Below are 284,136 nucleotides of genomic sequence, written 5' to 3'. Positions count from 1 at the left end.
GATGAGAAGACAGGAAAAGAAAGAGAGACACCAGGCTGGATTCAAACTCACAGAGATCCACCTGCCCCTGCCTCCTGAGTGCTGGGATTAAAGGCAAGTGCCACCACTGTCCAGCTAACAAAAACTTTCTTAATGGGCTGGAGAGATGGCTCAGAGGTTAAGAGCATTGCCTGCTCTTCCAAAGGTCCTGAGTTCAATTCCCAGCAACCACATGGTGGCTTACAACCATCTGTAATGAGGTCTGGTGCCCTCTTCTGGCCTGCAGGCATACACACAGACAGAATATTGTATACATAATAAATAAATAAATATTAAAAAAAACAAAAAAAACTTTCTTAATAACAAATATCAAAGAACAACGAGATGATTCAGAGGATAAAAGCACCTGCTGCCAAGCCTGATGACTTGAGTTCAAATCCCAGGATCTACATTGCGGAAGGAGAAAGCCAACTCCATCAGCTTCTCCTCTGACCCACAGAAACACTTTGGCGAATGAACACACATACATGTAGATGGAAGTTTCTGTCTCAACTGGTCCTGCAGCTGTTCAGTGCCAAAGAAACCACAGAGGCTTATATTAATTACAAACGGTTAGGTCTATTAACGCAGGCTGATTATTAACTAGTTCTTACTAGTTAAATTAACACGTAATTCTGGTCTATTTTTAGACAAGACACATGGCTTGGTACCTTTTCTCAGTGTAGCCTTGTCATCTTGCTTCCTCTGCATCTAGGTGGTGACTGCAGACTGAGCCTTTCCTCTTCCCAGAATTCTTAGGCTGGTTGTCCCACCTATACTTCCTGCCTGGCTACTGGCCAATCAGCATTTTATTAAACCAATATGAGTGACAAATCTTTACAGCATAAAAAAGCATTATCCCACAGTATTCCCCCTTTTTTTCTTTTCCAAACAAGACCCAGAATCTAATCTCCTTTCTTTAGCTTTTTTTCCTAAATATTGTCCATAACAACTTGTAAACAACACTCTAAATAAAGACAGACATCCATAATCCATTTTTTTGGGGGGGGGGAATGTGGGAGTAGTTTTCTAGAATACTTCCTGCTGATTAGGAGCATTGGTAATCTTATGGGAACCCAAAGAAAGTTTAGGATTATGGTCAAGCTCTGACTGGAGTATTCTGTGAGGCTGGATCATCTCAGCCAGCAGCCTTGAAACTGTTCTGGATGTAGAGCTCAGAAGAAACTGCAGGAAAGGTGCTCTGAAATGCTGGATCATCTGGGCCGTCTGCTCCCATTGGAGATTTTTTCGGGGGGTCTTCCTTGATGAAACCTTCTTTTTTTTTTTTTTTTTGAATTTATTTATTTATTTATTATGTATTCAGTGTTCTGCCTGCATGTATCCCTGCAGGCCAGAAGGGAGCACCAAATCTCATTACAGATGGTTGTGAGCCACCATGTGGTTGCTGGGAAGTGAACTCAGGACCTTTGGAAGAGCAGGCAAAGCTCTTAACCACGGAGCCATCTCTCCAGCCCCAAACCTTCTTTTTCTTAATTTCTTAAAAATGAATCCATAGCCTCTGCCCCATGTTGGGTGACATTTGTAAATGGACATTTCTGTCCCACCTGGTCCACAGCCATTCAGTCAAAGAAACACACAGAGGCTTATATTTATTACAAACTGTTTGGCCTGTTAGCTCAGGCTTATTGTTAACTAGTTCTTAAATCTTAAATTAACCTGTTTCTCTTATTTTATATTTTACCACAAAGCTCATGGTTTGTTACCTAACATCTTGCTTCTTGGGAGGCTACATAGCATCTGCCTGACTCCGCCTCTTTCTCCCAGCATTCAGTTTAGTTTTCTCACCTAGCTCTATTCTGCACTGCCATAGGCCAAAGCAGTTTCTTTATTAACAAATGATAATAAAATATGTTCGTAAATATATTCATAGCATACAGAAGGGAATCCCCCCCACACACGCACACAAGCAAATATAAAGGGGTTGCAGGGGTGACTCAGTGGTTAAGAGCACCATCTGCTCATCCAGAGGACCCAGTTCAATTTCTAGCACTCACATAGCAGCCACAACTCCAGTCTCAGGGGATTTGACACCCTTTTCTGGCCTCCATGGGTACCAGGTACATACATGGTATGTAGAAATACATGTTGGCAAAACACTCATATGCATAAAGTAAATACATTTAAAATAAAAAACAAAAACCAGGTGTCCCCTTATTATCACTTCTTTTTTTTTTATTATTGATCAATTCCTGATCCAGACAAGGTCTATGTATTTTGACAGGCTGGGTTTCCTTTAAATCTTTCATATATGTATGAAAGATATATATAAACTTGTATTTCCTTATTATTCTTTTTGTGGCTGAAGAAACTGCCAAGTGGTATTGGAGAGCGTCTCATAAATTGAGATTTTGATGACTGCATCTCCATGATTCTCTAGGTTGGCAGTTAGATCTACAGACTTGATTAGGGGGTGGAGCAAGCTCACTTCCATGGTGTGTGCCTTCCTCAGTAGGAACATAACACCAAGCTGGTTCTTTGGTGTCACAAGATAGCTCCATTAACATCTTACAGAGGGCCTGTGAGGTGGCTTAGGGGGTAAAGGCATTTGTCACCCAGCCTGAGGACCTGAGTTCCATTCCTGCAGGTTGTCCTCTGACCAGGCACACACTGTGGCTTTTTGCTAGAGGGCAGGAAGTAGTTCCATCCATCTCAGTATCTGTGGCTTCTTCCTCTTTGGATTCAATCAACTGTGGATCAAAATACCCAGAAAAGCAAAACTTGCATCTGTATTGAACACATGTACTTTTTTTTGGCCACTATTGCTAAAAATATATAGTCTAACAACTTCTTATAGCATTTACCTTGGGTTAGAGATTAGTCACTTTTCTGTTGCTGTGGTAAACACCATGACCAAGGCAGCTTACGGAAGGAAGGGTTTATCTGGGCTTATGGTTCCAGAGGGAGAAGAGCCCATCACCAGAGTTCGAGTAATGGCTCAGCAGTTAATAGCACTCAGAGGACCTGAATTTAGTTCCCAGCACTTATGTTGGCTCACAACTCTCTGTAAGTCCACTTTCAGGGAGTCCAGGGCCCTCTTCTTACTTCCTCAGGTATTACATGGTGTAGTTACATACAAGCAGGCAAAACAAAATAAAAATAAGCAGATCTTAACTGGACAGTACTGGCGCATGTCTTTAATCCCAGCACTTGGGAGGCAGAGGTAGGTGGATCTGTGAACGTGAGGCCAGCCTGGTCTATAGAGCAAGTTCTGGGACAGCTAAGGCTGTTACACAGAGAAACCTTGTTTCAAAAAACAAAACAAACAAAAAAAAATTAAAAAAAGCCGGACAGTGGTGGCGCACGCCTTTAATCCCAGCACTTGGGAAGCAGAGGCAGGCGGATCTCTGAGTTCGAGACCAGCCTGGTCTATAAGAGCTAGTTCCAGGACAGGCTCCAAAACCACAGAGAAACCCTGTCTCAAAAATAAAGAAAGAAAGAAAGAAAGAAAAAAAAGGAGATTGCATCACCATCATGAAGGAAACATGGCAGCAGGCACAGTGGCTGGATCTGGGAGCTGAGAACTGAGGGTTCACATCTTAAACCACAAACTGGAAGCGGAGAGCAAAGTGGGAAAAGCCAGAGTCTTTGAATGCCCAGAGCCCACTTCCTCCAGCAAGGCCACACCTCCTAATCCTTCCAAACAGTCACTAACTGGGGCCCAAGTACTCATGTGCAGGGATTAGGGGCCTCTCCTTCAAGCCAACACAATACATGTCTCAACGTGTATAGGAGGACATGAGAGTTCTTTTTTTTTTTTAAATATTTATTTATTTATTTATTATGTATACAGCATTCCTTCCATGTATGCCTGCAGGCCAGAAGAGGGCACCAGACCTCATTACAGATGGTTGTAAGCCACCATATGGTTGCTTGGAATTGAACTCAGGACCTTTGGAAGAGCAGGCAATGCTCTTAACCACTGAGCCATCTCTCCAGCACCCCCATGAGAGTTCTTATAACCAATCCAAACCATTTCGAATAAGGGACCTGAGAGCGTCTGTAGAATTTGGAATTCATGGGAGATCCTGAAACAGGAACCCTGTGGATGTGAAGGATAGCTGTGCCTGTTGTTTTCATGTTATTATTATCTGGGAAACAATAGCACCTACTGTGGGCTCAACCACTGAGAAGCATCTCCTAGCTCAGACTCTGGCTTTCACCTTCGGCAGTAGACATTAAAGGACACCCAAGAAAGGAATGGTCCCACAAGGAAGGCACTAAATATCACCAGTTTACCTGTGGAGATAAAATGTAGAGCTAAAGACAAACATAGGACAGTTGTGTGATTCTTTCTGGGGAGACAAGAACACTTGCCTGATCATTCCAGTTAGGGCCCCAATAACAGACCAAAGAGACAGTTCCACTGTAGTCTAGCTTAGTGAACCGTTGAGTTTATGGGGTTACTTGCAACAGCACAGATGATTCAAAAACAGCTGCATCTTCAAAACCGCACCCCAGTAGGGGGGACGGCTCACAGTACCCCGCACCCCAGTAGGGGGGAAGGCTCACAGTACCCCGCACCCCAGTAGGGGGGACGGCTCACAGTACCCCGCACCCCAGTAGGGGGGAAGGCTCACAGTACCCCGCACCCCAGTAGGGGGACGGCTCACAGTACCCCGCACTCCAGTAGGGGGGACGGCTCACAGTACCCCCGCACCCCAGTAGGGGGGACGGCTCACAGTACCCCGCACCCCAGTAGGGGGGACGGCTCACAGTACCCCGCACCCCAGTAGGGGGGACGGCTCACAGTTTTTAGGCAGCTCCACAGTAGGCTCTTCTCTCCAACAGTTGTAACTTTGGGTACTGGGCCTGTGAATCTTGTTTCAGGAGCCTCCTAAAACTTGTAAGTTGTGTTTGCTTCCTAAGTCCTAAAACTTTACCCACAGTGATAATAAAGATGCTACATCTCTACTGAAAAATTGTTTAGATTTTGATGCTAATTCTCAGCTGTTTTCTCCAATTGGGTGAATAAAACAGAGGATGCAGTAGGAATCCAAGAGAACGGTCAATGACAGCTGTATTGGGAATTTCCCTGGCACAGCCACCATTGCCACCTGGGCTTTCCTGGGCTGGTTCCCATTTCAAATTCGGTTTAGTCCAACATATCTTGATCTTTCTCTCACTTTTTGATCGCATCATCCCCATCCTTAGTTTCTTTCTTGACAGAGTCTCAGGTATCCAGGATGCAAGCTCACTGTGCAGGTGAGGATAACCTTGCCCTCTGTCTCCACCTCCTGGGTGATGGCATTACAAGAATGTGCTGTTACGCCTGGTTAGTTATCTTGAATTTTAACTTTAAAAAACACAGTCATAACCTGTGGTGCACGTGGTGCACGTCCAAAATCCCAGCACTAGGGAAACTGAGGCAAAATTATTGGATGGAGGTCAAGGTCAGCCTGGGCTACAGCACAAAGCCACGTGTTCCAACCTTACGACAGTGTAAACCAGGTGTGGTGGTATGTGCCTGAAATCCCAGCATTCCATTCTAGCCGCGGAGGCAAAGGGATCAGGAGTTCAAAGTCATTCCCAGTCAAACAAACAGTGAGTGTGAGACTGGGCCGAGGATGTGAAAATCTTGGCGAGAGGGCTTAGAGGAGGGAGGAAGAAAAGAGTCCTCCATCTCACTCAGTTTCAAGCTCTACTGAGACAAACTGGACCACTTCCTCTCCAGTTCAAGGCCCCCACCCTCTGGCCTCAAGCTTCCTTCCTTTCAGTCACCCATTCCCTGGTTTTAGTTTTTGTTTTTTTCCTTTTTTTTTTGGTTTTCCGAGACAGGGTTTCTCTGTGGTTTTGGAGCCTGTCCTGGAACTAGCTCTGTAGACCAGGCTGGTCTCGAACTCACAGAGATCCGCCTGCCTCTGCCTCCCAAGTGCTGGGATTAAAGGCGTGCGTTATTATATATATATATATATATATATATATATATATATATATATATATATACATATATAATATTCTGTCTGTGTGTATATCTGCAGGCCAGAAGAGGGCACCAGACCTCATTACAGACGGTTGTGAGCCACCATGTGGTTGCTGGGAATTGAACTCAGGACTTTTGGAAGAGCAGGCAATGCTCTTAATCACTGAGCCATCTCTCCAGCCCTGTTTTTTTTCCTTTTTCAAAAATGTATCTGATATTTACAACAATGTTGTTTCATCTGTTTATTGCCAGGAGAATTCTGGGGGCTCCTTAGGCTTCTTTCCATTTATCCTGTGTCTTTCATTTCATTTCAAGCTCTTAGTGTTTCTGTTGTGATAAAATCCTCTGGTTGAAGCTGGGTATGGTGATGCACAGCTCTATACCCAGTGCTCAGCTCTCTGTGAGTTCAAGACCACACTGGTCTACACAGTGAGTTCCAGGATAAACAGGGAGAGTTTGTAGAGAGACCCTGTCACAACAGACAAAATCACCAACAACCACAGCTGATGTGGAACTCTCCTCTGTATGCCACGAATATGTTTTATTACCATTTGGTTAATAAAGAAGCTTCTTTGGCCTATGGCAGGGCAGAATATAGCTGGGCGGGAAAACTAAACTGAATGCAGGGAAATAAAGGGCAGAGTCAGGCAGATGCCATGTAGCCGCCAAAGGAGAAAGATGCCAGGACATTACTGGCAAGCCACAGCCTTGTGGTGCTACATAGATTAATAGAAATTGGTTAATTTAAGATGTAAGAGCTAGCTAGAAATATGCCTGAGCCATTGGCTAAACAGTGTTGTAATTAACATAGTTTCTGTGTGATTTTTCAGGTCTGGGTGGCTGGGAAATGAAAGCACAGTCTCTGGTTACATAACGAAAGAACCACCACCACCACCACAATAACAAAAACTCAGGTTGGATAAATGGCTCAGCAGCTAAGAGCATTTGCAGCTCCACATAGTGGTTCACAACCATGTGCAAATCTAGTGGGAATATGACTCTCCTGGCCTCTGAAGGTAGCAGACAAGCATGTGTTACACATAATGACAGGCAGACAGACAGACACTCATGTACATAAAAAAAAAAGAAAAAGAAAAGAAAAGAAAGGATCCGGAGAGATGGATCAGGAGTTCAGAGCACTTGCTACTCTTGCAGAAAAACTGATTCCAGTTCCTAGCAGCCACGTTTGGTGACACTGCCTGTAACTTCAGCTCCAAGGAGTTCCAACACCCACGTCTAGCCTCTGAGGGCACCATGGCATGCACACACAGACACAGGAAACAGGCACATGAAAATAAATAAGGAAATGAAATTCTTGAACGCCTAGTGGGTCTCCTGTGTATGAGAGTTCACTCTGTCGGTCAAGAAGCTGCTCACAGGTCCTTCCAAGACCCGCTTTACTTTGTACTCACTAGTCACTGAGATAGCTGAAGAGATTTATGAATCACACACTCTTTAAAATATTTTCTCTATAACGAGGCATTCAGGCCTTTTGATCTTTCTGAGGTTGGCCAAGTATTCCTTTTGTGTTTTGCTCTTGAACAAACTTTTCTTATAGGCTTATTTCTTTCTCTTTAAAAAATATAATATTTTATGTGAATGAGTGTTTTGCTTGCATCTTTGTCTGTGCACTCAGTGCATGGCCAGGTGCCGCGGAGGCCAGAAGAGTGTGCTGGATTCCCTGGAAGTGGAGTTATGATGGTTGCCCTGTGTGTGGGAATGGAGCTGGGAATGAAGCACAGGTCCTCTGCAAGAAGGTGCTCTTAGCCACTGGGCCAATGCTCCAGCTCCCCAAGAGGTCTCCAGATCTTAGCATCTTTGGTCATCTAGATAGGCCGAGAACTTCCCACATGACCCAGGTCTTCAGTCCTCTTCACTTGACAGTTCTTTTTTTTTAAATTTATTTATTATGTATAATTTATTTATTTATTATGTATACAATATTCTGTCTGTATGCCTGAAGGCCAGAAGAGGGCGCCAGACCTCTTTACAGATGGTTGTGAGCCACCATGTGGTTGCTGGGAATTGAACTCAGGACCTTTGGAAGAGCAGGAAATGCTCTTAACCACTGAGCCATCTCTCCAGCCCCCCACTTGACAGTTGTTTCTGTCGCTGTTTTTCTCTCGATTGCATTCAGCTATAAACACTGAAAAGAGCCTGTGCTGGGCTGTCAATGCTTGACCGGGAATCTCCTCAGCTAAATATCCGGCCTTATGTTCCCATGTGACCACAGAATGTGATTCTACACAGCTCCTTGCCACTGCATGGCTTCCCTTCCAGTTCCCAACAATGTGCCCGTCCTTTCCCTCTGAGTCCTCGTCAGCAGTGTCTGTAGCGTCCGTACTTCTCCCCACAACTTGCTATGCCTAGCGTGTGTTCTCTGCAGTGTACAGCCTTTCTCTACCATGCTCCTTGTTTCCTCACTGGCTGACTCATGAACATCAGTCTTTCTCCCAATACTGCACTCAAGGGAATCTGGATTCCTTCTGGTATACTTTTCATTGACCAGTTCCACATTTTGGGGCATTTTCCACAGCAGGTATCAAAACCATTGTGAATTTGCCCCAAACCGCCCCAAGGCTAGGACTGTAGGCATTCACTCAGGCAGCAGGAGAACTCTTTGGGTATCTCCCTGATCAGTTCCTTTTCTGTTGCTGTGATAGAGCGCCAAGACCAAGGCAACTTATAAAAGAAAGCTTAAGGTGAGAGTTAGAGCTCATGACCACCGCGATGGAGAGCTTGGCAGTAGGCAGGCATGGCGGCAAGAACAGCTGAGAGCTTACATCTTGATCCAAAAGTTGGAGGCAGGGAGAGAGACTGAAAATGGTGGGAGTCTTTTGAAACCTCGCAATCACTCTTAGTGATACACCTCTTCCGGCAAGAGCATACCTCCTGATCCTTCCCAAAGAGTTCCACCAACTAGAGTCTATGGAGACCGTTCTTGTCAAACCACATGCTCCCCCTTCATGAGGATTTACAGGGAGTCAATGGCTGCTGGGGGAAGGGACAGTCTTTTCCAGTAGTGTAGTCAACACTATGTTACTACACTGCTGTAAATAAATTCACGCACATGACCACATGTAACACTGATAAAACACATTGGCTCACAAAAATGTACTATTCTGATACGATTTTTTTAAAAGTGTGTGTGTGTGTGTGTGTGTGTGTGTGTATACACTTGTACCACAGTGCAGATGTTCAGATCAGAACTAACTTGCAGGAGTTAGTTCTTTCCTTTTGACCATATTGGTTCCAGCAATTGAACTCAGGGCTGTCCTAGAGCTCACTATGTAGACTAACCTGGCCTCAAACTCATGGATATTCACCTGCCTCGCCACTGCTTGCAAGCCTGAAATAACGTCAACATCAAAGCTGAAGACAGGGAATTATGGAAAGCTGGCCTCAGATACCCATGGACCGTGCTGCAATAGAGTGAGACCAGAAGCCAGCTGGTGACAAGCTGAGATATGGACTGGGACTGGACGATGGGGAAGGAGACCCCTGTCCTCAGAAGTGTGACCTCAGAAGAGGTAGCAATGGGCAGCTGCAGAGAGGCAAGGTCACCAGGTCACCAGAGGTGGCGCAGGCCTCTAATCCCAGCACTCAGGAGGCAGAGGCAGGAGGATCTCCATGAGTTGGAAGTGAGCCTGATCTACAGAGTGAGTTCCAGGACAGCCAGGGCTACACAGAGAAATCCTGTCTCAAAAAACCAAAAAATAAAGAATTACTAGGAGAGGCAAGGTCAGGGGTCATTTTCTTTCTTTTTCTTCTTTACTTCCCTTCCTCTCCTCCTTTCTTCCTTTCCCCTTATGATGGGCACTGGGGTCAGGACATATGTGTGCTAACACCTGCTCTACCTTATCTAGGATTTTTTCATTTTCTTCCCTTCCTCCTCCCTCTCCTCCTCTTCCTCTGGCTTCTCCTCTTCATCCTCCCCTCCATGCCCTTCCTTCTTTGTTTTGATTTCTGAGACAGGGTCTCACTCTGTTGCTTAGGTTGGAACTTACTATGTTGCCAGGGCTGCCCTGAAACTTGCAAGTAATCCTCCTGCCTCAGTCTTCAAATGCTGGGATTTCTGTTGAATGTCACTGGAATTTCTCTTTGTCCCTCTGTCTCCCTGTCTCTTTGTCTCCCCCAACCCCCACTGGTTTTCTTGAGACAGGAGACAGGGTCACACGTCTCTGAGAATGGCCTCAAATTTTTATGGCTGAGTTTGACCTTGAAGTCCTGCTCTCTCTACTTCCATCCCCCACATGCTGGCATTAAAGGCATACACCACCATGCCCAGCATTTCTTCTAGATTTTTTTTAATTACTCTTGCTGTTGTTTTGAAATATAGCCCCGAACAGGCTAGGACTCACTACACAGCCCAAGCTGGCTCTCTGAGCAGCTCTCCTGACTCAGCCTCTGAGGGATGGGACTGCAGTGTAAACCACCACACTTATTTTCTTTCTTTTTTCCTTCCTTCCTTCCTTCCTTCCTTCCTTCCTTCCTTCCTTCCTTTGGTTTTTCAAGACAGCCTCTGTTTAACAGCCCTATCTGTCCTGGAACTAGCTCTTGTAGACCAGGCTGGCCTCGAACTCACAGAGATCCTCCTGCCTCTGCCTCCTGAGTGCTGGGATTAAAGGCATGTGCCACCACCGCCAGGTGGCGCTTGTTTCCTTAAGGTGTGACTGAGCATCTCATCTTGGATATCATATCTGTTCTAAAGTCTCCCAAAATTGACTTTCCCCCCCTTCCCCCACCCACTCAACCTTTTAGAATTTATTCTGAAAAAAATAAACTCTTGATAGGTTTAAGGAGGCAACAACAGGACCAGAGCGTCACATTTCTGCACCAGTCCCCTGGCAACGGCAGATCGGAGAACAGTGCTAGGGGAATTCTCAGAGTCGTTCAAGAAAGAGAGATGGCAGTTTACATCACGGTGGTGGCGGTAGAAGTAGAAGCGACAGGATTTACATACGGGAGCACAACCTTATTGCTCAAGCTAAGCATGGCAGATTAAACAGTTAAACCGGTTTCTGCGACGACCAGGTGTGCTCAGGGTGGAACGCCTAAAAAAACACACTGTTTCTCTTCACTTCTCAAACCCCACTACGTTCACAGCTAAGTGGCAAACTCATGGAAACACAGAGAGCAGAAGGCGCTGCTGCAGCGACTGAACAAACTGCAGTTGCTGTAGCCATGCTGGGAGATTTCCTTCTCCCGCTAGTCTCATGAGAGTGTTTGGTCACGACTGGGCGTCTAATTTCCGCAATTCTCTTTCCATATATGATGCGATGCTCACAATTTGTCTTCTGTTACTATGCTACACTTAGCTTTTAATTTTTTTATTTTTATTTTTTGGTGTGGGTGGGGTGGGGCATGCACACGGTCCACGTGGGGATGTCAGAGAACAGTTTACAGGAATTGGTCCTCTCCTTCCACCGTGGCTCAGGCTTGACAGCAGGAGTTTTATCCACCAAAGTCATCTCACCAATGAATGTTTTGAGAGTATTTTTTTTTCTTGGTTTTTCGAGACAGGGTTTCTCTGTGGTTTTGGAGCCTGTCCTGGAACTAGCTCTTGTAGACCAGGCTGGTCTCGAACTCACAAAGATCCGCCTGCCTCTGCCTCCCAAGTGCTGGGATTAAGGGTGTGCGCCACCACCGCCCGGCTGAGAGTATTTTATTTTTAAGATAAGGTCTCGCCAGGCGGTGGTGGTGGCACGTGCCTTTAATCCCAGCACTGGGAGTGGGGGCAGAGGCGGGTGGATTTCTATGAGTTCGAGACTAGCCTGGTCTACAAGAGCTAGTTCCAGGACAGGCTCCAAAGCAACAGAGTCTCGAAAAACAAACAAACAAAACAAAACAAACAAAACAAAAGATAAGGCCTCACTTACGTTTTAACTCACTCTGGTGTGAGACAACCCAGGCTATCCTTGAACCCGTGGCCTTCTGCCTTACCGGAATGGTTTTTGAATGTTAAACTGGCCTTACACTCTTAGGAGAAAGTTCAGTAGATACTGACATATTCTTGTCATATACTACTTAAGGACTTCGGTTTGTTGGTTTTTGAATTTTTTTTTGTTTGTTTTTTCCAGACAGGGATTCTCTGTAGCTTTGGCGCCTGTCCTGGAACTTGCTATGTAGACTCTACACAGGGTGTTTTTGGTGTTACTTGCATACACCAGACTACTTGCCTCCCCAGTTCTCAAGGGAGGCTCTCCTGTCTCTGACTCCCATCTGGGATTAGAGGCGCAGGCTGAGTGGGTTCTGTAATCTGTCCTCAGTTTCCCATGCTTGCATCTCTCCCCACCTCCTAGTAGGTATTTCCTAAGTCTTTGCTAGAACCCAGCAATCAAATCAACTGATTGAGCATTTTCTTTAAGAAGAGACTTGTAACTAAGATTTCAATTTCTTTCACAGATAATACAGACTTTCCCTTTATCCATCTGTTAAGTCTTAACATTCATAGAAACTGTCCATTTCATCTCTATTGTGAGACAAGTAAATATAAAATCATTCATAATATTTTCAATATCTGTTGTATCTATAGGGAGCCTGTCTTTCATAACCGATAGTCACTTTATTTCTTGACATTATTGCTTTTGAACTCGGGGGGACCCCTAAACATTGCAGATTTTCTGATTTGCTTGTGTGAGAATATTAGATTGCAATCTTGGAGGTGCTACATAAAAGCACATGAAAGTAAATGAAAAACCTAAATAAATGTTAACTCGGGCAGGTTTATTATATAAACAATAACGCTAAAGTATGAGTGCTGGGGGTGTGTGGTGTTTGGAATGAGAATGGCCCATAGGCTCATGTATGTGGACGCTTGGTCCCCAGATGGCAGAACTGTCTGGGAAGGGTCAGGTGTGATTTTGTTGAAAGAGGTATGGGGGAAGGGGGGACGGGGGCGGGGCGGCTTTGAGGTTTCAAAAGTCCACACCATTTCCAGTGATCTCCCTCTCTCTGTCTCCTGCTTGTAAGTCAGATTAAGCTCACAGCTATTGCTCCGATGCTATTCCTGCCTGCCTATGGCCGAGCCTCCCTCCCCAAGCTCATGGACTCGCCCTCTGAGACTGTAAGCCCCAATAAAGTCTTTTCTCTGTAAGTTCCCTGGTCACTGTGTCTCCTCACAGCAACAGACAAGTAACCAAGAGAGAGGTGATCTCAGTGATGGATTTGCCTGGGTTAGGGGAGGGCCTGGGTTTGACTTCTATAGCAACAAACAAATACGTGTTAAAGCAAACAACAAATCCACAGATCTAGCGTGCACTCACCGTGTATTGCAGCCTTATGTGTGCCTTCGCAGAGGAGCCTGGCTGGGTGGGGGAAGAATGAAGAAAGCACCTGTCCACAAACCTTTTAGTATAACTTTGTGTTTATTTTTATACATCATACAGCTTTGTTTTAATGAAAGCTAAGACAGGAAACAAAACAAAACAGAACAAAACCCAGTCAGTGACATTCTGTTCACATTCTGGTACATTCTGGTTCACAGGCAATGACAGAAACGACCTCCTCCTGATAATTTGAAATCTGACCCTGTGTAGTTTTCACCTCCCGGAAGGGCTGGCTGGCTAGAAAGCCTTGACGGGAGCAGATCCGGCCTCTCCAGGAGGACACCAGGCATTTGAAGGCAGATCTCTGAGGAATCAGGTCTCCTAAGCCTGCAGCCACCTCCTCCTCTCAAGTCAACGTTTCTGCACAGGGCTAACTCAGTGGGAAATGGCAGCTATGACAGGCCAGGCTGGAGCTACGGTGAGAGGGTTGAGTAAGAGCTTGACCTTACACCCTGTGATGGGGATTCTTGGCTGTCAACTTGACTATATCTGGGATGAACTACAGTCCGGAAACGGAGAGCATATCTGTGATCTTGAGACTGGCAGACACGCCCTTGATTTTAGCCACACCTTCTGCTGAAAGCCTGTACAGGGACGATGGAGTAAGGAAGGCTTCCTTTCTCTTCGGGCCTGCTTGCCCCAGCCTTGCCAGCATGTCCATCCCTTCACTGGCACTGGACCCCACTTCTTTGGGATTCCAGCACATACAAGTCCAGCTGAGACATCCAGCCTTCTGGGACTGAGCAGCTACTGGATTCTTGTACTTTCCATTCTCAGCCAGCCTTTGTTGGATTAGCTGGGCTGCAGCCTGTAAGTCATTCTAATAAATCACACACACACACACACACACACACACACACACTAGAAAGAGAGACAACCCAGAGAGATTCATTCCATCTGTGACTCTAGAGAACCCTGACTCTAGAATCCCTGACCCCAAGGGACCAACCGTTCTTGTTGCTCACCCCCAGCACACCAGTGGGAACCATCATGACAGGAGAGTCTATGTTCCTGAGCATTCTCCATGCTCTTGTTCTGCCTTTAATCCCGGCACTCAAGAGGCAGAGGCGATGGATCTCTGTGAGTGAAAGGCCAGCCTGATCTACAGAGTGAGTGGAGGGCTAGCTAGGGTTGTATAGTGAGATCCTGTCCTTTTTTTTTTCTTTATGTGTCTGGGTGTTTTAATGTCATGATGTCTCTGCACCACATGCACGATGTCTCTGTCCCACATGTATGCCTGGTGCCTATGGAGGCCAGAAGACAGCACTGAATCCCACGGGACTGGAGTTGCAGGTGGTTGTGAGCAAACCCCTGCAAGAGTCCTGCACAGATCTAAGTCAGATGGAGAGGGAAATGGATACACCCCAACCCATCCCTAATCTAGAGGCTATCTGGTTTTGTTTTTATGAACAGTACGCACTCTTAACTGCTGAGCAATCTCTCTAGCCCCAGACTTTGAACTTTCCACTTCACCTTGAGTCCCCAGCCTTCTAGGCCCCCTCATCTGTCTCTAGGACCTTTTAGACCTCAGTCACAGGTTTCTGCCTCTGCCTCTTGGCCCTTATCTGAACTACCAGCCGTACAAGGTGGCTCTAAGGTGACCCTTGGCTTTCTCCTGACTGACTCACCTCCCGAGCTACTGTTGGCACAGCTTGAGCTAACAGGAGGTTGAAGAGGGAAGAAAGGCAAGATCTCCGTGAAGGGCACACAATATCAACTTGAGGACTGGTAGGAATACAAGTTAGTCTAGCCACTATTGAAAACAGTATGGGGATTCTTCAAAAACTACAGGTAGGGTCTGGAGAGATGGCTCAGCAGTTAAGAGCCAAGTTCAGTTCCCAGCACCCATACTGGGCAACTCCCAACTGCCTGTAACTCCAGCTCTAGGGGATCTGCTGCCCTCTTTTTGGCCTCTGTAGGCATCCATACACATGGAACATATGCTGCTTACATAAAGCCACACATAGACACATGCAAAATTTTAAGGAGAAAGCTTTCTTAAAACAACAGCCACATACAAACGGATCTACCATGTGATCTAGCTGTATAGCTATAGCACTTTTGGGCATTTATCAGAAATAAAGCGAGTGTGCAAAAATGCCTGCACACCCATGTTCGGTGCAGCGCTATACACAGCAGCCAAGCTGTGGAATCAGTCTACATCAGCTGACAAGTGGATAAAGAGAATACAGTACATAACTGCGTGGCTTGAGCAGGAAGGGCTCCCATAGGCACATAGGTTTCAATGTTAGCTTATTAGGGAATGGGATGATGCATCTTGACAGGGATTGGGAGGTATGGCCTTGTTGAAGTAGAAGCAACAGGATCAAGTCATCTTTGGTTATTTCAGCCACTTGGAGGCCTACCTGAAACACTATCTCAAAACAAAAAAAAAACAACAAACGAAACAGAAAACCAAAAACTAAAAAATTGAATCGTCTGAGCCACTAGCGTGCCAGCATCACGGGACGCGTCACAGGAGAGTGGCGGGACTATCTCACTCGGCAGTACTTACATGTTTGTCTAGCTTTGGTTTTATTTCTGTATTTTGAGACAGGGTCTCGCCAGATTGGCCTGGAATTTATTAAGCAGACCAAATTTCCTTCAGTCTCGAGTGTCTTCCTGCCTCAGTCTCCCAAGGGCTGGGACTACAGGTGTGGGCCACCATACTTTTTACTGTTCTTGATCGACACTGTTGTGGCTTGTGTGGTTTGGGCACATGAATGCAGGTGCTCCAAGAAGAGGGCGGGCAGTGGATCCCCTGAAGCTGAAGTTACAGGCAATGGTGAGCTGCCCGATGTGAGTGCTTGGGACTGAACTTGAGTCTCCTGCAAGAGTCATTCATGTATGTAACTGCTAGAGCCTCTCCAGCCCGTCATAAAGGTTTTATGTGTATGTGTGTGTGTGTGCTCTTGTGTGTGCACACATGCATGCTCTTGTGCTTGCTCTCAACTGTGTACCTGTGTGGCCGTCAGAGGACAACTTTTGGGAGTTGGACCTCTCCTTCTAGTGTGGGTTCTGGGGATTGAATTTGGGTAGTCAGACTATCATAGCAAATGCTTCTACCTGCTGAGCCATCCTGCTGGCCCAGCCTTTATAATATTAAACATCTCCATCACCTCAGACAGTTAGGATATCTGTGGCACGAACATTCAAATCCTTAGTCATCATGGCGGCACATGCCATTAATCCCAGCACTCAGGAGGCAGAAGTAGCAACTCGTAGCTCTCTGAGTTTGAGGCCAGTCTTATCTTCAAGGTGAGTTTGAGATCAGTCAAGACCACATTTTAAAAAAACCCTGCTCAAAAAAAAAAAAAGCATTCAAATTGTATTCTTTCTAAACCAGCTGTGGTGGCGCACGCCTTTAATCACAGCACTCGGGAGGCAGAGGCAGGTGGATCTCGAATTTCTGAGTTTGTAGCCTGGTCTACAGAGTGAGTTCCAGGACAGCCAGGACTACACAGAGAACCCCTGTCTTCAAAAACAAAAACAAAATATTTTTTTTTCTTTATAAAGCTTTACTACTCAGAGGTAGTATACTGAGTCAGAAACAACAAATACTATTTTTCGTTTTAAAAATCTTGAGAGTAAATCTTTTGAAGCCAGATCAAATTTAAGCGAAGGAAATGACTTCTCTTGCTGCTGACTTGAATTTCTCTTCCCGCCAGTTTTCAGGAAGAAATTGCATTTCTCTGCACCTTGGCAGCCTTGCACCTGTCGAGCTGCTGCCAGGCCTCCATGTGGCGCAGAGGGGCCTGTGGCACCTGACGGGCACCCTGAGCTCGCCCTGTGGCATGCCAGGTCCATAGGACATGCAGCAGAGTCCCAGGCAGGTGCCCCTACTCAGCGACCCTCAAACAAGAACATCTGTTTCTCTGCATCTGCCTGCCATCCCTGCCACCCTCATTTACGGAACGGTAATTTATTGAGAGTCTGCCATGCACTGGGAAAGAGGCCAAACACGTTACATGTTATCTCACTTCCCTCTCACGGCAATGGCACGAGGTTATATGCCATTATCTGCGTGTGATAAATGAGAAGCCGAAGTCTCTGGACAACTTGGTGAATATACCCCAAACCACAACGATATCCTTACTTTGGTGATTTGTATGGTATGCGACTATTATCTCAATAACGCTTTATATGGGGTAGTGTGTGTGTGTGTGTGTGTGTGTGTGTGTGTGTGTGTGTACTTGGAGGCAAAAGGAGGCAAACCTATGTGAGTTCAGGGCCAGCCTGATCTACACAGAGAGGTCTATATCAGCCAGGGCTACATGGGACTACAAGGACTGGGGAGGTAACTCCGCGGTGGCACGTTCGCCTAGAAGAAATGCAGTAGGGAACGGGGGCTGCGAGGCCTCTTGTCACATCTGCATAGTGCTGGGTCACTTGACGGCCTGAGCCCTGGCAGCCTCTGAGGTGGGCAAGTCACTTCAAGCATTGTTATCAGCATTTGGGCTCCTCAGAGAGTGATCCCATCGGCATGGGGACAGAGAAGAGTTCTTGTGAGGACAGAAATGGCACCCGGCCTTGGAAGCATCTGCCATAAGCCATTCCACACCAGACTGTCTGCCCCAGAAGCTGTTGCAAACTGGGTGAGGTGAAGAGGCTCAGGGAGTTACTGGGGTGCATGCCCCAAGTGCCCAGTCCCCCCCCCCCCCGTCCCCCCCCCCCCCCCCCCCCCGCACCCAGGTAAGGCAGTGGGGAGTGCTGGCAGCATCAGGATGCACTCTCAGGTGCTACCTCTGCCCCTTAGGAATCCTACTGACCCACCTCCTGCCCTTTGCAGGGTACACAGGCCAGTTGCCTGGTGATTGTAAACAGAAGGTCTGCATTATCCCATAATCCCCGAGGAGCAGGGAATGTCGAGTGGATTTAATTCACTCTGTAGAACAGGCTGGCCTCAAACTTACAGACATCTACCTGCCTTTGCCTTCTAAGTGCTGGAGCTAAAGGTGTGCGCCACCATGACAGGCTCCAGAAATCTTACAGAGCCTTTAATATGATTCTTTCAACTTCAGTATAATTTTATATATTCCTTTATTTATTTGGCTTTTGAGACAGTTTCTCTGTGTAGCCCTGGCTGTCCTAGAATTAGCTCTGCAGACCAGGCTGGCCTCACACTCAGAGGTTTGTCTGCCTCTGCCTCCCAAGTGCTGGGATTAAAGGCGTGCACCACCATCATCTGGATAATGGCAGTATAATTTTAAAAGATGGTAAAAGTGCCTTATTTTTTTCTGAATTTAAAATGTGTTCTTCATATAGTCTCTATTATTTTAGTTTCTGAATTTTACAAAAATCTGTTTAGATTGGGATTAGCCAAGCATAATTTAACCTTAGCTACACACAGGCTTTTAAATTCTTCCTTCTTTATTCCATTTTGGACAGTTTTCAAATTTTTTTTTAACTTTTGAGGTTATAATTATATCATTTCCCTTTTCCTTTCCTCCTCCTAAATCTTCCCTTGCTCCAGTGTAGTCCTCCCATGCTCCAGTGCAGTCCTCCCATGCTCAGTGCAGTCCTCCCATGCTCAGTGCAGTCCTCCCATGCTCCATTGCAGTCCTCCCTTGCTCCAGTGCAGTCCTCCCTTGCTCCAGTGTAGTCCTCCCTTGCTCCAGTGTAGTCCTCCCATGCTCCAGTGCAGTCCTCCCATGCTCCAGTGCAGTCCTCCCATGCTCCAGTGCAGTCCTCCCTTGCTCCAGTGCAGTCCTCCCTTGCTCCAGTGTAGTCCTCCCTTGCTCCAGTGTAGTCCTCCCATGCTCCAGTGCAGTCCTCCCATGCTCCATTGCAGTCCTCCCTTGCTCCAGTGCAGTCCTCCCTTGCTCCAGTGTAGTCCTCCCATGCTCCAGTGCAGTCCTCCCATGCTCCATTGCAGTCCTCCCATGCTCCAGTGCAGTCCTCCCTTGCTCCAGTGCAGTCCTCCCTTGCTCCAGTGTACTCCTCCCTTGCTCTCTTTAAACCTCAGGGCTTCTTTTGAATTATTGTAGTGTGTGTGTGTGTTCCTCAGATATAAAAACAACCTGCCTAATCTGTATAATGTTACTCGTCTGTATGTTTCAGGCTGACCATTTGGTGTTGGATACCCAGTGGGTGTGCTCTTCCCTGGGAGACTGTTACTCCCGCTCTCAGCCTTCCTTAGTTGCCTAAAATTCTTTGTCTAGAGCCGAGACCGCAGGAGCTTTCCCTCTCCCTTGTTACCACATCTGTTGGTACTGCCTTGTTCGCAGTCAGGTCAGTGAGACTTCACGGGTGTAACTTTTGACAGTGTCTTTGTTGTTGTTGTTGTCTTTAAGATTTATTTTTTTTATTTTATGTGTATTAGTGTTTTGCCTGCAGGTATGCCTGTGTGAGGGAATCAGATCCTCTGGAACTGGAGTTACAGACAGTTGTGAGCCGCCATGTGAGTACTGGGAATTGAACCTGGGTCCTCGGGAAGAACAGCCAGTGCTCTTAACCACTGAGCCATCAGCTCCAGCCCGACAGTGTTTTAATATTTAAAAAATCTATTAGGGTAATATTCACATTGATAGGCAACAACCACGAACTTGAATAGATAGATGATTACTCAAAAATCTTCACTGGTAATATTCATCTCCAGCATATAAAAGGAACGTCTTAAAAAATGGTTAGCGTTTGAGAGAAGGCTCAGCAATTAAGTCCAAGTTTAATTCCCAGTACACACATCAGGTGGCTCCCAACGGCCTCTTAACTTCAGCTCCAGGGATCCCTCTGCAGACACCACACACAAGTGCACACACTGACATTCACATACATAACTGAAAAAAAAAAGATTTAAAAATTATTGTTCATGCTCTATTTACCACCGTGGCTGTACAGCGGTGCTGATCAGGCAGTTACTGGTCACACGGGGCCAAGCAGACACTTAAACTGTGGCTGGACTGCTCCAACTTGAGGTGTGCCTGTCTCTAAAACACACACTGGACGTCCGACTTAATATATATAGTTGTTGGTTTTTATGCCCACTTGCCACAGATCAGAATCACCTGTGGGGGGCACCTCACCCGAAGGACTGTCCTGTCTGCGCTGATTGGAGTGGGAAACCCCAGCCCCATTGGGTGGCTCCTTCTGGTAGCAGACTAGGTTTAAAAAAAAAAAATGGTGTCTCACCCCTGCTCATTTGCTCTTCTCGCTTGTCACTGCTCTGCTCTGCTCTGTTGCTGCGGCCGCCATTGCCCCTTTCGCTCATAGCAGAAGCAGCTTTTCCAAGCTTTCACCGTGGACTCTCCAGCAACCTGGGCTCCCAACACCAGACTGGGACCAAGCCCTCCACTTTATGGACCGAGTAACTACAGGTTGTCGCCCCCTACTGTTGAATTACTCAGCTACAAGCACTGAGTAAAACTAGTCAGTTCTCGGCTCTCAGATTGGATTCAAATGTTGCTGTTTTTTGTTTGTTTGTTTGTTTTGTTTTGTTGTTTTTCGTGACAGGGTCTCTCTGTGTAACAGCTCTGACTGTCCTGGAACTCGCTCTATAGACCAAGCTGACCTCGAACTCAGAGATCCGCCTGCCTCTGCCTCTCTGAGTGCTGGATTAAAGGTGTGCACCATCATCTCCCGGCTGTTGCTACTATTTTAAGCTAATTTATTAAATTCATATATATATATACATATATATATCAGAAAAATACTATCAGAATAGGTATATCATATACATCAGAATAAATACATATCATAATAGATATAGCAATATACATACATACATACATACATATGCACACGTACTCCCTTGGTTCTGTTCCTCTAGTTAGCCTTGGCTAAAACTAGTTAGAAAACAAGAATGCAAATTATCCCATGAGTGAATTTTATACAGATGACATGTTGAAATCATAATAGTGGGGATATATTGGGTTAAATAAAATACATTATAAATGTTTTAAAAGTCGGCCTCATAGGGGTAAGCTCGGGTTTCTCATTAAAATTTTGAAAATGTTTTATTTGGAAAATTTCGTACAGCTTTGGTATTTAATGTGTTCTCGGTTTTCGGTTTTATAATTCTTTTTTTTTTTTTTTTTTTTTTTTTTTTTTTTTTTGGTTTTTTCGAGACAGGGTTTCTCTGTGGCTTTGGAGCCTGTCCTGGAACTAGCTCTGTAGACCAGGCTGGTCTCGAACTCACAGAGGGTTTTATAATTCTTTAATAGAAAGAGAGCATAGTTACTCTTTCCATTAAACTGTACACAGATGTCCCACGTCCCCTCCAGTTGACTTGAATGTGCCATAAAATCCTAAACCTTTCCTACGAGTGTGAGGACATGAAATCGTTAGTGTTTAGAAGAAGCATCCTTTTGTCTGCCCGTACCTCTGGATTCTGCGGGTGCAGATCTGTTCACACCCTGATGCATGCGTATTAATCATGTCTCAACCGCACACTAACGACCTCTCAGTCAGCTGTCCCACTGGCTGCAGAGGCCTTGTCATCTTAGGGAGGCCACGGCTAGCCACATCATAAGGCCAGGGTCAGTCTAAGGGGTGACAGGGAAAGACAGGGCCCTGGAACCTGTTGCGCTTTAAGATTTAAGTAGAGCCCTGGCCTGACTTCTTATTGACTGTTTCCTGTCCCGGTAACTCCTGAAGCCCTTGCTTAGCCACCCAGCGTCTGAGTGCAGGCTCCTGGTAGCCGGTACGCCCACCAGAAAGCAGGGGCCGGGCGGGCTACCTGGGCGCTTAGAAACTCCAGTGTGTTTTATGTATTACTTTGGCATCCCGTTTAGTCCTCATTAAGCGTCAGACCAATGCCAAAGCTGACTGTTTCCAGGCTCACACCTCAGGCTGTGCGGGGCACACTCCATAAATGGCCTCTGCCAGGCAGGAAGCCACCTGTGTGCCATTCTCTCAGGTAACCCAAGGGCTACTGGCACTTTCTCAGCTCTCCCGGGTCAGAAATGTGAACCGGGGGTGACCAGAAGACTGTGCATTTGGATCTCGCCAGGGAGAGAGATCTGAGGGAGGGGAAGTGCTCCGGGGACTGCAGCTCTTTCAGTTCTGTGTGGCCTTGAGCCCGCTCTGTGACGTCACCACGTCATAACGTTCTCCATCTTCGCCCCCCCTGAACACCCACGCAGTTGTGCCTGAAGTAATGGGTATACAAATGTGGGTGGCACATATGAAAACTATATGTGTGGATGTGTTTGTTGTAATAGGGGCGTCCTTCCCGTGAAGGAACTGCGCATTGAGATGACTGTGGTCAGGGGTAGTCTTCACTATGAAGCTGTTTAAATGTTAAATAGTCATTCTGTAACAATTCAGTTGCAGAGCGGAGGGAAGTTGAGGAAGGCTGAGTGTGTGAAGTCTTGAGTGATTGTGCATTTTGACACGGATGTGACATGAGGCCCAGAATCAAGAGAAATCAGCAAAATTTTTCTTTGAACTCTGAGTGTTTAGGACTGATTGATCTGTGGGTCAATGACTAACAGCCAGTAGCTTCCTGCTTCCGGATGTTTAGAACTTGAGACTGTTCACTAAGAGACCTTGCCCTGAGGCTCAGGGTTGTGGAGACAGCTGTAGCCGAGCACAACCTATCAAGGCTGGATGTGGGTCCTTGTCTGTCCTTTCTTCATTCTCTCGCCAAGAAGCACGCGGCACAGGGCATGGTGCCAGCTCTTTTCCCACCTCCTATCAGAAAGGTGAGGGGGGGGGGATCAGAAGTTCAAGGTCATCTTTGGTCAGTCTGTACTCGTAAAAGCAACAATGACAACAACGAAAACTATTCATTTGCTGGGATTGATGGCACACTCTTTGAACTCAGCACTTGGGTAGACAGAGGCGAGCATAGCTCTGAGTTCAAGGACAGCCTGGTTTACATAGTGAATTCCAGGCTAGTCAAGACTACACAGTGAGACCCTGTCTAAACAAACAAAACAAACAGTTCTCTCTCTCTCTCTCTCTCTCTCTCTCTCTCTCTCTCTCTCTCTCGCTCGACAGGGCCTCTCTGCATAGCCCTTACTGGCCTGGAACTCACTATGCAGACCAACTGGTTGAACTCTCAGAGATCTACCCACCTCTGCCTCCCTGAGTGCTGGGATTAAAGGTGTGCTCCGCCGCACACAGTAACTAGTTATTTCTAACGTACATTAAAAACATTTTAAAGGTGCTGGAGAGATAGTGTACACATTGCTCCCCCATAGGACCCAAGATTGGCTCCCAGCACCCATGCTAAATGGCTCGCGGTCTACCCTAAGTCCATCTCCTTGGTAGTGATGCCCTCTTCTGGCCTCTTTGGCTACTGCATTTAACGTACATACACCCCCTTGACCATCCCCAACAAACAGGCACATACACACACACATACATAACTAAATAAAAATAAAATATCCTTAAAATAAATAAAAATACAGAAGAATGAACAGGCCCTTTGAAGAAATGGTAATTTTTGGAAGCAGAGTCTCAGGAAGTTCAGGCTGGCCTTCAACTCACTACATAACTGAGGATGGTCTTGAACTTCTGATCCTCCTGTCTCTATCTTCCAAGTACTGAAATTACAGGTCTGTAACAGGCTCCGCTCTTAGAGAAAATTTGATGTTTATTATTTTAGTTTTTATTTTTTGAGATAAGGTCTCATCATGTGGTGAAGGCTAGCCTTTTAACCTAAGATCTCCCTGCCCCGGGCTCTAGAGAGCTAGGGTTACAGGCATAAGCAACCATACCTACCTCAGTCTTTCCATTTAAATGTCTAATATCAGAGGAATAAGTCAAATTACAAAGAGCTACCACTGATTATCTACACACTGTCTGCCAGGTATGAGAGTGTTTCATACATATTACTTCATTTTTATTTCTTTTTAAAATGAGTTTATTGTATAGATGCTTTGCCTGCATCTCTGTCTGGGTACCATATGTGTGCCTGGTGCCCATGGAGACAAGAAGAGGGTGCTGGATCACCTGGGACTGGAGTTACAGATGGTTGTGACCCACCCTGTGGATGCTGGGAATTGAGCCCACAGGGCCTTTTGGAAGAAGGAACAAATGCTCTTAATTGCTGAGTCATCTCTACTGATCCCTTAGCTGGGCTTCTTATTGCTATGGTGAAACACCGTGACCAATTGCGACATGGGGAGGAAAACTTTCATTCTGACTTCAAGTTGTAGTCTGTCATTCAGTGTGGGGCTTGGCATTCGGACTGAATCACATGCTAATGTGTTCCCGCATCCCAGGCCCCCGCTAGTCACACAACTGTTGTTTATTTGTGTATCTATTCATGTTTTGTGTATGTGTAGGAGTGGTGTGTGTGCGTGTGTGTGTTAGTGTGCCTGTGTGTTCGGGCACACAAGAGCCATGTTGTCTGTGTAGGGTCAGATGATAACTTCGGGGAGTCAGTTGTCTGCTTCCACCTGGTACCTCTTAAGTGGTTCCAGGGATGGAACCCAGAGGCTTGTGCAGCAGGGCCTTTTCCCTCAGTGCCATGAACCAACCCATTTCTTTCTTTTTCCTTTCCCTTTCTTTCTTCCTTCCTCCTTCCCTCTTTCTTTCTTTCTTTCTTTCTTTCTTTCTTTCTTTCTTTCTTTCTTTCTGTTGTTTTAAGACAGTCTCTCTACTATGTAGCCCTGGCTGTCCTGGAATTCTCTATGTCCAGGCTGATTTAGAACTCCCAGAGATCCACCTGCCTCTACCTCCCAAGTGCTGGGAGTGAAGGTGTGTGTGACACACTGGGTTCCATCCTATTTCTTTATCATTCTGAGAGTGGGGCTCATGCTTCCCATGATGGTTTCTAAGTGTGTACCACTATGAACCACCATGCCTGTATAACTCTCAACACTTTTTCTTTTTTTTTTTTAAATTTTCGAGACAGGGTTTCTCTGTAGCTTTTTGGTTCCTGTCCTGGAACTAGCTCTTCTAGACCAGGCTGGCCTCGAACTCACAGAGATCTGCCTGCCTCTGCCTCCCGAGTGCTGGGATTAAAGGCATGCGCCACCACTGCCCGGCAACACTTTTTGAAAATATTTTCTATTTTATGGGTATGTGTGAGTGTGTATTTCATGCATGTATGTCACCATTGTTTGTGCCTGGTGCTTTCAGAAGTGAGAAGAGGGTTTTGCAGTCCTTGGAGCTGGAGTTACAGATGTTTGTGAGTTGTTGTGTGGTGGTGGTGCACACCTTTGATCCGAGAACCAGGGATGCAGAGGCAGGTGGATCTCTTTGAGTTCGAGGCCAGCCTGGTCTACCGAGTGAGTTCCAGGCCAGCCAGGGCTACACAGAGAAACCCTGTCTCTAAAAACAAAACAAACAAATAATAATAATAAAAACACTAAAACGGAACTGGGGTGGTGGTGCACCAGGGAGTGGAGGCGGGGACTCAAGACCAGTCTCACCTGCACAGCAAGTTCAAGACTAGTCAGAGATAGGTGAGGCTCTCAACAAGAAAACAACCAAACACAAGACACACTCTAAAAGGCCTCATATGGTAAGAAAAAATAACCTTCAACAAAGTATAATATGGGAAAATACTATTACAAGTGAAAAAAACTAGAGATGAAATTATGTATAATATGATCTCAACTATAGAAAAATGTGTTTAAAGCCAGGAAGAAACACATCAAAATGCTAACGAGGACTGCCTCTGGGTGGCAAGATTATAGGGGGTTTTAAAATATTTTTTTTTTTACTTTTATTTTTCTGCACTTTCTGAATGTGCCTTATTATTTTTTATAATTAGGTCAGTTTGCCAAAAGTGTGTGGCAGGCTGTAAAACACACGCAGCTGTGGCTGGCACACTGTTGCCACCACCCAGGTTGGGCGGTGTGCTGGGCACTGTTCATGGACACCAAAGGGAACGTTCTAATTCCGAGAGGACAGACTAGCAGTGAAGAAGGCTTTTCCTGGGGAAACGGCGGCGGCAGAAGAATTAAAGAGCCGCAGCACAGGAAGGGCAGGAGAGGCAGGAGAGCGTGTGGGCGCTCCGAGGAGGTCTGAGTCAGCCTGTGAAGGTGCGGGCGGCAGTTACCCTGAGAAGGGGCTCAACCCTGAAGAGCCAGCAGGAGTTTCCAAGGGATCTTGGGGAAATCACTGCGGGTTTGAGAAGAGCCTCTTCATCCCAGCCTGGTCTACAGAGCGAGTTTCAGGACAGCCAGGGCTGCTACACACAGAGAAACCCTGTCTTGAACCCCTCCCCGCAGCTATAGCAATCAGTACCGACATACAGACAGGCATGCAGACCAGTGGGATGGAACCGAGAATCCAGAAACAAACCCTCATGTTTACACTGGCTGATTTCTTACGAAGTGGTCAAGACCAAGAGGAATCCATGGAGAAAGAAGAGTCTTCAGCAAATGATACTGGAGAAAACAGATATCAGAACCAAAAGAATGAAGTTGAGGGGCTGGAATAATATAGCTCAGTGGTTAAGAGCACTGGCTACTCTTCCAGAGGACCCAAGCCTCACAATCCACTTCCAGGGGATCCGATTCCCTCTTCTGGCTTCACCAGGCACACGTGTGGTACATTGAGATGTGCGGGTAAAACACCCACACTGTAAAGGAAAAAATTGAAACAGAAGAAAATCGGCGGCAGCAGCAGCAAAACAGCAACAACAAAGAATGAAGCTGAACCATCACTGCATGGGAAAAATAACTCAAATTTGTGTCAAATTTGTGTAAAAGCACATGCCTCTCTTCTAGAGGACCATAGTTCAGTTTTGAGCACCCATGTTGGAAGGGTCATGACAGACTGGAAACCCAGCTCCAGGGACTCCAACGCCCTCTTCTGGCCTCCTCCAGCACCTGCATGCCTGTGTATGGTGTGTATACATGCACACACACACACACACACACACACACACACACACACACACACAGAGTTCCAAAAGCAGAATAAATGAGAACAAAAATAATCTCAGAATTGAGCAAATACCATAATTTAAGATGCAAACGCGGGCTGGGACTGACTGGCTCAGTTGGTAGACTGTGCCTAGCGTTATGGTAGCACAGCACACAACTGGGCATGGTACCACACACCTGTAACCTAATCACACCTACACGGAGGGGGATGGGACAGTTCAAAGGCATTCTCAGCTGTCAAATGTGGCCCATAAGGGCTCCCGCGACAGCCGGTCTCTGCACTGACTCCCAACATTTCTCCCACGTGAGTAATCAAGTCAGGCATCGGATCCTCTTCATCCAGTGTGCTTTAAGGGGTTCCTGCTCTCCCGCGGAGATCCTGAACTGACAGCCCTGGTGCAGGGAAGCCTAGGATGGGGATAAGGAAGAGGTGTCCAGCTTACGCCTCCGGGAGTGCTCAACCAGCTTCTAATCTACATTCAGATAACCAGGGCATCCTGCAAAAATGGAGATTCTCATCTAGTAGTTCTGCACAGCGTCTGAGAGCTCCCCTCAGCCTTTAGGGGGCTGGAGAGATGGCTCAGTGGTTGGGAGCACTGGTTGCTCTTCCAGAGAACCCAGGTTCAATTCCCAACACCTACATGGCAGCTCATAACTGTCTGTAAGTCCAGTTCCAGGGATCTGACACCCTCAGACAGACAGACACACATGCTGGGAAAATGTCATTGCATGTGAAATAAAAAAAATAATTAATTACAAAGTATTTTTAGGGCTGGCAAGATGGTTCAGCAGTTGAAGGTGCTTGCTGCCAAAGCCTGGCAACCTGAGTTCGATCCCTTGAGTCGACGTGGTGGAAGAAAGGAAGCAACGCTTGCAGGTTGTCCTCTGCCCTTCGTGGGTGCACCACCACCCAAACAAATAAGTGTAATCAATCTTAACAAAACAAATAACAAACAGAAACCAACTTAGGACCAGTGAGGTGGCTCAGCAGGTAAAGGCACTTGCACCTAAACCTGATGACCTGAGTTCCATTCCTGGGACTGCCAGGTGGCAGGAAAGAACTCCTCCTGCTGTTGGCCTCTGACCTTTACATGTTTGCGCACGCACACACACATGCACGCACACACACACAAACCATGTAACAAAAATTTAAATATTTAAAATTGGCTACCATATGATTTGCTACGTGTATAAAATGGAAATTATTAGATTAACATAATTAACATATTATCATCTTCTAATTTTGTGAGCCTTTTGAAGTTTGCTCCATTATATGAAATATGATTAATGACGATAGTCAAGGTGAAATAAATCTCAAAAACTCCTCTTGTCTAACTGAAACTCTGTACCCTTTAACATACCTTCTTTACCCTAGCTCTGGTGCCCACTCTCTATTCTCTACTAGGAGTTTGATTTTTTAACGATTTTATATGTGAGATCACATGGTATTTGTCCTTTTGTGGCTGGCTTGTTTCGTTTAGTATGGTATCTTCCGGAACCACCCTGCAGTTTCGGGGTGCGGGGATGGAGACAGGAAGGCTATAGCACCGCATTCCTTGCTCCCAACTCCATCCCAGAGACTGTAGGGGGCATCCCTCACTGCTCTGTCCTTGGACGAGGGTCGGGTCAGCTCTGGGAGAGACAAGGCAGCTAGAAGGGCTGAACGCTAACTAGACGACTCCCTTTGAATGATAGTTTGATATTTTCACTTCCCCGGATGATGGGCCCATCCCACCATGCAGGCCTCGGGCTGGGCCAGGAGGCAGAAGAAGCCAGGGAGAAATAGAGACCAGAGTACTTAGTGTAGATTTCATGTGTTTTATTTGTCTGTTCATTTTAACTTGAGATAGGGTTTACCATGCAGCTCCAACTGACTTGGAATTTGCTATGCAGACTGGGCTCGCCTCAAATTCACGAGACCTACCTGTCTTTGCTTCTCAAGTGCAGCACCATGGCTGACAATGGGTTTATTTTTAAAGACGTGGTCTTCCTAGGTAGCCTAGGTTGTTCTCAAACTTGAGATCCTCCTGCCTCCCTCTCCCGAGTGGCTTATACTACTATGTCCAGTTTATTGATGTTTTGTGGGAAGGAATTAGAACGGTGGGTTAGCTGAGTACAGTGGCTTGCAGCGGCTTGGGTAGCACTATTTAAATCCTTTCCATGGGGCGTGGCCTCTGGGTTGGTCCCTGGATCTCTGGCACCTGCCCTTGGACTCATAGTTTGGAGAAAGTGACCTAGGATGCCTCTTCTGATAGAAGGTACCGGGTTGGGGTGGACTTCACTGAATTTTGGATCAGATGGTTTGCATATGAGAGATAAGCTCAAAGGCCAGGCACCTGCTGTCCCTAGGGGTCATTCAGCTCTGGCTTGGGGAGCAGTCAAGACATAAACATGCACAATACACCTGGAGAATGTACTAGAGCATCAGGAGATGTCCACAGGGACCATGACCTCTCCATAACCTTTCCTGTTGAGGTAGAGCCCCAGAAACAAACAGCATGAGAGCCGGGGACTCCAAGTCCTTCACTGGACTCGTTCTGATGGGGACATCAATGACAGTTTCCACAGCATCTCTCTCCCAGGCTTGGGTCATTCCAGGACTGAGGGCATCCCTGGCTACTCTGTGGCCTTGGACAAGGGACTTCTCACTGAGCATGGAGGCCATAGGGAGAAGAAACAAAGTATAGGAAGCTTTTCTGTGGAGGCCTCTGACTCCGGCTGTCCCTTCCTCCGAGAGCATCCTGGAGGGGACTGGAAAGGTCCTCATTCCAGCCCTTCATACATGTAAACTGGAGTTAGCCAGACAATGACCAATGAAGACATTTCAGGTGACAGTCAAGAGTCTCTCCAGGCAGGTAAAACAAGCAAAAATGAGAAAGGCCTGCCTGCTATCTGGGCTATGAGGACCCTGGACGATCACCCTACAGTATGAGACCGTGGGCCCTGGATGGTCAGTCACCCTACAGTGTGAGTCTGAGAACCCTGCATGGTCACCCTACAGTGTGAAACTGAGTACCTGGACGATCACCGTACAGTGTGAGACCTAGGGCCCCTGGACGGTCAGTCACCCTACAGTGTGAGACTGCAGACCTGGACCTGGACAGTCACCTATAAAGGCAGGCTCACCAGTCATGCTAAAGAGATAGGCAGAATAATTATCCCTTTAATGAGTCACTATACTTTTCCTTCCCAGAATTCCTGACCCCTATGAGCTGCTCCCTCCCAACCTTTGAGCTTTAGTCTTTCTCTAAAGTTGCCTCAGGCTGTGGGTGACCCCCATGCCAGCTTAACTCAAATAGCATGGCTTTTCCTTTTCTTTTCCACCTTCCTTTGTTTCTTTTCTTCTTTCTTTTTTTGAGAGACAGGGTCTCACTATGTCACTCTGACTGGCCTGGAACTCATTAGACTCACAGAGATCCACCTGCCTCTGCCTTCCAAATGATGGGATCAAAGATATACTCCACCATGCCTGGCTCCAGTCTTTCTTTCTTTTTTTTTTTTTAAAGATCTTTTTACTTCTGCCTCCCGAGTGCTGGGATTTTTTGAAAAATATTTATTTATTTATTATGTGTACGACATTCCTTCCATGTGTGCCCGCAAGCCAGAAGGGGGCGCCAGGTCTCATTACAGATGGTTGTGAGCCACCATGTGGTTGCTGGGAATTGAACTCAGGACCTCTGGAAGAGCAGTCAGTGCTCTTAACCACTGAGCCATCTCTCCAGGCCCGGTCTTTTTTTTTTTTTTTTTAAGTTAATAAAATTATCCTCTCAGAGAAACTTTTGCTTTGCTTGACTCTCAAACTTTTTCTGACTTTTAATTCTTCGGCAAAATCTGTTCCCACACCCCTAGGCCTTATAGTCCCACGCCTGAAAGGCTCAACTGTCCATAGGGTTGCTGTAGTGCTATTGTAGAAATGGGGGTGGGTTCACATAAACACACAGCAAAGCCAGTCTTAACTCTGTTGGGCTCATGGGAATGGAATGTACAACCTCCAGGAAAAATGAAATATCCCATTATTTTCAAATTCCTTGAGGTGCCAGGGTTGGTTAGGCATGCCTTTAAGGCAGAGGCAGGCAGATCTCCAGGCTAGCCAAGGCTATACATAGTGAGACCCTGTCTCAAAAAAAAAAAAAAAAAAAAAAGAAAGAAAGAAAGAAAGAAAGAAAGAAAAAAGAAAAGGAAAGAAAAAGTTCCTTGAGGTCTCTATGTCCCCTGTAGCCCAGCCTGTTCTTAAAACTTGCCAAGCAGCCAAGAATGACCTTGAACTCTTGATTCTCCTGTCTTTATCTCCCAAGTGCTGGGATTATAGGCTTGTGCCACCATATGCAGCCATGGGGCTTATTATTATTAATTATTATTATCACTATTATTTATTTTATGTATGTGTACCATGCACGTACCTAGTGATTGCAGAAGTCACAAAAAGGCACTGGATGCCCTGGAACCGCAGTTACAGAGTTGTAAGGTGCCATGTGTGTGCTGGGAGCCAAACCCAGGTCTGCAACAAGCACTCTTAACTGCTGAGCCGTCTCTCCAGCCCCCCGTAGGGGAGCTTCTGATAAAGCAAGCTGTCTATTTTATTTAGTTTTTTGTGCATTGGTGTTTTTTGTCTGCATTCACATCTCTGTGAGGAACTGTAGTTACTGTGAGCTGCCATGTGGGTGTTGGGAAGTGAACCGGGGTCCTCTGGAAGAGCAGCCAGTGCTCGTAGCCGCTGAGTCATCTCTCCAGCTGCAAGTAAGCCGTCTTTAAAAGAGTGACTTTTAGTGTGTGTGTGTGGTTGTTGTTGCTGCTGCTGCTGCTGTGGGTGTGCAGTGTGGAAGACAAACACAGTATTCTGATCTATCTCCATCACACTGAACCAGAGCTGGGCAAGCAGCCAGCAGTCCCTGGAATTCTAACCTGTACAGCATTGGAGTTACTGGTGCACACACTGGGGTTACTGGTGCACACTGGGGTTACTGGTGCACACACTGGGGTTACTGGTGCACACTGAGGTTACTGTTGCACACACTGGGGTTACTGTTGCACACACTGGGGTTACTGGTGCACACGGGGGTTACTGGTGCACACACTGGGGTTACTGGTGCACACTGGGGTTACTGGTACACACACTGGGGTTACTGGTGCACACACTGGGGTTACTGGTGCACACTGTGGTTACTGGTGCACACTGGGGTTACTGGTACACACACTGGGGTTACTGGTGTATACACTGGGATTACTGTTGCACACACTGAGGTTACTGGAATATACTTCAAATTCCATGAAGGCTAAATAAGCACGTATAATTCTCACCGAATACCCACTCTCCCTTGACTTTCTGGAAGAAAGTGAAGTTAAGCCTTCCCACGAGCCTTTAAAAATGTAAACTGGAAACTCCAGTTGTCGGGGTAACACTGCCAGAGTGCCATTTATATATTTTGGTGCTGATGGACATACGTTACCATGAGAACGAGATGGTATTACACAAAGTGAATTTTGGTGCTTATCTTCCCGTCTCTTGAGAAACAGAATCCAGGCCCATAGAGACAGCATCAGCTCCGCTCAGGGAACCTAAGAACCAAATGATGCCAGTTGCCGGGTTAGTGGGATCTAGATGCCAGTAGGCCATTTGTCTGAATTTTGTTTTGGATAAAATATATTCTGTGAAACTGGGGTAGCACAGGTGATGGAATGTTAGCCTGGTGCACACAAGGTCTTGGCCTTGTTTCCCTGCCGCAAACAGCGTGGGCAGGCAGATGAGAGAAGCTCCAGGTTATCCTCAGCTAAATTAGTGATTTTGAGGCCTGTATGGGCCTCATGAGAGATTCTGGGTTATATGAGATTCTGTATGAAAACAAAACAAAGCAAAAATCCCAAAAGAAGTTTTATTTATTTGTTAACTTTTAAAAAAAGAGTCAGTTGGGGGCTGGAGAGATGGCTCAGTGGTTAAGAGCATTGCCTGCTCTTCCAAAGGTCCTGAGTTCAATTCCCAGCAACCACATGGTGGCTCACAACCATCTGTAAAGAGGTCTGGTGCCCTCTTCTGGCCTTCAGACATACACACAGACAGAACATTGTATACATAATAAATAAATAAATATTTAAAAAAAATGTGTTGTGTTTGATTGGGTGGATTTTGGTTGCTTTGTTTTAAGCCTGGTCTCACTCTATTGCTCTAGAACTCAGAGCAGTCTTCTGCTGCCCCAGGCTGGGATTACAGGCCAGCGCCACTCTTGGCTCTTCTGTGTGCTTGGGTCTGAGTTCAACAACAAGCTGAGTCTAACCTTGGCTTTCCACAGTCTACCTCCTAAGCAATTGGATTCCAGACATGCACACCACCGCATCCTGCTGCAGCTACATCAATGTTAGAGGTTTATTCTCACTGTCCCCTTTTGAAGACAAACTTCTCACTCTGGGAAGAAACCAGAATCATTTCCCTAGGGGGTCTTCACTATACCCTCCCATCCCCCTCAGAGGACTGCCTGAGGGTTCTTCACTCTACCCCCCCCCCCAGGACCGTGGGGGGGGGGTCGTCTTCACTATACCCCCAGAGGACTGCCTGGGGGCCAGGTCTTCACTATACCCCCCACCCTGACCCCACCCCAGAGGACCTGATGGTGCAGCTGTTTCAGATCCATATTCTGTTCACCCGTTCTCTCTCTCACAGCCAAATGTTTGAAAACCCGCGAGCCTTTGGATTCAAGGGCACAGCTTGGGCTTTTTCAGAGCTCCCTGCCATTCTAGTTGATAGCCGTTTTAAGCGTTCCATTTCCATGTACGGAATTAAGCTTCAGCTGACGATTTTAAGTCAGTTAACCTCACAAGATTTGTGTGTGGGAACAAAGCTGAAGATGGGGGAGCTAACCCCATAGTGTGACTAGCAGCTTGTCACCCACACATTTTTAGTGAACCCCACTGACAGAATGTGCACACCCGGTGTGCTGATGACAGGTGGGCACTGAGCTGAACACATTGCCTGTCTTATTTAATTCTCACCTCTCAGGAGGGTCTGTTTTCACTAGTCCGTTCTGCTGCAGGTTTCCCAAGGACAGACATCTACTTGAAGGCGTAAGTCACAAACAATCCCACAGCAGTTTGGAATTATGATTAATAAGGTGATATTTATTTAAAGGGGAAAAAACTTACAGATCACCGTCCCAGACAACAGCCCTCTGCGCAATAAGGAAGGAGTCTAGTCGCAGGAAGTAGAGAGAGCGAGGAGGGAAGACTCCGCTCTTTTAAAGCCAGAGACCACGCCCCCAATGGGCTGGTATCTCAGCGGCTATTGGCTGGAGGAGGGGAAGGACCTCCCGCAACATCTACTGTTCCTGAGGAATGCGGAGGTGATAGGGGCCTTGTGTGTTTCTACCTGTGGCTTCACCTTCAAGCCACGGAATGCACTCTTTACAAAGATATCCTGAATCCAGGGCCAACATTTAGGGAAACTCAACAACAGAAGCTGCCAAGAGCCCCTGCCTCAGTTGCTCATTCTGACTGCTCTCCTGCCTGACCTGGTCATGCACCTGCCAGGCAGAAGCAAAATGGCTAAAAGGATGACATTTGAGACACCGCCAGCAGCCCTAGAAATCTCTTCCTGGCCCTCCAGAAGGATTTTATCCTTACCCAATAGTCCTAAGTATGAGGATTTATTCTAACAAAAACTAAAATACCAATAAACCCAGCATAATGACACATACCTACAATTCCAGCCCTTAGGAGCCCGGGGCAAGAGCATGGAGAGATTGAGGCCAGATGGGATAGATGATGCGATCCTATCTATAATAATCATAAGAATAGCAATAAATACAATAAAACTAAAACAGCGAAAAGAATCCATTAAAATTGGAAGCAACATAAATGTCCCACAAAATAGCTGGGCAAATCACAAGATCAACTGTGTGGAATATGGAGCCACTAAGACCACTGGGAAGGAGACAAGAGTAAAAGTGAAAATGTTTATGTTAGCATGACCATATTCAGTTCAGCATCTGAAAGTCACCCCTCAGTCCATGCTGTGTGTTCTCTGTGTGTGTATGTGTGTGTCTACACACATGTGTTCATATATACTCATAATGTTAAGTGAAAATATAGTATATCTAGGTAAAAATGGAGCTGGAGAGATGGTTCAACAGTTAGAGCATACTCTTCTAGAGGACCTGAGTTCAATAACCAGCGTGCAGGTCAGGTGGCTCTCAGCCACTTGTAACTCCCCACCCATGGCCTCTGTGGGCACACTCAGGTGAACAACCTTCCCCCACATGTACATATACACAATTAAAAATAATAAAGGTAAAAGCAAAAACTCAAACTATAATATATCTGGCATTTGTGAAAGCCTGGAAGTGGTGAATGGCTACAAAGGTCAGAATCAAGGCCGGGAATATTGTTAGATGCTTGCCAAGGCCTTAGGTTGTTTCTAGCACTGGAAAAAAAAAAAGACAATAGGATATGGGTTCGATTAGGTTGGTTTTCCTAACACTGAGCCAGTACCTAATGCATATGAGAGCCAATTGATAGTTTTGGATCTTTTTTCCAGGTGTGATGGTTTATGCCTTCAATCCCAGCACTCGGGAGGCAGAGACAAGTAGATCCCTCTGATTCTGAAGCCAGCCTGGTCTACAGAGTGAGCCCCTGGACAGGTGGGACTATGTAGTGAGTGAGACCCTGTCTCTGAGCAGATTGCTGGATGAGCATGAGATGATACAAGTTACTAACTTTCCTCTTTTAGTAATTTATTTTATATTTTTTAGGATAATGTTAGTACAACTTTATGTTGTCTTGAGAGAAGGTCTCTTGTAGCCCGAGCTGGCCCTCCAAGCTGAAGATGACCTTTGCCCTATTTGCTTAGGGTTTATGTGGCTTACAACATACCATCCATCCTTGTGGATGGTGGAGGCGGAGGGGCCTGGAGGCAGAGATGGAAGCAGAGGTCACAGAGAAACCCTGCTTCCTGGCTCGTTCCTCCTGGCTTCTCAACTTGATTTCTTATGTACTCCAGGCCCACCTGCCCATCGGGGGCACAGTCCACAGTGGGCTGCGGCCTCCCACGTCAATCATTGATCAAGAAAATGTTCCACAGATGTGCCCACAGGCCAACGGGGTGGACACAGATCCTCAACCCAGGCTCCCTCTTCCCAGACGACACTAGTTTCCGTCACGTGACTCTGTGGTGTACCGTTACTGTCTGAGGGAAAGACAGTGTGCAGCCTGCTTCATTTTCACCTGAGGCAGAAAGCAAAAGGAGGATGCAGCTAATCTGTTGGGCCAAGGGAGCCTTCTGCACAGGGCTGTTTCCAGTAACTCCTCCCACAGCCTTCCTCCTCTCTCTCTCTCTCTCTCTCTCTCTCTCTCTCTCTCACACACACACAGAGTCAACATTACCATCTTCCAAGCGTCTGCTCTGTCCTAAGTGACATTTGGTGGCATTCGCGCACACAGAGAGTCTGGCCACACAGCAGCACAGGCTGCCTGCCATTCCTGCTCTGGAAGGCTGATGTGGACAGTGTACATGGAGCTCAGCCATCTGACTGGAAAGCAACAAAAGATAGCTGCACATCCCTGCCTCTCTCAAGGGTTAGAGATGAAGGAGACAGAGAGCAGGGATCAGGGTGATGATGATCCCACTTCCAAGGCCGCAGGATGGACTGTCTTTGATTTGGGAGGAGGTGTTGACACGGCATTATAGCCCTCTGGGGATGTAAACACAACTGTGCCCAGTGTTACAATGACTGTGTTCTTGAAGCCAAAGCCTAGGGGGCCAGGAAGACATGGGAGAGGGACATGGGAATGGGCACGGGCAGGGCTGGTCTCCATCTTTGTGCTGAGGCTTTGGCATGAGCCTGATCTCTCATTTCTCATTAGTGCATTGTCTATGTCAGCAGGGACGGAAACAGGAAGTTAGACAATGGGGAGAGGCTGTCCACAGAGTGGCAGATCCAAGGTGCCAGTTAGCGGGCACCAAACACAGATATGGAGCCAAGCCTTTCAGCGGTAAAGAGCAAGTGAGCCTGGATAGGAGCTGCCCAGTGTGGGAAGGGGAAATGGGGGTGAAGTAGCAGAGGCCCAGGAGGGCAGTGGAAGGTGCGAAGCCTTGGAGGCCAGGGCAAGCTGTGCACACATGTACCGGAACATGTGATGGAGGACAGAGCACACGCTAAGGCTTGGAGGCTGGGGTGGGCTGTGCACACGTGTACCAGAACATGTAATGGAGGACAGAGTACACGCTAAGGTTTGGAGACTGGGGTGGGCTGTGCACACGTGTACCGGAACATGTGATGGAGGACAGAGCACACGCTAAGGCTTGGAGGCTGGAGTGGGCTGTGCACATGCGTACCGGACAGAGCACGCCTTCCGGAAGTTAGGTCTTGTGTACGATGGGACACAGTCGCCACACTTACACAGCAAGCCCATCTCCAGAATTCCTCTTTCTAAGGTGTCCCCATCATCCATACGTGCCCAACTACTTACCAATGACAAAGGAGGCCTGTGGACACTTCCTTTGCATCTGTCATTCCCTCTGTCATGTTAGAGATCGTTTTAGGACAGAAGAGAAGAGGAGGAGGAGGAGGAGGGGCAGGAGGAGGAGGAGGAGGAAGAGGAGGAGGAGGAGGAGGAAGAGGAGGAGGAGGAAGAGGAGGAGGAGGAGGAGGAAGAGGAGGAGGAGGAGGAGGAGGAGGAGGAGGAAGAGGAGGAGGAGGAAGAGGAGGAGGAGGAAGAGGAGGAGGAGGAAGAGGAGGAAGAGGAGGAGGAGGAAGAGGAGGAGGAGGAGGAGGAGGAGGAAGAGGAGGAGGAGGAAGAGGAGGAGGAGGAGGAGAAAGGAAGAAAAACCCTTTGATTTCCTCTTTCATTCTGGTAGATGTATATAACATAAAGATAACTGCTTTAACTGTAGCATCTAGTGTATTGGGGCCACACACATTGAGACAACAGCAGCACTCATCTTCTGAACTTTTCACCATCCCCCAAAATAGAATGGCTCCCATCCTATTGTCACCTCAACCCCTCATTCTGTGAATTACGTTAGTGGGTCTGCAGTCTTAGACCTTTTGTATCTTTGTCATACATGTTTTTAAGTCTCGTCCACACTATGCTCTCAGAATATCATTCATTTTTAAGAACAAATACTCTACCACCTTTTGTTTGTTCCTTCATAATAGACAGGGGTGACCTCTTCCCTTGGGGCTGTTGTGGACAGTGGTTCCACGAGCATGGTCAAGTTTCTGACTCCCTGCTTTCAATCCCCTTAGTCATATATCTGAAAATGGTCTTGGGTTCTATGGTAGCTCGGTAGCTGTGTGGCTACCACATAACACCAAAGCCGGGGAAGTTACAAACAAAACCACAGAAGTTTATTTCTTACAGGTCTGGAGGCTTAGAAGTGAAGATCCAAGCCCCGGGATGGGTTCTTGGTGACTCCTCAAGAGGCAGAGGGTTGAAGGCAAAACCTTACCACCACTTTTCTTTAGTCAAGAAATGAGAAACACACTTTCTCCTTACAAACCATAGCGAACGTGTTGACTAGGGTGCTTTGATGTCTGTACCCGGATCAGGACAGCCGTTGCGAGCGGATTCTCCGGTGCTATAGGTGAAAAAATGCAACAGAGGTGAGGAGAGCCCTGTGCTGCCTGTGGTGTCCTAATGGCTTTGGACACCTTGCTTGCTCAGGAAGGAAAGCTAGAGAATGGAGCTTTTGCAGGACACTGAGCGCATGTGGACCACCTGGTTCCCTCACCTACTTGGGGACTGCTCGTCCACGGCTCATTGCTTTAATTAACAATTAATGTTTTCTGGGACTTTTTATTTATTTTTATTTATTTATTTTTAAAAAGATTTATTTATTACATATACAGTGTCTGCTTGCATGTATACTTGGAGGCCAGAAGAGGGCAGCAGATCTCATTACAGATGGTTGTGAGCCATCAAGTGGTTGCTTGGGAATTGAACTCAGGACCTCTGGAAGAGCAGCCAATGCTCTTAACCTCTGAGCCATCTCTCCAGCCCTCTGGGTCTTTTTATTATGAAAGGAATGCACGCCTGGAGCAGCTGCTTGTGGTGCACACAGAGGCAGTGGCTGACCTGACGATATCCTGAGACTGTCAAGCTGTCTTCTTTTGAAACGTTTGTTTATGGTATATGCGTGGGTATGCACACACCAACATGGGAGGGGATGAAATTGAGGGTGTCTATTTTCTCCCACCCTTTGGGTCCCTGGGATCAAAGTCAGGTTTTCAGAGTTGGTAGCAGGTGCCCACTGATCCGCCTTCCCGCCCAGGTCAAACTGGCTTGCAGGGGCTATACCACTTGTGCTCTTTCTGGTGACAGCGGGAAATGGCAGTTTCTCCATATTTTGGCATTGATCATTGCTGCTCTTGTTCATTTCAGGCCATCAGTTTTGTGGGGGGCACTTCTATTGTCAAATGTCCCCCCAACACTATTGCCACATTTTTTCTCCTTCTCACCAGTCCACTGCAGTCATTGTCCCTACCCCTTCTCACCTCCAGGTCCTCTTCTCAGTCTCTAAAGCCCAGGAAAAGGACAGGCTTCCTTCTGCTCCTCGGCCTCGGCCTTATGCTGCATCTGCTCAGGCAGACAGATTGCATTCATGACCGACTCACAAGGGTTAGGCATGCTCAACTTTTCCAGCAAAGGGACTCATATCATTTCCTCTGACATCTGTCCTGGGATGCAGCCTCCTTTCGCTAACTTCATAAAGCCCTGTCACCCTACCAGGCAACATGCTGCCCAACTGTAAGTGACTCAAAGTGGAATATGTCTGTCCTACCATAGTGCTTGCCTGAGCAGAGAATGGAGTGAAGCCCTGCAGGCGTCAGAGCGGTGGGCTGAGGGAAGCAGTGAGGGCCAGGAAGATGGAGGAGGAGGCAGGTGTGACCCTTTGAGTGCAATGGGCTCCATAATCTCACAGGGAGCAACACTATTAGGAGGTGTGGCTTTGTTGGAGTGGGGATGGCCTTGTTGGAGGAAATGTCACCACAGGGGTGGGTTTTGAGGTTTCCTATGCTCAGGATACCACCTAGGGTCTCAGTTCACTTCCTGTTACCTTCAAGATGTTGATGTGAGAGTCTCCTCTGTATGTTGTGGTTACCTTTAATGAATAAAGAAACTGCCTTGGCCTGTCAATAGGGCAGAACTTAGCAAGGCAGGAAAAACTAAACTGAATGCTGGGAGAAAGAAGGGTGGAGTCAGGGAGAAGCCATGTAGACCTGCCTGAAACAGATGCTGGGAACTTTACCCGGGAAGCCACGGCCACGTGGCAATACACAGATGACTAGAAATGGGTTAAATTAAGATAGAAGTGTTAGCCAATAAGCAGCTAGAGCTAATGGGCCAAGCAGTGTTTTAAGTAGTATGGTTTCTGTGTGATTATTTCGGGAGTCTGAGCAGCCAGGAATCAACAAGCAGCCCTCCTCCTAATAAGATGTGGGACTCTTGACTACTACTCCAGCATAACCTCTGTCTGCATGCCACCATGCTTCCCATCATGACGATATTGAACTGAACCTCTGATACTGTGAGCCACTCCAATTAAATTTCATTTGATTGCTGTGGCCATGGTGTCTCTTCGCAGCAATAAGAACCCTAAGACAGCAGGTATGGAGAGATGCATCAGGAATGCCACATATACCTGCAACTGCCTCTTTTCCAAGGGTCAGGGCTGGGCGTCAAGGGCTTTGGAAGTCTGTAACTTGTTTTTTTGTATCTTACAGGGACACATAGCTAAGGACACGAGTCTAAGAGACTTGGACTTAGATTTTTGTGCAGCCCCAGAACCTTTAAAAATTTGGGGATTCTGGAGCATCTTTTAACATCTTCTGTGTAATGAGCCTGAGTCTTTGGGGCCTAAGGGCAGAAAGTTATAGTTAAATCTGGAATGTTTCACAATGGTTCATGTATTTATTGGAGGTTTAGCCATGGTGCAGCACTATCAGAGGTGACTGGATCATCAGGGCTATGATGGAGGAAGGTCATTGGCTAATAAAAGGAACTGCCTTGGCCCATTTTATTGGTTAGAGGATAGGTGGGAGGAGTAAACAGAACAGAATGCTGGGAGGAAGAGGAAGTGAGGTCAGAGACTCCACAGCTCTCTAGGGAGCAGATGCCTCAGAGAGAGACGCCATGCCCCGCTCGCGGGATGAAGCTCCGACCCAGGATGGACTAGGCTAGAATCTCCCCGGTAAGCGCACCTTGGGGTGCTACACACAGATGATTAGAAATGGGCTAAATTAATATGTGAGAATTAGCCTAGAAGAGAATGGGCCAAGCAGTGTTTAAATGAATACAGTTTGTGTGTTGTTATTTCGGGGCATAAGCTAGCCGAGCAGGCAGCCGGGGTGCTGGGGACGCAGCCCCGCTGCCCTTATTACTTCAGGGCTATAATCTTATCAGCTGATTAATCTACACTAATGGAGTTGTAGCTGAACTGGGAGGAAGGTGGAAACTGTAGGAGGCAGGGCCTGCTTGGAGTAAGCAGGTCACTGGAGGCATGGTTTTGAAAAGTGTGTCTTAGTCTGGCTGTGATTTATGCACTTAGGAGGCAGATCTGTGAGTTCGAGGCTAGTCTGGGCTACACTGTGAGTTCCAGGCTAACAAAGCTACATAGAAAGAGCCCTTCTCTTAGGGAAGGAACGTGTTTTGTTCCTGGCCCCTCGCTGCCTTCCTTTTCCCTCCCTGGCCACTCTGCCACATGCTCTGACCGCCATGGTATTCTTGTTGTGTCTCATTCCCCAAATAAAGGAGCCAGCCTCCGAAACCGGGAGTGTAAAGAAATCTTTCTCCTTTAAACCCCTTTCCTCAGGCCCTAGGTCACAAGGGAAGCTAACTTATCTGATTTGTTCCCCTTCTTCCTGCACCCACCACCAGGAGGATCTTTGTGAGCCTGTGTCTGAGTGTGCAGAGAGGCCACCGGCCGACACTGGTGTCTTCCTCAACCGCTTCCTCCAGAGTCACTCACTGAGCCTGGAGCTCATCGATTCAGCTGATTGGCCAGAAAACCCCAGGGTTCCTTCTGTCACTAGCATTGGATCTCCCCAGTGCTAGGATCACAAACAGGTACCACCGTGCTGAATTTTTTTTTAAATATTTATTTATTTATTTATTGTGTATATAATATTCTGTCTGTGTGCATGTCTGCAGGCCAGAAGAGGGCACCAGACCTCTTTAAAGATGGTTGTAAGCCACCCTGTGGTTGCTGGGAATTGAACTCAGGACCTTTGGAAGAGCAGGCAATGCTCTTAACCACTGAGCCATCTCTCCAGCCCCACCGTGCTGAATTTTACGGGGCTGTGGGGAGCAAACTCAGGTCCTCACGTTTTCACAGCCAGCACCATATCCGGAGTGGTTTTCCTCGCCCACATCTCAGTCAGGTGCCTGCAGACCTGGAAGGATTGGAGCACCTATAGCGAGTTTAGTCTCCCTGGAGTCTGTAGTCAATTCAAATTTGAGAAAGATTTCTAAGCAGAAAATTATAAAAACAAATTATTTATTTTCCATTTTGTTTAAAAAAGGGAAGGACTGGGGTAACTTAACGGCAGAGCTCTTCCTGAGTAGAGACCCCAGGTTCATCCCCAGCATTGAAAGAAAAAAAAAAAAACCCAAAATCAAACCACAGCAGAAAAAAATGCCCAAGAGGAAGGTGCACACAAAGTCAGCCTTTGCTTTTTGCCCTGTCCTCGCTAAACAACCCCTCTCACAAAAGAAAACGACTCAAGAAACTGGAGCTGCCTCCTGAGAACAAGGTTTAATTCAGGTCCAGAACTATGATTATAATACTATAAAAATCACTGCCATTGCCAGTGCCTCCTTTAAGACTTTAAACAAACTCCACTTGGGTTTGGTTTTCCTGATTACTTCTGAAAAAAAACAAAAACAAAGTGAAGCCACCTAGTGCCTGGCTTAGCAGTGGCAATAAACGTGCGTTTCTCTGCCATTCTTCCCACGGAGAAGTACACCGGCTACGAGTTACTAGTCTTCAGTAAGCCTATTTTGCCTGCGCCATTGAGTTGTCCTGAATGCTTTCTCCCACTTTCTGTTCTTGGAAACGAAAATGTGTGTTGGATTCTATCACTTAAATCTTGCTCTTCCCCTTCCTCCCTTTGGCAGCGCCTGGCCAAGGGTAGCCCCGAAGGTACAGGCAGTCGGCGACATTGTGGGCGATATAGTAGAGGTTCAGCATGGCGGCAGGGCTGAGGATGTCCGCTTCCGGCTTCTTCGGCTTCTGCTTCTGCTTCTTCCCGAAACTCTTAGCCTGGCCTTTCCCTTTCTTCCCTTTACCTGACTTTCAAAGACAAATACAACACAGGGAGAGGATTAGTTTCCATCACCTTGATGGGATCAAACTCACAGAGATCTGCCTGACTCTGCCTCCCAAGCACCGCCGGGATCTAAGGCACGTGTCATCAGGCCCCGCCTTAAGAATTTCCACATTTCATTACTGACTTTAAGGGGAGATGAAAGCCAAAAAAAAAAAAAAATCCAGACTGCCACCACATATGTTCAAGTTATATATTCAAGATAACTAGAAGGGTCTGAAGGTTCCCAACACAGGGTTGATTAATGTTGGAAAATCAGTCTGATTCAATGTCTCTGTATATCACATTATTGTATTGCATGCCACAAATATGTACAAATATCCCTATCTTTTAAAAAGATGCTTGCCTGGAGCAGGAGAATCAAATGTGACAGCTGCTACCTAAACAGTTCACATTTAAAGAAACCCAACCCAACGGGTGTGCGGCGCTCTCTAGCGAGGCGCTCTCTAGCGTGGTGCTTCCTTCCATTCTTATTTGCATAAGCTTTGAAAAGACATTTTCGAGGGAAGAAGGGAACTCTATGTGTTAGGTCTGATCATGGCATTTGATGTGCTCGTGTCTCAGAGATGTACACTGAAACTGCAGAGACCAAATAAAAGACTAGGATTTGCTTTCTAGGACTGCTGTTCTCTCTACACCCTACTGAAGGAAGAAACCATGGATCTGGTCAACTCATGATACTTTCTGACCCAAGGAGTGGATCTATGGAAATTTATCTTATCAAACTATTCTTACGACGTATTTCTGGAGGGTCGCATACAAAAAAATTAAATTTAAAACGAATTATACAGACAGGAGACAAATGCTCATTTTGGTACTTGTTATGCAAGTACTTTTTACCTAAGCAGTCATGAGGTTTAAGTGTGATGTCATCCAAGACAGCAGACTCAGAGTCTGAAGCATGCACTTACTTAGCAAATGCTTCTTGCCATCACCTTTATCACCACAGAACTGTGCTTCAAGGTAGAGAGGCACCATGCCTGTCTCCACAATGACATAGCAGGGACTTAGCAAGGCACTTAGTGGGTACCAAGTGACAGTCACCAAGCTCAGAGCCCATGCTCTGTATGATTAACTGAAGAGGTCAGAAACTTCTAGGGAAAGGGAACGGGGACCTTTCTGTTTCAGCAGGAAACCACCTCACACACAGAGAAAATGATGGACGGGTGAGCATTACTCCAGTGCCCTGGGACCACCTCACACACTGAGAGAAGATGGACAGGCAAGGATTACTAACGTGTCTCTTCTAGCTAGGGGAGGAGGGAGAATGTGTAAACGATCAGGGCTTAGCAATGGCTAAATATTAGCATAGAACTGATAAACAAACAAAACAGTGTGTTTAAAAGACTGAAATATACTTATGTCAGTGAAATGCAGTGTATTTCTAGACATATCCAGGAGTAAACAGGAGATGTAAGTGAGAAAATACTAATGGGAGTGCTGGAGAGATGGCTCAGTGGTTAAGAGAACTTTCTGCTCATCCTGAGGACCGAGTTCAGTTCCCAGCACCCACATGAGGTTCACAATCGCTTACCACTCCATGGAATCTGATGCTGTCTTCTGGAATCTGAGGGTACCTGCAAGCATGTGCACATACAACCACACAGACACATAAATAATAAATCTTTTTAAAAAGAAAGCACAAATGAAAACAAATAATATGAAGCCCAGAAGACTGCATTCTGACGGTAAAAACCTCTTCACAAGGTATAGGATGTACACTTTCAAATAAGTGCTTTAAGATTTTGTAATGGTGGCACATGCCTTTAATCTCAGCACTTGAGAGGCAAAGGTAGGTGAATCTCTTGAGTTTGAAGCCAGCCTGGTCTACAGAGTGATCTCCAGGATAGCCAGGGCTTCACAGAGAAACCCTGTCTCGGAAAAAAACAAACAAACAAACAAACAAACAAACGTTTTGAATGTTGGTTCTCTTCAATAATTTCATTGTTTATTTATTTAGCTTTTTTTTTTTGAGACAGTGATGTAGGTGTTTCTATCTATCTGTTGCCCAACTACAAGACAGAGTTTCTTTGTATAGTTAGCCCTGGCTGTCCTGGAACTCACTCTGTAGACCTGGCTAGCCTTGAACTCAGAGATCCACCTGTCTCTGCTTCCCAAGTGCTGGGATTAAAGGCGTGTGCCACCACTGCCCAGCTCTTTATAATTTCATACATTCTTAAATGTCAATGGTGTGTGGCTCACCTGAAAAAACTGCAACATAATGTGTGTGTAATGTATGCACGCACACATGTCTTAATCTTTAAATGGGCTGTGTGTTGGTTTCAAGGAAAATAGCCCACAAAGGGAGTATCACTATTAGGAGGTATAGCTTTGTTAGAGTAATGTGGATTTGTAGGAGGAAGTGTGTCACTGTGGGGGTGGGCTTTGAGGTCTCTTTTGCTCAAGCTATACTCAATGTGGTTAACAGCTCACTTCCTGTTGTCTGTGGATCAAGATGTAGACTCAGCTCCTTCTCCAGTGCCATGTCTGCCTGTGTGCTGCCATGTCCTGCTAGGATGGTAATGGACTGAACGTCAGAAACTATAAACCACCTAATTAAATGTTTTCCTTTACTGGGTTGCTTTGGTTATGGTGTCTCTTCACAACAACAGAAAACCTAACTAAGACAGGTTGAGAATTAAAATTCATATCAAAGTTTAACATTTTTAGCCTTTTGTTTGCTTGTTTTTTGTTTTGTTCTTTTTTAAGACAGGGTCTCACCACGTAAACTGGGTTGGCTTCAAACCCCATCTACCTCTGCCTCCCAAGCGCTGGGATTAAAGGTGTGTCCCACAACATTCAGTTAAACTTGACGTTTTTAGAAACTGGCAAACCAGAGTGGGCAAGATGGCTCAGGAGCGAAGGGCAGTTGTTACCAAGCCAGACAAGCTGAGTTAAGTCTCCAGGATTTACCTGGAAGGAGGAAAGAACTGACTCTTGTAAGGTATCTTCTGACCTCCCCGTGTGTGCTGTGTCCTGCCTTGTGTGCGTATCCACACACAAATAATAAATGCAATTAAAAAATTGGAAGATTTATTCCAAAATTCAGACGAAATTGCACAGGTTGTAAGATGAAGGCTATAAGTATTAATTCAAAATTCTCATCTTCTTGTAGACATTTCCAAAATTGATATAGAAATGCAAAAGACTTTGAAGAAGGGCACAGTTGGAGGGTTGATATTACCTTATTTCAAAGGCCATTATAAAGCTACAGGATCAGACCACCTGGTGCTCACGGGGTCAAGATAGAGCAACAGATCAATGGATCAGAATAAAGAGTTGAACAATTGATACACACATATATGAGGGACTGGTTCTCATGGACAGCATCACCATAACGATTATCTCTCTACAGTACATGGTGCTGGAATAAGGAAGGTCCATTAGGAAAACACAAAAGCAAAGAACACCAATCAATACTTGAACCATACCAAACAAACAAAAAACCCTCAAAATTGATCACAGACCCCAGTACAGAATGAATCTCAAATCATAAAACTTTTAGAGACCTTTATGAACTTCAGTCTGGCAAAGATGTCTTGGCTATGACATCAGAACCCACGTGCTATAGCGTGGCTATGAAATGCCCCCATAGGTCTGTGTATCTGGACACTTGGTTCCCAGCTGGTGGAGCTGTTTGGGACGGGGAGGAACAGATTTTGAGGTTTTACAGTTGGGCCTCACTTGCTAGACTCTGTTTCCTGATGCCCAGCTGACCTCACACTCCCGTAGCCAGGCCGTCCCCAGTGTGAAGACTGTGTCCTTTGGAACTGTAAGCCAAAAGTAAACCCTTTCTCTTCATTATGGCATTCAATCTCAGCAACAGAAGAAGAAATGATGTCATGAAGAACAAGTCGCTAAGCTTACGATCAACATGTAAGACGTCTGCTTTCCAAAAGAATGAAAGCCAAGCCAGAGACTGGGAGAAAATCATTCGGAATCAAGCATATGATAAGGGCCCACCTCTACAATAGAGAATGCTCAAAGTACAATAGTAAGTAATGATAAAAATGGGCAAAATGCTCAAATTAACACTTTTCTGGAAAAGAGACACGGGAAATAAGCCATGAACAGACACTTAACATTGTTAGACAGACATACACAGTGAAAACTACAAGCTGCCCAGCACACACCGACTGGAACGGCTCCTTAGGTGACTGGCCATCTCAAGCGAGGAAACAGAGGAACTGAATCTCTCATTCACCAGGCTGGAGACTGAAGCTGTCAGAACTGTTCTAGAAGATACTTCGGCAGCTTCTCTTTAAGTTAAACCACCCCAACATTTGACCTAGCCATTCTCCTCCTAAAGAAGTGAAAGCATAGTCCACTTAGAGACTTGCACATAACTTCTCAAAGTGGCCTAATTTGTTAGAGCTGCAAGCGAAACACTCTCAACGGTTCCTCGGCAGACACCACACATTGTGGTAGAACCATGAAGTGGAACCCTACTGAGCAACGAGAAAAGTTGTAACTACATGGACGAACCTCAAAGGAATTAAGTAAACCAATCCACCGCAGCTGGGCCTGGAGGGCATGCCCTTAATCCCAGCGCTCAGGAGGCAGAGGCGGGTGAATTTCTATGAGTTTGGGGCCAACCTGGTCTACGTAGAGAGTTCCAAGGCAGCTAGGGCTGCACAGTGAGAGTCTATCTCAGAAGTAAATAAATATATACATAAATAAAAAGGCAGCCCCAAAGCTAATTTTGATATGTTCTATATGGAGAGCATACCGCAAGCACCTTTACCTGTTAAGCCATCTCACTAGCAACCATCCATGGCTTCAGTTGGCTCAAGGAAACCCTGTGGCTCCATTCTTGGTCTCAGAACACACTTTAAAACCTCACAAACGCCATAAGGAAGGCTACTTGGCTGCATCTATGCTGGCTTTCTTTCTAGCTCCCAAGCTTGCCAAGTTCCTCCTGTTTCCAGAGGCCCTGACTTTTCTGTAGGTTTTCCCCTATACTACAGGGCCTAGAGGTTTCACATTACTGAAGAGGAATCATTTGTTTTATCTCTTCCTTCAGACGCTACTCAAATATCACTTCTTCACGAAAACCTCGACAGACTCCGAGGGGCACTATATATGTGGATGGGCAGTACAGCCCCAGCCTAGCATCTACAGTGGCCTGGGTTCAGTTCCCACTACAGCAAAGGAGAGAAACCTCCCTAACACAGTCTCCATTCTGTCCTATACCTAGGACAATCACACAACCTTACTGTATCATATATGCCAACACATACACCAACAAACAAGAGAACAGAACCCAAGTCTGAACCAGGCAAGGTGTCTGTTCCGAGTACTCACACAGTCTATCTGCCTGTTAACTGCTCCACGAGGCCTTTGCCTCTGAAGTACCATTTTCAAGCTCCTTTCCTTGGGCAGTTTTACCTCTGTGTTCATTACTTTTCTGTTGCTGTGATACAACATCATGACCAAAAGCAATTACGGAGGAGCGAGATTACTTTCAGCGGACAGAGGGACGATTCATAACAGTGATGGAGGCAATGATAGCAGCCGCCAGGGCAGAGAGCTGAGAGGGAAGTGGGACTGAGGTGAGGCTTTGAAATCTCAAAGCCCTCCCGCAATGACATACTTCCTCCAGAGAGGCCGCACCCCTCCCTAAACAGCGCTGCCAAACGGGGACCATGGATTCCAATATCTGAGTTTCTGGGGGACGTTTCTCATTAAAAGCATTGCAACCACTTAACAGTAATTTTAGTAGTAATTGATGGTAAGCCAGAGGGTTTGCTTGTGAGTTTACCACTGAATTCCTTAGCCTAAACCATTGTCTGGTACACCAAACGGATGAACAGGATTCCCCTAGCGGATAAATAAATCACAACCACATGCTGTGTTGGTTCAAATCTGAAATGTCCCTAACAGGTTCATGTTCTGACTGTTCCTTTAGAGAAGGTGGCAGAAGTAGGCCATAGTCTCTCTGCTTTTGGACCTGCCACCTTGAGAACAGTTATGGTCCGACCACGGCCACGAGCTCTGCCTTCTCCACTATGAGGAACCTGGGAGTGTAAACCTGAATATGATTAATTACTAAACCTTCTTCCGGTATTTGCACAGCACCCGAAAAGGTGCTGAGAGGTTGGAGAATCTGGAAGCAGAACAAACAGCCCACTGGGACTTAGAGGTTAAAGAGACTATCCAAAGAGGAAGGGGCTAAGCAAGGTCAGAGTGTCTGTCCGCAGGCAAATGGGGTGAGGGCGGTGTGGGGAACACAGTGAGAGGAATCAGGTCTGGGAAGCAGGTGAAGAGCAGCTCAGGCCTCGGGCTGTAACCTAACAAGTGGGACACCTAAAAGCAGGGAGAAGCAAGTGGTTCCAGGGGTTTGAAAGTCATACTGCTCCACCTTCCGGGGCCCGGGAAAAAAACAGTAGACTATATAAATCTAGAAATTTAAGTCAAGAGACACTTAGCACGTTTACTTAAAACTGTACCCAGTTTCCGACCTACGAGGAAGGGCTCCGTACTTACCACATTCCCACACTGCAGGCTAAAAGGAAAGCGAGAGAGGCAGGACGCCTCAAGTGAGGTGCAAAGGGCTATAGGTGCTTACCGAACAAGAGGAAGCAGAAGACAGTTCTAGTCTAGGAGATAAAAAGATCAGTAACTGAGGTAGGGCAGTTGCAAGGAAATTTCCGGAAGAACCTGGCTGGGTCTGGTAAGGGGCATGCTTTTTCTTCAGCAGAAATGATAATATGATAAACGCGCCAGAAATTGAGGCCCCTTTGGTGCTGAGCGGCAAGTTCAACAGTGCAGTACTCAGTGAACCCCTGAGGGCTGTGCAAAGAGACAACAAAACCATAGCCGTTCTAGAAAGGAAAAGGAGACTGGGAAGGAGGCCACCAATTGCAGGTTGCGAGCTGAAGAACAGGAATACTGGCAAAAGGAGGGGTGAGGAAAGGTGGGGTTAGGTGTGGTATGGACACCTCCCACCTCTCTTCCCCGCCCTCCCTGCCGGGGTCAACCTTACTTTCCACAGCAAGGGGGAGAATCCCACCCTGCAACTAGGAGCAGCCTGGTGGTCCCTGTTGGCGTGTACTTAGTTTTGGGGTTCCAAACCTCGTTGCTGATCTCTCTCTATTTTCCACACCCCAAAGCATCTTCTAAGAGCGAAAGTAACTGCACAGAACCAAGGGACGAAAACCGTCTTTTTAAAAGGGTACAGCCTAAACCTGCTGCTGCTGTCCAGCCGATGCAGACTACCCAGACTAACGCAAGACCCTCTCGTGCCGCTCCCTCCCACACACGCTCGGTTGAACTATACCCAGCGGTGATGACAGTAGACCTAGGTGCCCTCCCCTCAAAGGCTACCCGGGTTAAGGCGAGCACTTGCGAACCTTTCCCACTCCAGGATGGGTATTCCCACGGCTATTTCTTTCTCATCTCAGCAGGTGATAGTAACACCAGTCCCCAGTCTTGAGATCAGACCCCCACATTCTATCCCCTCCCATCCCCCCCTCGCCCCCGGTGCCCGCTCCTGCCGCTCCCCTGGCCTCCGCTCGTTCTCACCGGCGTGTGGCCGCCTGCCCCGGCCGTGGCCGCAGCTGGGCGCCCTCGCGGTGTGCGGAGGCGCAGATGCTTTCAGGGGAGCTGGGCGAGCTTAGCAAGCAGCCAGTCACCGAGCTGCTGGTACGCAAGGCCCCGCTCACCCCACTCCAGGCGCAGGGCGGCGCCGCACCCAGAGAGCCGGCTGCCAGCGCCTGGGCTCGCTCACTGAAGTCGGCGAACCACGCACTGTTTACCTGTTGCTAGGGCACCGGGGCGGGGCGGCGGCAACTGGGCGGAGCCTGGCTGGCCTTCGGGCGCCTGTGGGCTCTGAGTGTGTGTCCCGATTTACCCTGCTGCCTGCAGGGGGTTTCGCTTTTCGCTTTACTTTTGCTAGCTGTTGGCAATGGCTACGGAACTCCAGCTATCCGCTGAATGGGATAGTTTTGTCCCTGGTGGTGCGATTGGGCGGGACACGAGGAGAAGAGGCGGGCTACCAAGATAAGCAGTTTAGTCTTTGGGAAGGAAAGGCTAGGACAGGCTAAACCACTCTCGTGAAATTACCTGAACTTGACCTCTCCTGGAAAACAAGAATAACGTCTTTGAGGGTTGAAGTGAAGAAATGTCGGTTTTTTTTTGTTTTTGTTTTTTGTTTTTCGAGACAGGGTTTCTCTGTGGCTTTGGAGCCTGTCCTGGAACTAGCTCTCTAGACCAGGTTGGTCTCGAACTCACAGAGATCCACCTACCTCTGCCTCCCGAGTACTGGGATTAAAGGCGTGCGCCACCATCGCCCGGCTTTTTTTTTTTTTTTTTTTTTTTTTTTTTTAAGTCTGGTACAGGTTGGAGGAGAGAAAGATGGGCAGGGTTCTTATATTCTGGGTGGGATTAACCTTGTGAGTTCATCCTCTTCTCTCAGAATGCGTTTGGGGCACAATTCTTGCTTTTTATAACTCTCGCCATTCCATTCAATTCATCAAGTGGTTATTGCATATTTGCCAAGTGCCTGGCTTCCCGCGTGCTGTGGGAATTCAGCACCCAACAGGAGGCAAGGTTCTTGAATGTTGGGGCAGGGAGAGGGGAACAGAGCAAAGCGGAAGGGTGTGAAATGAAATTGGCCACAAGTAAGGAGATTGGTGTAGAGAGTTGGCATTAAGAGCTCTTGCTGGTACAGAGGACCCCGGTTTGGCTCCCAGCACCCACATGGCAGTTTCCACAGCCAGTTCTTCCAGTCCCAGAGAATCCGGTGCCTTTCTCTGACCCCCCACAGGCAGCAGGCAGGCATTTAGTGCACAGATCTATATGCAGGCCAAACAAAAAACCCCTTAATACACTGTGGTAGTTTGAATGTATTGGCCCCATAAACTCAAAGGGAGTGACATTTATGGGAGGCGTGGTCTTTTTGGAGTAGGTGTAGTCTTGGAGGAAGTTAGTCACTGTGGAGGCAGGCTTTGAGCTCATATATGCTCAAGCCACTCCCAGCGAGACAGACCACTTCCTGTTGCCTACAAGTCAAGATGAAGGACACTTCTCCAGCACCGTGTCTGTCTGCATGAGAATGTAAAGCCAGTTAAATGCTTTTCCTTTATAAGAGTTACTGTGGTCATGGTGTCTCTTCACAGCAATAGAAACCCTAACTAAGACATACACATAAAATAATAAAGATAAATCTTTAAGAAAAATCCACCTTTGGGGCTTGGAGAGCTGGCTCAGAAGTTAAGGGCACTTGTTGCCCTTGCAGAGGACTGGAGTTTGATTCCTATCAACCCCATGGTGGTTCACAACCGTCTGTGACTCTAATTACAGGGAATCACCATGGTTACTGAGTAGACACATGGTGTACAGACATACAAGCAGGCAAAACATACATATGGTTAAAAACTCGATTAAGCTAAGCGAATGTCTCACCAAGGGGCCACCCCTTCAGCCTCTGCACATTCCTTTTAGATTAGCGATTTGGGAGGGCTTTCTGGGGAGACAAAGTCAAAACTGGGATCTAGGTGGCAAGCAGCAGTCACCTCCTGTAGACACCATGGGCAGAACATTGCAAATCCAGTTGAGGAGGAGGAGGATGAACCGCAAAGCGGGTACAACCCTGAAAGGTTCAAGCAAGGCTAGTTTTGCTAGCTTTTCTCTGGACTGATTAGTGAAGTGGTTTTCAGAAGCAAATATATATGGGAGTGCTGGTGGTGTGGTGTGGATGAGAACGACCTCCATGGGCTCGTACATTTGAATGATTGGTCCCTAGTTGGTGGAACTGTTTGGGAAGGATTGGGAGGCGTGGCCTCGCTGGAGGAGGTGTGTCACTGGGGGTGGGCTGTGAGGTTTCAAAAGTCCATGCCAGACCCAGCCCTCCCCACTCTGTCTCCAACTTGTGGATAGGATGTGAGCTCTCAGCTACTGCTCCAGCACCATGCTTAGCTGCTTGCTGCCCACCATGATGGTCTTGCCCTCTGGAACTATAAGCAAGTCCCCAGTCATTGTGTCTCTTCACAGCAATAGAACAGCACACAGGAGACAGATGGTGGTCATCTTTATTCTGAGGGAGGCAATAATTACACAAATACAGGGCTCTGCATTATCTGAATAGCTCAGTGCAAAATGGAAATATAAAAGGCAAGGAGAGAAACCACTAAAGAATACTCAACGAGGGGCTGGAGAGATGGCTCAGTGGTTAAGAGCATTGCCTGCTCTTCCAAAGGTTCTGAGTTCAATTCCCACCAACTACATATGTCACGACCGCCTCGACCAGCAAGGATGACGCGACACCGGAGCTCTTCTTATAAGCAGTTTTATTCAGGACTTTTGACAATCGAAGAAATAATCTCCCCCCCCCCCCCCCGGGCCTCAGCCAAATAAGGAGTTATTTATCAGAGAGCGCTCACTTTCAGGATCGTGGAAGGCGGAAGCCAGCACCATCTTTAAGGTGCGGCTCCACGCAGCTCTACACACGTGGTGGCTCACAACCATCTGTAATGAGGTCTGGTGCTCTCTTCTGGCCTTCAGACATACACACAGAATATTGTACCCATAATAAATAAATAAATATTTTTTTAAAAAAAGAATACTCAACTCTCCAGCCTGTTCCCGCCCTGACTTTCTCAGGTCTCTATATAGCACTGCACACTCCTAGTAAGCCCCAAATGCACCTTGCATCACACCCTGAAAAACCTGTCTTTGGCCCAATACCCCTCCTCTCAGATCACTACCCTGTTTCAGCTTGGGCTGTCTTTGCCTGGGCTGTTGTAGTCCTGGCACCCCGCTGCCCTTTGACTTTGACACTCCTTCACATTTTCAAGCAGAGATTTAACTGTGAGTCACTCATTTTCAAAAGCTGCCAGTGGCTGTTTCCTACAAAGAGCTAAGAGGGCTTCGGTTTGGCGTCTGTGGCTTTTCCTAACCCCTTAGTCTGCTCTTCTAGCATCCTCTGGCCAGCACAGCGGACTTTATTTTAGTCACACTCATTCCTCTCTGGGGATTGTTGTACCATCGCACCTCCTGACGTCTACCTTGAATGCCCTATTGATCAGAAGCCTTGTTGAAGGTTAAGGCCTGGCAAACTGTACCTCCTCTGTCTGGAGCGATACTCTGCCTGTTAGACTTGCCCTACATTTCTGCAGCAACCATCTGTACACAGGTGCCGTATTAGCTCACTTCTTCACAGTGGGCAACATCTTTTAGGCCCATGACTCTATGCTGCGGCGGCAATGATGGACAGACAAGGAGCACGGTTCACGAGTCAGTGGGAAGGACTGTCCCTTGCTCGTTCCACTGGCCTCTGAGCCTGAGTTACGGGAAGGCACAGCCGTCGTCTTCTGCTGCTATAATAAGGTACCCAAGGTTAGGAGTAACAGAAGATTTATTTAGCACACAGTTTTGGAGACTGGATCAGAAGTCCCTTCAGTTTGCCACTTGTGAGGTCACAATGGCAGATGGCATCAGGGCAGGAATGCATCAGAGAATGTAAGAAAAGAGGGAGACAGAAATAATGGCTAGACTCACTCTTTATGACAAACCAGTTTTTTCTTTGCTCCCGAGTGCAGAGATTACAAGTGTGTGCCACCACGCCCACCTACAGAAGAGTTGGCGAGCTTTCTACTTTACTTTTCTTTTTTATGGAGCTGTGGCCCTAGCTCTGAAGGACATCTCTAGCCAAAGGCCCACTCTCGGAAGAACTACCTTAATACTAGTGATCTAATTGATTTCTAGGAGGCCCCACCTCCTTTTCATTTCTTTTTTTTTTGCTTTTTATTTATTTATTTATTATTTATTTATTTATTAAAGGTTTCTGCCTCCCCGCCACCGCCTCCCATTTCTCTCCCCCTTCCCCAATCAAGTCCCCCTCCCTCGTCAGCCCGAAGAGCAATCAGGGTTCCCTGCCCTGTGGGAAGTCCAAGGACCACCCACCTCCATCCAGGTCTAGTAAGGTGAGCATCCAAACTGCCTAGGCTTCCTTTTCATTTCTTAAACATTTATTTGTGTTTGCGTGTGAGCGTTTGCAAATGCAGAGGTCAGGACAGTGTACGGGAGTTGGTCCTTTTTTTCTCCCACAGGGATTGAACTCAGACTGCAACTTTGTGGTAGGTAAGTGCCATTACCTTAGTGCCCCCTTGCCAGCCTCTGTATTGGAAACAGGATTTCCTAGCCCTGGGCGGGCTGAGACTCACTGTGGAAACCTGGTTGCTCTTGAACCTGTGGATGTTTCTCCTGCTTCTGCCTCCTGAGCACCGGGGCCTTGGGGCCTTGCTCTTTTTTTTTGAGAGGTTTCATTCTGAGTGCTCACTCCAAAGGAAAATGTTGGAAGAAGAGAGGAAGGGGTGGAAATGATGTAAATACAGTGTGCTCATGTGTGGAAATTCTCAAAAAAGTTAAAATTAAAAAAAAAACAAAAACACAAAAAACGTCATTTGTCTTACAATCTTCCTTTCTCGGCCCCTTGAGTGCTGGGAGTCTGGGATCGCGCTACCGTGCCTAGCCCACCACCTCGGTGTTGACACACTTGACATCAAGCTCCTAACTTAGGACCCCTTTGGGGACCCATGCTGTAGTCAAACTACAGCACTTCCCCTGGTCTCCCACTTGTTTCTGGCGTGCGTCACGCTCTTAGCTCCTCCCACCCTCACGGAGACAGCCCACGTCTATCTGCCTCTTGTTGCACTCCACGTGGGGACTGATGCCACAGCCCTGTGCTCAGTCCCGTGTGGAGTGGTGGAATACTTGCCGAGTGTCCATAAAACCCACTGCCACAAAGAGTTAAAGGCATCATTTGGAGTCAGATGTGCTGACTCCCGGCGTGTGGGAGGCCGAGTGAGGCTGAAGAGTTTAAATCTAGCCCAGGCTACGTAGTGAAACCCTATCTAAAACCAACCCAAAACCTTAATGTCGAAGAGTTTAAATAGAACTTTCCCCCCCACAAGAACTGAACAAATCCTACGGTGTAGATGAGGGGGATGCTAAATTTGGATTGCTATTGAATCTCACTTCAGAAAAGCCGTGGTCCATTTTATCTATTTATGAATACACATCCTTATGTCTTCTTTATAAATAGTAAAACTAACTGTACTGTTGTTAAAAAAAATGACCAAAATTGAAGCACACATTCTTAGAACAGCTAAACTTAGGAGTGTTCCAGCACCGTCTTTCCTAGAAGAGATGCTTGAAAATCCCTCTCTTGTCCTCTCCACCCTGCTCCCCTCTGCCTTTTCTTCCTTCCTATTTTTATTTCTCTAAGTGTTCATGTCACATAGAACCCCCCATCCATTACAGTCCTCATACTGAAGAGAAAAATGTCCCCCCCAAATAGCATTTTTCTGGAGGGGTTTCCTGTGGTCAGCCAGTAGGGTTCCAGCAGCAGGCACCTCAGGGTACAGTGAGACCAGTTAGGGTGGACCTCGGAGAGGAACGTCAAGAGCTGGGAACAACAAATCGTGGAAGGGGACAGAGTCAATATTTTGAATTTCAACTCGAATCCCTTGTGAATACAAGGCTTTGTTGGTACAGAGCACAGAAGCCTTCCATACCACATGGACATGAATGGGCGTGGCTGTACTCCAGGAAAACTGTTCTGGAAAGGCTCAGTAGGTAGAAAACTTGTCCAGTATGCATGAGGCTGTGGGTTCAATCCTTGGATCACATCAATTGGTTATAGTAGCCCATGTCTCCAATCTCAGTACCGGACAGAGGAGGCTGTAGGATCAGACGTTCCAGGTCAGGGCTAGGAACTGGCTCCGTCTGTAAAGTGCTTGCTGTTCAAGCGTGAATTTAGATCTGCAGCAGGCATGTAAAAAGTCTGACGATCTTTGGCCTCATAGGCATGCGTGTATACCATCATGTGTGTACAATCATGTGCCATTACCCGAAACGTTCACAGTCATCCGGGACTACATTGTGTAAGACCAGAAATACCTGTACGAGAGCCTGTCTGAAAAACCAAAAGAAAAAAGGATGTAAAAGCCTTTCTTGGTTCACGGGTCATATAAGACTGGTGGCAGGCCAGAGCTGGCCATGAGCTGTAATCTGCTGATCCCTAATGCAGAGACCTGAAGTGCTCTTGATTCTTCCTGGTGGGGGGGGGGGGCTCTTTGAGAGGGGGCGATGTGAAAAACAAGCCACTATTTATCAGTGATGCTTAGCAAGCATTATCCTGACACCTACTACTCCCCAACTATCTGTCCCCACTCTGCCATGCTGCTCTTCTGGGTAACATATCTTGGGGCTCAGAACTATTTCATATACGAATCTCTGTCCTGCCAGTTCTATTAAGCATTTGAACAAGAAGTTACCAAATGTGCAAAGTCGTGTTTCCATGGGTAGGCGAGGGGACAGATGGCACTGTCTTAGACAGGAAGTCACTGCCATCAGAGGTGTTTGGGCGACTTTTGTATTCTGCAGTTCCTTAGAAAAACTTTGGCATTTTCTACAAGGTAAACATTTAAAAGTCTTGTTTTTAAACTTTAAGTCTGGCCAATCTAAAGCCCAAAGCCTACACACCTCCCCACAGCACAGTTAGACACAATCTCATTATGTTTATAAGACTTGAAAGCCTGAACAGCCAGACCTGCTGGGAGGAAATTATATTTCAGAGTGTGTTGTCCTATTGCTGCTTTGGAACTGAGTGAATCCCCCATCCCAATACACACACACACACACATATACACACACATAAACACAGACACACACACACCATACCACACAATACACAGACATACAGACACACACACATACACATACACCACACATACACATACACCACACACACACATACACACATACACATACACCACACACACACATACACACAGACACACACACCACACACACATACACACACCATACACACACACACATATACACGCATACACACACAGACACACACACCACACACATACACACACAGACACACAGACACACATACCACACACATACACACACACACACACACACACACCATTTTTCCACTTATGCCATTTTTTTTAACCAAAAAATACTTCAAGTTGGTGTCATGGAAGAACTATCTAATTATTAAATAATCACAACTGTCCATCGCTGTGATAAACACCATGACTGAAAGCAACCTGAGGAAGAAAGGGTTTACTTCACCTTACAGTGTATAAGTCCATCACTGAAGGGAAGCCTGGGCAGGAACTGAAACAGACATCACGCAGGGACACTGCTTACTGGCCCGTGGTTTGCTCAGCCTGCTTTCTCACCATCCAGCAGAGGCGTTGCCCTCAGTGGGACAGGCCCACCCGCAGCAATCTTGATGGAGAAAATTGGGATGTTTTCTCAATCAAAAGTTCCCTCTCCCAAACTGGGCAGTGGTGGTGCATGTCTTTAATCCCAGCACTTGGGAGACAGAGGTAGAAAGATCTCAGAGTTTGAGGCCAGCCTGTTCACAGAGCTAGTTCTAGGACAGCCAGAGCTGCTACACAGAGAAACCCTGTCTCAACACGCCCCCAGCAAAGTTCCCTCTTCCAGAATGACTCTAGCCCATGTCAAGTTGATATTAAAAACTAGCCAGTCCAACAATGTTATTACAGAACTGTCTGTAAAATGGCCAGCCATGATGACTCATGCCGGTAATTCCAGCACTGGGTAACTTGAGGCAGGATTAGGAGTTCCAGGTCAGCCAGGGTTACAGAGCGAGACCCCCAACTAAATATAAATAAATAACTCCAGATAAAGAAATGGATAGCCGGGCGGTGGTGGCGCACGCCTTTAATCCCAGCACTCAGGAGGCAGAGGCAGGCGGATCTCTGTGAGTTCGAGGCCAGCCTGGTCTACAAGAGCTAGTTCCAGGACAGGAACCAAAAGCTACGGAGAAACCCTGTCTTGAAAAATCCAAAAGAAAAAAAAAAGAAATGGATAATAAGAACAAGAATAGAACAGACTGCATGCCATTCCCAACTACTTACAGAAAAGTGGTAGGAGAGCCTGTGGTGATGGCTCTCACCTTTAATCCCAGCGCTGGGGGAGTTGAGTGGCAGAGGCAGGTGGGTCTCTGAGTTTGAGGCCAGCCTGGTCTACAGGCTGAGTTCCAGGACAACCGGGGCTGGCTACACAGGGAAACCTGCTTTAAAAAACAAAACCAAGTGGTAGGAGAATATAGGAATTTGGGGAGTTCTGAAAAGATAGAATCATATTGGTGGTGATACCTTGTAGGGAATAAGACAGGAAAGCAGGCCACGGGCCTGCACTCTTCATGGTGTGTGCCATGTTTCTGAGTCCTTCACACACATCTTCTTAATAAAACACTGGCAAACTACTCCAGCTTGACACTCGCTCCTTCATAGATCCTTTCCCCAAGTCTGAAAATTTTTACTTGATTCTATACTTTTGTTTTTAAACAAAATAAACATCCTTATTTCTAATAACTATAAAAGAAAACCAATTAATTTTGCTGTGTTTTATGGTTTTTTGGAGTGTGTTGTGTGTGCACATATGTTGAGGCACAATATGTGTGCATGAATGTGGAGGTCAGAGGTCAATGCTGGACGTCTTCCTCAACCGTGCTCCACCTTATCTTTTTTTTTTTTTTTTTTTAGTTTTTCGAGACAGGGTTTCTCTGTGGTTTTGGAGCCTGTCCTGGAACTAGCTCTTGTAGACCAGGCTGGCCTCGAACTCACAGAGATCCACCTGCCTCTGCCTCCCAAGTGCTGGGATTAAAGGCGTGCGCCACCACCGCCCGGCTCCACCTTATCTTTTGAGATGGGGTCTGTTCCTGAGCCTGGGGCTCACTGATTTGTTTAGGCTGGCTAGCCATGGAGTCCCTATTTTCCACACACGTATCTGGGCACATCTTAACACAGGGGTACAAGTTCATTATGTATTGTTTTGTGTGGGTCCCAGGTCCTCTTAACACAGGGGTACAGGCTCACTACATTTGGCTTTGTGTGGGTACCCAGGTCCTCTTAACACAGGGGTACAGGTTCATTACGTTTGGCTTTGCGTGGGTACCCAGGTCCTCATTCTTGCACAGTAAACACTTTACCGGCTGAGCTACCTCTCCAGTCTCCTATGATTTAGATTTTTTTTTTCTGGTTTTTCAAGACAGGGTTTCTCTGTAGCTTTGGTGCCCGTCCCGGAACTAGCTCTTGTAGACCAGGCTGGCCTCGAACTCCCAGAGATCCGCCTGCCTCTGCCTCCTGAGTGCTGGGATTAAAGGCATGCGCCACTACCGCCTGGCTATGATTTAGATTTTTGATGAGCATTAGTTGGGCATAATGAATTTAATAGATCATCCATATTCTAGCCCTCAGAAACTACGAATATTATATAGCAAAATGCTGAGTGTTTTTATGTATGGCAGACAGTGTGAGTAGGGTGAGGACTCTGGGAGAGAAGCCTATCCAGGTGGGCCTTAGATGCAGCCACATGGATCCTTACAGAAGCAAAGCTGAAGAGGTTTCGAGAAGAAGCATTGTGACCACAGAGGCAAAGACTGGAGTGATGTGCTACAAAGAAATTCCCTGGACTCCCAGAAGGGGCAAGGAGTAGTGCTTCCCTGAGAGCCTCTGGAAGGAGGGCAATGCTAGTGAGACCTCTTCTCGGGTCTCTGGCCGCCAGGATTCTAGATGAGTTTGTCGGTCTCTCAGTGTGTGATGCTGGGGTTCAGTGTAGGACCTTGTACCTGCAAAACCTGTTCTCAGTTCCAGTTATGTTGTCATTGTTTTACATTTTATTATTTATTTTGCATCCCTACCCAAGTTTCCCTTCCCTTCCTTTCCCTTCCCTCTCCTCCCCTCCACTCTTCCCTCATTTCTGTTGTTTTAATATTATCCAGTTCCCAGTAACTTGTAACACCCCTAGGACATTAATACAGTAAGGAAATATACAACTGATGGCTACTTTGGTTTTGTATTCCACAAAGATATTTATGGTTCTTCTGCTCCACATACCAAAAGGAGTCAGTACCGTATTGCAACTTAGTTCTGACACAGACAGTTGCCACTAATGACACTAAAGTGGTGCCTGTGGAGGCCTTAGGAGGGCACGGGATCCCCTGAAACTGGAGTTACAATTGTGAGTTCCGGGCACTGGGCCCAGGACGCTTGCAGCAACTGCTCTAATGCACTGAGCCACCTGTCCAGCCCCCAATGGCGAGGTTCTTGTTGGTGAAAATACAAGAGGTTAGATGATCGCTTAGATGCTATAAAAGGAAGTCCTCCTGTGGTTGGAGATTGGCCTATACAGCCTCAGAACCTTTTCATTTCAAGAATACATATCTTAGTCTGTCCTGGCTGCTATAACGAAATGCCATAACCTGGAAGCTGGGGAGTCCAGGACCAAAGCAGACTCAGGCGCCACGCTCATAGAAGACGCCTTCTTACCCTGCGCATGTGCAGACGCTCCCAGGTATGTTTAACACAAGCACTAACCACACGTAGGAGGCTTTGCCCTTGTCACCTTTGTCCCAAAGGCTCCACCTCCTAGTACTCTTATTTTGGGGACTAGGATGGCAATACAAGAATTGGAAACAGGCTGGGTGGTGGTGGCGCACGCCTTTAATCCCAGCACATGGGAGGCAGAGGCAGGCGGATCTCTGTGAGTTCAAGACCAGCCTGGTCTACAAGAGCGAGTTCCAGGACAGGCTCCAAAGCTACAGAGAAACCCTGTCTCGAACCCCCCTGCCCCTGCACACACCCCCAAAAATTTGAGAACAGAAATACACATTCAGTGCAATGACAGGTTTGGTTTTTTAAGGAGCATAGTAGACAACATTTGGGATGTTAATTCATTTGGACGATGTCTTGAAGGTATAAAGTGCTCAGGCCTTAACATGGAAACTTCCAGCTAAGGATTTCTCACAGAATACCAGGAGCTACTGAAAGTTCACCGGTGGAGGATAACTAAAAACACAAACCATGCTAATCCTCTGTCACTGCAACAAAACACCGGAGGTAGCCTGCCATGGTAGCACTCGCTTTTAACTCCGACACTTGAGAGACAGAGGCAGGCAGACCTCTGAGTTCAAGGCTAGACTGGCCTACATAGAGAGTACCCGTCTAGGCAGGGCTATATAGTGAGACCTGGCAAACAAAGATCCCATGAGACAACAGAAACATAAGGGAAACATGCTATCTTGGCTCACAGGACTGGAGGTTCTGCACCCTCCTAAGGGCAGTTCACCACGGCAGGAGCATATGGCGGAGCAATTACTTATCACATGTGCCTGGAGACAAAGGAAGAGGTTAGAGTCCCAAGATCCCCGACTGCCAGTGCTGAAAGGCTTGGTCCTTCTGCCACCTCGCCTGATTTGTTACCCAAATCACTGAAAATTTGGGTTTCTGTTGTTGGGTATCAAGTACACTGATACTGGTACCAATAGTGAGATTACGGTATCAAAGTACCCCCATCATTGGTCTACTAGGGCTAGTGCCCTAGTGAGAAGACTGACAACCTATGTTTCAGCAGTAATAAACAAATAAATAAAGTAAATGGCAAATTAGTGCCTGTGATAACTTGAAGATGGAAAATGTGCCTTTTTTGGGGGGGAGGGGAGCAGATAGTAGTGGAGATTGAACCTACAGCCATAAGTATGCTAGGTAAACACCCACCCTCCCGCTAAGCTATATCCCCAAAGCCCCAACCCCCTTTTGATATACATTTAATTTGGAGTCCCACCAAATTGCCTGGGTTGACCTTGCTGAGGTAACAAACCAGTGCTACCAGGTTCTGCTAGAGAATGTTGTTGTTCTCTTTCGAGACAGGGTTTCTCTGTGTATCTCTGGCTGTCCTGGAACTCTCTCTGTAGACCAGGCTGGCTTTGAACTCAGAGATTCACCTGCCTTTGCCTCCAAGTGCTGGGATTCAAGTGTGTGCACCACCACGATGATTAAGTGAGGTGGATGGAGGGTTTTTTTGTTTGTTTATTTGTCTTTATTTCTTTTGGTTTTTTAGAGGAGGGTCTTGAAATGTAGCCCCAGCTGGCCTGGAAATCACTGTGTAGCTCAGGCTGGCTTTGAACTCCCAGTGATCTTCCAGAGTCCTCGGATTACAGGTTTATGTTGTCAAGCCTGACCTGGGTGAAAGGTTTGAAAACAGAAATGTTGGGAGCAGGAGTTGGCTAGTATTAGCTGTGTTTGTTAAAATTCTATGAAAAAGAAATGACTGGAAAAGTAGAGAAGACAACAATACTGCTCTATTGTCAAGCAGGGATAGGGAAAAGGTAATTTGGAAATTTCAAGATTTAACAAAAGCTGAATATTGCAACTGTTTATTCAGCTTATGAGAAAAACTATGAAAACGCTTTGAATCAAAAGGCTGTTTTAACACATTGCCCTAAAGACCAAACAGCACGTGGTATTCAAAAAGCCCCAGTAAATGCTTGCACTGTACAAAAAGGCTCAAAGAGACGGATAGAGACCCTACAGAGGCCTGCTACCTTTAAAAGATCTGTAACCAAATCCAGAGAGGCAGGGAGAAGAGCTGTGGTTCTAACTACTGGCAAACAAGCTCACTGGGATTAGACTTTTAAAATGCTTTTGATAATGATTGTTCAAAATAGGAAATGACTCTCGTGCCTCAACAGTCCTTAACCAAGACATCCACTAAGGAAGTTGTTCAGTCACCAAGAATACAGAAGAAACATTTTCTAGTCCCTTTTCAGATGTAGCAAAGCGTATTAGAAAAGGACTCACCCCTGTGTTCCCTTGCCCCCGGAGGACATCTTTATTGTTTAACAGATCATCAATTTCTCTGACCCTCCAACTGGAATTTCATCCTATTTCCATGCAGAGTCATAAACAGTAATCTACATGGGAAAGAGAACTAAGCTATTACAACTTACTTTCTTTTGCAAGCAGAATATAAATAGATGTACTGTAGAATGTGCAATGGTTTAGTCACTAAGGGATTTAAATGGAATCTTGAAGAATGTAGATCAGTCAGTCCCGGTGTAGTAAAATCGAGCTGAGATGGGCAACTGTCTAAGGTCCTTGGGGCTGCAACTCTTGGTCCCTAGCTGAACCCTGTGCTAATGCCAAATGGAGTTACAGAGAACACCAAATTGACTTAGCACCTGTGCACAGGAACCCAAAGGCAGGAGACTACTAAGCGTTGCTGAGAGCATGCGTCCCAGGAAGGACAGGACGGCACTACTCCCAGCGCTGACATGGCGGATCTCATCCTCTGTTCCACTTGGCATAGTGTGTCTCAGTGGCAGTGCCTCCACTATCTATGGCAGAGATGCAACCCCTCAGAGTGACTTTCACCACCGCATCAATGAGGGAGTTGGTTCCCCTGGAAAAAGCTTCCTATTTAAATTCCCCCATAGATCCATTCCAAACAATCTGCTCAGCTCGAGCCAGCCTCAGGCTGCTGTCAGTACCTGAGTCCAAGCCCATCCAAGTAAACAGTTATGCCAGAGGCCACGGTAGCTTGACGAGCCATGGCATTTTTATCCAACTTGTCATCATTGAGGAAGCCAACAGGCAAGGTAATCTTCATGCCATTTTTTTCTCAGTTTTGGACATGAGCTCTTTGTTTTTTTTTAAATATTTATTTATTTTGTATACAATATTCTGTCTGTGAGTATGTCTGCAGGCCAGAAGAGGGCACCAGACATCATTACAGATGGTTGTGAGCCACCATATGGTTGTCGGGAACTGAACTCAGGACCTTTGGAAGAGCAGGCAATGCTCTTAACCACTGAGCCATCTCTCCAGCCCGAGCTCTTTGATAATATCATCATCATACATAGAAGTGCGACTCTCCATGTTGTTTACTTAAAGAAGGTACAAGCCATTCCACTGACGATGACTATCTTCATTGACTTTGTCCAGCGTTTATTAATCAGCTTCATCTTGTTTGCTACTTTACTCTCTGCCCAAGATGGTTAGGATCACTTTGGATTCTCTTAAGGCTTGCCAAAGTAGTACATCTCCTTCATAAAAATAAAACAAACCCCCCCCCCAGTCTTCTGTGGAATCCACACCCACCATGTATCTGTAGGCCCAGTGCACAGTCCCCAGGCGCTGTTGATGGAGATACCCTTCCTTTGGACAGCGAACCTTGGGGAGCATCCATTTCGTCTGTCTCAGCTATAACCTTGCTCCCAGAAGCGTCTTTTCCTCCTCTTCCTCCACATGGAAGTGGAGGCTCTCCAGCTGGATGACAGACTCAGCCCCTGGGTTGGCATGGCTTTCTCTGTTTCTGGGCCCACACACTCCAAGAACAGAACATTCTTGTCTAGCAGAGATTTGAGTTCTGTAGCAACTGCTTCTAAGGAGTACTTATCACCCATGGGAACACCATCAGGTGGCTCATAAGGACAACCGACTTGGCTCAAAGTCCAAGCAGAGTTTGATACTTGGAACAGCAACCTTGATCCTTTGGTGTTTGCTATCTGGTTGTTCTTCATAGGAACACTGAAGTCCACTCTCATAATGATCTACTTCCCTTCATGTCCAGCTTTTCCAGAGTCGGCTTGCTAGAAATTTTGGAAACACTTCCTGTGGAGAAGCCAGATGAAGGAGAGACTGCGACAGCTGGCTTGGGCTCCTGAAGGGTGCACCTGTTTGCTTTTGTGAGACAAGGGTCTCATTATGTAGCCCAGGTTGACCCCCAAACCACAATCTTCCTGCCTTAGTTTCTAAGTATAAAAAAAAAAACCTGTTTCTAACTCCATGGAACATTGAAAGACAGGGAACTACTTCTACAGAGAAGCCTAAAGATTTTTCTATCCAAAGGAAGAGGACATTACATTTGTTCAGTGGGATTACTATGGACTGATATACACCAAAGTTTAAGCTCATAACAAGCATGAGATCAGCATGAGCTACATGAGACTCTGCCTCAAAGACAGAACAAAACAAAAACAGTCTTGTTGAGATATCCCTGACAAAAACTGTATGTTTAAGATGTACAAGGATGTCCTGGTGCCGGGCGGTGGTGGCACACTCTTCACTCAGAAGGCAGAGGCAGGTGGATCTCTGAGTTTGAGGACAGCCTGGTCTACAGAGTGAGAAACCCTCCTGGAAACCAAAAAACAAAAGATGTTCTGGTATCTGCATCCATTTGAAATGATCACTGTGATTCAGTTAAACGTATTATTGCTATTCAGCCTTCAAGTCTAACAAGATCAACACGTATCAAGGATCAGCAGACAGCAGTCTAGGCCAAGGTCAGCCAGAGACCCTGTTTCTATAAAAAGGAAAAGATGTGGTACCTAGACTTAAGGAAACCCTGGACTTTAAGATCTCATGAGATAAGATTTTCTTTTTGAAGATTTATTTATTATGTACACAGTGTTCAGCCTCCATGTATGCCTGCAGGCTAGAAGAGGGCACCAGATCTCATTATAGATGGTTGTGAGCCACCATGTGGTTGCTGGGAATTGAACTCAGGACCTCCGGAAGAGCAGTCAGTGCTCTTAACCTCTGAGCCATCTCTCCAGCCCTAATAAGATTTTGAAGCCTGCCTTGGGGTGGAGCTGTGTGCATTCTGTGTAGGATAGAAACAGATATTCATCACCATGACCACCAAAGCATCACACCATCCTATATCTGCCACCCTCAGGTGGAATGTGCTTCTCTGGCCCACTGTTTGGTTTGTCCATGTGAGCTGATTTTGGCCAATGGCATGAATAACTTGCCTTCTGCCATATCTAAGCAGGATCTCTGAAATGTACTTGCATGGTATGGTTTGTTTCTTGCTCTTGCCTTATGCCCAAATAATTCTAGAGAAAAGCCAATCCAGTAATCTAAGGTGATTCAAATGGCTAATCTCAGACCCATGATGATGAAATAGTTCTGTATTTATCTTGGATCCTTTTCTATCTAACATGACTTTCAGATTATCTTGTGTTAAAGAATTAAAGACCAAATTTCTAATTCCAGGTTTTCTTTTTATTAAAGTATTTGGTGAGATGAACAATATTATCAACACAAATTTCACTAAAATATTCACAGATAAAGTCCCTATTTTATAAATCGTACAAATAGCATGCTTCTATTTAGAAATTATAATCACCATTAAATTTGGTTACTCTGACGCCATTCCTCATCACATACATGAGCTCTCAAATTGGGAGATCCAACCCCGTCAGCTTAGCACACGGGGCTAGCTGCTGATACCAGAAGCTAGTCACAGCGAGTTGCAGGGGGAGAAATGGATGTGACTTGAAACTCATCGTTTCTCCTTGCAAGGTAGAGTAGTTTTTCCATTTGCATTGAAAATTAATCTTCTCGAGTAATAAATAATAAAATGTGATATATTAAAGTGTGGCATACGTCTGTGCTTCTGAAAGCATTCGGGTGTGATTTTTAAAAGGCAACTTATTTTTTATTTACACAACTGATAGGATACAACTTCAAAATAGGTTGGTGATTATTCTCTTTTCTAGAAAAGTATCTTTTTGCACAAATGTCATTAAGATCACAGTAGCCTGATCCTAGATTAATAAAATTGCCTGATGTTATGTTCAGTAAACTGTTTAAAAAGGATTGCTGTCATGGTTTGATAAAATTTGCAAATTATTTTAAGACATTTCAACTATTACATAGTATATTTTTGTCACTTTTCCATAGTAAGAAATCCTGCTACCCACAACACAGAGGTACTGACTGTTCCTTGGGATAGTGCAGGGTCTCTGTCATGACCTATGAAAGAGTAAATGAGCTAGTTTGGACCAGCTCTCTAGGAATAAAGTGCCCTGTGCCATCATAAAAAGACTTGGTAGTGTATGGGCAGTGGGGAGACGAAAATGAAAAAAGTGCAAAGATTTAAAAACCCCTTAGTTTTGGAAGCATGTGATTTTGCTGTAAAGGAGGAGTAGAGACATCTGCCATGAAATGTGTGATACTTCCGGTACAAACCATACTGAAACTTCTAGCAGAAAAATAAAAAGGTAAAAAATAACGAACGAACGTGGAAGAAAAAAATATAAATTGTGATGCTGTAGCTTTTAATTTTAAAAAGTCAGCACAAATGGACAAATACCAGCAAATAGAACCTTCTCTAACCAGCTTGTCATTTAAGAATGCGTTGGCTAGAGGGATGGCCCATGCCTATAATCCCAGGAGAATCATTACAAGTTCAAGGCCAGCTGGCAACACAGTAAGTTCCAGCCTAGTCAGGGCTACATAGCCAGGTCCTGGCTCACACAACACTACCCTCTCCTCACTCAAGTGAAGATCTGGGGTTATATCAGGGAGTAACCTTCTGCGGTGTAGTCAGCCATTTTAAAATAAGTATTTTCTGAAAAACGAGAGATACTTTTTGAGAAGGCCATATATTACACACTAGTTGTGGTTCTTTCCAGATGGCAAAGGAGTCAATGCACTATACAGATACAGAGGCGATGTTTGTACATTGAACATAGATCTCTTAAGGAAAAATACAATAATAGACTTTTCTATATCATGCAGTGTTGGAAACAACCATTCTTTAGAAAGTGCAGTGCTCTCAAGACATCTCAGAGCTAATGAGTATTTTATAAAGCGGAGTGTCACAATCTTAATGTGAAATAGTCTGAAGTTGGTTTTGCTAAATGATAAGTCTCAGGCATTTAGAGTGAGCAAGAAGAAAATTTGCTCGTTTTATGGCCTGTACCTATCCCATGCTTGAGGGAATGCCATGGGTCAAATGCCATAACAAATTTCTTTTCCCTATTGTGGCCAACAGAGGCTAGCCTGGTTCTAGGCAAGATTAAAGCAGGTTCTGTCAAAGAGCCTGCCCAGGACTGATCCATCAAGAGATTCCAAGCTAACTGGGTACCGAGCTGAGCCTAGGGCAAGCTGATGCATGTGCTTTGACTCAGGATCCCAGCCTTGCATCACCTTCAGGCCTAACGGCATCCAGAATAGGCCTGCGCCGTGCCGATTGTCTGCTGGATGTTGGGCTGTGATGCCCATGGGTATATGCTAGAGTTCAATATGAAGTCTGAAGGGGCAGGACAGGCAAAGCATACTTATTGGAGCCAACCTCCATCTTTGAGATGCTTTGTGACAAGAGCTCAGTGATTCTGGAGCAGCTCCTCCCAACAGATGGGCTGTGAAAACACCTCTCTCTCCAGCCAGAGCTCATAGGAATAGTGGAAATCTTCAGGCAGATCCAGCCTCTGCCCCAGCACACTCTGTAAGCAGTTATCCACAGGTGAAAATTCTGAGTCCTGTGGTTTATCATAGCGGCGGCTGTTAAAAGCCTCAATGTTGGCCCTCAGGGTACACTCTTCTGCTTGGAAGTCCCATGGCCTGGCATCGATGTCTGACATAGGAAGAGAGGAAGAAGACATACACAGTTCAGGACATTATTCTCTTCCACAGAGCATGGTCTATGGCAGTCTATGAATTCAATGAAACAGTTCAGAATGGTTTTTGAGAACAATGTATAAAGCAGACATGTAGCATGCTTACAGTTTTTAAAAGTATACATATGATCACATATGAACTAATATATACAGAAATCATCTTTGGAAGCAGTAGAAACTGGAAACTAGTTACTCCTGAGAAAGGAGATGGGAGGGCTTTGTATTGTAATTCCTTGTTTCTATTAATTATGCCATTCAAAAGAGCAATGGAGTCTTTAATTGAGTTTTCCCTAGGGGATGAAAAGTTCCCATTTGAATAGAACCACCTCTCAAGGAAGGGGAGATTGGAGAAGAACACGAAGAGGCAAGTCTGGACCAACTCAGTTGGGCACGGTGGACATGCCTTTAATCCCAGCCCTCGGGAGCCAGAAGCAGGCAGATCTCTTGAGTTTGAGGCCAGCCTAGCTTATATAGTGAGTTTCAGGCTAGCCAAGGCTACATAGTGAGACCTTGCCTCAAACGAAACAAAACAAAACAACCCCCCCCCAAAAAAAACTATAAGTAGGCAAACATTTTACCATATCATAAAATTGTGTCATATTTAGGGGCTGGGGAATGGGCATGAAGACCAGAGTTTGAATGCCTAGCACCTACATAAAAGCCATTTATACCCCAGTGCTGCGGAAGCAGAGACAGGCTCATCCCTGGAGCTCAGTGTCCAGCCAGCCTAACCAAACTAACGAGTTCCAGGTTCACCAAGCATACTCACCATTCCCATAAGCCCAGTCATCATTCATGCGGTGGCGCACTTTCTGGTAAATGGCCGACATAGTCTTCATATTGCTTTTCCTCCACTGGCGCCCAAGGTACTTGGTTTGTATCTTTAGTAGCTTTAAGACATAAAGTTGTAGCATGGCCTGTTTGACTTTGAGGGCTCTCTTTAAGATTGGAGCGGATTTAAACACCACCAGCATCTGCCCAATGAAACACAGACATCATCATGTGAAATTTTGAGAATTTCTAACTCAGACAATATAGACAAACCTGGCTGTTCTCTGAGCCCCCGAGTATCTAAGGTCCAAACTCCTTAAGAATGTCTTCAAGAACACATAAGAACTATATAAGGAGTTTGAGGCTAGCCTGGGGTAGTGAAACACTGTCTATGGTGAGAATTAGGAAGTGCGAAAACTTATGTATCATTCACTAGCTATCTCCAGATCTTTCCAAGTAAGCAATCTACAAATACTAATGATTAAAAAACCCAGTTGAATGGATATGTCTGAGCTCTAAAGTCCACTTACCATGGTCCTGGAGTGCTTCCATTTGGTCAGTTTGTTGAGCAGTCTCAGGAGGTTGATGCAGGAGAAGAGGTTCCTCCAGCAGAACTGGCTATTGTCTCCAGCTTCCTGAAATAAGGGACATTCATCATGATATCTCAGTGCCCACAAGGCTTTCATTCTCCTAGAAGATTGCATGTCCTTGTTGGTTGGTTTAGGTGACTATTCCAGCATGAAATGCTGCTTGATTACTTCCTGCCCTTTGCACACCTAATCTCATTTCTGAGGGCATAATGTCCTTCCTATAGCTGGACTGAGCATGTAGATCAGTAATAGAGTACTTGCATAGCACGTGTTTCTGCATTATTATTATTATTTATTATGTGTGTGTGTGTGAAGGTCAGAACACACTACGGAGTTGGCTCTCTTCTTCCACTTTTATGTGGGTTCCAGGTATCAAACGGAGGTCACCAAGCTTGTGGCATGTTTTTACCCACCAAGTCATCTCTCCAGCCCCTCTTTTATGTTTCTTTTTTTAAAAAAAGATTTTATTTTTTACTTAGGTGTCTGTGTATATATGTGCGAGTGACTGCAGAGACCAGAAGGAAGCATTAGAATCCCCAAAGGTAGAGTTCTGGGCAGTTGTAAGTTTCCTAATGTGGGTACTGGGAGCTGAACTCAGGATCCAGGACAGCCCAGTACTCTTACCACTGAGCACCACTGTCTTGTGAGTACCCAACCAGAGACCACAGGGCATACCAGACAGAAACCAGTGTGCTCATAGAAACGTTTTGTTTTGTTTTCTGTTTTTTGAGACAGGGTTTCTCTGTGTAGCCCTGGCTGTCCTGGAACTCACTCTGTAGACCAGCCTGACCTCAAACTCAGAAACCCACCTGCCTCTGCCTTTCAAGTGGTGTGATTAAAGGCATGTGGCCACCACTGCCCACCTAGAAGCATCTTTCTCAGGAGCAAAAATAAGATCTCTTATTTGACTTTAGGGGAAATATATATATATATATATATATATTATAACACACATATTACATAGAATATATAACATGCCTATAATCCTAAGAGGCAGAAACAAGAGAATTTCAAGTTTCAGGCCAGCCTGAGCTACATAGTGAATTCAAGGACAGTCTGGACCACACAGTAACAAGGCCATGTCTCAAAAACAGCACTGGGACGTCAGGATGGCTCAGCTGATAAGGATGCTTGTTGCCAAGCTGCTAAGCACGATGACCAAGTTTGATCCCTGGAACCTGCTTAATGGAAGGAGAGAACCAACTCCTGCAAATTGTCCTCTAACCTCCAGACATGTACAGTCACACACACACACACACACACACACACACACACACACACACGGAGAGAAAGAGAATAAATGTAAAAAAATTAAAACCTGGAACAAGGCTGAGGATGCATTTAGGTAGTACAGTGCTTGCTTAGAATGCAAAAAGCCTTATGTTAGTTTATCACTAAAAAAAAAACAATAATTTTGACTATGTTCTACCCTCACAGTTAAATTACTATTGTAGAATGCCTAGAGTCTAAATTTTCAGTTTGTCCTGCCATTAAGGGCATCTTCAAGGAAATACTAGGGTCCTAGTCTCAAAAGGGTGAGGGGCTGAAGAGATGGCTTAGTGATTAAGAGCACTGGCTACTCTTCCAGAGGTCCTGAGTTCAATTCCCAGCACCCACATGGTGGCTCACAACCACAGGATCTGATGTCCTATTCTGGCATGCAGAGCACTCATAAGTAGAATATAAATAAAAAAATTAAAAAATCTTCTCATAGCCCACTTAAGTGAGCCAAACCAAATAAAAACCTAGGCTATGCCAATTGTCTAGATAATCCAGATGACTAAAGGAAGAACAGAATTTGTTTTTGATTTTTGACTGAGAAAGAGTTTGGTTTGAGTCTGAACACTAAATAGGATTCAGGTGTTCTAGCGAAATTCAGTCATCCACAGAAGCAAAAACTAAGGCCCAGAGAGGGAAAGAGTCTACAGAACAAGACCACATAACTGTGAACCCAAACATGGCCCAACCATGATAAATGCCTGGTTTCTACTGAATTTGGAGTCTTCTCCCTGCTGAAAGCATAACTGTAAGACATTATCTTTGATTTTCCTCTTTGTGAAAGTCTTTAAGGCTGTAGGGTAGAGAAGCCTACTATAATTTTTAATTCAAATCAGCAGAAGGTAAATGTCTATAGAAAAACAAGAATAAGAAAAATAGTGAGGTTCTCTTTTTAAAAAATCATTTAGAGCTGGAGAGATGGCTCAGGGGTTAAGAGCATTAGCTATTCTCTCAGAGGACCTGGGTTCAAATCCCAGCACCCACATGGCAGCTTTCAACTGTAACTCCACTTCCAGGGTATCTGGAGTCCTTGCACAGACACACATGCAAGCAAAACATTAATATATGTAAAAATAAATATTTTAAAAATTAATGTATATGTGTGAACTTCCCAAGTGCTGGGATTACAGGTGCTTCCACTTCCTGTGCTGGGATTACAGATGCCTCCACTTCCCGAGTGCTGGGATTACAGGTGTGTCCCACCAGTATTGGGGATCAGGACTTCCTGCATGCCAGGCAAGCACCCTACTGACTCAGTTTTATCCCTAACCCTTAATTCAGTTTTTTGATACATAATCTCATGATATAGCTCAGGTTAGCAATCTTTTAGCCTCAACCTCAAGAGTATTAGGATTACAGATGTATACAATGATACCTGGCAGACGAGACTCTTAATATACCAATTGAGCTCAGGGTGGTTCAGCAGGTAAATATGCCTGCCACTAAGTTTAACCTGAATTCAATCCCCATGACCCACATAGGGGAAGGAGAGAACTGACTTCCACAAGTTGTCCTCTGAATGCCACATGTATATAAGTAAAATAAAAATATAATTAAAAAAATTAAAAATAAGTTTAAAGAGTCAGGCATGGTGGCACATGCCTATAACCCCATTGTTTAGGAGGCTAATTCAAGAAGATAACCCCAAATTCAAGGCAATCCTGGCTAAATAGTAAATCTGAGACCTGCCTGTACTATAACAAAACTCTGTATTAAAGAACAAAGCGGAACCAAACAAAGCTAACTGAATAAACAAACTAAGTAGCAGAGAACTACACATGGTAGCACATTCTTGTAATCTCAGTATTTAGGATATTGGGACAAGAGGATTTCAAGTTCAAGACCAGCCCAAGCTATCTAGTGAGTCTGGGTCAGGCTGGTGTAGTGGTACCTTATTTGTATTTTAATAAATAAAGTTTATCTGAAGATCAGAAGACAAAGCAGCCATATAGGCCAGGGAGTGGTGTGGCACACACCTTTAATCCCAGGACTCAGGAGACAGAGGCAGATGGATCTCTGTGAGTTCAAGGCCACCCTGGGCTATACAAGATTAAATCTGTCTAAAAGAAAAACAAAGCTCACACAAAGGTGAACCCAGCACTTGGTTGGGATCACACTCCTTTAATCCTAGTACTAGGGAACTGGAGACAGGAGTGATGTGGCTGGCAGAGAGAGGAATATAAGGCAGGAGGAGACAGAAGCTCAGTGGAGTGTGGAGTCTGAGGGTGATGGAGAGCATTGCAGGAGCTCTCGCCTCTTTGAGTCTTGGCAGAGGTAAGAACTCTCTAGTGGCTTGGCTGCTTTGCTTTTCTAATCTTCAGTTTGAACCCCAATATTTGTCTTTGGGTTTTTATTATTTGTGCTATAGGCTGGGCTATACAAAGATACTCTATCAGGGCTGGAGAGACGGCTCAGAGGTTAAGAACGCTGGCTGCTCTTCCAGGAGTCATGTGTTCAATTCCCAGCAACCACATGGTGGCTCACAACCATCTGTAATGAGGTCTAGTGCCCTCTTCTGGCCTGCAGGCAAACATGCAGACAGAACACTATACATAATAAATAAAATAAATCCTTTTAAAAAAGATACTCTATCTCAAATACAAGAAAAAATTAAGTAATAGAATATAGTGGATAGCTGTTACTAATTATCTCCTCAAGAATGTTTAGTGGGGCCGAGCTAAATGGTAGTATATTGTATCTGCTTAGCATGTACTTGGGTTTATACTCAATACCACCGAAAAAGAAGTTGTCTAATAAAATCCTACCATGAACATGTAACTACATTAAGCAAAACACATACACATATATGTAACAGGTTTATATACAAATATGTTTGTTACTAATGTTTCTATATAAATGATTGTATATATTGTAATTGTAGTAAAATCTAAGCAATGTTTATATGTAAGGTGATAGAAGATATTTTTATTTTATTCCCCATATTTTTTGTTTTTTTATTTTTCTATCATATTACTAATTTTGTAATCAGGATAAAAGCTTGAAGTTATTGAGAGCAAATAACATATACCAAGGTAGTATATTTCTTGTTCTTGCAATTTGGTGAGTCCAAAATGAGACAAAACTTACTAGCCTTTTTCTGGTTACAGAATTTATTCATTTAGGTAAACAATTCACTATACTGAGAACCTATTGGAATAAATCGGCTAGGTACCAAAATAACACTGGGCTGGAGAAGCACTTATATTTTAAGAAAAAAGTGGTTACTAAACAAAACCACCAGATGCCACTATTGTTTCACCAAAAAGACTAAAATAGCCACTATGACTTTTAATTAACTCGATAAATGCTTTTGCCTTTTCTGGATAATAATTAAGTCTTAACAGAAGGCATAACCATATAAATAATTATATGTTCATGTCGCAAAAGGTCAACTGGAAGTGATGTGAAGGTTTAATTCCCACCAGTTCCTATCCAGGAACTAATGGAGTTGGAATGGAGACAAGATACACATTGTTATCAAGGAAAAAATTAGGGGGCTGGCAAGATGGCTCAATGGTTTAAGACACTTGTCAAACCTGATGACCTGAGCTTGATTTCGGAGGCCTCGTGGTGGAAGAAGAGAATCAGCTCCTAGAAGTTGTCCTTTGACCTCTGCACCTGTGCTGCAGCATGCATGTACTCAACATACTAAATAAATAAACAAATTGAAAATGTAATAAAACTTTTTTCTTTTAAAGATTTTATTTATTTTATGTATACGAGCGCTCTATCTGAATGCATGCCTTTATTCCAGAAGAGGGCATCAGATCACACCATAGATGGTAGTGAGTCACCATGGGTTGCTGGGAATCAAACTCAGGACCTCTGGAAGAGCAGCCAGTGCTCTTAACCACTGAGCCATCTCTCCAGCCCCAATAAAACTTTTTTAATTCAAAAAGTAATGTACTCAGCCGGGCAGTGGTGGCGCACGCCTTTAATCCCAGCACTCGGGAGGCAGAGGCAGGTGGATCTCTGTGAGTTCGAGGCCAGCCTGGTCTACAAGAGCTAGTTCCAGGACAAGAACCAAAAGCTACGGAGAAACCCTGTCTCGAAAAATCAAAAAAAAAAAAAAGTAATGTACTCATGCCGCAAAAGCTGAATTTATATTTTGAAATAGCAATAGTACATTTTTATTTTTGGTTTTTCGAGACAGGTTTCTCAGTAATACTAGAATTTTTGTTTGTTTTGTTTTGTTTGTTTTGTCTAGCTCTGACTGTCCTGGAACTTGCTCTGTAGACCAGTTTGGCCTCCAATTCACAGAGATCCACCTGCCTTTACCTTGTGAGTGCTGGGATTAAAGATGTGTGCCACTATGCCCAGCCAATAGCAGAATTTTAATGCTATTATATACCACTGTTTATGGGTTAAAATATATTCTTCTTTCCAAATTTAAATCTCAGCGACATATTTTCCTACACTCTCTCTTTTAAAAAAATTACTTTATGTGTATGGGTGTTTGTCTGCAAATGTATGTCTGAGCACCATATGCATACAATGACCTTAGAGGCTAAAAGAAGGTACCAGATCATCTAAAATTACATATGGCTGTGAACTGTCATGTGGGTGCTGGAATTTGAAGCCAGGTTCTCTGAATGAGTAGCCAGTGCACTTAACCACTGAGTTATTTTGCTATTTCCAACTGCAAAGTCTTTTTTTTTTAATATTTATTTATTTATTATGTATACAATATTCTTTCTGGCCTGAAGGCCAGAAGAGGGCACCAGACCTCATTACAGATGGTTGTGAGCCACCATGTGGTTGCTGGGAATTGAACTCAGGACCTTTGGAAGAGTGGGCAATGCTCTTAACCGCTGAGCCATCTCTCCAGCCCCAGTCAACTGCAAAGTCTTAACAGCTAATTTCTCCAGATATATGATAGTAATATTGGGCAGAGTGTGGTGGCATTGCCTTTAATCCCAGCACTTAAGGAGGCAGAAACAGGCAGTTCTCTCTGAGTTCAAGGCCAAGCTGGCCTATATTAGCAAGTTACAGAATAACCAGGGCTATATAAAGAGACTGTCTCAAACAAAACTGATGAACTTCATAGAGTTGTTTTACAGATTTTATATTACCACATTAATAACAAAGATTAGATAAATTATAACATCTCTGCATTAATAAAAACCTTGCAGCTTCCTTGGCTGCTGAGACCATATTTAAATAAGACAGGGATTCTGTTTCAGTAGCAAAGACTATGCTAGGTATAATACGTCAGGACATGGATCTTTTGACTCATGTCTAATTGGGGTCTGTCACCTACGAGAAGTAGACTGAGACATGTCACTTCATCCACTGAGCACTCATGTTTCTTATCTTTGAAATATTAGGGAGTTGGATCAAATGGTTCTTGACATGCCCTCCCCCCAAAACGAAACCTACTATGGGTTTATAAAACCTGTGCCACAGGAGAAATTTTTCTATTTTTACAGTGTGCTTTCCTGATTCAGCACTTTGCAGATATTAAAGTTGGGGGACAAAGGGCTGTAGCACCCATAGGTAACATCATTTAGCATGATTGAAGTCGTCAATATATGAGACATAGTGTTAGGCTATATGGATATAAAAATATGAGATGGTACCTTCTCTCCCTTCTAAGAGTCTGCAGTCAAACCGAGAAAGTTAGAGGTTGTTACAGTGCAACAGGATGAAAGCAGTTTATCTGAGGAGCTGTGGCAACACAGGATAAAGCAGACCTTAAACACGCTTTTGGCCAAGCAGTTTCAGGGATTTCAGAATAATTCAGAGGAACTTTTCTGATTTGTCTAGACCTGCTTCAGAATGTAGCTCTTCCTGAGCTATCCTTCAATAGTTAGACTGAATTTTGCCTCAAAGAAGAAATTTTCTAAAATACATAACTCCTGGGCTTGATAACTAACATGAAAATGAGAAGCAAACTGCCTATAGCACAACATAAAGATGGATTTTTTATGTGTGTGTGATACATCAGAAGAGATTCTCCTACTATTTAGCACAGATACTGTGTTTCAGTCTTATTATCTTTCCAAATTCCCTCTCCTTCTCAGTGATTTTCACGGACTCTTTCCTCTTCTGTGTAAGATGCTAGGCTCAGCTTTTCCAAATCCCTCAGCAGCTTTAAACCCCTGCCGCCTTTCTGCCCTTGCCAATATGCCTCATTGATCTGATACTCCCAAACCATGGCGTCATGGGGCTGGAGAAGACATGAAAAAGCAAATGCCAGCCTCTGTCATCAGTCAGTTCAAAGACCACAAATCCTCATCTGCTTACCAGACTCTCAGTAGTCAGCTCTGGCAAATCCTGGATGGTACAGCATGGGTAATCCAGTACCGAGATGCTGCAAGATGCAGAGACAAGAGACAAGCTTTAGGGAAAGGGCAGCAGCAGAAAATGGTGCCTCTGAAAAGGGCAGGAATTATTCCTCCCCAACACACTCCATGTGTCTCTCAAATTGCTTAGTGACCTCAGCTGAAATTGGGGGCAACTCCAACTCCAATCTCATCTCAGTCACAGAGGAACCATGGAGTTCTTTTAAGCTGCTCCTACATCATAGATGCAAAAAGAGTTAAAGCCAAAAGACAGCCCCTTTCCTTCTTAGGTCTCTTAGGTTCTTCAAGAAATACATAAACTTAAGTGCATCTGCCTCTGCATTTAACTGTGTATGTGAATATATTAATATTTCCAGAGATGCTGCCCACAGTCTACTAAATAATAACCTGTGAATATGAAGATGAAAAGATCGCTTGTGTTTCTCACCTGATCCTTCTGAAAGTCAGGAACTCTAGGGGTAACTGCCAATGCCACCCTAGAGAAAGCTTGAAGCACAGGGTAACTGATAGCATGGTTAATCAAACTAGCCCAAGTATGGTATAGAATAATGTCTGTCCCCAAACAGAGGGAATTACAGGGAAGCCACAAGCTCTGCAGTGAGCCCAGAGAATGGGGCTTGGGTCACGAAAGGAAATAAGATACCATATAATAATAGGGCGTGGTCAATAAGTGGATGTTTTTTTTTTCCCTCTCCGCTTTACTAGTACAATATAGAATTTGGGCTAGCTAATTCCTAATGTTCCTTCTGTTTTTAAAAGTCAATGAAATTTCAGCACTAATCTATCTCAACTAGTGCAGTTGGAGATAGGTGAAGGATGTTGACAAAGCCAGGGCTATCAATTGAGTATGAGCATTCTTGGGCCTGTCTCTAAATTTTGAAAGTCAAAATTTCTAAAAGCAAATCACTCATTTAGCTAGAAATTTACCATTGTTCAAGAAACCCAGGTCAAGATAACTTAGACAAACCAGGGTAGGAGAGAAAGATCAACTCAGGGAGGGAAGGGAATTTACCCATTCACTCCATCACCCTAACTAACTTGTCTGGATTCTCTGGATTGACTCATTCATCCACTTATCTACCTATCTCCCATTTATAAAGAACCATATAAAAACAGGTGCTGCAACTAGGAAATGGGGGCAGAAAATCAAGGATGGAATTTGCTATAATTGCTCTGCGAACTGAATTTTAGCTCTGTGATATAGTTAGAAGACGTAGTCTCATTTATATTAAAAGTGCAATTTCTGTGGCCCAGAGAAACTATCACCCTTAAAATCCAGGTTTTTTGGTTTCGGGCTTTTCAAAGGCAATGCACATGCAAGGCTGCCACTCCATGGCAGAATTTCAGCAGAGTCAATAAGCACTTACCTCCCCTCTCCTTCCCCCCTCCTTCCCCTCTCCTTCCCCTCTCCTTCCCCTCTCCCTCTCCAGGCAGAATTTCAGCAGAGTCAATAAGCACTTACCTTCCCCCTCCTTCCCCTCTCCCTCTCCAGGCACCCTAAGGAAGACATCAGTCTTTATCTACTTTAGGAACTCTGGTAAGGAATTCTGAGAAATTCTACTGACTAACATGCTATACTAGTTTTGTGGAAGCAAATTAAAGAATAAGGATCTACCCTACAATCCCCCAGTCCCAGATTAGCTGAAGAATAGAAAGCAATTTGTACTCACAGAAAAGCCTGTGTCTTTATTTAAAAGGTTAACATGTTAATCTTCCATGTGTGGTATACAGGATGTAGGTGTGCATATGTGTGTGTGTAGATGAATAGGCACATGTGAATACATGCACGTGGAGACCAGAGGTTGATGTCAGGTATCTTCCTCAATTACGATCTACTTGCCTTTTTGAGACAGGGTTTCATTAGACATGGAGCTCAATGACTTGTCTATGCTGGCTGGTCAGTGAGCTCCTCGGATCTGTATGTCTCCACCCTCTGAGTGCTAGAATTATACATGTATATTGACACACCCTACTTTGTATATGGGTTATAGGGATCAGAACTCAAGTCCTTATGCTTCTGTGGCCCATTACTCACTGATCTTTCTTTGAAGGTTCATATCTTGTTATTCTTGAGAAAACCAGTTCACCTCTCTGTGTTTGTCTCCTAACTGGCAAAATGAGAACAAAACTTATACTATCTCCTAGCATTGCTAAGATTAAGTGAAATTATGAATGTAAAATTATATTTTTTGGCCAGCACGATAGCTCAGCTTCTAATGGCAATACTAACAACCTGAGTTTGATCACCAGGACACTTACAGGGAAGAAGAGATGTAGGGATAAGTCCAGCCCCTTAGGGGGCGTGTTCGCCTCGGGCTAATGTTTACCTATAAATCTGGCGAGTGTGCTCCCAGCCTCTGTGGGAATGGTGTTTCTGTAAGTCTATTTCCCCATTAAAGCTGTATATATTTTTACAATCTGTCTGCATTCATTTACGCCGTTACATTAAAAACTGCACCCATGTTCCCAAATATGGTTTATAAACGTTCTTTTACATTTAAAGGGGGATATGATACAGGTATAAATAATTTGCATTGGTGTGCATTTTAAGGGCAATTTTGTTATATGTATATGTATTTCTGATATTGATTAAGGTATTGTGATTGTGTAGTTCATTTTTATTTTATTTTTTTTTAAAAATATTTATTTATTTATTATGTATACAATATTCTGTCTGTGTGTATGCCTGCCGGCCAGAAGAGGGCACCAGACCCCATACAGATGGTTGTGAGCCACCATGTGGTTGCTGGGAATTGAACTCAGGACCTTTGGAAGAGCAGGCAGTGCTCTTAACCTCTGAGCCATCTCTCCAGCCCCCTGTAGTTCATTTTTAAAATGTAATGTATAATTAGGAAATATAGGTTGTTAATGGATAATCATCAATAATAGTCAAGTTTGTAGTCATGTTAGTTAGATTTTCTAGATATATAAAGATATATTTCAGTTAGATAGGCATTCTTCATATCTTTCAAAGACTACAGAATATGGCATTTAAGTGTTTTAATAACTTAGGGCTTTTCATGATAATGAGACACGTCTGCTCCTGGCAGCACCAATCTACTTCAAGAGGAAGATGGGCATCGAAGAGGCTCCTTATGGAGTTTGATAGCCATTTGGGCAAGAAACTGCTCTTGCCTGGACTGATGCATAAACTGGACACAAAGAACCTGCAGAGAGAGGACTGCTGAACTTTCCTAAAGGTGAGATGGTCTTTCGGGGTTCCTGATTCATGAAAGAGTCTGTGAGACATTGCAGGATACAGCAGAAAGTGACTGAACTGTCTTTAAAATTTCCTGCTTCATGGAAAAGTCTGCTGGATACTATGGTCCTAAAGGCTGAAGATAGATGCCCCAACGGTACAGAGGAGCTTTGGGTGACTGTACAGGCAGCGAGATGTCTCTGTCATTTCTAGAGCTTTGGATTTCTTGTTTGCTTAGGTAATATTATATCCTTCTGGAGTCTTTGATGGAGTTGAAAAATGGTTAGTTATAGTTTTCCTTAGTTATGATAAAAGATAAAATAGATATAATTATTGTAAGTAATTCTTACTTGATAACTGTTTTGTTATATGTAATCTTACTATGTTAAAGTGAAAGCCTTTCTTTTTTGTTTAAACAGAAAAAGGGGAAATGATGGGGGAGAGTCTTCTGTTTTGTGTTAGTTTCATTGGTTAAATAAAGAGACTGCCCTGGCCCTTTAATAGGACAGAAAATTAGGTAGGTGGAGAAAACAGAACAGAATGCTGGGAGAAAGAAGCTGAGTCAAGGAGTCGCCATGATTCTCCCACTCCAGGCAGACACAGGTTAAGATCTTCCCTGGTAAGCCAGCTCGTGGAGCTACACAGATTATTAGAAATGGGTTAGATCAATATATAAGAGCTAGCCAGTAAGAGGCTGGAACTAATGGGCCAAGCAATGTTTAAAAGAATACAGTTTCCGTGTAATTATTTCGGGAAGCGGCCCACTGCTCCTATCACAGCAAAGAGAACCCAGTCTTGCAGGCTGTCTTCTGACCTCCACACCCATGCCTTGGCATGTGTGCACCCATACATATGCATGAACACAAAAATTTAAAAAGTAACAAGTTTAAAAAATGTATTTTAAACTACAAATTGATCTATCCAAGTAGAGGTCGTTGTTCACCGCTGACTACGGGTTTTGAACCCCTGGTGTCTGGTGGTTAGGATTCATGCTCTCATCATCATGAATTTTGTATAGCACTTTTTGTTTACAAAGCTGCGCAACTCTTCCAGTTACTGCAGCCTATGATTTCCATTAAGAGCAGAGCTGTTCAGACGAAAGGGCTGTTGTACAACACAAAATCTCTAGGTTCTTTCATCTCTGAAATTTCATCTGGTAACTAGATTTCAAAATATTTTTTCAGGTTTGGAATTATTAATATGTAAAGTCTACACAGAGAAGAAAATCACATCTTCCTATCAGTTAATACTGCAAGAGAACTGAATCTCACAGGGAAAGGTCTAAGAAAGGAAGGACTAGGGACGCCAGAAGAAATGAAAGGTGTAGAGATGGAGGGATTTTCTTACTCATTCCACAGTACCCCTTGAAGTCTGTCCAGAGTCCATACCTGTTTTTGGCAGTGATATAGGACAGGATATTTTGATTGAAGAACTTCAGGATCAAGGGGATGCAGTTGGCAAACACTAAATGTTGTGACACATATTCAAACTGAATGGAAAGATCAAAGCAGAAAAGTTTGCTTATTTGGGGGAAGATATAAAACATGTATGAGAAAAAAGAGATAGGGAAATACAAATATAGCGTCCATTCCCAAGGATAGCTACTGTCTACCGTGTTATCAGTCTGTAAGTCTCTGAAATGGGGACACTCATCTTCAGCCAGCCTATCTTACACGCAGGACAATCTGCAGTGGATGCTACAGCTCTTGATCAAAGCCACATAGCAAACACACTAGAAAGAAAAATATACCCCAGATAAATAGCAAGAATCGCTGTGAGTTTTGTTCCTAAGCTCAGTGGGAAAGAAAATCTCCCCGAGGAAGCTGGTTTCCACACCAAATCTCTGGCTCATGTTTCAGCTGTGATTGATATAGCAGGGACAGGTGCAACTAACTCTTAGCAATTGCTGGCAGCAGGCTGGAGACAGCACACAGTAACCACTGGAATGTAGGCTTTGGTAGTCTGTCCAGAATATGATGTTATCTCTAATACTTAGAATATCAAGGTATAAGTGAATGAGTGAACAAGAGTCTCTTCAGCCAGCTGACACTGCACTGAGATCTTCAGGATGTCTTTGATGAGATAAAACCACTACTTGGGCTTCCATTTGGCTCTCTTAAATCCATATGGGGTGGGCTGGAGAGATGGCTCAGTGGTTAAGAGCACTGTCTGCTCTTCCAGAGGTCCTGAGTTCAATTCCCAGCAACCACATGGTGGTTCACAACCATCTGTAATGAGATCTGGTGCCCTCTGGTGTGTGGGCATACATGGAGGCAGAATGTTGTATACATAATAAATAAATAAATCTTTAAAAAAAAATCCATATGGGGTTTGTGTCCCAGAAGACCTACTGGGGTAAGTAACCACAAAAGCAATGTTATAGAGTTAGTCACCCTGGGTTTTGTTTGTTATGCACTGAGAAGCACCAAGAAAAAAATTGCCTCCAAATTAGGAACTTAGAATGCTGGCAGAATACAGAAACAAGGCTGAAAAGGCAGAGAACTGTGGTGTTTTAAGCCCTTATCTCTGTGTCATCAGTGAGAAGTATCCATGTCCGCAAAGTGAGCTGCTTTCTGAGCCTGAATATGTGGCCAGAGGTGGGGAGTCAGCTTGGGCCACAATCACTCTCACTTCTGCTCAAAATTTTCTGAAGTCCCAGACAAAGGAGCCATACATATTTACTATCTAAAGATGGGAAGTTTTTAAAATTTGAGCCATGCCCAGCTTCTTTTAGGACTTACCCACACTGACATACACTGTGGCAAGGCCCATCAGGACATTCGTTGGTTTGGCTATAGATATATCTACTGCCCACTAAGAGCAACATTGAGAAACACACATTCTAGTGGAAGAGGGTCAGTGTCTCCTAACCACTCTGCTCCACCCAGTCCTGATGCTGCTCAGCAAACACAGGGCCACAGGCCCTGCAGCGACCTTCCCTGCACTCTCATATCAGGCTTTATTTTGAGTGCTTAGGTGGAAGATGGGACAAGAAATGAGAAGGGCAGAGATGAGAAGACTTCCACATTCTCAAGCTCTCCTTAAAGAAGCATCCATTTACTGGTCCTTGTCTTGTCCTTGTGTCTTGGTGACGCCCACAGGCTCTAGACAAACAATGTCTTTGTGGGGAAGCAAAGCAAAAAAGGTCTTGACTTTTAACTCAAGTCTCCTCACCTGTAAAACAGGGATAAGCTGGAGCACTCAGGAGGCAGAGGCAGGCAGATCTCTGGGTTCAAGAGCAGCCTGGTCTACAGAGTGAGTTCCAGGACAGTCAGGGCTACACAGTGAGACCCTGCCTCAAAACAACAAAACAAAAGCAAGCAAGCAAGCAAACAAAACCAGCCCCCACCCCCAAAGAAAAACAGGGATAAAGTAAAGTATCCTAGGGGTGAGAAGCTCACAAACGCTTTGTAGGATGTCAAGCACGTCATAGGTATTCCATAATTGTGTGCTATCAGATATATGCTACCTGCCAACCCCTGAGGCTCCATGCATTACCAGAACATCTCTATCATCTCCACTCTACAGCAGAACTCTAGCAACATTTAATTAGTTTCCAAAAATATTCTGTTCTTTCTCCTCTGGGATTTCACATATTAGCCTTTCTGCTTGAATTGGTTCTTATTCTTCCTTGATAACGCCCAGTTTCTGGATAATCTTCTTCTCTGGGACTCAGGTTAAAAGGCACCTCTTGTCTGGAATTGGTATTTCTACAGCATCTAGTACCCACCTGTATCACACCACTCTATAACTAGACATTTATGTATCTGTTACAAGACTGTAAGACCTGTAAAAGCCTGAATTGTCCTCATTTGGAACCATATCTCAAATATCAGAAAAGTGCTTCACAGACAGAAAAGCATCGTCAATATACCCAGTGACCTTTCTGGAATGGTTGAGTTGATTCTGACTGACTAGGAGTATTCTTAAGAATCCCTAGCTAACTTACAAAGAATATAGATTTTTGTGTCTTATCCTAGGATGGCTCCCACATCCCACTCCATATCCTCACCGTATACTCATGCAACAAATAGCTGGACTTTCTAATAGAGGTTAAAGGAAAGGCCAAAGAATGGTCAGCAGTGCAAGGATTCTTGTGTTGCCTCTCTAGGGCATGAGGAATACTTGAAGCTTGTGACACAGTACTCCTACCTGCTCACCTGGTAGATATGGTTGAGTTTGAAGTGTTTGAGCAGTAGAAGGAGCAGGGCAGAGATACTCTTTACGATGATCTCCTTGTGCCTGTTCACATCAATGCCCAGCTTCATGCTCTGGAGAACAGTTATGCTACAAGGGAGAGATGAAACATCAGTATAAAGGTGCTGATGGAGGAAGGCCTAGAAAGAAAAACCCAAGTATTTGGGCTAGATATGATATAGATATATATGAGGATCAGGACTCAGGAAACTTGAACTTTTGTGCTAGGGAAACCTACGGAGCTCCCATTTAGAAATCTGTCCAGGAAAAAGCTTCCATGATCTCTTTTTTGATGTGTCCTCTCTCTGATAAACTTACCCATTGGCACTGTCAACCCATATATCTGGCAATTAGTCACTGGGACTGAGGTTATCTGTTGGACCCTAGTTCTGAATTACACAGTAAGAGGCCCTGCAGGGGACAGGAGGTACACGCAGAGAAGGAGAGATTTCTTTGAAGACAATTCTGTGTTAACAGAGAGGCCCTGAAGACAAGACGCTGGTGTCTAGCAGCTGCCCCAGTGGAAGCACTCACGGCATCTCTTCAGGCAGGACATCTGCTAGAATATTGATAGAGTCTGTCTTAGCCTTGGAGGTGGGGGCTGCAGCCAGCAGAATCTTAAGCAGAGCAATCTGGGAGATAGAAAAACAAGAAACGCACCCATGTCTATCCCACTCAGTAAAACAGTGGCTTCTTCTTAACCTCTCTAGACCAATGAAAGGTATTTCAAAGCTTATCTAAGATTTTCCTTCAGTGACTAAGCCTTGCCAGTGTATAGGATGCAAACAAGTGTTTATCCTGATGCTTGTCTGTGAAGCCAAGGAGGGAGGCCAAAGCAAGCTTCTAGGCTGTTTTACTTTTGGATTGAAGCTTCTAAAGGGAGCACGGAAAGAGCAAAGTGGGAGGGGCAATGCAGAGAGATAACATTCTCCCCTAGTTTTCTTCTTTGTCAGCATCTTCACCATTCCTAACCAGAGACTACCAAAGACACGGCAGACAACGGCAGAACTCACGATAGTGGTAATTAGCTAGCAGAAAGGACCTGATGCATCATATGTAGACTTTACTATTCTGCACCCCTGACCCCAGTAGAAAGGCTAGGGAGAATGGCACCCAAAGAGAAGCCACAAGGAAAGTTCAGAATTCTACATTCCTCTTAGCAGAGAGGGAAGCTATGGCCCAGCCTGCTCTTACCATGTACTGAGGGAGGCTGTACAGCATGCCCTGGTAGAGAATTTCACATGGTGTTTCTGGTACCACCTCTTCTCCCTACAGCAAAAACAACAACAAAACCCTCACAGATTACCCAGGCTACGTTGCGGATACTCCAGGACACATGTTGGTTGGTGAGAACTGCACTGGGTGACACCCCTGGGAGGCTGTCCTAACTGTGTTAATGATTCATTATTTGGTTTAGGATGAGTGACCATTCCTCTTTAGGCTCTAGTTCTTTTTCTTTGAACTGGCTTAAGTGATCTTTGATATCTTTTTCCAGTCCCCAAAACCGCTGAGTCTAGTTTTCCTGCTATCTTCAATTAATCACACTTTCCATGTCACATGCTCAATCAGGAGTCAGAACTCTAGCCTAGAAGTGAGGTTAGACCACTGCTTTGGTACACGTACACACACACACACACACACACACACCATCCTAATTCATTCACATGGGGTTAACCTAGGCTATAATACACCTGACACGTTGAGATACCCTACACAGAGGCACTTCCATGGTGTTAATCAAAGATCAACCAAGAACTTGAGTTTTTCTATGATCTGGAAAGGGGGGAAAGAAAAGGTAGGCGATTCAATAGGGATAGAATTAAGTAACTCACAGTCAGAGAAATGAGATGAGTATTAACAAGGAAGCTTTTAAAGGGTTGGAAACTAATCCCCTCTCTAGTATCCTCATCAACATCACTTTCCTAAGAGGACCATGTATATCACCGTCTTCTTCATGATCCCTGTGAATCCCTTTATCAGAATAGGGGAAGCAGGGGTCCCAGATGCTCAAGAGGCAGCCCAAGCCTCACTGAAATCTTTGGGCAATGTGGTCCTTTTTTCCCTTGAGACCCCCTATTACAGGGCAAGAGTCACTGTCATAAGACTTGGAGGCAAAGGGGAATAATTGGGCCAATGGATACAAGTCTTCAGTGCCAGGCATTCAAGAGAGCCTGGTAACTTTGCATGTGCACTTACCTGCTCCCCACAAAGCCTACTACTTGCTCTTTTCAACAAACCCCCTCAAGTTGTTGGCTCTGCCTCACAAAAATAGAGTTATCAGACAGATAAACTACATCTCTGGAATATCAGATCTGCCAGTCTCTACTTGCTTTCTGACACATCAGATGACATTCTGTGTGTAGAACATAAATCAAGCCTCTACTTGGGCTTGGGATCCCGTATATAGTTTCAGAGGTTTCGTCCATTATCATCATGGAGGGGAATATGGAGGTGTGCATGCACACATGATGCTGGCTACATCTTATTCAGAAGGCAATTGAAAGTGGACTGACTGTCACACTGAACAAAACTTGAGCAAAAGAGACCTCAAAGCCTGACCCCACAGTGACACACACACTTCCTCCAACAAGGCCACACCTCCTAATAGGGCCACTCTCTTTGGGGGGGCGGGCATTGTCTTTCAAACCACCACAGATTTCCCTGGACCTAAAGTTACAGACGGTTATAAGCTGCCATGTGCATGCTGGAGATTGATCTCAGGTCGACTGGAATAACAGAAAGTACTCATAGCCACTGCGTCACCTCTCCAGCCCATATACTCTTTCCTTTCTCTTGACAGAATCCATCAGATCTTTAGTAACTCTGATCATTTCATTTCATTTTTCTTTTCCAAACAGGGTCTCAAGTGGGCCCAGGCTGGCCTCTAACTGGATAAATAGCTGAGGAAAACCTTGAGCTCATGATCCTTCTGCCTCTATCTCTCAGGTCCTGAGATTACATAGACACCATAGATTTTCACGTGTTAGCATGAGACTCTCCCTTTATCCCACATCTTCCTCCTGCTACCATCCCATTTTTCTCTCCTTCTTAACAACACTTGTTGGTTGTATACTTCTTTTCTTCACATTCCTTTTCAGTGTGCATGGCTTTCTGCCATTTCTCTGTGATCATTCTTAACCCAGTTACCAATCATCTTAATCCTGCCCAATCCAATAGGCCCTTCTGTTCTTATCACGTGCATCTCTCAGCAGCATTTGACCCAGGCAGCCACGTATCAGATTTCTAGATTTTCTTCCACTTCATTGGGTATTTTTCTTACTTTTTGTGGCTTCTTTCCTAACTCATTAATTCCCCCCTTTAATCCATTGGCGTGTCTCAGGGACTTTCCTTGGGTTCTCTTTGTCTTTTCTACAGTACTTAATGCTATAACATCAATGACTCTCCCTAGAACTCTAGACCTCTACATCTAACTTCCCAACAGCTCTTCCCAAGTATATAACGGACACCTAAAGCTTAGTAGACCAAACAGGATTTTTCATACTCCTCCTATTTTCCAGGTGACACTTATTCTTGATTCTTCTCTTTGCCTCTTGATAAATGTCTAATTGAACTGCAGTCCTGTCAACCATACTTTCAAAATATCACCCAAATTCACCTACTTTATGACCCTAGTTTAGGTCACATCAACTTCACTTTAACTATTTTGAGTGAGTTAATGCCTCCTCTCTTTGTTTGGTCTGATCTTTGCTTAATTGATGGTGTTTTTTTAAAACCAAAGAACAATGCCTTTCTTCTGCTTAAAATCTCCAAAGGTTGCCCTTTGCACCATGAATCAACTTCAAGCTTCCTACCTCTGCTAACAGGTCCTACCTAACGTGTCCCCAGGCCACCTGTCTGAAGTCATCTCCACAACCCCACCCTTACCCATGGGTTGTTACAACAGCCTTCTTTTGCTGCCTCTTGTTCTCTGTGCCTGCTTCTTCTACCCAGATTCTACTTGGAATGTTTTCTTCTCAGATGTTCCTATGGCTGGCTCCTTCCTGTACTTCAGATCTAAGTTAAATGTCACCTTCTTAGATATCTCATCTATCGCAACTGCCCAATCCAAAATAGCCAACAGATAGTTTGATGTTATCCTATTTAAATTATCTCCATGGGATCTACCACTCTGTTTAACTAACTCCCTTCCCAGCTTTACTATAGTGTGCCTTTGTCTTCTATAACACACAGTGAGAGCCTAACAAGATGAATGGGTGCACACACAGTGCATGTTCTGTATCAGCACAGCAGACAGAGCTCATTCGTCCTTCCTCCTATATGCCAGAGCCCTTAACTTACCAAAGACATGGGGCATTTCTCCAGTTCCTCTTCATTCTTGATCTGTATATCTGCAATGGAGATATACTTGTGCTGGCAAAGATAAGAAAACATCAACAAGGGTTGAGAACCTAATTCACACGTGTCCCGGCTCTTCTGTAACTTTCCTTGTTCATAGGAAAATCTCCCAAGGGTTTATCATCCCAAACAGACATGAAACCTTTGGAAGCAAGACTCTATTCTCTTCTGCATAATTACCACTGGGCAGCACTTCATAAACAATGTTTCTGGGCATCACATTCCCATACTTGTCGGATACTAGCAAATACCTAGTCATTTAGCCTTAAAGAGCAGGGGGAAGTCAAGAGTAGACCTTTGCCCAGACAGGTTTGATGTGCATGCATGTGTGTAAGGAGTGATGACTCCACATTCTTTGTGTTTAACATAACTGGATATAAAGATGATTCCTACCTAGTCTTTGGGCTTTAGAAGCTAGTGAACCTATGGGGAGATAAATACAAGAAAAGGAAACAGAACGGGAAAGGAGAGAGAAGGATAGAAGGAGGGGAAAGGAACAAGAGAAAGGAATTGTTTTCTCATTGATCTGAATGTAGGAAATTGGGTAAGTAGAGAGACACCTGACTTCCTATCTGGCCTAAAGGCCTGCAGAGGGGATGTAGGAGGTCCTGGATATATCTGGAAGAGTATGCAAGGTAGTGGTAACCTGACTTAACTGATGACTCCCTATCCCTGAGGAATGAAAGTCCACCCTGGTCACCTGCTTTAGAGTCTTCACACTCTCGTGGATGGGTCGAGGTAGTCCAACCAAGGTATCTGTGTCCCTGTAAGATCCCAAAACACCAGACCATAAGCTTAACAGAAGAGAAAACTCCATGCACTCTGAAATCACAGGGACCACACATTTTAGCATCTATCCCTGGTACCCTATGCCTTCTTATATAAAGTTCCTGGTCCATCATCTTGCTTAAGGTCACAAAAGTAACAATGACACACAGAAGCCTTTCTGAAAATTAGGAGATTTATATCATATAGTCTCTTATAGTCACTTGACCCGCAGATAACAGATTGCCACTTAAAGGAATATGTGACCTAATGACACCTCTGACAATAAAATCTCTTCTAGCTTTACAAAGGCTAGTGGGGAAGATTCATGGCCTTCTATGACATACATTATTCAGTTTTGAATATCTAGTACTTACTGCCCCAGGGTGAATCCAATGAACTTATTTCTGCTTATCTCCAAGAAGTGTTCAATGTCCTTCTGTCTGAGATGATGGCAAAGAGACCGATACCAGAGAGAGGAAGAAAGCAAAACAGAACAACCTTGAGAAAGAAAACCTTTCAGGGCTCCCGATCCTTCATTTGAAGGACTAGAGCAGTGGAAGAAGACAGAAATCAACAGAAGGCACTTTAAATCCATGAGTTCTGATCAGCACACCAGGTTAAGGAACACTGAATATGTGTGCTATCCCATCCACCACTGAAGAAATTGAAATCCCAAAGCTCAGGGTCACTGGTGCCATTAAACCTACCTGACCTTTGGGGCCCAGGGAAGGCCTTTGGGAAAGGCTACCCGGTCAGTAGACAGAGGTGTCTGTGAGGGTGGAGGTGGCACCAGAGGGTCCTGTTCCAGTAGGTCTAACTCTCCATCCAAGGCTCGTTCTCCATCACCTGCAGGCTCCTCTTCTTCCTCTGTGGCTGGTTCCTCAGTCTTGAAGAGATCCCTTTCATTGTAGATGTCCAGGCTGTCTTGCTTGGTGAGGAGTTGCTGGTGGTGGTGGGAGAGAGGAATTAGATAGGGCGTATGGCAACCTTGTCTGAAGTCACTCTCTCTAGACTTCAGGAAACCCACCTACTATGAGAGCATGCCATTATCCATCACAATCTTACAATTCACTGAACTCAAACGTAGGAAAAACAGCTCCCGGGAAAAATGGCCGTGGCCAGTAAACAGAGCATAGGTAGTGCCAGTGTGGTAGCTAGCCAGCTTCCAGAAAGCACTGGTACTCCCTCCCCACACCCATACTTCCCTCCCTAATTATGCTCTGCTTAGGTGAACATTCAATGAGTTTGCTTTCTGTCAGCACACACCAGCTGGCTGACTGATGAAGAAGAGGACACAAGCTTGCTGTCACTGAGTTTAGAATGCTAAATCTTATTGCATAAAGAAAAAAAGATCGGACAGAAATAGGCCAAAAAGTTAACAGTCACTGCCTCTGGTTGTTAAGCTTGTGGGTGATTTTTCTCTCTTCATCACATTTTTATATTTGTTCCAAATTTTCTACAATGAGTAAGCATTACTTTATGAAACATGAAAGGTTTAAAAAAAATCATACTGCCTACAGTTTAGACCAGCTTGTGTGGCTCCATCACCTTTAATTGGTAAACTCTGGGAAGTCAGGCAGGTGAGTTCATGCAAATATGACCGTGGCCCAATGTAACTTACTTAGATTTTCTCAGTAATATACACTAACCCGCCATCTCACAAGTGTAAGCTTGTGTCCAAGGCTAGAAGGAATATTGTGGCTCAAAATAAAACTTCTTGCTGCCAAGAAAATGGTAAGTGATTCATGATAGACATGTGGGTTTGCTAGGTGCTCTTTTCAGGGTCCCTACTCTTAGAATTCTAACATAACCTATATTTAGGAGGCTAAGCAACTCTAGTCACTGAGGTTCAGATGAATAATACATGGCCAGGGGCCACCTCGGCTACAGAGCCAACCTGGGATGGTCATTTACTGCCCTTTCCTACCACATCGAAAGCATCTTAGAATCTTGATTTTTGACCAGTCAGTACCCCAATACTACCATATGCTTGGTCCATACCCTTCGAGAACCACGGCGGCCCCGCAGCTTGGACGGTGGAGGGGCCAGCTGAGACTCCCCCAGATCAAGAGTGTAAGAAGGCGGGGAGGCAGCACGCATGCTCTTTACGACCTGGATACTGTCCTCAGCAAGTGGAGGCAGGCCCAACTCTGCACGCTTCTGTATTTTGAGAGCCTGCAGATGCTCAAATCCACCAAGTGTAAACTAAAGAGTAAAAAGGAAAAGGGAGGTTATCCAATGCCAGCTGGTCAGCCCTGAGCATGTTGTGTGTGTGTGTGCGTGTGTGTGTGTGTGTGTGTGTGCGTGTGTGTGTGTGTGTGTGTGTGCGTGTGTGTGTGTGTGTGTAACTATAATTAAAGAAAAAGGGGCCATGGATTTCAGAGAGAAAGAGGAGTAACAGTGAGTTCATGGAAGGCAAGGGAAAAATGATGTAATTTTATTGTAATTTCAAAAAAATTGTTATGATAAAAGGAGGAAGAGAAGAGAGGGGAAAGGGAGGGCAGTCATAGAGAACAAAGCCAAAGAAACATGGACAGAAGGAAGGAACCACAACTTCCAATTTCCTCACGCTGCCCCTTGAACAAGGAAGCAGAAAAGCTGAAGAAATAAACATTGTCACTACTTCAGTCTGAGGATCTCTAGGGTCAGAATAAAACACAGCATTATTTACTGACTCGGGGCTGGAAACAAATCTAAACATTAGAGGAGAGGGGGCTCCACTGGAAAAAGTTAAAAATAGGAGGCAATCCTTCCTTTGTTTTGTTTCTTGAGCAGGGTCTCAATGTGTGGTCAAGCTGGTTTAATTGAAGATTAAACTTCAATAGCCTCAGTCTGTCAAGTGCTGGTTTTATAACCATGTGCCACCCTCCTCGGCACATTCAAATGTTATTATGTCCTAGGGTCACAGAGTTTCCTCTGTAATCAAGAGGTGGCTCACTAAGAGGGTATGCTGTTCCTCCAGCCCTATGGGATGGGAGCCAGAGAGAGACTATGGGGTGAAGGATCAGATTAAATAATAAATAACACATTATTAACTATACACTTGTAAGGACACCCTTCCTCTATTGGAAGAAAAGGCATGCATTAATCTTAATATTTCATAGCTACAGAAACAGGCGCAGGGCTGTCCAAGGTTCACTGGTATGAACAGTCAGATTCCCAGCGGTCAGCGAGGGTTCTTTCTATGGGAAAGGTGCCGTTGACATCTTCAGCTCATGGAGTCGTATCCAAGAGATCCATCCAATAGAAAGAGAAATCTGATATACAGAGCAAACAGACTCTAGCGGGCCTTTTGTTTCTCTCAGTTAACTGGGCTAACAGTTGGCCTATTCTGCTGCCTAGCTCTGATCAGGTGAGATAGGAACAGAGATCAGTCACTCACCATAACCACCTTCCAGAGCAGAAGCAGAACCTTCTTTATTGGAAAGTGAGGGGCCATGCCACTGCAGAATTTGGTAACCATGGAAAAGAGCAGGAGGGCAAAAGGCTCTTCGTTATGTGTGGAAAAGCCTGAGATACAAAGAGAATCAAGAGAAAGAGATGAAGTAGCTGACATCCTGTCCTAGATTCATGAATTGGAGCACACACTGAGGAAGGCACTCACCTCTCCTGTAAGCTTCTAGAGCACTCTGTCTTGAGAAGGAGGCATGGTGAGCCTCCTTCCTGAGGGAATGCCCTCAGAGGACCGGACTGAGGCTATTGTGGTAAAATAGTGTGCCCCCACCCCAGAAGTTACTAAGGCAATGCTTTCAGGGTCATACCAAACAGGGAGTAACAGTAATGATGTGGCTTTCTGGTTAAAGGAATCAAGGTTATTTCGTGGACCACACTTCATTCTTTTCTTATTTACATTAATAAATATATTTTTTAAATGCTTTCACATCCTATCCCTCTCAGATGACCACTTCAACTTACATTAGAACAAAGTTCAACTCTTTTTTCCCCCAATATGGGCTTCATGATAAAATGGGAGAGAAACGATTATCCTCATTCTAACCAGGGGAACTAAGACACACAGGGGTGCAATCACACCCAGCCCTCATGTCCCATAAAATATATGTGTCTTAAAAAAAGAAAATATGCTAATTTTAAAAAGAAAAAGAACAAAATAGAACTGCTTTTCTCTGCTGGGCTTCCCGCCACCCTCAGTACTCTACACCCACCCTCCTCAGGTGCCACTTCTTACTTAGTTCAGTTCGGAAAGTCTCTCGGGCTGTCCTCCACCCACGGGGGTCTATTTCTCGCTCCAGGCGGATATTTTCCACCATTAGGTACATGACACTCAGCAGCACCCTGGAGTCACAAAGGATCATAGGAGATTCCCAAGGCAGTTACAGTTACAGACATCAAGGATGACATCAGTGCGCGTCTGATCAGAGCAGGTTAGTTAAAAGGTAACTTCTCACTCATCCGGGATTTGGAAAAAGGGTAACCGTGCTAATCACCCCTCTGTCCAAAGCCCACGGTTGCCCTCACTCACCTGAGCTCAGTGCTGTCAGCAATGGAGACAGCTGGTTTCCGAAGGGCACTACTAGAGGCCTGGCTGTTGCTGCCATGGAGAGGAAAGAAAGAACAGGAACCCATAAGGCTTCTTTCCTCCTTGTGTTCTCACTCTTCACACAAACCCCCGCCATTCCCAGGCTATGCATCCACAATAAAATAGGAACACCTGCTACCTCAGTAAATCCTCAGCTATGGTGAAGACAGGAAAAGATAGGGTCTGTGATATCAATTTCTCTTGTGATTCCCCACAATGCTTACCCCTGGGCTGAACACAAAACAGATACCAAGCAGTCTCTGATAAATAATAAACAGACTTCAATGCATCTAAGACTCCGGGATGGCAGGCACAAGAGAAAGAACGTCCAGTGCAGTGGCAGCAGATAAAGCCACATCGACAGTTACAGCTCACGAGGGAAAGACTTAGGCACACTGATAGAAACTGGTCTGTTCCTGTGTGTTGTGCTTATGATGGGAAAAGTTTCCTTTATTAATTCCAGAGTTAGGCTCAGCTGAAAAGTTGCTTAGATTAAAAAAGTAATCAAACCAGGCTAGGCCTGTGAAGCCCAGGATTGTAGCTCAGGGAGAAGAACAATCCGGAAAGGAAGTTGGCAGGGGAAACCGCCAGTGAGTGTAGAGGGGAGATGTGAGTGGAGTCAGCTTCCGCAGGGGGACCCACTGATATGTGAATCCTTCCCCTAAAGCTTCTCACTCGATTTCTATGTGGAGGAGCTCCAGGAAGGTCGAGAAGGTCCCCATCTGATAGAGCAGGAAGCAGTTGTATCTGGACCAGTGTAGCACATCCACCTCCGAGTCACATTCCCCGAAAGTACCTAGAGGATCAGACAGTTCCTGTAATTGGGAGGGAGCAGCTACCCCAGTTCTTTCTACCCTGTCACATGATTTAAATTTTTATTAATACTTTACAGACTAATGAGGCTTATAGAGATTGGGCAGGGCCCATGAGAACTTCCTTAGATGAGTGAGCCAGTGGAGAAAGGGGTCGTCTCCCAGGTGAGTCGTAAATCACCCCGAGAAGTAGGTTTCATGATAAGGATTCAAGCGTATATGTATAGTCGGTTTGGGAATGGATCTTCAGAAGAGAAACAGGGGGAATAGGGAGGGAAGGAAGGCAACTGAAAGAGTTCAGTAGCAGGGGACTTTCTGGAAACAATACAAAATACACAACTCAGAGCTATCTCTCCCAAGAGTGAGATAATCAAGATTATCTTCTCAATCTTGTTAGTCATTTTTATGAGGACTGAGTATATTAATTCTTCCCGCTTCCTGACTGCCCATTGTGGGTTGCAGACAAAGCCCTTACGCAAAAGGATCTTTGTATTGGCAGCTGGAAGTTGCTCAGAGCCTCAGACCTGAGCAATTCAAGAAGTACCACCTTATTTACTGTAGTCTTCCCTTCCCTAGTCTTTTCTTCCCATTTATTGTTCTTTTCTGTTTGTTTTCTTATAGTTTAATTCCCAATCTGTTGGTTTGCCAGAAATCCTCACATGTGTGATCTTAGAACTTATTTTCATTACTCTAGCAAGACTTATATTCAGTGTTCCTTCCAACACCTGGCTAACAGGTTTCTTCTGGGAAGCTTTACCCAATTCATCTCATTTAGTTCTGGTTATCTCCAAATTACTCCCAGCATCCCCTCCTGCTGCTGCGTTGGCCTGAATCTTCAAAACGCCAATGAGAAATCTCAGTGCTGGTGCCAGGGCACAGCTGGTGAAAGCAGTATCTGTGTTAACTCTGTTGGTGGTACATCATCAGCTCTCCCTATGTGGACTCTTGCCAATCTTCACACACACTTAAAGCCCAGATTAGAGGGGGGAAATTAACACAAGAAGTCCTGACATGCACCGGGTATGATGACTTAAATCTGTAATCCTAACTTAGGAGGTAGAGGCAGGAGGATCAAGAGTTCACAATTGTTCTCAGAGGAAAAGAAAGAAAAGAAAAGAGGGCCAGGCATGGTAGTACACATCTTTAATCCTAGCATTTGTGAGGGAGAGGCAGATGAATCTCTGTGAGTTCAAGACTAGCCAGAGCTACAAAATGAAACCCTGTTTTTAAAGAGAAAAAAGGAAGGAAGAACCTGATGTGAGTGGTAAGATAGAGGCAGATCCCAAGAGATCCAGAACAGTATCCAATGCTATCTCTTGATCTACTCCTAACATGGCAAGACCTATGACTGTGTTGTAAGGGCACCTTGCTTTCCTGGTAAGGTCTGCTTTATCCACTGCCCTCCCTAGTTTCCACCCCTATCAAATCAGCAAAAATAAACACTTACCTTGGGCTAGATAGAGAACAGCCCGGGCCACCTTAAGCCGTTGTTCCCTACTGACCACCTCCAGTCGGTCCAGAAGACCCATCACATAGGTCTTTTGGGCATCTTCTTCCAACTCCAGCCATTCCTTAGCGTCTTGCACTACGGATAGAAAGCCATACACAGCCGATGTTGGTTACTGCCACTTCTTCCTGGAGAGGGCCCTGATAATACACCCACCTCTGTTCTCGGTTCCCAAAAGATTCTTTTCTTCAAAACCTTTTCTTATTTAAAAGTTTTGGATTCTTTTTTTGTTTTGTTTTGTTTTGTTTTTGGTGACATTGAGGATTGAACCCAGGGCCTTTCACACACTAGGCAAGCTCTACCTGTAAACTACGTTCCTACCCCAAGCTTTCCTTATTTAACTAGGAAGACATAAGGGATATATAGGAAAAGGACCCAAAATGTCCTAATCTGAGCCTACTCTGTCCCCACATTGTCACCATTCCCACTTTTGTCCACACAGTAAATTCTGCTCTCAGCCTATCCTCAAGGAGTCCCTCTGTCTCCATCCATATCCAGCGCCTAGTCACCCTCCAGGCCCGGTAAAAGAGGCCCCTTCCACACCCATGCCCCAAACACTCTTTTGCTTTACCGTGACATTTCAAATTCTCCTCCGGGCCTTGGCTACTTGTGTGCTACGCACTCTCTGCCTGCTATCAGACTATGCACCTTATTTGTAGACGCTGCAAATTACTCCCAGCTCAGCCTCCTGCAACTCTGACACAACACATACTCACACACTGCACATTTGTTGAATTAAAAATTAAATTACCACCGAGAAAGTAAGGAAACAGATCTGAAGGGATCACGATGAGGGCATATAAAACTACTGCTGGCAGGGAGTGGAGTGAGAGACAGAAGCTACACGTTAAGGACTAGGTTAGGCGCATGATTCCATTGGGCTGTAGGGTATTAGTTCAGCCTGCTGAGCCATCCCTCTTACTTTTCTTGGTTTCACCTTCTCTGTATAAGGAAGTCTGTGTTCTATATGCAAGAAATGAGGGGTATGTGGTTGTGAAGGGGATGAAGAATCAAACTTGAGCCTTTCACTGGGTCAGACTGGGACATCTGTGACTAGGGATGCAGCAGCACCTTGAGTTCTGAAATCCTCTTCAAAGCATCTCCTGTTGGTGGTAAACTCCAGGTTCTCTGTGTAGCTGTATAATTCTGTTACAGGAAGACAAAACAGAGTCACATTTAGAAACCCCACGAAGAATCTAGAATAGAGAGGCTCACTCGAGGGAGCTGAAGGGTCCAACACATTCTTGTGTCCAATTCAATCTAGAGCCAGTTCCTCCCTTTCAGAACAGCTAAAAATAGCATGTGTGTCCCTGGGTGATTAAACTATCAAACCTGTCCTCCTGCCAGATGGCTGGCAACAGAGAAGGAAGACAGCCTTCGACATTTGGTAAGGGCCAGGGGGAGGGCTGGAGTACAGGGGGTTTAATGCCATCATTTGTTTCTTAGGGCTGCAATCTACTCAGTTCTGTCAACCCAGGTTAAAGCTATACCATCTTTAGGGAGAGAAGGGCAACACAACTCGGGAGCTTAGAGGAAAGATCTGTGCTGTTTAGGAAGCCAGGACAAGTGCTAGAAAAAACCAAAACAAACAAACAAACAAACAAAAAACCACCAAAAACTACATGCTGGTTGGAAGCCAGTTTGTTTTCCCTATGCTGAGTTTCCTTGAAAGGTACAGAAATTTAGGTTCCTACATATGACTACCTGGGCAGATGATGTGGCAAATCATGTGAGCACCTAAGGTTGCCAAAAGATTTTGTGTTCAGGAAAATCTAACCTTATTGATTGCAGCCTCTGACTATAAAACAAGGAAACAATGTTCCCTGCCCCTCCAGCACCAGAACATTCACTCTGCACCCTCATTTCACAAATGATTTTAAATCAAACATTATCTCAAAACTTATTCCACCTATATCATGAAGTCATAGAAATCTATGTACATTCTAGCCAATTAGCTAAAGATTGAGAACCACTTGGAAGTTAAAACTCTTAAGTCTTGTGTCTCAGAATCTGGGGACAGCCAGAAACAAATCTCAACTTTGAATCTTAGGTATGTCAATCATTAATTTGTTAATGGAAATGTGAGTATACGTGTATGCATTTATTTAGATCAGAAAAATCAGGAAAGTCTAGTCAGGAATGTAAACAGTGCTGAACTTTGTCCTTATTTTTAAAATGTTAGATAATGAAATTTCATATACAGATAATTATAAAACACATTTAAGATAGTCATGAATCTTCTACTCAGATTAAACAAATGTAACGTTTGCCATATGTGCTCAGACCACTCTCCAGCCTTATTCCTTCCTCGGGAAATAACTGCTACCATGAATTTGGCATTCATTCCTCACATGCTCACTTTTAGATTAGTACTACATATGTATGTCCATAAACAATATACCAGGGCTGGAGAGGAGGCCTAGCAGTTAACAGCACTTGTAACTCTTGCAGAGGACCAGGTTCAATTCCCAGCACCCATATGTTAGCTCACAACTATGCTTATCCCCACATTCAGACCACACACATAGTACACATATACATGCATGCAGGCAAAACATTCCTACACATCAAGTAAAATGAATCTAAATTTAAACAATATATCTGTCATACTCTTCTATTTTTAATCTTAACATTATCATAAATTGTATAAATTCTTTTTGCCATTGCTTCTTTGCCTCAGCTTTGTTGAGTATTTATTCATACTGAAATATGTTGATACAAATCAATTATATTAATGGTTATATGCAGACTATGATTACACGCTAGTTTATCTATTCCCTTGCAGATGGGGCTTTAAGGTTGTTCTTAACTTTTCGTAATTAAAAACAAGGCTGAAATAAATGCTTTTTTGTGCTCAAGAATAAAGTTCTTTAGATAATTCATCTAGAGATAAAGTTACTGGGTCATAATATGTGCACATCTTCAATTTTATTAGATATGCCCTAATTGCTTTCCAGTTTTATACTCTGCACCTTCACACTGCTACACATACGCAGTGTAGAAACATGCTTACTAATCCCTCACTAACTTGGTGTGTATGGGTATGGGTATATGCGTGCCATACTGCACATATAGAAGTCAGTTCTCTTCTTCCACCACCATATGGGGCTGAGGTTGAAACTCAGGTCATGAGGCTTGGTGGCAAGTGGCCTTACCTGCTGGGTCATCTTGCCCGTCTTCAAATCTTAGAGTCTGATGATTGTGAGATAATATTCTGTTTTTTAAAAATTCACTTCCTTCATTAACTAATAAACTTGAACATCTTTTCAGATACACACACACGCACTTTCTTCTGTGGTGCTGTGGCCTCATGCACGGCCCTTTAAATATTTACGGACTTCCTGATTTTCTTTTCTGCGAGTTTATATTCTTTGTCTACTTCTCTTTCAGGTTAGTCATCTCTTCTTTGTTTATCTGTCTTTCTCTACACGTTCACATTCTAGATTCTAATCCTTTGTTCATTATTAAACCTAGCTATTTCTGTCACTCATTGCAAAATTTATTCCCTGGGCTTATTCACCAGAACTTCTGCAAAAATGTTTGTCTTTTTGTCTGAAAAAGCATGTCTCAAAGTGTCATTTCCATGTGACAGAATATTTAACTTTCACGCCATCTCCACCCGAAGCTCATTTATTAATAACTAGCATTCACAGCACGTGTAACATGGAGGCCCTTAATGTGCGGAGATCACGCTTGCCCTAGCTAAAATTCTAGACAGGGAGAAGCAGCCCAGAATTGAAAAGGGAATGGGACCACTCAACCCCAGCTCACAGATATCTAAGGCAGAGCTTGACTGTGACTGATGCAGGTGATGTCCAGCCTTACTCAGCCGGCCAATTACCTATAATCTCCTTCAGCTGTGGCTGGAATGTTAATAAGGGCAAGTGTTGGGGAAAGGAAGGAAAATGAAGGTAGACAAAGGAGAGAGAGAGAATGGGATAAAGAAAGGGTGGCAGAGAAAATAAGCACACAAATACATGGATCATAGGACGAGAGAGGTGAATAATGGAAACAGGGGGAACTGACTTGATATTTGAGAGTGCAGCACAAAGGCCAGAGAGATGGCTCAGTGGTTAAGAGCACTGACTGAGCCGGGCGGTGGTGGCACACGCCTTTAATCCCAGCACTCGGGAGGCAGAGGCAGGCGGATCTCTATGAGTTCGAGATCAGCCTGCTCTACAAGAGCTAGTTCCAGGACAGGCTCCAAAACCACAGAGAAACCCTGTCTCGGAAAACAAAACAAAACAAACAAACAAACAAACAAAAAAAGAGCACTGACTGCTTTTCCAGAGGACCCGGGTTCAACTCCCAGCACTCACATGGCAGCTCACAACTGTCTGTAATTCCTCACATTAGACATACATGTAGGAAAACCACTGATGCACATAAAATAAACAAAATTAAATAAAAGAAAAAGAATGACTAGGAAAGAGGACGAGACTGAGCAAATGAAGAGTACTCTCATCAAGGGGAATGCACTGTAAAGGGATATTCGTTATTGGTTGCGGGAAGGATATAGCGATAACAGCCCTTGTTCAGTAGCTCTGGCTAGGACCACAGACGCTGTCGGAAGCTTAGAGGCCCACTCCCTTCCCCACCACGTTTCCATTCACTCCTAATCGTCTATTCATACCTGACAGCTCTGCTGCATGCCCATCTGCATCTCCATATTCAAACTCCAGAGTAGGGCAGTCCACAGAGCCCTATAGTAGAGAAAGTTCTCATTACTGGGGAAAGGGGTTGTCAAAGAAAGAATATACCCTATTTCTACCCTTTTCCCTCTTGGAGGCCAAGGTCAGATCAGAGAGGCATCTAGAAAGCCCGAATTGGCCCTTTCATTTGAGTGTCAACCTCTCCTTTCAAACCAAAATCTGAGGCCCAGTGCAGGGAAGGGCTGGGATTGCTCCCTAGTATCAGCAAGTCTAGGTAAAGGACAGGACTACACACCGGGATAAAAGCTGCCATCTGAGGCAAGGCACGATAACATATGCGTAGGATGTTCCATTCTGGAGGCAGAGGCGGGAGGGTTCATGCTTAAGGTCAGCCTGGGCTGGGGATGATCTTTAGCTAGCATGCATCAAGCCCCACATTTGATCTGCAGTACTCCCGGAAACAGAGTATGGTGGCACTCAGCTGCATGGGGAGTTTGAGGCCAGTCTGGACTGCATAGGACTTTTCCTCACAAAACCATAACCAACTAAAAGCAAAAAGAAAGCAATGATCTAAGCCTATTTCTAATCTACATGAGACAGGGACAAGAGGAACATCTAGGTCATGTCTAAGAAAAAAGATAAGCAAAAACCAAAAGATGAAAACTGAATTCTGGCCCAAGTTCTGTTATTAGTCCACTAAATGTGTCTCATGCCAAAGGTTCCTCATATACTTAAAGAAAATAGAAAAAGAAAAAGGAAAAAGAAAAAAGAAAAAGGTTTTGAGCTCTAACATTCAACAACTAATTATCCAGTTAGTATAAATAAGGTAGCATCTATATTCCAAGTTGCATCAAATACTAAATTTCCCATGATGTTGTATGTATAATCCACTTTAAAATATTTTAATACTCTCACTTTCTAACCTCTTCAGATTCCTTTTAGTATACTTTTATATAAACTCTGCTTATTTAGACAATGCTGGGATTGCAGACATGTGCCACCACCTAGTGTATGAGTTTCTGGGATTAAATGCAGGACTTTGTACATGTTAAGCAAGCACCTTACCAAATGTGCTACATCCCTAGATATTTTAGTTTCAAGACAGGGTCTAGTTCTACAGGCCAGGATGCCCCAGAACTCACGATGCACTTCAGACCAACTGAACTCAAAGGACAATCCTTCTGCCTCAGCCTTCCAAGTGTGGGATTTCTGGTATGAGTCACTGTGTTAGGCCCTATGTGAATTTTTGAAATTCTGAGTTCTGTTAGACCTGATTGCACAAGTCTTTAATCCTAGTACTCAGGATGTAGAGACAGGAGGATCTTTGTGTATTTGAGGTCAGCTGGTCTACATAGTGAATTCCAGGTCTGCCAGAGCTACATAGTGAGATCCTGTCTCAAAAATCAACTAAGCAAAAATAAATACAATTTTAATCTTGCTTCTGTCACATATTATGTAATCATGGCCAAGTTTACTTCTCTGTACCTCAGTATAATATTAAATAAATATTTGGTCTTTACCCTTGGTTCCTAGCACAGTGTTCCTAAAAATCCTTAGAACATTCTGATCGTGTTGTATGTTACTCAGGATCCCATTAACTATACCAGAATTAATGTTACTGATAACTCATGGGGGACCCTTACATAGTTCTAAGTAAGGATTGGCTCTACCAGAAAAAAAAAAAAAGCATGCTTTGAAGCTAATAATCAGTGCTCTTATGATGGTGGTATGTGGACCACAGATTGAGCGCAGTTGCAAGGCCAAGGGTTTAATTGACCCCATCATGCTCCACATGAAAACCCAGTCAGTCAAGTACTTGTTATGTAAGCCTGAGGTGCCGGCAGTTCTCAGAACCCATGAGTACGTGTTTGTAATCCCAGTGCTGGGCAACCATCCTGGCCAGCTTGGACTAGCTCCTCACCAGTGAAAGACTGTCTCAAAAAACCGAGGTGAATGGCCCAGGAATGACACCTGAGATGAACCCCTGGCCTTCACCCACGTGCACACACATGTACATTTCCAGCTGCACAGGAAGAGAGGGAGGGTGTGTGTGTGTGTGTGACAGAATCCCTGACACAATGACTTGCAGTTTGGTGCTGATGAAAAAAATGGATGTACTACGAGGGCGGTGACCCTTAGAGAGGGCACAGAATCTCCGAACCGATCGAAGCCCATATCCTGTCTTACGAATCTCTTCTATTTAGTTGTTTATGATTTGTACCTTTCATTTAAAAATCAGATTCTTAAGTACATACATTCCTGAGTTCAGTCATTCTAGCAAACCATCAATCCAACTTGAAAGGGGTAAGTAATGGTAACCCGAGTTTTCAGTTTGCCAAGAAGAAATGTGTACAATCTAGGAACCTCACTTGTGGCTGGCCTCTCAAGTAGGGGCAATCTTGTGTATGCACTGGCCCCGGGTAATTAGTGTCAGAATTGAATTCACATGGAGGACGTTGCATAGGCATCAGTAATTATTGTTGGAAAATGCTCAGTATTCTCATCCATAAAATGATGACAATAATAAGACTCTCTTCAGAGGGTTATTATCAGGATTAATTAGTTAAGTACAAGAAAGGCTCTTAGCATATATAGCTCTTTTGATCTGCGTCAATTGTAATTCTCTTCTAGCAATTTTTTTTTCAGAAGCCCTAGAAAAGAAAACTATCTTCCCTAAGAACTGCCCTCTGCTGGAAAGTAAAGAGGAAAGAAAAGCAGATCTGGGCACTGCAAAGATGGTAGGGGACCGACTGACAAGAATATCCTATACATTGGAAGGAAGGAAAAAAAGCTCGTTTTTGCAGCATGGCTTTTTGGAGGCAATGAGCCCTGACAGAGATGATGACTACAGTTGTTCACTTCCAAGCATGAAGAATGCAGCTGCAGAAATGCAGCTGTAAACAGCAGCGCCAGGAAGAGTCTGGGGTATAGACATTGAACTCACCGGCAGAAGCAAAGTACTAGGAGAGCCTTTTCCTGCTGGAAGCTGTGATAGGTAAGGGTCCTTACTTCCGAAGGGCGATCCAACAGAGCACTCTGCAGCCACCTTATTTGCATATCGTCTGTTTCCGCACCCTTCCTAGAATGCTAGCTCACTGTCGTGTCATTAGCATCTAATAACTTCATTGTTACCTCCTGAAAATATCTGATCAAGAACTTCCTCTATTTTGTGCGGCCACTATGTAAACAGCTCTCCTTCACCATGCCCTCCCCACCATGAAAGACCTCTGAAACCACCAGCCATCTTTTCCTCCAATGGGGGGGGGGAGGCAAAACAGAAACAATGTCTTTCTTGGGGAAGGTGGTACATGGTTCTTCTAAAAGAAAACTAGCAAGGAAACCTTGGCTGTGCAAGGTGGTGACGCTAGGGGCAATCCCCCTCCCCCTTTTACCTTTAAGAAAACAGGAGCTGGGGTGGGGGGCGGGAAGCTCAGTGATAGTAAACATGCTTAGTTTTGTGAGCCCTCTTTACAATAAATAACCAAATAGACAAATAAATCACGTTGGAAATTGTGATGGATTATTCAGACAAAGCATCATAGACTTGATTTATAGGACTCCCTCTGCCAGTTAATGAGAATGATGAGTTATAAGTACTGACCAATTAATTATGTGAACTGTGATAAGCACTTTATGTTCAATTATTTATAGTGTTAACCCCATTTTAGAGATGAAGAAACTGGAGCTCCAATAGGTTAGGTAATTCGCCACAAAGAAAATAAATAGTAGCACTGAAATAAAAAAAAAAAAACAAAAAAAAACCCAAAAAACAAAAAACCTGGCCTGACCTGAAGGACTCTGAACTTGGTGGTCTTGGCCACTCCCTTTGTTAGGTGTCTGATATCAGGAAGGTTGGCTTTACCTCTTTTACTCCCTAAATGACTCCCCCGCTCTTCCCGGCCTCTTTTTATGGTGCTAAGGATCAAATTTAGCACCTTGAGCATGCTAGCTAGGCAAACACTCCATCACTGTGCCACATCCTCCAGCCCTGTGTCTTTTGCATAGTAAAATGAAAGGGTTGGGCTCACTTTGGTGGCACATACTGTAATCCCAGAACGTGGGAAATAGAAGCAAGAAGATCAAGGAGGAGTTCAAGGCTCTCCTCAGCTAACACAGTGAGTTCAAGCCCAGCCAGGGGAAATGAAACTCTTGTTCATGGCTTTGCCCTGAGCCGTCTCAAATAGCTAAACTAAGATGAAATCAGATAAAATAAGGGCTAACCCAAATGACCTCCACAGCCCGCAGCGACATTTCGTCCCCGAGTTGTCCGTCCCCCCCCCCCCCCCCGCCAATGCAGTTTAGTTAGATTTTTTGTTGTTGTTGTTGTTTAAGGAGGAAAATATCCAAATAGCCAACCCCCTTAGCTGCACCTGGGACCGCTGCACCCAAATGCCGCCGCTCTGGTTCTACCCCAGCTTGAACCACGTCTCTCTTAACCCTCCTAGACAGAGACAAGACCTCCGCGGAAGGCGCTCCCCCAGGCACCTCCATCACCCCGAGATCAGAAGACAGCGAGGGCAAGCAAGTGCTTCAGGCCGGTCTGGTCCAGTCCAGAGCCAGTTGCTGCAGTCTGGACCCGGAGACGCGCTGCTCGCCTGCCCATCCTTCCCTCCCGCGACCGGGCTGGGGCTCCCACCCCTCCGGACAGTCCTAGCACCTCTGCGCGCTGTTTCCCCATCAGCAAATCGGGGTCCGAAAATCACCCGGCGACAGCTATCAAGTATCTGCAAAGTATCTGTTACGTTCTTCGCGCGGGTTAGGGAAACCGTAGGAAACAGGGCTGGAAAGCCGGCGACCCGCAACGGGAAGGGACCGGGCTGTGGGCCGCGTCACTTCATCCTCCGCTTCCCGCCCGGGGACGTCTCCGGGTTCCTCACCTCCGACTCCCGCCGCTGGCTGCGGAACGCTTCCCGGCCCTTGGGCGCACCCAGTTTCCCTTTGCCGCCGTTGCCGTTGTTGCCGTTGTCATTAGCTGGTGAGCCGGCAGGCCCGGGCGCCGCGGGGTCGTCCATGCTGGGCCGGTTGGTTCCCTCCAGCCGCTCGCCTCCCTCCAGCAGCTCCGCGGTCTCTGCCCGGGGCGACCCAGCCACAGCGCGCGCCCGGACCCAGGCCCCGCCCCCTCCGCTTCTATTGGCTGTGACTACTCCATGAGGCCCCGCCCCGTGTTGCGATTGGCTGTTCAGCCAGGCCGAGGTTGGGGCTCTTTCAAGGAATATTTTCCCCTCACACCCCAGGCTTTTTTACTGCACTTTGCAGGAGGTTGGCTCCTGGCTCCGCCTCTCGAATTCTGGATCCTGAGCTCGGGCGGCTTACCTCCGAACTGCCTGCTCCTTTCAGCGCTGTCGGGTCCCACGTAGCGGCCTTTGCCTGCCAGCCCTAGCCCCAGTTCCACTGCAGTCTACGGTTCCACAGACCGGGACCCCCCCAATCCTGGCTGCTGCACGCCTCTCATATCCCTCTTTGTCGCAGAGAAGGGCTTGGCCTTTTGGAATAGCCTGAGCCACCACACCACTAACTTATCCTTTCTGGAAGCCGGGAGAAAGGGAGTTGAGGGGAGGGATGTCACTGAAATCCTTGCCGCCCTCGAGGTGCTGCTCCCTGTCATCTGTCCCCAGCTTTGCAAGCACCTTTCTCTTGGTGCGAATAAGTAGCAAGCACCTACCCTCACCCACTGCTATTTCTTTCCCCTCTCTAGAGCAATCTCTGGGCAGGCAAGAAGGCTCAGTGGGTAAAAACGCTTCTAATCTAAGCCTAAGGTTTTGAGTTCGATCCCAGGGTCCCCATATGGTGGAAGAAGAAAAGGGATTGCTGAAAGTTGTCCTTAGACCTCCACAAGTACTCCGCGGTGTCCCCCCATTCCCACACATACAAACAATAAATATTTAAATTAAGAAAGATAAAAAACCTGCACCCTAATTGCTCAAGGTAACGGAGAGTTGAAGACTGTGAGTACTGCCCTCTCCTGAATTAGATAGGCAGATCTGGTTTGACAAAGGCTAAAGCGAAGGGGAAGGAACAAATTGCTATCCTAACCTTTTGCTTTGGGAAGACCATGGGCGGTGAAGGAATCATTGAATTGGGGGCCCTGCTAAGCACCGCATTAGATGTTTTGTTTGTTTGTTTGTTTAGTTGGTTTGGTTTTTGGTTTTTAGTTTTTTTCCCCCCAAGTACAACACCTTTTTCCTAACAGGCTATTTTCATGAATCCGTTTTTTACTGACGAGGAAACTTGTAAGCACAGAGAACGCCATGGGGTTCCCAAAGTATTACATTGAGTCTTAGTGTTGTAAGTGTGCTGCTCTGTGGAAGAAACCCATTCTCTTGGTTTTATAGTCTTGGCGTTTCAATTACTGCGATAAAACCATGACCAGAAGCAACTTGGGTAGGGGAGGATTTATGCCATCTGACAGCTTACAGTCCATTACTGAGGGGAGCCAGAGCAGGAGCGGAAAGGGAAAACCGTGGAGGAATGCTGCTTACTGATGTGTTCCTCACAACCTGCTCAGCCTGCTTTTTTATACAACTCAGAACCACTTGCTCAGTGGTGTTCATGCCCACAGTGAGCGAGCCCCGCCCACAGTGAGCGAGCCCCGCCCACAGCAACTACCAATAAAGAAATGGCCCCATAAGCTTGTCCACAGGTCAATCTGCTGGGGGCTTTTTCTCAGTTGAGGTTCAGTCTTCCAAAACGACTCTAGCTTTCTGTCCAGTTCACACAAAGCTAGCCAGCACAGCTACTGCTCTTGAAGATTCCACTTACGACCCTTTTTCCTCTAGAAAGACTTTTTTTTTTGACCCTCCTTACTTTAAGCATGTTGCTGAGATCCCAAACTGTGGTATTTGTATTCTCCTCAAACAATGCTTTTATCCCTCCTTTCCTATATCTTAGGGACGATCCCATTCTTTTCAGACAGGGTCTCATATTGTAGCCCAGGATAGACAATGGAGTCTAGTGTGGCCATCCTGCTTTCACTCTCTTGAGTATTGGGATTACAGACATGAGACAACATACACATCTTAACCCATTTGTTTTTAAAAATATATTATTTATGTATATGAGTGTTTTGCCTATTATGTATATCTGTGCACCACATGCCTTCCTGGTGCCCACAAGAGGCAAGCGGAGGGAGTTGGATCTCCTGGGACTGGAGTTGGGAGCTGCCATCTTGACCCTGGGAATTGAACTCAGGTCCTCTGCAAGAGCAGCCTGTGCTCTTAACCCAGTGAGCCTTCTCGGAACCCTCAGCTCTCTTTCTACCTTACCTTTCTGTTAGTTGGCAGGGTGGCAGGAGGAGCACTGATAGAGACTTCGTTTCTTGGAAATTTCTGGATATCTTTCCTGGTCCCCAGCATCTCACTAGCACCCCCCCCCCAGTCTTCTATTCCCACTCCCACTCCACTGTGAGTGTAGTTCCTTTGGAGGGTCAACCTCATTGTGCTTTTTTTTTTTTTGAGTAGGCTGGTCTCAAATATGGTTTAACTGAGGATGACCTTGAACTCCTGACCTTCCTGTTCAGAGTGCTGGGGTTACAGATGTGCACCACACCTGGTTTTTCACTGGCTTTTGCTTGCCACGTTTCTGTGTTTAATATGGGGATTCACAATCTATGTGCTGTTGACATTTTGTACAGAAAAATAATTTATTATGGGGAAGTGTCCCCTACATTTTAAGCTGTTCAGCAGAACTTTGGGCTGCCCCTGAAATATGCCAGGAGTACTTCCCTTAGTTAGTACAACCAAAAATGTTTTTAAACATTGCAATATGTCCCCTGGGAAGCAAAATCTCCCTTTGAAATACCTTGACTTTGCAAATAAACTCATGTGAATTTCCAAGAAAATCTTCGGCTCCAAGGCACAAACTATTTGATTTTGAAATTTTTTTTGGGCATAATTTGTTAAATTCTGAAAAAATGTGCAATCTACATTAAGATTCACAACCCACACTTTGCTTATCCCTGCTTTAGTGTAACAGACTTGCCACAGCATAGCCCATTGGATTTCTTACTAAAAAAGAGTTCCTATCTACCTCTTCTGTACCTCTCTTCTTACGCAGCCAGAGCTCCAGAACTGACAGTCAGAGATGATTCTCCAATGAGCCTAGTCGATCAGTAAAATCCTCATAGACACTAGTTCCGAGGCTTTCTTCCTTTTTCTGCTTACCCCCAAGGCAAAGGGCAGACTGATCCCTTGGGAGTGGGGCTGAGGCAGTCTCCTCTGGCTCCTATCTAAAGGCCGATCTTAGAGCTCCATCTGGTTTTGCTTTCAGAAATGGGTGAAAAATTTGAAGATTGCAAAGAATCAGAAGGTGATCTCTGCTTAGTGGGCTGGAAATCAGCAAAGATCACGCATCTATCTGCTCAACATAAGCCCAGATAGATGCTCAGAACTCGTCGTGAAGTGTCTGCGGAAAAACTGGGTCACGGGAAACTTGAATCAACTGAAAACTGTAGGCCATTCAGCTTTTGTTAACAAATGAGTGACAGTTGTGAACACCAATGGCCACAGAAGCACCCACAAGTGAACTGGAGAGATAATTTGTCAGGCTGGCCATGTGCCTTTCCATTTCCTGAGATGCTGTCAGTATCTTAACATCTGTGATTCCAGGGCTAGGGACGGCTAGTGGCTAAGAGCACACACTCACTGCTCTCCCAGAGAACTGAGTTCAGTTTCCAGCACCCACACCAGGCAGCTCACAACCACCTGTGTGGCTTCCACAGGCACCAGAACTCACAGTCACTTACCCACACACAGATACAGAAATAAAATAAAATCTTAAAAACAGCAGCACCTCTCCCACCCCACTATACTACCAAGTTCCCTTGTTCCGAAGCTTTACTTCCAAACTCAGGCTTCTGACAGAGGGAGGGTTGATGATGCAAACATGAATAATTAGAGATGAAACAAACTCCTTTCTCCATCTAAGTACTCAAATTCATAAAAGTAAAATAGTTCATTAAATAGACAGTACCTAGCACTAAGACAGCTTAAATATAAGATGCAGGAAGTCTTTAATTCCCTCGTTTCTGGGGGCTACTAGGTAGACAGGACAATAAAGAAGTCCACGTGGCACACAATGCACCAGAGGCTATAGGACCCTAGTCTGGGACCTAAAAGGAAGGTTAGTAAATAGTGTGTGCACCAATATCTCTAAGCAGTAATTCTCTTCTCTTCTGTATATTACCTGCAAGTGTCTGGGCACCGTGTGCATGCAGTGCCAGCAGAGGGTGCTGGATCAACAGGAACTGGAGCTACAGATGCTTGTGAGCCAATATATGGGTGCTGGGAATTGAACCCGAGTCCCCTGAACCCCAATGCTGTTAACCACGGAGTCTTTTTTCCAGTCCTACTTTAAGCAGCATTTTTAATACAGTGGGCTAATAAAACTTTAACATAAAGCATTACACAGTTTACAACTAAGTACACTATAAGAAAATTACCCTACTAATAATGGCTGAGAAAGAATAGGCAACTGTTCATATTCTAGTTACTGATTTTAGAGATATCTGACCCCCCCCCACACACACTTTGGATGAATATTGTTCAGTTCTGGGTGTTTAGATCTTTTGAAGGGCAGCACAGTGGCACTGGTGACCTAGGTCCATGCTTTAGTTTAGTTTTTTTTAATGAGTTTTTAAAAATTTATTTATTTATTTATCTATTATGTATACAACATTCTGCCTCCATGTATGCCTGCACGCCAGAAGAGGGCACCAGATCTCATTACGCATGGCTGTGAGCCACCATGTGGTTGCTGGGAATTGAACTCAGGACCTCTGGAAGAGCAGCCAGTGCTCTTAACCACTGAGCCATCTCTCCGGCCACCTAGTTTTTTTTTTTTTTTTTTAAAAAAAACATCTTAATTAACCTCACAGTCCTCATCTCAAAGTGGTGGTTCTGAGGTGTGTGTCAAGGTGGGCTGGTGGGGGAGGGACAAGATAACGGCTAGCAGGGTCTCAGGGTAATGGTCACGCAAACATGCCTGCTAGTTATGGCATCAACTTCTCACATCTTTGTCCTATGGCAGGTGACCTTATTCATCTGGTGCCCACATACCTCTCACCTCTGAATTCCTAGTTCACAGAAGCAAGTGTTAGTCTCAGGACACAGATCAGTTTTAAGAATATTTTATTTATTTTTTGAGATTACATAGTCATTATTGCTGATCTAATACAATCACTTAGACATAAAATTTCCAAGAGCTTCTCAGAATTGGTGATCCTTGGAGGCCTTGCTCCTTTCAGTGAGATGACAGGAAGAACTAGATGATTATTCATATAGATATGTATTTATATATATATGTATATATAGTTTAGACTTGTCAATATATAATTTGCTGGTGTTACCTATTTTCTTTCCATAATTTTCCTTTATTAAAAAATCTTAATGCAACAATGCACTCTGATTTTTTTTAAAACCATGACGAAGTTAATTCTGACGAAACCATAGGAGCAGCAATTTCAGATCTGTTCAGAGGAAAGCCAAGCAGCAGAAAAGCTTTGCAGGAGTGTGTGGCCACAGGGAGCCGTGCTCTCACGGAAGGGACGTGGGGAGGGAGAAGGAGGAGGCAGAGGAACAGGACTAGAGGCATTCTGTTTAACAGGAAAAAGGAAACAAGAAGACCTTGAAGTAGCACACATTTCCTTGTGGATAAATTCCGTTATCCCCACCCAGGGCCACGTACCTAGAGCTAATCAGCCTTCTTTTCCTGGCCTCCTGGTAGCTAGGATGCATCTAAGAGCAGGAGTTGGAATAAGAAGAGATTTGCTCTGATTCTTAGGTTAGAGAGAACAGTGATTTGGTTTTAACAGGACAGAACCTAGATAGGAGTCCTGAGCTACCTTCTCTCTTTCTTCCGCATTCCCCACAATCCCCCTGTACCAGGGATTCAACCCAGGGCCCGGGCACAGGCTGCTCGAGTGTTCTACCACTGACTTATATCCCTACTTCTGGTTGCTTTCTTCATGGTTGATGACACAGCGGTCTACCTTACCATGGCAGACACAGTACACCTAACTTAGAAACCCATGCGGCTGGCTCCCTTTCCATTTGTAATGGATCTCTTCACTATGGTTTGACAGAGTGTACTCTGTAAGTACCAGCCACTGGAAGCTCTGTAGAGAGCAAGGCTTTGCTGAAAATCAGCAGGTTATGATTTGGGGCCCGTGAATACAAAAAGTTAAGTCCAGATCCCTGCCTAATGGAATCTGCCCTGGATGTAAGATGAGGCACAGATATCTGAATCTTTTGCTGAAGAGATCTAACTTAAGAGCCAGCCAGGCCTGGTAGCACATGCCTCAGGAAGCCAAGACATGACTGCCATGAGTTTGAGGCCAGGCAGGGTTACAGAGTGAGACTATTTCAAAACAACAACAAACCCCAACAAAAACAACAACACAAAGGGGGTAGTGGGAGAGTGATACAATTAGCTAATACAAAAATCAGGATGAGGCAAACAGAATTGAGTATCTTTGTGGAATCTTCAGCCCCTATGGTCCTTATAAAAAATAATATAGCTACAGATGATGCCCTGGGCTGAGCCTGTAGACCATCTAATAAGGCAGACAGCCACCTGCCCCAGTTCTGTTTCCCTATCTTCAACAATAAGGACACTTCCAGACCAGCTTCCAGGGCATACACAAGACCAAGGGATGGTGGAGATGGCGGAGGCAGGGGAAAAGATCTAGATAAAGGCTTTAGTGATTCTGTGTGTCTCCTGTTTGAATGGCCTTGGTCTGGAGACTTTGAAGCAGAATATAGGAAACACATGGGAAACAAACAGGAGACTAAAATACGATGCACGAGAGGATCTCATTTAACCCAGGATTCCTAGGGCTACTCCAGGTTTTCATTTTTGAAAACAACTGATCCCAATGGAACCTTGAAACCAAGTCCATCTCCAAAGGAAATTTAAAGCTTGGGTGAAATGAGAAACTTCACACTGTTTACATTACTAGCTATGTTATAATACTTAAGAAACTCTCTGAAATAGAATCCTTAAACAGAAGAGGCCAGATCATAAAGATACATACAGCAGCAGCAAAGAAAGAGGAGATATCAGATGGCAGATCTCACTTTCAACAACGGCAACAGCCAAAGGGATGAATGTCTGTCTGATAAGGATCAAGTTAGCTCCCGCCCCTTCCCTAGTATCCAGTGCCTGAGCCTAGAGCCTTGTACATGCCAGGCAAGTGCTTTACCTCTGAGCTATATATACCCCCAGCCCTCAAACTAGCTTCCATCATCTGGATACAAATGACAGTCACCTGTCTTCTGCAGCCAGGCTGTAAAGTCTTTCCTGGAAAACAGACTTGCTTCTTTAGGATGCCAAGTTGGATCCCATTCCAAAGTCTCAAGCTTCAAATCTCTAGTAAACATCTTTGTCAGCTCAGTCCAGAAGTGGTTTCAGACAGCAGCAGGAGTTTCAGGAAGCCCTATCCACGTGAGGCCTCCTTTTCTGAAACAGTGCCAGTCTAGATGGGGCTTCCCAGGAAACAATCCAGTTAAATGACAAGGAAGCAAAACTCTGGGTCCCAGTGGAGCTTATCCCTTACTTCTTGAGCAGCGTTTGGTGGGGTTAGAAAGCAAAACAAATGCCTGACCAATAGCAGAGGTATTAGGATCATGGAGGCACACTACTCTTGGAACCAGGAAGCATTAAAATGGACATAATATTCAGGGACAGAAAAGAGTTCTGGTTAAGAAAAGAGATCCCGGTAGGCACAGACACAGGCACAGCTAAGCTCTTGGTGTAGCTTAAGACCTTAACACTCCTACCTCACTAGCCTTTTTATAAAAGAAGGCAGTGATAGTAACTATCAAGACTGAGAATTCAGGCCCTGTTAATTCAGTGGCTTCCAAAAGGCCTCACCTGGGAAAGGACCAAAGTTTTGAGAAAGGCAGCTGCTGAAAATTTATTCCAGAAAACCCTAAGTAAGAAGGAGTCTGGCATCCCTGAACTAACTCCTGAGCCTGGAAAGAAAAATGGCCATCACTAAGAGTTCCATCAATGGGCAAGGATGCGAATGATGCACTAGGAATGGTTACCCATTTCTTCCCTTTCTCGGCCTGTCCCCTGCGGCTCTCAGGCCCCAGGAGTAGTAACCACACTCTGGGCCAAGGCTACAGGCACAGGATTCTAGATTTTAATAAATAAATAACCTAACATATAGGATGAGCACGGCGGGGAGCTCTGATTGGAGAAGCAGCTTGCTGGGTTCTTCCTTGGATAATAGTGGAGAAAAGGCTTGGTTCTATTCCTTAAATCGTCTTCTGGCTTGCGTTACAGGAACTTAATACCTGGAGGAAAAAAGAAAGATGAAACGGGTGCTGTCTGCTGGTCGGTCTGGAACAGAAGGAGCCTGCCCAAAGGTGTGACAGGGAGACAAAGGCTTTTCTAGCATATATAATGAGGACAGATAACTGTGGCTCTGTCTCATAGCAGTGAAGAAGGCCATGGGCCAGCGAGAAGCCTCACAATCTCCCCAGGACACACATGGTAGAAGGAGAACTTACTCCCATGGGTTACCTGATTTCCACATGTGCAACATGTGCAGTGCACCCATCTCCACACACACACACACACACACACACACACACACACACACAATAAATAAAAATGTGCAAGTATGGGCTGGAGAGATGGCTCAGTGGTTAAGAGCATTGCCTGCTCTTCCAAAGGTCCTGAGTTCAATTCCCAGCAACCACATGGTGGCTCACAACCATCTGTAAAGAGGTCTGGCGCCCTCTTCTGGCCTTCAGGCATACAGACAGAATATTGTATACATAATAAATAAATAAATATTAAAAAAATAAAGCAGTAGCTTAAACTTAAAAAAAAATGTGCAAGTATGTGTGTGTGTGGGGGGGGGGAGATGACGGCAAGGTTTAAAGAAGATCTCAGAGTATTTTGAGGTAGGAGACCTGGTGGAAATGTGTTATTTTTCTGACTTCACATAAACAAGCATATGTGGTAGGAGGGGCAAGGATCAGCTGTACGGCAGGAAGTCCTTCACTGCCCAGCCTTCTCTGACTTCTGGGAAGCCCATGGCACCTGTAGTAATTAGGCTTGAAGGGCCCGTTCTTGTTGAGTCCCAGGTACTTGGCCTGCTCATCCGTCAGCTCCGTCAGGTGGGCATCGAAGGTGGGCAGGTGCAGGCTGGCCACATACTCATCTGAAAGGACACACGAGTCATGGATAAGCATCTTGCCTCCTATCTGCCCGTCCTCAAGTAAGGCCTTAAAAAGTGGGAAGACACGTTCTAGTTCTTGGACATGATTGATAAATGCTTGATTTTTGCTCGTAGGTCCTCAAATCTAAGGAGTGGCTGCCTTTAGCTTCAAGTTTGGTGACTTTAAAAGCCAAATATTTCTTCTAGTAACTTTCTACCCTGAAGCTTTTCTTCAGAAAAGAAATGATAGAAATAATGATATAAAAGAAATGATAGAAATAATGATAGCATGGGCCTTAAAAATGGGAAGCTCCCATGGCTAGTACTGCTTTGACGTCTATACTATGCTATGAAAATACTAGAAATACTATACTATACCTCTACATTCTAGAAAAATTAACATCCATGGGAACTAGGGAAAATAACTTAAAAAAAATGCCTAGAACTGTGTGATTTTACATCTTCTGAATAGCTACCTTTTCAACTTCATTATACAGCCAAAGAGAATATAAATGCTCTTCCAAACTATGATAGTTTTATTTGTTTTTGTTTAGTTTCTCTTCTTTAGCTGTCCTGAAACGCACTCTGTAGACCATCCTGGTCTCAAGCTTATAGAGATCCTCCTGCCTCTGTCTCCCAAGGGCTGAGATTAAAGGTGTGGACCACTACATCAGACCCATCTAAACCGTCTTAAACAGTTACTGAAGCAAAGCTAAAAGATGACTTATTCCTTGAGTTTGTATCACCTAGGTGCTTGGGACAGGATGTTTAAACATTTAAGACAGTTTTATGTTTCTGTTGTGCCAATTGCCCACATAATTAGCGCTCTCTCTCTCTCTCTCCCTCTCTCTCTCTCTCTCTCTCTCTCTCTCTCCCCTCTCTCTCTCTCTCTCTCTCTCCCTGTCTCTCTCTCTCTCTCTTTTCTTTCTTGAGACAGGGTTTCTCTGTGTAACAACCCTGGCTATCCTGTACTGCTCTTTGTAGACCAGGCTGAACTCGAATTCACAGAGATCCACTTGCCCCTGCCTCCTAAATCCTGAGTACTGGGATTAAAGACGTGCACTACCACCACCCGGCCATAATTAACTCTTAACAGGAACTTGTTGTGTCCCTTAAAAAAAGGGGCTTTTACCATTTTAGAATTGGAATAAGCCAGATATCAAAAGGTCGAGATATTCTCTTTTGATTTTTTTTTTTTTTTGAGACAGGGTTTCTCTGTGGCTTTGGAGCCTGTCCTGGAACTAGCTCTGTAGACAAGGCTGGTCTCGAATTCACAGAGATCTGCCTGCCTCTGCCTCCCGAGTGCTGGGATTAAAGGCGCTCTTTTGGAAGGACTATTTTCTCCTCCTTAGAGATTTCTGCATACATGTTACTTTAAAAAAGAAAATCTTTAAAATTCAATTGCTAGGCATGGCAGCACATGTTGTAATCCCAGACAGGAAACAAGTGTGAGTTGAATGCCAGTCTTGACTACATCATGAGACCCTTCCTCGAAATATACAATGTGATACAATGCAATAGGGCATAATAAAATAATTCTCAAGCAGGTATTCAAAATAACAGCAAGATGCAAGAACCTCCCTAGAAAAACCTATGTGGAAAATTACACAAATCACCTAGAAATGGAGTCTGGAATCCTAGTTCTTATTTTATGAAATAAAGATAAGATGCTCTCTTTTTCCCCCAACATGTGTCTGTCCAAGCTTCTTTCAGATCCTGACGGTGAACTACTTTGGTAAGAAAGGGAAGGAAGAGCAGCTTACCCATCTTCTTGGGCAGCAGGTACACATCTTGCTTATAGCGACCCTCAGGAGCGTTGTAAAGCTCTATCAAGGCGAGAGCCTGGAAAAGCAGAGACATGAATGCTGACGCACCTTCCAAAGCTGTGAGCCCTCTCCAGCCCAAGACTGTTCCACCGTGGCGCTCACCTGAGTGGTAGCAGTGATCGAGAGCACAAATGTAGGCACTGTGGAGCAGCTTAGGTTCAGCAGACGGCCCTAGTGATCAGAAGGCAAGGCAAACGGGCATTAGTACAAATGTAGGCACCGTGGAGCAGCTTAGGTTCAGCAGGCGGCCCTAGTGATCAGAAGGCAAGGCAAACGGGCATTAGGAAAGTGCTGGCCTTGAGGAGTGAAGTAAGAACAACTGCCAGTTTCCAGTTCTCTCCTAACTGAGATTGCTAGACATAGCAGGCACACAACAAAAAGGAATTAATTGATATCCTTTTAATTCTTTTTGTTTTGAGACAGGGTCTCTCTGCATAGCTTTGGTGGTCCTAAAACTTGCTATGTTGACCAGGCTAGCCTCAAATACACAGAGATCCACCTGCCTCTGCTTCCCAAGTTCTGGAATTAAAGACATGAGCCACTATATTTTAAATGTCTTAAAATTTTTATCTAGCTAGGCGGTGGTGGTGCACGCCTTTAATCCCAACACTCAGGAGGCAGAGGCAGGCGGATTTCTGTGAGTTCGAGGCCAGCCTGGTCTACAGAGCAAGTTCCAGACAGGCTCCAAAACTACAGAGAAACTCTGTCTTGAAACCCCCCCCCCCCAAAAAAAAAAGGAAAAAAAATGTTTATCTAAAATTTAGTTTTTAATTGCTATATCAAAGCAAAAATTATACATACTTATAGGTTCTATGTAATGTTTCAATGCAGGAGTACACACATCTATTTCCTCAAACATTTATCATTTCTTTAAATTCTCTCTTCCAGCATTTTTAAATGTCTAGCACATAACTGTTACGTCTAGTTACAGTACACAGGTGATAGTATGCCAGAACTCTTTATACCCCTAGCTACCTGAAACTCAGCATCCACTGAGCAACCTCTCCCCAACCCCACCACCTCATAGTTCCAAGCCTCTGGTAACCATTGTTTTTGTTTTTTGAGACAGGGACTTTCTACGTAATCACAGGTTGGCCTGTAAGTCTTAATTCTCCTGCCTCAGCCTCCTGAATGTTGGGATAACAGAGGTGTGCTGCTATGCCTGGCTTACAAAAATTATTCCTATCACAACTTCTATGAGAACAGGACACAAAGCTAACTAGAACAAATTGGATACAAGGCTCATAAATCCACTGAACAGAGTTATTCTGATTTACTTAGGAATTCTCTTATTGATTTATACTTATTTGCTATTATAAACAATGCTATATTTAACCTTTTCTTTCCTTTTGGAGACAGTCTTATGTAGCCTAAACTGGCCTAAAACTTATTATGTATCCAAGGCTGTCCTTGAAATCCTAACTCTCCTGCCTCCATCTTTTTTTATTACTTTTTCATTTATTTACATACCAACCAGTTTCCCCACCCTCTTCGGTTCCCGTTCCCTCCCCCTACTGCCTCCATCTCTTAAGTGCTAAGATTACAGGCACGCACCAACACTTCTGGCCCCATAACCAATGTTTTTAGAGGACACGTGAGTGGGAGTATGCGTTACTTGTCTTTCTGTGTCTGGCTGGTTTCACTTCACATTACCTCACAATAACAAATGACAAGAGTTTATTTTTATGGTAGAGGAGAATGCATTTGTGGATGGGCCACATTTCCTCTAGCCAGCCCCACTTGGCTGACATAACAGCCTGCAATGAAGAAGGGCGAGTAGGTGCCTGACACACCGACTTGGTTTTCTCTAGATATGTAACAGTAGGATTACTGGAACACATAGTAGTTCTGTTGTTAAGTTTTTGAGAAACTCATATTGTTTTTCATAATTTGTTGTCTTTTATCTCTTTGATAATGGTGATTTTTATTGGAATGAGGCCATACCTCCCTGTGGCTTTAATTTTCCTTCCTGGTGATTAGTGATGCTGTGCATTACCCTTTGTCTGTTGGCCATTTGTATGTCTTCTTTGAAATTAATTGGTATCCAAATGAAAGCACTAAAAATTTGATAAACGTTTTACCTAAACTATTTCTGGGACTATAAAAGGAATAAAGGCAGTCATACACCACTGAGGATTGTGTGAATTCCCCATTCTCTACAGCAAAACATCCTTCCAAGAGTTGGCACTCCTTAGATTGTCTTAGAAAAGGAGACAGTTAAGGTGAGCGGCAATCTCCAGGCTGAGAAGGAGACAACTATGGATTTATGAAGCTGTGATGATTTTTGTGCTTCTCAGTTTATGTCTGTGACCCAAAGGTGGATAGTCTTGAATTCTGAGTGGAAAATAAAGATAGTAAAAGAATTAACACCTGTCCCATGCTGTCCTTTCTTGCTTTATTTCCTAGGAAGCTTGACTACTGTTTATAGCCCAAAGCACCTTTAGTGCCTGTTTTTATCACCAAAATTGCTAAGAGGAACCTCCCAGGGCAGTTTAGAGATGCTGCCAGATGGGGCTGACGGCAAGGCTATTAATAAACACTTAACAACCTGTTCTTCTCCTGGCCATACACACGCCTTCCCAGACATGCCCTAAAGTATTTAAAGGATGTTAACTAAGTGAGGGCAGAAGGTCAAAGAGTAAAGACAAACAAAGCTGGTCTGTGTGCTCTGCATAAGGAGATGAAATTGTTTACTTTTTCACACTCAGTTTATCTAACGTAAGAAAGAAAACTGAAGGAAGGAAACCAAAACGCTTTATTGTTCAGGCCCTTCCCTTAAAAGAGAAAGCTTCATGGAAACAAGAAGTACTCCCAGTACCCAGGAACACTGGGCTATGAGGGTAAACCCTTCACGATAGGAAAAGCGGCCAGAGAATAACATAAAGGCTACAAGGGATGAAAGTTGAGACTGAGTGTTAGTGCCAGTGAGAATGCTCAGCAGGTAAAGGTACCTGCTACCTGCCAAGCTGACACCAGAGTTTGGTCCCCGAGGCCCCACATGGAGGAGAGAACTGACTTCTGCAAGTCGTCCTCTGACTCTACAAGAGAAAACATGCACATGACCAACTCCCCACTCCCAAAAGGACTGGGAATATCGCTCAGTGATGGAGCTCTTGCTTAGCATGTGTACATGTGTGAGCCATGAATTCAATTCCTAGCACAGGGGAAAAATAGGAATATGTGTGAGCCAGATCAAGCAGAATGTGGAACTATCCATCCAGCAACCAACTAAGAGGATAAGCTGGGTACCTTCTACACAGCTGGCTCAGTTCATCAGTTCAGAAGACACTAAAATAGAGACGTTATCAGCAAAGACACGACTTTCCCAAAGCTTACCAAAGACAGTCTGAGCTACAGCCAGGAACACATACTTTGCTTACTGATTAAACCACCCCACAAATGACATTATCTCTCGGTGAGCATCACTCAAAGTGGCACTGATTCCTTCTGCTAATTCCTTCCACAGTAATAGTCATTATCTGACTCAGCCTAGAGAGTGACATGGAGAGACAGGATAATTGGTGAAAAGTAAAGAACCAAAATAGTCTCTTAATTGCTGAATGAAAAGACTTTTCACAATTGGAAGTAAAATCCATTGGTAAAGTAGCTAAACTTGTGCTTAAGAGACAGAGTTGAAAGGATCAGGGAACATGAAGAGGAGGGAGCCGGGAACTGCAGTCTCGGATGTCTCTTTGTCAGCTTCAGGCTTACCTCTGCCAGCAGTACTATCCTCTTGCCATCAGGCCATATCACATGGTCAACTTGAGATCTTACTCTCTCCCAGGTCAGTTCTGGTGTCCGCAGGCTTGCCTGGAACACATACAGTAAGAACATCATCAGCTGAGGCAAGTCCCCGACACCGGAGACAGAAAGATGTTGAAGGGAGCCATTTCAAATAGCAAGTCGAAAGAAGCAACCAACATGCCAGATGGAGAATACCTGTCCTGGGGTGGTTAGGACTGTTCCAGGTCAGGGAATTTAATCTTAGGCCCAGCCAGGGAGGGATCACTCAGGATGTCATTCCACAACATATACTGTACGCCCACTCTTTGCTGAGCACAGTAAAAGGTGCTATGGGAAATACAAAAGAAACCAAAGGCATGGTTTCTGCCTTCAAAAATCTCATATTTTAGTTGGGGACACAAAACAATACATTCGTGAGAAGAAAACGCAAAGCGACATGCAAACAAGTGCAGATTAATATGGTGCAAACTGAATACATAAGTGCTGAAGAGACGGAAAAGAACAAGATCAGAGCCAAGTGGGATTAGCTGGAGAGGGCCGAACGTCCTAAACATAGCATGCTGGGGATCAAGACTCTGCCCTCATGTCCCACATTCCCAGCTGCACCTTCTCAGGAGGCTGGCTTATCCTAGAGTGACAGAAGCTCTGTGTCCTAAGAGCGAGTGTGAGGTGGCTTTTAGAGGAACGCTAGTGGTAAAGCGCCAATGGCTCACCCTCTCTCCACTTCTGTACATTGTATACTCAGAGGACAAAAGAAAAGACGGTAAGTTTATTATCAGCACAATCAAACGACAGTCACAGGGTGTGCAGACTTAGCACAACTACGTCCTTCTTCAATAAGCAATGGCTGAAACAGAAAGGAAGTCCATATTCCAAAACTACCCCATCAATTCATCTGGTAAAAATGAAAAGTTCTGCTAAAATACTAGTCCTCAGACAAAGAGAAACAGTTACATAGTAATTCTAGGCACCGTAGAAAAGGACAAACACTGAGAGAAGAATGTGAGCAATCTTTGCATAGAGATGGTTATCTTTCTCTCTCTCTCTCTCTCTCTCTCTCTCTCTCTCTTTTCAAAACAGGGTTTCTCTGTGTAACAGTTCTGGTTGTCCTGAAACTTGCTTTGTAGACCAGGCTGGCCTCGAACTCACTGAGATCCACCTGCCTCTGCCTTCCAAGTGCTGGGATTAAAGGCGTGCACCACCACCGCCCAGCTATATTTGCATTTTTAAATCTCCAAATTCTCTCTAGACATACAATGGGGTGCTCGATTAATGTTTAGAAAATAATGGTCCCTCTCGCTAAGGAAAGGGCAATCTAATGGTGCAAAAAGACAAAGAATTATATTTTAGTACATTCAGAATCACATTTATTCATGGTCAGGATAATCATTTCTTGAAAATGTAAAGTTTGAGATATAAGTTTCATAAAATAATTCAATCATACTGAAGAGCAATTTAGCAATAACTACCAAATGTTATAGATACTTAATTTTTATCAATTAATTTAATTTTTAGACTTCTAAAACAAATACTTATTCAAGTCAAGAATTTAGGTGCCTAAGAAAGTTTAGTCTAAGACAGGTATAGTGGTGCATGTCCTTAATCCCAGCACTTGGTGGGGGAAGGCAGGAGAATCAAGAGTTCAAGGCCAACCTGGGCTATAATAAAACTGCCTCAATAAACAAAAGCAAAAACAAAGAAAGAATGATCATTCTAGCATTATTTATAATAGCAAAGAAACATCAAAAAAAAAGAATATGACTAAGTAAATCAGCTCCAGTTGGTTTATGTAACACATAAAAAAAGAAAACAAAAAACAAAAAAAAAGAAAAGAAAAGGAAGAAGAAAAAGAAGCTGAAATAGTAGTAATAATAATATTGGGAGAGAGGGGAGGTGAGGGGATGGGGAGGAGTGGGGGGAGGGAGGCTATGGCTGGGATATATTGTAGGAGAGAATAATGAGAACAATAACAACAACAACAACAATAATAGAGGTTTGATATGTAGCTTAGTGGACTGTTTTTGCCCAGCATGTATAAAACACTGGATTTGAACCCTAGTACCACAGATTAAATATTTATAAGTAAATGATATGAACGAGCTAAAAAATAACTGAAGCAAGTTAAGAATATACAAAATATAAATCCTTTAGCCTTTGAAAACACCACATAGAGGGTATAACCACTGATGGCCAAGGCGTACAGCTCCTTGGTAACACACGTATTTTACATTGAGATGAGATGTTAGGTAGTTCAGAACTTTATTGTTTCATATCATCCATCTTCCAGAGGAAAAGCAATCTTGGTGACTGGGAGCAAAGAGCTGCCAGCATGATACTGAGAATCTACCAACTTAGGAAGTACACCTTGGGAAGAATGGTGGGATCAAGGAAAGGGCAACTGTCTATGAACATAAGAAAATGGCCCGTGGTGAGAAGGGATGGCATATGAAAGCACAGGAATGGCTCAGATAAAGGCAGAGTACCTTGATGGTCAATTTAAAGGAGGTTTAAAGAGGCATTTGGTTAACTTATCTCTACCACTTTCCGGGGAGGGTCAATGTCCTCACTACGAAGATGCCCTTTTGGTCATACACTCCCTTGAGAGGAGCTTCCTACCGTATGGTTGGCACAAGAATAGCTCTTAAGTTCAACCAGCTAGGTTTGAGATAGGAGATCAGTGGTAAAATACAGGGTTGGGTTCAAACTCTGGTGCCGCCACTCCCAAAGGGGGCGGAAGGCCCAAGGTGGCTTTGCTGTGGACCTGCACTCAGTTATCACTGCACCAGGAAAACGGTTGTACAGATACCACCTCCAGTGCTGGCACATGCCCTTGTAAGTGTGGTGTGCCTGCACACACTGAACTTACATGATTCTGAGCAATGCATAGCATCCCCTTGCCCCCTGCCCCGGGGAACACAGCTGTGGTTCCAGTTCCTTAAAACAGAATCAACAGCAGGCCTAGGTAAAACAATTCTTTGGTGGGAAAAAGGTTTTGAAAGCATGTGTATGTCGTGGCTTCTCACTAACTGCGAAGCGATAATTGCACAGGCCTTCAGGTGAGACAGGAAACGTGTGAAAAGCAGAGCTGGCCTCTAAGTAGCCTATCGCAGGCTTTCTGGGATTCATGGAATTCATATTTTTCAGGAAAACAAGTGCAGCTTTCTAAATGGCTAACATTTTTTTTTTTTTTTTTTTTTTTTTTTGGTTTTTCGAGACAGGGTTTCTCTGTGGTTTTGGAGCCTGTCCTGGAACTAGCTCTTGTAGACCAGGCTGGTCTCGAACTCACAGAGATCCGCCTGCCTCTGCCTCCCGAGTGCTGGGATTAAAGGCGTGCGCCACCACCGCCCGGCAATGGCTAACATTTTTTCATGAGCTATTCTTTCCTAAAATACACAGCAAGTAATATCTCAAAGTTAGGCAAAACCAAAAATTCCTACCCAAAGAGGGAAAAAAAAAACTAAGTAAATTTTGGGCAAGCCATTTGGAGGATCTTACTACATGTACACCCAGGCCACAAGAGCCTTGAGCTCTCTGTGTAGTTCAAGCAGGCCTCAACCTCATCCTACCTCCACCCCCAAGTAGGAGGAATTACTCTAAAGTTTGATCACAAAGCTATCAGGTAGACATCGGAGTCTCCTGCAGAGTCAGAACCTGCCTCGAAAGCAATCTGACAACAGAATCTAGCTGGATAAATGTTACACTGTAACATTAACTTGATTTATGGAGAATTTCTTCTCTAGATTTTGGTTACAAAAGATCAATTATCTATCACCTCTACTGCTTATGCACTGAACCCGTCACCACCTTCACCATCTCAAAGAGCCTCTTGCTGTTCCTACCCCTACTCAAGCTCTAGAAGGGTTTTCTTTATACAAAAGCCAGGCTAATATTTAAAGAAATATCCATCAGATATATTTTGCTATTCATTTCTATTTAGATAAGAATCTAGTTCTTAGAACCCATAAAGCCCTGTCTTACCTGAACTGCCTCCTCTATCCTTACCTCCTTTCTTGGACATTTTGTTACTGTCACCAAGCTTTATCTTTTAAAAAAAATTATACTTGCTAGGTGGTGGTGGCACACGCCTTTAATCCCAGCATTCAGGAGGCAGAGGCAGGCGGATCTCTATGAGTTTGAAACCAGCCTGGTCTACATAGTGAGTCCCAGGACAAGACAGGCTCCAAAGCTACAGAGAAACCCCATCTTGAAAAACCAAACCAAACCAACAAACAAACAAAAACATAAGTATTTATTGATATACTTATTTATCTCTTTGTGCATATATTGGCACCTGCATGGTCTGTGTGTGGAGGTCTGAGGATGTGTACAAGGACTGGCTGACTGGCTCCAGCGATTCAAGTCAGGTCTTCAGGCTTGATTATAGGTACCGATCTACACCTGCTGTCAGCCCCACCACAGCTTCTTGGGCTCCTCATTTGCCATTCTGTTTTGTTTTGTTTTCCTTCTTTGCAATGGTGAGACTCAACCTAGGCCCTTGTGCATTCATTCTAGACTAGTGTTCTGCCACTGAGCTACATCCCTGCTTGATCATTCTCTGTGAATATACAGTACTCAGCTTGCTATTTCTTTCACTTAGCTTTGTCCCCAAGTATTATATCCACAAAAATATCTTTTTGATCATTTCAGTTAAAAGGTTGTTCTCAACATCCTTATCTTACTTTTTTCATTCAATACAACACAGACAATAACTGTTAACTTATTTATTATCCATCTCCCACACAAGAATATAAACTCCACAGAGGCAAGATGTTATTCAATGCTTTTTCTTCAATCATTTAGAAGTTGGTACAGAGCAGGCCATGTATTCAGTATATACTTGCTAAATAATAAATGAACACGCTGGTTCTAATTATTGGCTGAGATTGTTGTTTTCTTTGAGACAGGATCCTATTACAAAGTTGATCTCACAGCAATCATGAGTTTTTTGTACTTTAAACTTTGTTTTACATGTTCTGTGACACCACCATCTAACACTAATAATTCAACTTTCAAAATCCCTCTGAGCAGCATCTTTTCTGGATCATTTAACTTAGTATTTACCTTATGCTGTGAAGGATTCAAAGAAAAGAGAGAGATGGCACTTGAACCCTGATGTGGCAAATATGGGGTCTACCTAGCAGTAATGGCAGAACCAAGCCTAATTTCCACATGTTATCTAGAGCGACCCCTTTTAAAGAAAAAGTCATCATACTAAGACTGAGCCAGATTAGAAACCCTACGGCAGCTCCATGTTCCTTCCAGAATATAACTGGTTCTGGGCCAGGTTGTTAGGCCTAAGAGATCTGGCCCCTCCGATCACTGGCCTCCTGTCACCCCTCAAACACAGCAGGTTTGCTTCTGCTCCAGGACATGTGTACCAGCTGCTGCTGCTGCTGAGAACGCTCTTTACCTAAAAGTCCACATGGCTATCCCTCCACCGCAGGCTCACAGCTGGACGGCACAAGGTAAAGTAACAGCTGAGCACTCCATCCCCTCTCTCATGCGCTACTTCTTGCAGTGGCTTTACTTTTAATCTTATGAATTTATATTCATATATATAATGAATTTATATTATATTATGTGTTTTTCTTCTCACCTAAACACACGCTCTATGAGGGTAGGAATGTGTTATGCTCACTACTCCAAGCATCTAGACTGCAGCTGGCATACAGCAATCATACTATTTGTGATCGAAGGTAAATGGTCTTGACCTTTATTCTGGGGAAATACTCATACTCATGTCTGGCCTGTCTTTTTTTTTTTTTTTTTTTTTTGCTTTTTAAGACAAAGTTTTTTTCTGTGTGTAGCTCTAGCTGTCCTGGAACTTCCATTGTAGATCAGGTTGGTCTGGCCTCGAACTCACAGAGATCTGCCTGCCTCTGTCTTCTGAGTGCTGGGATTAAAGGTGTAGACCACTACCACCTGGCCGATATGGCTTATCTTAAAGGGAAAATACTGTCACAAATTGAAGTTTGGTTAATCTACCAGTCAGAGGGGGCTAGAGAGGATCCTGGTTTAATTCCCAGCACCCATATAATGACTCACAATCGTCTGTAACTTCAGTTCCAGGGGATCCAATGCCCTCTTATAGGCTCTGAGGGCATTAGGTATGTGGCGTATATAACATACATGCAAGCAAAACACTCATACATATAAAATAAACCTAAAAACAAGAAGAGCCCCCCAACAAAAAACCCTCAACCCCCCCCCCCGAAAACCCAACTTTGCCAGTGAGAAGGGTGACAGCACGCCTCCTGGAAAACAACTCAAAAGCAAAGGAAAAGCAGGCCTTGGAGTCCATGCACCTCAAGTTTTGTTTGTTTTGTTTTCTCAAGACAGGGTTTCTCTGTGTAGCCCTGGCTGTCCTGGAACTCACTTTGTAGACCAGGCTGGCCTCGAACTCAGAGATCCGCCTGCCTCTGCCTCCTGGTGTACACCACCACACACACCAGTTCAAATACCTGGATTTTGCACTTAAATTTTATTTTGAATCAATTGTATGACTTATTAGTTTACTTAATGTCTACATTTTCTAGTATAAAGTTAAGAATAAATCCTCACAGAGAGTCAAGGGAATGGGATGAGAAAAAGCAAAGGTAAGAAGTTAGTCATTAGTCATTGGGAGTTTCCTGCGGTTAGAGAAAGGCTTTCCTCCCTCCTCCATCTCTGACCATTTAATAAAGGTGCTCCTTCACTCACAGCACGTAAGTGAAACTCCAGAGGGCACTGCCCCCATCCCTGCCCAAGAACCAACTCTCAGCCTGACAAGTAACTGTAAGCAACTCTCAGCCTGACTAGTAATTGTAAGTGAACCACAGTGACAAGACAGTAAGGAAGCTATGGCCCTTAGACCCCAGGCTAGAAATAGATTTGGGAAGGTTATCTTGCTAGCTATTTCCTTCCTTCTTTTTGGTGCTGTGATGCATGGGTTAGACCTGGAGCCTCATGTGTGTGAGGCAAACACTTTTAATACTGACCTACATCCCCAGCCAGCTGTGTTATTAACACAGAACATAGGGTTAAAAAGAGAAACCACTATGATAGTATACATAAGCGACCTCAAAAACTCTACCAAAGAACTCCTACAGCTGATAAACACCTTTAGTAATGTGGCAGGATACAAGATCAACTCCAAAAAATCAGTTGCCTTCCTATACATTAAGGATAAGAAAACAGAGAGGGAAATCAGAGAAGCATCACCTTTCACGATAGCCACAAATAGCATAAAATATCTTGGGGTAACTCTGATCAAGGAAGTGAAAGATCTATTTGACAAGAACTTTAAGCCTTTGAAGAAAGAAATTGAAGAGGATACCAGAAAATGGAAGGATCTTCCTTGCTCTTGGATTGGGAGGATCAACATAGTAAAAATGGCAATTCTACCAAAAGCAATCTATAGATTCAATGCAATCCCCATCAAAATCCCATCAAAATTCTTCACAGATCTGGAGAAGGCAGTAATCAACTTTATATGGAAAAACAAAAAACCCAGGATAGCCAAAACAATCTTATACAATAAAGGATCGTCTGGAGGCATTACCATCCCTGACTTCAAACTCTATTACAGAGCTACAGTATTGAAAACAGCTTGGTATTGGCATAAAAACAGAGAAGTCGACCAATGGAATCGTATAGAAGACCCTGACTTTAACCCACAAACCTATGAACAGCTGATTTTCGATAAAGGAGCTAAAAGTATACAATGGAAGAAAGAGAGCATCTTCAACAAATTGTGCTGGCAAAACTGGATGTCAGTCTGTAGAAGAATGAAAATAGATCCATATCTATCACCATGCACAAAACTCAAGTCCAATAAAGATCTCAATATCAGTCCGAACACACTAAACCTGATAGAAGAGAAAGTGGGAAGTACTCTACAACACATGGGCACAGGAGACCACTTCCTACATATAACCCCAGCAGCACAGACATTAAGGGCCTCATTGAATAAATGGGACCTCCTGAAACAGAGAAGCTTCTGTAAAGCAAAGGACACTGTCACTAAGACAAAAAGGCAACCCACTGACTGGGAGAAGATCTTCACCAACCTCGCAAATGACAAAGGTCTGATCTCCAAAATATATAAAGAACTCAAGAAACTAGACCGTAAAAGGCTAATCAACCCAATTATAAAATGGGGCACTGAGCTGAACAGAGAATTCTCAACAGAAGAAGTTCAAATGGCCAAAAGACACTTAAGGTCATGCTCAACTTCCTTAGCGATCAGGGAAATGCAAATCAAGACAACTTTTAAGATACCATCTTACACCTGTCAGAATGGCTAAAATCAAAAACACCAATGATAGCCTTTGCTGGAGAGGTTGTGGAGAAAGGGGTACACTCATCCATTGCTGGTGGGAATGCAAACTTGTGCAACCACTTTGAAAAGCAAATGTGGCAGTTTCTCAGGAAATTCGGGATCAACCTACCCCTGGACCCAGCAATACCACTCTTGGGAATATACCCAAGAGAGGCCTTATCATACAACAAAAGTATATGCTCTACTATGTTCATAGCAGCATTGTTTGTAATAGCCAGAACCTGGAAACAACCTAGATGCCCTTCAATGGAAGAATGGATGAAGAAGTATGGAATATATACATATTAGAGTACTACTCAGCAGTAAAAAACAAGGACTTCTTAAATTTTGCATGCAAATGGATGGAAATAGAAAACACTATCCTGAGTGAGGTAAGCCAGACCCAAAAAGAGGAACATGGGATGTACTCACTCATATTTGGTTTCTAGCCATAAATAAAGGACATTGAGCCTATAATTAGTGATCCTAGAGAAGCTAAATAAGAAGGAGAATCCAAAGAAAAACATAAGGCATCCTCCTGAATATTAACCTTCATCAGGCGATGAAAGGAGACAGAGACAGAGACCCACATTGGAGCACCGGACAGAAATCTCAAGGTCCAAATCAGGAGCAGAAGGAGAGAGAGCACGAGCAAGGAACTCAGGACCGTGAGGGGTGCACCCACACACCGAGAGAATGGGGATGTTCTATCGGGAACTCACCAAGGCCAGCTGGCCTGGGTCTGAAAAAGCCTGGGATAAAACCGGACTCGCTGAACATAGCGGACAATGAGGACTACTGAGAACCCAAGAACAATGGCAATGGGTTTCTGATCCTACTGCACACCCTGACTTTGTGGGAGCCTAGGCAGTTTGGATGCTCAACTTACTAGACCTGGATGGAGGTGGGGGTTCCTTGGACTTCCCACAGGGCAGGGAACCCTGATTGCTCTTTGGGCTGATGAGGGAGAGGGACTAGATTGGGGGAGGGGGAGGGAAATGGGAGGCGGTGGTGGGGAAGAGACAGAAATCTTAAATAAATAAATAAATAAATAAATAAATACTACTGAAAAAAAAAAAGAGAAACCACATAAAATAAATTTTATCCAACAAGGGTCTCGGTGTTAGTTGGTCCCTACCTGGAGTGCTGAAGCTCAATCATAGCAGCCCTCCATGGAGATGAAAGCATGCTAGGATTGAGCCAGTCACCCAGAGAGAAGGATGGGTGTGCCATAAAATGCCATGGAAACTTAAAGCCAGAGTCAAAGTCATACTGAGAGATACTTTGCTAAGTCTGAAAAGAAATAAATAACACTTCTACTAACTACTACTTGGACAACTTATTAGAGGTTTGGATGACTATAATCAGATTAGAGAAATATACCTGTCAGAATGGCCAAGATAAAAAACACTGACGAGAACTTAAGCTGGAAAGGTTGTGGGGTAAGGGGAACATTCCACCATTGCTGGTGGAGTGTAAACTTGTACAGCTGCTTTGGAAATCAGTATGGCGATTTCTCAGAAAATCAGGGAACAACCTACCTCAAGACCCAGCAACACCACTTTTGGGTATATATCCAAAAGACACTCACTCATACCACAAGGACATGTGCTCAACTATGTTCACAGATGTAGTATTTGTAATAGCCAGAACCTGGAAACAACCTAAATGCCCCTTGACTAACAGAAAATGTGGTACATTTATACAAAGGAGTACTACACAGCAGAAAAAAATAATGACATCTTGAAATTTGCAAACAAATAAATGGATCTAGAAAAAAAAACCATACTGAGTGAGGTAACCCAGACCCAGAAAGACAAATATATGTCCTCACTCATAAGTGGCTTTTAGACATAAAGTAAAGAAAAACCAGCCTACAATTCACAACCCCAGAGAAACTAGACAACAAAGAGAATCCTGAGAGAGACATACATGGATCTACATAAAAAGGAGTAAATTGTGAGGGTGGGAGTCATGGGAGAGGGTAGAAAGGGACAGGGTAGGAAGGGAGGGGAGCAGAGGAAAATGTATAGAACAATAAAAACAATAAAAAAAATACAATGATAGACTTTCCAGGTTTTAGGAATGCATAGTGTTACACAGTGGCTCTGAATTGGAGGTGATGCCTACAGACCCAATTATTGAAATCTAAGAAATATGTTAGGGGAGACCTAGCCCAGGAAAGAGGAGAGAAAGGAAGCAACGGCAGTGTTGGTAGACACAGCCCATCCAAGGCAGTGCACTCATCCTAGCCCACAGAGCTCTCTCCTTTAGTGTTTCCATGGACCAGCCTACTTATCTTTATGTAAAACTAAACATCCTCAAATGCTACCATTCTGACTCACAGTGAGTTTCTGTAGATCCCAGTTCTCAACATGGAAAGAAAATGGATCACAGCCTGAGAAGGTAATCAAGCCTGGGTGGAAGGAGACAGTCGTGTGAAATGATTGACACGGAAGCTTTCCTTTGCACCTAAGCACAGGCCATGGGGCCAGTAAGTGAACAGAATGGACTGTTCCCCTAGGATAGTCATGTTTAGGGTAGCTGAGAATCTGTCTTTTCTTCTTCCGGTTTGTTACTTGAGAAGGAGAGACTGAAAGAAAAATAAAAAGGTCCTAGTAATCATCAGTAATGAACTTACCACATCAATCTCAGTGTTGGAATGTCCCATGTTACAGACGATGCAGCTATTCTTCATACGGTCCAAGTGCTCTCTGGTTACCACATTCTTGTTACCTTAAAAACAGAAGCAATACTCACATGAAAAGGAATGAAGCTAGACTCCTACCTCATATAACAGGAACACACACACACACACATAAAATCAACCTCTCTCCTCTGTGTATGTGTATACATACATACATGAAATACATTAAAATCAACTCTGTCTCCCAAGTACTGGGATTAAAGGTTTGCACCACCACCGCAAATCCTTAAGAGCACAAAACTATAAAAATCTTAGCTGTAAAGAAATCTTAGAGGAATATAAAAGTGAATCCTTGTGACCTCAGGCTGAGCAACAGTCTACTCCCATAGAGCACTTTAAACATCAGCAGCAGAAGGAAATAGAGACCGGATTACATCAACACACATACAAAGCCTTGTCTTATGAACGACCACACCAAGGAAGTGTTAAAAAGACAACAAATAAAATCTTTGTAAATCAAATACCAAAATGGGATTTCTACCCAAAATGTATTTGGGACTCTTAAAATTCAGAAATAAAGATGAATAATCTAACTTTAAAGTAGACAAGAACTTGAAAGGATGTTTCTTCAGAGATACACATGGCCAAAGCAAGGAAAGAATGGAGAACACCACTAGCCATCAAAACCATATCTTACTTTATGTTCACTAGGATCATAATACTAAAATACACAATAATAAAATTGTTAATGACACAGAAAAGCTGGAGCTCTCAACAGTACAATACAATACAACAATACAATACTACCATCACTTTAAAAAATAGTTTGGTAATTCCTTAAAACCTTAAAAGTAGAGTTACTATATGATATAGTGATTTTACTGCTATTCATACAAAGAAGAGAATTGAAAATGTGTCGACACAAAGTGTTGGATTCAATGTTTGCAGTGGCATCATTCATGATGACCCCAAAGTGAAACCAACCTAAATATCCATCTATTTTCATCAGAATACAAAAACTGTGCTATAGTCACATTCAGAAACAAAAAGAGATGGAATAGTAATACATACTATTATATAGATGGAAACTTGGAGGCATCATGCTAAGAAGCCAGTCACAAAATCTACATATTGAATGACCTCATTTTACATGGAATGTCCAGAAGAAGCGAATATGCACAGATAGAAAGAGGAATGGTTGCTTAGGGTTACAGGCATGTGAAGAATGGGATAAAGAGTGACCATTTATGACAGAGGGCTTCTTGTGGGTATGATGACAATGTTCTAGAATTAGATAATGGGATATTCTACAAAATCAGTAAAAACCACCATACTGTATGCTTTTCAGAGATGAACACTGTGCTATATGAATTATGTCTCAATAGAAAGTCATTGTAACAGTGGTACAATCCTATGAATTTCTTATAAAGTATTGAATTTTGGTGCTGGGGATCAACCCTAGGCCCTCTGAGCTATACCTACAGACAAACTGAATATGCATGAGTAAAATACACAACAAGGGACTCATATCTCAGTTAAGCTATTTAAAATAAGCACATTCTATCCCTAGCACGGGGGAGGAGAAGAAGAACCAAGGGACTGATGAATAAAGCAGGAACAGCTCCTCATGGTCCTTGTCCTCTGCCCCCAGTCCTTGCTGAGGCTATAACCACATTTTATTTCCTCTCTCTGAGAATTATTTCTAAAAAGTGTTCCTGATTTCTGGTTCTAGTATACAATTATAATAAGTTTCTTGATCTGAGGAAAGTAGCTATTTTTTATATTCCTCCCTAAAATTAAAAATCTACCTGTTTGTGGCTGGAGAGATGGCTCAGCGGTTAAGAACACTGAGTGCCCTTCCATGAGGGCCCAGGGTTCAATTCCCAGCACCCACATAGAAGTTCACAGCTATTTTTAACTCCAGTTTCAAGGGACCTGACACCCTCACCCAGATACACATGCAAGCAAAACACCAGTGCACATAAAGTAAAAATAAATTGTATAAAAAGTTTACCTGCTTTATAATTAACACAATCACTTTACTTTTTCTAACTAAGAAATTTTCTCTTTCCCTATCGTAATTTATAGGGACTATATAGAAGCATATTTGCTTTTTGGTTTCTTTGTTGGTTTTTGAGGTAGGATCCCACTATGTAGCTCTGGCAGTCCTGGAACTATGTGGACCAGGCAGGCTGGCCTTGAATTCAGAGGTCCTCCTGCTTCTACATCCTAAGTGCTAAAATTAATGGTGTGTACCACCATGCCCCGTTGAGTATTTGCTTTTAGAGTGAAATAAAAGATGACAGGGCTGAGAATGAAGCTTGGTGGTACAGTACACATTCAGCATGCTTAAAGCCCTGGTAATAATCACTGGTACATAGTATTCAATTCTAGCTATGTCCTAGGAGGGTAAGGAAAGGGGAGACATAGCAGCCATAAAGGATGGAGAGAAACCTTCCTGAAGGGATGACCTGAAGGTCTATGCTTGGGCAGGGCTCTAAACAGGTAGGAAAATGTGAAAGAGATAAACTTTTTGGTCCACTATCTCTGGTGTGTGTGTGTGTGTGGTTTACGTGTTTATTTCTGTCTGACTCCACGGTGCTGAAATTAGAAGTGCATGCCACCATGCTTGGCTTTTTAAAAAAGATTATCTATTTCATGTGTATCAATGTTTTGTCTACATGCATGCATGTGCATCACATATATGTCTGGTGCCCACAGTTAGAAAAGGGTGTCAGGTCCCCTAGAACTGGAGTTATATATAGATGGTTGTGAGCTATCATGTGGGTATTGGGAATTGAACCTGGGCTCTTTTTAAGAGCAACAACTGTTCTTTGTTGTTGTTGTTTGTCAAGACATAATTTCTTTGTGCAGTCCTGGCTGTCTGGAATTTGCTCTGTAGTCCAGGCTGGCCTTGAACTCACAGATTTCAGAAAGGCATGTGCCACCACTATCTAGCAGCAACAAGTATTCTTAACCACTGAGCCAACTTTCCAGTCACCCCTGCCTGACTTTTTTTTTTTTTTAACATGGGTTCTTAGAATCAAATTCAGGTACTCATGTTTATTAAGGCAAGTATCTTACCAAATAAGCCACTAGACTTCTCAACCCCTACTTCTTGCTTTAATAGTTTGGATTTATCCAGAATATTTTCAATCACCTTTCACTTGCTCCATGAAAAAAGCATTCCCAAATCTTACTCCCCCCACCTGAAACCTCACAGCCATACCTGTACAAGTAATGACAATGTCCACTTGTCGGATGACTTCATTTAGCTTCACCAGTCGAAAGCCATCCATACTGTAGACACAAAGCAGGATCAATTAAACTAAGCCAGTAGATGGGGAGCTTTTCGTAAAAGCTAGCACCAAGATCTCTAGGTAGTTACAACGTCGCTTCTTAGAGAGCTAGACTGTGTTCAGGGTGTTCATTTTGTTTGGTTTTGAAGACAGTGTCATTGTGTAGCCCAGGCTGGCCTCAAACTCAGGATCCTCTAGCCTCTTCCTCCCAAGAGCTGGGATTACAAAGCATGTACCACATCTAGCTTGGACTATTCTTCAGTCAAAAGCCCAGATCATTTCCTGAGTTTACACAAGAGAAATGTAAATGTTCCCATTGCATCACTAGAATTAGTTCTTCCTAATAATAGGGAGCCAAGCAAGGACAGTCATGACATTCCCAAAACAAATGTCTAGAAAAAAAAATTGGCCACTATTTTCACTGAGCCTGTTCTCCCAAGATCATCAATTATTTTCTGAAATAAAAAAACCAATATTTTCTTAGTATCTTATAGTACTTGATTCCTCTGCCACATTAAGCATAATTTACCTCCTTAAATTGAGTGCCCCCCTCCCCGCTCTGTGGTGGGAATTGAGCCCAGGACATTGCATATGCGAGGCAATTGTACCGCATTTGGCTACACTCTCAGCCTTTCCCTGTGTTTAAATGGCGGCACTCCATGGGGTTCTTCACTGGACTCTTTTGTCCTTTCAGTACTGGTTTTGTCCTGCCTTTGTGTAAGTTGTCCTCAGAGGTGACTGACTGACTGGCTCAGTCCCCTCTCGCCCACCAGGTAGGATTAGAACCCAGGCATCAGATAACAAGGCAGATCTCCACACCAATCTCCAGATCCCCCAGATACCTCCTCAAAGTCCCTGAGAAGGATCTCAGACTGACTTTGTTGGAAGATGAACTCATTATCTTCTCCAGTCTTGTCTATTTTTCCTCTGTATTCTCTACCCTGGGCAGGAGCATGACTGGTAACCTGACTGTATGAGCCAGGTAAACTAAACATTTCTTCCAAATTGAAATTGTAACCAAGTTTTGCCTTTTTGATCCTTTTCTTTTTCGAGACAGGGTTTCTCTGTAGCTTTGGTGCCTGTCCCAGAACTAGCTCTTATAGACCAGGCTGGCCTCAAACTCACAGAGATGAGCCTGCCTCTGCCTTCCTAGTGCTGGGATTAAAGGCGTGCACCACCACCGCCCGGCTTTTGATCCTTTTCTTAATTCCTTTAAAGTCTCTTGAATTTGTGGGCCCACACACCCTTCTGGTGGTTTTGAGACAGGGTCTGTACTTACTTTGTAGACCTGGTTAGCCATAAAATGGAGGCAATTCTCTTGAGGTTCTGTGAGTACAGGAGTGTGAGCCTCTGTGCCTAGTTCTGTTCCCTCTCACTCATGCATGCTGGCTTTCCTAGTTCTGTTCCCTTTCACTCACGCATGCTGGCTTTCCTAGTTCTGCTCCCTCACTCACGCATGCTGGCTTTCCTAAGTTCAGGGCAGTGAGGCTTGGCCCAGTCTCACTGTCTCTAGGTTACATCTCAATATCATTTTGTATCGTGATATATATCACTTCCATGTTTAAGACATTTCAGGGTAAGACTTAAATTCTTGTACACACTGCCATATGATACTTATCTCAGACACTACCACTCCCCAAATTTACCCTATCTGTGAGCTCCTTAAATATGCCATGCTAGCTTTTGTTTGGAGGCTATGCACTTGCTCCTTGTACAGGCCACATACTTTCAAACTGAGGAAGAAAACAAACAAAACCAACTGCACAAGTTTTAATATAGCTTTGTTGATGTTTCTATCTACATTGCCTCGGCCTTCAGTTAAGACACTTCTTGTAGCATGAATAATAAAAACCCAGAGACAGGTATTGGGGTTCATGTTGAAGATCAGAAAAGCAAAGCAGACAAGCCACTAGAGAGTTCTTACCTCTACCAAGGCTCAGACAAAGGGGGTGATGATGTCCTCAGAGTAACTGTAGACTGCAGTGCTCTCCAACAAACCTCAGACTGCAATGAGCTCTTGTGTAGTGATATTTCATTTTTATTTTAATAAATAAAGCTTGCCTGAAGTTCAGAGAGTAAAAGAGCTGCACTGATCAACCTTAATGCAGTGGTGACACACACCTTTAATTTCAGTAGCCACACTAGTTTGTCAAAGAAGTCGGGTGGTGGTGGCGTAGTGGCACGTGCCTTTAATCCCAACACTCAGGAGGCAAAGGCAGGCGGATCTCTGTGAGTTCAAGGCCAGCTTCGTCTATAGAGTGAGTTCCAGGATAGGCTCCAAAGCTACAGAGAAACCCTGTCTCGACACCTCCCCCCAAATAAAACCCCAAACATCTGAGACTCCAGCACTAGGGGATCTGAAGCCTCTGGCCTGTGCCAGTGACTTAATAGCCTCAGACAAACAGCTCTTTCTGTGAATTTGTACTCCACATGTTGGGCACCAAATGTAGCACTATTAATAAAAACCCAGAGGCAGAAATTGAGGTTCAACCTAAAGGTCAGAAAAGCCACTGGCTCTTACCTCTACCTCAGTCCTAAATGGCGATCCTACCTCCAGGAATCTCAGGATGAGACTGTCTGAGAGCTGTCTCCTCCTGTTTTAGTATCCTCTCTAGGGCTGGGATTAAGGGCATGAGTAGCAGGACAGAGAGGAATGGCTTTATTCTAGCCTTATTCTATCTTAGTGTCCTTTCTTCCAGAGGCTTAGTGGTAACACTGAACAGAAATTATCAAACATAGATATATACTACATAAACTTGGGCTTTGAAGTAGCTTTTAGTGACCATGGCATTTCTCATTCTGTGGAAGATGGAGATAATTTTAGTAACATTTACCATTTAGTAAGGATCCATTTTGTGACAGCGGTTCTGAGTCCTGTTATATACTTATTATTTAATTTATGATAGTGTATAATAATTATTTTAATTAATTTTCATAATACTTTGAGGTATGGATAGTAATCTACATTTTACTTTATTTATTTGATTATTATTAGTTTTCAGACAGGGCCTGACTATGTAGCCCTGGCTGTCCTGGAACTCAATATATAGACCAGGCTGGTCTTGAACTCAGAGATCCTCTTGTCTCTGCCTCCCAAATGCTGGGATTAAAGATGTACCCTGCTAGGATCCACATTTCAGAGAGAAAAAAGGAACTTTAAAAGTGTTTAATTTAGATTTGAACCTTAAGAACTCTAAGAATACTACAATTTCCCACATATTACTCACACAAGAATCAGCAGGTTTCACCCTTAGTTTGGATTTGCCTGACATTTTCTCATATTAGAAAATGTCATTATATCAGAAGGTCTCTGACACAGCCTATTGGATGTTACTCCCCTTTCTTCTTTCCTGTTGATGACTGAACTCAGGTCTAACCTAAGCACTAAGCAACACTTAACCTCTCTTTTTTCTTTCTTTCCTTCCGGCAGGATCTCGAGAACTCTGTAGCCCAGGTTGGTGAAACAAGGTCTTGTTGTATAACCAAAGTTGGCTTGGAATTCACAATCTATTTGCCTCAGCTTCTGGAATTAAGATTACATGCTTGAACCTTAAAAAAAAAAACTCTGTGTGTAGAGTGTGCATGTATATATGCACAAATGATGTGTGTGTGAGGGTGCCCGCAGGCCACGGTACACCTGCGGGGAGGTCAGACAGCCCTGTGAAGTTGGAGAATTTAGGTCATCAGGACTGCACAGTGAGCGCTTGTCTAGGGCCTCTCTCTCCCCAGTGCTGGGACTAAAGGCATGTGCCACTACGCCTGGCCTGCCTTTCTTTTTGGATCATTATTTTCAAAGGAGCAGGGATTACATATGTGGAGAGAACCAAAGCATCCTGTCACTGTTTCCACAGGGATTCTAAATTTTCATGTCTCTGGAGCAGAAGTCCTTGACAAGAGAGAACCTTAGGTTCCCTTAGCAGCATCCCTGGATCTGGGCATGAGGCAGGCAAGGCAGTTCCAGTGGGCATGTTGGACAGCAAGGCAAAGGAGGAGCAGGTAACCCTTCACATACTCACCAGGCTTGCAGGGCACAGATGGGGTCAATCTCAGTCACATACACAATGGAACCCATGGCCTTCAGAGCAGCACAGCACCCCTTCCCCACCTGGACAGGAAAAGAACAAACAATAAAGTCAGCCAGAACACACTTCTCAAAGCTTCTGGGAAAGCAATTTTGCTGAACAGATTCGTGCTTGGGGAAAAGCAAGAAAAACAAATAAATGTCGTTCATAAACAAACCCCTGGACCTGCTTAGCACATTGACATGCACAAGAACACCCACATTCACGATTCATCATCAAACATAAGCTGCAGAACATCACAAACAGCGGTGCTGCAACAAGTCAGAAAATCAACTCGAGAAAAAATACAAAGGGAAAAGCAAGGTATTTAACTAGGGACTTCTAAAGTTATGTGTTCCATCTAAAGTGGACATGAATACACTTATGTCTGGGTGCAAAACTCTGGAATAGTTCATCAAAATGCATTTTAAACATTTAGCAAGGAAAAGATTGAACTTTACCTCTCCATAGCCACAGACCACCACCTGCTTCCCACCAAACATCATATCTGTTGTCCTTTTCAGTCTAGGGGAACAAAAGCAAAGTCCAGTCAGTAAATCAGAAGAAATGTTCTTTTGTTTCTACAGGAGGTTTGTGCTTTTGTTTTGAATTTTTTCATCTTTGAAGGAAAACAATAAAATACATATTTGTCCATCTAGCCAGTTCTAGTTACATGTGAGTTTTGCCCCCTTCCACTTTAATCTTCCTCTCTCTCTTGGGAGTAGTGCAAAAGATGTAGATTACACAGTAGCTTGTAAACACAAAAGCAGTGGACACTTTTATACTGTGAATCAATATGGGGAAAAAGAAAAGATATAAATAAGACAACAGTAATCTTAATTTAGGAAGTGAAAAAGTTCTGGCTTAAAAAAAACATTATTCTAGCTTACTGTTTTAGAAATATAGCATAAGTAATGCATTTAGAAGTATCAGGAGGCCAGATGGTTTTCACTGATTCAATAGGGAAAGTAATGGGCAATAATGCAGAGAGGCCGTGAGTGAAACCTGCTGGTGCTGACTGACAGACAGTGAGCTTTCTGGGCTGATTCCAGAGCAGATATGGTCTACCTTTATATCTGGTTCTCTGTGAAACTGATCCTTGCTGTCTCCACGATTTCTGGAAAGAACATCTAGGAATGAATGAGTTCTGGTTTCTCTTTGGGTACAATAAGGTAACATTTTCTGAGAATCTTGATCAAGACAAAAGGGTTTCAACTAAAATCCAGTCTATTTTGAGATACACAGTCCCTCCAGATACTTGTAAGACTTCCTACTTATTTATCCATCTGCTTACCCCTTCTGGTACAAAGGGTCTATAAATGCCCAAAGGAAAGTAAGAATCCTATTAAAGAAAATGACTTGGCAACTCCTCTCCACGGATGCAGCCGCATGCACCTTGATGAAGCTCACTTAATACTACTCAAGTGTGAGGATGCTGCCACCACAATCAGATGCTATGGATTAGCAGAGTGGCCTTGCAAGGGCTAGCAGAGCAAGGACAATCAAAAATATCTATTTCTGAACCTCCTTTCATGTGGGCACTTTCCTCAAGCCCTTCCTCATCCCTCCTATAGGGAGGGTACCCTCTCTCTGCAACTACACATAGCTGTGGTGATGTGGAAACTTCATTCACATTGCTGCTCTGCAAAGGACGGCCAAGCTACAGACATGGGTGAATTTCAGGTAGGCAGTGATTTTCCTGTGATCTCAGGATCTTCCTCAAGGATAAAAGACAGAAAAAAGGATCCTCAGATCTGTCTCAAGGATAAAGGGCAGAAGAGACTTCATTAAAGGAAGGATTGGGGGAACATAAGCTACCTGGTGCTATTTAAGATCCATGACAATTTCTTATGTTAACTCTTTGGTTTTTCTAGCCCCAGAACCCTACAAGAGTTAAAACTCTTTCATAATAACAACAACAACAACAACAACAACAACTCTTTTTTATTTTATAATTTGAAAATCCTAGCTGAGCTCCTTTGGAGTTATTGAGCAATCTTTCTTCCTCAAAGTGGAATCTCAGTGACCACCACCCAAGCAGAGTCAGCAATGCCTCCCTTGCTGTTTAAGGTGCTGTGTGTGTGGTGATGAATCTTGATTGTAACTTGATGGGATTTAGAATCACGGCACCAAACCTCTGGACATGTCTCTTGAGGGAGTTTCTAGATTATGTTAACAATGTGGGAAGACCCTCAACGTAGGCAGTACTATTCCATGGATGGGGCTCCTGAACCAAATAACAAAGATAAAGGGTGCATCGGCATTCCTATTCTTGCTAACTATGGATGCAATGTGACCAGCAGCCTCAAGTTCCTGCTGACATGACTTCCCTGTCATGATTTGATTTGATTATACTCTAAACAAACCAGGCCCATGTTGCTGTTGTCAGGTATTTGGTCCTAGCAACACGTAAAGTAACTAATACAGCAAGTAACCATCCCAGAACTATAAATCAAACAGTAACACCTTCCTCAAGTGGACCGCTCCCTCAGCCCGGGGGCCTGTCCCCCGACCCCTTTTCTATCTGGTTTTGTGAGGCAGGATCTTAAACAGCACGACTTGACCTCAAGTTTGTTGCACAAGGGAGAATAACCTTGAACACTCAACCCTCCTCCCTGGTCTCTGAGCGCTGGGATTACAGACGAGTGACTCCTCTCTGGAGCACTTTACCTCTCTTTCATCCCTCCTGCTCTCGGCTCCACTGAGAGAACAACCGCCCTTGACCCAGTTGCAGTTCTGCACTGTCTGCAGGTACCAATGCTCTTACCGCTTAGCAAATTTAGATGAACAGTTGACGTTTCCGTGTCTTCGCTGTGAAATCTAACCTTACTCTTGCTTAATTGCTTCTTTCTTTGTCACTTTCGTACTTTCTAACTTAAAGAATATTTCTTTCCCAAGGAGTAGACTATGGTTGGGAGGGAGTCTATCCATTTTTCTGAACTAGTAGAGCTATCTTCATGTATCTTTTACCAACCCTGGTAAAGGCCAACTTTAGGTTCACAGATCTGGTACTTGGGGAGTCTAAAAGATAGTCGTGGGTAGATAAGTATTTTAATGAAATATATACATTACTATAAATATGGTCAAAACTGAGGTATTTGTCACACTGACCCTTTCATGTGGACACTCTATTGCTGACCACTGGGCTAAGAATTTATTAAAATGCTTAGTCTATCTGATACTACTGTCTCCATACTAATACAGAAGGTAAAAATAGTTACAGTGTGCATTGAACATTCGACCAAATGAAAGAAAAACAAAACAAAAACCAACCAGCAAAAACCTTCCTCAAGATCTAACTTAATTCTAAAACTTACTATATAGAGTTCTAGAAAGACAGGCAAGGTGCTGGGTTTGGAAGCACATGCCTGTCTTCCCTTGTAAGATTGAAGGAGAACTGTGACATTGAGGGCAGACTGGGATATGTACCAAGTCCCAGTCAGCTGTGTCTACATAGTGAAATACCACCCCCACTTTTTTTCAAAAGAGAAAGGTAACAATATAGAACAACTCATTTAGCTTTCATTAACAACTCCATGAATTAAGCATAAAATTACCATTTTACAGATGAGGAAATATGAAGAGGATAAGAAAAGGATTATAGTTACAAATAAATAAATGATCCAGCATTTAAACTGAGGTCTTCCTGGATCCAGTGCCTGCGGTGACATCACTCAACATGAATGGATAGGAATTTGGTTCACAGAATCCTTCATTTTTCTATTAACCCATGTTACTGCATTTGGCATATTCTTTTTTTTTTTTTTTTTTTTTTTAAATATTTATTTATTTATTTATTTATTTATTATGTATACAATATTCTGTCTGTGTGTATGCCTGCAGGCCAGAAGAGGGCACCAGACCCCATTACAGATGGTTGTGAGCCACCATGTGGTTGCTGGGAATTGAACTCAGGACCTTTGGAAGAGCAATGCTCTTAACCTCTGAGCCATCTCTCCAGCCCGCATTTGGCATATTCTAAGCCATCTTGATGGTTTCTCTTAGAAAATTACTTGGGGACTATGATTTGGATCTAGAATGTTCCCAAAGTTCCACATGATAAAGGCCTGGCACCCCTGCAGGCATCACTAAAAACTCTTATAGTTAAAAACTGTAAGAGGCAGAGTCTAGTGGGAGGTTTTCTAGAAATCGGAAACACACTTGTGACGGGGTGGAGAGGACCTAGCTCCTTCTTTGCTCTCTCTTTATGTCTCACTCAGAACGTGAGCAGCTTCGCGTCATCACGTGATCTAACCACGTGCCGCCTCACTGCATGCCCCAAAGCAAGCGTGGCCATCTGAGCACAGACTAACGCCTTTAAACCCTGAGCCAAAATTAATCTCTTATGTTCAAAAGTTGGTTATAGTCGGTATTAGTCACACTAACAACGCTGACCACACATGGGGTCTTCCTACAAACACAGGGTGGAGGTGGAAGCTGAGCGCTGTCAGACCTGAGTCCTCACAGGGCAGGGAAACCCGAAATGCCTTAGGGGATTAGTTCTTTGTTTACCACAAGTTTCTAGATAGTCAAGAAACTATATGACAGTAATAACATAAGAATTATTTGGCATGTTACAGGAACCATGACCCGAAATAGGATCACCTGAAGCTCCTTTCAAAACCACTTTTATGCCATTTTAATGACACAAACTCTGAGAGGATCACAAAACACAAATGAACTCTGCTTCCAATAGGAGCTAATCTCATTTCTTTTTTAAAATTTTATTTATTTTTATGTGTATGAATGTTTTGTCTGCATATGTTGTCTGCATATGTGTACCATGTGTGTGCCTGGTACCTGTGGAAGCCAGAGGAGGGCACCAGATCCCTTGGGACTGGAACTCTAGATACTTGTGAGCTGTCATGTCGGTACTGGGAACCAAATAGGTCCTCTGGAAGAGGAGCCAGGGCTCTTAATCACTGAGCCATCTCTCCAGCTCCCAGGCTCATTTCTTAAGTGAGAAAGAGATTTTCTTGCAGTCGTGATATCAGCAGAGCTCTGGGTTATAAAGTCTGGGAGTGATGTGGTGAGACACGAAACAGTTCCAGGAATAACTAAAACTGAAGAAGCTGGAACTTTCACTCAGTAACCCAAGATCATCTCAAAGATAACAAACATTACCCATCAAGAATAGATTCACGGCAACAGTAGAGGTTATCAAATTTCTGTTTAGTGACCGAGTCATTGACGTTCATGGCTGGAACACACAGCTTCCCTGCTTTGGACAGCTGGTATAACCTGGGAGTGGGAGAACAATGAGATATTACAATCTACTGTTGGTTTATGTCAGATCTCTGAAATATATCGATAGACTGAGCATGACAGCATAAGACATGACAATTCCATCTTACTAACAGATTCTAGGAATTGGATAATGTGTCTCTAGAGGCTGTACACAACTTGGCAAAAAGGCTCACATTCAAAAAATCATGTGGAGAAATTCTTTGATCCAACTAAATTTCAAGATCTTAAATGAAAAACTCTTAATTGTGCATATTTATTTTATTTTTCTAAAGACTAAGACTTTTGTTTTGAAGCAGGGTCTCATTGTGCAGTTTTGGATGGCCTGGAACTATGAACTCACAGATCCGCCAGCCTCTACTGGCATCAAAGGCATGTACTACCATGCCCATTTCAAGACTGAGACTTAAATTTGTTTATTTTTATGTGTATGAGTGCTTACTTGAATGTATGTATGTGTAACACATGGTGTTTGGTGCTTGTGGAGGCCAGAAGAGGGTGTTAGATCCTCTGGAATGCGAGTTGCAGATGTTGTGGGATGCCAGGTGGGTGCTGGGAACCAAACCTGAGTCTTCTACCAATGTAGTAGAAACTCTTAACCACTGAGCAGTCTCTCCAACCTGCATATAAATTTTATGTCCCTTTCAAAGATAAAAGAAGTAACTGGAGAGCTTGAGAAGTGACTTGCAGTTGAGAGTGTCTTTCCTGCTTCTCCAGAAGGCTCACACTGGATCCCATCAAGTGGTTTACCAGCACCTGACACTCCAGCTTCATGAAATTTATTTTTTTAATTAAATACATTTACTTGTTTATTTATTAAATCTAACACCCTCGTCTGACCTTTGTGGCCACTCACAAACATAGCATACGTTCACACAAACACACATGGATACACATAAATAAAAACAAAAACAAATCTTAAAAATAGCTTTAATAGAAATAATTTTAAATACTTTTAAAATCTAGCATAATCCTACTATTTTAAGGTGACAATTTTTACTTTTTAGTAGTTTCAAATTCATAACAATAATATAAAAACTCAAAAATTGTATATATATGAGTTCAAAACCCAAGTCCATTAAAAAGGAGAAGTATTTGTTTTATTAAAAGTTCATCCCTGGGGCTAGTGCAGTGGTTCAGTGGGTACAGGCTCCGGTCAAGCCTGACCATCTGAGTTCAACCTGTAGGGCCCACGTGAAGGAAACAAAGAACTGGCTTACACTAGTCGTACTGCTCGCATCCACATTTGTGGCACGGTGAATAAGACTAACAGAAATGATTCTAATTTTATCCAAAGAATAAATCACTGCTCCTTTGTGATGGGACCCAAAGCCCTTGCTAACTGTGAGACAGAGACTCTGTGAGGACACGAGTTTTGCCTACAATGGGTTTCTAGAGCAGTGCCTGGCTCATTGCAGTAGTTCAATAAATATTTATTGAATAAATTAAACTTGTCCAAAAAGAGCAAGCAGCCATTGTGCTGCAATGACAAGAAAACATGAGGACCCTACTTGCCCCTCCAGCTGAGCTATTTACTATGTTCTGTTTGTCATTTGTGCTGCTATTTAAAATAAATGCCCAGGCTCAGACATGTTGCCTCAGAGAAAGCACCAATTTTTTACTATAATGAGTCCTACAGGTATGTGATTATTATAAGATTGTATATCTACGCTATGGATGATTGTTAACTCTTACCTATGGACTCCAGTAACACTCTCCTCGACTATGCCTTTGATTTTCTTAAACATGTTGGGATACTTTTTGTAAATCCAGTGAGTAAGATCTCCTCCATCATCCAATATCTGCAACAGAAGCACCCAGAATGTCATTCATTTCGCTGAAGGCTTAGGCTTCAGCCCTCTCAGGATCCTGTACCCCAGTTCCTAATTACCAATGTACAGATATTTCAAATTTTCCATATAGTTATGAAAAGCAACCTAAAGCCAGAGTTAATACAATAATCTACCAAACAAAAGAGTCATTATACTCAAAGAAAAGAACAGGGGATGAAGGCCAACTATAATTCTCTCCGTCAGATGACCCTACCACATAACGTATCTGCTTTATCAAACCATATTGCAATGTGAAAATTTTCTTAGGGCCATCAAGACCATCACGACCTCTAGTTCATGAATATACTTCAAATCTTCAGAAAACTAATTTCTAACTGCTGATTTTAGTACTTTAAATAAATTCAACTAAGGTTTAGTTTAAATAAAAGGACAGATAATTAGTCTGTCTCTCAGAACAATGGCTTTTAAAACTGAAGCTTTAACTTCACACAAAGCACGGCAGTCTCCCACCCAGTGTATCAGGCAGCACTGGAGGGTTTTGCCTAGCTCAACCTCGCACTCTGTAGAAGCCAAATTAAAAATAACCAGGGAACCGTGCAGCATGTAGGTGTACATGCATGCTTCTGAACAGCTCATCACTATTTCAGGTTGAGATTAACACAAATACAATGCTGTGCCCACCAGAGCTCCCATCGGCAGGGGAAGGTTTCTGAGTTATAACCTCCAGCCCCTGAGGATGGTTGGAAATGCTCCTCAGACTTTTCTCAGTTGTTACCCTGTCCTGGAAGGTCTCCACAGACTTCAGTCATCCCCTGCTGGCATGCATTCTTTTTAAAATCCCAGGATACCAGCAGCACTATAAGCATCAAAAACGCCATCCTGGATCCCAGGGAAGACAAAATACCCAACCCCGGGTCTATCACCTGATCTTTCGTTTTTGCTCCTACTGTTAATCTATTTTATCTAATTCTATCAAATCTTGTTTGAGTGTAGGGACCAAGGCAGGACTCTCATTAGAACTCCTAGCCAGGCTACACACTTATAAATAGAACCCCTAAGAACCAATGTCCCCAAGAAACCTGCTGGGGGGGAGGCACCTTTAATCCCAGCACTTGAAAGGCAGAGACAGGCAAATCTCTGTGAGTTTGAGACCAGCAAGGTCTACAGAGTGAGTTCCAGGACAACCAGGGCTGTTACAAAGAAACCCTGTCTCAACAAAACAAAACAAAACGAACAAATAAACAAACCCAAAGAAACCCGAAGAGGGGCCAAGGGTAGATTAAGGATCAAGGCTAGAGTACCTAGTTTCAATCCCAGTGTTGTCTCCCCGCCCCCCCCCGCCAAAAGGCTGGGGAGATAGTCTAGTTAAGAAAGTGCTTGCCTTACAAACATGAGGACATGAGTTTAATCCCCAGCACCCATATAAAAATCCAGGCATGAAAGTACAATGCTAGGGAGACAGAGATGTCCCAGCCTGTCTAATTGTGGAGCCCTAGGTCCCAGGGATGGACCCTGTCTCAAAAAACAAAGTGAGGGCTCCTGCTGAATGACAGCTGACGTTGCCTTCTGGCCTCTACATGTGTACACACATGCATACTGAACAAAAGAAACCCAAAAGAGTTTCTCTCTGCTGTTCAATATGCATGGATTTCATGAGGTTTTCACTTGCTGCCTCTGATCCCTAGCCACGAGTAATTGGCAAGTCTGTGGGCTATGTCCCATTATGTTAATTTTACATTTCCCTTTATTATTTATGCATTGAACTGGCTGACCACCAAGCCCTAGGCTCTCCCTTTCTCCTCATCCCCAGCGCTGTGCTAATGAATGCCCCTGACCACACCTGGCTCTTACATGGGTGCTGGGGACCCTACTTCAGTTCCTCATGTTTGGATAGCATGCCTTTACCCAGCGAACCACCTCCCCAGCCTGACCTGTTAGGGTTATAGGCGTGCATCACCACACCTGGTTTATACAGTGCTGGGGATCAAATACTTTGCCAACTGAGCTAAATCCAGACCTATTTTCTCCTTCAAACAAAGGTAACTAGCACTGGCGAGGAGGTGCTTTTTATAGTATTTATTTAATGACTGCAGTCTATAAATTCCCTGTGCTGTCCTACTGCAGAAAGTTCTTGACCTCAGATAATCTTCCTCTTCCTGAGGTTGAAATGTAAGGAAAAATAGTGGGTCTTGGCCAAAGATATAAATTCTATTTTTCGAGGTGACAACTATTTTGATCCTTGTAACTGTCGTTACTAACTTTTCTAGCAGCTGTGTTGGCTCCACAAACTATAAAGGCTCTCTGGGTACAATGCCACAGCCTCTCTGTGTTCATGACTATAAAATTAGTTTTATTCCCAAGATACATGTGCCTTGTCCCCATTTTCTTTAGTGTCTGTCAGTCAGACTCCCTCTTGTCACCTAAAATTGCTAGCATCAGCTGACTCATCCTGGAGCCGCCCTCACCCCTCCCCTCCTCAAGCCAGCACTTGGTGACCTGGACCCCAGGCTTCAGAAGCTGCTTCTCAGCTGGGCACCAGAGAGACCTGGTTTTCAGCTGGCAGCAGCAAGGAATCCTCTCTCTCTCTCTCTCTCTCTCTCTCTCTCTCTCTCTCCTCCCTCCCTTCTTCCTTCTTCCCTTTGAGTTGATTCTCTAATTTCTTAATAATAATGGAGAAATGTTGGTAAAGCAGAAAAGCAGAAATGTATCATATTTTATGGCTTTTCCTCTATGAATGTAATTGTGCTTTAGTGCATATATATATATATATATATATATGCACCTGGATTTACACTGTGTATATATATATATATATATATATATACACAGTGTAAATCCAGGGGCTCTACCCATGAGCTATACTCCAGTCCTACATTTAATTTTTTTTTTTTTTTTTGCTTTTTTCGAGACAGGGTTTCTCTGTGGTTTTGGAGCCTGTCCTGGAACTAGCTCTTGTAGACCAGGCTGGTCTCGAACTCACAGAGATCCGCCTGCCTCTGCCTCCCGAGTGCTGGGATTAAAGGCGTGCGCCACCACCGCCCGGCCTACATTTAATTTTTTAAAAAAATTTTCAGTGCTGGGGACTAAACCTAGGGCTTTATGCGTGTCAGGTAAAAGCTCTACCACTGTGGTGTATTCACAGCCTCTCAGCCTGGATCTCTTAAATAATGAAACAAAAGTATAAAGGAAAACCCCTAAACTTCCTGGTCATCTTTTTATAAAATACAGGGAAGAAATTTGTACTTGGAAGTGCTCCAAGCATATTAAGAACTCAGCGTGTAGATTCCCGAGAAAGCCAAGGACCTCAGGATCCCCAAGGGGTCTATGCCCAGTGTGTTTGTTTGCTGGTGTTTATGGCGACTGTTTCTGAAGCAACTGTGAACAGCAGTGGGGACAGAAATGCGCCACTTCTGCTTCTCAGCCTCGACTCCTGGGTTGCATTTTCATGTTTCTTACAAGCATGACTGCTTCTGGGCTGGCCTCAAACTTAAGATCTGCCTGCTCAGTGTCCTGAATATCGGGATTACAGATCCACACCACCACACTGAGCTAATCAAGACTCTGTAGTTATAAGAAGTTCAGCATCTAGAGGTATCCTAAGCAGATTCACTGAATTTTGTTGGAAACCCAGATACATTGAAAAGAAATGGGTCCATTTTCCTTCCTTCTTATGGGAAACCCTTACCCAAGACAGGGTATTTCACCATCGTTCCTGCCCTTACGAGCCACATTAACAGAAATCTGACCCACCATGTTTGGCTGCCAGCCCTCCACATTCACACATCTGTCAATGCACCACCAAAAGTCATCTTCTGACTCTCCTTTCCAGGCAAAGACCGGAAATCCTAAAAATAATAAAAAGAAAAAAGAGAACCCATTAAAGGCTACAAAAGGGCCACTCTCCAAATTTTAACAAAAAGTGCCAAATTTCCACTAATTCCTAGCGTTCTCATTTTGTTATACTCTTTGAATGAGCTTCCTTCACTTGGCTAGTATTGCCTTCAAGCCCTCTTATCCATTCCTTCTCCTCTAGGCTATTCTGCTCTTCTTGGCTCAGAAAGGATAAGCTGGAAGAATGTAAGAGTCCTAAACACAGGACTCACAGGGGAAGAAGAAAGCAGAAATAAGTACTTGATGCAGAGTCAAGCCCCAGTCTCATCACCTCCCAATCTGCCGTTTTTTTCTCCTCTTAGCTCCTCACAGGCCTCCTGGAGAACTCTGACTCCTCAAGTGCTTGTTCCACTCCACTGCCCAGTGAAGTGCAATGTCTATTACGCAAGCTGCTTCACTTGGCTGGGAGAGAACCAAACGAATGTGAACTTTTTCTAAAGCCATCATTTATGTATTACTGAACATAGGCTGATTTATTTTTGCAGTGTTGGGGAATGAAGCTAGGATTCACAGAGCGCACTAAGAAAGTGCTCTACTACTGAACTTCATCCCTAGCTTTAGGTACTCATAGGTAGTTTTGAGACAACATCTCACCATGGAGTTCAGGCCAGACTCAAACTGATCATTCTCATACCTCAGCCTTCTGAGGGCGGCGGCTGCAGATGCGAGCCATGATCCTCAACTTTCTTTTTAAATTTTTTTATTTTGAGACAAGACTTTACTAAGTTTCTCAGGCAGGTTCTGAATTATGATCTTCCAGCTTCAACCTTCCTAATGGCTGGGATGACAGGAATATGTCACCATGCATAGACTTGAATATGGGTTTATAAGCAGTTGAGGCATTTTGTCAAACAAGTCTTAATTATCATTTACATAAGTATGTTATCTTCTTTACCACAATATTGATTCTGAGAGCAAAGGTTATTTCTCATTATTTATTAAAGTCAATAATCATTTGCCAAAAAAGAGAATGAAATGAATACCTATGTACAATTTAATATTTGTATAACTTTCTATCATATACAAGCAGCATAATTTTACAAATAAGTGAAAGAACTAATGAAATGCCAAAGAGTGCCAGCGAAAGGAGCCATAAGCATATTCTGTGGGGCTTTCTTAGAGTCTCCGGGGAGCTCAGAAGTAGTTTTGGTACCCAGATCTACGTGTATTGTAACACACAGGGAGACAGAAGGCTGACAGAACCCAAACTTCCCTAGCTTTGTCCTTCAAGCGTTAGTGGATATTGTGATCAATTAACCTGCCAGGCCAATTCTCCTCACTGCTGAAGCAGACATGCTAAACATTAAATCAGGGTGAGCCACTTCCTGGAAGGTCTGGAGGACCACAAACGATGGTTCAAGAATTACATACTGTTCAGTTGGAACCTCCAGCTCACTCCTGCTTGATCCAGAAAGCCCATTTTCCCCCCTCCCTCCCTCTCTCCCTCTCCCACAAACCCCACCCTTTCAGATAATCTCTGAACAAAGAGGGCACAGAAGTCCAGTTCTGCATTCTTGGCAGCCACAGCAGCTCCTCCCTTGAAGATGCCAGCAGCCAAAGTCCCCGCCCAAACATTCCAGCTTTTGACCATATTTTGGCACTAACCAGCTTGTGGTGGACATGTCATCACCTCCTCGACCACAGGCTATATAAGCTCCCTGTTTTAGTGTGGTTATGTTACTTGTCCTGCCTCTATCTCTGGGGTTGGAGAACTCACCTGGGAATTGCTTTGCTCAAATAAACCTGTTCTAATTTTTTTTTTTTTTTTTTTTTTTACTTTTCAGCTCAGCTTGATCTGGCTTACTGTGTTGGCAGAGAAACCTATTATCGCGATACAGAAAACCTATTACATAATACAATGAGTGTGAGCAGTGTTCACTGGTGGCCTAATAGTGAATCAAAGCGAAGTGTGATTACTAGAGCAGTAGACATAGGGAACTATTTGCCAACTATAAACAACAGAGCTAACTAGATCATGTTTGACAAAAGAAGTCAGCCCCCAAAGAAAACGAATTCATCAATAATAGAATACATTTCTTCAAAGGCAGCTGCTTGACAGCCTTCCTTAAAGATTTATTTTGAAACTGTGGAACTTCTTGAAGATTTATCTAAGCCAAAGACAGAGAACACAAATCAGTTCTTACCACTTTCTGCTAGGGCAGCAGCCACTTCATTGAGCGTGGAGTAGATGTTGCAGGCAGCCCACCTGCACTGTGCTCCCAGAGCACCCAGAGTCTCCATCAGCACCTGTGTTAAACAAAGAGGAGATAAACAAGCCTGTTTTGTTTTGATGGAGGGTCTCATGTGACCCAGACAACTCTTGTTCCCCCACTTCCATTTCTTAAGAGTAGCAATTACAGGCACGTATTACCAAGCCTGGCTAAGTTTCTATCTTTGACGATATAATATAGCAAGGCAGGCCAATGGTTTCCAAGTTGTGCTTTATAGAACTTCTTCAGTATTTTCAATACAGGGCAGAGGAGTAGGCTCCAGTAAGATTCTATTAAGTCAGATTTAATTCTATAAGTAAGATTCAATTAGGAATGCAGAGAAAAAGTATTTTTTTTTTTATCAAAACACAGACATACAGCTCTACTTCTGTTTAGGACACAGAAACAAGAGAGTTCCAGGTATGACTGAGGATGCGGCTCAGATGGCAGAGTGTTTGCAGGAATCTCTGGGTTGAATTCCCAGCACCTCATCAAACCAAGCATAGTGGCACAGGCCTGGAATCCCAGCACTGGGTAAGAAAAAGCAAGATAACCAGACATTCAAGGCCATCCTTGAAAGTTTGAGGTCAATTTGGAGTATGAGACTATGATGTAGACTGGGTTTGCTTCATTTTTGGCAAAAATGAGAGGAAAAGATAGCTGCATATGTAAGGGTAAAAAAATTAGCTAGAATTTTAATTGAAGGTCAAATGTAGGAAAGTGTATAATTTGAAGTTTTGCGTTGCTCCAACTAGACACAAGATTTCATACTCACAGGCAGCTCCTTTTCAGGAGCACCTGTCCAGTACTCACAAGAAAAACTACAGTCAGGGATCTGATTGCACTACACTAGTCTCTCATGGGAAGCAAAATCTTTTTTAAAAAATATAATTACATCAGTTTCCCTTCCTCTTTCCTCCCTCCAAACCCTCTTTTATTTTTTTAAAGATTTCTTTATTAATTATGTATACTGTCCAAGTAGGCAAGGCTAGCTGACCAACAAAGCTCAGGGATCTTCCGTCTCCAGCTTTTTTTTTTTGTTTTGTTTTGTTTTAAAAAATTTTGTTTTATATAAAGGCTCTGGAGATAAAATTCAGATCCTCAGGATTGCAAGGCAAGCACTTTACTAAGTTGCCTCCCAGCCTTTCTTTTCATTTGGCCTTTCCCTTTCATTCCTTGAACATTTCCTTACTTCTGGTACAGGATGATCTACCCTTATCTTGTATGTTCCATAGCCTTGAAATCAGTCATTTTTTTTAAAGGAACTCACAAGGGCTACTTTCAGTGGATCTTGGCACTATTCAGATATTGTTCCTGGATTTTCTTTTATTAATTTTGGATAATGATTATCCATTAGCTCTAAGTGGAGTTCTTCTGTTCTGTACTCTCTATCTTTACTTTTGGAAACTTCAGTGACACGTGTCAGGTCATTTGATAATGTCCCATCCTTTTTGGTCTGTTCTGTTGTTTTGTTTTATTTCATTTTGCTTCATTTTCCCTACTCTCCTTTTCTCTTTGGATTTTAGTTTGTAATTTCTGTTCTGCTGTCTTTCAGTTGGCTGATGCTGTCCTTGAAAGTGCCCAGTCTTTTGTGGAGAAAGAGAGGAGCAAACAGATCTTTAGTATCATAAATAGTGAATATAGCATATATCCCACCCTGGACTCAGAATGGTCTATGTGGCCCTCCCAGTTTTACTTTCATCTCCCCCCATCAATGGTGGCTCTTTGCATGGCTCTCATGGAAGGTATGATTGCTAAACTTCTGCTATGTAAGATTTTGCTTCCCGGGACTGGAGAGATGGCTCAGAGGTTAAGACTACTGACTATTCTTCCAGAGATCCTGAGTTTAATTCCCAGCAACCACATGGTAGCTCATAATCATCTGTAATGGAATCTGGTGCTCTCTTCTGGCCTGCAGGCATACATGCAGACAGAGTACTGAGAATACTGTATACATAATAAATAAATAAATCTGTTTTTTTTTTCCGAGACAGGGTTTCTCTGTGGCTTTGGAGCCTGTCCTGGAACTAGCTCTGTAGACCAGGCTGGTCTCGAACTCACAGAGATCCGCCTGCCTCTGCCTCCCGAGTGCTGGGATTAAAGGCGTGCGTCACCATCGCCCGGCTTAATAAATAAATCTTTAAAAAAAAAAAAAGAAAAGCTGGCACAGAGGACTGTGCCCGTAATCTCAATGGTGTGTGCCTTATTCTAGCACCGTGGCTGGAGAGAGGAGGATCCCTGAGACTTGCTGGTCACATAGCCAGCTAGTCTAGCCAAATCAGTGACCTCTAGGTTCCACCTCAAAAAATAAGGTAGAGCCGGGTGGGGGTGGCACATGCCTTCAATCCCAGCACTCGGGAGGGAGAGGCGGGTGGATCTCTGTGAGTTCGAGGCCAGCCTGGTCTACAAGAGCTAGTTCCAGGACAGGCTCCAAAGCTACAGAGAAACCCTGTCATGAAAAACCACACACACCAAAAAAAGGTGGAATGTGACTGAGGTTGACCTCCAGCACACGTGTGTACACATATACACTTATGTGCACTCATACACATTTATAAGTACACATACACAGACATACACACACATGCAGACAAATTTTTAAAAATTAAGCCACAGAAGTCACATTTGGGGTTTATTTTGGCCAAACTGAAGATAAATAAAGATCAAAATATTGAAAATAATAGGCTCTAACTCATTGAATAAGAATAGAAAACAATGGGCTGGGTTTGGAAGAAATGTTGACGGAATGCCAAGGAAATCTGGCTCAACTGTGACTGTAATAGAAACTAAGAACTGGCACTCCAACATTTTCAAGTATGGTGTGGTATACACTTCTAATCCTAGCACTCAGGAGGTAGGAAGGAAGGCGGCTAATCTGAGGATAGCCTGGGCTACATAGCGAATTCCAGGCTAATTTGGGTTACATAGTGAGACCATCTAAAATATTAAAAACAAGGGACCAGCAGCAAGATGCCTCAGAGAGTAAAGGCACTTGCTGCCAAGTCTGAAGAGGAGGTTGGACACCCTGGAACTGGAATTACAGGTCATTGTGAGCCCTCTGACATAGGTGTTGAGAACCAAACTCTGGTCTTCTGTAAGAGCAGCAACACTCCTAACTGCTGAGCCATCTCTCCTCAGGCCTTGACTTGACTTTAATTTAATTATCATTTAGAAGCAGCAGCAATGGAATTAAATTAGAACTATGGAGGCATACCTGAATTAAGAAATGATTAACTACATCCTAGAAGAGGTAAGGAAGACTTTTCCTCCTTTCCTCCCTTTCTCTTTGTTTTGGGAGGAGCAGAGTCTCATAGAATTCGATAACCCAGGCTGGTCACAAGTTACTCACTATGTAGTGGAGGATGGTCATAAACTTCTATTCTTCTTGCCTCCCTCTCCCTAGAGCTGGGATTACAGTGTGTACCACCAGGCCCAGGGGTCACACCCAGGGCTTTGTGGTTCTTGGCAAGCACTCTACTAACTAAGCTGCATCTCTAGCCCTAAGTCTTTATATATTTTATAGAGGTCAATTTGAATATTATAAAATTAACGTGAACATATAATTAGAAAAATTACAGAGATTAAAAACAAAAGGAAGAAAAATACTCCTTTTTTAGAGTGGAAATAATAAAATGACATTAAACATTATAATGATTAACTCATCAAGGAAAAATAGAGAGGGAGGCCCAAAGGGTGGTGATGTTCAGATAGGGTGAAATCAAATTAGACATAACTTAGCAGCATGAGCCAGTAACTAGAGAAGCACTTCCTATTTTAAGCACCACACTAAGTTCTGATGCGAGAGGCTCAACAAATTTCAAGCATGTTTCTGCCTCAATTCATTAATCTGTAGCTCCAAAAAGAAATTACATTTTAATTTACTGTATTAATTTTAGAAATTCAGGGTATTCTTTTCCTCGGAGAATGTATAATTCAGCAAAGTCTTAAAGGAATGCAGATGTCATCTGTTCCTAAGGAGCTGCTGTCTGCCTTTTATTAGCAAGGTGACCATGTACGAGTATGCTGAAGGAGGGACAATCTCTAAAGGGGACTGAAGTTCTGCCAATATAGCTCAGTGACAGGAATACCTGACCAGTCTGTATAAGGCCCTGAATTCAATCTCCAGCACTGAAAAAACAAACCAACTAACTAACTAACTGAGTGGGGTACACATGTCTGAAAGCCCAGCACTCAGGAAGGAGAGGCAGGGAGATTAGGTGTTGGACCAATACCAACTTCATCTGCTACACAGCAAGTTCAGGGTCAGCCTGGGCTGCATGAGACCTTGTCTGAAAACAAAAGAAAAGAGCTAGAGATATAGGTCAGTGGGTAAAAAGTGCTTGCTTTGCAAGCCTGGGGACCTGACTTCTGATCACCAACACCCACAGCATGCATTCTGTAAGCCTGGTGATGGGGAATGGAGACAGGTGGCTCTCTGGAGCTTCCTGGCCAACCAGTCTAGCCAATCAGTAAGCTGCGGGTTCAGTGAGAAACTTTAAAAAAAAATAAGGTGAGCGTGACTGGAGAAGATACCCAACATCAGCCTTTGACCTCTACAAATGAACACACACACACACACACACACACACGAACAAAGAGATGAAGAGGGCACGTACACACTACCTAGCCTTTTCCATGTGGTGTGAACCCCTAATTTCAGCATCTGGGAGGGTGAGACAGGAGGGTCATGAGTTCAAGTCCAGCCTCAGCTACACAGCAAGTTTGAGGCCTACCTGGGCTATACGACACCTATCTCAGGAGGAGAAGGAGGGAGAAGGAAGATGGCCTGGAGCTTAGAAGTCTCATAAAAAGGTGTTAAAGTAAGCCGGGTGATGGTGGCGCACACCTTTAATCCCAGCACTCAGGAGGCAGAGGCAGGCGGATCTCTGTGAGTTCGAGACCAGCCTGGTCTACAGAGCTAGTTCCAGGATAGGCTCCAAAAGCCACAGAGAAACCCTGTCTCGAAAAAAAAAAAAAAAAAAAAAAGAAAAAAGAAAAAGGTGTTAGGTAGAGCTTTTCCAACACAACAATTTTCTTACTGGTCTCAATGTATTTGGAACTCAATACCGACTACATTTTTTAATGATGAATCAAAGGAAGAGATATTGCCTACTATGGGAGCACTTTCATTTGTCACAAGGATTGTGGGGAGTGTTGATTTGTGGGCAGGGCCAGGGATCTTAACACTAAAGCATAGGACAGTCACTTACAATAATCTGCTGATCTAGTGTAAATTTTAAATGTCCCACTGAAAGTTCACATGGGTGAAAACCCGACTTATAATTATTTGGTCTTGGAAACTATTTCCACTTTACATACTGAGAAAAGTATTTTTTATAGTTTCAATACAAACAATAGTCTTTCTAGGGATGCGATGACTGGATAAGTGTAGAGAGGATGCTGACTTTTCACTGTCATTGTCAGACATTGGAAAGAGTTGCTTTTTATTTCATAAAATCATAAAATCAAATGAAGATGCTGCCCTAGTGCTCTGGACATAACGCCACATTGCTGGCAGGCAGGGTAATGCATCCCTATAATTCCAGTACCCAGAAGACACGATGATCAGGAATTCAAAGCTAGCCTTAGCTACAATAGCAAGTTAGAATCCAGTATAGGCTACATGAGATACCGTCTCAAAAATAAAATAAAATAGAATGAAATAAAATAAAAAGAAAAGAAAAAAGCAGGTGCTGGAGAGATGACTCAGCAGTTAAGAGTAGGGTTTTGTCCTCACCACATGCAGTCTGTAAGTCCATTTCCAGAGTATCCAGTGCTCTCTTTTGGCTTCTCCAGGCAAAATACCCATTCACATCAGACAACCCCTCACATACATTTCCATCTATATGAGTCAGAATAGATATTGACTCTTCTATTATAGTGGTGCTTAAGCATTTATATATTGGAATACATTTTTATAAATTTCTTTTTAGTTCTGATTTTATATTAAAAATTTAACGAGTACATATAACATATAGGCTATGGTGTATATGAATCCCACCTCAGTATAAATAGGTAACTACTGAGTGTAATCCTTGGTCTAAACCAACCATGGGGATTCTAGTCCCCTTTCAGAGCTAGTGGAACTGGGAATGTGACCCAATCCTCCTCAGGGTAACATGCTGGATGACCCTGCAGGACCTCCTGTTCATATCAGTTCGTGATGACTAGGTGGCTGTAAGTACCTTTCTGTCAGCTTGAGGATGAAGTAGGCAAACTGTGGAGATAGCTCCAAAAGAATCGCCAAGAGGTGAAACAGAAGCCCTGTGTCTACAGCCTGCCTTCCTGATGGACTTTTAACAACTTGAAATAATAAATTTCTCAATGCTGAGGTCAAGCTGAATCAGTCTCCTCTTATTGCTGCTGAAGGCAGCTCTGTACGGAAGCCTGGTGCAGAGAGAGGGCACTGGAAAGGGCAACACGGAGATGTGGGACAGCAGTGGAAGCATTTGCTCACCTGGCACACTCATGTTCAAGCCTGAGCCTGGGCTTCCCAGGCTGTATAACCCTGGACAATTACTCAAGCATACTGGGCCTCAGTTTCCTTGTTTACAAAATTGAAAAAGGAATACATAGCTTCACGCGGATTAATGAGATAATACGGCCAGCCTGGTGCTGGCAGATTGCAGGCATTCAGTGGCTGGTACAATTATTAACTGTTATTAGGAGAAAAAGAACTCACAGCGGTCTGAGCAGTGATATGTGTACAACCCACAATTTTGGCTCCAGCCAAAGGCTTTTCTCCTTGGGCTCTCTTCCTTAGGGCCATCAGGGCAGGCATCTCTAAAAAGGTCCAATACAAACATAGAATATTAGACAGAGGGAATGAGAGATAAGAGAAAAAGCAGAAAAATTACTCATTTAAATTAAGACCATTTCCTTGGTCAGCTTCTGTTAAATGAGATTCCTGAATGTTCTCTGAGAGCTTTCAGAGACAAATGCTCCCCAGTTTTATTCTCTTATCTGTCAATCCTTCTTATCCAGGGGTTTCCTCTAGAACGATCAGAGTTCACTCCCTCCCCACAGTGTTTCCTAAGCTTAGGAAGTATTCCTAAGCTTGTAAATGTTCTTCGGGAGGTGGGCATATTGACTCATACTCATAAATCCCAGCACTTGGGAGGCTGAGGCAAGATAAATGCCTCAAATTCAAGGTCAGTCTAGGCTACAGAGTTGAGACCTTGTCTCAGGTAGATTAACAAACAAAAAAATATGGTTTAGTATTACACTGAAATTTGACAAGCCAGCTGACCTGGGAAGTATTAACACGACAAAATGACACAGGCAGATAGAAAGGCATTTATTTCTTTACCTTGTTCAGCAATTTCGATTTCTCTGCGTCCAAACTCCGCCTGTTTGATGTTTTTGACACAGAAGTCACTACTTCCCTTGGAGTTCTTTTGCTGCTTGTCCCTGGGGGATGTCTCATCGTCAGAGCTATCTGTATATGAAGCAGCTGGAACACAAATTAAAAAATCAACCAGGGAAAAGATTAGCTTCCTCCAAAATTCCAAACCGCTGGGGCTTCACTAGTCTAGCACAGCACAAATGAACACCTCTAGGAAGCTCCTTAAGGAAACGCCGCTTTGAACCACTCATTGCCTATGCAAGGTGCTCTCCACAGTTCTGAAAGGGCAAGCTGGGAGCTGCCCGAGGTATTCTCCATGGGTAGCATTCATGTGGAATCTAGTGCTAACTTTTCCGTTTGAACACAGAGAAGTGTAATACTTGAATATGCCAAGAGAGGAAGTTGCTCCATGAAAGCCACAGGTTAAAGTTCCTAAGCAAGCCAGTCATTAACCCATGGGTTTCTTGCCTCATAACCTCCTCTCTGCCCACCGCTTAAATGCCTAAAGTAATTTGCTTTGTAGTACAATAACTGCATAGATAAGATGTAAAAAAACAAGGAACTCATGGGAAAGTAATTAAGAACCACACAGAAGGAATCTGTCTGACATAACAGAGCTGTATTTCTCAGGACTGGCAGAACTATTCTTGCAGATCCAATTAGACACTGACAATTCAATGTGTTATTCTCCCTGACTAGCCTCTGTAAGAAGGAGTCTTTGGTGTTTCAGATTCCCAAAGCAGCAAAGAAATATCCTCTTTTGGTACATTTAATGCCCTGTAGACTAATCTACCAGCAATATACACCACTGCAGTGGTTCTCAACCTTCCTAATGCCAGCTACAGTTCCTCGTGTTGTGGTGACCCCCAACCATAAAATTATTTCACTTCCATAACTGCTCCTGTTATGAATTGTAATGTAAATATCTGTGTTTTCCGATGGTCTTAGGAGACCCTTGTTGTTAAGTTGGGAGCGTAGCCCCCAGTCCCTCGCATCCATCCCAGCCCCCAGGCCTGAGAGTTGTGTTGGTATGGACTCCAAATCCCAGCATGCAAGGGGGGGGGGGGGTCAGGACCACTCCCACAGGGTATTTAAGTGAGCTCCCAAAGGAGAAATAGGTGGTTGGTCTCTCCCCCACCCCCGTTGCGTTTGTGGCCTCCCAGTTTCCCCTCAGGACCACCCGAAAGCGCAGGAATCCCATTAAACCTGGATATCTTTTAATTTGGCTTGTTGTGATTTGGTTTGATTGGGATTTTTGCGTTGGCAGAGAGCTCATGTTAGGAAAAATTCCTAACACCTGTGGGTTAACTCCCAGAAGGGTCACAATCCATCAGTTGAGAACCACTACACTAGAGGGTAAAGGGCCACATTTGATTGTGGCTAACAGGTCGTTGAATTCACAGCCTTAGTGGAGATCTTTCTGTCTTCATTATTTGCTAGATGATCTGAAGCATTTCTTTCTTGATTTTGTAACAGAGGACAGGTCTTCCTAATCCTTGCACTTTTGGGGAGGATGGAGGACAGAAAACATGACCCACAGAGCATTTTCTTCTTAGTGCAGTTAGCACTGCCATCACTTCTACAGGGAGAAAGCTGCAAAAGCTCAGAGCTCCGGTGGGCCTGGTGCGCTGATCTACTTAGAGCTAGAGTATTAGAGCATTTCTGGGATTTCTCAGCAGAAGGTCTATCTGGGTGGGGGTTGGAGGGTGGACTAGTCGTAAAAGGCAAGTCCTACCTTGCCTAGTTAATCAGGCACGGCGCTGCATACTGTGGGGTCAGCAGGGGCTAGAGGATCGGTCTTTCTCTGGAAAACTGCCTTAGAGGCAAAGTCCTAACATGAGGGCACAGGAATGAACATGCTCACCAGGGGAGGTGAAGGAATTAGTAAAGCCCCAAAGGGACTTTTGTTCTTACAAGGAACTAATCTGCACAAAACCTTTGGTTCCTCTCCTAGGGGAAGAGAGCTCAAAGTACAACAGAGCTAGAAATAGCTCTGGGCCTCGTCTGTTTCACCAGTCTGGATTTGATAGAGCTTAAAAATCACAGGCTGAGGAACCACACTTCTCCCACCTGAGAGAAAACGATAACAGCTTCCCCAATCCTGACCCAAACTTATAAGGAAATTGAAGCTGAAGAAGGAGTTTATAGTATTCAGAATATTTTGAAGTTTCAAATCTTTTTTCCAGAATCATGATTATTTTTGTCTTTAGTGGCAGACAGTAATGAGCAAGACCAGGCTGCACTAGGAGACAGAGGCAGGAAGATCAGGAGCTCAAGGCCAGCTTGGGCTACGAATGGAACCATGTCTCAAAGTGTGAAAAATTAAAAAGAAAACAGTAAGGCCAGGTGCGATGGTGGCCGCCTTTAATCCCAGCATGTGAGGCAGGTGGTTGGCTAGCAGTGACTAAAAGGTTGAGACTGAGTCCTTATTCTACCCAGAATGGTTCTCTCTTCCTAAGCCTATTCAGTTTTCAAGGATGAATGCGAGGGGGAGGAAAGAAAACCAAAACAAACAAAACAATATTCCTTTAAGAGAAGCACTCCAGCCGGGCGGTGGTGGCGCACGCCTTTAATCCCAGCACTCGGGAGGCAGAGGCAGGCGGATCTCTGTGAGTTCGAGACCAGCCTGATCTACAGAGCTAGTTCCAGGACAGGCTCCAAAGCCACAGAGAAACCCTGTCTCGAAAAACCAAAAAAAAAAAAAAAAAAAAAAAAAAGAGAAGCACTCCAATTTAAGCTGTTTTTTTTTTTTTTGTTCTGTTTCGTTTTGTTTTTTGCAACAGGGTCTCTGTTACATACATGCCGTGGCTGTCCTAGAACTAGTTATGTAGATCAGGCTGGCTTTAAATCCACAGAGATTCTCTGGCCTCTATCTCTTCAAGTGGTGGGATTAAAGGTAAGTGTCACAATCCCTTAGCACTAGTTTTTGTGGATGGTTGTTTTCCAATTTAAAGAACAAGCCAGTTATATTATTTCTTTAAGCTAAAGCTGAGAAAACTGGTATTTCACTTTCTTTTCAAACTATGTAGCCCTGGCTATCTCAGACCTTGATATATAGATGATACTGGCCTCAAGCTCACAAAGTCCCACCTGCCTTTGTTCATGATATGTGTACCACCATGTCTGGTTTACCTTCTTTTTTATTTTTTTTTGATTTTTAAAAACTTTTAAAAAAAAATCTTTTCTCATTTTACATACCAATCCCAGTTCCCACTCCCTCTCCTCCTCCTACTCTCTCCCCCTTCCTCCCCCAACCCCCCCACTCTATCCACTCCTCATAGAAGTTAAGGCTTCCCTTGGGGAGTCAACAAAGTCTGGTACATCACGTCGAGGCCGTCGAGGCAGGACCAAGACCCTCCCGCCTATATCTAGTCTGAGCAAAGTAACCCTCCAATGAGAATGAGCTCCAAAATGCCAGTTCAAGTCTGTGGTCCCACTGCCAGTGTCCCCACAGACTGCCCCAGCCACACAACTGTCACCCACATTCAGAGGGCCTAGTTTGGGCCTCAGTGAGGTTCCACTAACTTAGGTCAGCTGTTTTTGTGGGTATCCCCATCATGGTCTTGACCCCATTGCTCATATTATCGCTCCTCCCTCTCTTCGACTGGACTCCGGGAGCCCAGCCAATGTTAACTGTGGATCTCTGCATTTGCTTCCTGAGTGAGGTAACCCACACCCAGAAAGACAAACAGTGTATGTACTCACTCATAAGTAGATATCAGACATAAAGCAAAGGAAAACCAGCTTATAGTCCATGACCCTAGAGAAGTTAGGTAACAAGGAGAATCCTAAAAACCCTGGGAAGGGGAAATAGACAAGAACTCCTGAGAAAATTGGGAGCATGGTGGTTGGGGGGGGGGTGGGGCTGAAAGGGGAGTGGGGAGGGAACTGGATGGCCAAGATGGGGGAAGGACAGAGAGGGAGAGCAAGGAAAGAAGTACCTTGATTGAGGGAACCATTATGGGGTTAGCAAGAAATCTGGCACTAGGGAAATTCCCAGGAATCCACAAGGATGACTCAGCTAAGACCCTAAGCAATAGTGGAGAGGGTGCCTGAAATGGCCTTGCCCTGTACTCAGATTGATGGCTATCTTAAATGTCACCACAGAACCTTCACCCAGCAACTGATGGAAGCAGATGCAGAGATCCAAGGCCTTACCTTCTTAATAGTCGTCAGCTAATACCTTTTTTCCTGAGCCAAAAGGTTTTTCCTAAAGTCTTTTATACAGACCTCTGGTTGGTAAGCACAAAAAGCAGCAACTGTCTACACTGCACTAACACGTGGCTCCAACGGTGACACACCCACGTCAAGAGAAGGGTTTCTGTGAACATGGTGGAAATTTTACTCAACTAATGTGGTGGCATGCATGTATTTAGTTTTGAGCACACTCATTTTGTGATAATGCATGTTATGTAGTCCAGACTGGCCTGGAACTCTCTATATAGCACACGCGGGCCTTAAATTTGCCCGCTACTACATTTTGAACAGTCTCTCCAAACATTTGTAACCATCAACATACCCCAAAGCCCAGTTTCTAACAATGAGCAAGTGGTGCAGTATTGGTGGCCCAGTGGTGAGCACGGCTGCTTCCAAAAAGGAAAACAATTACCTACTGCAGGACAGGACCTCAGATGCAGTATCATTCCTCGTCTACTAAATGACCAGTTTTCAATTGTCCTAAGATAAAATGGGGATATAAGAGATGCCTCCTCTCCACAAGCTCAGCCTTTCACTTAACTACCAGTAAAAAGAAATCTTAGGAGGAAATGAGATCATATCCAAAATGTTTCAGTTTTTAGGCAGAAAAGATTATTACCTAAAAATTACAATGTAACTTTATTACAGGGTGGTCTCGTTTCATTTTCAGGAACCAAAGCATAACCTGAATCACTAATCCACAACTGATCCCGCTGCACATAGGCACACTTGTTCTATGCCCGTGCCTGACTTACCTAAGTTATCTCCTAGCACCTGAGAGGCTGTGGGAGCTTGTTAGGAGGCAAGCAGTTAGAAGTCCAATTGAGTTAGGCCTATTAAATTAATTAAAGCTAGGAAGCTCCTCTTGGGCCCAATCTGCTTATTTGTTAATGGAAATAACAGTCAGGACCTGTGTTTGAAAGAATCGTACTGATGAAGGACTTAAGAAAATGTGAGAAGTTACGTTAGCAGCCCAACACAAACAAAATTTTATTATTTGGAAAAAAATCTTTAAAATCTCTCAAAATTCCTAAGTGCCAATTACAAGTGCAAGGCTTCATTCCTTCCCATCTGAAACCATCTGCTCATCGTAAAGATAACGTTTTCATGGACACACCACCAAGAATGGTCTAAATTGGAAGAAAAGTGGTTCTTTTTACTTTCCTTTAGAACTTTATTTTTTTTTTTTTTGCTTAGGAGGTTTTACATTTAATAAATGCTGCCAGGAGGCAGAAATGGGCAGATCTCTATGAGTTTAAGGCCAGCCTTATCTACATGGTAAGTCTAAGATAGCTAGGGCATGTAGAGAGACTGTCCTGAAAAAAAAATTATAAGTAAACAAATAAGATAAAAAGTACTGAGTTCACGGGAATCATACTTTCTAGAAATTAGGCCAGAAAATATGAATACTACACGCATAGACAATATTTCTGAAAACACGATCTAAAATGTATTCAGATGAGCATAACTGGGTTAGCAGAATATCACAATAAAAATGGTGAATTTTATTTCTAAGTAAAATATTTAAGTACTAGAGATTATGTAAGGGTTTAAGCTAATCAGGAAATAAATAACTAGATAAGCCAGGTGACCCCGCCACTTAAATGCTCTCTATGAGGCCAGATGGACATTTGCCAGGGATGTCAAACTCACACAGACGACAATTCCAGCATCCACCAGATCATATCTCTACTTTTGTCTCCAAAATCAGGGTGTTTCAAGACAGGCTGATTTCACCCACATGCCCAGTCATAAAAGGGCTCCCTTATCTTTTAACTCTTATCAACACCTTTACAGGATGGATGTACTCCCAACTCCAGGGAACCACAGATACCATGGCTCCTGTACTCCTGGAACACATCATCCCTTGGTTTGGCATGCCATTTTCCCTGAGCTCCTGGGACATCAACTCTGGTATTACCTCTCCAGGGTCAAGGGCATATCTACTCTTTCATCTGGCTCATTCATCCTTGTCTCTTCTTTACAATCAGGGCATATCTCTGTTTCATTCTTTTTCTCATGGCTAGCCCCGGTCATAGGGTAGGTGTTAATAATCTTTTTTTTCTCCTAATAACCTGCCTTCTCTGCTCCCTTAAGAAATAGATGCCTGGGGTCTTCAGACTGGCAGTTAACCAAATAAATGCTTCTTCACCCACACCTTCCACTGAAGGTGATCCCACCAACTCCCAATTCCACTTCCCCACGTTGTCCCATGCCTGTAGAAAGTAGCTAGACTTGAACCAGCACCCTATACCCAAAGAGTCTGGCCTCTCATTTCAAACCCCACCCCTGAGAAAGCCCACCAAAAGTCAGCCCTTCCCTGGGGCTGCTCAAGACCATGCCTATAGGCTATAAAAGACCTTAGCCATATTTGCCATGTGATTCTTTTTCTTTTTTTTTTTTTTTTTTTTTTTTTTTTTTTTGGTTTTTCGAGTCAGGGTTTCTCTGTGGTTTTGGAGCCTGTCCTGGAACTAGCTCTTGTAGACCAGGCTGGTCTCGAACTCACAGAGATCCGCCTGCCTCTGCCTCCCCGAGTGCTGGGATTAAAGGCATGCGCCACCACCGCCCAGCAGCCATGTGATTCTTCCTCTGCCTTCCCAAGGGTCAACCAGGAGTTGCTTTGCTTTGTTCACTAAACCCAATTTATCAATTCAGTTTGGTTTGGCTTATAGCATCAATGGCAAAGGAACCCAGCAACTGGGTATCCAGTATCTATCATTTTGATTCCTTGTTCATGAACTAATATCATTCAATGGATATATCAGACTGATAACTCTTGACTTATAAAACCATCGGTTTTGCCAATATGAGCCTGCTAGGCATATACTGGTTCCGGTGGGAGATTCTCTCCCTGTGCAACATTCTCTTTGTGGATTGAGATTAGGGCAAATGTAGGTCGGGTTTGCAAAGGCCATCTCTGGATCATCTTTCCTCAGCTTACTGTCATCCTCATAGCAAATATTAGCACCTACTATGATCCAAATATTGTATGATCTTCTAGAGACACACCTGTGATAGAGACAGGCCAGGCACTCATGCTCATGGATTAAATATCTGTATTTGTGCATGCATATAGAGAGGTATAAAACAAAAGCACATATGCTAATTTTAAAACATAAATCAAGATGGTGTAAGACACCCTAAGAGGGTGACTATTGCTGTGACGAGACACCATGACCCAGAGTGAGTTAGAGAGGAAGGGGTTTATTTGTCTTACTCTTCCACATCTCTTCAGCATCAAAGGAAGTCAGGTAGGAACTCTAACAGGGCAGGATCCTGGAGCCAGGAGCTGATGACGCAGAGGCCATAAACCGGTGCTGCCTACTTACTGGCTTGCTCAGCCTGCTTTCTTATGCCCAACCCACAATGGGCTGGGCCTTCCCCCTTCAATCACCAATTAAGAGAATGGACTACGGGCTTGCCTACAGCTTGATCTTACACGCAGGCATTTTCTCAATTGGGATTCCCTCCTCTGGTAACTCGAGCCTGCCAAGTTGACATAAAATTAGCCAGTAAGATGACAACTTCATATAGTTCAGTCTACAAGGTCCAAATTATTAGGACAAGACCAGTTAACATCACTCGTCAATAATCTATATACAAGAACTGCATGCTTACTCGGAAAGCAAGGGATCACCCACATTTGTTTAGGCATACAGTATTTTTAAAGTGTCCTCTCTACATAAGAGGCTTTTTGGGGAAGGTAAGCATTGGTTTCCTTTCAGGAACACAGATGTACAGTTCTGGTTGTGTAGGGAAGAGATTGAGCTGGAGTTAAAATTTTAAATCATTATTAGTTAGTACTGATCTTTAGATTATGCCAAACACATGTCTTAAAATGTTACAGACTATTTCACAATTCATTTTCATATTATGGCTTCCAGAGTTAAATGAACTAGTTCACAAATTTTCAGCATATTTACTTCAGTAGAATAAGAAGATGAGTATCAATTTCCCAGTCTTCAGATAAATACCATAGATATTTATATCACACAGTGTTGGAACTGTTGTGGATGGAAAGTAAACACAGACATGTAAATAATGTTTAACAACAACCCACCCAACCTAATGTTTCCCAACTAACCATTTATTAACTGTACACAATAAGAATTCCTTCCTTGCCGGGCGATGGTGGCGCACGCCTTTAATCCCAGCACTCGGGAGGCAGAGGCAGGTGGATCTCTGTGAGTTCGAGACCAGCCTGGTCTACAGAGCTAGTTCCAGGACAGGCTCCAAAGCCACAGAGAAACCCTGTCTCGAAAAACCAAAAAAAAAAAAAAAAAAAAAAAAAAAAAAAAAAGAATTCCTTCCTTACTGGTTTGAAAAATGAATACAATTAATCACAATACAAGTTTTCTAGTTGGGCAGTGGTGGTGCACTCCTTTAATCTCAGCCCTTGGGAGGCAGAGGCAGGTGGATCTCTGAGAGTTCAAGGCCAGCCTGGTCTACAGAGTAAGTTCTGGGATAGTCAAAGCTACAGAGAGAAATCCTGCCTCAAAAAAAAAAAAAAATACAAGTGTTCTAAGGAGTATTACAATTTACAGTGTTAAGAAGTAACCAGGGCAGGGCTGAAGAGATGGCTCAGTGATGGATGGCTCACTGGCTGCTCTTCCAGAGGTCCTGAGTTCAATTCCCAGCAACCACATGGTGGCCCACAACCACCTGTTATGGGATCTGGTGCCTCTTCTGGCACACAAGCCATACAGATAAAGTACTCATATACACTAAAAAGTAAGATAAAAATAATTTTAAAAAAAAGCAGTTGGAGAAGGGGCTTAGCCAACTGCGAAAAGGAACTGAGATTTTGTTGCGAGATGGTAGTGCATGTCTTTAGTCCCAGCATTTGGGAACCAGAGGCATGTGGATCTCAGCGAGTTTGAAGCCAGCCTGGTCTACAAAGCAAGTTCCAGGACAGCTAGCTAAACAGAGAAATCCTATCACAAACAAACAAACAAACCCGAACCAAACCAAACAAACAAAAAGCAACCAGGGCAAACTCTTGACTCCCTACCACATTCCAGCAGAGGAGCAAAGTAAAAACAGCCCCACATTAAATCAGACTCAGACTGGGCTCTGCTGTGTTTACAAACAGCTTTTACCCTCAAGGGGTCCTATGTAAGTAATAACTCATGTGACATTAAGTGACAATAGCCCTGTAACAGAAGAAAGGGATAAGTAATACAATGTCAAAGCTCTGAGGAGAAGGCAAAGTGCCCACTTACTTCAAATAGCTACAGCATCTTGTTCCTTGGGGCAATTAAGAAAATCAGAAGTTCAAGGTCATTTTCAACTACATAGAGAGGGAGTTTGAGGTGAAACCCTGTCCTCATCGTTCCCCTGCAAAAAAAATGTTGGGGGTATAGCTAAAGTATGGAGTGCTTTCTTTTTTCTTCTTTTTTTTTTTTATAAATTTATTTATTTATTATGTATACAACATTCTGCCTCTACCCGCATGCCAGAGGAGGGCGCCGTATGTCAGTACAGATGGTTGTGAGCCACCATGTGGTTGCTGGGAATTGAACTCAGGACCTCTGGAAGAGCAGCCAGTGCTCTTAACCTCTGAGCCATCTCTCCAGCCCCTGGAGTGCTTTCTTAGCAAACAAAAAGCCCTGGGATGGAGGGAGAATACCAGGACTGGTACCTACTCTGTAGTACCACAGAACCATCCCATGCACATACCACCCCCGCCCCCTTTTTTAAGAATGGAAAAAAATAGTGAATTCTTTCTATATGTCACTGAGTGAAGGCTATTGGTGAACTATGTGCTCCTGAGGAATTAAAGGGTGCCTTCATCACCCTTTTCTGCCTCTGTCAAAAACTGAGACTTCAATAAAACCCGGAGTTCCCAAGAGATCCAGGGATTCCATCCAGAATTTTTGGTTTAAATGTTAATTCAAAGTAATTTTTCAAGGCTTATATTATCAAGAATGGTTGGCCTTAGATAGATGGAATGTCTGTTGGATACCAAATAACCTTGACAGGGAGGTTGTGGCAGCTTAGCACTCACCTGAGCTATAGCTGTCAGTAGATGACTGAGAGATGGAACGAGACAGAGATCGACGCCCAATTTTGGTAGGACGCTTGTTGAATTCCTGCTTCTGGTCAGCAAACTGGATCTGCTAAGAAAAGGAACCCTTGTTATAGAAGGAAAAGAACTTTAGTTACATATTTTAGTCACTGTTCTACTGCTGTGAAGAGACACCATGTCCAAGGCAACTCTTCTAAGAGAAAGCACTTAATTGGGGGTTTGCTTTCAGTTTTGGAGGTTTCATCTATCATCATCATGGTGGGGAGCATGGTAGCATGAAGGCAGACACTGGAGTAGTAGCTAAGAGCCACATCCTGATCCACAGGAAGAGAGAACTGGGCCTACCATGGGATTTTGAAACCTGAAAGCCCACCCACAGTGACATACTTCCCCCAGCTATCCTCAAACAGTCATCTCTGATGACTAAGCATTCAAGTATATGAGCCTTTGGGGCTGTTCTCATGCAAGCAACCGCATTATATATGAAGAAAACATACTTCGATTTTGAGGAGGCAATTTATTCACAGCTTGTATTATTACAGAATGTTACCTTCACTTGTAGTTTATTTACTTAAATAAACCCATATTTGGGGGCAAAGGATGTGGCTCAGTTGGTAGCATTCTTTCCTTGAATGCATCAAGACCCTGGTATAGTCTCTAGTACTGAATAAGTTGGGACTAGTGGCACAGCCCTGTAAATCCAGCCTTTGGAGGTGGAGGCAGGAGAATCAGAAGTTCAAAGTCATGTTCAATTACATGGGAGTTTGAGCCAAAACTCTGTCCCCTCCTTCCTCTCAAAAAAATTGGGAATAAGCCGGGCCGTGGTGGCACACGCCTTTAATCCCAGTACTCGGGAGGCAGAAGCAGGTGGATCTCTGTGAGTTCGAGGCCAGCCTGGTCTACAAGAGCTAGTTCCAGGACAGGAACCAAAAGCTACGGAGAAACCCTGTCTCGAAAAATCCAAAAGAAAAAAGAAAAAAAAAGTTGGGAATACAGCTGAAGTATAGAGTGTTTTTTACTATGCCAAAAGCCCTGGAATGGATCCCTAGTACTGGGGAGGGGGTGGAGAAGATGACTTCTTTGGAGCTAAGTAAAGTAGTATACCCCTGTAATCCCAGCACTCAGGTGGTCAAGGCAGAAGAAACACAGTAAGTTCAAAGCTAGCTTGGGGCGCACAGTGAAAACCCTTGTCTCCAAAAGCAATGAAACAAACAAGCAAACAAAAGGACTGTTTTGGAAAGAAGAAGAATTTTTCATTTTTCTCCCAATTTTATCAAATTTAAGTCTTTGATTTACTGACTGTATACTTTGTACACTATAACTGACACAGACTTGAGCAATATGAAGCTTAGATGACATTTTTAGGAAGGTAAGTCATACTCAGAAACGCTATTGCCTCACTGAAAATGCAAAGCTGGAAAAAGAAACCTTTGGAATTCTCTGTGCATCCACATATCAGGATGAGAAAACAGCAAGGTACAAAAAAGCAGACGGACTTGCCTCGACTTTAAGCTTCTCAGTGTGGTATGCTAATTTTAAAGAAGCTTTTTTTATTCAGACAGAACAGTCTACATTTTCACTGAAATCCTGGCTATGCCATTATTCATAAGCTTTGTGATGTTGGTCAAGGTGATTTTTGGGGGGGGGGGGGTGAACTTCATTTTCCCTTAAATGCAACAGAAATAAAAGTACCCAGGTTTTGGAGAGGGTTAAATGAGACAGTTCATTGTCTGTGAAACACAGCATGAGATCAACTCGCTAACTTCCCCTCCCCTACAGCAAGTAACCACTTTAATTTGCAAAAGATTTTCTAAGATACGTTAGCTTTTTAGATACCAATAAATAAAATAATTTTTAATGTTTAGTATCATAAAATACTTTAAAAGCCATAAGCTTGATTATTAATAACGACTACAGATGTGGAATGAGTGGACGATTGGACTGATTATATAATCAGATTATATACTCAGATCACACGCTGTAGGTTATATTTAAAAAATTATCTGATAGTGACTTTCTTGTTTTTATCTATGACATTTTTTATCTATGTTTCCTACAGTTGGTGGTTGCTGCTGGTGCTTTAATAATCAAAGGTCCTATCACTTACTTTATTAATAAGTTTTTACTAACTAACCATTTACACAGGTGCTTAGATGATTCTTCTGGATCCAGAGTGGCATAGAGAAAAGAATCAAAGACCTGACAACTAATTCTAACTTTTATGATAAACAAATGGTTCTTCCTTGGGCAGAGATCAGAAGGAAATCAGCGGCTGCACATCCTGCGCTTTGAGGTAACTCCTGAGTCACTGAGCACTGCGACAAGGGGACCAACGCCAAAATGAAAGCTTAGTCCTCCCTGCCGCTGGGGAATGTACAGCATTTCCACAGCTACAACAAAAATAAGTAAACAAAGCCTGCACAATGCTTTCGAGTTTGCACACAGTTTTCATTGTAATAGGGCTATTCATTGGGTTAGGCGCTCATTGCAAAATGCAAAGTGACAGGTTTGATTATTCTGCTAAAGTACCAATTTATTCCAAAAAGGATAAAGTGCCCTTTTTTATGTGCTCCAACGGGAGGTCCATGAATCTTTATGTACTTCTAGCACAGCATTCAACACATGGTCTTCCTTTCTATATTCTGTAAGCCTATGAATTACAGGCTCCTTAGGGGCTGAGTTTTATTCACCCTTATATTCTCCGGCACAGACAGACACCTGACATATCCTATGGGCCCAATCATATGCTGAATCAAGGAGCCTGGAGGAGTTTATTCCAGCTTCATGGTCTGTATTTGAGGGAATAGTAATAAGCATTAAGTCTGCATAGTGTAATTTTAAGGGTTAGAAAAACTGGCAAAAGAAAGGTGGAGAAGTGCAAGATAATTGCATGCCTCATTCTTCAGAGGCCCATCAAGGAAAAGGGATAAATGTCTTTCCAAAGACCACAATAAGGCAGTGTCTTCAGCCATGCCTCCCTTAAAAGAAAAAAAGCTTACAAGATAACCTTAGATATGCAACACAACCTCCTCCCTAAGATAGCCACACACACTGACATATCAGCCACACGTGTGTGCGCACATACACGCATGTGTACATATCCACCACTAGAGGGGGCCAGTCACTTCCTCTGAGTTACCCCTGAGCCTTGTCCTATATAGTCTTTCAGTTGTGGTTCCCTTCACCAACTTCATCTCTTTGGGCACTAAAGAAATAGGCTGTACACAGAAAGCAAGTCTTGCTAAATTCTCACCAAATTCAAGGCCCCCCTCCTGTGTTTTTAATATACAAGAATATTAGTGAGAAACTACTTAAAATAGTAAGCTATACAATTTCCCAATAAATGTTTCCTTTTCACTGATAACCAAACCTGAATTAAATGAGGCATCTCTGCTGCAAAGCAATGACCTGCCGGGCCAGTAAGGGACTTTGGCAGAATCTATCAACATTTACCTGACTTTCCTACCTTGTCAGAAACCAGAGTCCTTGCAGGTACCCCTCCTCTCCCACCTCAGCACTGCCTAACAAGGCAAGGGAGGAAAAAAGCCGGTAGAACTGGGTAGCTCACCACAGGCCGGAGGAAAGGATGAAGGCCGGACAGGAGGGGAAGGAGAGTACAAGCAGCTTGCCTTGGACAGTAATGGCCGCAGCAGCAGCAAGACTGGCAAACAGGAGCGTAGCCTCACCTGGGCTTTAATCCCAGAGCTGCTATTGACAATGTATTTCTTCTTGCTGCTCAGCATACTGACGTACTACCAGCCAGTAGACTGTGACATTACCGGCAGTAGGCCACCTCTTTGGTCCAAGGACCCTTGTGGTCTGGCTTTGAAACTTTCTTCATCAGCAATTCTGTTGGCTCTGGTTCCAGCTCGTTACTATTTTTTTTTTCTCTTTTCAGGGGGGTGGCTATCTCTGAAGCAGCTCCAGCAACCCTTGCAGCCGTACGGTAGGATTTAATAAAGCAGCTCTGCTAGAGGCTCATCAGCCATTCCTAAGTCTGGATGTTTTGCTTTTATTGTTATTTTTCCTAACACATTATTACACAGCTCCTCTGACCTCCAAACCTTAACAAGTCTCTAGACAATGCCCAACATACATGCATATATCAATGACTTATTTATATGACCTGTGCACTCTTCCTGCTATAATTAACTTGCTAATTAGGTTCCCTTTTAACTTTACCTCCTCCTTTTCTATGTCAGATGATTTTAGTTAGCTTCATCTCATTAGAAAAAAAAATTAACTACAAAGCCACTGAAACAATCAGGGAATTTATTAAGAGAAGAAAAAACATTAATGGTATTAAGTGGTCAGGAGCCGTATTCTATATATACACTGCCCTTGAGTTAGCCAGGCAGGGGACACTAGATTCAGCTCTGTCACCAAGGAAATCAATTTTCTCATTTTTTTTTTACTCTCGATTCTTTCCTTAATACTTAATTGCATATTTATTTATCTATTTATTTACTTATTTGGACACAGAGTCTCACAATGCAGCCTATACTGGCCCTGGAATTAGAGATCTTCCTTCCTTAGCCTTCCAGAGGTACCACAATGCCCAAGTTTGCATATTTTCTATACAGATTTTTTACATTCAGTACCCAGTTTTAACTCAAGACTGATGCTTATTTAGTATTGAGTGACCAGTTCACTTTTTCCTTATTAAAAAAAAAAGCATATTTTGGGGTTAAAGAGATGGCTCAGTGGGTTAGGAGTCCTTGTTTTGCAAGCATGGGGACTTGAACTGGAATTCTCAGTACTAATGTAAAATGTTGGGCCTGGCTTGCATGTACTCATTACCCTAGCACTTTGGCGTGAAAACAGTCAGACCCTGAGAGCTCACAGGCCAGCCAGCCTAGTGGAAATGGCAAGCTTCCAAGTTTCTGGGTCAGCAAGAGACCATGTCTTAAGGCAGACAGCAATGAAAGACACCCAACATCACCCTCTTAACGTCTCCTGTGCATATGCAATATGGGGAATTCACACACCCATACTCACATGCACACACACATGCATACACACACAAAATAAAAAAATGTGTTTCCTGGAAGGTGTGATCACAAAGGAGAATGTTATCACTGAGTTCTCAGAATCACAGCAAAGTTATTACATGCAAAATAAAGATTCAGCCAAATAGAAACAGAATCGTCTTATTTATTATGATTTCTGACAGGAGCCCGAGGAATGCTACCCTAGATTGCCTGCTACAGATTTGGGTGGGAATATGAATTGATGAGAGAGAAGAGAAAGAAAAAAAGATAGAGCAGAAAAACTGCTTGTTGAGTTCAAGAAAAGCCAAAATGATAGCTTGCTTTGCAAGGATAATCTTTCTTTCCAGAGAAAAGATCATACTGAAGAGAGTTCAGTGACTCCTCTGGGAGAAGAGAAATGCTAATGTGCACCGTGTGCTCACGTGTTACTTCCAACAGTGTATGCAAGAATCTTTGGAGAGATTTTCCATTGCATTTATTTTGTGTTAGGGGTAGTGGTCAGAGGACACTTGTGGGAGTCAATTCTCTCCTAGGTGGGCTCTGGGTATTACACTCAGATCCATCAGCTCAACATCAAGCACCTTTACTTGCTGGGCCATGTATAAGAATCTGAGACGTAAGCATTATTATCTTCATTTGACAAACAGCAAAGTGGTTTTGTTGTGTTATTTAAGTAGTGATGCTGGGAAGAGAACTTACAACCTTTGGTGTCATAGGCAAGTATTCTTGCCAGAGTTTGATCTCAGTTCAATCTCCAGAATTCATGTAAAGAGAGCCAGTTTGGTAGCTCAAGTTTTTAATCCCAGCACTTAAGAGGCAAAGACAAGCAGATCCTTGGGGCTTGCTGGTCAGCCAGCATAGCTTACTTGGTGAGTTCCAGGACAGTGAGGCTCTGTCTCAAAAAAGAGATAGACAGTGACCGAGAAACAATACCCAAGTTTGTTCTCCAACATCTACATACACACCACCACACACACACACACACACACACACACACACACACACACACACAAATGTATGCTGACAAAATAAGGATATAAGAGGGTTTTGAGGACTATATAATGATATACAACCTAAAGTATTGATATTCCTATTCTTTTTAAAAAATATTTATTTATTTAGCCTGCATGCCTGCACACACACCAGAAGAGGGCACCAGATCTCATTATAGATGGTTATGAGCTACCATGTGGTTGCTGGGAACTGAACTCAGGACCTCTGGAAGAGCAGCCAGTGCTCTTAACGGCTGAGCCATTTCTCCAGCCCTATTTCTATTCTTTTAAAGCAAAAATTCATAATCTAGAATACAGAGATGTCTATAATTCTTAAAAGAGATAGCATAAAGTTTTAGTCTCACTGCCAAGTAGAAATTGTTCAAATATTCCTAAAGACGTCTCTTTCCAAGCCAAATGAACAGTCTAAACAGAATTTACTTATAAAAGGACTTACTTTTGCCCCAAAGAATTCTGCAGCAAGCTGGCTCTATGTTCCAGAAGGTTAAGCAACCAGATTTCACACAGAAAAATACCCAGCACTACAGAGAGGTTGGATGGGAGAAAATATTAAAATGTGAAAACAGTTATTGTCATCTCCATAGATCCAACACAAGATATTTTATCTGACAGGAGAGCATAAAGATTTATCAGGAAAGATAAAATATATTAATAAATCTTTATAGGATGAGTTCTCCAACTCCCCAGCAGTTTAACAGCCTGAATAAAGCTAAGCAAATCCTTCAGATGAAAATAGGCTTTGGCAGGAGTTTCCAGTGACTGTTGGGAATGTCACCTAGATGGTCTAATTTGTCATTTATTGAGCTTGGGGTTCTTCATACTATGTCCTAGCTTGCATTCCTGCAACCACAGGCAAGTATTCTTGCCTGGATTTGATTTTAGTTCAATCTCCAGAATTCATGTAAAGACCCAAGAATATGGCTGAACTGGTTACCAGTTCCAGGGCACACACACCCACTTTGGTGGTGATTACTAACAATTTCTGCTGGATGGGAGGATGCCACTCAGCTCTGTGTTCTTCCAGAAAAGGCTTGTGAGAGGCCTCTGTGTCCTTTGATAGCGAGGCCACGGCACTGGTGAGTTCATTACACTAATATGTGTGCATCACCTATTAGAGTATGAATGCAAGGCAGATATTTACCAAAACTTTCTTGATATTTTGGGCCCATGTGGAAGCTTTCTATTGGGAATTAAATGTTACTTCTGCAGTTTGCAGATAAGGTCTGGAAATCTATAGGCAAGCACTAGAGGCACACAGTGGCTAACTGCTGGCTAAGCAGCTGGCAGGGTCACCTTCAGACCGGTCAGAAGTTAATGACTTGTGCAGTATCTGAAAGAAAGCTTCAAAAGTCTTTGACAAAGAAAAAAAAGCAAACGAGCCAATGGCGTTACTGAAGACAAGCCTCTCCCTACGGTTCCCCACTGCTCTTGTATTGATTAAAGGCACTTTCCTAGTTTTTGAAATAAAGGGCTAGGTGAGAGAGATACATTAAAACATTTAAAATGTCCTCCACACACTAGGAAGCCTTAGGTCGCAGGCCTTAGGCAGCAGTCCTAAGACCCTTAGGGTTGTTTTCCTGGCCACATAAACAGAGAAAAGGTAAAAGAATACAGACTCAGGGGCAGCCCACCGTCAGAGCACAAGGACTGTCCCTTACAAAGTTTAAGCTGCGAGACCTCGTATTGATCTGCGGCGGCACAGTTACGCTCAGTAGGGGTCTTCTGCAGGACTCCTTCACAGAAACAACAAAATAGCACACCTCACTGCGGTCCCGCCTGTAATAAAACCAAATTTCCTACTCTCTCTTATTAGCACTAAGTAGCTGGAGATTCAAAAACAAAGAAGCAAAACTAAAACAAGAATTAAAAAGCTAGCCAGAATAAGTAAGTCATTTCCAGTACTCTAAATCACTACATTTGAAAGGGTCTTATGGATGAATAGAATTTCTTTCCATCAAATATTTTTAAAATGAGCACAATGCTCTAAAATATTTTAAAAACAACAGCAATAGCCTCTATAAAAATGACATAGTAACAAAACAATGCTCAGAATTCTCTGCTGAGCCTTTATTAGATCTGGTATATATGTAAACATTGCTTTAATAGTTATTTTAAGTCCCTAACTTTACAAACACTAAAGAGAACTCACACTACGTTGTAAAAGTGTAACAAGTTTACAACAGGGAAGAATAGAGAGGGGGTCCAAGAAGTCAGACTAAAGTTTTAAGAAACCAGTTTGGACACTAATAAGTTTTCAAATCTACAGTTAAGGGCCTTGAACAGATAGAGGCACCTGCTGCTAAACCTGCCTGATTTCCAGGGAGGGAGCACTGACTCCTGTAGACTGTTCTCCAACCCCCACTTATATGCTGTGGCACATGTACCCCCACCAACAGCAAAATGCAACACTTGAAATCGAATCCAGAAAGTCAATTTATTGTCACTATTGTTTGTGAAACAGATCAGCTAGAGCCCAGGTTAGCCTCAAACTCATTATGTAGCTGAGGCTGGCCTTGAACTTCCGATCTTCTTGCTGCTGCCCCAAGTGTATAGGATGATAGATTGGTGCCACCATGCTCCACAATATTTAGTTTTATGTGCTAGTTCTTATCATCAAGTTTCAACTTAATTATTCTTTTACTAAAACTATTTATCAGGCAAATATGGTATTTGGGAGAACTATATGAAAAGAAGTAAAGTTCTTGCCTTGTAGTAATACGCAAAGAAGAGCTGACTAAAGAAAAAAAATAGACAGGTGAGGGAGAAACGCTTAAATTTCTTCAGAGACTGGAGAATGCAACACTTTTACAAGTTCTAGGTTTGTGTCCTCCTTTCCCGTATTCTTTGTTATTTCACAGCCACGAGGCACAATTGAGTGTTAACTTGAAAGAGAATACAAAACAATCGAAGAATAATCCATTTGTGTAGTGCAGTCACACACGTCAGCCCCTGCCCACCCAAGCAGCCAGGCTTGGCCCTGGCCTGCCCGCCCTGAACAGGCCTTCAGCTTCCCTGGCAATTAAGAAGCAGGAGGGACCCAGTGCAAAGAAGTTAATCAGAGGAGTAATACTGTTTTCCCAGCAGAGATCTCAACAGTGGCTTCCCACAGATGGTCCTTGTCGCCTGTCAGAAAAAGGTTCTCCTTTGTTATCAAGAAACAGCAGACAGGACAAAGGACAGGAGAACTCACCATCCAATCGGGCATGTGAAAAGCAGAGGTGCCCTCATTACCGTCCCACTTCTCCTCCATAGTGCAGGCTTGGGTAAGGTATGTCCTGAAGCAAAAGGGAAAGCCGGTTTGGAAAGGCCAGGGTTACCTGAGGGCCCAAAGAATACCCCGGCCTAGTGATTCAGAAGGTTGGGGGTTAAAAGAAGCTGTTATCTCTTTTCACAGAAGCTTCCTGTTCAAATCAAGATTGTGAGCCAGCCGCCTGGCAAATCTCTCACCAGCCAACCTCAAAGCCTCTGCCTGCCACTTAAAATCAGAGCCGCTGCAAAGCTCTGTACTGCAGCTCCTGCAGGTACTCCAGCCCACTCCTCTGTGGGGACTTCCTGCAGCAACAGGCTGTAGGCTGGCTTTCTTCCCTGAGTATAAGGCCCTGGTTAATTTTCTCCCGCCCCTCAGACACGTCACTGGCAGTGCTGATACCAAGATCAATAAAGATGAGGTCAAGGAGGCACTCCCCTTTCTTGAGAGCTGCTGATTTGGATCAGTACAGTAAACAGGCGTTTCCTTGAAATCAGAGTTCCTTATGGCTTTCAAGTTCGAACAGCTACAGAAGATCCCTGTCTGCTCCCACCAGGGGGCTGGCACCACCACCTATCTCAAGTTTAATTCTTATTGCATCGGACGTTCTGATGAAGCCAGGGAAGATGGTTTTTACAAAGTCAAAACTTCTAAGTAATGCTGAAAAAGTTCTGGGACCACAGCTCCCTCTGCTGGCTCCCTGTGGGATGTACAGGAAGGTCTAAGGGGCCTTGGTTGCAGAAACAGCACAAAGCAGACTGAAATGTTTCACAGAAGCTAGTCAGGACCCACCCCCACCCCTAGCATGGGCATACAGGAGACCCAGGGTTTTCAGAAAAGTGTCTCAAGTCCAATGCTGATTTTTCCTCACAGCTTTGGCATCAGGAAGACAGGATGCCAACAGTGTCCCCCACCCCATGCAACCATCTAAGTAGAAAGGATCTCAGTTGCTCTGTATTATGTTCTCCCATACAGGTAAGTGTCCTCCCTTCTGAAATCTGGAAAGAAATGTAACCTGAGAAACAGTATATGTGTGTGTGTGTGTGCGTGTCTGTGTGTTTATAAAATCACATATTTGCTTAGTTTATTCCTAGAGGTTGTTATCCAATAAGAGTGCCGGTATTTTGTATTATTTGTGACTGTTGTGAAGGGTGTTGTGCCCCTGATTTTTTGCTTAGCCTGTTTATCATTTGTATATAAGAAGGTTACTGATTTTTTTTGAGTAAATTTTGTCTCCAGGCACATCCCTAAAGGTGTTTATCAGCTATAGGAGTTCTCTGGTAGAATGTTTGGGGTCACTTATGTATATTATCATATCATATGCAAATAGCGACACTTTGACATCTTCCTTTCCAATCTGTATCCTCTTGATTTCCTTAAGTTATCTTATTGCTTTTGCTAAAACATCAAGTACTATAATGAATAGATATGGAGAGAGTGGAGAGCCTTCTCCTGTCCCTGATTTTAGAGGAATTACTTTAAGTTTCTCTCCATGTAATCTTTGTTGGCTATCAGCTTGCTGTATATTGCCTTTATGTTTAGGTATGTCCCTCGTATCCTTGCTCTTTTCAAGACTTTTATCATGAAAGTCTCTTGAACTTTGTCAAAGGCTAAGTAACAAGGAGGGCCCAAGTGGGGAGCACATGGATCTTATGGAAAATGGGAAATAGAAGTGATCTTGTGGGTGTACTGGGTTGGGTGGGATGGGAACACGAAGGATCAGGCTGAGGGATAGATGGAAGGGGAAGAGTACTGAACGAGATGACTGGAAAGGGGGACACGCAGAAACCTGGTACAAGGGAAACTCCCAGGAATCCACAAGGATGACCCCAGCTAAGACTCTTAGCAATGGTGGATTCATAGCTTCCAGTGGAGGGGTTGGGATGCTGACCCAGCCACACAACCTTTGACTTACAGACCTATAGTCTGTCATGCCTGTGGGAAATGTGTGTGTGTGTGGGGGGGGGGGGATAAGGGTGACATGGAGAAATTGTGTGAGTGACCAACCAATGACTGGTCCAGCCTCAGACCCATCTCATGAGAGTGAGCCCACCCCTGACACTGCCTGGAGCGCAAGGACCCAGAGACCTAGGATAGAACCAAACAGGATTGGGGGCGGGGTGGGGAAGTCAGTGTAATGATGCCTAATAGATTGGTGCCTAGCCCAATTGTCATTACTGAGAGTTCATCCAGCAACTGATAGAAACAGATGTAGACCCACAGCTAAACATTGAGCTGAGCTCGGGGAACCCTGTAGAAGAGTGGGAGGAAGGATTGTACAAGCCAGGGACATCAAGGACATCACAAGGTAACAATGAACCACAGAAACAACTAACCTGGCTCATAGAAGCTCACAGAGTCTGGACCAACAGCCAGGGAGTCTGCATGGGACCAACCTAGGTCCACTACATATGTGTGACCTAGTTGTGTAGCTTGGTCTACTTGTGAGACTCCTAGTAGTGGGAGCAGGTGCTATCCCTAATGCTTTGGCTGGCTTCTGGGAACCTATTCTTCATACATGGTTGCCTTGCCCAGCCTTAATACACGGGGCAGAAGCTTAGTCCTACTTCAACTTGATATGCCATGCTTTGCTGATACTCATGGGAGGCCTGCCTCCTTCTTAACAGAAACAGGAGTGGATTGAAGTGGGGAGGGGGGAAGGGGAAGGAAAGGGAAAGGAGGGAAACTTTGGTCCAGATGTAAAATAAATTAATAAATTTAATTAATTAAAAAAAAGAGTACCATAGAGGTCAAGCATGTAATCACAGCACTCTGGAAACAAAGGTAGAGAGAGAATCAAAGAGTTTGAGATCAACTTGGTCTACATAGTGAGACCCTGGAGAAGGAGCAAAATACCATGGAGATGACAGGCCTGACAGTGCATTCCTGTAATCCCAGTGTTAGGAGATGAAGTCAAGATGATCATGAGTTCAAGATTATTCTCAGCTACATAGTGAGTATGAGGCCAGTTCAAGAAAGCAACAGCAGGAAGAGTACCACAAAAGGCCGAGTATTGCTAGATGGTAAAGCAGTTATCTAACATGTGCAAGGCCCTAGTTAGATTCAGTCCCTACCATAGGAAGCCCAATAACATGGACCTGGAACCACCAGAGACTCTGTAACAATAACAGTAACAACAGCAATAATAATGCTGGGCGAAGAGGCACATGCCTATAATCCTAGCACTCAGGAGACGGAGGCAGGTGGATTTCGGTGAGTCTGAGGTCAGTCTGATCTACATACACAGTGAGTTCCAAGACAGCCAGGGCTACATAGTGAGATGCTGTGTAAAGGAAAAATATTCATTGTTATTATGTATTTGCATGATGAATGTGAACAGAAGCGTTGCCAAAGCAGATGTGTGGAGGGCAGAGGACATGTTTTGACGTCAGATCACCAGGCTTGTGCATCAAACACCTTTACCTGGTGAGCTATCTTGCTGGCCCAGTACCAGTGTTAATTTCTGATGTAGAGGATAATTTAATAGAAGCTAATAATCATAATATAGTTATTATTACAGCCTTGTTCACCTCTGGCCTTCATAGCTTAAAAGAATGAATTCTGTGGGTATGGGAACAGAGCAAAGCATTGTAGTACTTAGGAAGAGCTGTTGGAAGATGCCAGAGAAGGCAGAATTCCAATATCTGACCAGCAGCCTAGACCAGGTGAGCTGTATTACCTGCTGTTTCCTGCGGTGGAGGGAGGAAACAAATGGCAGCCATGAGCAAGCTGATTTTGTAATCAGATAACTATGGGTGAGAACCCAGATGCTGCCACTTTATTCTTGCTATCCTACCAGTTTTCCAATCCAAAAATGAAAGTTAAACAGTAATCTCCCAGTCTGATGGGGACTTTAGAAAGAGCACATATACTAAGGCCATAATTACCATTAATAATGTCATCTCTTAAATAATGTCATCACTGTGCATGTCCTTTCCCACCTCAGGCCATTGCTCACGACATTTCCTAAAGCAAATGTGTTTAGTTTATACCCTTACTTCCTTCACCCTTAGTCCTTCAGACTCTCCAGATTCAGCTGGAACAATAGTGTTCTCACGGAACCGCGCCTAAAATGAGGACTGTCTCTTTCCTTTAATATTATTCTTTGACCACACCACCATTCCTGGCCTTCTTCACCATAGTGGCTGCATCCATGTGTTCATTAGATGCAGACTTCTAGGGGTGTAGCCAACTCTGACTTGACTGTAGTGCCTGGCTTGTAGGAGGAGCCTAAGAAACTATCACATAAGTTCTAAAATTCTGTATGCTAGGGACAACTTGCATAAATCAATATATTCAAAATGTTTACATCCATTTTATAGGATTTGGCACATTATCTTATAAGGATTAATATTACTGACCTATTTCATGGTGAGGTTTTTAAAGGTATTTAATCCTTATTGTATCACCTCTGCAGGAACGATCTACTCTCCACAGCTTGATCTGAATCACTTATAAACTATTCTGATCTACATCATAATGGAGTCTTCAAGAACAAAACAAGGTCAAAGTCTGTGTTATTGCTGAAGGGGAGCCTAACCCTTAGATTTACACATTTCAACAACCAGCAAGTTACCAGATACTCTTGTTTATATTCCCTGCATAATGACTGAGTGAACAATCATTTACCACTACCTTTATGGTAGTGGTAAACCATGGGGGCAAATGACTTTGAAGGACACTATGGTTAGCAATAAACCCAAGAAAGTATACCACTTTGGCAGTGCAAACATTATAACTTTTTTGTATATTTTAACTAAAATATACTTCATTTCAAAGCTACAACTTTACCCTCTCCCTTTCTGTACTGCCTTTAAAATGAAAACACAATGGCTATTAATCTAAGAACTTAGGGTGTATTAAATGACGTGAACTATGTAAGATCTAAGATATAGGGTAGGTGTCCATTAGAAACTTGATTCCAATAGAATTACAAATCACTACGATGGGTTCTAGAAGGACCATCTACAACCCGAGCAAGAGTGATACTACTACACATGATTATAGAACATTTAGGCGAGGCAGTAGCAATGTCAACAAACCACACTAGCTCCAGAAGCCACCTACATCAAAACAGCTCAGGAGAAGCTCACTCTAACTCCAAGGACAGCTAAATGCCCTGTATGTGTACCAGCTGTGCTCCAACCAGTGGTGACCTGACAGTGCGATCATAACCTCCAAGATCAATCAGCTAACGCAGAGTCAGGGTGAACATGTGCTCAGGGCTGAGAGGACAGAAAGCTAGGGTTTCTAGAGGCCAGAGAAGCACTAGCATCAGAGAAGTCACTGTGTGGGAGAGTCATAAGGCACAGGACAATGAATGAAAGGGTCTCCTAAGATTATCACCACGGCTATATTAGACTTTGGAAATCACCTGAGGATTCTCAAGATAAACTGAAGGAAAGAGTAGACTGTGAAATAGCAACACATTTTGGTCCAACAGTCAGTATTTCTAATTCATTTAGTTTCTCAGAGGCCTTAAGAAAAAGTAGCCATGAATCTTTAGTTACATGGCTATTGGTTATTAAAGTCTAAAGTTCCCATCCACTGAGTTCAAAGATCAGTCTATTAAGTTATGAGGCTGGTTAGAATGGTTAAGCCCCAGATCTCCCTGGCTGGTTATGGTCACCTGCTTTTGGTGGTATTAGGAAGTAGTGGAAGCTTTAAGAGCAGGGGACTAATTAGAAGGTACTGGGCTTTTGGGGCTGTGTCTTTAAAAGGGGATACTGGACCCTGGCCCCTTCCTCTTTCTTTGCTTCCTGACTGCCATGAGACAACAAAAAGCACTCCTGCCAGGAAGTCTGGCCACTCACCACAGGCCCAAAGCACTGTGGCCATATGATCACAGATGAACATCTGAAACCAGGACACAAAATGCCTTCCTCCTTTCTAAGTTGTTTACCTCAAGCATCTTGTCAGAAGAGAATGCTTCCACACTTCTTCAAGTGTGAGATGCCAATGCTAATGCAACAGCATGACATGAGCCTCCCTCGTGTCTACATCCCCATCCACTCACCACTCAGCCCTCCTGTGTTCTGAAGATTCAACACGGACACATCGCCATTACTGGTAAAGACTTACAGGTCTTTAAGTTAGCTCCAGCACTTACTGGGCTATTGTCTGCAGGCAAACTATATACTTTTGGGGGGCAGGTTGAGACAGGGTTTCTCTGTGTAGCTTTGGAGACTGTCCTGGAACTCATTCTTTAGACCAGACTGGCCTCCAACTCACAGAGATCCGCCTGCCTCTGCCTCCTGAGTACAGGGATTAAAGGTGTGCACCACCACCGCCTGGCAAACTATGTACCTTTTAGTGTCTTTGTTTCCTCACCCATTAAAACATGATAATAATGCCATTTTTATAGTGTTGGTTTCTTTTAAAGTTTTTATTTTATGTGTATAAGTATTTGTCTGCATGTATTCATGTACACTACATGTGTTCAGTACCTGCAGAAGCCAGAAGAAGGCACCAGATCTCCTGGAAATGGAATTACAGGTGATTGTGAACTCCTCTCTGGGTACTGAGAACCAAACCTAGGTCCTTGAAGGAGCAATAAGTGCTCTTAACTATTAAGCCATCTTTCTAGTCTTTATATTTTTAAAATAAAGATTAACATATATGTTTATATAAATCCAGTACCAGGAAGCTACATTGTCCCCAAACTAGACTGCCTGGTCAAATCTCTCCACTTATTGTGTAACCTTGAATAAACTACCTATTCTTCTTGTGTCTGTTTTCTCATCTGTTCAAGGGAAATTGGGCGCTGGGGTGAGGGCTCAATGGGTAAAAGCGCTTACTGCAAGCCAAGCAAACTGAGTTAATTTCTGGGGTCCAAACAGTGGAAAGAGAGAACCAGCTCCTGAAAGTTGTCTTCTGACTTCCATACAAATACCACAGTACATGTTATGTACACACAGACTCACAGATACACACACATACAGAGATACACTCACACATACACACCCCAAACAAACAGATAAACGAAAGCAAAACCAAACAAAAAGCACAGCTGGGCATAGTGATACACATCAATAATCTCTTGCTAAGGAGGCAGAAGCTGGAGAACAAGACATTCAAGGGAACTACATGAAGCCCTGTAGCAAAACAAATGATGGTAGAAAGTACACCAAACAGAACCATAGTTGAAAGCTGCCAGTGCTGTGTAAAGTTTATTATTATTGCTAATAACATGTACAATCTGTTTCCCAACACACCCAAATCCAGTTTTGAATTTTTGTTGTTTTATTTGAGACAGTCTCATGTAGCCCAGATTGGTTTCAAACTAATGATCCTCCTGTCTCTACCTCCCAAGTGTTGGGATTACAGGCATGTAATAGCAAGTACAGTTTTGTTGTTTGTTTGTTTGTTTTTCAAAACAGGGTTTCTCTATAGCTTTGGAGCCTGTCCTTGAACTAGCTCTTGTAGAGCAGGAGTGCTGGGATTAAAGGTGTGTGCCACCACTGCCCAGCACGAAGTACAGTTTTAAGTGGCTGGGAATCAAACCCTGAGCCTCTAGGCAAGTAAGTACTCTACCAACTACATCCTCAGTCCCAAATCTCTTTTCTTCTTGTGTTGTGAATTCATTCATTTAATCAAACCATGAATATTCACTGATGTCTACCTTGAGCTAGAAGCCTAGAGACAGTCCCTGCCTTCAAGATGTCTACAGGTTCAATCTCCAGCACCAGGAGGGGAAATAGAGCTGTGAAATGCTTGTCTAGCATAGACAGGGCCTGGATTCAACTCCCATCATGACAGCCAATCATTCAATGTAAGAAAACGCATTATCCAAGAAAAGGTCAGTATGGGGTGTGGTAGGAGCACCGATCATGTATTAGGAGTGTTACATCAGAGAAGCTCCATTAAAGTGGAAAGAAAAGGGAGATATAGGAGTTACTGGTGTGTGTGAAGAGTGGGGCTAATAGAGGGAAGAACACACAATCCACCGTGTCTCTTGCTGTATCTCCTTTCTTCCTAATAGCAGCTGCCTGAGGCCTGACCATAATCATGTCCATCTAAAAGTCAATGCTACCCAAAGACATTTGTTGAAATCTTAGAATTCTAATCTGACTTAGTAAGTCTCAGCTGATGCAGCTCTGAGAAGAACTGAGATAATTCCACTCCTGTGTAGATTGGCATGTTCAATTCAACTTAGTTTTATACATAACTATCAACAGCTTGCTTGTTTCAAATCTGACCATATCACTTTCTTGTTTATAATGCTCCCAAACTGTGTTCCCCTTCTCACTGTACTCAAAATCAAGTTCTAATCCTAGCATGTTTTGCCTTGGCTTCTGCAAGAACCCTAGCTCTCCACATTCTCCTTTTTCCATACAGTGAGCAAATGCTTAGCTGTAAATTCCTTCAGTACACATTTTCAGCTCCTGGTCTAGGTTGGGAATGAATTCTAAACTAGCCTCAGTGGCATGCTATAATCCCAAAACTCAGAAGATAAAACAGAAAGATCAGAAGTTTATGGCAGCCTTGGCTACACAGTGAGTGGGAGGTCAACTTGGGCGTGAAAACTTGTCTCAAAGTATCAAACAAATAGAGCTAGGGAAATGGCTTAGTGGATGCCTGTCATGCAAGCCTGAACCTTGTGCACTTCTTGAACCCATATAATGCAAGCCCAGTGTCACTACATAAAACCATGAGGCAAAGGCAGGAAAATCACCCAGTTCACAGGCCAGTTCACCTGGAGGCACCAGCAAGACACAGAGATCTAGTCTCAAAACAGACATGGAAGGTGAGAACTGATTCCAGAAAGTTGTCCTCTGACCTCCCCAAAGGGTCACGACCCCAGGTTGAAAACCACTGATCTTATTCTTGTATTTCAAGTGCCTAACATTTAGTAAACTAGCAGTGAATGTATGCTGCCAAAATAAGCTGTTAACTCAGAGAAAATAATAAAATAAAACAAAATAAAAATATAGGACAGGTCCCTCAAAGGTAAAATGGAGAAAAAGGGAAACAAAAAGTGACAAAACAAACAGGAGCAAGTATAACCAAGTAGGAACTAGCTCAGCTAAGGGGACCTCCTTGGCACTTACCAATCTAACCAGGCTTCTCAGCTAAGCAATTAAGAGACTGGAGTGTACTTGAGCCCCAAGCTACTGTCTTCATTTCCTTTAAGTCTTTTAGAACCTGGGAGTGGAGTGTGGACTTAATCCCACAATTCTCCTGACATAGCAAACACAGATCTACTTAGGTCAGGGTTCAGTTCGCTGCACACTTAGCCCCACAAGCTAAATCTGCCTCACAGAGAAGTCAAGCTGTACCTTCAAAACTTCTTGAAATCTTTAAAAAAAAAAATCAGAATCAGAAAAAAAATGTGCACTAAGGGTTCTCAATTTTATTATAGAAATGGGTGTTGAAAGTGGCAAGTAAAATACTGAAATGTATTGTTATTAAACACATGTCAAATACAGAGTTTTCGCTATATTCTTTCCCTTTAAATAAATTTTCTAGAAACAATTTATCTACATTGAAAAGACACAAATCAAAAGACTGTAGCTTGATAAAATTTTAGAAGGCAATACATCTATATTCCACGCACAGATAAGAGCATTCCAGTACCAGGGTTGTCTAAGGGTGGCAATGGAGCTCTGTGATAGGATGCATCAAACCCTATGCTCAGGTGTGGTTGTGCATATCTGTAACCCCAGAAGCCATCATCTAGAGAAATTAACTAATTTCCCTTAGATTCTTACAGCACTCATTTAGAGGGTGGCGGCTAGCTGGTCTGTGATTTTCTTCTTCTTTTTTCCTCTTTTAGATAGAGCTTACTATGTAGTCTTGGATGGCCAAGATTGGCTTCAAGCATGTGGCAATTCAGCTCCCTGGGTTTCAGGATAAAGGCATATGACATTATGCCCAGCTTTGTCCTTCACTTTTGGGAGTCCCTTAAGTGTTCAGAAACCTTTTGGAATCAACAGGGATTAATTAGATAATTCTTCCCTCAATAGTTGGTGGTGGAGACTGCTTCCAGGATCCTTCTCCCCCTCATATCAAAATCTGATACTTAAGTAAATGGTCTCATATTATGTAGAATGTATGTCTTCTGTATAATATATTTCTAGATAGTTCATAATAAATAATAAAATGTAAAAGCTATGTAAGTAGTAATTGTAATCCCCTCAAGCCACACTAGTCATCAGCCCCCTCCCCCAAGTATCTCCAACTGCCAGCTTCCACCCACAGAACACTCTAACTGCCCTCACTGCTGGACCCTGCCCTCAACCCTATAGAATAAAAAGCCCAATCTCTGGATGTGACATCTACCAACCTCCACCCTTGAAAGCTCCACCCTGGAAAGTTCCACCCTCCCCAAGAAAGTCTATATAAGCCCTGTGTCCTGCTCAGTTCTCCACTGTTTCTTGCCTGAGCACAGGCAGCCATCCTGTTTTTCCCCCCTCCCACTTATAAAGCTTTATGGATTTGGTGATAATGGGACGAAAGAATTTATATCTAAGAGGTTCATTCTTCCACACAATGAATCATGAGAGAGTGACATCAATTTTGAGAGGAGGGGACTGTCAAAGAACTAGAGGAGGGGAGTTAAAGAAACTGGCTTTAGAAAAAAAAAAGAACTGGCAAGTAATAACTGGAGATTGGTAAGTAGCAGCAAAGCAAGTTTCTAAGTAGGGCAGCAATCTCTCTGCAGAATGGTGTGACAAAATTACTCTCCGGGAAGATGGCTCACAGTGCAACTGATACGGTCAAGGAAGAGTGCAGCAGCCAGACGAGAGCAACTTTAGGTCAACCTCCAGTCTGGGCCTCCAGATTACGTGAAACAACAAACTTGAGAAATCATGGAAAGGAAGAACTACTTTCAACATAATAAATATTCAGATTCCACACACTTGAAAGCTTCTACCCGATGGTCCTGATGTCTGTGATAAGCACTATTATCATCTCTCTGCCTGCCACTCTTGTCAAAAAAATGAATCTGATTACTTTATCCATTGGTTTTTCAGCTTTCCTCATGATAACCAAATATACAACATTCCAATGAGTTCCAAAGCAAATTAATTAAACATAACCATTATTAGAAAGTGGATATTTTTGTATCCTAGGATGAGGTATTATTTATTTAAGAAACAAAAATATAAGAAGCAAAAATTGTTGATTGCCACTTTTTTGAGACGGGGTCTCTCTATTATCTAGTTCTGGCTGTCCTGAAAATCACTATGTAGCCCAGGCTGGCCTCAAACTCAGAGATGCTCCTGCCTCTGCTATGAATAAGAGACTAGAATCATTTAGGTGAATCTTCTGGGAAGTATTTCCTCAGGGTTGGCACACAGAAGTTGTGGTTCAGAGGGGGCCAAGGCTACATTTCAAGATGACAAACTTGGTAATGTCTAAGTGTCTCCCATGTGGTACTAGTTTTTGTGGCAGGAGAGCTGCAAGATTAAGAAGGTCATGGAAAGTTGAGACTTGGTGCTGTGAAGGGCTAGGAAAGGCTCCTGGTAAAGGTGCAGCCTCAGTTGCAGTGAAGACCTCAGGAGTGAAGGAGTTGTGGAGAGACACTGGGGCCTGGAATCATGAGGTAAAGAGAAACCAGGAGGCCATTGGTAAAGGTGCAATCTCAGTTGCTATGGATACCCTGCATATTGGAGACTACCAACAACAGTGGCAGTGGTGCCAGCCTGAGCCTACCAGACAAGCTGTATGTGGGCTGGATGACAGAGCCTGTCCAAGTTCTTGAAGCCCAGAAGATACCGAGCAAGTTCCAGATGCTTAACAGTAAAGATTTTGTTTGCTGGATGCTGGTTTTTCTTTGACTTCATTCTAATTTGTGCACTGTTTCTGCTATTCTCTCTTGGGATAAGGAAGTATATAACTTATTTTAGATTTTATAGGAGCCCATAATTGAGATACTGGATTTTTAAAACGGAGATCTTGGATATTTAGAGTGTTGAAAATTTAAAGACTGCTGAACTTTTCAAGTTGGGCTGTGTTTTACATTATGATATTAACATTAGTTCTTGGGGACAAACAACAAAGAAAAGGTTATGGTTGGACAGTGACGTGTTTGCATGTCAAGTTGATAAGAGGTCAATTGTGCTGGTTGGTTTCTGTCAACATGAGACAAACTAGAGTTCTGGGAGGAAAGCAACTCAACTGAGATATGGTGTCCATCAGCTTGGCCTATGGACATGTCTGTGGGGCATTTATTTATTGTTAGTTGATGTAGGAGGGCCCACTGCCACCTCTGGGCAGGTGAACTTGAGATGTATAAGAAAAATCGCTGAATAAGACAAAGGGAACGGGATAACAAACAGCACTCCTCTACTGTCTCTGCTTCAGTTTCTCTCTAGTCTTGACTTTCCTTGATGGCGATCAACTATAACTTGTACGTCAAAGAAACTTTCCTCCTCAGATTGGTTCTGGCCAGTGTTTTATCACACCAACAGAAACTATGGAGGTTTGAATGAGAATGACCCCCCCACCCCAGACTCATATCTTTGAATATTTGGTTCCTAGCTGGCAGAACTGTTTGGGAATGATGAGGTCGTGTGGCCTTGTTGGAGGAGCTGTGTCACTTTGAGGTTTCAAAAGTCCTCTCTATTCCCAGTTAGTGCTCTCTCTGTACTTCTCATGTTGTCGGCTGGCGCTCCAGCATTACGCCTGCCTGCTGCCATTCTCCCTGTCATGATGGCTATGGACTCTAACCCTCTTGAGCTGTGAGCCACAACAAACTCTTTCTTCTGTAAGTTATCTTGATCATGATGTCTCCTCACAGCAACAAAAAACCCAGTAATACAGAAGGCAAACTAGGATAGTAGGTAAGTTTGCAAACAAAGATTGAGAACAGAGGGAGCTGTTATGTCCCATGCTGTGGATGATTTCAAGATAAATTTACTCTGACTTAAAGGCCAGAAACTGATTCTTGCCTGAAAGGGCTACACATTCCTTCTATTAAATCATTTTAATTTTGGTTCTAAGTACAGTTCTCTATAACAAAGGTATTCTAGTCAAACTCTTCTGCCATGGGCTATGGATGTGGTTAGTTTTCCTGCTCAGGGATTGGTTGGTTTAGTTGGTCAGGGACAAAGTTGGCTCTGGTTTCAGGGCCAAACTGTTTCTTTCACTGGCCCTTTTTAGCCTTCTGGCTCTACTTTCAGGGCCAAGGTGTATTTCTCTCACTGGCTCTGGTCCCAGGGCCAAAGTGTGTTTCTTTGGCTCTGTTTTCAGAGTCAGGATGTGTTTCTTAGGTTCTGGGTTCAGGACTAAAATGTTTCTTTCGCTTGTTCTGGTTCCAGGGCCAGAGTATGTTTCTTTCACTGGCTCTGGGTTTAGGATCAGGGTGCTAGATTTTGTGCTCAGGGACTGGTTGGTTTTCCTGCTCAGGGATTTGTTGGTTTCATGTTCAGTTGGTCAGGGGCAGATCTAGCTCTGGTTTCAGGGCCAAACTGTATTTCTTTCACTGGCTCTGGTTTCAGAGCCAAAGTGTATTATTTGTGGCTCTGGTTTCAAGGTCAGGGTGTGTTTCTTTGGTTCTGGGTTCAGAGCTAAAGTGTCTCTTTTGCTAGCTGTGGTTTCAGGGCCAGGATGGGTTTCTTTGGCTGATCCTTTCAGCCTACACACAGAGAGACTAGAAGTAATGAGATTAGTAAAGGGTGGATATTAGAATTGTGCTGAGACAGGGTCTCAAGTAGTTTTCTAAAACCTTGCTAGGCCAAGACTGAACTTAAACTCCTGATCTTTTTGCTTCTGCCTCTGGAGTGCTGGTATTACAGGCCTGTGTGCTACTACCCTGATTCAAGTTGGTGCTGAAGGCCAATCCCAGAGCCTCTGGTATGAACAGACAATCTTCTCCCTGGGAAAACTCCATCCTAAGAAGCCCTATGTAAGCCCCTCTGCCTCTTCAGTTGTGGGCTGCTACTGTCTCCTGAGTGCTGGGGTTAAAGGCATGTGTCATGGTCAGCCTTTCATTTGTTTTAAATATGCAAGTAATTTCCAAAACTGTATCTAAAACTTTTGCGCTTTAGTCTCAGATGATGGCCTACTAGATGGCTTTAGTCGATGATGTCCCCAATAGATATTCTCACTGTAGCACGGCTAGTTGTTTGCTTACTTTTTCTAGCAAATGAAATAAATAATTAAAAATAAATAAACAAGCCTGGGGAAAAAATGCCTCAGTGACTTAAGGTACTTGTTGTTCAAGCCTGACAACCTGAGTTCCATCCCACACGGCAGGAAGAGAAAACTGATTCTTACAGCTGTCTTCTGACCTCTACACATGCACCACAGTATGCCTGGGTGCACCTGCTCACACCTGGCCCCCCACAAACATACATATATAAATGTGATAAAAATGGATGAAAAATCCAAGTCATGGTGGGTCCTATGAAGGAAATGATGAACATGCAGAAGTATGAAGGAAAGAGAATCGCCACAGAGAGCCTTTAAAGACAGCAGAAGCAGAAGGATCAGAGGCCACTTACTCAATGAACCGAAGGCAATACTAACTGCAAAAACCTGAAGTAAGAAAGAACACGTGTACAGGATGAAAACGACAGCTCATATGGCTGGAATTTAGTGACAAGAGAGAGAATGAGGTTACTCACACCAGGGCAGTGAACAACTACTTGTGAGCCTAGTTCCAAAGGAACAGACATCTTCTTATAGCCTCCGAGGGCACTAGGATGCACCTCAGTTGGAAGAGTGCGCACCTAGAGTGCAGGGGGCTCTGGGTTTGAGTCATAGCACCACACAACCAGAAATGATGGTATAGGGGCACCATCATGGAAGGAAGTAGGAGGGCCTGAAGTTCAATCTCATCTCAGCTATACAGGGAATTCCCTGCCAACCTGCACTACAGGAACTTGGATTTCCACTACATTTAACAGGGGCTAGTACAGAACAATATATATTTACATCTATGCTGTGTGGCGATGGATTAGAGACTGGCAAGAAGGGACGCTCCATCAGAAAGCTGATACAATAGGTCAGATCAAAGACATGCTATCTGGAGCGCTGACAGCAATGAAGATGGAGGGAAGCAGGCAGATGTGAGGTAATTCTGAGGGCAGAATTCATTAGACTTGCTAACAGACTGGATTTGAGAGGTGACAAATTAAGAAGGACTTGATTTTACACTGCACGACTAGGCTGGTGATGGCTTACTACTGAGTAAAACTTCGGCACGGTAAAGAAAAATTCATCAGAAGTCAAAAGTTCCACTGTGGACATGTAAAGTCTACAACATTTGCCTTTTTAAATTTCTGGTGCTCTGAGGCAAGGTCTCACATCATAGCCTAGGCTGGTCTGGAAATCCCCCTGTAAACTAGGCTGGTTTCTCAAACTCCTAGCAACCCTCCTTTCTCAGCTCCTTAGTGCTAGAATTATTGGCCATTGATAAGACAGCAGCTTAGATAGGCAGAGTAGACAGAACTGAATGCTGGGAGAAAGAAAGCCGAGTCAGGCAGTCGCCATGATTTTCCCACCCGACACAGATGCAGGTTAAGATCTTTCCTGGAAAGCTACACCTCGTGGTGCTACACAGATTATTAAATATGGGTTAAAGCAAGATGTGAGAATTAGCTAATAAGAGGCTGGAACTAATGGGCCAGGTAGTGTTTAAAAGAATACAGTTTTGGGTAAAGCCAGCCAGGCGGCTGGGAGCCGGGCGGAACACAGCCTGCAGCTCCTCCTTCAACAAACAGGCTCAGCGGTTGGGAGCACTGACTGCTCTTCCAGAGGACCAGGGTTCAATTCCCAGCACCCACGTGGTGGCTCACAACTGTAACTCCAATTCTAGGGGACCCAACACCCTCACACAGATACATGTAGACAAAACACCAAGGTACATAAAGTAAAAATAAGTAAATTATTAAAAACAACAGGGCTAGAGAGAGGGCTCAGTTGTTAAAGGCTAGGCTCACAACCAAAAATATAAAAACAACAACAACAACAAACAGGGGGCTGGAGAGATGGCTCGGAGGTTAAGAGCATTGTCTGCTCTTCCAAAGGTCCTGAGTTCAATTCCCAGCAACCACATGGTGGCTCACAACCATCTGTAATGGGGTCTGGTGCCCTCTTCTGTCCTGCAGGCATACACAGACAAAATATTGTATACATAATAAATAAATAAATAAATAAATAAATGTTTAAAAAAAAAGCAAAGACTTGTGAGCTGGAGTTGATATTTAATAAAATTAATACTTTTATCAGAGGCAGTCTAACAGAGATTGGAAAACACTGTCTTTAGTTTTTTTTAGATTTATTAATTTTAATTGTGAATGTGTTGTGTGTGTGATTTGTACATGGGCATACAAGTGCCTTCAAAGCCAAAGCCATCATGGGTGTTAGGAAACTAAACTCAGGTCCTCTGAAAGAGCAGTATGTGATCTTAACTGTGAATCTATCTCTTTAAGACCAAAAAACCAAGTTCTCAATTGTAAATAAACGACAACAAAGACCACACTAACAAGTCTGCTTTCACTGTTTTGCACTCATGCATTTATCTTTGCTCATGTGTCATTACTACAAAGGTCAACATGATTGGAAAAGCAACCAACATTACTGACTTCATGGACCCTAGGAAAAGGTACTGGGACCCCCCCACACACACACACTGGGAGATCACAGACCACCCTGGGAGAGTCAGTAAGTAGTGCTGATGTATCACTGTGAGGTCTGGAAACTAACAAAGGCTCCATGAAGGAAGTGGGCACGACTGTCACCTGCAAACAGATTTGTCAGAAAGGTTAGCTCATTCTTACAAGTGCATGGCCTTGTAATCTCATAATCTACCACTGCCAAGGGGATTTCCACTCCACCTTCCCCTTCTATTTCAGGGGCCTTTCAAAGCCAAAAGACATTTAACAAAAATGCTAACATGTCATTTGTCTTTTTTCACTATCATTCTTCCTAGATGTTATTTGATATTATAATGTCATTACTATACTAACAGAATGCATGATGGTATATTTTGTAGTTTGCCAAAGTTTCCTAAGGACTTTGATTCTGTTTAAATATTTCATTTAATCTTGTCTACAATGCTTCTATCTTCAGCCACGCCCACTACAAGCTAATAATATTGCTTTCTGATTCAACAGAGTTCTTAGCACCTAAGGGGCAACACAAGATTAGTACATACAGTTGATTTAATAATAGATACAGTATTTTTTAAAGATTAAAAGACTCAATTTTTACAATTCATAGAAAAAAGGGGGGATTTTAAAGGTATTTCCAGAAATAAAGATACTAAAAAAGAGCAGACTAACAAATAAGGTGAATTCTCTGACAGATGGAAAAGAATAATCTACTCCAAAGAGACAAATTTGTGATGAAAATCTACTGAAATCTACAGTTTCTCTATGAGTATGTAATTCCACGGCCTCGACTCTCTAAGTGCAGGTGTGCTTTACCATCCCTGGTTCTGTTCTTTTCTGTCATTTCGATCTTCCCTCCCTCCATCTCTCCCCATGTGTAGCACCCCCCCACCTTGGTGCATGCAGGTGTATGCACCCATGCATGGCAATGAGGATGCCATAGCAGAATTAGGGTTATCTTCTCTATCCTTTCCGTCTTATTCCCTTGAGAGAGTGACTCTCACTGACTTGCAGCTGCGAAGGCCACAGCAGAGGCGACTGTTTTCCTCCACCACTCTCTACATGACTACCTTGAGATAGGGTGGCTGGCCAGGCAAAGAGTCCTCATGATCTGCCTGTCTCTGCTGCCCAGAGCTGGGGTTATAGGAGGGTCAGCCAAGCCTGACTTTTCCCAGAGCAGCTGGAAATTCACATTCAAGTCCACATGCATAGAGAATAAGTGCTCTTGCCCATGGAAGCATCGCCCCAGCCCTTTCTCTTTATTATAAAAACCAACTGTGACTTAAGCAATTAAAAATAAATAACTGTTATGGGATTTGTACAGCAATGTAATCTTTGAAAAAAACTAGTTCTTAATCATTTTTTAATTATTTTTATTCTCTTCTTGAAAAATGTGTGTAAGAGAGAGAGAGAGTTAGTTGTGTGTTCAAGAGTCCACAGATGACAGAGGTCCCCTAGAAGTGGAATTATTGATAGTTGTAAGCCACCTGATATGGGATCTGGGAACCAAACTCAGAGCCTCTACAAAAACAGTAGTACATATTCTGCTCTTAATTAATGAGACATCTTTCTAGCCCCTGGCTTAATTCTGGTCATCAACAATTCCATTTACCCATTATCTGCATGTTCTGCACCACACCATATAAAGAAACCCAGGTCTCTACAGAAAAGTGCATTTTAACCCTTCTACTGCCAGTGAGGTCCTTCAAGAAACATGAACCCCAGACTATGGACAATGCGCAACAGCAGTCCAACCCTTTAGGACAAAATCATCAAAGACATTCTGCTTTAAGAGCAATGAGGAGGATGACCTCTGAAAACTTCTCTGGTCATCAATCTGCCACCAAGAACATAACAGAAAGGAGAGTATGTGTGTGCTGTGGTTTGTATGTGCTGAAGTGTCTGAACACTTGGTCTCCAGCTGTTGTACTATTTTGTAAGACTGTGGGACCTTCAGAAGGTAGAGCCATGCTAGAAGTTAGTTACTGGGCATGAGCCTTGGGTTTTATGGTTAGACCCAATTTCTTGCCAGTGCTTTACTTCCCAATCTATCGAAGTGTGAGAGGAGTGGTCCCACAGCACTGCCCCATGGCGTGTGTCTCTCCCTACACTGAATGGTATCCCTCAAACTGTGAGCCAAATTAAACCTCCCCCTTAAGTTCCTTCTTGTCAGATATGCGGCAAGAAGAAAAGTAACACAATGAAGTTTACCCAGGCTCAGCCTCATTTTACAGTAAAGTTACCTCTGTTAACCATAACTAAGTAATCTCCAATATTCTCACTATGCCTAAACGTCTCAGATCATCTATTATGGTGAGTAACACACCTCTTGTGCTTACAATGAAGTCTAATCCAGAGTTTTTATATACCGAAGCAGTGTAATTAAATGAATGACACACACTAAAAAGGAAAGCTAACAGATTAAAGTCCTCTGCTCATAAAATCCTGAGTGTCAGAATAAAACATGGATATAAAGAATAAAACTGAAAATTAGTAAATAAGTACAAATTCAAAAAAAAATTCACTGAAGAGCTTATTTGACTTGGACGGAGAGGGAAAGCAGAGCTATATCTAAGAACAAATAAATGCAGACTATGTTCAAACTAAAACTCAGTGAGTAACATTCTATGCTAAGCTGGAAAGCAAGCACAAACAATCAATATTTCAAGCAGGTGGAACTGAGAAGAAGTGTTACACTCAGTGACTGGAGAAGTGGTTCAGAGGTTAAGAGCACTGGCTGATTCCAGAGAACCTAGGTTCAACCATGGCGGCTCAAAACCATCTGTAACTCCAGCTCCAGATCTGACACCCTCTTCTGGCCTCCGACTGGCCTCCGAGGGCAACAGGTATATGGTGCACAAACGTGCATGTGAACAAAAGACCAAACACATAAACCAAGCCAGCCAGGTGCGGCAGTTCACACCTGTTATCCCAGCACTTGAGGGACAGAGGCAGGAAATCAAGAGCTCAAGATTAACTTGGAGTACGTGAGACCCTGTCAAAAAAAAAAAAAAGTTAATACGCAACCCAAAGAGCTTATTCTGTAGGTTTTGGATCAAACATGAGTTAAGTCTTCCCTGATTGGAGCTGAGGCCCATTACTCTGTACCCATTTCCTTTACTTTCTTCAACTAGTTATCACTACTTGAAATCATTTACTTTTTGCTTTTCCCTTCTAGAATTTAAGCTTCATGAGAACAAACACCTGACTTACATTCCTGACTTACATTATTTACTTAGCATGGTACCTCTTATATTCAGAAAATATATATTTGCTGAAAAAATATACAGCTTCCACCATGGAAAGTCTAACAGTTCTGAAACAGGAGAGATTAAACTACCAAGGCAAGAGTCGAGGAACACTGTTGTACATCTGTGGAGTCTGGGGGCACACTGGATAAAAAATCAATGGATAGGGGTTTTGAAGAAATGAGGTATATCTAACTCCTTACAGCTTCAGAAATAGCATAGGATTTTACGTCTCTGTACCTTTAATCAAGGTAGTATGTTAAAAGGGAATCTATTTATAGAGTGCATTCTACATTCAAAACACAATGTAGCTGGCCATGTACTACCTAACTTGATCCTTGTAACAACCCTATGTGGTAAGCATTTTTATTATCACCACCTTACAATTGAGGAAACAAGCGTAGGCATGTCAAGTGATTAACCCAAGATCACAGCTAATTTGAGGCAGTCCTAAGACCCAAATCTAGGTACCTTTGCACTCTTTATCTGCAATGTCCTCAGACATTTGCTGAATGTATGTTAAATGTTCTAACCTCTAACTCCCTTGGCACCAAGAATCCCATCATCGACAGCATTTTGAAGCAATTGGTAAAAATGGCTAAGCTAGAGATTTGGGATAAATGATTCTGAGAAACTGGGTTGAGAAACAGTGTGAATAAATACACAACTGCGCCAGAGTATGTGAGTTGAAGTAAAGTAGGTCATAATTCTAACTTAGGATACACAGGAACAGATAATAAGGCAAATCTCATCTGTGTAGACTGTAACTCACAGGTTACATCTACTTCCCTCTCCTTTCCACAAAACAGAGAAGAGCAAAGGAGTTTCTCTCTCTCTCTCTCTCTCTCTCTCTCTCTCTCTCTCTCTCTCTGTCTCTCTCTCTCTGTCTCTCTCTCTCTGTGTGTGTGTGTGTGTGTGTGTGTGTGTGTGTGCGCGTGCGTGTTGTTCTTTGCTTTTATGGAATGTCATCTCTGTCTCATGGAGCCACCTGGAGCATCTTGTACAGTCGCATCTCATCAGTAAGCTGGCCCCTTTCCCAGCATGAAAATAAATCATGTCTATCCAGCAGAGTTGGACTGGTTGGTGTGTGCTTTCATATATTTATATACAAACTCTGCAATTTCATCCTTGGTTCAGACTCAGGTCTTTGCCCAAGGGTTATTCTAAGCATAAAAGTTTTTTTTTTTTTTTTGGTTTATAACCATAGCTTTAGATTTTAAAGCCCACACACAGTGAATATAGAAAGAGTGCAAAGTTCATCCTTTTACTTCATTTTACAGGTAAGAAACTGAGACCGACCCATAGCTTAAGTTACCTCTTGCAAACCTGATATAATTAGAAAATACCTGGAACCTGAAGATAAAAGCTTTGTGGGGCACATTATCTTCTTAGCTATAGGGAAAAGCAACTAACAACCCAGGGCAGAATAGTATAATAGCTTAAGTTAATGTGTTGTAACTTTTTAAAGATGTATTTTATTACTTTTAATTACGAGTAGGTATGTGCCTGCAGGTGGTATGTGCATGTGAATGCGGATGTCTAAGAAGGCAAGAGGTGGTAGATCACGGGAGGTGGAATTGCAGGTGGAGATCTGCCTGCTCTGTGTACTGGGTCCTCTGTAAGAGCAGCAAGTGTTCTTAACCACTGAGCCATCTCTCCATCCCTGTGTAGGGATCTTAGAAAATATGATGAAGGAAAAGCCCTCACTACTGTGTGCCAAGCACACTTCAGATATATACACAACTCATTTATTCTCCTGAAAACCCTGTAAAACACATTTTTTAAAATCTGGGTTTTACCCAGCACTCGGGAGGCAGAGGCAGGCGGATCTCTGGGAGTTCGAGGCCAGCCTGGTCTACAAGAGCTAGTTCTGGGATTGGCACCAAAGCTACAGAGAAACCCTGTCTCGAAAAACCAAAAAAAAAAAAAAAAAAAAAACCAAAAACAAAATCTGGGTTTTATTCTTTGCCCTCCACCCCCTTTCTAAACTTAAGTAACAGGTTCCTGCCACAACGCCTAAGAGGTAGTGTACAGTGAAGTTGGCCTATTTCTACCCCTTTTCTTACGCATCTGATTACTCTCTGGAGGGAAGTCTTACTTGTGCATTCTTTAGAGATTTGGGTGTAGAGGGGCCTAATGTTTCTTTTCCTACACAGATGGCAGTAGCTCACCATATAGCTCTAATCTCAGTTTTCCCTCTCAGCATCTATAGAGAATCTCTGTTGTTTTTTGTTGTTGTTGTTTTGGTTTTGTTTTGTTTTTTCCAAGACAGGCTTTTTCTGTATAACAGTCCTAGCTGTCCTGGAACTAGCTCTTATAGACTAGGCTGGCCTTGAACTCACAGGGATTTGCCTGCCTCTGCCCCCCCCCCCCCAGTGCTGGGATTAAAGGCGTGCACCACCACCGCCCTGATGGAGGAAGGTCATTGGTTAATTAATAAATAAACTGCTTGGTCTCATAGGTTAGAACATAGGTGGGTGGAGTAAACAGAACAGAATGCTGGTAGGAAGAGGAAGTGAGGTAAGACACCTCAGACAGACACCATGCAGCTCATCGCCAGGGCAGACACGATGAAGCTCCGACCCAGGATGGACGTAGGCTAGAATCTTCCCGGTAAGCGCACCTTGGGGTGCTACACACATTATTAGAAATGGGCTAGTCCAAGTGCGAGAGTTAGCCAAGAAGAGGCTAGATATAATGGGCCAAGTAGTGTTTAAAAGAATACAATTTGTCTGTTGTTATTTCGGGGCAAAAGCTAGTCAGGCAGCCAGGAGCCGGGCTGTGGGAAGAGGCCCACAGCTCCTACAACACCGCCCCACTGGAGAATCTGTTTTTAACTTCTACACATTTCTCTATTTTATAGATGCACCCAATATTTATTAAATATACAGTCACAAAGCAATGAACACTTTCATTGTTCATATCTTTTACCATATGTTACTATAATGCTTTAATATTTTTAAAGAAAATTTTTGGTCAGGTATGGTGGCATACACCTTTAATCTCAGTACTTGGGTGGCAGGGGCATGTGGATCTCTGTGAATTCAGGCCAGCTTGGTCTTCAAGTTACAGGCCAGCCATGGCTACATATTGAGATACACATTCTATTTTCATTTGTTTGTTTATTTTTGAGAAAAAATAAAATGAAAATTTTCCCTAAGGACTACTAGCTTGTTTGTTTGTGTGTCTGTACAAGGAGGCGGCAGACACTTGCCATGGCATGTGTGTAAAGGTCAGAGGACAACGTGCAGGATTTGGTTCTCTCTTCCTAGGCGATCAAACTCAGATCTACAGCTGTCTGTACTCCTCCAAGTACTTTACTACTGAGTCTGCCCCAGTCCCTTCCACCACTTTTCGTCTGTTTGTTTTCACATGTACAAAGACACTCTCATCTATACCAAGGTTATGAAGGTTTTCTTTTTTGCTTTTCCCCTGTAATCTATGATCTACCTTTTGACTAATTTCTATACATGGAATGAAATAAAGAGCAAAGATCATTTTTCCTCCAAAATGGACATCTAATTGTTTAGTACCATTTACTGAGAATAATATCCCTTCCCCACTGAGTGAGTAACTTTGACTTCTTTGTCAAAACACAGTTTATTGTATAATAGTGGATCTATTTCTGTATTATCTGTTTTGATATATTGACCTACATGCCTATCCAGTTCCCTTTAGGGTTAGAACCTCTAGTGACATAAGTAGAAGGTAATGAGTTTAAAAATCTGCACAATCCGCCGGGTGGTGGTGGCGCACGCCTTTAATCCCACCACTTGGGAGGCAGAGGCAGGCGGATCTCTGTGAGTTCGAGGCCAGCCTGGTCTACAAGAGCTAGTTCCAGGACAGGAACCAAAAAGCTACAGAGAAACCCTGTCTTGAAAATCAAAAAAAAAAAAAATCTGCACAATCCTTTCCCAATTCTTCAAGCCATAAGCTTCTTTTTCTTTATACATTTAGCACAAAACAGCCTTCAGTGTCAAAATTGCTTAGCTCTATATGCACAAAAATACAAAGTGATCCTTGGATGAAGATTTTATTCTATGATATAGGCCAAAAAAGAAAACAATATGAAAGTCTAAATTCAGTATGAACAGACCACTAAAACCAAACAGTAACGTTGTGCCCCCTAGTGGCAGAAAATAATAGGGATCTGCCAAAGCAAGAAAGAAACACTATTCACAAATACAGTTCACACTGATAATGTGACTGCTGTTTCCATGAAATCCTGATCCCCCTGTGTCTACCTCTTATGCCCTGGTGTGATAAAACCACATCCATCTCTTCAACTCTTTTTTTTCCCTGAGACAGTCTCTTAACTCATTTAAAATTAAGGTGGGCAGGCAGAGATGTGCAAGTGTGACAATCTTGGTAAATCCACAGAAAATACCTACAAACCAAGGAGAGACCAGACTCCACCTAAGTTGTGTGATCTCTGTATGTTACTGTTACACACACACCACACACACGAACCCCATAAAGACAACAACGATGAAGATGAGAAATGGTGTAGCTCAATTGGCAGAGCGCTTGCCTCACATGCACAAAGCTCCGGGCTTGACGATTTACAGTACTGTGTAGGAGTGACTGTCCTCAGGAAGGGAAGGCAGGAGGGGGCCAGAGTGGCAAGGTCATCCTTGCTACTTAGCAAATTCAAGTCGAGCTTACACTACTTGAACCCAGGAAGAAGGGTGTAGTGGGAGGAAGAGAAAGAGGGATATGAGGAGATGGGCAGAAATGGGAGAAGAAAGGAGGGTGGCTAGGGCTGCTGAGTGTGCTGTCACAGGTCTGTAAATGCCAGTCTTTGTCTGGGATTCTACAGGAGCAAAGGGATCATCACAAATCAGAGGCAGCTGAGTCTACATAGTGAGTTCCAGGCCAGACAGGACACATTGCTAAACCTTGTCTCAGGAGAAGAAAAAAAAAAAAAAAAAGGAATTTTTTTTTCATGTTTTAATTCAATGCAAACTGGATAAAACAGAAAATAAGTTATAAAAACAAAACAGTATTTGGATACATTCTTATACAAAAGAAATGAAGCCAGAGTCCAAAGGAAAAAGAGACAAGATTTTAGACAATTTATTAGAAAAAATGTAAATGAAGTAGTTTGTAGTACATAGTCTGTATACACTATTAAGATAAAACTAATAACATACATGTATACAATGTATGATAATACATGTACACAAACTAAATTTCTCTGGAATAGAGCTAAAGAAGCTATCAATAATGGAGCTTGAGTAGAGACAATTTATAGAGCTACATGCTTTAAATATATATAATGAATAGTCTTTAAAATCGAAGGTCATTTTAAAACAGCCAAATAGTAATTTTATATGCTTACACATAAACAACAAAAACAGGTACCATGTGAACAATACTCTGCTCCGAACAGTGTGTCCCAACAGCTGATTATAATGAACTAACCTTTGTTAGGTCCCTCAGGGCACACAGTCACATTGCAGCACTCTCAAACACACAGGAGGAAGAAGACAATAAATTAAAAGTGTTTTTTTGTTACTAATGTTGCTCTACATTTTAATCCTCTGAATATTTTCATACACCCTAAAGTCTCCATTTGAGAAGGAAACTCCAAACGCCTGCTTTCTGAGTAGCTGACTTGGGAAAGTTCCTGCCCGTTAGTTTCAGCACCAGCACTCCTACTGGTCTATCACAAATGCCCAGCAGGTCCTGAAGACTCTTTCGCTAATTCTACCCATACCCCCCTCAGGAGTATCATTCTCGGTCATTAAGTTTATTTTCTCTGAGAGCATGATGCATGCCTTCATCATTTGGTCAGAACTTGTTGGTCTGCTCACCATCCTTTCTCTTTGTTCATATTTATTTATCTCACTCTGTAGCCCAAGCCACATTCAAACTTTGACCCTCCTGCCTTAGTTTTCCAGGTTCTGAGATTATAAACTCACAGCACCGCGTCTGGATTTCATTCCTATTTTGAATGAACTATTCTCTCTCTTTACCTCAGACTACCTCATCTTTACTTTCTTGTTTCTTAAATCTTACTATTATTCTAGCTTCTTGGGTTTAAAACATGAGTCAGTGTCTCTCTTTTTTCCTAGAAACGTTGCATCCTTTCTGTTATTAAAAAAAATAGTCCAACTGCAAATATGTTCTGTTTTTTGGGGGGTGGGGAGGTAGTGTTGGGATTGAACCTGGCGCCCCGAGCATGACAGGCAGTACTCTAACCCCATGCTACTGCTCTAGCCCTACATATTCCATTTCTTTAAACATTACCATTGCATTAATTCAACAGAGTACAGGAATCTAAGAAGACTCCGATTTCTGGCAGTCTGCAGTCAGCTGGTGGGTAATAATGGGACTAGCTGGTGCTTCCTCCACTAAGCTCTCGGGGCTGGCATTATTGCCTGTATGATTTGCTGGTATCTTGAAGAATCTACTGAGCTGGGCAATGGTGGCGCACGCCTTTAATCCCAGCACTTGGGAGGCAGAGGCAGGCGGATCTCTGTGAGTTCGAGACCAGCCTGGTCTAGAGAGCTAGTTCCAGGACAGGCTCCAAAGCCACAGAGAAACCCTGTCTCGAAAAACCAAAAAAAAAAAAAAAAAAAAAAAAAATCTATTGGTAGACTTTCAAATTTATAAGTAGATTTTATATTTATATTTGTTTTTATTTTCACTACCTCACCCAAAATAAGTTTCAGAGGATAATTATGTGTTGTTTCTACCCTAGAAATTCATTGGAATTCCACAAGGTAGCTTTGAGGATAGTCATTTTAATTGTTATCCATGACAAACATACTCAGTTCTGCATGTCCATCTCTCACTCTATACAAACACTGCTACCCAGCTACATCCTGGAGTTCACTAGGATTCCAAAGCATGCTTCAAACGCACAGCAGACCTCTGTTTCACCTCTTTATTGGTTATTTCTCTCACTGATGACATACATCACCTGACAAAAACAGCTTAAGGCAGGGTGGGTTGATCTGGGAGCACAGGTGAGGGTCACGTCTTTCACGTCAGGAATGTCACAGCAGCAGGAACATGGGGCAGCTGGTCACACTGTATTTCAGGAGGCGGAGAGTGATGAACACTGGTGCTCAGTTCACTGTCTCCTTTTCGTTCAGTCTAGGACTTTAGGCCCTGAAATAGCGCCCCTACCCACAGTTAAGATAGATAGATCTTCTTCCCAGGAAGGTTAACTGAGGTTAACTAATGCTAATAATCCCTACACACACGCGCAGAGGCTAACCCAATTTAGATGACCCCTCAAAGACATGCCTTCTAGGTCAATGTTTCTAAACCTGTGGGTTGGGACCCTTTTGGGGAGGTTGAATGACCCTTTTGTATGGGTCACCTAAGACCATCAGAAAACACAAATATTTACGTTATAAGTCATAACAGTAGCAAAAGTACACTTATGAAATAGCAATGAAATTAACTTTATGGCTGGGGTCACCACAACATGAAACTGTATTAAACACACTAGGAAGGTTGAGAAGCACTGTTTTAGGTGATCCTGTCACAGGTGATCCTGTCACAACCTCCTAAGTGCTGGGAACACAGATGTGAGCCTCCACACCTGGCTCTGCTTTAGCAAATTCTATAGAGGGTATGTACCTTCACAGCACATTTTTATGCTCTGGCATAACATTCGTTATTTTAACTAAGAAAAGGCTGACATAGGGTGAGTTTTCTATATTCCTCCCCACTACCTGAAAACAGAACCTTTTTAAAAGTACCCCCACCATCACCACCACCACTTCTCTTGCCAGGGTGGGGACCAGCAGTTTCCCCATCGGCCTTCTCACAACACTCACTCTGGTGGCCCTTAGTTTTTATCTTGTCACTTCTCTATAAAATTGCCGCTTGGGAACAAGGTATGATATAAGTCTGAATTCTAATTACCCTGTTGAGTTACTGACCACTGAAATCTCAAGTGTGCATATAGCATGTATGATGGAGGAAGGTCATTGGCTAATAAAGGAACTGCCTTGGCCCATTTTATTAGTTAGAAGATAGGTGGGAGGAGTAAACAGGACAGAATGCTGGGAGGAAGAGGAAGTGAGCTCAGACTCCACAGCTCTCCTCTCGGGAGCAGATGCCTCAGAGAGAGATGCCATGCCCCGCTCCCAGGCAGACACACGCCATGAAGCTCCGACCCAGGATAGAATCTTCCCGGTAAGACCGGTGCCCACAGATTATTAGAGATGGGTTGATCGGGATATCAGAATTAGCCAGTAAGGGCTAGAGCTAAAAGGGCCAAGCAGTGTTTAAATGAATACAGTTTGTGTGTTGTTATTTCGGGGCATAAGCTAGCCATGTGGGCAGCCGGGGTGCTGGGGACGCAGCCCCGCCGCTCTTATTACTACAAATGGCGCCCGACATGGTAGCAACAATTTCTCGGGTCTACTCTGCTTGCCAGAGGCAAGCAAGTGCCTCATCTAAGAGAGGCTTCCTGACTCAGCTTTAGCTGCAAAGCCTGCAGCTCATTAAGAGGTCCTGCCACGAAACACTTAAATGGTGTTGACGAAAAGCTGAACGCATGCTTTTCGGTTTTCAGCCGTAGCAGGAAAAAAGCTGTGCCGTTTAAAAATGGTGGCTTTCTGGGCTGTCCTGCCAGGGCAAACTCTGACTCTTTTACGCAGGCGGTTCGTGCGGTTTGCAAGCACAGGCTGCTGAAGCTCGCTTGCTGGCAGGGACCTTGAAATGCCAAAGAGTTGTGCAGTAAACATGGCTACAGCCAGTACCTCAGCCATGAGGCCGGAAAGCTAAGGAATGGACTACATCTAGCCGGCAAAGCCACGCCTTTAGTCCTACTGAGATTGCTTAGTAAATTAAGGACTCATGTGGTCAGAAAAGGAGAGATATAGAGTAAAGAGAGATTCAAAGACAAAGAAAATTTTTAAATGGTTTACAGCGTGTTAAAAATATATGCAGACCAAAAGTTGAAGTTCTTAAAGTAAAAAACAAAAAAAAAAAAAAGGAAGAGAGTTGTTGTGTGTGGTAGTACACACCTTTAATCCCAACACTTGGAAGGCAGAGGGAGATTGACCTCTGTGACTTCAAGGTGTGGTAGCACATGCCTTTAATCCCAGTGCCTAGAAGGCAGAGACAAACAGATCTCTGTGAGTTCAAGGTGTAGTAGTGTACACCTTTAATCCCGAATGCCTGGGAGGCAGAGACAGGCGGATCTCTGAGAGTTCAAAGACAGCCTGGTCTACAGAATTACTTCAGGTCAAAGATACAGAGAACCTGTCTCAAAAAGCAAAGAGTTAAAAGTAAAAATAAACAAAATAGAGGTTAAAACAAAGCTGCACAAAGATGGAAAACACACAGAGAATTTTGATACTGTATGCTATTATGCTCTCTTTGAATTGTTTGAATGCTGAGGAAGGAGCAACAGCTGCTAAAAGATATTTGTTTATAAATGCTGATGAACTAATCCAACATAGATATTTTGATGTCTTGACATTGAAATTTGGATCTAAGAACATGATGCTTTGGAAAGGAGTTTCTTATTTTATTTTCACAGAGGACCAGACCCTGTGGATTTCTTCTATCCCAATTTGGTATGATAGACCAAGACCTCCCAAAAAGTTGCTGTGAACATCCTCAGAAAATTGCTTTGCTCAACTGCCAACTGAGATGAAACTAGCACACAGGCTATACCATGAAAGACCTAATTAATGACGCCCCCATTCAGCAGGAAGCAGTTTGGAGAGAAATAACTGCGCCCATATTCCCAAATATTGTTTATAAATGTTCTTTTACATTTAAAGGGGGATATGATATAGATATGAATAATTTGCATTAGTATAGATTTTGCTTTATTGATAGCGATTTAAGGTCAATTTTGTTATATGTATATGTATTTCTGATATTGATTAAGGTATTGTGATTGTGTAGTTCATTTAAAAATGTAATGTATATAGGTAGTTAATAGATAATCATAATAGTCAAGTTTGTAGTCATGTTAGTTAATATTTTCTAGATGTGCGTAGATATATTTTAGATAGACATTCTTCATGTCTTTCAAAGATTACAGAATAGGACATTTAATGTTTTAATAACTGAGGACTTTTCATGACAATGAGACACTCTGCTCCTGGCAGCACCAATCTACTTCAAGAGGAAGAAGGGCATCGAAGAGGATCCTTATGGGCAAGAAAATGTTCTTACCTGGACTATTGCAAAAACTGGACACAGAGAACCCACAGAGAGAGGACTACTAAACTTGCCTAAAGGTGATATGGTCTTTCGGGGTTCCTGATTCATGAAAGAGTCTGCGAGACATTCTGCAGGACACAACAGATAGTGACTGAACTGACTTTGAATTTTCCTGCTTTATGGAAATGTCTGCTGGATACCATGGGCCTGAAGGCTGAAGATGGATGCCCCAACGGTACAGAGGAACTTTGGGTGACTGTCCAGGCAGCGAGATGTCTCTGTCATTTCTAGAGTTTTAAAAGTTGCTTTTTTCTTGTTTGCTTAGGTAGTATTGTATCTTTCTGGAGTCTTTGATGGAGTTAAGAATAGTTAGTTATAGTTATAGTTTTCCTTAGTTATGATAAAGATTATTGTAACTTTTACTTGATAACTGTTTTGTTATATGTAATTTTGCTATGTTAAAGTTAAAGCCCTTTTTTTTGTTTAAACAGAAAAAGGGGAAATGATGGAGGAAGCTCATCGGCTAATAAAGGAACTGCCTTGGCCCATTTTATTGGTTAGAAGATAGGTGGGAGGAGTAAACAGGACAGAATGCTGGGAGGAAGAGGAAGTGAGCTCAGACTCCACAGCTCTCCTCTCGGGAGCAGATGCCTCAGAGAGAGATGCCATGCCCCGCTCCCAGGCAGACGCACGCGACGAAGCTCCGACCCAGGATGGACATAGGCTAGAATCTTCCCGGTAAGACCGGTGCCCACAGATTATTAGAGATGGGTTGATCGGGATATCAGAATTAGCCAGTAAGGGCTAGAGCTAAAAGGGCCAAGCAGTGTTTAAATGAATACAGTTTGTGTGTTGTTATTTCGGGGCATAAGCTAGCCATGTGGGCAGCCGGGGTGCTGGGGATGCAGCCCCGCCGCTCTTATTACTACACATGTATATATTGATGATCCTGTTTGTTAATACCCTTTTGTTTGTTTCTTTCATGAATGTCTTCTATTGGTATAAACTGCAGGCCAAGTCAGTGAACCTGAGATGGGCAGAAGAAAATTCTCCTTCCCCACACTACCTGGTAAGTGTAATGTGTAGCAGTATGAAGTATTAAATATGCAGAATTTTATTCCCACTGGAAACAACTGAATATATAAGACAGCCTTGCCAGGTCACTTACTTGGCTAAATGCTATAAGTGGGCACTGCCACACAAAGGAAGTGAAAGTAGATACAAAAGATGAAGCAAGAAAGAAGAAAGTATCTAGTTTGTAACATATCTCAGAAATGGGAAGGGAAATTTTCATTCAGTGCTCTGTCAAATACATAAGTTCATACCAGGCCACACAAAATTTTAATAAAAATTAGCACAATGGCCAAAGATAAAAGCAGTATGTTTAAGACTTCGCTAGGAAGCAATCTACAGATTCAACACAATGCCCACCAAAATCCCAGCAAAATTCTTCAAAGACCTCGGAAGAATGATACTCAACTTCATTTGAAAAAGCAAAATACCCAGGATAGCCAAAACAAATCCTGTACAATAAAAGAACTTCTGGAGGCATCACAATCCCTGACTTCAAACTTTACTAAAGAGCTACAGTACTAAAAACAGTCTGGAGCCGGGCAATGGTGGCGCATGCCTTTAATCCCAGCACTCAGGAGGCAGAGGCAGGCAGATCTCTGTGAGTTGGAGACCAGCCTGGTCTACAGAGCTAGTTCCAGGACAGGCTCCAAAGCCACAGAGAAACCCTGTCTCGAAAAACTAAAAACAGCCTGGTACTGGCATAAGAACAGACAAGAGGACCAATGGAACCAAATAGAAGACCCAGATATCAATCCACACATCTTCGAACACCTGATCTTTGATAAAGAAGCAAAAAATATCAAATGGAAAAAAGAAAGCATATTTAACAAGTGGTGCTGGCATAACTGGATATCAACATGTACAAGAATGAAAATAGATCCATATCTATCACCATGCACAAAACTCAAGTCCAAATAGATCAAAGACCTCAACATAAAGCCAGCCACACTGAACCTTATAGAAGAGAAAGTGGGAAGTACACTTGAAGGCATGGGCACAGGGAACCACTTCCTAAATAGAACCCCATCAGCACAGACACTGAGAGAAACAATAAATGGGACCTCCTGAAACTGAAAAGCTTCTGTAAAGCAAAGGACACAGTCAATAAGACAAAACGACAGCCTACAGAATGGGAAAAGATCTTCACTAATCCCACATCAGACCCCATATCAGACAGAAGTCTGATCTCCAAAATATACAAAGAACTCAAGAAATTGGACACCAAAAGATCATATAATCCAATAGAAAAATGGAGTACAGACCTAAACAGAGAACACTCAACAGAGGAATCTAAAATGGCTGAAAGACACTTAAGGAAATGTTCAACATACTTAGTCATAAGAGAAATGCAAATCAAAACAACTCTGAGATTCCATCTTGTAAGAATGGCCAAGATCTGCTTATTCTTTGTTTTTTTTTTTTTTTTTTTTTTTGAGACAGGACAGGCTCCAAAGCCACAGAGAAACCCTGTCTCGAAAAACCAAAAAAAAAAAAAAAAAAAAGAATGGCCAAGATCAAAAACACTGATGACAACTTATGCTGGAGAGATTGTGGGGAAAAGGGAACACTTCTGCATTGCTGGTGGGAATGCAAGCTGGTACAACCCCTTTGGATGTCAGTGTGGCAATTTCTCAGAAAATTAGGAAACAACCTTCCTCAAGACCCAGTAATACCACTTTTGGGTATATACCCAAAGGATGCTCAATTGTGCCACAAGGACATGTGCTCCACTATGTTTATAGCAGCATTTTTTGTCAAAGCCAGAAACTGAAAACAACCTAAATGCCCCTCGATTGAAAAATGGATAAGAAAAATGTGGTACATTTACACAATGGAGTAGTACACAGCAGAAAAAAATAACGACAGCTTGAATTTTGCAGGAAAATGGATGGAGCTAGTAAACATTGAGTGAGGTTACCCAAACATAGAAAGACAATTATCACATGTACTCACTCATAGGTGGTTTTTAAACATAAAGCAAAGAAAGCCAGCCTACAAACCACAATCCCAGAGAACAATGTGGACACTAAGAGAGACTTACATAGATCTAATCTACATGGGAAGTAGAAAGTAGAAAAAGACAAGATCTCTTGAGTAAATTGGGAGCATGGGGACCTTGGGGGAGGGCTGAAGGGGAGAGGCAGGGAGGGGAGAGAGAAAAATGTAGAGCTCAATAAATTTCAATAAAAAAACAAAAACAAAAGACTTCACTAGGAGTTGGCAGAGGAACTACACAAACAGAGAAAAGAAGTGGACAGATAGGTGGGTTCATAACTAATTACTAACAGGAGCAAGGATTGTTACCAGTTTTTCCTATCATGAGACTGCAGCAAATTTTGGAGTTTTTGTTTTTGGATAAAGCATCATGCAGCCCAAGCAGGCCTCAAATTCACTGCCTTTAAACTCCTGATTCTCCTGCCTCTACCTCTCAAGTGGCTGCCTGATGTTCAAATATTTGTTCTATTTTAAAGGACCCTTACTAAATTCAAAACCTGCAAAATTCAAGCTGTCATTTTTTTCTGCTGTGTAATACTCTATTGTGTAAATGTACCACATTTTTCTTATCCATTCTTCAATCGAGGGGCATTTAGGTTGTTTCCAGGATCTTTTCTAGACACTCCTGGTGAATGTGCAGTCAATTTGAAGAGTTGTTTGGGTGTCAATCTCTCAAACTTAAAAATGTTGGTAGTTTTTGACCTAATGATTTCACCTTTAGGATTCACTCTATTGATATACCAAAGTAAAAGTATATACTAAAAGTATGTCATGTGTTTTAGGTCTCTGCTATCATTGTTCAATGATTCTGATTGTAAATCACTGATTAAGATATATATAAGCTTTGCACAGTAACTCCAATGCAGTTATTCAGTCACTTAGTAACTATTTTTAATGCCAATACCCAAATGTAGCCCTTCGAACCCCAAAATCATAAGCCCTTTGGACCCTGAAATCAGAAGCCCTGTATCATGACTACCACAATTCATTTTGGGGTTCCTGGTTCTGAAAGATAGCTTATAACACCATTATCTTACCCCAAATAGTGACAAGGTTCCAACATGCGAAAGAATAGGACATATTAGCTATATTGCTGATCAGCTAAGAGCAGAGTAAGGACAAAAACAAGCAGCTAATAGAGAACAAAGGCAAGAAACAAGCATGTTTCTCAGTTTGGCCCCTTCTAGTTCTCCACATTTCCCCTCCTCTAGCAAAGGAGTATACAAGCAACAACTGGTATACTCAATGTTAGCTATATTTTGTTGACATGGCAACAGAAACACACATAAAGGAAGGCATAAAAAGAGTTATTTGCTTATAATTGGTTCAAATTCTTCCAATTCAGGTAAAAAGACCTTAAACCAACAGGAAAGAATAAAAGGAGAGATAAAGGAGGATTTTTCTGGCAGACAGCTAAGAGAAGAGCCAGGGTTTGTTCTGTGTAGTGCTGTGCTTCTCTTCTCTGCAGCTTGTTGCTGAGTGGCTGTGGTCCCAGATTACAGAACTGAGTAATGGTTTCAATTATATTTCTGAAAGATTTCACACTTTCAGATCTCAAACTAACACAACTGTTTCAACATTCTAGTTTTATATTCTAGTGCCAAGAGGAAGTTTCAGGGATCAAGAGCAAATATACCCAAACTGAGAAATATGTCTTCAAAAACATAACCAGAAACATAGGGAGGAGAGAGTATTTTTTTAATCTACCCAGTCCTTCTGTTATGAAAGGACTATCTTTTAAAGACTAATTATAAAAGTCATCAACCTTTACTGTAGATAATTTAAAAAGACAAAACTATCATAGTAGCCCAAATACTTATGTACTTATGATACTTTTTAACAGAGGGAAGGTTTTATATGCAAAAGAGAAATGATATACTTGGGAGGTACAGGAAAGCGCATCTCTAAGGCCAGCCTGGTCTATACCGGGAGTTCAGAACAGCCAAGACTACATAGACCTAGTCTCAAATAACAACAACAGCAAAACAAACCCCAAGTCCAGGGACCAGCAAGATGTCTCAGCAGGTCAAGAAGTATATGAAACTTGACAGCCTGCATTTGATCCCTGGGATCCACATGATGAAGGAGAAAAGACTCCCCCAAACTCTCTCTCTCTCTCTCTCTCTCTCTCTCTCTCTCTCTCTCTCTCACACACACACACACACACACACACACACACACACACACCGTGCCTAAGAACAGTGTTTGTGAGGGAGAGAGACAGAGGGAAATTTAATATTAAAAACAAAAACAAAACCCTTGAATCCTAGTTCTTCCTCTTTTTGAAGATAGGTCTCACATTGTAGCTCTAGCTGTCTGGAAACTTATGTAAACCAGGGCAGTCTTGAATTCACAGCAATCTGCCTGTTTCTGCCTCCTAAATGCACAAGTATATGTGTAGGAAAAATACTCATACATATGAAGTTAAAATTTAAAAATCCCTATTATCCAAAAAAATTCCTAGTTGCCATATACTAACTTGATTCTAAGTTTACATTATGAATAGTAACTGAACGCACTAACCTTTTTTCTTTCTTTTTTGGTCTTTTGGGGTTTTTTTTTTGAGATAAATTTCCTCTGTGTAACAGTCCACACACTGTATTGGAACTCACTCTGTAGACCAGGCTGGCCACGAACTCAGAGGAATCCACCTGTCTTTGTCTCCCAAGTGCTGGGATTAAAGGTGTGCGCCACCACTCGGTCTTTTTTTTTTTTTTTTTAAGTTTTCAGGATCAACTCAGGACTTTAGGCATGCTAAATGAGTGCTCTACCATTGAGCTATATCCCCAGTCTTGGCTTTTGATAGACTCTAACTACACATCTAAAGAGCTGGCCTGGATTTTCTATTCAGTCCAGGCTGGTCTCAAACTCAAGATCCTTCACCGCAGTCTCCAATGTTCTGATTACAGATGAATACCACCAACCTGCTCACTAAATCCAAACCTTTTTACCGTTGTTCTTTTTAATGAGACAGGTTCTCATGTAGCCCAGGGTAGCTTCCAATTGACTATGTAGCCAAGGATGATCTTGAACTTTTGAGCCTACTGCTTCCACTGCCCACGTGCTAGAATTACAGGCGTGTACCACCACACTTTGTTTCACGTGGTACTGGGATGGAAGCCAGGACTTTCTGCATACAGGGCAAGCATCTCTTCGAGACAAACTGGCTTCAGACTTGCTATGTAGCCAAGGATGACCTCCACCTTCTGATCCTCTTGATCCCATTCTCCACGCTACAATACAAGAATGCACAACTACACCAGGCCTTACGTGGTGCTCAGAGTTGAACCAACTAAGCTGCATCCCTAGTACCCTTTTCTTTTATAATTGTGTGAGAAAAACAGCAGCCTATGTAGTGCAGGCTGGCCTAGTGATTCTTTTGTGTCCATATTACAGTCTAAATATGAATGTTCTAGCAGGCTCATGTATTGGAGCTATCTGTCACCTGATGAGCTTTGGGGAAGCAACTGGATCTTCTTCTCTTATTCTTTTAGTTGACTGTAGGCCAACCATTTGTTTATTTTAATTGTTATTAGTGGTAGTAACTTTGTGTGTGTGTGTGTGTGTGTGTGTGTGTGTGAGAGAGAGAGAGAGAGAGGGGGGGGAGGGAGGGAGGGGGAGAAGGCAAATTTGTGTATGTGGAGGTCAGAGGACAAGCTTTAAGATTTGGTTCTTTCCTTCCACTATGGACCCCAGGGGTCAGGCTTTGCACACACGAACCCTGGCTGATGGATTACTCTTCATTAAACTCAGAAGACCGTGACATTGTTGAGACATAGCAAGCAATGGGTGAAGCCTAGTTGGGAGGAAGGTCACAGGGAGTATGTCCTCTTGAGCTGTATCTTGTTCTAGTTCATCCCAGTAGCTTTTCTACTTATTGTCTCTCATTTTTAGTGAACAGCTTTGTCCTTTGTACAGTCTCTGCTTTGTCGTTAACCTAGAAACAGAACCAATGGACCATGGGCAAATCTCAGACAGGGAACCAAAGTAATGAGTTCTTCCCTTTCAGTTGTTCTCTTTGGTATTGTGGTCACAGCTATGCAAGAGTAAGTAAAACAAAACAAAATGAACTAGCAAGACAAATGTGTACTACCATACCTGGCTTATTTCTTTCAATTCCAAAAATCAGAATTCTAAGAGAAAAGAAATGAATTTCTCTATTGGCAATGTGCTCACCAGAAAAATAACAATTTATATTCCCATCAGCATGAATTAAAATGTTCATCTCTTTACTCCTTTGTTCTGCATAGGATTTTATACATTTTAGAAATATGCATGTTTTGGCAGGCTGAGAGATGGCTCAGTGGGTAAGAACACTGGCTGCTCATTCAGAGGACCCAAGTTCAGTTCCTAGCACCCACATGTTGGTTCACAACCAGCAAAAACTCCAGTTTCAAGGGCCCTCCGTGGGCACCAGACATGCACATAGTGCACATAAATACATGCAGGCAAAGCATTCATGCACACAAAACAAAACTTAAAAATCTCTAAAAAATGTAAATACAGGATTCTAACAGAAGTACAGGAAGCAGAAGTTTCTCCTGTTCTTGGTCTTTTCCTATTTGGAGGTTAATTTTTTTTTTTTTTTTTTTTTTTTTGGTTTTTCGAGACAGGGTTTCTCTGTGGTTTTGGAGCCTGTCCTGGAACTAGCTCTGTAGACCAGGCTGGTCTCGAACTCACAGAGATCCGCCTGCCTCTGCCTCCCAAGTGCTGGGATTAAAGGCGTGCGCCACCACCGCCAGGCTTGGAGGTTAATTTTTATGTTTCACTAATTAATTTTAGGTTTTATGCCATAGATAATAACTTCTTTCAATTTTTTCATGATCCTACCTTTTTACTTATATAGGGTTAAAATATGTTATTCAATATTATTAAAAATAAAACAAATTATGAAAAATTAAATTAACCCTTTACATTTTCCTAGCACTGATTCTGAGTAAGAACTGCAGTTACTTCATCCTTTCTAGATCTTTATCTAGTAATACATAGACACATTCATACATAATTCTTAAACATTATTAATTTACTTTTTATTGAAAATGGACTTTTTCATACATTATATTCTTATTATTTTTTCTCCAACTCCTCCCTGTTCCTCCCCACTTCCTTACTCACCCAAATCCTTACCCTTCCTCTCTTATTCAAATACAAAAGGCACCTAAAATAATAATAAAAACAAACAAATCAGATTAAGAAAAACAGAAAAAGAAGAGCCACAGAAAAAGTACAAGAACTACATACTTCTACTGAGACACACATATTTGCACACATAGAAAACCCATAATATATAAGTGAGAACCATAAGGTGTGTTTTTTTTTTAAAAAAAAAGTACAAAGTAGCATGAGACAAAAATATTCCTCCAACTCATACCATTAATTTTTAATTGACAGGTAGCTGTACATACTAATTCTTTTAAAATGTATTTTTTTACAATTGTGTGTATGTGTGTATTTGTGCATATGAATGCAGTACCCCAGGAGACTAGAAGAGAGCATCAGATCCCCTGGAGCTGGAGCTCTAGGTAATTGTGAACTGCCCAATGTGGGTGCTAAGAACCGAACTTGGGTCCTCTGGAAGCAAAGTATATACTTCTAACTGTTGAGCCATCTCTCTGTTTTTATATACAATTAAAGACAAATATGGCTGGACATGGTAGTAAATGGCTACAATCCTTGCATTCAGGAGGCTGAAGCAATGTTCTACCATGTCCAGCCATACATATAATATTACTTGAGAAATCAACCTAAAAACATGCCAGGTGATGGTGGCGCATGCCTTTAATCCCAGCACCTGGGAGGCAGAGGCAGGCGGATCTCTGTGAGTTCGAGACCAGCCTGGTCTACAAGAGCTAGTTCCAGGACAGGCTCCAAAGCCACAGAGAAACCCTGTCTCGAAAAACAAAACCAAACCAAAACAAACAACAACAAAAAAAACCTCATTAATTACAGATCCAGAATTACAGAAAAGAATTCTCTCGCTGGGTTGACTATGAGTTTTCAATAGTCACACTGACTTAGCTTTACCAAAGAGGGTTTTAGTTGATATGGAAATGAACTTTCATGTTACTTTGAAAAACAGATAAAACACTGCCTCCAGGTATTACAAACTTAAGGGCAAGCTCAAAGGTTTAGCAGATAAAGGCACTTGCCACCAAGCCTGACGACCAAAGTCTGATCCCTAGGACCCACATGGAAGAAAGAAAGAATTGATTCCTGCAAGTTGTCCTCTGGCCTCCTCACATACACTGTGATATGCACATGCTCACACATAGCAAATAAATGCAATAAAGGTATTTTTACAAACTTAGAAAAATAAATTATCTAAGCAAAATAGAAGGATAAATGCTTAAAGCCGAAAGAAAACCAATAAGCATGCAGCTTTCTTGTAGGATTAGAAAGCCAAATCAGGAAACACAACATAACTAGCCAAAGAGAAGAATATGATAGTTTCTCATTACTTTCAAAATATTTTTCTCCTTTTCCACATCGTAGGTGTTTTAATTTGTTCAGGCTATTACAACAAAAATGCCATATATTGATGGTTTAAGCAATGGGAATTGATTTCTTATGTAAGTTCTGCAGCAGAAGATCAGGCAAAATCAGTGTGCCAGCAAAGTCCATTTGTGAAGGAAGGACCCAGTCCAAGTCTTGTTTCCCAGCTTGCTAACAGTTGCTGGCATCCAACATCCTCAAGGGAAGAGAGGAAGCACTGGTGTTTCTTCCTCTTCTTATGAGAATGCTAATACTATCAAGAATGATTTACCTTTAAGAGCTTATCTAAATTACCCCCACACTCATCACACTGGAGGTTAGAACTTTAGACACAGGGGGCTGGTGAGATGATTCAATGGGTAGAAGTGTTTTACTCATGTAAAGGTGAACCAAGAGGACCAACTCCTACAGCTTCCTCCATGAGGGTCCTGCCAATTGAACTCAAGTCAGCAAGCTCAGCAGCAAGCACCCTATCTGCTAAGCACCAAAAACAAACAAAAAAGTATAGTGGCTCACACCTGTTATCCCAGCACTTGGGATGCTAAATGCAGTGGTTTGAATACCCCCCCACCGTAGGTTCATATATTTGAATGCTTAGTCATTAGGGAGTGGCACTATTTGAAAAGGATTAGGAGGTGTGGCCTTGTTGGAGGAAGTATATCACTGGGGGTGGGCTTTGAGGTTTCAAAAGCCCATGCAAGCCCACAACCCTCCTTCTCTCTCTGCCTACCAATCAGAATATAGCTTTCAGCGACTTCTCCAGCACCACACCTGCATGCTGCCCTGTTCCTGCCATGATGATAATGAATTAAATCTCTGAAACTGTAAGCAAGACACCAATTAAATGTCTTCCTTTAGAAGAGCTGCCCTGGTCACGGTGTCTCTTCACAGCACACAGCAACTGAACACTGACTAAGACATTAAGGTAGGAGCATTGCTACAGTTCAATGTTGAACTGGACTTTAGAGCCACACAGTTGAGTTTCAGACTTTCCTGGACTCCAGTGTGAGATTTTGTCTCAAAAAGCCAAACAAACAGGGTCCCTGATATAGTATAGCTCAGGGGGTAAAAGCACCTGCTTTGTGTGCAACTCTAAAAAGCTGAGTTTGACTCCCAGAACCCATGGTCAGGAGAGAAAACCAACTCCCCAAAGTTGTTCTCTGCCCTCCAAAATGTGTATAGTAGCACACTAAAATTAAAAAAAAAAAACTTTTAAAAAAGCCACTTTATAATAATAAAAAACAGAAGAAGAATTATATTAAGTCTATCTATTGCTGATAAAAAAAAAAGTGTCGGGTAAGCAATAACAGAATTCTCTACTCCATAAAGGGCATCTAACAAAAATTTACAGCTAACATCAGACTTAACAATGAAGGGCTAGTTTTTGCTGTCAATATGAGAACCTAAAGTCACCTGGGAAGAGGGAACCCCAACTGATAAACTGCTTTGATCAGACTGAGACTGTTTTGACTGATGATTGCCATGGGAAGATCCAACCTCCATAGCCCTCTTCAGCTGTAGGCAGGAAGAGCTAGGCTATGTAAGAAAGCTGAGTATATCCCAGTGAGTGAGCTAAAAGTGCTATTTCTCTTTGACTTCCTTCAGTGCACTGTGACCTGGAAGGGTAAGCCAAATAAACTCTTCTCCCCAAGTAGTTCTTGGCCAGAGTATTTTATCACAACAACAGAAAACCAAGGGCTGGATGGTGGTGGCGCAGGCCTTTAATCCCAGCACTAGTGAGGCAGAGGCAGGCGGATCTCGAGGCCAGCCTGGTCTACGTAAGCTAGTTCCAGGACAGGCTCCAAAGCCACAGAGAAACCAAAAAAAAAAAAAGGTAAAAGTTCTCAATTCAAGTAAACAAATTATATGCCAAGAATACATCTAACAATAAAGTTATGAAGAAAACTGAACACATTCTAGTTTTCTTGTCATACCTTAAGTTGTAGCAATTTTGGTCACAGTGAGTGATACACATTTAGTTAAGGTGGAAAAACTACTAAACAGATGTATATATACAAATGAAGAAATTGTATACATGGTTTCAGGCATTCACTTAGGGTCTTGAACTATATGACATAAAGGGAGTCTACTCTGCTCTGGTGTAAAGTACATCTAGAGCAGTGGTTCCTGAACTTCCCAGTGCTGTGACCTTAACACAGTTCCTCATGCTGTGGTGACCCCAACCATAAAATTATTTTCGTTGCTACTTTGTAACTGTTATCAATCATAATGTAAATATCTATGTTTTCCCATGGTCTTAGGTGACCCCTGTGAAAGATTGTTCATACCCGAAGGGGCCATAACTCACAAATGGAGAACCACAGTTCTAGAAAAACACATTGGACTTTATAAATCTTGTTATAAAACAAATAAACTTGCTAGGGAAGTGTGGTGGGCATGGTTATATGTCACTAGGCGCTCCTTCAATAGAACCTATTGTATGGAATGTAGTCCAGTCACTAAATGCTAACCCCATGAACACTGAGACCATTCTTTGCCTAAACCACATTCAACCAAGTATCTGAGCTTGGCATGCGTAGCAATACCCACCCATTCCCACCCTCTACAGCAGTGGTTCTCAATCTATGGGTCACGAGCCCTTTGGGTCAAAGGACCCTTTCACAGGGTTTGCCCAAGACCACGGGAAAGCATAGATATTTAAATTATGATTCATAATAGCAGCAAAATTACAGTTATGAAATAGCAACAAAAATAATTTTGTGGCTGGGGTATCAACATGAGGGCTGTATAAAGCATGAGGGCTGTTGCAGCACGATTAGGATGGCTGAGAACCAATGCGCAGACAGCTTTGCGGGAGCACTTCACCCGAACCTTGAGTGAAACATCTCCTATCCACTCTTCTTCATCTTATCTCACAGGTAACAGGCTTACATCACATTCTGAAAACTCCCACTGCTACTTATGGCTCTTTCCCCTTATTGTTCATATGCGCTAAACCAATTCATCTTGCAAAGCTGTCTGTCTCGACATTTGACACTTGAAGGATCCACACTGATGGGGGTGGGATGTATAACCATGAGGAAAGGACTCAGCTGCCTGTTTAAATGTGCTCTGGCCCAGTATTCTTCATACCTAATACTGTCTTTAGAACTGTGCCATAGCTCTTCATAGACAGGTAGTTAAACACTATGGAGTCCAGAAATGGAAAAGAAATAGCGTGGTGGCGCACGCCTTTAATCCCAGCACTCAGGAGGCAGAGACAGGTGGATCTCTTTGAGTTTGAGGCCAATCTGGCCTACAGAGAGAGTTCCAGGACAGGTTCCAAAGCTACAAAGACACCCTGTCTCGAAAACAAAACAAAACAAAAACACAACAAACAAACAAAAAAACCAACCAAGACATTTTCATTTTTGCCAAATTTGTTTTGTTTTGTAAAAGTATGTTGTAGGTTACTCTTGTTTAAAACTCAAGGATATTTTCCTCAGAAAATAGAATTTATCTCTAAATGATCACAATTCTTCTACGTTGTATCTTATTATTTTTTATGTATGAGAGTGTTTTGCCTGCATGTAAGTACACCACATGCATGCAACGCCCTTGGAGGCCAGAAGAGGGTGTAAGATCTCCTAGGAACTAGAGTTAAGAGACAGAATCTGGGAACTCTGAAAGCAGTCAAGGCTCTTAACTACTACTCCAGTCCTTTTTGTCCTATCCTTGAATTGACAAACAGAGACCAGATAGTAATCAAGGCAATAAAACTTTTCTCTGGCATTTAAAACACCCTGGAAAATATGTTATCAGCTCAAGGTTTCTTTATCATTATTAACTAGGAACACCTTCACCTATGGGTACATGCTATGACATCTCTTGAGAGGCAATAATCATTTAAATAGAACCCATTTTCCTTCTTAAAAGTTTGCATTTGGCCTTTACTATTAATAACAGAATGTATTATTATTCTATTACAACATTTTATGAAAATCAATACAAATCTTTAACTATTGAGACAAACTCAGATGCAAAAGCCCTATAATGACATGATCAGTAGTTTTATTTTAGAACCTAAAGAATCATGTGCCTTGTTGTACATAGTGCATAAAATAATCGTACAAACATTGAACCAAACTGTTATGGCTTTCTTTCTAGGAAAATTCTGTTTATGAGACCAAATGCTTCTCAATATTTCTTCAGGGAAAGTATTTCACCATCCTAACACGAGGCCTTACAGCTTCAGACTGTAAAGTGCCCAAAGAGGTGAAGGCAGCAGAATTATCCAAAATAACGATATGGGGCATTTCTTCTGGAGAGATACTCATTTACCTGTCCTCAGTTTCATCTTCTTATAAAGTTCTCTAAGCCAGGTGGGGCAGTCACACCTTTAATCTCAGCACTTGGGAGGCTGAGGCAGGCGGATCTCTACAAGTTTAAGACAGTCTGGCCTCCCATAGTGAGTTCCAGGACAGCCACAGCTGCATAGTGAGACTATGTCAAAAAAAAAAAAGTTTTCTAGTCTATACTGTTTCTCTTGCTCTACTGTTAACATTCCATGTATTTGGGAGTGCCCTCTCCTGGATCTTAGGGATTACCAGAGGTCAGTCAACAATGTGTGCTTCAATTTCTAACTTTCCTTCCTGGATGCATCTAAGTATTCCTTTGGCACTGCAACTGCTCTCAGAGCCACCTTCTGTCTCTATCTTGTGCTAAATGTAATATTCCCAGGGGGCTCTCGCTAGCGCCCTATCCTGTGACACAATTCCTCTTTGTTAGCTGCTCAAAATAGTACTAGCTTTTCTTGGACTGCCAGATCACATTTCAAGCTCAAATCAAGTTTATCTGCCATTACTGTGTATCTCTCTCTCTCCCTCTGGGGTTTCACTTGTTTGTTTGGTTGGTTATCTCCTATAAAAATCTCTTCAATCTAAAACAACAGTAGAATTATATCCCAATGTTAATTTCTCAGACAGATTACTATTGTACATGTCTTAGTCTGCCAAGTATTTAAATAGCTTGCTGATAACTGATAGGTGTTTCCCCCTTTACTAGATTGCTACCTAAGATATATCCTTGCTAAACCTTCCTTCAAACTTATCTCCTTCTTCACATAACTGTACTAATAATAGACTATATTTCCATAGTTCCTTTAACAAATTTTGATAAATACCCTCAAGCAACAGACAATTGTATCTGAAAAACTTGTAATTTTTTATTACATTTTACTCACAGTGTGCATGCTTGTACACAGAAACACACACAGACATGCATGTGACATGAGGTCAGAAAACTTGCAGGAGTCAGTTTTCTCCTTCCATCTTGTGAATCCTAGGGATTGAGCTCAGTTCACTGGTTTTAGTAGCAATGTGCTGAGCCATCTCAATGGTCAGACTTATAAATATATATTTACAAAATGGAGTAATAATGAATAGAAAATATACCATAGGAGGGAATAATAGTGACTCTCAAAATTGCTAGGAATTGATGGGATCCAGGAGAGTACATTCCAGTCAGGAGAGATTCCAGAGCAAAGGCAAAGAATGTTGGCCAGTATGCGTGGGAAACACATGGCATAATGTCACTGAAGCATTAGGGTAAGGCAAGGAGATATGGCAAAATCTTAATGCCGGAAATAAGGAAAGATTCTGAAGTGTCTTGAATCCTAAACTAATGCATAAATAATGAGGGTAGATCAAAGGAATGGATGAAAGAAAGAGACGTGACATCGTGTGTTGTAAATATAGCAAAGGATCTATCTGGAGGAGGAACAAAAGCAAAAATGCTGGCCAGGTAATCCACACAGCAATATGGAAAAGTGTTAATAACTAACTGACATCCCAATTTCAGAGAAATTAAGATTGGGAAAACAAGCATTCCTTAAAGTGAATTATCTTACCTTAACTCAAAGAGCAGCCATCTCTCCAGTCCTTGGATTATTTTTTTACATAGTGCCTATTCTTTTTTTTAATGAATAAAGAACTAAGGAAAGTCTACTTATGCATGTGTATGTGTTGCGGGAGGTCCTTCCGCTCCTCCAGCCAATAGCCGCTGAGATACCAGCCCATTGGGGCGTGGTCTCTCTCCTTAAAAAAGCGGCTGCTGCTTCCCTCCTCATGCTCTCTTTGCTTCCTGCTCTGTTTCCAGCGACTAGACTCCTTCCTGATTGTGCAGAGGGTTGTTGTCTGGGACGGTGATCTGTAAGTTTTTTCCCCTTTAAATAAATACCACCCTATTCATCATAATTCCAAACTGGTGTGGGATTGTTTATGACTTACGCCTTCATGTATGTGTGTGTGGAAGAGAGAGAGGACAAGAGAGGAAAGATAATGGTGTGGTTTGATAGCTGAAAAAGTACAAAGAACAATGTATCTATCTGGTACATGGCAAATTTCAGATTCCATAAATAGAGGTATTTTTTAATTTTATGTTTATTGGTGTTTTGTCTGTGTGTATGTCTGTGTGAGGATGTCGGGTTCCCCTGGAACTGGAGTTACGGACAGGTGTAAGCTGCCATGTGGGCGCTGAGAATTGAACCCGGGTCCTCTGGAAAAGCAGTCAGTGCTTTTAACAGCTGAGCCATCTCTCCAGCCCAATAAAGGTATTTTTTAAAATAGAGCTCCATTTAGTATTTGTATATTATCTATGGCTACTTTTGTGTGATACTGGTTATAATGTAGCCTGAAAAGCCTAAAATAACTTGATACTTTGCTGACCCTTCACCAAAGTCTGTTTTTGTTTATTTTGTTTGTTATATTTAGAGAAAAGATCTTATACAACCCTGGTTAGCTTTAAACTCACTACATAGCTGAGGGCTAGCTTCTACCTCCTGCCTCTACCTCCGGGGTCCTGGAATTACAGTTCACACCACCACGCCCAGCAAGTCTCTCTCTTTAAATTGTGTGATTTGGTAATGATAATGACAATCCTTTCTAAAAGGACATAAGAAATTGGACCAACAGCACTTTGGGAAATGATGCCCTTAGTCAACTAGAACCGACAACATTTAAGTCATTTAATACATAAACGAGGCAAACTTGACTAGGCATAATAACAAATATCGGACATACAATGCAAACAAAGCACTCATAGGAGTATTTTTTGGTGTAATTTCTGAAGCCCGTTGCACTGCTCTCTCTGCAATTATCTCATGAGTCAATTTTAGTAAAGAACTCTCTATTAATTTTCTAGAACTTCCAAGAAAAGCTACATAAAGGTATGGTATTTAGTCATTGAGAGCCTAGCTATTCAACTGTCATACCTGATAAGATGAAAAATCATGTGCCCACACAGAACAGCAAGTCATCTGTGACCAGTAGATGGAGACAGTTCCTAACCCAGCAGGGCTCAAATCCAGTACAGCTCTGGCTGTCTTAGAGCTTACTGTGTAGACCAGGCTGACCTTGAACTCACAGAGATCTGCTGCCTCTGCCTCCCAAGCACTGGATTAAAAGAATGCACTACCACTTCTACTTAACTTCTGAGCCTTCAGTCCAGAGCGCCACAGCAATTTCCAGCACTGCATAGGAAGAAGCCCAAGGCAAAAGCATTCTCAACTTCCTGCCCCAACTCCTGACTCCGGTGTCACGCCAGTGCAGCTCACTGTTTCCAAACACCAGGCAGCGGCTCTGTTTGGGGCTTGTCTGTTCCGCACTTCTCTGTATTTCTGATTTTGTAGCATTTACAACTCCGGTAGGTTTTAAACTGAAGCACATTTCAAAGTCAAGCATATTAAGTGCAAAGGATTCACGGGCAACCCCTGCACTATCACAACCAAGGGGACAAACACACTACAAAAAGAATTCTAACAGGAAAACACGAGCAGCTGTCCTCCCGAAGCACCTTCTAGCGGCAGCACCTTCCTATCTGCACGCTTCTTTAGGCCTTTTTCCTTGCACAGCCCCAATCGCTTTACCTATAGTGACACTTTGTGATGAGGATGCACCAGGCAGTATAGTGAGTGAGCTGAGACAGGAAACAAACACATCCAGAGCTCTGACAAATGTAATCACCCACTTGGGTCAGGCTGAAATATACTAAACCTTGAAAACCAAAGTAGAATTGTGTGTGTGAATGCGGGAGTGCATGCACACATGAGTTTGTCTGCTGTGTGAAAGTGTGAGGGTGCACCCACCCCTACGTGAGCAGGAGGAGGCCAGAGAAGGATGTCCAGTGCCTTCCCTGTTATCCTCTAACCTGCTGTCTTGAAATCCATCTCACTGTTTTAGGTTAAGCTAACAGGCTGACTCTCAACTTCTGCCTGTTTCCATCCTACAATGTCAGGAAGGGTTATAGGCAAATAAAGTCATGGTCCAGTTTTTTATGTGAGTACTAGGGATTTGAATTCAGGTCCTCATGCTTACAGAGAAAGCACTCTAAGCCATCTTCCCAGCGCTACTTTGTTTTTCTTTTTGAGACATGGCACACTGTATAGCCACACGGGCCTCAAATCTCCTTGAATCATCCTGCCTCAGCCTCCTACAAGCTGACAGTCAAGGCTTGACAAAGATGCCAAGCTAATTAATAACCATTTTAAAATAATCATAAGGGCTTTGCATTGCATAAAACTCCTAGCAAAGACAGTCACTGTTTGTAAAAGGTCAGCCTAATCAAAGACAAAACTGAGTACCACAAGGGTACAGGGGACCTCTCCAGCATGCCTGTAATTACAACAACCATTTCAAGTAGTTTCTCTGACAGTATACTGCCTTCATTTTTAAGGTAATGATTAAAATTCTGTGATTTTGTTTTTAAAGCAGGGTCTTACTATGAACCTACCCTTGGCTGGCCTAGAATTTGCTACAGAAACCAGGTTGGCTTTGAACTAACAAAGATTCAACTGCCTGTCTCCCAAGTGCTGAGATTACAGGAGGGTGCCGCTGTATCTGGTCTGTGACTGGTTGCTATTAAATATTCATATACTTACTGTATTCCTGCTATCTGTTGTGTGTTTATCTTTAGGTTAGCTTTATTTTTTTTTTCATGACAAGGTCATGCTATGTAGTCCTGGCCTGGAGCTACTATGTAGACTAGGCTACCTCCAACCTGCAGTAATCCTCCTGCTTCTTGCCTGCTCACTATTGGAATACAGGCACATGCCACTGTGCATGGCATGGTTTTCTCTTTCTGTATAGTGAAATAAAATCCTCGAGTCAGCTTACAAACTAAGATTTAAAGAAATACCAAACACTGTTCACATGAGGACTCATTCTATAGTCTCTACTATGACCCCTTTTGCCTATTTTCAGCTTCTCTAAGATACTGTGGAACTGTTGAGGACCATCCCCGAACTTACCAGTTGTTCTGTTCTGTTCTGTTCTCCATCTAAAGCACAGACTGACTCATATGTAGCGTTTTTAAAGCTGCAGCTTTGCAGTGTGCATCTCTCATAAAACCTTAATCACAGTGAATTTAGTTAAATCCCTTAAAACCAGATTGTACTGGCTTCACAGAGTAAGTCTGGCTGCTCAGCTTCAATTCCCCAGGGACAAGAGAGACGCTCTACTCTATTATGAAACCAGCTTGCCTAATCCAATTCCCTTTCAGAGAAAGAGGTCAAGGAGAATAACTGCTGTGCCATTTTTCAGTGCTTCCTTCCAAGAAATGACTGTGATTGACAGATGCTATTTCTTTGAGTTTCAATGGCTTACTGCCAAGATCAACTAACTGTGTCTCAGTTAAAAGAACGACACCATTCAGCAAGTCACATCATGTGCCACAGTCACAATCTATCATTTTTTACATTAGTATATTTCATATGTTTCAAAGCTCACACAGACAAAAAACATGCACCACTGGAAACATGGAACAGATGTGATCTTCATTTATAGACTGGGAAACCACAACAAAGATTACATACGAGTTGTCACACACACATTCACAGAGCTGCACCCTAACTTAAGCTGGCCTGAGTCCTGAGAAGTGAAACCTGCTAGGTATGCCTACTTATCCCACTATCTGCCACATCTTACTGTCAGAAATTACCCTGTTCATCTTAACAGCATCAGTAATATAGTGGACAGACTCATGTCACCACAGGAGTAACAGCAAGAACAAACTCCAGCCCAGATGGAGATGGGCTCAAAACATAGTCTTGCCACTTAAAATTTGAGACAGGCTAATTAGCCTCAATTTTTATGTATAAAACTGATAGGCTGTCTAACTCATAGGATTCTAATAATGAAATGAGTTAACATATGTTAAAAGCATAATGTATAAGTCACTAAAGTCCAATGACACAGTTCAAAACACATTTACACCCTCTAGAGAATGGTGATTTCAATGACCTCTAAAAATTAAGGATTAGGGAAATTGGAGCACGAACACTTTCCTGGCATTTCTCTCAGACATGTGGGATTTTTGGCTGCCAGTCTAAAGAGCAGCTTTTAGGGATGCAGTCAAACCAATTAAGAATAAAATAGAAAAAGGCAAATGTGTCCAAATAAATAACATTTACCATGTGCACACAAAGCAATTGTTCTACCAACTAAACATCTATTTGAATTTAGCTAGAACAAACCATTCCGTTTCCCAAAAAAGAATAGGTGAATTAACCATTCTTTTCTTACAAAATGACTGGCTAGATCCATACAATGGAAAATCATATGTTAATTGAAATGATCCTTCTCCATTACTACCAAACAGCACAATAAGACCAAGACTTTTGCCGGCCCAACACTTCGGGAGGCAGAGGCAGGCAGATCTCTGTGAGTTCAAGGCCAGCCTGGTCTACAAGAGCTAGTTCCAGGACAGGCTCCAAAGCTACAGAGAAACCCTGTCTCGAAAAATAAAAAATAAATAAATAAATAAAAAAGACAGAAAAAAAGACAAAAAAAAAGACCAAGACTCTTCATAAACAGCAAATGATGAATTACACCAACAATGACTTAAGTTCCTAAAAGTGAATTAATACTCTTAAATTAATTTAGAATAAATCATATAAGAGTTATAATCGCAATACTATATACAAATTTACACTAAGCTATCTCTTTTCTGAAATTATAATAACCAGGCTGAGCATCTCTCATGCAGAAGTAAGATCTGAAATCTCAAAGCCTTCTGAATACTGACACAATGCTCAAAAAGCTCTCAGATTCTGGCCTGTAACTTAGTATACAAACCAGATCGGTCCTGAACTCACCATCCTCCATCTGCCTCCCACAGGCTGGGATTAAAGGCGTGCACCACCATGCCTGGCTCTAAGTAATTTTGCTAAACCTAAGCCAGGCAGTGGTGGCTCACACCTTTAATCCCAGCACTCAGAGGCAGAGGCCTCTGGTCTACGAAAGCTTGTTCCAGAACGGGCTCCAAAAAGTTTTACTTTGTGGTCATAATAAACCCCACTTCTACCAAAACATTTCAATGCCATATCTAGACTCCTATATAAGTGGAAGGATTATACATATATTTCCAAGTAGTTTATATTTGCTCTAAGAGTATTTTCAATTTCTCAATCTGGAGAAATCAACGAAGTATGTACAAGACCTTGGTTCAACTAGCACTGCAAAAAGAAAACAAAGATTTCATTCTTGCCTGCCTGGCCATTGCCTATAAAATGGTAACTTGGAAAACTAAGGGACGAGACTCAGTGGCCAAGCACTGGCCTAGCACATAGGAAGCTCTAGGTTTGATCTCAATGCGGCAACAAAAAGGGAAGGAGGCAGCTCTAGGACTGGGAGACTGTCAGTGGTCGAGACCCGCATAAGAGCACATGTGAGGCCTGGATTTGATTCCCTGTCCTATAGAAAACAACCTGCTTAGACATATGGACTTTCCCTTAAATTCCTTAACATCTGTGCCTCCAGGATTTTATCTATACCATGGAGGTGTTAAAAATCCTACCTACTCTATTATGATAAAAATAAATGACACATAATCCATGTAAAAGGGTTCAGAACAGTACCCAGCATGTACCTAAAAGTAGTTTTGCAATTGGTCATAGTTGCATATGCCTTTAATCCCAGCACTCAGGAGACAGAGGCAGGCATACATCTCTGTGAGTTTGAGGCCGGCCTGGTCTACAAAGTTAGTTCCAGGATAGCCAGAGCTATAGACCCTGCCTCCAAAAAGAAAAAAAAAAATGTTTTATTTCCTGACAAAATTTTTCAGGGCAAGGTTGTAGAGTAAGTGAATAAACTTATGAGATATTTAAGGTCTTGACTAAGAAAAGTTTTCGTTTTCATTTTTAACCATGTACGGCGCAGTGGTAGAACACTGACCCAGCATGTGCAAGGCTCTATATTCCTCAGAGCTGCAATACACAGGCTTTTCTATATTAAGGGAGTAAAGAACCAGAGGGATTGAAGAGGTAGCTTTAAATGTTATTTATGTTATAATAAGAGAAGTAAAAATGGGGGGAAATTACAACAGAAGATCCACTGGACAAAATACCTATGTCTACTCATAAATGGCGATTAAATAACAGTCACACACTTTCCAAAGGGTTGAGTTTGAGACCAGCATGGGCTCCAATGAGCTCACCTCAGACTCCCAAGTAGTTGGGTTTATAGATGCCACCACACATAGTATTCGCTTTTTAAAAAACACTGGTTTCTCTATATTCATGAAGTCTTTCTTCACTTATATTCCTTTTATCAGATCAAGCAGGAAGAGTCACCCTTGGCATTGCTTGTTATGAACTCACATTTTGAAATGCTGCTGAGAACATCAATTCATTCAGTTGATAAACATTATTGAATGCTAAGCTCTGGGAACACAAAGGTGGTGAGACATGTCCTCATTTTCAAGTCTACATATATAAAATGACAAGAGATGGAATAAAGTGTGATAATAACAGTACTGGACTGAAACATATTCAAAACTTTAAATCACAAGTCACAATGATACCCAAGCCCTAAACAAAACAAGGCTAGCTGGTCACCAGAGAACACTTAGTGAGTTCTCTATTTTGAAAACTGTTGAAAGGAAGAAAGAAGGAAGCATTCACCTGACTTGCCCATTTGGACTACACTGGGTGTTCAAGTAGTAGGCACAAGGAGTTCTCTTTATAGAACCACTCTAGCTTAGAAGCAAAGAAAGAGCGACAGAAGTGGAATATTAGCATTTATATCCTTGATGATTTAATGGATATGTGCAAAGATCAATAGTTATTGACATCACAAGGAGGGACGGGCAGATACTATGGACTTTCTAATGGAAGGAAGCATTCCTGAAGAAATTTGAGCAAACTTCTAAATATAAGTACCAATTTTTTTGTTTAAAAACTAACCAACAAAAAACATTAGAGATGAAATCAGTAAAATTCTGACTTAAGGAAATTACAAGACAAATGACCCAATTTACAATAAATGAAATGTGTAAAGAGACAAACTTACTAAAGTTTGTTTGTATCCTGATTCAAATATACTGAAAAAATACATATTTATGAATGACATTAGAGAAATTATAGAATTATTTCTTTTTTTTGCTTTTTCTTTTTTTTTTTTTTGTTTTTCGACACAGGGTTTCTCTGTAGCTTTGGGGCCTGTCCTAGGACCAGGCTGGCCTTGAACTCACAGAGATCTGCCTGCCTCTGCCTCCCACGTGCTGGGATTAAAGGCGTGCACCACCACCGCCCAGCTTATTTCAATATTTTTAAGGAATTATTAATTTTTAGTGTAATAATAGAATTGAAGTTTATATATTCCATTTTAATCTTATAAAGTGGTATGTTTATAGATAAAATTATAAAATCCTTGATTTATATCAATAATCCAGGAAATAGGGGTGGGAAGCAGGGTGCAACAGCTGCAAGCTAGTGAGGCAGAGCCCTGATGTTCTAAATTGAGGGCCTCATGCTGAAGCTGGATATGGAGAAGATGAAACAGAAGACATGAGAGGATGTCATTTTATCCATACAGAACGTCCTCATCTACATGGCCACACTGTGAGTTCCTCCATTTATCTTTAAAAATTGGACAACATATAAAGATTGGGAGTCATATTAATACATGATATGAAAAACCTGGTTACGATTTCTCCTATCTGCAAATTAATTGTCCCAGAAAGGTGTAAGACTAATCAAATGGACATAAAAATTCTACTTGCTAAAAACAAGTTTGGTTAAGGAGTTTGGGAGCTCAGCAATTAAAAAGCACTAGTTAAGGGCTGTGGAGATGGCTCAGTGGTTAAGAGCTCTGCCTGCTCTTCCAAAGGTCCTGAGTTCAATTCCCAGCATCCACATGGTGGCTCACAACCATCTGTAATGAGATTTGGTGCCCTCTTCTGGCCTGCAGAAATACATGTGGGCAGAGCACTGTATACATAATAAATAAATAAATAAATAAAAATTTTTTTTTTAAAAAAAAGCACTAGTTATTCTAGCAGGGGGGCCAGGGAACCAGGCTCAATTCCCAGCATCCACTGTGGCTCACAACCATCCTCAACTCCAGTTCTGACCTCCACAAGCACCAGGAACACAAGTAAGGCACAGAAATACAAGCAGATAAAACATGTTTAAACATTAAATCAATCTTTTAAAAAGAACAAGTTGTGGGGTTAAAGAGATATCGCAGCATTTAAGAGCACTTGTTACTCTCACAGAGGACCAGGGTTGATTCCCAGCACCTACATGCCGGCTCACAACTGTATGTAATTCCAGTTTCAGAAAACCCAATGACTTCTTCTGGCTTCCACAGGGACTGTATACACATGGTACACAGATATGCAAGCAGGCAAAACTTCCATGCACATAAAATAAAAGCTAAAATGATTTTCTTAGAGTCTGTGTCCTATGTGTGCAGTGTCTTCAGCAATAAGAGCCCACCCTCAACCCTCAGAGGCAACCTAGGGTTATATCAATAACCTATATCATTTTCGGGAATCATTTGGACTACCTTGATCAGCCATTCAGGAGGTTTCTCATGCTTGGTACTGGGGGTTTTTGTTAGTTTATGGTTCTTGCAAGGAGCACTATTAGGACAAGTGGCTTAATTTCCTTTAATGTATACATTAATATATATATATAATATACACATACACTTTATGTATTGTGTATAATTTTAGTAAATATAAAATAATATGCTTCCTTAAAGTTTTATCAAACAACTTTGGTATTACTTGTGCTTGAGTCCAGTCCCAACATTTATATCTAGATCACAGCTCCTCTATCTATGGTTCAGGGAACATCTCTGAAGAGAGGGCAGAAAGATTGTACAAGCCAGAGTACCAAGTAGTTGGCTGTTAAACAATCTATCCCAGAAACAGCTGCATAAGCAAGACTGGAACAATGGTAATATCAATGGACATGTTAATGAGGAAGGGGGAAAGCTTTAGAGGGTCCTACCCCTAGACAAACTACAGACAACTAATTGGGAGAATTAGTCTTTTCCGATCAATAAAGGAATTCCTTTATTGATTGTCAAGTGCTGAGTGGTCAGCCCTGAAAACAAATGAAACAAATAATAAAAACTAATCAGTGTGTGAGTATGTATGTGTGTGCACGCATGTGCATACACATAGATACATACATGTACATATGTAACAATAATAATAAAAAAGGGCTATCAATTTGAGAGTAGGGGAACATGGGAGGGGCTTAAGGGAGAGTACCTGATAGGGCTAGAGGGAGGGGAGGGAGAAAAGTGATATAAGCCTATTTCAATTAAAAATTTTTTTAGGGAGCTAGAGAGATGGCTTAGCGGTTAAAAGCAATGGCTGCTCTTCCAGAGGACCTGGGTTAAATTCCCAGCAACCACATGGCAGCTCACAACTGCCTGTAACTCCAGTTTTAGAAGATCTGACACCTTCACACAGACATATATGTAGGTAAAACACCAATGCACATAAAAAATTATATATATATATATATATATATAACCTTATCACAGTCATTTTTACTCTATTAAGCATTCAAACTGCTAACTGTTCTAACACGATTTCAACAACTTAGTTTTGAAAAATAAATCTATTAAACTCTTTTAGCCTTAAAAAGAAAAAATCAGGCTGTAGAAGCTGACTTCATAGTTAAAATATAAAACTATTTGAGAAGTGCAAAATGATTTCTTGTGGTCACAGTGTGCCCTTATGCCTCTGATATTGGCTTCTATTGGCTGTTTCTTTTTAAATATTTATTTTTAATTGTGTGACTGTGTATATGTGCGTGTATGTGTAAGTATGTGCACATATAAATGCAGGTGCCCTTGGAGTTAAGAAGGTGTTGGATCCTCTAGAACTAGAGTTACAGGGAGTTGGCAGCTGCCTGATGTGGGTGCTGGGAAGTGAACTTGGGTCCTCTGTAAGAGCAGTGTGTATGTTAACTTTCTTTCTTTTTCAAGACAGGGTTTCTCTGTGTGGCCTTGGTGGTCCTGGAACTCACTCTGTAAACCAGGCTGGCCTCAAACTCATAGAGATCTGCCTGCCTCTGCCTCCCAAGTGCTGGGATTAAAGGCGTGCACCACCACGACCCAGCATGTTTTCTTAACCAAAGTCATCTCTCCAGCACCGATACTTTGAGTGTCGGTGGCACTATAAATAAATTTTGCTAAACTCTACTTTGTAGCAATGTTAATAATTTGGGGATTATGTCTGGGGTAGATAATTTAAGGGTTGGAGATGACAACCTGAGTTCTACCCCTAGAACCCACATGAGGGGAGAAGAGAACCGATCCTGAAAACTATCCTCTGCCCTCCACACATGAGCTGTGTGCACCCACACACAATAATTAACTAATCTTAAAAAGAAAAAACCAGTAAAGATCAATATGATAAGAGATGGGAAGAATAGGAACAGAGGCAGAGAGACAAAGAAGAAGCAAGGGAAGAGATACTAACCGATTTGGGAAAGCTACATAGGCCTTACAAATTTACAAACACTGGTTATAATTATTTGAAAATGTTAGGTTAGGTTACTTTTCCAATCTTAGTCTTAAATTCTATGACCCAAATGTCTTCAACAGCCATTTTTATCTTTGACATGTTTTAGTTCTTTCTCCAGGACTGAACTCAATTTTACTCTCCTGAAGATTAGCAATGGTCTACAAAAACTGCTAAATGGGGGCTGGTGAGAAGTAAAATATTAAAGAGATTTTTTAAAAATGTAACAATATATCTTTCCTATTAGGAGGCAGGCAAGCACAGAACTAGTTGAGTAACCTGCGACTCCATTGGCCTGGGCTCTGTCCTCACCCCGCTCTAATAATAATGCACTCGGCAAGCTGAGACCTTACCTGCATGCACTATGTACATATACCCAACTCCAAATACAGAATAAATTTTCTCTTCCCCTTAACAACTTTCAATCTTAGACAGATTCTATTTAGTCATACTCTTCAAAAGTCCAGGCACAAAAGAAAAATCATTGATTGGGCTGGATGGTGGTAGCACACACCTTTAATCTCAACACTCTGGAGGCAGAGGCAGGAGGATCTCCGTGAGTTCGAGACCAGCCTGGTCTACAAGAGCTAGTTCAGGAAAGGCTCCAAAGCTACAGAGAAAAACCCTGTCTCTAAAAACTAAAAAGAAAAAAAAGAAAGAGAGGGAGGGAGGGAGGGAGGGAGGAAGGAAGGAAGGAAGGAAGGAAAAAGAAAAATGACTGATCCAGTCTAGGCTGGTTTTGGGTGGATGTATAGTAAAGTAAAACTGTATTCTCAAAGTCAACTCTTAGAGATAAGCCCCTTATTTACCATCTTACACCTATGCATAACTGGATATGCAAATAATTGAAATCAGATGTGATATGGAAAAAGGACATGTACAGTAGATAAATCATCTGTTGATCAAAACAACCACCCAAAGTATTTCCTTAGTATCAGTCCTTCACCCCTTTAGACTCCAAAAACAATAATAATAATAATAATAAAGCTTCAGGCTACAGCCTGGGATTCTTGAGTATTTTTGCTTACATGGCCTGCTGTCACTCTTGACAGTGTATCTTACTGGCCCTATCTGTGGGTTCTACATAGTCCGGAAGAGCATCTCCCTCAGGAGGGAGGTTGGCACGAAGTCCAAGGACTAAAGTTCTTTAACAATCTTTTCTCCTTTTCATTAAAACTTACCAAAACTGGATCTTCAGATTCCCAAAGGCCCACACCCCGACACAGCAAGAAGACTATGGCAAACACCCCTACTTGACCTAGGCATCAGAAGCTGGTCATTTCAAGGCACAGAGGTCTGTTAGTGTCTTTGCCTCTCAGATTCTCCAATAGGAGTCTCTGTGCTCTGATTTCTGCCCAGTTGTCTAACAAAAACCTGAAGCTTAATTCAGTTCAACAAACTTGGGTGAGCTCCTACAAGAATGACTCAGGGAAGTCTCAAATAGGAAGAAAATAATAGTCCTAATCACAGCTGGTGCTATGAACACAAGCGTGCAGCATCAGGAAAACTATGAACCCTAAAGGCATGAGGTAAGCCACTGTGGGAAAGGAGTGCAGAGCCCAAGGGAGACGATGTTATCTGCGCATATACAACTAGAGCCCACCTCAGCAGGACCCAAGTGACACTGTACTCTCTGCATCACACCTTCTAATTTTTATGCTGCAGAGCATTTTAACTGGTTATCTTCCTTATATTGGCAGAAATTCAAATTTTTCGGACCTTCCTAATATATTATCCTACTATAAATGATACTATAAAAGTCAGACTCAGCGGGGCGGTGGTGGCACACGCCTTTAATCCCAGGCAGAGGCAGGCAGATCTCTGTGAGTTCGAGACCAGCCTGGTCTACAAGAGCTAGTTCCAGGACAGGCTCCAAAGCTACAGAGAAACCCTGTCTCGAAAAACAAAAATAAAATAAAATAAAATAAAATAAAATAAAAGTCAGACTCTCTTCCAGCTTGCAAAATATACAGCTCCAGAAACTAATATTTTGGATTTTTCTATTTTGGAGAAAAATTTTTCTTTTTAAAAATGAAGTAATTGTGTATGTGTGTGTAGGGGGGGAGAGGAGGATGCATGTGCATGAGAACATGTTTAGTTTATAAGCATGCACTACATGTGTGCTGGTACTTCTAGAGACCAGAGGAAGATGTTGAATGTTCTGGAACTACAATTACAGGCATTTGTGAGTCACCCACATCTTCTGAAAAAATAGTGCTCTTAGGGCTGGAGAGATGGCTCAGAAGTTAAGAGCATTGCCTGTTCTTCCTGAGTTCAATTCCCAGCAACTACATGGTGGGTCACAACCATCTGTAATGAGGTCTGGTGCCCTCTTCTGGCCAGCGGGCATAACACAGACAGAATATTGTATACATAATAAATAAATAAATAAATAAATAAATAAATAAATATAAAAAAATAGTGCTCTTAGCTACTGAGCCATTCTCTCCAGTCCCTCACTCTCCTCTTCAATGAATCAACAATTGCATATTGACCACAGGGAGAGGAAAGAGAAAATGAGCATGAAGTCACAAGACAGAACCCTTCACTACGGCTTGTCACCCTCCCAAAGAATCACATTATCTCAGGATGGCTCCAACTATTCCCAACTTTTCCATCAGATGCTTATTCAGCTCTGGTCAGGTGACCCTACTGAGAAGACCAACAAACTCCCTCATCTGAAACCACACAATCACTCTACTTAGAATCAACCCCATATCTTTCTTTCCTTTATTACAGAATCCATAGCCTCATCACTTCCCTTAAATTATTCAACTAGAACAGTTTTACTAAATTAGAAAATCCATTATTTATAAAGAAACATTAACTAAAGGATAGTACTTTCTTTTTTAAGGAAAAATGACTGTGTTGTAGAAATGCTTAAAGATAGTAAATTAAAAAAAATATTTGTGTTTTCATTTTGTTTTTAAAAGTCTCAAGAGTAAAAAGTTTCTTTATTCTATTCCTAGGAGGTTTCTTCCCTGAGGTCACAAGATCAAATTAAATAGACGGACTGCTTTTAAAGTGAAAAACAAAATGACCACCTGATGTTATTTGGAAACTAATACTGAGAAACAAAGTGGTGATGTTTAATTCAAACCCAGGGACTGTGCTGCTAAATATTTCTCTACTTATATAACCATAGAACAGACTAAATCTCTTTGTTCTGCAAATAAAAATCAAAACAAGAAGAATTAACTGCAAATACTTGCATTTTGTTTTTTTTAAGGCAGGGTCTCACTATGTGGCCTGGAACTTGATACATAGAGAACCCCATTGGATTTGGGAACAGCTTCTCTAGATGGGGGTTGCTCTGGCCACAGGTAAGTGAACTTAAGGAAAAGATCACACTGTACTGGAAACTTACTTGTGATACGAAACAAAGGAAAAAGACCTAGTACCCAGGAAGGTAAAATTCATGTTTGAAATCTAAGCAAATTTATCAGTAGTAAGATAATGGCTCATATAGACAAGAAAACTGAACAGCTAAAACCATATACAACCAGTATTAACACTGGAATTAGCAAATAAGAGCATTAAAACACATGTCTTATTCAAAGATCAAGAGATAGAAGACGTTTTTAAAGGCTCAAGTCAAATTTCTAGGGATAAAAGGTACAAATTATTATAAACTTCCCTCTGGACTCTGCTTTATCTATAACCCACAGAACTGCTTATATTGTCATTTAGCTTCACTTCCAATTTCTGCTATTATTTCCTCTCTGACCTACCAGTTTCTTAGATATGTGCCTTTAAAGTCCCAAATAATGTTATTTTGGTTATTCTTTTGCTCAATTTTAATCCTAACTGAATTAAGAAATACAGTCAGCAGTCTGCTTAACATCCATTCAGTTGTATTGGTAAGACTTACTATGAATTCATCATGTATTCAATATTTTAGAGCTCTTTTTAAAAAGTGTGTCTTCTATGCATCCCTATCAAACGAAGCTTGCTTGTTATTCAAATCTTTAGTATATCATCTCAAACTTTTTTGCCCATATGACTCTCAGTTACTCAGAAAAAAGTCAGCATTTCTCACTATGTAGAGCTACCAAACTTCTCCTCTAACTACACTCACGTATTTCTTTCTATACTCACATACCCCTCCCTGTCTGCTCCCCTTCACTTTCTAAAAGATAGGTGTCTTAGGCAGACATGATGGCACTAAAGAGGCAAAAGCAGTATGACTGCCATAGGGTAGGACAGATCGACATAGCAAGAATCATTCCAGCCACAGCTATAGAGTACTTCAAAAAGAAAAAAGGAAAACAAAAACAAAAAACGAAAAACAACTTGCTCTGTTACCAAAGCTGTCCTGGATGAAACTCCTAGCTCTAGTAATCCTCCTATCTCAATCTCTTAAACAGCTGATATTGCAGACACGTGCCACCTCCTCCAGCTCATCTACATATATTTTGAATTCTATCTACATGGCCCATACTTCTTGTTTAATCATTCCTTTATTTTATCTTATTTATTTATTGGTTTTTCGAGACAGGGTTTTTCTGTAGCTTTGGAGCCTGTCCTGGAACTAGCTCTGTAGACCAGGCTGGCCTCGAACTCACAGAGATCCGCCTGCCTCTGCCTCCCGAGTGCTGGGATTAAAGGCGTGCGCCACCACCGCCTGGCCTTAATAATTCCTTTAAATTTTGCTTGTTTGTTTGGTTGGTTGGTTTTTCGAGACAGAGTTTCTCTGTGTAGTCCTGGCACTTACTCTGTAGACCAGGCTAGCCTCAAACTCACAGAAATATGCCTGCCTCGGACTCCCAATTGCTAGGATTAAAGGCGTGCACCACCACTGCCTGGCTTCCTCATTATTTTTGACTCTAATAATGCTTTTGCCATCATGTGAATTTTTTCTACCATAAATATGTTTTACCAATTTTTGTTTGGTTGCTTGGTTGATTGGTTTTGTTTTTTTCATGACAAGGTTTCTCTGTGTAGCCATGGCTGGAACTCACTCTAGAGACCAGGCTGACTGCAAACTCACAGAGATCTGCCTGCTTCTGTCTCCAAAACTAACTTTTTTAGAATAGGTTTTTCCACACCTTTATTTCCAATTTCTTTGATTCCTTACGCCTCTCTTATGCATAGATAAGTCTCTCACAAATTGCACAGAGATAGATTATTTTTCTATTTGGTCCTACAACATTTCAGTTATTTACTGCTATTAAAAAACAACAATGACAAAAAAAATAACCACTGAGCCTTTAATCCCAGCAGTTGGAAGGCAGACACAGATATTTCTCTGTGAATTCAAGGGCAGTCTAGTCTACATAGTAAGTTCCAGGACAGTCAGAGCTACAAAGTGAGAGCCTGTCTCAAAAACAAAAATAAACAAACAAACCCAAACAAGAGCTGGGGAGATGGCTCAGCAGTTAAGAGCACTGGCTGCTTTTCCAGAGGACCTGGGTTCATTCCCAGCACCCACATGGCAGTTCACAACTGTCTGTAACTCCAGTTCCAGGGGATCTGACACCTTCATACAGACATATGCAAGCATAACACAATGCACATAAAATAAAAATAAATAAACTCTTCAGACAACAAGAAAATTACCCTAAAGTGTACTGGTGTTAACCATTACTTTATTGCTCTCACAATTTGTAGGCCACTGGATCAGAGTACAGCAGAAACAGCTTATCCACTTAAATGAAACCTCAGCTGAGGAACTTGAATGTGTAAGGTATCCAGATATCTTTTTTAATGTATATTTAATTTTAAAAGTAGGTGTTTTTCTACATGTATGTACTACATGAGTGCCTAGTACTCCAAGAAGCCAAAGAAAGCATGGGATCCCCTGGAACTGGAGTTACAAACAGTTATGAGGCAACATATAGTGCTGGGAATCAAGCCTAGGTCCTCCCAAAGAACAGCAGTGCTCTTAATCACTGAGCTGTATCTCCAGCCCTGGAAGAGATGCTTTAACATTAATTAAATATCTGTAGCCTCTGTACTTCTCCAAGTGTTGTCTGCTACGACCAGACTTTCCAACATGACCTCAGCTCCCTCGCTCGCTCCCTCGCTCACCCCCTACAGTTGGCACTGGCTAGTTGCCAGCTGTCAATAAGTATCTCTCCTCGGGCTTTGGTTTCTCACAGCATGACAGCTGGGTTCTGAGAGTGAGTTATTCCAAGAAAAAGAATTTCAAGAATAGAAGTTAAGATGCTTATTATCTAGCGTCAGCAGTCCCAAGAAACGGTATCCTATTAGTTAAATGACTCACTAAAGTTAGCACACATTTAAAACAAAGAGAGAAACAGACTCTAAACTGGAGGTATCTACTTAGGAGTCAAGCTACCACAGACCACCCTCTGGCCCCAACAACTCCCTCCCACATGCAAAATACACTCACCCTCTCCTAAGACCTTCAAAATTCTCATCATTATGGCATCAGCTTGATGTTCAGTATCTCGGTATCTAAATCAGGTCCAGGTGTGGTTGTAGCTCCTCAGATGCAGTTCCTCGGGTACAGATACTGGAGTCTAGTTCCTCTTGATCTGAATTAAAGAGACAAATTATCTGCTCCCACACACTCAACATACAAGCACGGGATCCTGAGACTGACTCAGGGTAACCACAATAGACATTCTCATTCAAAATGTGAGGCAAAGTGGGAAAGAGTAGGAACTAGGCTGTTCAATTCTGAAATGTAGGTAGACACATGTCACCAGTTCCTCCATGACAACAAAGTCCTACTCTCTAAATATTCTCTACACTTCTTGACTCTAGCCTCTGGCTCACTCTATTACAGAACAAATGGTCAGGGTACAATTCCTTAAAAGCATTGTATATTTTCCAAGGAATCTTAGGTAGACAGAGATCTATACCTATGTTTATTTTCTCTACTAAAGTCCTATGTGAAGCTAATGTTAAGAAAATAATCTGTTTTTTAAAAAAAAAATAAAAGAAACCTGGTAGTGGTGGCGCACGCCTTTAATTCTAGCACTCAGGAGGCAGTGGCAAGTGGATCTCTGTGAGTTTGAAGCCAGACTGGTCTACAAGAGCTAGTTCCAGGACAGGCACCAAAGCTACAGAGAAACCTTGTCTCAAAAAAAAAAAAAAAAAAGAAAGAAAGAAAGAAAGAAAGAAAAAGAAAAGTAAAATTAAACAAACAAACAACTAACCTCAAGATCCACAAATGCCCCCTTGTATAAGAACAGATCTAAGTGATCCTCTCTGAATATAATTAGAATTGAATAACTGGAAGGATCTATGTAGTGTTGCCTTAAACCTCTAGAGAGTTTTAAGACAAGGATTTACTCGCAATCTTTCCTTGAGGTCATGTTTTATGCACAACACCTTAATTTTATATTTACTTTGAAGTCATGTCTTTAAGTCATTGGTCATCTGACGCTACTAGGAATGGGAAGGTTTTATTTTCTAACACAATCAGTCTGGAATTAGAAATATACAGCTGCACACACCTTAGTCCCAGTACTCAGGGAGGCAGAGGCAGACGTATCTCTGTGAGTTCGAGGCCAGCCTGGTCTACAAAGTGAATTCCAGGGCAGCTGAAGATATACAGAGAAACCCTGTCTCAAAACCTCCCACTCCCCCAAAAATATATACACCTGCAATTCCATCATTGGGAGGCAAAGGCAGACGGATCAAGAATTCAAGGCAAGCATGGATTACATAAAACCCTGTTTCAAAATAAATAAATAAGCAAACAAACAAAAAATATTTCAATAACCAATTTTTTGACCCCATCTCTATTTTTTGTAACTTATAAGCACCTAGCAGAAGCTAAATAGCATTTTTCAACATTCTGCTACAAATTTATTACATTTTCTTTCTTTAATTTTTATTTATTATGAGGGGGGCATTTGTGGGGAGCAGTCAGAGGACAACTTTTGGGAGTCAATTCTCTCCTCCCATTGTGTTGAGGCAACATTTCTCTTACTGTTTCTGCCATGATATGTACTATAGACTAGTTGACCCAGCATCTTCTAGGTGATTCTCCAGTCTTGACTCTGATCTCACCATGGAGGAGATGGGATTACAGGTGGGTGCCAGCACATTCAGCTTTTCCCATTGGTTCTAGGGATTGAACTCTGTTCATCAACCTTGTAGGGCAAGAACTTTTATCCACAGAGCCATCTCACTGGCCTCCAATTTTGTTATATTTTCAATCTGCCATGTTAGCTACCACATGTGATAGTGCCAATCAAGCATGTACCAATGACATAATAAAGGTTCCTTTATCTTAGCCTTCAGTAACATCTTTCTCACTGTGCTTCAAGCCTTCACTCAGTCTTCTGAGGATCCCTTCATCTTCAACTTACCACTAACGCCTGCAGTTAACAGATTTTAGGTTATGGCATGATCAAGTTCTGTTTTGGTATCTATTACTATCAACAATCTACCACAGAGCTTAGTGGCTCAAAACTACAATCATTTTAGTATGTTCACACATCTACAAATTAGTATTCAGAGAAGATTTGACAAATATACTTGATGTCTACTTTATGACCTCTGAGACCTCAGATAGAGTCCTCCAAAGCTGAAGATGTCTAGACTGGGCCATATGCCTGGACCCTAGGTTTTTACATATGTTGTCTACAAGAACAGGAATGTCCAGTTATCCAAAATGTCCAAAATGTTTCCTTCACTCTCATGATTCTGTGTTCGGCTGAACTTCTCCCTTTAGCGTGGGTTTCTCATATGTGCTCCACATTTCAAAAACAAAACAAACATTTAAAGTAGTCTAGATGGAGGAAGCTGCAAAATTTTTCATGATTTAATCTTCATAATCCCCAAGTGTTGCTTCTCCCACATTTTATTGATCAAGCAGCAAAAATCAACTCAGATTCAAAAGGAACTGATTAATAAAATCTACTTCTACATTTGGGAGACAGTGTACATACAGAAGAAAGAAACTAATGCCAGCCATTCTGAAAATATACCACAACAACATGTCCTTTAACTGCTAACTATAATTAATTTACATTCATATAATTACTGTTACATTTGGATTTATTTCTACCATGTTTTATGTATCTGATCATGTGTATTTTTATATATCTGATCTTTTCTGCATTTATCACACTTTCCTTTCTTATTTTTTATTTGAGCAAGTATGCAAATTATACTCAATTAATAACCATAAAACACAGCAATCACATAACTGTTACCCAGATCAGGAATGCACTCTTAATAGCTGATCATGCTGTCAAATGTCAACCCCAGCATTTGGGAGGCAGAGGCAAGAAGATCAGGAATTTCTGGCCATGTTCCTTTATTTATTTATTTTTTTTTGATTTTTCGAGACAGGGTTTCTCCGTAGCTTTTGGTTCCTGTCCTGGAACTAGCTCTTGTAGACCAGGCTGGCCTCGAACTCACAGAGATCCGCCTGCCTCTGCCTCCCGAGTGCTGGGATTAAAGGCGTGCGCCACCACCGCCCGGCTGGCCATGTTCCTTTAGAGGGAGTTTGAAGTCATCCTGGGCAACATTAGACTCTGTCTTAAAAACAAACAAATGGGGTTAGAGAGATTGCTCAGTGAGCAGAGCATTGGTTGCTCTTCCAGAGGACCTGAATTTGATTCCCATCACCCACATGGTGGCTCACAGACATTTTCTAACTCCAGCTCCAGGAATCCAATGGCCCTTTCTGGCCTCTGTGGTACTGCAAGCATATAATACACAAGCAAAACACCCATACCAAAAAAGAAAGAAAGAAATGTTTAACAATATGAGTAACCAAAAAGTACCATCTTAGAAACCTTCTTATAGCCTTCCTAATCATTAACTCTTTCCTCTTCCTCAAAGATTATTCATGACTTCTAACATCCTGTTAATGTTTTCAGTTTCATATAAATAAAATCACAGTATTATTAATTTGTGTCTGGCTTCCTTTCTTCAGTGTTCTATTTACCTGACTATGATTTTGTGCCTCCTAACAGTGACTTATTCACTCCTATCGCATAACAGCATTACACTGCATGAATGTACTATAGTAGATCCATTCTATTACTGTTCATGAATTTTAAAGGTTTATTGAGAACAAAAGAACAAGAATTGGAGCATCTTTGTGACAGAGATGAAGGTTATTCTATCCCTATTCAGGGATGTTCAGCACTCAATCAGCCTGAAGCCATTGGAATATCACTGTTTCAAGATTATGTTAATTTCAGAGCTTTGGGTTTCCTGGACTCAGAGAAGAAAAGAAGGACACTATTGTGATACTTCATTTGAATCTTAATAAATAAAGCTTGCCTGAAAGTCAGTGCAAAACTAGTTGGCCATACAGGCCAGGCAGTGGTTGCACACACTTTTAATACCAGCAGCCACACTAGTTAGCCACAAAAGCCAGGTGGTAGTGGTGCACACCTTTAACCCCCAGCACTAGAGAAGAATATAAAGCGGAATACAACAGAAACTCGCTCTCTTTCAGTCTGAAGATTCCATAGAGTTAAGAGCTCTCTAGTGGCTTGGCTGCTTTGCTTTTCTGATCTTCAGGTTGAACCCCAGTATCTGTCTCTGGATTTTTATTACTCGTGCTACAGGGTACTACACCAATTTAAACACAAGGACAAACCAACATGACAAATTCTCAAGCTTTCTCATCCAAAGTGCACAAACTTCCATGATATCTCTGCCACTAGACAGATGTTTTCCCCAAGCCATCTTTTTTTCCTTTTGAGACAGGGTCTCACTGTGTAGTTCTGACTGTCCTAGAACTCCCTATGTAGACCAGGCTGACCTAGAACTCACAGAGATCCACCTGCCCTGATAGAAACATTACATTTATTATGCTACCTAGATCTTAGTGAGACAGTTCAGGACTCTTCCAAGGTGTGATTTCTTCACATTTCCTTGGAGTCCTTGAGCTTTGCTATCATCCTTAAATATGCTTTCTACCTTCTCTCTTTGTATAAGTCAATTAAGCAAAGTCTAATTTGGTTTGCTTTGTCGCCAAACAATCTATCTGATAATGGCTAGACCGCTATAATTAATTGTTAAACAGCAATTTGTTGAGCAAAACTGAATGAATGCACTGAAAGCTAGTTAAAAACACACTGAGAAGCCGGGCGGTGGTGGCGCACGCCTTTAATCCCAGCACTCGGGAGGCGGAGGCAGGCGGATCTCTGTGAGTTCGAGGCCAGCCTGGTCTACAAGAGCTAGTTCCAGGACAGGAACCAAAAGCTACGGAGAAACCCTGTCTCGAAAAATCCAAAAAAAAAAAAAAAAAAACACTGAGAAAAAAAGAAATGAATACAGAAGCAAGAAACAGGAATATATTGAAACAGAAAGATACTGACTATACCCATAATAGAGGTCACGATACCTGCGCAGTCACCATCTTCTTGGACAGCTGCTCCCATCTGTACTCATCATTCCAAATACTAAGTCCAAAGACTCTGAACATTCAAAACTGCTCTTTTTCAATATCAGATATACAGAATACATTAGCATATCCTACTACTCCACATTCAAGACAGACAGAATCCAACTCCTTTCCCCATCTCCCCTGCAATTACCTGGCCCAAACGACACTGACCTTTTCTCTAGTTATTACGATAAGCTCTTACGTTGTTGTGATTGATCTCCTTACTACCACTCTTGATCCTTTAGTCTATTTTCAACCCTGCAGCCAATATGATTTTAAAACTTAAGATCTGTTTAAAATCTTTCAGAAATTTCTACCTAATTTACAGCAAAAGCCAAAGTCTACAATCCTGTGACCCATCAAGACCACACATGGTACCTGCCTCCTTCCCACCCACTGGCCTCATCCGACAACTCTGACCCCTCGCTCTATTCCAGCCACACCTGACTCCCTGCTAGTTCTTTAAAATGTCCGACAAGTGCTGTGACACACCCCTGAGAACCTTCTGCTTCTATATTCTCTAAAGAGCGTTTTCAGTCTCATAAGAAGTAGCTCCTTTCAGGGTTATGCCGTTCAAATCTGTCATCTCCTTGCCTCCCAGATGCTACCACATACTGAATTCCTCTCAGGTTCTTGTCATCCTAAATTCCACTAGGAACCCAAGGTTACCAGATGAGAAGTTTGAGTGGAGCATTTAGGGATGCCCCTCTTTGCCTTTTACCCTTTCTCTTTTCTGGTTGGTACATATAAGAAATACTGTCTTGAGCTCCAATAGTCGCAATGATCCATGAACGCATCCTTAATTATGGAAACATACTTAACATGAACTATGGTTAAGAATCTCGGTCATTCAGTCATCTTTGTGGAGCCAATAAACCAACCTTACCATGTTTACCGCTATAGCTCTCTTTATAAATAAAATGCAATATATACTGTCTAAAAATTACAACTTAAGATCACTAAATTGTGCATATAACTTCCTTAAATTAGAACATAATAAATACCACAAATGCTGTGAATATGTGAAAAAATTATTTTTACTTGAAATAAAGATTACTTTATATGACCAATGAAACATATTTTTTGAAAAAAATCCATGTACAAAGAAAAACTATACAATTGGGGGTTATTGTTATACAAAGGTGAATTTAATCCTAAGCAGTTTTTTTATTGTCTTTTTTGGTTTTGTTTTTTGTTTTTTAGTGGAACTGAACACATATTAAACAAATAGGCAGTTTCTGTCATACTGGATGATTTCAATGTAGACAGCCCATAAGGCTTCAGCATTGACTTCCTAGATCTCATTTCCAATTCTCTTCAACGCTAGACCAGTTAACCACAACCGAGGTCATACTTCAGATCTTAGCATCACTTGAAATGTCTTCATGTCCAAGTTGGCACTTGAACTCCTGCTTTCTGACTTCTGCTGGCCTGCTGGCTTAATAAATTACCTATGCTATGACCTCACTAGTTAAAGCTCAATTTCTACTTTCAAACTCTTAGCTTTAGCCTTCTCCTTTTGGCTTTTTCTTCCTATACATGATTTCTCACCCTTACATTCCATGATGTTTTTTCTTTTTTGGTAGTGTTGGGGATCAAACCCCAGGGTTTTCCACATGACAACCAAGCTATCTAATGATCTGTAGCCCCAGCCCCACTATTCAAGCATTTTAATAATACTTTGTACGTCCTGTGAGCTTTATACCAGCTTACCCAATTTGCTTACTAGTCATCTCCATTTAGATGTTCCACAAATACCTCAAATTCAACACGAGTTGAATTACTGTTACTTCCTATGTTGATCAGTTTGCCACTTACCCCAAACCATAGGCAACTGCGTATTTCTGATTTCTGTTCATCTTCCCTTTCTTTTGTTGCTGGTTTACAATGAACCAACATCTGGGGCTGGAGAGATGGCTCAGAGGTTAAGAGCACTGACTATTCTTCCAGAGGTCCTAAGTTCAATTCCCAGCAACCACATGGTGGCTCACAACCATCTATAATGAGATCTGGTGCCCTCTTCTGGTCTGTAGGCATACATGTAGACAGAACACTGTATACATAATAAATAAAGAAATAAAGAAAGAAATAAATCTTTAAAATAAAAAAAACAATGAACCAACATCTGAAGTAACTCAAATGGAATTGTACAACCTTCCATCCTACCATCAGGCCCTAGCTTGAGCTCACTATCTGAGACAGCCCACTCTAACTGCACTAAGTGGCTTTTTGCTTCTCCTCTCACTCATTCTCACTGCTCTCTGGGCTACAACCAAAGTCCTGATCTTAAAATGCAAATTTGGTCATGTTTATTTACTTTTCAAGGTGATATGACAAGGAACCTGAGAGAACAACCTGAAAGGAAATAAAATGTCATTACATCAGGGCAGAAAAGGCAGCAGAGCAGCTCAGCTTGTGATAGGAAGAAGGTGGGCAAAAGCTATTCATGTCACAGTAAGTAAGAAAGCAGAGAATGAGGCAGGAACCAGGAGTCAGGTAAACCGGCAAAGGCCCAAACAAAAACCTTCTACTGGCTAAGCCACACCTCCTAAAGGTCCCACAGTTTTCCAAAATATCACCACAAGCTAAGGAACAGGAATTCAAAGTGTAAGCCTACAGGGGTCATTTCAGATTCAAACCACAAAACCACAGCACTCTTTTTAGCACTCAGATACAAACAGAAGATTCAGGATTAGAGTAGCCCTAGGGATACAAAAACTAAAGTTTATTTAAAAATAAAGTCTTAAATTTGCACTCTCTCATTTCCTTACATGCTACCAGCATCATTCCAACGTACTACTGGAATAATGTATACAGTGTACAGTCAACCAGACATCCATGGTAATCCAGAGAGCAAAGTTTGATGAATACACAGAGATTACATTATTATTCAAAATATCCACTGTTCCTCCCTGGTGGAGCATTAGGGCATGTCTAAAACTGGATGTCAGACTACCTACATAACTTGCTTTAGTCAATTGTGTATTAATAAATGAAAAGAAAGATGAGCATGGTCACTCACTCTTGCAATCCCTGTACTCGGGAGGCTGAGGCAGGAGTGCTGCTAAGAATTCAAGACCAGCATGGGTTACATAGGAAGTTTCAGGGAGTCAAACCTATGTAAGTAACAAGGCCCTGTCTCAAATCTGTGAGTTCAAGGCCAGCCTGGTCTACAAGAGCTAGTTCCAGGACAGGCTCCAAAGCTACAGAGAAACCCTGTCTCAAAAAACAAAACAAAAAACCAAAAATAAACATCTAAGGAAAAGTCAAAGAAAAGAGGGAGAGGAGGACGAAAGGGAAGAGGGGAGGACATGGCATAGCTCGCTCGGAGTAGCTTTCAGAGCACCACTGTGCACATTCTACCATGCCTCATTCCCTTCTGGCACAATAAAAATGCCTCGACTGAGAGGCATATCTCCAGCCTGAATCCTGGGACAAAACTACACAAAAGACACCAGCAGGAGCAAAAAATAAACTATGTTTAGTAAGTCACTGAAATCTGGGTGCTGCTTGTGACCACAACATAACAAAGACTGAAATGATACAGTAGATCATAAGACAGACAGGCTGGTTTAGTTTTTATCATATTTCCTGTGTATGAACCTATAAGTGTTATTCCTGCATCTCCAATCCCAACCTAAAACTTAAACTGTATACTCTTAAGAATCTTTGTTCTAGGGGCTGGAGAGATGGCTCAGTGGTTAAGAGCATTGCCTGCTCTTCCAAAGGTCCTGAGTTCAATTCCCAGCAACCACATAGTGGCTCACAACCATCTGTAAAGAGGTCTGGCACCCTCTTCTGGCCTTCAGGCATATACACAGACAGAATATTGTATACATAATAAATAAATAAATAAATAAATAAATAAAAAAGAATCTTTGTTCTAGAGACAGGATCTTATTACATAGTTCAGGTGGCCCCAAATTCTTAATCTACCTGCCTCAGACTTTAAAGTTCTGGGATTGCAGGTATGTGTCACGATGACTGGCCTAAATAAATAAATCATGTTAAACATAATTTTATTTTTGTGACACAATGCTGTGGAACAATCCTTTCGTACACAATGAATATGTATTACTCTCGTTGGCTAATAAAAGCTGATTGACCAATATCCAGGCAAAAAGTATAGGCAGGGTGATAAAACTAAAGATATAAGAAGAAAGAAGGGCAGAAAAAGCAAGAGGAGGGCTGGAGAAGCAAAATAAATGTGCCATGCTAATAAAGGTAATGCTACATGGCAGAATATAAACAAAAAATATGAGCTATTGGCCACATACTTACAATTACTATAAATCTCTGTGTGGTAATTTGGAAGCACCTCCTAGAACAGGAAAACTCTGCCTACCACACAATTTAGTAACTGAGAAGTAACATAGAAAAGACCAAATACATATTGTTGAATCTAAAATTTCTTATGCTAGTCAAGTCACATGTTCACCACTAGTTAAAATAAAAATACCATTCTTGAATTATTAATCAATGGTTTAATCTCAATCTGGATAGAAGTATCTAATGTTGTTAAAGGGTTCTAAATTTGAGCTTATTTTACATATTTATCACCACCAATTTAAAATATATTTAAATTGAAGATTTAAATATTTTATAAATTTTGCTAATGATATAAGGCTATCTATAAAGATTAAATAATAGCATAAAACCAGAACAAACCACAAATGCACAAATAGAAATAGGCTAAAAATTGAAGATGTAAATAATCAAGGATAAATGTGCATTCATTTATCATACATACACACACACAAAACAAACAAACATGTCTGCATTTATAGTACACGAGACCGTGCCCAAAGTGGGCCAGTAACTTAAAGGCCATTGGCTGAAAGAGTTCCCACAGCACAAGCAGAAACACAACTAAATTCAAAACAAGAAACCCAGAGTGTGTAAGTGGTAATCAACCCATTTTAACCTACATTAAAAAGAGGTCAGCTAACTATGAGCTCAACATTGACTTCAGTATGAGAGATCAGCTTAAAAAGCTAAGACTAGTTAGAGAAATAGCTCAGTGGTTAAGAGAACTGCTTTCTGTTCCAGAAGACCCAGGTTCAAATCCCAACACCCACATGGTAGCTCTAGAGTATCCAATGCCCTCCTTTGATTTCTATTGGGCAGCAGGCCTATACATGGTACACTGGTGTACCTGCAGACAAACACCTAAATATAAAATAAATTTTTTAAACTAGCATAATTGATAATAGTACAGTGATATGAACTAGGAAGGAAATTGTTATTGGCCAAGCAGTATCTTGAGAATTAGCATTTGAAATATGATCTCTTCTTACTTGAGTGACATAACCTACAGATAATAAACAGGGTCAGGAGAGGATCATCAGGATAGTTTAGTGAAACTGACAGATAAAACCATATGAAGAATAAGAGACTCAAGAATAATCTCCAGGCAGCTAGAGAGATGGCTCAGGAGTTAAAGGTATCTGCTGCTCTTGCAGAGGGCCTGTTTGGTTCCCAGGACACATGCCAGGCAGCTCACAACCACCCGCAACTCCAGTTCCAAGAGATCCAATAAGCTCTTCTGGCCTCCTGAGGCAACTGCACTCACATGCACAAACACACAGACATATTCAGCAATTGGCCCTACTTGAAAGAGAAAACGCTCACAAGGCCTTTATTTTAAGCTGCCAGGCTTTTGACTCAGAGAAATCCTATCTCAAAAAAAAACAAAAACAAACAAACAAAAAAACCTTCTGAAACAGATACTTTTAACTCTTAAATCTGGAAGGCTAAAAAAAACCCAATAAGATGTGAGAGTATTATCTCTCTTGTGTTGGTTAAAGAGTAGTCATGGCACTACTGGTTCTGATGAGCCAGCCTGCCTCCATCTTAGGCTTGAAAGCCATCTTATAGTAAAGACAAACTAGGTTTATTCCTGTTTATAATTAAGCCTCTGTTTCTCAAGGGTTGGGCTATGACCCACATACAACCTTAACACAAATGGCTCTGTACTGCTCCTTCCAGGAAACAACAACCATTCCTTTGTTTGAAAAAGGTTATTATGACGACCTGTTGTTATGACTACCTTGTTATGACCACCTTGAAAACATGTCTTTATTTCAGGTTATTATGACCAATTTGCTATGCTTATGCTCTGCTTCTGTAACACTGCTATTTGCCTACCAAATCCCCCTTTTGGAAACTTCCTACACCTGGACTCATGTTCAATGGATTCTAGAACCCCGCTTTAGGGAGCAACAGACAGTGTGCACAAATAAAAAAAAGCTTTCTTTAATTAATTTGGTCAATGATTATTTGGGTTGGTGGTCTTTCTCCTTGCATTTTTGGGATTAACAGTTTCACCATAAATCAGATGTTGGTCATTATCAGTCACGAAGCTGCTTCTCTGGAAACCTAAGTGGTTTCCTCTGTAACTTAGAAATTTGATACAGAACCACAGTTATCAGTGCCAGAGAGCAGGGAGGATAAAAGAAGCTGAAGTCTCAAAGTGCGTGTAGGAAAGCACATCTTCCGTTCCATACATACATTAAAGCACCATGTTACCATCTCAGTAAAACTTTTAAGATTGGAATAGAGCAGGATTCAAAAATGGCCAAAGATCAGCTATACCATTATTTGAAAATAGCAAAATGGCCGGGCGGTGGTGGCGCACGCCTTTAATCCCAGCACTCGGGAGGCAGAGGCAGGCGGATCTCTGTGAGTTCGAGGCCAGCCTGGTCTACAAGAGCTAGTTCCAGGACAGGAACCAAAAGCTACGGAGAAACCCTGTCTCGAAAAATCAAAAAAAAAAAAAAAAAAAAGAAAAGAAAATAGCAAAATGCTTGTCCACTCCAGTTGTAAATGTAATAAAGGAATACCCTAACAAGTGCCCATGCTCTCTACTTCCTCCCAAGACACATTTACATTATAATGGTTGCCATGGTTACTTTAATTCCATCGCAGTACCTTTTACCAATTGCTAATCTTGGTGGTATAAGTTAACAACCAAAAATCTTAATTGAGGCCAGCTCAAAACTCAGCCTACTCAAAAGTTCATGACCTACAAAAGGATTTTGTTCTAGCAACAAAAACTGCCTAAAGGTACAGACTGTTGTTTCCTAAGGTCTATTCTACCCAAGATTTTACTGTCATCCATGGAACTCTCTGGGAGTCAGTATTTTTATATCTTAAATAGTTTCTTGTACAAAAAAAAAGAGATAAATAATGCATGTTATTAAGGACGATGATTCAAAGAAGTGACTGTTTGGTTCCAAGTATTTAGTATTCTAGTCTTTAATAAGAACAGACATTATTACTTTAAAAAAAAATTCTCTCACATAAACTGTCAGTATTGCTTTCTAAGAATGTTAACATGTACTTCCAGCTATACGAGCAACACCTAATCACTAGTAAACAACAAAGCAGTGCCCAAACTGAACACTGAACAGAAAAACTTTCTAGAAAGAGGGACTGGAAAGATGGCTCAGCAGTGACAAGTGCAGAGTTCAGATCTCAGCACCCACACTGGGCATCTTACATCCATCTGTACTCAGGGGATCCAATACCTATGGCCTCCTTGAGCATCTTACCCTTGAATGCATGTACCTGCAGACAGACAGACAGACAGACAGACAGATACATACACATACACAATTTAATAAAAAAAATCTTTTCAAAAAGGACAGGGAAGGAATGGTAGTGCATCCCTTTAATTACAGCACTCAGGAGGCAGGGGCAAGTTCAAGACCAGCCTACTTTATAACAAGTTCAGGCCAGTTGGAGCCACAAAACTCTGTCTCAAAATAGACAGACAGAAAGAACAGCTTTCCCAGAAAAATCTCATAGTAAAGATGGAAAGAAGATGCAGATACTTGATAAAAAAAAATGGACAGAAAAGTACCACGAAAAAGAAGACAAATAGCTGAAAACTATGTGGTAAAATAATAGCAAGTTTTCTGGAGAGAGTACATGAGCTTGTCTAGCTCCCAAATGTGGTATCTGATTTCTACTCCAGAAAAAGGACACAGTAAACAAAAGAAAAAATCATGATGCCCACAAATTTCTTTTCTTTTCTTTTCTTTTTTTTTTTTTTTTGATGTCAAAACTCAAATCTAGAGCCATGAACATGTTAGGCAATCACTCTACCACTGAGATACATTCCAGGATTCTCATACAACTTTTTGTTTGTTTGTTGTTTTTTGAGACAGTTTGTGTGGCCCTGGCTGTCCTGGAACTTATTCTGTAGACCAAGCTGGCCTCCAACTCATAGGATTTGACTGCCTCTGCCTCCCAAGTGCTAGAATTAAAGGTATGGGCCACCATCTTTTAACAGGGTTCATACACCCTTTTAGTGAACTGTTAACAAGAGTTCAAGAAGGCAAAAATGACATACCAATAGCAAACTGCTTCTATATGTTGTAATAAATGCATATGATGTAACATTCTAGACATTTTATTTATTTTTGTATGTGTGGTGGGGTGAGGTTTACGCCATATCACACATGTGGAGGCCAAAGTACTTTAGGGGGTCAGTTTTCTCCTTCCTCCTTGTTAAGGTAGGATCTCTCTTGCTGTTTCTACCATGCTAGCTGGCCCACAAATTTCCAGAGTCTTCAGTTTCTGCTTCCCATCCAACCGTACAGGTGCTAAGATTACAGATTCACCACATCCAGTTCTGTTTTGTTTTAAGATTTATTTTGCTTTTAGCTGGATATATGCATGTGAGCCTGTGTATAGGTATGTACTCGTGAGTGCAGGTGCTTGTGGAGGCCAGGAGAGGGTATCAGATCTCCTGGAACTGTAGTTACTGACAGTTATGAGCTACCATGTGGGTGGGTGTTGGGAATCAGACCTGGATTCTCAGGAAGAGCAGCCAGTGCTCTTTAGGGGTGAGCCATTTCCAACCCCACTTCGTTTTCTTCTCAGAGCACAACAATGCCTGGCAATGGATCCCAAATATTACCTCTATAGATTTTCCTTGCTTTTTTTTTTTTTTTTTTTTTTTTGGTTTTTCGAGACAGGGTTTCGGAGCCTGTCCTGGAACTAGCTCTTGTAGACCAGGATGGTCTCGAACTCACAGAGATCCGCCTGCCTCTGCCTCCCAAGTGCTGGGATTAAAGGCGTGCGCCACTACCGCCCGGCCCTTGCTTTTCTTTTCCTTTCTTTTTGCTTTGTTTTGTTTTGTTTGATTTTGAGACAGGGTTTGTTTGTATAGCTTTGGAGCCTGTCCTGGAACTTGCTCTGTAGACCAGGTTGGCCTTGAACTCAGAGACCCATCTGCCTCTGCCACCCAAGTGCTGGGATTAAAGGTGTACACCACCACCACCTGACTCCCAGCTACAGAGCTTCCTTTTCTTGCTTTTCAAGTTAACAGACTCCTGTGTATTCTCTCTGACTTCAAGTAGAGATACAGACTTGCCACCACGATCTGTTCCATAGTTAAGAATCAATTATAAAGAAAAAAGAATACATATACCAAGTAGTTTAAAACAAAGCAATGGTATCCAAAAGTAATATTTAAGATTTAAAACAATCACTGGGCAGTGGTAGCACACATCTTTAATCCCAGCACTTGGGAGACAGAGGCAAACGGACCTCTGTGAGTTTGAGGCCAGCCTAGTTTACAAGAGCTATTTCCAGGACAGGCTCCAAAGCTACAGAGAAACCTTCCTTCAAAAAAACCAAAAGAAAAAAAAAAAACCATAAAAAATGTTTTAAAATTTAAAAAATAAAAAAATCTTGACTGGTAACCTGAAACTCCTCACCAAAACCATTGTTGATTAAAAATGGTCAAGTATCTAACTTTACATTGAGATATGGATTAGAAATGTAATATATACATTATACATTTATCAACGTATATGTATGGGTTTTTGTTTTTGGGTTGTTTGGTTTGGTTTGGTTTTGGTTTTTCCAGATGGCGGGGGCAGAGGTGGACCTGCCGGACTCTCCCTGAGGCTGAGCTGGATGGTGAGTGTCTAACGACCCAGCCCTTCCCACTGGCCACAGGGGAGTTGGGAGTCTGTCAAAGGAGAATTTCACTGAATGGTATCAGGCAGGAACTTATATAAGGTTGTGATGGGGTGAAGAAGCTTGGGATGGGTTGAGGTTGAGTAATGAATAAGGGCCAATAATATTCTGCCATGCTAGCAGTGGCTGGGCAGAGGCGGGTCTAGGTTGGGTAGCGGGGACAGCTCTCCAAACTTGAGCTAGGCTCAGGAAGTTGAGGCCCCACAATAGACCAATTTGGTTTTGCTTGATTTTTTTTTTTTTTAGATAACTTTGGATGACACAGATATTTTAACAATATTGTTCCTTCAATCTATGAACATGTGATGTTTTTCATCTTTTGGGTGTCTTTTTCCATTTCTTTCATTAGTGTTTAATAGTGAAGAGTTCACCTCCTTAAATTTGTTCCTAGACTTTTTTTTTCTACTATAAATTGGATTCCTTTCTTGGTTGCCTTTTCAGATAGCTCACTGTTCATATACAGAAATGAAATGCTACTAACATTCTAAAGCCTCACAAATTCACTGATCAAGTTCCAATAGTTTTCTAGAGGAATTCTTAGGTTTTTCTATAGAAGATCATGTCATCTGCAAACAAGGAGAATTTTGCTTTCTCTTTTCTAATTTGGATGTCCTTGGGATTCTTTCCCTTGATCTGACTACAAAAATTACATAAAATTGAGTGAAAAATGTAGGCTGCAGAAGAGTCTCTTTAATGCTTTATTTATATAACAATTTATATAAAATGTAAAAGGCTGGCCAAAAGTAGTCTTTGCTTCTGATAGGAATGTGAAAAGAGATAAAGGAAAGTTAACAGGGAACAAAAGGGTCTTCAATTTTATTTACAGCATTTTACTTTTTAAAAGCTAACCAAGCTGGGTAGTGGTGGCAGACACCTTCAATTCCAGTACTCTGGAGGCAGACGCAGGAAGATCTCTGGGAGTTCTTTTTCAAAGTCAGCCTGGTCTACAGGGTAAGTTCCATGACAGCCAGGACTACACAGAGAAACTCTGTCTCAAGAAAAAAGAAAAAGCTAACCAAAGGCTGGGGGCATATATGGTACAGTATATGTTTAGCATGTGTGAGGTTCTAGATACAATCTCCACTACCAAATTTTTTTGTACTCTAAAGAAAAATTTGTAGTCCATGTGGTGGCACACACCTGTAATTCTAGCACTTAATTCTAAGACACAAAATGATAATGAGTTCAAAGTCATCTTCAGCTACATAACAAGTTCAAGGTCAACCTGGACTACAGAAGACCCTGTCTGAAAACTAAATAAATGAAAGACATTAAGTAAAATTTTCTCCAAATTTTATATTTGAAATATAAAATTTTAAATGAACTTTTGGCCAAAAAAAATGCCTGCATCAAGCAGCAATTTTAAAAATAATACCTGGTTTTAGAAGTTTTACCTGAATGAGAACTCTTCAATTAATCTCCCTACCATTCAATGTCTTCAGTGTAATAGAACACTTCAAGTATTTACATGCACAAAAAGCAGTGTATGTCGAGCTTCCTCTGTACTAGTTAAATACTTCCACAAAATGTTGCCACATATACCAATAACAAAATCCAGCTATGTACCTACCAGCCATGTATCAATCAATACAATCCTCTATAGGACAGGCAGGCCTTGAATTTCTGATCCTCCTGCCCCAGCCACCTCATACCTGGAATTACTGATCTGTACCACTAGGCCCAACATAATCAACACAATCCAATGTGCCATCCCACACACATCAGAGTAGTTAAAATGTTTTTAAGTTGATATTAATTACCTTCAGTTCTGCTGTTTGTTGTTTTACTAGGGTTTTTTTGTAGCCCAGGCTGGCCTGGAATGTGCTATGTAGATGAGGATGACCATGAACAATCCTGATTTTCCTGTATGTACCTTCCAGTGCTAGGATTACAGAAATAAACCAGCACAACTGTTGTCCTCAGTCATTCCTGAATTTCATGCAAATCTACTACATATGCACTATGCATATTATGAACCATCCACCATGGTAAGAGAATTATATAATAATTACAGGTCTTTCTACTTTTAACCTTCCCTCCGCATTCTCATCCATTGAGAACTCAGTGCAAGTTCCTCCACATCGATGCAATGTGAAGCTTTTTCCCAGGGGCTTTAAGTGACTCAGGCAGCACCATGGAAGTATAGTAATGAGCACCAAGGGAAACTGAGCGTGGAACTCTGCTTAACCAGCAACCTAGGACGCAAGCTCCTGAGAGAGACAAAGCAAGTATGAGTCTATCGAACTGAACATGATACACGGAACAAGCAGTTCTAGAGACAGGGATTCAAATAAAACTGGCTTTGTCGAACTCACTGTTCTACAGACCCAAAGGCAGCCCTTCTGTTTTTGTTTCATTTTCTGGCTCAGTTAAAAGCACCTTAGAGAGAATATTTGTTCCTTCTCAAAATAACTATGGAGAACACTAGTGAAGGTCCATAAAAAGATCTATTTTAAGGATTACCTGTTGGTGTCAAAGGGCAGGAAACAGGGTGTGGGGGGGGGGAGCAAGGTCTCAGTACATACAATGGATACAGTAGATACAATGGGTTTGTTTCTGTCAGAGAATTAACACAGCAGAGGGTTCTTATATGTGCACACATGGAAAATGCATGTGTGACATCTGTTAGCCTGTGTATCCATCTCTCTGGCTCTCATCTCTTTGTGTGCCAAAGCCTGTGTGTGTCTACAATCCGTGTCTATAAAATGTCCTACTACAAGTCTTACATGTTTATAACCGTACTCAAAACTCTAAAGTGGTTTTTCTCACCCCTCTAAAGGCTTCATAAAGGAGAAATACGAAGTCAACAATGAGTAACAAACTGGGATTGTGGCACATGCTCACTGGTACAAAATAGACTTGCCTGCTTGAAGAGCAAAATTCAGTTGAGCAGCAAAGATTCGACCTAACTACTCCAAACTCCAAAAACTGTCTTTAACTATAATTAGCCATCCTACATAGATTTTTTTTTCCAGAGAGCCCGACTTACCTAAATTTCAGATCAGTTCAAAATCTAACCATTAAGTAAAAGTTACCACTTTATTTTAAATAGGCCTTGTGTAAATTTGGTTTGCATGAACAAATCCTAAGAGGCAAAAATCTTGCAGATATACAGAGTATGAATTTCTGGACTTTTATTTATTTTTTTATATTTATTTATTATGTATACAATATTCTGTCTGTGTGTATGTCTGCAGGCCAGAAGAGGGCACCAGACCTCATTACAGATGGTTGTGAGCCACCATGTGGTTGCCGGGAATTGAACTCAGGACCTTTGGAAGAGCAGGCAATGCTCTTAACCACTGAGCCATCTCTCCAGCCCTTTCTAGACTTTTAAACACCATAAAGGCTCAGCTACATTGTGAAACCAACTAGTTTCCTGGGGTCATAGACCTCAATTTCAAAACTGACCTCTTCAAACTACAATTCATGCTTTCTTTACTGCCCACATCAAACTAAATTATATTTACTTATTTCCCTATCTACATTTCCTATCCTCTTTTATAGGGCAAGAATGGTAACTTGATGATTTTATCACCCTAGGATTAAGCAGTGCTTGGCACACAATAAGTGGATTTACACATAGAAGCTCACAGTGTATTAGAATAGGAGGAGTTACTTATAATATAGCCCAAGTAGGCCATACACCATAGGGACATAGGGACATGATACAAAACCCTTATGCCAAGTCTTCTAAATAGACTATAAACCAAAACATACTAAACCAAAACTCTTCTGTAACTCGGGCTGGCCTTGAATTTAGAGTCATTCTCCTGCCTCATCCTTCCAAGTGCTAAGATTATAGGCATGAGCAACCACACTCTGTCCTTTATTTCTATAAAGAATGTGAATTAATGTAGTAAAAATTCCTGTTCTACTTCTGTCTTCCAAAGCATAAAGTAACCTTGAACTCATTAAACTTTAGCTAATACAGCTTTGTTGAAGACAAATCTTTATTTACATTCTAGAAAAAGAAGCCCCTCTTTAAACCCAGAACATATAATGACAACTTCAAAAGGTATATACACACACTACCACCTAACTAGGAAAAAACCAATTTTTTTTCCTATAACTTTATTTCACATACTCAAACACTGGTAATGCCTTAAACAAAACAACAACAAAAATCAAATGTTTTGGGAAAAGACCATACAAGGATATACTTTTCCAACATAGTAAAAAAGTATTAACAGATAAGTCTCCCTGGGAATGATCACTGAGGCTCCAATTTCTACCAAAACTTAAACTATGGGGCTGGATAGATGATCTAGAGGTTAAAAGCACTTACTGCTCTTGTAGAGGACCTGAGTTCGATTCCCAGCACCTACATGATGGTTCACAACCATTCCTAACTCCAGTTCCAGGAGATCTAATGCCAATGCCCTCTTCTGACCTCTGTGAGCACCAACATATAGGTGATGCATACACAAACACAGAGGCAAAACACACAAAAAGTAAAATGAATAAATCAAACAATTCAAATGTTTTAAAAGAAGAAAAAACAAACTATATCAAACAAATAAGAAAAATCTGCTAAAGTGTCCAGTGTTCTTATGAGTAGCTCATTGTAAACCTCAGTTAGCAGTAATAGGATGCCAACTTTTACTGCCATTCTTGAAACCCATTATTAAAACCAAGTCACACAGCTGGGCGGTTGTGGCACACACCTTTAATCCCAGCACTCGGGAGGCAGAGGCAGGCTGATCTCTGTGAGTTCAAGGCCAACCTGGTCTACAAGAGCTAGTTCCAGGACAGGCTCCAAAGTTACAGAAAAACCCTGTCTCGAAAAAAACAAAACGAAACAAACAAACAAAAAAAAATAGAAAGAAAATCCTGTCATACTTGTATAAGTACAGTTAAAAGATAAGACAAAATTGCTGTGTGGGCTAGCTAACTATAATTCCAGCACTTGGAGGCAGAGGCAGGATGACCAGGAATTCAAAGACAGCTCAGCTGCACAGCACGTTTGAGGCCGCCTGGATTATATGAGATTGGTTCAAAAAACAAACGAAAGTCCAGTTAAGAAAGATAAAAGAAGGGGCTGGAGAGATGGCTCAGAGGTTAAGAGCACTGACTTTCCTTCCAGAGGTCCTGAGTTCAATTCCCAGCAACCACATGGTAGCTCACAACCATCTGTAATGAGATCTGGTGCCCTCTTCTGGCAGGTAGGCACACATGCAGACAGAACATTGTATACATAATAAATAAATCTTTAAAAAAAAAAAAAAAGAAAGATAAAAGAAGAAAAAAACCCAACCAGAACCAATTAAAAGTAGGTAAAAGGGACAGTTAATTTGGGGACCAATGATGCCACCTTGTATTACAAATAGTCCTGAACTATATTACAAACAAAAGTTTAGATGGACTAGAAGCCAAAATATAACAGACATAATCACAAAAACATAGAATCTGTTTATCAACATGGAAAAAGCCAACTATGACATAAAATGTTTAAGCCACATGAAAACTATAGTTACAAATCAATGAGAAACAGAAGAGGAAGATTGGGGGCTTAGCACACTAGTAACAGCAGTAGAAAACATGCCTAACATGTCTGATGCCAAGTATCACATAAAAAATTAATAATAGGAAAAATACTTGCAGCATATACAGAAGGAGTAAATATCCCAAGTATTTAAAGAATGAGAAAGACCATCCACTGGAAGTATAGAGATTTTTATCCACTGCTGCCTCCTTAGGACTTGGCATACAGTAGTCCCTCACTCCATAAATACTATATTAATAATTATAAATAAGAAGTTAAAAGAAAATGAATTCAAACTGTCAATATATGCCTGAAAATATTCTTAGCCTTACTATAAGTCAATAGCAGTAAAAGAGTTCTCCCAAAAAATTTAAAACCTAGTACTGGTCAAGACAAATGGTAAGATTAGCAGATCTGTAACGATGGTATTTACATTTTGAACCTTTACATGTTACAATACTCTGAGATACGGCTGCCTAGCTAGGCACAGTGATGCACATGTACAACCTCAGTGCTCAAGAGGCTGAGACAGGAAGACCATACCAAGACCACCACAGGCTACACAGTGGATTATGTTGAACCCTCTACCCCTCAAAAGGCATTTACCTCCAAGTTTTCCTCTTTGATAACTATCCCAGAGAAACATTCTACATGAACACAAGAGAATATATACACATAAGTACTACAGGACTATTTGTCAAGAAACAGAACAAAGGAACTGGGAAGGATGGCTCAGGAGTTAAAAGTACGTACTCTTGCAGAGGATTCTCAGGACCACGTGGCAACTCACAATGTCCAAAACTACAGTCCCGTTCCAGGGGATCCACATACATCTATGTGCTCAAACACAAACAAAACCCAGAAAAACATCCATACACATAAAATAGCTTTTTAAAAAGAGAAAAAAGTTAAAAGTATGAAACAAAAGAATGCTTTAATAAACATCAACTCAGCAATTAAAAAAAACAGAGGGGAGGGTTGGAGATGGCTCAGCTGTTAAGAGTATTATTGGTTGCTTTGGCAGAGGACCCCAGTTCAGTTTCAGTCACCTACAATTCCAGTTCCAGAGGATCTGATGCCCTCTCTGGCCTCCTCAGGCACTGCATACATGTGGTTCAGACATACCCAGAAGCAAAAAACCCACGCATATAAAATAAAAAATAAATCTTTACAAATTAAAAACATACACACACACACACACATACAGACACACACACACACACACACATACACACACACACACATACACACACACACACACACACAAGCTGAGGCAGTGGAGTCATCAGCAGTCTAAGAGTGGACTACACAGTAAGATCCTGTCTTTAAAAAAATAAAAATAAGACATAGCTACATGTATTGGTATAGGAAGAACTTCAAGTCAGTATTAAAGTTTAGAAAAAGAACTCAGGGGCTGAAGAGATGGCTCAGGGGTTAAGAACGCTGACTGTTCTTCCAGAGGACCTGGGTTCAATTTCCAGTACCCACATGGCAGCTAACAACTGTCCGTAACTCCAAGATCTGACACCATCACACAGACATACATGCAGGCAAAACACCAATGTACAGAAAAAATAAATAAACCTATTTTAAAAAAAGAACTCAGAAGGCAGAGACAGGTGGATTTCTTTGAGTTTGAGGCCAGCATAGTCTACAAGAGCTAGTTCCAGGACAGTCAGGGCTGTTACACAGAGAAACCCTGTCTCAAAAAACAAAAACAAAAAACAAAGAAGAAGAAAAAGAAATAAAGAAGAAAAAGAACCTGAGAAACATTGTATATACAGTGTGCTTTTATTTATGCACAAGTTATTACAAAGCTGTAAATTTATATACAAATATGCATGTAAATTCATAGGAAAATCTAGAAAGACAAATGAATAGCAGAGGTCACGTCTGGGAAAGAGATGAAAATGGCTGGGGCCAATGAAGGATTTCTACTTTATTAAATTGAATTATTTTTACAGGAATATATTCAAGTTTTGCTTGGATAATTAAAAGCATTTGTTTGTGAGAGACAGGAGTATAACTCAATGGCAAAGTCCTGATTCAACACAGCCCTGGATTCAACTTCTAGCACCAAAAAATAAAGAAGCAAGCTAAATAAAAACAATGGAAGTACCATTTAATTGGCAAAAGAAAGTTAAGAACAAAACATTTTGGCAATTAACAAAATTCAGTCCCAGTACTCGGGAGGCAGAGGCAGGAGGATCTCTCTGAGTTCGAGGCCAGTCTTGTCTACAAGAACTAAATCTAGGACAGGCTCCAAAGCTACACAGAAATCCTGTCTCAAAAAAAAAAAACAAAAATAAAACAAAACAAATAAACAAAAAACAAAATTCAGTTTTAGGAAGCTATAGAGTTAAAAGCACTTGCTCTTGTAGACGTCCCAGATTCAATCCCAAGGGATCCAAGCAAGCACATGGTACATGTACATACATGCAGGCAAAACATTCATACATATAAAATAAACCTGAAAGAAACAAAATTCAGTTTTAGATAGAAAACGATTGAGCTTGACTGCAAACAGGCAGTTATACAACCCTAAGATTGGCATTCAGAAGACGGGTCTAAAGGAATACTTTTGGGAGTTACTGGAATATAGATGATACTAATAGACACAAGAATGGTGTGGATAACTGAGAGAGAATCCAATGAATAGAAAAGAGGTCCCAAGACCAAGGAAGAAGTACCAACAAAGAATGAGTTGCAGCCAAAAAATTAAATGGAAACTAATAAAGAAAAAACAGTGCCATAAAGCTGGGTGCGGGAAAGCACACAATAATCCCAGCACTAGGAAGGTGGAGGCAGGAGACAGTATGATCAGAAGCTCAAGCCCAGCCTTAGCCCTGTAACAAGTGCTAGGCTATATAAAACTCACCCTCCAAAGAATAAAAACAGCAAAAGAGCAGTGTCATAGAAGCCTAAGAAGCAATGTGTTTCATAAGAAGTTGCCAAAAAATCTAATAAAATGAGGGCTGAAAAAAACAAAACACCATTTCCCAAACTAATGGACATTAGCACAAGTTTTCTTTCAGTCAGAATATTAGGATGGAAAAAGGAGTTCATGAGGATTAAAAATGTATGAATAGAAAAATCCTATAAGGAAGCTAGATTCTGAAAGACAAAAAGAAAGTTGGCAGGTTGACGAATAGAGTTGCCAAAATGAAGAAGGCAAAGTTAAGTCTGAATATTGACAAAATACCTGGAGAAAGAGGAACTAATCAGAGGAATCTTCTTGAATAGCACTGAAAAAAATATGATTAAAGCACCTGTGGAGGGATTTGTTTTTGACAGAACAAGGACATAATAGTATGAGGAGAAAGATGAGTCCCAGGTACACATAGGTTTGTAGACAAGAAGTACAGAGAAGTTCCATGTGGGGGTCTTCTGCTTTTGTAATGAAAGAGAAAGCTTATAACTGATTTAAATAGAAGAGCACACACAGAGGAGAAATACAGCATGAAACAGTCATTTGCAATGGTAAGGTGAACTTGATAGAGACATGCCTAACACTGCTAGACAATGCTGACTTCTCACAAGGCTGCTGATCACAAATACATCCTGGTACTGATCTGTCTAGCTTCCAGCTCCATGGCTTCAGGCAACTAGGAAGGTAGAAGGTTAGTACAACTGGTACATTACTCAGCTTCATAAGCACTAGAAGTCAATTTGGACTGAAATGAAAAGGAATTTACAGAAAGAATATAAAATAGCTTCTAGGGTGAAAAACCTGTCTCAACGATACACAGCTAAAAAAAAATCATAAAATTGTTTTGGCAAAGATGTTACAAGTGATGGTGACAAGCAAGAGATGCTACTGCTGAATTTGCATGTTACAGTTCTACAGTATGTGCCAACACTAACAACACTCCACTGTCACCCCGTGACTTGATCTTGCTGTCTAAAGGCTGGTGTTACACGGGGATTTTCTCATAATAGAATGTTGAAAAAGGTAAAGTAGAAAGGAATTGAGTTATCTGAAAGGATAAACACAGAGATGAAACAGCTGAGTGTTAAGGTGGATGACAGGTGAGCAAAGTAACAATGATGTGAAGACACACGGTGGTTCTGTCTCCTCCAGTAACAGGATAGATGCTAATATCCAAAGGGTTACATAGAGCAGTCTGAGCAGCAGCTCCTGCAGACATCACATGGGAGTTTGGTCAGAGTAGTAGGGGGTTGGCAATGTGACAAAGCCTCCCAGTGTTGCTACGGGTAATGTTTCATCTCACTGATCCCAAAGGCATCACAGATTGGCAAAGTCTCAGGCATGTTAATTACTCTCTTTAAGTCTGTATTTTCTCATCTGTAAAACACAGAAAATGCTACTCATCTGATATAAAGTTGTTATGAGGATTAATAGATAAGACAGATGTCTAGCATGAAGTATGTACTGAGTAAATTGTAGATACTGTAAACATCACAAAGATCGAGAAGGGAGTTTCCAAGAACATTATTAAATATTTTTTTTAATGTTTAAGATTTTTCTTTTTCTTTTAACTTTTAGAATTGCATTTATTGACTGATTTTGGGGGTGGGACTGATTCATGTGTAGGTCAAAAGATAACTTTTGGTTCTGTCTTTAATCATGTGGTTTCCAGGCACAGAACTCAGGTCATCAGGTTTGATGGCAGGAGCCTCTCCCTACTGAGCCATCTTGCTGGTCCTTACATCTTTTAAAGTAATCAAAAGGGCTGCACTGGAGCACTAGAGGTGATTAGTCTAGAAAAGTCAGTTTTAGTCTCAGATAAACAATATTCAGAAAGGTTTTAAGGAAAAACTTACAACAGAACAACTCAACTAGTATTCTAGCACCCTTGTTTACTTAAGTTCTAAGAACTCAGAGCCCAAAACTGTCAGTTTTGATTGATGGAGCCTTGAAAACAAAATTTTAAAATCACCAGCTATTAATGCAAGTGTACAAGATAAAAGAAAATAGCTGGTTGTTCAGAATACAGCTGTGGAAGAGGGAGATAAAATTATGCATGTCTTAAGCTATTTAACTTAAGCTAATTTAAGAGGGACCAGCAAGATGGCTCAATGATTAGAGGCACTTGCCACCTCTGACACCTGAGTTTGATCCCAGGAATGCACGTTATGAACCAACTCCAGGCATTTGTCCTCTGACTTCCACAGCTGCACAAATGCACATGTGCATATACATAAAATATATATGCAATAAAAATTTAAAATAGAAAGTTTAGAATTAAAAATTGACAGAAGAAACTTTCTCCTTTGATCTGTTTTCACTGAGTTTCTAGCCTATAAAGCCTATAAGACTACAAAGAGCGCCTATAAATTTTATAAAAATCTTATCAGGCTGACTGAAACTGTCCATTGGATATAGCTATGTCTACCACATGAATATAGGACAGGGTGAAGGATCTAGGCAATAGCCAAGACGGCTCTCCTGCCAGACGGCTCTCCTGCCAGCCGACTCCACTGTGCCTCTCTGAATGCTGAGTGAGAACTATGAGGCAGGCCTACATGACGCCCATAATCCATGAACTTGTGAAAGCTAAAGCAAGATGATCTCAGGGCTACACAAAGGAGGCTTATCTTAAAAATAAATTTATTAGGGGGTTAGAGAGATGGATTTTGCGGAAGCCTCAGGTTCAATTCCCAGCAGCCATACGGTGACTCACAACACTCTGTAACTCTACCAGTTCCAGGATTTGGCGCCCTCTTCTGGCTTCTGAAGTACCATCATGCACATAGTAAACACACAAACATATAGGCACTCATCCATTTACATAAGATAACGTTAATTTTTTTATTTTTAAAACAATTAATTTAAAATTTTTTGAAGGGACAATGATATAGCTCAGCAGGTAAAGTCACTTACTGTGCAAGCCTGGCAACCTGAATTTGATATCTAGAATCCACATAAAAGAGGAAGGAAAGATCCAAATCCATGAGGTTGACCTCTGGCCTCTACATGAACCAACTGCACATACATATCCCCCATCTCTCTCTCTTCCTCTTTCTCTCTCTCTCTCTCTCTCTCTCTCTCTCTCACACACACACACACACACACACACACACACACACACACACACCACTACATCTTTTAAAGCCCTACCATGAAAACAGAAGAGTATTACTCAAAAATTCAGCTCAACAAAGACTCTGAATAAAGATTATTTACCTTTCTTATTAAGAGAAAGTAGACTACTTGTATTTGTTAATTTTTTCAATTAACTGAAAACTTTGATCTAGGTGTCATCCTTAAGGCATGGAACACAGAACTGGAACTTCAGCCTACAGCAACTGCCTGCAATTGAAAACACACAATTTTGTCTCCAAAGTCAAACAGATTAGGATTCTGCTCACTCTAGTACATTGCTGTGTAACTTTGAGATAAATGTCTTAATCTGTTTCCTCAACAAAACAAGGATAACACTATCTTTAAGAGCTCTTAAAGGATTAAATACCATCAAGCTGTAAGTACAAGGCCTAGTACAAAGTGAGACCACCTAACAAGGGAGCTGGGGAGATGACTCAGTGCTCAAGTGCACTGGCTGCTTTCCAGAGAACCTGGCTTCAGTTCCCAGCACCCACAGGGTGGCTCATTAGACAGCTCTAACTCCAGTTCCAGGTAATCTACAGCCCTTCTCTGGTCTCCTTCAGCACCAGGCACACAAGTGGTACACAGACATACATGTAGGCAAAACACCTATACACATAAAAATAATTTTAAAAAATACCTAGCAGTATACTTCCCTTTCTAATTCTCAAAAGGTTTAATCAAAGACTTCATAGAGGAGGGACTTAAAGAACAGAGGGAAACTGTTAGATTAACAGAAAGGAATCTTTTCCTCAGGTCACCAGATTCATAACTTTAAAGATAAGGACAGAGCCAGGCATGATGGCACATGCTTATAATCCTGGGAGGTGCAAAGAGAAGGAATTGGAGTTTGAGGCTAGGTTAGGTTACAATGGAGCTAAAAAGGCCAACCTATGACAGTAAGTCTCTCTCTAAAAAGAAGAAGAAGAGTGTGGGGATACATAATCAGGTTACAAGCTAATTACAAACAGAAGTCTAGTATTAGTGATTTTAAAACGCTTCCCTGTGTTAACTGTTCTTCATATCCTCTAACTTTACCATTCTTCGAGGTTGAGCATGTGTTCTACATTTCTTCCTGAAGCCTGACTCACTCTCCTGTAGTCTTGAATGACCTAAGCCTTAGCCACACAGACACACCTTAGAGCTCACTCAGACATCTACAGACCAGAGGCCAGCGTCTAAGAGCTCGGAAAGAGTCTGTGTGGCACAATGAGAAGGGCACGGGCTGTGGAGACAGACATGGGTTTAAACACTACCTCTGCCACTTTGTGGATGTGTAACCTTGGGCAAGGCATTCAACCTCTCTGAACCACATTTCCGCAGTAAAACTGAGATAATGCCATCCATATTTCATAAAGGTCTTGTCAGGATTACAGAAATACCTATGACAATTCCTGGCACATAAAAGGCCAATTACTGGTAACTATTATTAGGGTCCAACTGCCAATTGCTTTACGGAACACTTTGCCAGGCTGTACTTGTCTAACTGGCAAGGGAGTCACACTGTTCGCACATTCCCATGCCTCTATCCAAAACACTCAATTTCAGTAATCTATAATTAACTGAAATGAGGGCTTAAACAATTCAGGGCAAGAAAGCGCTAACATGGCTCAACCCATTCTCTCCTGACAGCAACAAAACAAGTACAATGCAGATAGGTTTGCCAAGAAAAACATGGAGTCTGTCTGAACATGGTCATTACCGATAGTCACGTCAGCATGCACCAGCTGAGGTTCTTAATGCTTGTAGCCTCCTTGTCAGAAGTTTCAACTTCTCAGAAATCCTCTTCTGCCTTGTTTTATTTATTTATTTATTTATTTATTTATTTATTTATTTATTATGTATACAATATTCTGTCTGTGTGTATGTCTGCAGGCCAGAAGAGGGCACCAGACCCCATTACAGATGGTTGTGAGCCACCATGTGGTTGCCGGGAATTGAACTCAGGACCTGTGGAAGAGCAGGCAATGCTCTTTTTTTTTTTTTTTTTTTTTTGCAGGCAATGCTCTTGATCACTGAGCCATCTCTCCAGCCCCTGCCTTGTTTTCTCTACTGTGCTAACACCCATTTCAAGAACACATGGAAGAAATGCTTTTTTTTTTTTTTTTTTTTTTTTCCGAGATAGGGTTTGGAAAAACCTGCCCTGGAACTAGCTCTTGTAGACCGGGCTGTTCTCAAACTCACAGAGATCCGCCTGGCTCTGCTGCGATTAAAGGCATGCGCCACCACCGGCCGGCGGAAGAAACGCTCTTAACTGCTGTCAAACTCACAGTGGAACTTATTTTCCCATTTCATAAATTACTACCTCAGAGATGTTTACTGAGTTCACTTGGAATAGGCTTATGAAAGAGAACTTTCAATACAAACATAACCACAATGAAAAGATCTGGCCTATAGAGTACCATGAGTTACAGGATGAAGGCAGGTGCCAAAGGTAAAATGTGACCAAGTAACCTATACCCCATTGTGTTCATTCTTATGGTTACTGAACTTGGGAAGTCGGGCTCTTATATACTTTCCTTGTGTGGCTGACCAAAGTAACGGGACCAAGAAAATTGATAACTGATACACAAATGGGAAAAGGGAAACCATTAATGGAAATGTAATAACATAAATAAGATTGTCTGGTAGTTACAAAATAAAAGCAACAGTCACCATTTACACCACCAAAGGCAACTATTTTAATCCTAGTACACCAGTCCTTCTACACATTTTTAAAAAGCAGAAGAGAGTCAGGGAAGAATAGCTTAATTAGACAATCTAAAAAGCAAGAAAGGCTCAAACCAAACATTACACAAAATAAATCAAAACATTACACAACTGGCTCCTTATTGAGTGATTTTTCTACTTGTAGTCAATTCAGTATTAAGAAAACTAAAGGCCAGGCGGTGGTGATGCACAGTTTTAATCCCAGCACTTCGGAGGTAGAGGCAGGCAGATCTCAGTGAGTTCCAGGCCAGCCTGATCCACAAAGCGAGTTCCACAGAGAAATCTTGTCTCGAAAAGCCAAGAGAGAGAGAGAGAGAGAGAGAGAGAGAGAGAGAGAACACACAAGATGTGCTTTTTAAAAACAGCAAGTCAAATGTAGTGGTACACACTTTAGATCCCAGTACACAGGAAGTTGAGACAAAGGATCTTGAGTTCAAAGCCAGCTGGCCTGAAACTCACTGAGTAGCCAAGGATGACCTTGAACTTCTCATCTTCCAGCCTCTACTTTCCCAGCACTGAGATTACAGGAATGTACCACCATGCCTGGTTGCCTGGTTTATATGGTACTGTGGATCAAACCCAGAGATTCTTGCCTGCTAGGGCAACCACTCTACCAATAGAACCACATCTACAACCAACAAGACTTTCTGAAAGGAAGGAAGGACGGGGGAGGGAAAGGGAAAAGGAAAAAATTCAGGTCAGGCGTGGTGGTGCACACTGTAATCTCATACTCAGGAGGCTGGAGCAGGAAGATTATAGAGGGACAGCCTCAGCTACATAATTCCAGGCAGCTTGGGCTACAGTTTGAGACCCTAACAAGAAAAGAGGAGTGGGGCAGAGTGAGAGAGAAAGGAGAGGGAAGAGGAAAAGAGAAGAGGCTAGTTAAGCTCAGCAAAGTCCAAGTCATACAGCTGCACCCTTCCCAGGACTTCACCTGCTTAACTTTCAGCAAATAAGATGGGATTTTGGTGTAATTAACATTGTAAGGCAAGTTCAGCCCTGTCTTCAGAGCCTTGAGGCTGCTGAGTAAATCTAGAATCATGGAACATGATTTTGATACTGAAAAAAAAAAAGACAGGAAGAAGGTGGCTCAGCAACAAGGAAAATGTCCAAGAAGCACAATAAGAATTAAAAAAAAAAAAAAAACAGGCTCTAGGGTGCTGGCCTGTGATTTTTTTTAAAACTTCTTTATACAGAATCTATCAAACTATTACTAATATGTACACATTTCAGAGAAGGTCACAGGCTCATACCTAAGCTTTGGGGTGCGAAATAACCAATTTTAACAACAGTTATCATTTAAGATTCTATTATAGGTACCAAGTTCTATGTGAAGAGCACATTTTTAATCCTTAATTATAATAAGTATGCACGTTTTATAAAAGAAGTGACTTACAGAATTTGTAAATTATTCAAAAGTTAGTACTGGAGGAAGGGGTGCTCTCTATATTCAAACCCAGATCTCTACCTGAGTGTAGACTTCACACTCTAAAAGGAGTTTTTCCAACATTTTCAGCCTTAAAGGAACTGAATTACGAACTTTAGAAAAAATAATCACAAGAAAAAGATTTGGCCAAAGCTACAAAGCATCTTAATTAGTGAGAAATATGCTTTGGATTTCCTAACTTTTACCTAAGCACCCTAGCCCAGGCCACCTTTTTTAACTGTAATTCCTCCATTTAACTATAATTGCGTGGGGGGGGGGGGGGCGACACGCTGACAGGGATGACACCGAATAGCTAAGGACAGACAAAGCGTGTCCTAAAGCACTGTTAAAATTCCCTCAGTCTTGCCGCTGACATCACTTATCACTACATTTGGGAAGAATGAAAAAGTTTACAGCTCTATCGAAGTCATGAGGTAATTACAACAGTATGTTTGGCTGGATCCAAGAGTCACCTAAACCCAACACAGAAAACCCAATATAGACTTCATATCCTTTTAATTGTTTTTCTGACAGAACAAAATGCACCCACTATAATGAAGAAAAATAGAAATCTGTGTATTCATATTGTGTCTAGAAAATTAAAGCCATTATTTCTCTTTAGATGAGCCGTATCTCTTGTCTTTTTCCTCCTGTGCTGACTTAGCATGGAGAAGGGAGAAAAAACGAGGGAGGTGGTAAAGGATATAGTCAATGCATAAATAATATCGGGTGCTATCATTACTCGTTACTATGTATGAAAGAAGCTGATGGCTGAGACAGGCCCCATCGGATCGCTTTCACAAAAGTAGCAGCGTTTCTTCCTAACACTTTCTGCTCACAATCGACGAAATAAGCCTTCTCTTCAAACACGGTCTAGTCATTCTGGTGAGCAGACCTCTGAAGAGTGAACCGTCTCTCCATTACCCTTCTACCATCTACAAGCACGGTGCAAGGAAATGCAGGGCAGAAAGGAAGGACACAGGATCAGTACTGCCCTGTTGGAAAGCTGCTGGCCACAGAAAGGCAGAAAGTCACCGTCTGTACAGAAGCCAGACAACTCAGAGGGCTGCCTGAGCTCGCAAGAGAGCTAACTACTGCTTCCCCGCTCTCCAGGGAAAAAGATCTTCCCATCCTTATCGCTGGAGGGAAGGATTTCTATGCGCCGAACAGTCCGGAAAAAATCACACGCGGGAGTGTGCTGGAGGCGGGGGGTGTAGTAGTAGGTGCCTCTCCTCCCCCTGCCTGGTCCAAGTAGTAGCGAAGAGAGCTACCTCCATGTTATTCGTAGAGAAGTACGGCCGTGGCACCTGGAGGCTCCGCTTGGCCGCGGAGCACCGAGTGGCGGTCGCTCTGAGAGCCGGTTCGGGGGGGAAAGGGCTCTCGGCTCCCCGATCTAGAGGGCGTGGAGGCGGGTGATGCCGTGCCGCCAAGGGCCGCCGCTCCCCTGCCCGCCCTCCCTGCCTCTCCGAGAGGCAGCCCGGCCACAGTACCTTCTTGACCGTGCGCGGCGCCTCGGTGACCGTGCCGTCGGGGCTGACCAGGGCCTCGCCGCCGTCGCGATGCCGCTGGTGCTGGTGATGCGGGTCACTCCGCTTCATGGCCGACGCTTGAGGCACCTTCCCGGCCGCGGGGCTGAGAGCCGCGGTGGGCCCGGAGCCCGGGCCAGGGGCTGGGGGCCGCTCCGCTGCGGGAGCCGGAGCTGGAGCCTCTGGGTCCCCGCCGCCCGCCGGGGGTACCATGGCGCCCACGGCCGCCGTGCTCAGTCCTAACTGGGGCTCCGCCTCGGAGGGGCTCAGATCCTTCAGCTCCACCTCAGGCACCTTGGGGGTAGCCGCTGCTGACACAACCTGCACCGACATCACCGCCTCCACTGCAACCGCCGGCTCCGACTCCAGCTCCAGCTCCCACTCGGCCCCGCCTCCCGCCTCCCTTCCCCTTCCCTCCCCCATACCCCCACTCCTCCCCTTCATCGCCTCCGCTCCCACCCCCTTCCTCCGCCCGCTCGCTCGCCGCCAGCCCGGCCCCTCCAGCCCCGCCCCACCCCAGGCCTACTCATGCGCCAGGCCCCACGGAACCTGTAGTACGCTTACTTCGGGCAGCACGTGGCTAGAAGACTGTGGGACTTCAGCACCCAACCTGCACTGCGCGCGTGGGGAAACAGGCCGCAGAGCTTCCTGGGAGTTGTAGTCCCTTTGGCCTTCCTCCGGAAAGTAGTTTTCTGTGGAGAGGGAACTCCCAGAACAGCGACTAACGGAAAAGTATGAAAACGGATGACGCGACGGAATAGATGAGGAAAACGTCTCCAGAGGGGTTGCGGTTTCCGGAAGGGAATGCCAGAAACCCCGGGGAAAGTGGGGGAAGAATGACCCGCTCCCCTGACGGCGTGAATTTCCTCCGGAGTGTGCGCATGTGTGCGATCATGTGGGCGGCCTTTAAAGGAAAAGCGGCACATCATGGGAGGTGAACGCCGGCTGCAAGCTGGGAGGCATGGTTTTCTCCCCTTGGAGCTGGCTCTCTAAAGCCTCTCTTCAGTGGGTTGGTTTCTAGAAGAAATGAAATAAGCCATTGCCTGCTCTGATGATTTCTGGCATATTCTTAGTGAAGAAGCTAAAATCAGCTCCGAAAGGAAGAAATTTCGTCAGGGTGTGGTGGAGTTCGCAGTAATACTAACCAAACAACCAAAGCCTGCGCGGCACCAGTAGTTCAAGGCCAGCAAGCCTGAACTAAGAAGCAAGACACTGCCTTAAAAAAAGAAAGTAAAAAGTTAATTTCTTCAAGTTGAAATTTCAGAGCTGAGAATTCCTTTTAAATGAAGTCAAATTTTGACTATTCTCTAGAAATAATCAGAAATTCAGATGCACATGTTACATAGCAGAATGTTAATCTAAATAGTGATTTTTCTAAGTGATAAAAACTGATTTACTGTCTATATTTTTCTGTTTTGCACTTAGTGTAAGAAAGACATATATAGACATTTTATTTAGTGAGACAAGGTCTTGTCATCTGTCTCCAGCTGGTCTAGATCTCTCTAGATTAGGTCTGGCTTTGAATTCGCAGAGATCTGCCTGTCACTGCCTCCAGAGTGTTGGAGTTAGAAAACATGTGTCACCCAGCCGTCGAGAAGTTATAACATCGTGTGTGTGTGGGGGGGGGGGGGGGGGGTGCGGGTGCGGCTTAGGCTTATACCATCGTGTGTTATGCCCAAATCATGGAGTCCCCTAAAATCATCTAGGAGACCGAGTTTTGTATGTAAAAGCAAAAAGCCTTTATCTTACACAAGTTTGCAAACTTGGTCTCTCTGTGTGTCCAACTTATTGAAACTATCGGAGAGCTCCGAGCTCAGTTAGTGTTAGGTTTTTGTAGTAGCAGCAAAGGTGGCGGGGAGGGATTTCTAAGGTTCGGGATCCCTGATTGGCTGACATTTGTCTAGGGATGTCCTGGTGAAAAGCGATAGGTGTGTGCTGGCAAGTGATCCTATCAACAATGGTTGGAACATTAGGAATTCCCTTTGGATGGTTGGTCTGTTCCTGGGTGGTGCCTGGGTACCATCAGTTTGTGGTCTTTCTTGGCCACCAGGTACTGTCTCAGGGAAAACTACTGAGACTCAGGCCTCTATTGCTGGGTCCTCCAGGTCACAGGTAGAAGTCAAAGGCATCTGAGTTTGTTCTCTTCCTATAATGAATGACTTCAGATAATGACTCCGGATAATGGATTTAGGTGGTAGACTCGGAGGGCAAGTGCTTTTAAAGGCCAAGCCATTTTCATGGCCTAGTATAATTTTTCAATCTAATATTTCTTTAGATTTTCTTTCTTTTGATTGATTATGTATGACTTTCTGCCTGCATGTATGCCTGCAAGCCAGAAGAGGGCGCCAAATTTCATTACAGATTTTATGAGCCACCATGTGGTTGCTGGAAATTGGAACTCAGGACTTGTGAAAGAACAGCCAGCGCTCTTAACCTCTGAGCCATCTCTCCAGCCCCTAGATTCACTTACTTTGTTGTTTTATGTGTGTTAGTGTTTTGCTTGCACCTTGTGGGTTCTTGGTGCTGGCTGAAGTCAGAAGGTTTTAGGTCCTGTAGAACTAGTTACAGATCATTGTGTGATGATATGTGGGTACTGGGAATCAAACCTGGGTCCTCTGAAAGAACAACAAATTCTCTTAACCACTAAGTCAGATCACCAGCCTCCAGTTTTATTTTTAATAATAAAATATAAAATAAAATAACCTATGTATTGGCTAGGTCATAATGGTACTCCAAGCACTGAGGAACTGAGACCTGAGTATCAAGAATTTGCCAAGGTTGGCCTTGACTACTTAGCAAAATCTTGTCTCAAAAATAAGAAATAGCCGGGCAATGGTGGTACATGCCTTTAATTCCAGCACTGGGGAGGGGGGTGCAGAGGCAGGAAGATCTCTGAGTTCAAGGCCAGCCTGATCTACAGAGGTAGTCCAGGACAGCTAGGGCTGTTACACAGAGAAACCCTGTCTCGAAAAAAAAAAATTGTTTTCCAATAGTATTATAACAGTAAAGAGAAATAAATATTTATGACTAAAAATTAGGCTAAAAGCTGGGCCTAATGGTGGAGGCCTTTAATCACTACACTAGGGAGGCAGAGGCAGTAGGACTTGTGAGTTCAAGGCCAGCCTGGTCTGCAGAGCTAGTTCTAGGACAGAACTACATAGAGAAACCGTGTCTCAGAAAACAGACAAACAAAAAGTTAGTCTTAAAAACAGGAGACAACACTACATATTCTAGGGGTGAGAGAGTTGGCTCAGAACTTAGGAACCATTGCTGGAGTTTGTTCCCAACAACCATACTGGGCAGTTCACAGTCACTTGTAACTCTAGCACCCTCTTCTAGACCACACACACACACACACACACACACACACACACACGCTAAAAATCCATTTTTAATTGCACATTCTTTGAGATTTTATGTGACTATTAACGAAAGGAAGATGCATTAAAATATAGTTGGCCTTTATTTTTTATGTGCATTGGTGTTCTGCCTGCATGTAAATCTGTGTAGAGGTGTCGGGAACTGGAGTTACAGACAGCTGTGAGCTGCCATGTGGGTGCTGGGAATTGAACCTGGGTCCGCTGGAGGGACAGCTGAGCCACTTTTCCATCCCCATATTATAAGGTAGGCTTTTTTATTTCTAAAGAAACTGAGGCAAAGGTGATCACAGAGTTTGTGCTGCTCAGAACGCAACAACAGCCCTGAAACTCAAGCGGGCCGCAGTCATTGGAAAAGCTGTTTCCCCGTAGCCAGAAGGAGACGAAGGGAGAGATCACCTGCTTCCGTCTACTCCTAGTACCTTGGAAGTCTCTGCTTTTGAAACTTTCATTTCCCGGTCTCCAAACCTGTACTGGAAGGCCCCTGAGCACTGCCATTTCCACAAAACCCCCAAATCTGCCAGACACAAGAGTATATTAGGTTTTCTCTTCACATGTCTGACTTTGATCATTTCCTTCCTGTTTTGAAGAAGGGGACCAGAGCTTCGTCCTCCAGCTGTTGGGCAGAGGCTAACAATCTAGAACTGATTTTTCTTCCCGTAATGCACAAGGGAGCTTCAGCACAGCCAGCTGGCGTACACGGAGCTCGTACCCAGCAGCTGCCTACCTGGCCGGCCACTAGAATTGATTTCTGAGCGGAAGAACCCGCCTTCCGTGGGATGTGGTGATGAAAGAGAAGGAGTGTGAGCCCTGGAAAGAGGCGGACATTTAGTCTCTGTTTGTCCATGTCCTTCCATTACTTAGAATCGACAAGCAGATCATTTTCCTTGCCTTTCCAGCTCCATCCCATCCATCTGCCGTTTCCGTGACAGCCTTGTTGCTGAGGCAAACCAAACGTAGGGGAAGGTGGGATTGCTAGACTAGAAGCAGGGGGATTGTGCATTAACTATTAACTCTTTAAGGAAAGTTTAAGCCTACAGGTCTTTTTCCTTCTGCTGGTTCATTCAGCTTCCAGAAGCCTGGCAGACAGCAATAATCTTCCACAAGGCATCTGACCGGTCCAAGAGAGGAAATGAAAATCCTAGGGTTGGGGATTTCTCCAAGGACACAGTGAAGATCACTCTGTGAAACATCTAGTGCCACACTATGAGCAGACAGCCAAAGTCACCAGGCACATGGAGCAAGAAAGGGAGCTGGGGAAAGCTCAGGGAAGAGGGTGCGCCTAGCATTCGGAGGCCCAGGTCCATCAACACAAGAAAAGAGGAAGAGGCTATGTTATTTTATCACACAGAACTGGCAGTGCACACATATATTCTAGTACTCAGGACACCAAGGAAGGGTTGTGAGTCCAGTGCTGACCTGGCACACAGAGAGTGCAAAGCCTACCTAAGCTGTGTAGACTGCCCCACTAGACCAAATCTTAATATACTTGGACACATGCTATACTGGGTTTGTGAAGGAGCATACAGTTTCAAGGAGTAAACATTCAGAAAACAAAAGCACTCCCCGCCCCCTTGGCTTTTCAAAACAGGGTTTCTCTGTGTAACAGCCCTGACTGCTCTGGAACTCATTCTGTAGACCAGGCTGGCCTGAAACTCAGAGCCATCCACCTGCCTCTGCCTCCCCAGTGCTGGGATTAAAGGTGCACATCACCACTGCCCAGCAAAAGAGCACTTTTTTTGGATTTTTCGAGACAGGGTTTCTCCGTAGCTTTTTGGTTCCTGTCCTGGAACTAGCTCTTGTAGACCGGGCTGGCCTCGAACTCACAGAGAGTCCACCTGCCTCTGCCTCCCGAGTGCTGGGATTAAAGGCGTGCGCCACCACCACCCGGCTCACAAGAGCACTTTTTAAAAGAAAGCCTGCTAGCAGAATATTTTTTTCATCAGAAATTTTTAACTAGACAAGTTTTGTTGTGGCTGTTGTTTGTTTGTTGAGGATCTTCCTGTGCAGCCTGGCAGGCCTAGAACTTACCATTCAGGCCAGGCTGACCCAACACTTCAGCAAGTCTTCCTGCTTCTGCCTCCTAAGTGTGCTGAGATTCCAGGTGTGTCTATGCCTGCATAGAAAAGATATTTTCTATCTTTTGTTCAGAAGTTAAAAATGGTGGCTTATATGCATCACAAGTGTTTTAATGTAGATTTTGGCATAATATATGCGATTCATTGAATAGCTGTAGTGTTCTGGCAAAGCAATCATTTTCAGATGAACATGTTCTTTTCTTTGCATTTCAGAAGCAGAACCGCAGGTACGGTTCAGTGGGAGAACGCTTGCTGTGCATGCTCCAAGGCTTGGGCTCCATTCCTAATACCACAATAAGGAACTACAAAATCACAGAGGATAAAAATTAAATATTGAGAGAGGGTGGGGTGAAAATGATAAAGATACAGAAAGTCACTAAGTAAATGTTAAGAATACATAAAATCAATTAGATGACTGACTAGCAAAGCCCAAATAATAGACACTCCAGAAGGACAAAGAAAGTAGAGAGGGGAGTTAGGGAGCAGCAGTGGTAGAGGACTTGCCTGGCAAGCATAGAACCCTGGGCAGCAGCAAGAATGCGAAAGGAGGGGCTGGAGAGATGGCCCAGAGGTTAAGAGCACTGACTGCTCTTCCAGGGGACCTAGGTTCAATTCCCAGCACCCACATGGTAATTAACAAGTGCAACTCCAAAATCTGACACCCTCACACAGACATGCATGCAGGCAAAATACCAATGCATATAAAATGAAAATAAATAAGTTATTTAAAAAAGACTCTCTGCAGGGGAACCTAACCCTCTGTGCTTATGCTTCACAGAGAAAAGCGGGAAGATGCTGAGGGGCAAAGTGTCAAGAAGGTGGCTCCAACACTGACAAGAAGAAGGAAGGGTCAAGGAAGGTCAACAAGTTTAAAAAAAAAAATGAAAGGAGCCACTTCATGCCTAGCACAGTGTGTGAAAATATGTCGGGGACCGGCCTGCACATAAATCATTTTTTGTACCAGAGTGGAGGTGTGGGAGTAAAAATACAACTCACACAACTATATTTATATCATTGTGGAATTTCAAAATTCTGCTGACAAAAAGAGTACCTTTCGAATGGAGTAGGACTACGTAGAGAAGGTGAAGTCATCCCGTCTACATAGCAAGACCCTATCTCAAAAACATAAAAGGGACTGGCAAGACAAGTCAGCAGGTAGAGGCCCTTACCATCAAGTCCCATAGGGACCAATCAAACACAAAGTAATATATAAACTGCCTGTAGACACATAGCTGCATCTACACATAAGAAAGTATGAGAGCGGGACAGTGGTGGCGCACGCCTTTAATCCCAGCCTTCGGGAGGCAGAGGCAGGCACAGCTCTATGAGTTCGAGGCCAGCCTGGTCTATAAGAGCTAGTTCCAAAACAGGCACCAAAAAAAGAAAGTATAAGCAACAGCCAAGTATGGAGGTACCTGCCTGTAATAACAGTTTACCAGAAGGCTGAAGCAGATTGAGAGTTTAAGGCCAGTGTAAAGAATATATAGAATTATGGGCCAATCTGAGCTATATAGCAAGACCTCAGCCAAGCATAGTGGTGCATGCCTTTAATCCCAGCACTCAGGATCTCTGGGTTCAAGGCCAGTCTGGTCTACAAAGCAAGTTCTAGGACAGCCAGGGCTACATAGAGAAACCCTGTCTTGAAAAACAAATGGAAAAGTCCTGAAACCGTTTTTTAAAGCAGACTAAAATACAAAAAAAATACATACAGACTGTTCCTTTCAAGGATCATGAAGAGCTGACTCATGAAAGTTGTCCTCTGACCTCTTCATGTGTGCATGCACATGGGCACACACAAAAAGCATGATGAAAATGTGTGTTTGTGTGTGTACACATGCACCACCCGTGGGCTCCAGGAATCAAACTCAGGTTGTCATGCTTGGCCGCAAGCCATTACCTGCTGAGCCATCTCGCTGGCCCTGCCCAGCATTTTCACATGGATTCTACGAAGCAAACTCAGGTCTTACCTTGCGAGGCAAGCATTTTATCAGCGAGCTATCTCCCCAGCCCTGGAGTATGAGTTTTTAATCTATTCTTCTTTGCATTTTTTTCTTGTCTTTTCAATTTTTCACACTAAAAGCTCAAGTGGGCGGGGGGATTTTAAGGAAACTGGGACAAACAGAGGTAGGAACTGGGAGTCTGAGGTTGAGAGTGTGGTAGGGAAAGGTGAGGCAGAGCTGGTCGGGGAGGGTTCTCAGGACAGCAGGAAGCCCAAACTGGCACCTCTTCAGCCTGAAGGTGTTTCCTTAGGAATCAGATTCAAGACTTTTAAACGGAATGGTGGTCATTGTTGTTCAGCATGACTTCCTACAGAAATCCTGTAAGGTTTCCTGTTTGCTTGGGTGTCACATTCCTGGGCATCCTGCTGCACCTGAGTCTGCAGGCAGGTGTGGGGGTGGGAGTGGGGTGGAGGGGAATTGAGTTAGTGCTGCCCTCTAGTGCTCACAATCTGTCACTTCAACGGGTTTCTCAGCTTTTTGAAGACTCAAATTGAACTTAATACTCCATCCTATACACAAGCAACCCTTCTAAGGAAAGAAGAGAGGAAAAACTAATAACTAATAGTTAAATGTTCGTGGATAAGAAATGAAGAAAACCATAGCAATTGCTATTTCAGAAAATACCGAACAACACTGATAAGTATTGTTTTAAATGCTGTCAATGATTTTTTAAGCCATACTTCTGTACAGAGCTGTAATGGCAAGAATGAACACGACATTCAAGTGCAGAGGATGGGGTGGCCTGAGGAAAACACAAAACGGGGAATCTGGGGATGAACTCCCACTGAGCTGGGAGAGCCCGGGCTTCAGGATCAGAAATCCAGGGCCAGTGTCTGTGCCTTTCCGGCTGTGCGGTTGTGTGCAGGTCACCTTGCCTTGCTTTGCTGAGCCTGTTTCCATGAGAAGAGCACCTCTGGTTGGATCTCTGTCACATTGAGACCAGAAGGCCCTGCCTGAATACCAGCAGTACCAGTAGCTAAAGGGTTTGCAGCAGCAGGGTAAGTCTTTTGTGCTTCAGTGCCTTGAGGGGCCTAACAGAACCAAGCAGGGCTGGGAGGTTTTGTGAGCTGAATCCTGTGGAGGGCTCAGAAGAGTGTCTAGCTAATATTTGGTGTTAAGTATCAGTGATATAATATGTCTACAAGCTACCTAGGATAAAATCAACATGTCCTTTCTTTTCTCCCTGAAATCTGGCTCTGATGAAAATCCTGGTGTCCCCGTCACACGTCGCCGAAGGAGGTTCTCCTGAAACAGAGCTCAGC

General features: G+C 42.9%; 2 protein-coding genes and 1 pseudogene across 8 annotated transcripts; all 3 read right to left on the bottom strand.

Moving 5' to 3' along the window:
* Window positions 1–64,355: 64,355 nt before the first annotated feature.
* Window positions 64,356–65,812, bottom strand: LOC121463281 (annotated as a pseudogene).
* Window positions 65,813–67,211: 1,399 nt separating this feature from the next.
* On the bottom strand, window positions 67,212–107,677 carry Strip2 (striatin interacting protein 2). The gene is made up of 21 exons (XM_041675701.1): window positions 107,479–107,677; window positions 102,583–102,652; window positions 99,021–99,095; window positions 97,890–98,027; window positions 96,306–96,426; window positions 95,574–95,642; window positions 95,280–95,386; window positions 94,476–94,603; window positions 93,095–93,298; window positions 91,801–92,036; window positions 91,468–91,533; window positions 91,026–91,089; window positions 90,269–90,340; window positions 87,164–87,238; window positions 86,504–86,601; window positions 85,933–86,059; window positions 83,161–83,261; window positions 78,515–78,581; window positions 70,931–71,035; window positions 70,399–70,603; window positions 67,212–69,586 (listed from the first exon to the last, which is right to left on the bottom strand). Exons 1-21 carry the CDS (start codon window positions 107,611–107,613, stop codon window positions 69,336–69,338), a joined length of 2,514 nt encoding a protein of 837 aa, XP_041531635.1. The 5' UTR covers window positions 107,614–107,677; the 3' UTR covers window positions 67,212–69,335.
* A 5,031-nt stretch (window positions 107,678–112,708) lies between these two features.
* Window positions 112,709–275,818, bottom strand: Ahcyl2 (adenosylhomocysteinase like 2). Of its 7 annotated transcripts, none has more exons than XM_041675332.1 (18): window positions 180,804–180,940; window positions 180,547–180,631; window positions 171,332–171,443; window positions 161,092–161,235; window positions 160,465–160,565; window positions 153,717–153,819; window positions 151,432–151,526; window positions 147,584–147,690; window positions 145,769–145,885; window positions 141,106–141,169; window positions 140,600–140,688; window positions 136,514–136,584; window positions 133,279–133,373; window positions 122,306–122,404; window positions 118,697–118,765; window positions 118,532–118,610; window positions 116,651–116,771; window positions 112,709–115,896 (listed from the first exon to the last, which is right to left on the bottom strand). In XM_041675332.1, the coding sequence occupies exons 2-18, from the start codon at window positions 180,604–180,606 to the stop codon at window positions 115,890–115,892; spliced, it is 1,533 nt and encodes a 510-aa protein (XP_041531266.1). In that variant the 5' UTR covers window positions 180,607–180,631; window positions 180,804–180,940; the 3' UTR covers window positions 112,709–115,889. The 7 variants fall into 7 exon arrangements, with proteins under 7 accessions (XP_041531266.1, XP_041531269.1, XP_041531267.1 ...); XM_041675335.1 differs by having other exon boundaries at window positions 171,332–171,440; XM_041675333.1 differs by having other exon boundaries at window positions 180,812–180,905.
* Window positions 275,819–284,136: the final 8,318 nt, after the last annotated feature.

This window comes from Microtus oregoni, unplaced genomic scaffold (genome assembly GCF_018167655.1).
Source record: "Microtus oregoni isolate MIOR12 unplaced genomic scaffold, Mior012 000026F_ref0000081, whole genome shotgun sequence".
Lineage (NCBI taxonomy): Eukaryota > Metazoa > Chordata > Mammalia > Rodentia > Cricetidae > Microtus > Microtus oregoni.
The sequence above is the reverse complement of the archived record's forward strand: the minus strand, read 5'-3'. Positions and strand labels throughout refer to the sequence as shown.

Coding starts and splice junctions, on each gene's coding strand:
- Strip2 (XM_041675701.1), bottom strand. CDS start 107,613: ATGGACGACCCCGCGGCGCCCGGGCCTGCCGGCTCACCAGCTAATGAC. Junction 95,387..95,573: donor GCTGACAGCACTGAGCTCAG/GTGAGTGAGGGC, acceptor TTGTGACTCCAG/GGTGCTGCTGAGTGTCATGT. Junction 91,534..91,800: donor CCCTGGGCCCCAAAGGTCAG/GTAGGTTTAATG, acceptor CCATCATCTCAG/ACAGAAGGACATTGAACACT.
- Ahcyl2 (XM_041675330.1), bottom strand. CDS start 275,752: ATGTCGGTGCAGGTTGTGTCAGCAGCGGCTACCCCCAAGGTGCCTGAG. Junction 147,691..151,431: donor AGGGCTGGCAGCCAAACATG/GTGGGTCAGATT, acceptor CTTCTGTTGCAG/ATATTGGATGATGGAGGAGA. Junction 122,405..133,278: donor CCAACACTGAGATTGATGTG/GTAAGTTCATTA, acceptor TATGTGTTCCAG/GCAAGCCTGCGGACACCAGA.